Raw genomic sequence first — 279251 nt, forward strand, 5'->3', positions numbered from 1 at the left:
AGGGATGCCAGTATGACCAGCCCATTTCTATGGGGAAGATAGAGAGAAATCAGCACGCCCCCCTCCCACCTCCTGTGAAAATGCCTGGGAGACAGAGGGGAGAGACCAGTGGCTCCAGAGAAGGACTTTATGTACCCAGAATTCCAGGGTGCCCTTGGGGAGCTCAGCTAGGTATAGAAAAGATGTTCATGGGACATGAACAACTGGCTGTTTTCAGCATAGCCTCTCCAAGATGTAGATGTAAGCCAGAGTGGTTTCAGTATTCTCAATGCACTGCACGTTTCCACCTCTGGAAACAGTTACTCAGGCAACTCTGCACAACTGGCCAAAATCTGGTTTGAAGACTTGGTGTGGCTTCATCTGTGGTACCTCCACCTCTCCTTGTCCTGCCATGGATATCTAAGAATTCTCCCTCCTTAATAATAATAGCTCCTCTGACACAGAATTCAGCTCCAGGGAACTGTAGGCCAAAGGCCATCACAACAGTGGACAAATCTCTGGGGTAAATTAGGATTTAGATAAATATTGAGAGCCAGAGAAGTTGGCATTATTAGCAAAGAGTATGTAAGATATCCTTCTGGTGTCAAAACTAAACAAATTCTGATAGAATCTGATCCTGTTCATACATTTTTGTTTTCTGAGCTATAAGAAAATTTTTTCAGAAAAGTCTTCTAAGACTTAGTTGACAGGAGCTCATAGAAGAAGAATAATATAGGAAATCTTTGTCAGTGTGAGAACCTGTAGGGAGAAGTTGGTATAAAATAAAGTCAAATGAGAATAACAAGAAGGTGTTTGATTTTCTTGCACTGCTAGTGAATAAATAAGACATAATTTCAAAATCACTTTGTCTTAAATTTTTTCTATGAAGATGAAAGGTTCAAATACTGTGGTATGAATCTTTAATGAACTTTGATATATATGTATAAAAGAAGACACATTATATACTTTAACAAAAAAAATTTGTGAAAGAATATTGTATATGGTTTGTTCTGTTTCAATCTTCGAAATTTCTTCCATTTAAAATAAATGGACTTAACCATAGCATCCCCTGACCCTCCCATACCCTCTCATCAATCACAGCCCAGTTTTGTGCTCGTTCCCTTGTCTCCTCCCACCTCGACTCCCTCCTCACAATCCAGACTCAGAGACAATGTACACAGGAGGGAGAGCCTTGGTCTGAGCCAGGAAGCCTGGGGTCAAATCCGAGCCCTGCCACTTTCTGTCCGTCTCTCCTTAGATGAGTTATTTTTCTCTCAGGGACTCAGTTTCTTCTTCTGTACAATGAGGTTTATATGAGTTAATATATGTATAGCACTGAGACCAGAGTCTGGCACCTAGTAAGTGCTCGATACATGTTAGTTAGCACCATCAGCACCATCGTCATACCCTTACCCCAGAATGTGTGCCCATAAAAACATTTTGATTCCCCATTTAATCTTTCATCCGGGGCAAGCCGGTGCGGATATCACCAGGGTCTGGGGCAAGCTGCTGTAGGGATCGATAGTGGGAACAGAAAGAATGATTAGGACACCTTTCTGAAGCTCCCACCCTTATAAATAGTAGGAATAGCTCTGTGCTGAGTCTGAGCCTCTTTAAACACAGCTGTTTTGAGCAGCTGAGAACTTGCAGAGTTAAGAATGTTCCAGAAGTGCTCTGACCCCAGCTTTGCCAAATTGTCCCTGTGTATAGAGTTGGCCTGGCAACTCACCCTGCTCCTACACCATCTAAAGGACAATCAGGCGTCCATAACTGGTGAGACGCTGTTGTTCCGAGGATGTTCTGTTCTTGGTGTGGGAAAGAGCGATCATGTTTGGTTGGTGGCAAGTTGTTGGGAATAAAAATTGTTGAGTTGATTTCTTAGCTCAAGTTTTCCAGCTAAGAAATAAACTTGGCAGCACAGAATTACTTATTTAACAAACATTTTCAAAACACTTAACTCTGTGTGAGGGGTTGTTCTAGTTCCTGTGAGTTAAGTACGGTACTGTCATTATTCCCACTTTACAGATGAAGCAACGGAGGTACAGAAACCAGCCAGCTAGAGAAGTGGCAGAGCCAAGCTTCGAACCCAAAGGGCCTGCTCAGAGTCTGTATAAGGCGAGGTTCTCCAGAGAAACAGAACCAATAAGGATTGGCTTATGTGGCTGTGGGGGCTGGCGAGTCTGATGTGTGTAGGGCAGGCCAGAGGGCTGGAAGCTTTCATGTGGGAGCTGAGGTTGCATGGGCCCCATAATGGTTAGTCTTACGGCAGAATTTCTTCCTCTGGGAAACCTTAGTTTTTCTCTTAAGGTCTTTCAACTGATTGTATGAGGCCCACCCACATTATTGGGGAAAATCTTAAAGTCAACTGACTGTGGATGTTAACCACATCTATAAAATACCTTCCCAGCAACACGTATAGATGTGTTTGATTGAAAAACTACTAAAACCTAGCCAAGTTGACACAAAAAACTATCACAGGGTCCGTGCTTTTTTTTTTTTTAATTAATTAATTAATTAATTTTTGGCTGTGTTGGGTCTTCGTTTCTGTGGGAGGGCTTTCTCTAGTTGTGGCAAGTGGGGGCCACTCTTCATCGCGGTGCACGGGCCTCTCACTGTCGCGGCCTCTCTTGCTGCGGAGCACAGGCTCCAGACACGCAGTCTCAGTAGTTGTGGCTCATGGGCCCAGTTGCTGCACGGCATGTGGGATCTTCCCGGACTAGGGCTCGAACCCGTGTCCGCTGCATTGGCAGGCAGACTCTCAACCACTGCGCCACCAGGGAAGCCCCAGGTCCGTGCTTTTAAACACTACCCCAGGATCAGAAGCTTACTTGTTGGGTATAAGATTTACAATAAACTAAAGAATTTAGCAATGGGCTATTTATCCCACTGCAAAATGGTGGGCCTTACCTTGTTGAAAATAGAATTTGGACCTCTTTTTTCATCCATGTAGCTTCTAGCACAAAATAATGCTCAGAGCAAGCATTCAGTGGATAATATTGAAAGAATGACCAACCGGAAGACTGAGATGATACTTTACAGGATTTTCCAGCCACTGAGACCTCTAACTCCCCAGTTAAATTTAAAATCATTTGGCCCAAGTGAGGTTGAGGTTTTATGAATGACTAGACTCTCTTGAATCAAAACAAGAGAGGTACTTCCCTGGTGGCCCAGTGGGTAAGACTCCACGCCTCCACGGCAGGGGGCACATGTTCGATCCCTGGTCAGGAACTAAGATCCTGTGTGCCGTTCAGTGCAGCCAAAAAAAAAAAAGACAGGAGAATATCTGCATTCTGAATTGACCTCCCCACCTCCCAACATCTACCCATTTTCATTGGCTTTAGCAAAGATTTTTGGACCTGTCACTGCCTCAACTCCTTGTGAATGTGTCCTGTACACAGTAGCAGTGCCCAGGACTCAGTCACACCATATTTGTGTCCCTTTGTTGTCCACTGACAAGCATTCCCTTTGTTGATTTCAAATCCGCCATGGGCTGCCTCTAATTTCTCAGGCCTTTGGTCTTTATTCTCCCTGCTTTTGTCTGGTCCTGTCCTTCCCTTTGTCCTTCCGCAGAGCATGACCACTATTTATGGAGAAGTCGCCTCCTTTCCCATTTTTAGCGCTTCAACCAGATTTTCGTCTTTGTAGATCAATATATTCATTCTGTTATAAAATTCAAATGTAGGGCTTCCCTGGTGGCGCAGTGGTTGAGAGTCCGCCTGCCGATGCAGGGGACACGGGTCGTGCCCCGGTCCGGGAAGATCCCACATGCCGCAGAGCGGCTGGGCCCGTGAGCCATGGCCTCTGAGCCTGCGCGTCCGGAGCCTGTGCTCCGCAACGGGAGAGGCTCCAACAGTGAGAGGCCCCCATACCGCAAAAAAAAAAAAAAAATTCAAATGTAGCTCCCAAGTTTTTCATTTAATGCCTTTTTGCTCCTGTTTCCAACAGACATGAAACTCAACTTTAAGAAAGTTACTCGGAATGTTTTAAGTTTGGCATACTGCCAAATATTTGGGCCACACACATACATAAAACAGTAACATTGGGGATTGAGAGTGTATTTTAAAAATATTTTTATTTTATAAACTTTTTAGTAAAGTATAACACATACAGAAAAGTATACATATCGTAAGTGTACAGCTTACTGAATTTTCACAAACTAAACATGGCCATGTCATCAGCACCTGATGAAGAAACAGCTTACCAGTGCATATCCCAAAACCCCCCTTAAGTCCCCTCCCAGTCACTGCTCTTCCTCCAAGTTCTCTGACCCCTATCAGCATAGATCAGCTTTGCCTATTTTTGAACTTTTTATAGATGGAATCATATAGTGGGTGCTCTTTCAAAAAGGGGCTTCTTTTGCTCAGTGTTACGTTTCTTGCATTTTATATGCTCATTTTCATTGCTATATAGCATTCCATTGTCTAAATGTACCACAATTTATTTATCCATTGTGTTGTTAATGGGTATTTGGCTAGTTTCTAGTTTGGTGCTATCATGAATAGTGCTGTTGTGACCATTCTAGTACCTGTCTTTTGTGAACAAATGTGTGTTTCTCTTGGGTATATAGTTAGGAGTAGAATTCAGGTCAAGGATATGCATATGTTGTGTTTTAGTAGACCACACCAAATAGTAAGATTAATGGTGAAATTTTTTTAAAAAAAGTCAATCCCAAGGCATGCAACGCTGTGATTAAACTGTTTTTAGAAGCCCTAAATGCTGGCATAATTTAGTGGCTTGATCAGAGGTTGGTTTTCAACTCTTATTCTTCAGCAAAAAAATTAGAACTTTAGCTGTGTCTGACTGTTCTACAGTAGCTGAAGTGAACATTTCTAAACTAAAGACCAAGGATGTGCTTCAGCCTTGGTCTTGCTACAGCAATTTCCTTACTCCTGTTTCTTAAGGAAAAGCTGAGAATCAGATTATAATTGCAACATGGGTCCAGAGATCATTCCAGAGATGTCCTGTCAGCCTTGAACAAGATTAACAAGTGAGATTTATTCGGTTAACTATTTTGGATTTCTTGTATTGAGTCAAATAGCAGTTGTGAATTGTGTGATTTCTGTGGCTTAAAAAACGCCTCAAAAGTGTTAGCTTGTAGGGCTTCCCTGGTGGCGCAGTGGTTGAGAGTCCGCCGCCGATGCAGGGGACACAGGTTCGTGCCCCGGTCCAGGAAGATCCCACATGCTGCGGAGCAGCTGGGCCCATGAGCCATGGCCGCTGAACCTGCGCGTCCAGAGCCTGTGCTCCGCAACGGGAGAGGCCACAGCAGTGAGAGGCCTGCGTACCCCCCACCCCCCAAAAAAAAGTGTCAGCTTGTAATTGCAAAGTTCATATTTCTTATTTGGGAATTAGAAGTATAGCATCTCATTTTTTGTGGGTTTTTCTAAAAAGACTTAGAACGCACATGTTATGGGGGGTGTTAATCTTATTTATTTATTTTCTTTTTTTTCTCTTTTTGTAATTGAAGTAGAGTTGATTTACAATGTTGTGTTAGTTTCAGGTGTACAGCAAACTGATTCATATATATATATGTATACACACACACACACACATATATTCTTTTTTCAAATTCTTTCCCTGGGACTTCTCTGGTGGTCCAGTGGTTGAGACTCTGCGCTTCCACTGCAGGGGGTGTGGGTTCCATACCTGATCAGGGAGCTAAGATCCCACATGCCACGTGGTACGGTGCCCGCCCACCCCACCCCCCCAAAAAAACCAACCAGATTCTTTCCCCTTATAGGTTATTATAAAATATTGAGTATAGTTCCCATTACAATGTGATTATAACAGAAAAACCCCTGCAACTACTGAAAAACGATAAAGATGAGGCACAAAGATATGAGCAGTAGCCTCTAACCAGATTGTGGATATGGGCAAACCCATCTCCTCTCCACAGCTGGTCTTCACTGTTGGCCCAGGAGAGACGGCAGCGATAAGTTTGGCCAGTATAGATCAAGAGCAGCGATGTAGGTACCATTATAGGATGATGGTAATGAAACCTTTGCCACCAAAGGAGCATAACAAGGCAGTCATGAATTCCTAACTTGGCTGGGTTTTGCTTATGAGACCCATTCACAGCCCAAGTTGTTCCTGATAAAGAATATTTTCCTGTCATGTGGCCTTTCATGTTTGGTATTGGTCCTCATGTAACCAAGTGAGTGAGATCAGATTTATCAGTGCTTTAAAACCTAGATTTACTGCTTGAACTCTGAGTCCCTTAAGCACTTAGATATTTCATAGCTCTTTTAATATAGGATTTAATTTTGTTCTTTAAAATGTATATTCCAATATTTAATCAATTATAAAACCACTTTAGACCATTTTGCTAATACAGCTAGTGTAATGTTTGCGTTTCATCAAATCCTTGTCCCTATACTCAATGTAATTTTTACAGAGGTGTAACCACAACATGGATACTATTTTGTATTTTGTTCTGTCATTAGAAAAAAACTTTTCTGTGTCTCTACCTAATTTAGAAATGTAAACTTGTAATTGACTGCCTATCATTTCATTGGAATGTACTATATTTAAACATTTACTTACTGATGAACATTTAGATTATGTTCGATTTTTATATTTTTATTTATTTATTTATTTATTTATTTTGCGGTATGCGGGCCTCTCACTGTCGTGGCCTCTCCCGTTGCGGAGCACAGGTTCCAGACGCGCAGGCTCAGCGGCCACGGCTCACGGGCCCAGCCGCTCCGCGGCATGTGGGATCTTCCCGGACCGGGGCACGAACCCGTGTCCCCTGCATCGGCAGGCAGACTCTCAACCACTGTGCCACCAGGGGAGCCTTATTTTTTAATAAATTTATTTATTTATTTATGGCTGCGTTGGGTCTTTGCTGCTGTGCGCGGGCTTTCTCTAGTTGCCGAGAGCAGGGGCTACTCTTCGCTGTGGTGCGCGAGCTTCTCAAGGCAGTGGCTTCTCTTGTTGCGGAGCACGGGCTGTAGGCACGTGGGCTTCAGTGGTTGTGGCACGTGGGCTCTAGAGCACAGGCTCAGTAGTTGTGGTGCACAGGCTTAGTTGCTCCACGGCATGTGGGATCTTCCCGGATCAGGGCTCGAACCTGTGTCCCCTGCATTGGCAGGCAGATTCCCAACCACTGCGCCACCAGAGAAGTCCCCGATTTTTAAAATTTTAGATAGTGTTTACATCTTTGTGAAAATCACACACATGATTTTATTACCCAGCTGATAATATGTTTTTGAAAATTGAGATTCCCTTAAAAAAAGCTTTTGGTGTGGGGGATGCAGTTTTACTCATAATACCTGATAGCTCTCACATAAGGAGAAATGCATAAATGTGTGTTAATTCCTTGAAATGCTTAATACGTGTCACAAAGTTCCCTGATCAGAGAATGCCTTCTAATCAGTCTTAGCTGGCAAGTTGTTTATCAAAGAACTTGTGTAAATGTAGGAATAAAATTGTCTGAGATAATCAATCATTTTACAAACAGGACATGTAATAATAATTTGGAGCACAAAGGACTCCAAGCTGAGCCAATTTTACCAATAAATTCTGTAAAATTGTGTTGTCTCAATAGCAGGTAGCACCAAAAGTTGGCCATAGTGAAAAAAATGAAAGTTGCAAAGAGATGAAACAGTTATGAGAAGCATCCAATACTTAGTTAAATTCTAAATATCTGCCAGTAGAATGCCAATAGCCAGGACCAGAAATGGCTGTGGGAGCAGCCTAGCAAGTGGGAAAGGTTTGCTAACCATCCAGTAACTGGACTTAAGTTGCACTGAGCTGTTATTCGAGATGGGCTCAAACCTCCTCTCACATATTTCCTGAGTGCCTGAAAGGAGCAGTGTAATTTCCAGGAAGGAGCTTGCACGTGGGAGAGAGATGGGGTTTGAATCCTGACTCTGCTACTTTCTAGACGTGAGAGATCTTGGACAAAGTCACCTAATCTTCCCAAGCCTCGGTTTCCTTGTGATTTAAAGGGTTGTTAATATCTTTCTCATAGGTTTATAAGGAGGACTCAAGGGAAAACATGCAGGGAGTCTGGTGGGTACGTCGTAAGCACTCAGTAAGTGGAGCTAATGGTATTCTCTAGGTGCTAAAGTTAGGTGCTTTGAGCTACATGAAGGTATAGAACAGTATTGTCAAAGTACATGATTGTCAAAGGAACAGGCTGGACAATAGGATAGCTGGTGCAGAGGGAATAGAGAGCACCTGAGAAGTTCAGTCACAATGGTTCAGGTCCCTCCTCTGTACAGTGAGGAGATGGAGACTAGATTCTATCGGCAGCTCTGATCTGTGACAGCCGTGCTATGTTGCTGCTGAGACTGTCACAATTCCTTCCCAGCTCAAACCAGCAGACTTGCAGTTTGGCACCATCTATCAAAACGAAAAGTGCACACACCCTTTAACCGAGCAGTACCACTTCTGGGAATTTATCCTAAAGATGTACAAGTATATGTGCATGACGAAAAATAGGAAGGGATATTATTGCAGCATTATTTGTACGAGCAAAAAAATTAGACCCAACCTAAATTCTCAGCATTGGTGAGCTAGTTAAATACATTGTGATCCATCCTTACAAAGAAATATTATGTAGCCATTTGAAAAAAATAAGGCAGATAATTTCTGATCTGATAAAGAAAAACATCCAGTATATATCAGTGAATAGAAAGGAAAGCAGGCAGACCAATATTTAATGCATGTTTGCCATTTATGTGATATAAAATATATACATATATGCTTAAATATGCACAGACTCTCCTTGGAAAGAAACACAAGAAAATCCATGATGGTGCTTGTCTCTGGAGGAGGGGACTGGGGAACATTTCACTATTGCTATAGTTTTAAATGTTTATCATGTGTATATTTTACCCGTATAAACAATAACGATAACTTGGCAGCCCTGGTTGGTTCTGGCTCACCTCTCAGAGACTCGAGAAAACTGGAGAAGGGTAGAATTCTGGGCCTCATGCTCAGGGCTTATGTTCTCATATGGACTCCCAGGTGGAGGACCCCTACATAAGCCTGCAGAGTAGGGCTTTCAAGCCTACTGAAGAGACAGAATGTGCAGCCCGTTCAAAACAAGAAAGGCTTTGGGGCAGGAAGCGAGGATGACGTACTACTGCTGATTCGCAAATAGCATTTCTGATATTTTCCCTCGTATTTATTTTTATTCAGGGAAATTTGATTTAAATCTTAGGATGCAGAAGATGAGAAGCACTAATGAGGCATCATGAACCTCCCACAGCGCTGCGTGCATGTGCTCATTCCTTCATCCCTTCCTTCAAAGAATAGGTGCTTACTGAACACCTACAGTGGGCCAGGGGTCAACATAGGATATTGGGGCTAAAAAAAACCTTAGACAACATTTAATCATTTCACAGAGGAGGAACCTCCGGGGCAATTTAACTTCCAGTGAGCTGTACCAGTGCAGGCAGTTTCTGGTAATTGCCCTTTCTGGTCTCCAATGACAGGTTAAGAGACCTCTGGATCCTCCTGGAGAATCAGTTCCCTCGTGTAGAGTAGAGTGTTGGTTCCATTCTGTTTTGCATTCTGGTTACTTTTTGGGCATGTTTTCTCTGTAAGGGCTGTGAAGGCAAACTCCTGGGTTCATACCTTTGTGTGATCTCTTCCTGTGACTTGCTTTTAACCAATAGAAGACGACAAAGATGATGGGGATGTCATTCCCATGACTGTTACGTGATGTAAGACCCCGTCGTCTTGCTAGCAAACTTGCTCTAGACGCGCAGTTTGATGAGCAAGTGGCTGTGCTGGGAAAGCCCACTTGGCAGGAGATTGGGTGGCCTCTAGGAGCTGGGTGGCCTCTAGCTAGAAGCCTATGACCATAAGGAAATGAATTCTGTCAACAACCTGCGTGAGCTTGGAAGTGGGTTCTTCCCAGTCAGACCTCCAGATGAGAACACAGCCTGTCCAACACCTTGACTGCAGCCTGTGAGGCTCTAAAGCAGAGAACTTAGGGCTCCTGGCCCACAGAAAGGGAGGCAATGAAGATGCGTTGTTTTAAGCCACTAAGTTTGTGGTAATTTGTTAAACAGCATAGAAAACGAATTCACATCTCTCCTGCATCACTGTTTCTAGTCCATGTTTTCTTCACCCGTTTCACCCCATGAACCCACTGCTTCATTTGTTTATCATTCTCTTTCTGAGTCTTTGCTCGCCCTCCCCCCGCCCCCCGACTCCTGACTTCTGGGAGATAGAGGTGGACAGCAGCTGTGCTCTGACCCCGACAGGGCTGATGGAAGTCATCAGGCTAGTGGGCACTTCTGGCCCCTGTGGTGGAGGTCCAGCAGAGTTGGGGAGGGCGTTTTGCCCAAGTTGGTGGGGAGGGGGGACTGGGATAGAGCTCTGCCTAGGAATGTACTTAGAAAGCAGTCGTGGAGGTAGTCAACACTCCATTTTGTGGCCCTTTTCAATGTATGTAACCTATTCCAGAAGTTGTTTCAGCCTGTCCTCCATTGTTTTTGTTGTGTTTTGTTTTGGTGGTGGAGAGGGTGCTTGTTGAGGGCATTCTCCCATTTTAGTCCCTTTTTTGGACCATACCCTGGAACATCTGGCACATCCACTCCGACCTGTTTCTCGACTTACGGGTCAGGCTGAAGTGTCCATTCTTTCCTATTACTGCTTCTTAAAGCTGGCACTGCAGGCTTAGCTTGAAGCACCTGATGCAAGTTTGAAATAGCTTTGAAGCCTTTTTAACAGCATTATTGAGATGCAATGTAAATACCATAATGTTCACCCATGTAATGTGTACAATTCAATGATTTCACCATTCTCTAATTTTTGAACATTTCCATCATCCAAAAAGAAACGCTTTGCCCCTAAATCACTTCCCACTCCCCTCCCTGACCCCAGCTCCTGGCAACCACTAAATCTACCTTCTATCTCTATAGCTTTGCCTATTCTGGACATTTCATATAAATGGAATCAAATGTGGCCTTTTGTGACTGTTTTTTGTTTTGTTTTGTTTTGTTTTTTAATTTTATTTACTTATTTATTTATTGGCTGCGACGGGTCTTCCTTGTTGCGCGCGGGCTTTCTCGAGTTACAGCGAGCCAGGGCTACTCTTCGTTGCGGTGCGCGGGCTTCTCATTGCGGTGGCTTCTCTTGTTGCGGAGCATGGGCTCTAGGCACACAGGCTTCAGTAGTTGTGGCACGCGGGCTCAGTCGTTGTGGCTTGCAGGCTGTAGAGCACAGGCTCAGCAGTTGTGGTACACGGGCTTAGTTGTTCCGCGGTATGTGGGATCTTCCCGGACCAGGGCTTGAACCCATGTCTCCTGCATTGGCAGGCGGATTTTTAACCACTGTGCCAACAGAGAAACACCTTTTGTGACTGTTGAAACTTCATTTTTTTTAATCTCAAAAAAATAGGGACTTCCCTGGTGGCGCAGTGGTTGAGAGTCCGCCTGCCGATGCAGGGGACGTAGGTTCATGCCCCGGCCCCGGTCCGGGAAGATCCCACATGCCGCAGAGCGGCTCGGCCCGTGAGCCATGGTCGCTGAGCCTGTGCGTCCGGAGCCTGTGCTCCATAAAGAAAAAAAGAAAAAGCAGAAACTTCCCTGGTGGACCAGTGGTTAATACTCCACGCTTCCAGTGCGGGGGACGCAGGTTCGATCCCTGGTCAGGGAACTAAGATCCCACATGCGTGGCCAAAAGTTTTTTTTTAAAAAAATGCAATATCTGCACCCTAGTCCACAATCTACCCTTTTTTGTTTTGATATAAATTAAAGAAATATATATTTGGTCGTCATTCCCAATTCCTGGCACAGAGTTCGTAAAACTCTTAATTTTCTGAGAGATTGGTGTGAGAGGAGTGTCTTGTTATTCATAATAAGCCCCTTTCCACCTTCCCTGAGCTTATGCTAATAAGGTGACTCAGAGGATGGAGCTGGTTGTCAAGGGAACCAACTAGATGATGGAGGTTTGGAACTTTCAGCCCCACCCCTCACCCCTCACCCCACCTCCAGCGAGAGAAAAGGAGTTGGAGATTGGGTTAATCACCAAGGCCCAGTGATTTAATCACTCATGCCTGTGTAATGGAACCTTCATAAAACCCAAAGGAGTTTAGAGAGCTTCCACACTGGTAAACACATCAAGGTGCAGGGAGGGTGGTGCACCAGAGATGGTATGGAAGCTCCAAGTCCCTTCCCCACACCTTGCCCTGTGCATGCCTTCCATCTGGCTGTTCCTGAGTTGTATCCAGTAATAGTAAGTAAAGTGTTTCTCTGAGGTTTGTGAGCTGTCCTAGCGAATTAGCAAACTCCAAGAGGGCATTGTGGGAACCCCAGATTTATAGTTGGATGGTCAGAAGTACAGGTGACAACTGGCATCTGCAGCTGGGGACAATCTTGTGGGACTGAGCCCTTAGCTTCCAGAGTCTGCACTAGCTTCCAGTGGTTAGTGTCAGAAGTGTTGTGAATAGAGAAACAGTTTTCCCTTGGATAGTACCACAGGTTTTCAGCCATTCCCCATTGATGGGCATTCAATTTGTTTCCAGTTTTCTGGGTTTTTTGCCCTACCAGCTGTGCTGCAGTAGACTCTCTGTACATGTCTCCTTATGTTCTCGTGCTTTTTTGTCTGTGGATGGAGCCCTATGAGTGGAGCTGCTGAGTCAGAGATCTTTTTAAAATTTTAATAGAGGCTTTCAGACTGTTTCCCAAAAGTGTGTAATAATTTGCATTTCCATCAGCAGCGCCTACGCAACCTCTCCCAACCCCCACCCCTCCTCCCCCAAGTCCTGCCAACATCAGGCATCACTCTGGAATTTTTGCCATTTCTGATGGATATGAAGTGGCACCTCATTATGACTTTTATTTGCATCTCCTTGATTACTGGCGAGGTTGAACATCTTTCTATATGTTGTGGGTCATTTAGATTTGCTCTTCTACATATCACTTATCCATGTCCTGTGCCCATCTTTCTCCTGGTTGTATTTTTCTTATCAATTTGTAAGAGTTCATAGCCGTCATATTCACTAAACATGTTTTCTCAGGCTATTTATTGCTTATTGACTTTATTTCTATGGTATGATTTTTATATCAAATGAGATCATCTTCTGTAATATCACATTTAAAAATTTTTATAAGGTCAGAAATGTGACTTTTCTTTTATGGCTTCTGGGTTTCTAGATTGACGTAAAAGGTCTCCCCTGCTTCTAGGTTATACATGTATTTTCCTGGGCTTTCTTCTAATATTTTTAACTGTTTTATGTTTTACATGTAAATAAATTCCAGATGGATTACAGATTTGGGTATAAGCTGTAAGGTAGGGAGCCAGCTTAATTTTCTTCCAGACAAATAGCCAGGGATGCCAGCACCATCTATTATTAAGTAAATCATTTTTCTCCCTGCTGAACTGAAATATCTCTTTTGTTGGATTTAATTGAAATCTGCTACCAATTGCCTTACTCTTTTCCACTTCTCTGTCTAATCATATGCTGATACCGTACAGATTTAATTACAGTAATTTCATATAGTATCTTTTATTATTTCTAAGGAAGTCCTTTACCTACCCCACAGTATCCCTTTCCATAATTTTCTTGACTCTTCTCAATTCTATTATTATCTGTTTCAAAATAAACCCTTTGGGAATTCTAATAGGAATTTCATGACACTTATCTATTAATTTTGGGATAATTGACATTTTAAGATATTAGCCTTTCCTGTCTGAATATATTTGTTTCATTGTGTTTACATCCTATTTTATGTACTTTGAGAAGTTCTATAGGAGTCTGTGCCTGTCTTAGTTTTTTGTTTTTGGTCTCTTTTTGTGTGACGTTGTATTGAGATATAACTTATATACAATAAAATTCACCCACTATAAGTGTACAATTCACTGATTATTAGTATATTTAAAGGGTTGTGCTACCATCATGCAATTTACTTTTAGAAAATTTCTATCTCCCCCAAAAGAAAACTCAAGCCCATTTGCATTTACTCCCATTTCCACCCCCAACCTTGGGCAGCCTCTAAACAAAATAGATCCAAATAGAGAAACTACTTTATATTTAGATTTGCCTTTTCTGGACTATTCTTAGTGTTTTATTTTTTTATGCATAAGTGTTTTCCAGTGTTCTTCACTATTGTGAACACAATATCTTTTCCAGTTTCTATTTCAAAGTGGCTGACTGCTAGCATAGGAAGAAAATATTTTGATTTTATTTATCTTATAATCTGTTGTCTTACCAATTTTCATAGGTTTTCTAGGTATACAATCATAACACAATTTATCTCTTTTTTCCGTTTTATCTTGAGGATTTAATTTTCTTATTGCATTTTTAAGCAAATTGCAAACATCATTTAATAATCGTAGTCAGAGAAGGCATCCCTGCTTTATTCCTGATTGTAATGACTATGAGTTGCCGTCAAAATGTAATTTATTGACAACTATTGATGAACTGCAGAGGCAGGGAAAGTCAAAAGAAGGTTGAGAGGGAGTTACCTTTCCATTGCCATTTCTTTTAAGGCTGGTATGAAATAGTTATATGTTTCCTTAATCATTGGCTGCACTGCATAGTGCCTTAGTCACTTAAAAATAAATACAATTATAATTTCAGTTCCTCAGTTTCAAGTGCCACGTTTCAAGTGCTCAGTAACCACACGTGGCTAGTGGCTACCTCATTGGACAGCACAGCTCTTAGACCCTGGGTGGGCAAACCACCAGCAGCTTAGAGTGGTGGTTACAGTTTTAAGGGATTACTTAAAACAAAACAGAATATGTGACAGAACCCAAACTGGTCCAAAGGCCTTTTACGGAAAAAGTTTGGAGACCCCTGGTCGAGAATATTGTCTCTCCAACTGAGTCATTTTTATATACCTTCTTTCCATTTTTCTTATTACAATATCCTCTATGAGATAGATGCTTAATATTTTTCTTTAAATAAGCTTGAATTTTTTAAAAAAGAAATATTATATCAATACCATAAATGGAAATGTTTGCCATAAATAAATAACTAGAAAAATAAATAGAATGAAAGCCAACCGATGTTATTAAATTCCAATAACAAACTAGACTTTGCTCTTTCTTTTGTTAAAAAAGAGAAATTAGCAAGTGCTAAGTATTAGACGAGACACATCCACCACCTGAGAGGTGTTCCATGATGTAATCAGAAGTAGAAAAAGAGAACTGAAAAAGAAACCGCCTCCTCACTCATGATTCAAGGTCACTTATGTCCGGGGAGGTGTACAGGTATCTCCCGCTTCAAAAGCTCATTTTATGGCTGCTTCAGTTTTACGAAAGACCTACATGAGTACCTGTTTTCGCTAACCGACAGAAAGAGGATTTCTGCTTTTAGGAACAAAGGCAAAAAGCGAAAACAGTGTTCAGCTTTTGTTTTGCTGAGACCCTTTACGGAGGCAACGCGCACCTCAAGATAGGAGTGGCGCCGCCAGTCTCCTTCCCCGGGAACTACACTCGGCGTCTCAGCATCAGGCTGCCAGAGCTTTGAACTGTGTCTGTGAGCACTTTATCTAGATTTATTTTGTGCATCCATTAGCAAGATGTGTCCTAAGGTAATTGCTTCTTTGCTTTAGGCCACTTTGCTTAGAAGGTTTTCATAGGAATGCTCTACCGATGGGGGAGGGAGGGACACATACCTTCTGGAATCACCTGTAGTGTTCCTCAATTTTGGAACACTAGGCTGAGGGGAGAGGAGGTGGGGAGCATGAACTTGGCATAGGCGATGGCTGGGGTTGGGGTGGCCTAACTAGAGGAGCAATATTTAGACGCCTTCCTTACCATTACCAGTTCAAGGGTGTACAAGATACATTTATGTCGCTTTTTACTCTAGGTTAGAGCACCAGATGTAAATTTATAATTGGACCATATCACTTTAACCTCCACAGAAATGTCATTGCTGAATTAAAATTTAATGATATTTCCTCAGCCTTTTATTGATGTTTGCTCTATATTAAAAATGACCACTGGGAAAATATTTCTGCTCCTTCTACAAAACTGCAATAAAATATATCTGTTTCTTATTTTCCTTAAAGAGTAACCCAATAAATTCCTTCTAGAATTATCTACATAGAGAGCAGACCTGCTTTCTCGAAAACATTCTAAGACCTTCTTTTGAATGTTCGTTTAGGTAGAGGAGAGCAGGGAATTATTTGGGATTCAAAATGCCTTTCCTTTGGGTGAATCAGAGCCTCCCTTTTATCCAATAATAAGAAGAGTTTTCCCCTTCCCTCCCAAACCATTTCCCCCTTTGCTCTAACTGCCAGGATGCTTGGCATTAAATATAATTCCTACTAAATTATATCTCTTCTTTTTCTGAGTTCCCTTTAGCAGTCCTCTTTTTAATGCGTTTTTGTTGCTTTTAAGTCAACTTTGCTGGGGTGTAATTTACATAAAATATACGTAACCATTTTCAATGTTCACTTAAGAGTTTTGACATATGTATATACCTGCGTAATCACTACCACAATTGAAATATGGAATATTTTTATTACCACCCAAAGTTCCCTTGTGCCTCCTTCTGTTCAATCCCCTTTCCTCCTCCCTCCCCAGTCAGTGATCTGCTATCACTGTAGATCAGTGTTTCTCTACCAGGGGGGAGTTTGCCCCTTAGGGGCCAATATGGCGATGTCTGGAGACATTTTTGTTGTCACAACTGTGCAGGTGCTGCTGGCGTCAGTGGGTCGAGGCCAAGAATACTGCTAAATATGCTACAATGCACAGGATAGTCCCTGCAGCCAAGAATTAACCAACCCAAAATTTCAGTCGTGCCAAGACTAGGAAACCCTACTCTAGCTATAGATTGGGCAAGCAAATGGTATCCGATGGCTCAAATCCAGCCTCATTGCCTGGTTTTGTGGAGCCCATACGTTAGAAATGGGTTCAATATGTACTCCAGCATGACTGGCTTCTTTCACTTAGCATGATGTTCACCCGTGTTGCAGTGTGACTCAATACCTCTTCTCTTTTTATTGCTGAATAATATTCCGTTGCATGGATTTGACACATTTGTTTATCTTTCATCAGTTGATGGAGGTTTGGATTGTTTCAACTTTTTGGCTATTATAAATAATGCTGCTATGAACATTCTTGTGTAAGTTTTTGTGTGGACATATGTTTTCATTTCTTTTGGATATACAGTATACTTAAGAGTGGAACTTCTGGGTCATACAGTGATTCTATAACTTTTTGAGGAATTGCCAGACTGTTTTCTAAAGCAGGTGCATCATTTTACATTTCTACTGCAGTACATGAAGCTTCCAGTTTCTCTCCACACCCCCGCCAACACTTGTTATTATCTGTCTTTTTTATTATAACCATCCTAGTGGGTGTGAAGTGGTATCCATTGTGGTTTTGATTTGCATCCCACGGATTGCTAAATGAGCATCTTTTCATGTGTTTATTAGTCATTCATATATATTCTTTGGAGGAATGTTGATTCAGATCCTTTGCCCATTTTTAAATTGGGTTATGTCTTTTTATTACAGAGTCGTAGAAATTCTTTATATATTCTAGATATAAGTCCCTTGTCAGATATCTGATTTGCAAATCTTCCCATTCTCTGGGAGTTAGTTCCTTTTTATTAATGAGTATTATTCCCTTGTTTATTTGGAATTAGTACTGTACTCACAATTTGTTTAACCATTCACTCGCTGGTAGACGCTAGGGTTGTTTCCAGTTTGGGGTTATTATGAAAAAAGGTTATTACAAGGATAAGTCTTTGTGTGCACATATCTTTATATCTCTCTGGCAAATATCTATAGAGTGGGACTACTGAGTAGTATGGTAAGTGTATGTCTAACTTTATGAGAAATTGCCAAAATATTTTCAAAAATGGTTGCACCATCTTACATTCCTACCCGCAATGCACAAGAGTTCCAGTTGTTCCACATCCATTCTAACCTTGGTATTACTGGTCTTTTTAAGTTTAGCCATTCTAATGGGTAGTGATATTTCATTATGGTTTTAATTTGCATTTCCCTGGTAATCAATGATGTTGACATCTTTTCATGTGCTTATTTGCCATTTGTATCTTTTTTGTGAAGTGTCTTTTCAAATCTTTTGCTCATTTTTTATTGTATTGTTTGCCTTCTTATTGAGTAAAGAAATTCTCTTCATGTTCTGGATATGTCCTTTGCAGGTATATGTTTTGCAAATAGTTTGTCCCAGTCTATGACTTTTCACTTTCTTAACAGTATCTTTTGAAGAGCAAGAGTTTTAAATTTTGATTAAGTTCCATTTATCAATTTTATCTTTTAGGGTTCATGCTTTTTTTTGTCCTAACCCAAGATCCTAAAGACTTTCTCCTATGTTTTCTTTTAGAGGTTTATAGTTTAGTGTTTATGATTAGGTCTGTTATCCATTTTGAATTCATTTTTCCCCACATGGAAGTATATTTGCTTAGCATCATTTGTTGAAAAGACTACTTTTCCTCCATTGAATTACTTTGTCAAAAATCAATTGACCATACATATATGTAGGCCTATTTCTGGACGCTCCATTCTGCACTACCCGTATATTTGTCTCTTCTTAAACCAGTACCACACTCTCTTGATTACCGTAGCTTTATAGTAAGTCTTGAAATCAGGTAATGTAAGTCTTCCAGTTTTGTACTTTTTCAAAATAAGTTTGCCTATTCTAGGTTGTACACATTTTTATATAACTTTAGAATCAGCTTATCAATATCCATAAGAAGGTCTGTTAGGATTTTGATTGAGGTTGTGTTGAATCTCTGAATCAAATTGGGGAGAACTGTCATCTTAACAATGTTGAGTCTTCCAACCCACAAACAAAAAAGTAAAGATTTTATTTACTTAGTTCTTCTCTAGTTTCTGTTAACAATGTTGTGTAGCTTTCGTCGTACAAGTTTTACACACCTTCTGTCAAATTCATCATGCTTTTGGTGCTACTGTAAACGAGATAAATGTTTTAATCATGTAAGCTGCCTCCTCCTGTGGATCACTTGATGACCCTCAACAGAAGCAGGCAAATGGGGAAGGACCAGAACTGGAATGGGTAGGGGTGGGGTGAGGGGACAACTAGCCACAGACACTGGAGCACCTTCGTTCCACTGCGCAGCATACCCATGATGGTGGAGACCACAGCTGGTAGGAACCCAGGCATGTGTCAGAAAACAGCAGGTAGAGCACAGTGACGGAAGTGTGGGCACAGGTGGTGGGAGGAAGCAGTTGGTGTCAGAAGAGTGTGCCAACAGGTGGAGGGGCCTCAGACACAGATGGGCAGGACTTGACTCCCAGAAAAGGCAACAAGAAGGAAGAGCATGCCAGCCTACCAGGCATGAGATAGTGGACCCTTTAGCAAGCAGGGCTTGGGCGCAAGGCATCTGGTACCTGATGTGGAATCTGGGGTCTGACCCTCTACAGCAGAAGAGGTAGAGCGCACATTCAGGGCTTGTCCAGAGCCAGGTGTCCTAACTGGGTGTCTTAGCATGTGGGACTCTAGTCTTTAGACTTGTCTTCAGGGATTGGTCCTTGGCCTGGGCTGGGGCTGGAGAGGAGGCTGCCAGGGACTAGGAACCTAGGGAATCTGGCCAGCCCTTCTGGGAAGGAAAGGGAAATAAATTGTGTTTATAAAGGTAATTGGGAGTCTGTCATCAGTTCCAACCCCTCCCCTCTTCTAGTGGGAGCAGATGAACAAGAAAAAGAGGAAATGCTGGCATTCAGGGTGAATTGGATGGGCAGACAACCAGACTTCCCATTACTCCCATTTACTTGCTTTCAAGAGATGTAGACTTATTCATCCCTTTTGTTGGCGGTTACACAGCAGGTGCTCCACAGCCCAGCAAGGGCTGAAGGAAAGGCTCATTAGCTCTTTTTGTTTAAGTGAATGAAGGTATCTCTACTTTTTCAGACTCAACCACCAGGAAAAGCTTTTGGACCCCGAACAATCCATTGCACCCCCTCTCCAACTGTTCATTCAAGGAGGGCAGCAGCCAGATGGGCCGGGTTAGAGAGGGCGTTCAACTCCTGTTTTTCAGCCATTTGAAAAGATTCTGTCTTGTCTGGGGCCCCGGTGAACGGAGTGGAGGAAGGGGGCCATTCGCTGTTGCCTGTGGAGGGGGCCCCCATTTGCTCTCTTCATTGAAGATGATGCCCCTGGTTCTGGCTTGGTCCCAGGGTGGGAGGTGGAGTGTCTTTCACTGAGATAGGGGACACTGGACGAGGAGCCAGGTGCAGAAAGAGTATGATGAGCTTAGTTTTAGATGTGATGAGTTTGAAGGGCCAGTGAGACATCAGAGCAGAACGATCCCATAGGCCATGAGATGTACTGATGAGTGGTAGTTGAATAAATGTACAAGAGATGTTGACTTGCTAGTGGATTGCCTGCGCTGGCACAGACTTCCTCAGAGTGTACTCCAATGCTGCTGCTCGCTTGACCAGGGCTATCGTCAATTCCACAGCTAGTTTGTCATAAAAATATTTATGTAATCAAATAGTGCCGAGAGATTGAGTCCTGCTGCAATTCCCTTTCTCTGGGACAACTGCAGTTAATAGCGTTTTATGCAGAAAGCTCATTTATGTGTGAGTTTATGTATATAGATGAATATTTATAAATGAGATTTACATATAAATGAGATTTAATATTCATATATATATATGAAATCTCACTTATATGTAAATACACAAGTAGATACACACACCACAGGTCCTGTTCTGTAACCTGCTTTTCTTAACTTAGCTCTGAATCATAGACAGCCTCCCATGTCAGTACTTAGAGATCTAAACAATCCTTTTCGATGGCTGCATAGCCTTCTATTGTGTGAATATGCCATTATTTACTTAAACAGTCCTCAGGTTGATAGACCTTCAGCTTGTTCTCAAAATATTTGCTATTATAAACAGCAATGCAACAAAATACCCACATAATACATTTTTGTGCAATGGTCCAACCGTTTTCTTAGAAGAAGTTTTTAGATGTGGAATGCACATTTTAAGTTTTCATACAGACAGATCTCATGCAGATTTCCTTCTGATGAGATGGTACCAATTTGAACTACTAATGGTGTCTGAGAGCGAGTCCATGCTTTTCTCACTTGCTCTGGGCTTTGTTCTCTTTTATCTATGCCATTATGATAAGTGAAAAATGTAATTTCATTGTTTTCATTCACATATCTTTGATTATTAATAAAGATGCACATTATTTCATTTGCTTCTTAGCTGTCTATAGTCCCCCTACCCCTGTGGGTTACCTATTCATGTCCTTTGCCTATTTTTTGTACTGGAGTGTTTGTCTTTCTCTTAAGATTTATAAGTGCTCTTCCGTATCACAGTTATCCTTAGTTAGGGTTAGTTATATGGTGCAAACATGTCATAACTAGTTTTTATTTGTCTTTGTTAAAAGGAGTTTGTGGTATCTTTTGCTGCATCACAGTTTTTCATTGTTATTTTAGTCATATCTACATCAATCTTATGTTTTATAGTTTCTGGCTTTAGATTATACTAAGAAAATCGTAACCCATCCAAAAGTTATAAAAGTATCTGTGTTTCCTTCTAGCACTTTATACGTTTATTTTTTATGCAAAATGTAAATCTAATGCTGGCACTTCCTTCTTTGCCATATCAGCGAGCCTTCCTGATGCACTTCCGTAGCACTTAGTGTGGCCACACTCCTGGCCTAGCCCACCAGGCCGTGGATGATCTGGGCTCTGCCTATTCTCCATCCTCATAAGTCAAAAGTATCAACCATCCCCAAAGCACTGCTCTGCTTCTGTTTGCAACGCCCAGGCCTGTCTTCTCCCCCACTGTCTGGTGAACTCCTAAGCAACTATCAAGACTCACCTCAAGGGCACTTCCTCTGCGAAGCAGCCTTTTATCCCAGTCAATGTTAAGTGCTTCCTGCCCCTCCTGGGACTGACACAGCTGTTCTCTTAACTCACGTTGAAATTTTTGTTTATGCATTTCTGTCCACTGCAAACTTGCGAGCTCCGGGGCTGGGGGGTGGGGGCGTGCAGCATCTGGCTCTTGGTACAGTACCGTTTAGCAGGTGCTAAGCCTGCCCCTGTGATCTGATTTGCATCTTAGCAAGCTCAATGCACTAACAGTGCGGAGGCTGGGAGACCAATTAGAAGTATCCAGGTAATAGTGATGTCCCCATCCAGGTAGCTGACAAGGACCTGGACTGAGGTGGTGGGTTTGGAGAAAGGAGTTTAAGAAACAGATTTAGTGGGTAGAATGGACAGTGCTTGAGCAGCGTGTTTTGTTTGAAGTGTCTCCTAAATGTTCAACAAACGAGTAAATAAAAATGTTAGCCTATTAGCACCGTCCAGACCTTTTGCTTTTGGTATTATTTGGTGTCTAGAATTACCCCTACTCCTATTCCTTTCCGTGAAGCTGTGTGATGTTGGCTAGTCATCACCTCCAGTCATCATCTGTCGAGTGGAGATAGCCTATCACCTCCAAGGGCAATTGTGAGGTTGTTTCAGTTAAATGCCATGTGATATGAGCCTTCACAGCCCCTAACATAGTAGCACTCAGTAAATGTTAACAGTCTGGCCTCCGCCACCTGCTTACCTTGGGTGATTGGGTCAGTTGCCATCTTCTGACTGACCTAAGGGATTCCTAGAGAGAGAAGCTGAAATCAGCATTTATTATTGCGCTTCCACACAGCACAGGCGTGCCCTGACAGCTGGTCTCCATCTGTCCGCAGCTCTCTGCTCGCTCTGTTTGCCCATGCTGCCATTCTTACTGTCGTCCCCAGTCTGTTTTCCTTTTCCTCCAGAGACCCTCCCAGCATTCAGTCCTTTCCAAGCTCTGCTCCTTCCTTTTCTATTCCGTGAGCATTACGTAATTAACCTACTGCATCCTCATGCCGGGATCACAGCAGTCACTGCTCTCCCAGCCTCCATTCAACCTGTGCCTGGTAAACAAGCAGGAAGACCAGCCCCCGAATCACGGTTATATCCCCTGACCATGCTCAGCCTCCTGCTCTGAATGCTCCAGGGCTTCCCAGGCCCTGCGGATCTCATTCAGAAGCCCGAGCCTCTTGCTCTGCACACCCTGGCTCTCCAAGCTGCTTCCTCATCCCAGCCTAACCTCTCTGCTCCAAGGCCGTTAGTCGGCTTGCCATTCCCAGCCCATCTTTGCTTACTTCTGCCTCTTGTCTTTTTTTCATCCCGCAGAATGCCTGCTTTGTTCCTCTGCCCCAGGCTTGCACCAAACACCCTCACAACTGGCACAGAACTCTCTTTTGAGATGCCTTCCTTGCCATTGCTAACAGCCCATTACTGTGGCTAATGCTTTGTGCTCATAAAATGCTTTCCCACCGCTGTCTCATATGATCAATCCTCCTGCTTTCCTTCAACTGACATTTAATGAGTCCACTCTGCATACCAACCCTGGGAAGGATAAAATAAGGTATAACTTTGCTCTCTAGGAGCTCCAGTCTAGTAAGTACGAATTCCAACCCACAGTTTCCTCGGCCATAAAACGGGGATGATAATGTTTAATGACCTCACAGGGTTGTTGCAAGATTTATATGAAGTTGTGTGTGACACAAAAAGAGCTTAATAGCAATGATGTGGATGGATGGTGCCGATGGCCACTTTACAGCCGTGCAGACGGGCTTGGAGCTGTTAAGGATGTGCCCAGAGTCACACGGCTAGAGGGACAAAGCCAAGTTCGGTGCTTGTAGCACGGCCCTACCCCATCGCTCACTCCATCTCCTCCTCATATCCCCCTTTGCTTCCTTTGTGTCCCACTCACTCTCAATCACTGCTCCCTTAAACAGGTCTCTGAAATACGGACACAATCAGGCTAATGGCATCACTGTCCCAGTCAAGGGGAAGTTGGTCGTTTTCATCCCTAGTCCTTTCTTTAAGCCTCCTAAGCGTGCCCACTTGGCCTGCCACTCCAGGTGCTTCCCGCAAGTGCCCGGCTGTCTCACCCATGTGAGTTTGTCTCTAAGAAGCAGTTGATAAGCTCACTGTGGCTCACCCGCCTTCCTGCCCATCTCCCCAAAGTTGGGTTCCATTAGTCATGTCTGTCCATGGGCACTGATGAGGTTTGCTTCTCAGGCTCCAGGAATTCTGGATTGGGGTAAAAATACCCATCTGCCTCAGTGATGGAGGTGAGTCTGGTCCATGAGAAGGCAGCTGGCAGAAGCAGGCACAGGAAGAGGGTCACTGATTGAGCGGAAGCACTAATGGTGTTAAGTCAATGGCAGGTAAAAGCATTGCATTTGGGAGAGAGGCCTGGAAGCACATTTTAAGTCCAAGTTGAAATATCTGGTACCTCTTTAAAGGAGTCATATCACAGAGAAAAAAAGTTTGTGTCCTTCAGAAATCTACTTAAGAGTCGATATAGGGAAGGAGGTTGGTTTGTTTCAAAGCCCAGTCCTTTTAGGAAATCTTCCAGAAGGTGGCAGGGTGATGGCAAGACCTACTGAAAAGAAGAGAGAACGTCTTTCACCTTATGTCCATTTTTTTCAAACAATATAGAAGTATTTATGTCGTTTTAAATGACCATATTTACTTTTCATTATAAAATTAATATATAGAAAATTTGAAAAATCAGAAGGGGAAATCACCTACAATCCCGTAACAAACCTTGTTGTTTATTTTCATCTGGTCTATTTTTCGAATGCATATTTTCACATGGTTGTAATAGTACTTGACATACCATTTTTGTACACTGTCATGCTGTTCTGTTTGTTTTGTTTTGTTTTTTAATTGTGAAATGTATTATGGGATACATCCAGAAGAGCACAGAAAATATACGGACAGTTTAAAGAATAATTTAAATTATTTTAACTCCCACCCAGGTAAAAGACTCGAGTATTTGCAGCTCTCAAGAAGCCTGTGGCCCTCCCCAAACACAGCCCCCTCTCCCCCAGAGAGAACCACCAATCTGACTTTTCTGAGAACCTTTTCCTTGGCCTTTTCTTCATAGTTCTACCACTATGTGCCTATAATTCACTTTTTCCTGTTTTTGAATGTTATATGAATGGAATCATACCTTACTTTTTGTGTCTTGCTTCTTTCCTTCAGTTATCGTTTTCAAGACATTGTATATGGCTGTAGTTAATTCGTACTCATTTTCAGTTTAAAAGAGTAGTTTTATTTTCCTGCTCTGTTTCTCTCCCAAATCTAGACTTTATCACGTAGCCCAGGTTTGTGATGGCTTTATAGTTGGGAGAACTCATTCCTTTCCCCTGCTTGTGGCTTTCCCCAACCCCTGCCTGAGAATGTAGGTCTCCGTGGGAAGAGCACTTCCCCTTTTTCTGGCCATGGCGCTGGCCCTCTCTGCCATTTGGCTGGCGTTCTAGGAAGCAGCCACTCTGTGGGCCGCTGGAGACCCTTGAGCTGCAGCTGCCGTCCTTCCAAGGGAGTCGATGGAATTATTTCTGGGGCCTGGAGACAGCTGGCGAGAGCATGGAAAGCACAGCAGGGCTGAGGAATCTGCCAGAGGACTGGCCAGAACCGGGAAGGTTCTGGTGGTGGTAGTGACACTACTGGTCACGAAAAGCCAGGTGTTGTCTGGCTAAAGCCTCAGTCAGGAATCAGGAAGCCTTGTCAAAGTGTGTGCACACCTTCCTCTGCTTTTCTTCCAGGGCCCTGGAGCAGCTGGGCTCGCAGAAGGGGGATTTAACTCATACTGGTGTTTGCTGGTGCCCAGCCTCTCCGGGTCTCAAATGAGCCTCCTGACCTCAGTGAGTAAGTGGGCACCTGAAAGGAGCTACGTTGCTGCCCAAATGCCAGAAACTGGGCATGCTGGGCTGGGATGCCCACACAGACACACACGTGTGTCAGCGCACGGAGAAGCCTGTTCCGGGTCAGCAACACACACACTCACATGCACGCTCAGCTTTGCCTTCTAACAACTGCCCAATTTCTCTCATAGCTAATCTTGTCGAACAAGTGGCCTGCGGCTCCATTTCTTACCACTCTCTCACAGCTAATCCTTTGGAATTTCCCTTTTGCTCTCTTGAGCACTGATTGCGCTAGCTCGGTAAGCCGCACCCTGCTGGGCCGGGCCAGGCCAGATGAACCCATGGGATTAAAACCACTTACTTGATTTTAGCCTGTTAAGGACTCACCCCTGTTGGATTTGTATACACTTTCCCGGAAGCCAGGCCCACCTCTTGGACTTTACTTGTAGCAGCTCCCTGGTCCTAAGCTGGTATTTTATACTTTGTCAGGGGCAAGCCCTTCCTTGGTCATCACATTGACAGACTGCGGTCATCCCCTTTCCTGTTACTGCCTGAAGAGGCTGCCCTTTCCTGTCCTACCTGATCTAATTCTACCTTCTGTACCATGTGGTAGCAAAGGTGGTGGCAGTATTCCAGATGCAGATGCTTCATGGTCTTGTACAGATGGTCCCCAGTTACAAATACCCTGGGCCAGCCTTCACCTGCCACCCATAGCCCTGACCCTGCCCAGCCCCTGGGTTAAAGGAAACAGGGCCCCTGGGATGGTAGAGGCTTCCTGGCTAGCCAGTTAGATGCAGAAACAGTGCGTTGCCAGCAGATGAAGGATACAGCGTGTCTCAGGGTGGGTGTAACATCGGCCACAGCCTCTCTAGCCTCTGCCCTCACTGAGCTAGCCACCCCTTGGCCTGACCAGCCGTTCTTCCTGTCCAGGTCCCTGGCCTCCAGGTCCCCACCGGTCCTTGGAGAGCCCCAGATGAGAGACGGAGGACCTGCCCTTTTACCTCCCCCAGTTCCTCTTCCCACGGCTGAGTTCTACTTCCAGAATCCCTCAAAATTTTTTGCACAAAACTCCCAGGTGCGTGCCAGCCCTCCTGGACACTGATACTGGCCTGGGTTGGAGAGGAATCCAGGAAAAGTCCCGGATTTCTGGGTGGGTGATGGGGACAGTGCAGTTGGTTTGGGGCCAAGTGAATGGTGCTGCCTGTAGGACATCCCAGTGGAGTGGTCCAGTGGGCGTTTGGATAATATTAAAACTCCCCCACTACTTCATTCTTAGCATAGTGGAGTTTCCCAGATTCCTTCTTACCTTGGCAAGCAGAAAGCTAGGTGGTGAAGAAATCAGTCATAGAGCAGGTGAAGTGTGACTATGGGATGTGGGAAGAGGTGGTCACGGGGTGGGAGCAGCTGTGATCTTGTCCTTTTGTTTTTCTTACTTGTCACCTAATTGTTATTAGTCATTAATTCATACAGATTGACTAGGGGAGAAGTTACCTCCAGGAGGGGAATGTGGGTTGGGATGAAGGAGGTGCTGACTCTTGAACAGGGTAATGACAATGTTGAGTTCCCAGGTGTTTGTGTCATTATTCTTTGTACCTTACACGTAGGTTATAAATGTTATTTAAAATCTACTCAAGAGTTCATAAAGCCAATTAAGAATTAGTTATAAAATCACACTGTGCTTTAGCATTAGTTAAGAACTGTTTAGTGCTTTACTATTTAGAAAGCAATTTACTTTAAAAAAAAATAAATTTATTAACTTAAACACTTAACTGTTTCCCACTCACCTCACACTTCTCTTTTTTTTCGTTTTTGTGTTCTGCTGAACCTTTAATTTATTCTCATTTTCAACTCCAAGAGAACCCCTTTCCGGAATCGTTCCAGGGTGCTCTAAGCGCAAACAAACACCCCTCTCCCATTGTTCTGTCTCTCTTCCCTGTGTGCTGATCAGAAGAAGAAAAACAGCTGCATGGTTTTGTTTTCTTTTCCAAACCCGTGACATATATTGCCCTTTGATCCTTTAGCAAATGTTATCTGCTTGGAGCAAGGGACAAGACATGCCATTCATTTAGCGATTCCCTTGTGACCTGAGCGGCTTCACCTCCCCTCCAGCTTCTACTCCGGGTTGCCATTAGGGTCGGGTTAAATGCCACAGACCCTTCGTGTCCCGGCGCAGTGTGTAGCTCTTGCATATTCCTGACTATCGCAGTGACCAAGTGTGTGTAAAGTCACACATTTTCCTGTGGATTCTACTGAAAGAGGAAATATGAGTCTTAAACCAGTGCCTGTTAAGAGGAAATATACATCTTAAACCAATAACTGTCAGGTTAGTTTTAAGGTCTTTCTGTGAGAAGAGTCCCTCTGCAGTCTTCTGGCTTGTGTGTCTGTGCCCAGCGTGAAGCCGCCCGGAGTCCGCCCCGCTGAGCTGCCGGCAGGAGGCAGCTGTGCCGGACAGACTGTGCCGCTCTCGTCTCACGCCTCCCTGCAGGCTCGGGGAAGTGTGGAAGGTGATGACAGAAGCAGGCAGCTCCAAACACGGTGTTGGGGTCGGCGGAACGAACACTGTGCACCTTCTAGGAGTGTGGGGCGTGTGCATTTCGTGAATGAGAAGCAGAGCTGCCCGTAGCCTTGACTGTCCACTTGGCAGGACGCACCCCCGGCCCCGCGCATTTCTGCCCTGGAAGCTGCTCAGCAGCGGGGGGAAAAAGGGCAGGAGGGTGGGCGGTGCGGGAAATGTACTGTCATCCAGCAAGACAGTTGTTGGAGGGCAGATCGCAATAATTGCTACTGTTTTCAACATGAAGAGGCTTTCTCATGAAAGACTGAGCTCCCAGCTTACACCGCTGTCCCTCCCCATCCGGAAGTCCCTGTTTCCCCCAGCCTGCACATCACCTGAGCTCTGACCCACCACTGGTTTAGGAATATAAGGACCAGGAAATTGGGGGATACGAGCTGGGTACACTTGGATAAATCTTTGCATATTGGAGATATCCACCATCTTGCTGTGGAAGGTGTCATTCCCTGAATAAATTGTAAAATTCTTAAGATCCTTAATATTTGTAGCATAACACCACCCCATTAGTCCTGGACTGGTTCCCTTTGATTCAAGGTCACTGTTGGTAAAGTCCAGGACTGGAGGGAAAGTCAGAGGGGACTTGAATCTATGCAGCTCTAGAATTCCATTCCTCTGGTTTATTTTTTATAATAGCATTGAACTACCTGGCAGTTTTTCCCCATTTCTTCCTGGGAGGACAGATATGTGGTTTGAATCCTTTTGTTCGAATAAACAGAAGAAGTGGATGATCAAAGTTTTTGGTTAAACAAATGGGAGTGTGGGGATACAGTCAGAAGTCTTTAAAGGAGGTGTATTTATTTTAAGGCCCAGTTGTTACTCAATGATGATTTGATTATAATGTTTATTTCTATCTAATGTGGTATCTTAGTCAGCTTGAGCTGCTATAATAAGAATACCATAAACTGGGTGGCTTAAACAACAGAAGCTCACTCCTCACAGCTCTGAAGGCTGGGAAGTCCAAGATCAATGTGCCAGCCAGTTCCGCTCCTGACGGGAACTTGCTTGCAGACAGTCATCTTCTCTCTGTGTCTTCATATGGGAGAGAGAGAGAGAGAGAGATCCTGTGTCTCTTCTTATAAGGGCACTATATGACCCTCATGACCAAAATATCTCCCAAAAAGCCCATCTCCAAATATTATCACATTGGGATTAAGGCTTCAACATATGAATTTGGGGGAGGGGGAGCCTAAACATTCAATCCATAGCGTGTAATAAGCCAGTGGGCGGGATATTGGCTCTATCTATACAGTTATGATGTTTGGGGATAAAATCGGTGACTCGAAGAATCATAAATTAGTAAAACTGATCCTGACCTTCTTGACCATGACCATTGACAAGAATGTTCTTTGAATGTGCTGCCCCAACCAGAGCAGAGGGAAAGACAGTCATAGCCGGTGGCGTTTGCACTGCTTAAGCATGTGTTTCAACTACTGTGCTCAAATCCTTTCCCTTTTGGGGGGACTCTCTGAAGAGGTCCAAAGTATCTCCCCACTCACCCACCCCCTCACTCTGTAATGTTCATACGTGCATAGTACACTCACAGACAGCAGGCACACTGTGGGGAAACATGTCAGTGGGTCTTTCCTTTCTTTCGTTTAGCAAAGACTAGCAGGGAAAGCTGTAGGAATGAGGTGCTAATGAGGTTGCTGGGGGAGGTGAGAAGCATAATGAATGTCAACCGTCACACAAGTCAACAGCAAGGGGGGACCAGGAGGGATTAGACATCTTGGTGATGTAGACAATCTGGAAATGTAGAAACGTGGGGAGGATACTTGTGTAACAAGACACCCCTCCCATCACCAACCTGCTGGCCTCATCCAGTCACAGTTGTGGTGTCTGGTACCTGGTGAGAGGCACCCAGTGTCCCCTGGACACTTTAGCCACTTAGTAATGCAATTATTTGTGTCTCTCTCGCCCACTAGACTGAGTTTCTTGAGAGCAAGTCCTGTGTGCCTTCAGAGTTGTCTCCAGTGCTTGACACTGAGAAGGCATGAAGTTATAGAATATTTTCATGCACACAAATGTTCATTTTAAAAAGACATTCTCCAAAAGCACCTTGGGCAGGGAGATATGATATTATCCAATCACACCAGTCCAGGCCTGGAGTGGTAACCCCAAAAGACTGAAGTCCTGCAGGTAGTTATGATGACAACAACCTCCAGTCTGAAGGTGATAGTCTACCAGAGGGTTGGAGGGAGCTGACAGTATTGTGCCTAATCAGACCTAGCAGCCAGGCCACTATTTACACTGAAGCCATTATTTACAGAGTTGGTTTCCAGTGAGGACTCTCTTCCTGACTAGTAGCTGGCCACCTTCTCACTGTGTCCTCACATGGCCTTTCTTCTGCGCATAAGCATGGTGCACAGGGGTAAGAGGGGGTAGGGGAGAGAGGGAAAGCTCTCTGTTGTCTCATCTTATGAGCACACTAATCCTATCTGATCAGGGCCCCACCCTTATGACCTCATTTAACCTTAAAAACTTCCTTAGAGGCCCCATCTTCAAATATAGCCACTCTAGAGGTTAGAACTTCAACATATGAATTTTGGGAGGACACAAACATTCAGTTCATAACTGCTCTGAAAACGACTATCTGGGTTTCAATTCCTACTCTGTTACAAACTAACTGTGTGACCTTGAGGAAGTTCCTTTAACTTTTCTAAGCATCAGCTTCCTCATGGTAAAACTGGGGACAATAATGGTACCTATCTCAGGGTACTGTAAAGATCAAATAAGATGATGTATCTGATGGGCTTAGGGAGGGGCCCATTATACAGAAGGTGTTTAGTAATTGTTAAGATCATTAACAGCACCCTCCAAGTTCTGAGAATGAGTTCCCTCTAAGGTAGTCCTGGGAGTCCAGTCCAGCCTGGATTTCCAGGACTAGGTCAGGCTGTGTGAATGGGATCTCCAGACCAGAGAGGTTCCAGGACTCCCCAGTATTGTTGAGGGAGCCCAGCCTTTTCAGAGCCTGGTTAGCCTTCAGGGATTTCCAACAAGGAAGTGGAAAACAACCGGGTGAGTCATGGTGGCAGCCCAAGGGTTCTAGAGAAGGATTCAGTGTTATGGCTGGTGGTAGCAGGTTCTTTTTTCATCTCCTTGCATGGAGAGTGGCAGAGGGAGGGACTGAGCTCACTGGACCTGAATGAAGGGTCACATTGGATTCTTTCTGCCTTCTTTGTAGCTTAAAAAGAACAACAACAACAACAAAAAAACACCTTTTTTTATGCGGTACGCGGGCCTCTCACTGTTGTGGCCTCTCCCGTTGAGGAGCACAGGCTCCGGACATGCAGTCTCAGCAGCCATGGCTCACGGGCCCAGCCGCTCTGTGGCATGTGGGATCTTCCCGGACCAGGGCACGAACCCACGTCCCCTGCATCAGCAGGTGGACTCTCAACCACTGCGCCACCAGGGAAGCCCAAAAAAAACCTTCTTGACACAACTTTTCAGATTCTAAAAGGTAATACAAGTTTATTGTATAAAATTTGAAAAATATAGAAAACTATCAAGAACATAAAAATCACCTGAAACTCTTCTACCCAGAGTTAACTTTGGTAACCTTTCCTTTAAGTCACAGACCTGGGTATGAAGCCCATCCTTCCATGCTGGAGTGGTGTGACCTTTAATGGGATACCTGTTTTTTTTTTTAAAGGTAGACTTTTTTTTTTTTTTTTGTATTTATTTATTTGGTTGCTCCGGGTCTTAGTTGCAGCAGGCTGGCTCCTTAGTTGAGGCTCGCCAGCTCCTTAGTTGCAGCACTTGGGCTCCTTAGTTGTGGCATGCAAACTCTTAGTTGCCGCACGATGTGGGATCTAGTTCCCTGACTAGGGATCAAACCCGGGACCCCTGAATTGGGAGCTCAGAGTCTTATCCACTGAGCCACCAGGGAAGTCCCTACCTGTTATTTTCAAAACCTCTACTTCCTCATCTTAAAACGAGGCTAATACTTCCTGCCTTGTTCCTACTTCTCGGGGCTGCCATGTGAATTAAATTCCAGGCACAGGGTGTTAGCTTACTAAAAGCTGTTTTCTTATTTCTACTGAAGAAAACACCCTTGGCTTATGATTCCAGCATCAAAGCTCAGATAAGAATCCCCCATAAATCATTATCATATCACCCTTTCAGGGTCTCTGCCCTCCAGGTCTGTGCTATGAGCATGTGTTCTGGATTAATAAGCAAATCAATATCCTCATTTACCACACTGACATAATGACTATGCAGCAATTTCCCAGCATAAATATTCCTATTTCTCCTCTTACTTAAAGCTGCTTTAAAAGGTGAGGATTATATATTTGCACAGAGGATTGTGTGTGTCTTACCATCATTTCCCTCTGAGAACTTGCATCTCTCCTTTTGTGGTCACACCTGGCCTTGGCTTTGTAATGAGAGAGAGAGAGAGAGAGACTGCATCTCTGAGGATTTCTGGACTTCCTTTGGCCAGAATGTTTTTGTCCATCACTTAAGAACCAAACTCATTTCCTGATTATTGTGTATTAAATTAAAATTCCAGTTTTCAGATTTTAGGACAAAAGTTCCCCTGAAATATGTCAGCTTCATTCCAGCTTCAGACAATGGACTCATTGCTGTGACTGTACCTGTCCCCCCATCCTTCTGGCCTACCCAACTCCTCCCCACTGCCTCTGCCCAGGGCCTTCCACCCTAGGGGAGGGACCCCTCCTCCCCAAAGGTCAGAATGATACCTGGCAGGGACCAGATGTTCATGGAGGACAATGTTGCTGTGTAAGTGAACAGCGTTCACTCCCAGCCACCTGTCTTGTTTCCCAACACTGCCCCCAGCAGACCACCCTCTCCTGACAGCAGGAGGACTTGGCAGTTGAGGCTGAATAAGTACTGTAAACTCTCTTGGTGTGGAGATTCCATGCACTCCAATCTGGTCAACTTGACAAAAAAAACAAAAAGCAAAAGAACAACTGCCTAACCAAGTGTGTCCAGGAGAGCAGGCTAAGCTCTCCAGATAGTTGACTTATTTCCTTACAAGAGCTATTCCTTCAACGGATTATGAGACCTTTTCATCCTGGGACAAAGGCTTCCTGTACTTTGCCTAGTGGCAGGCAAAATGAAATGACGAGGATGAGAGATAGTATGTCGCTTCCTTTGCTCTGTTCACAGTGATATGCTGTATTGGAAAAGGGATGAAAGTTGAGCATTATCCTGGACATAGAGTTGCCAAATGTCCTGGGCAACAAATATGGAATTGGCCTACCGCTTGTTGCTTTAAACCATTTGATTGTCCGGGTGCAACAAGTAGATGCAGCCAAACCTGTTCATTTGTGAACAGTTTTGAGTTTCCTATACTGGATGCTGGGGATGAGGACCAGGCATCTGGTCCTGCTATGCCTTTGACTTTGAGGACTTAGTCCAGAGGTGGAGATAGACTCCAGTGTCTCATGAAGGTACAGAGGGAGTTGGGGAAGGCTCCTCAGAAGAGGGAACAATTGATTGGATCCTGAAGAATAAGTTTACCATGTAGAAAGGTGGGCTTTATTGAGCCCACAGAGACACTGCAGTGGTGTAGTCTCCCTCCCCCGGTCAGATTGTGTCCTATATTTTCTAAGCCTAAGTAAAAATCATTTCTGTTCAGATACTGAATGGTCAAGAGAGTCGCCGAATCAACCTGCATTAAACGTATATATCAATTAGGGGAGAATTGACATCTTTACTATGCTGGGTCTTCCAATCCATGAACATTGTATGTCTCTCCACTTATTTATTTCTTTGGTTTCTTTCATCAGCATTTTGTAGTTTTCAGCATACAAATCCTGTCTATTTTCTTAGATTTCTACCTAAGTATTTCAATTTTTTTGTGTGTCCATTTGTTCATCGCTAGTATATAGAAAAACAATAGCTTTTTTTATGTTGATCTTGTACCTTGTGACCTTGCTGAACTGACATTTGTTCTAGGAGATTTTTTGTAGATTCTTTGAGATTTTCTGCATAGCCCCCATCACGTCACCTGCAAATAAGAATGGTTTTATTTTTCCCTTTTCAGTCTATATGCCTTTTATTTCATTAGTGCTAGCTAAAACTCCCTTTGTTGAATAACAGTGGTGAGAGTAGACATCCTTGCCTTATTCTCAGTTTAGGGGGAAAGTATTCAGTCTTTCCTAAATTCTGATATTAGCTGTAGGTTTTTTGGTGATGTTCTTTAATTTTTTTATTTATTTATTTGGCTGTGTTGGGTCTTCATTGCTGTGTGTAGGCTTTCTCTAGTTGCACTGAGCAAGGGTTACTCTTCGTTACAGTGCACAGGCTTTGCATTTCAGTGGCTTCTCTTGTTGGGGAGCACGGGCTCTAGGTGCACAGGCTTCAGTAGTTGCAGCACGTGGCATGTGGGATCTTCCTGGACCGGAGATCGAACCCATATCCCCTGCATTGGCAGGCGGATTCTTAAGCACTGCACCACCAGGGAAGTCCCTGGTGATGTTCTTTATCAACTTGAGGAAGTTAACTTCTTTTCCTACTTTCCTGAGAGTTTTTTATCATAAATGGGTGTTGAATTTTGTCCAGTGCTTTTTCTGCATCAATTTATATGATTATGTGATTTTTTTCTTCTTTAGCCTGTTAATATGGTGGATTACATTGATTGATTTTCAAATATTGAGCAAGCTTTGCATCCCTGGAAGTAATTCCATTTGCATAGTGGGATTCTTTCATTCTTTTACATATTGCTGAATTCTGTTTGCTGATATTTCGTTAGAAATTTTTGTACCTACGTTTATGAGGGATATTACTTTATAGTTTGTTTGTTTGTTTTTTTTTTTTCTATACTGTCTTTCTCTATCTTTGGTATCAGGGCAGTACTGACTTCATAAACTGACTTGGGAAGGTTTCCGTCTCTATTTTCTGGAAGAGATCGGGGTTAATTCCTCTTTAAGTGTATGGTAGAGTTCTATGGCTTTTGAAAAGTTGATTCTGGGGATGCAGTCTGGGCCAAATAAAGCTGAACCTTGCGGGGGGGCTTGAGCGTATCAGATGAGCTTGTCAATATGCAGCCAGCTGTGGCGCTTCAGTGAGGTCGTGGACTTCTTGAGACAGACATAGGAGGGTGAACTGAATCAGAATCTGAAGCATGACAGGAATTAAGCAGCTGTGAGGCTTGGAGAATCTGGCTCTCTGAGACACGTCCCAGGAGCCTCTGACATCTTCAGGACCATACGGTATAGTGGGGACACTGGTCCTACAAGACGTCTGGGTTTGACTTGGCTACTTAGTAGCCATAAATTCCTTATTAGCAATTTCAGTTTTCTCGTCTGTAAAATGCCACTTCTTGGGTTGTTTTAGGAATAAGATGAGACAAGAGATATGAAAATGCTTTAGAACCACCACAACTTCTTGAGAAGGTGAAAATTGATGTTTCTTTGGGCCCCAGCTTCACCCTGACTGCTGTGTTGTCATGATTCCCAATGAGTCCTGCTGGGAGGTCAGTGGGAGGCTTGTGGCCCCAGCTGGCTATAGGACCAGTGTCCTCGGGCTGTGGAGAAACTTCCTCCCCATCCCTGCTCACGTACTCTGCCCATGGAGTTTGGGCTCTCACAGGAAAGGGTGGGACCTTGGTGACAGTGAAAAGGAATTTGGACCTTGACCAGTGCCCCCTCTCCCCTTTCACAGGAACATGCTTGCCAATTCAGCCAGTGTGCGGATTCTCATCAAGGGAGGCAAGGTTGTGAACGATGACTGCACCCACGAGGCTGATGTCTACATTGAGAATGGCATCATCCAGCAGGTGGGCCGTGAGCTCATGATCCCCGGAGGGGCCAAGGTGATTGATGCCACTGGGAAACTGGTGATCCCTGGAGGCATCGACACCAGCACCCACTTCCACCAGACCTTCATGAACGCCACATGCGTGGACGACTTCTACCACGGGACCAAGGTAAAGCTTCTGTTTGGGGAAAGTGCCTTCCTCTGTGGTTTCCTCTGTTTCTGGGGCTGCTCTGGACTAGATCCACATGAACAGGGTGCTCCTGCTGTATCACTCAAAGGAGAAGGGTGCTCTTGAAGGGGCCACTGTGGCAACTAAAATAGGAAATTTCAGGCTAAATGTCATAGATTTCTAAGATTATGGAAAAGGAGGCATTTAAGCCTATTTTGCTGATCGCATCACTTACTGAGGCACCCAGGCCAGGAACTGATTTTATTTTTATATTTTTATGTCATGTAGTACAGACCTAGAGGAAGAGGAGAATAGCTGGAGTTTCCTATTGTGCATGCGTGGGGCAGGAGGTGTGTGTGTGGCGGGGGTAGGTCTGAGGGACTGCTTTATGTATGATAAGCTAAATTAATTTCCCCAAAATTGTGAAAAATAGATATGCCTATTCTAGATGATTTTAATGGTAGAATTATGAAACAGACATAGTTAACTATCTTTTATTATCTTTCCTAGCTCGTTCTTTTTAAAAACAGCTTGAAAGATACTGGTGGTAGGCCCTCTTTTCAGAGTGAATTATCATGGACAATATTTAAGAATTACTGAGCTGGGCCTGAGCTACTTTATGTCCCTAAATGCAAAATACAAAAATTCAGACCTGTGAAACAAATGAATCAGGAGGAAATTATGTTTCGCCAAAAGAGTCACAAGTAGGTTCTTTCACCCTTTCTCTGTGCTCCAGAATCCTGTCATTGCTGTCATCCCTGTGTGCTGTAATTATCTGTAATATGCAGGCCTCTCCCTGGACACCAGACTATGGGCTCCTTAAGGGCAAGACCTGACTGTATTCTTCTGCTTTCCCAGAACCTGGCCTTGACCTGGAATGAGAGTAGCTGGCCAGCAATTGTTTGTTGACTGAATAAGTGATTGATACTTATCCATGCTGTCTCTACATCCAGCTGTGCATCAGATTCATCTTGGAAGACTTTTTTCAAATGCAGAGTTGAATCAGCATCTTGAGGGTCAGAAGTCCCTGGCCCTGGCAGCAGCCCTCTGTACTGTCTGATTTATAAAGGACTTGGCCTCTAATGCCCCCTGGGTGAAAGGAGTCCACCAGTGGCAGCAGTCCTATGTCCTACTTTGGCCCACTGCCTCAAATCCCCATTGGCCCTGTACCTTAAAATCTCACCTCTGTTCTACTTGGGGTTCTCAGGGAGCCCCTCTCCCGTGCTCAGTGCACTCCCCCTGGGATCCATCTTCCTGGGGGCTCCAGTGCTCCGGCTGTTTAGGCAGCAACTGATAAGGCTCCCCAAACCCACCCTGAAGAGCCTGGCTGGGGCTCCAGGCAGGCAGAGGCTGGCCCAGCTCAGGCAGATGTCCCTTAAGGTCTCCCTGAGGATATGCCTCCTTCCCAGTCCAGACGCAACAGATCAGACCCCCGGAAGGCTGAGCTGTGAGGAGTCACAGTAGCCATGGCCCAGCCTCTGCTGAGGCAAGGATGCCGCCAGGCCTGCTGAATACTCTGGCATCCCAGGCCACACCTGCCTGCTTGAGCCAAGCCCTGGGAATAGAAGTGATTGGTGGACCTGCCCTACTTTCTCCTCTGAGAATTACTCCAGGGCCCTGCAGATGAGGCTTCACTAATGAATGGGGAGCCCCATCCTCATAAACTCTTGCAGGGTCCTCTTGGGGGGACTCTGGTGGCAGTCGGGGCCTTTCTGAAGAGAGTGAGCACATCCGGCTCACCATCCCCATGCACTTGAGCCCGGCCAGGCCAGGTCTGCTTCATTTGTGGTTATTTTTATTGAAGTACAGCATACATACAGAGAAGCGCACAGGTTCTAAGGTACACAGAATCATCACAACTGAACACACCCTTGTAACCAGCACCCAAACTGAGAAACCAAACATTGCCAGCACCCAGAAGCCCCCCTTGTGCCCCCTCCTAGTCACTACTCCTCACCAACGATAACAGCTATCCTGACTTCTAATACCATAGTTTTTAAAAAGTAACAGCTTAATGGAGGTATAACTCACACTCCATACAATTTGCCTCTTTAAAGTGCAGAAGCGGGTGGTTTTCAGCATATTCACCATAGGTTTTGACTGTTTGCTTTATGTAAATGAAATCAGGCAGCCTGTACCCTTGCGTTGACTTCCTTTGCTCAACATTATTTTTGTGAAATTCAGCCATGTTGTTGCACGTTGTACTTCATTGCTTCATAGTGTTCTACTGTACAAGAGCCCACAGAGTACCTAGACATTCTGCTGTCACCAGGCATTTGGGTGGTTGCTACTTCGGGGCTATGACAAATGCTGTTGCTCTGAATGTTCCCATCCATGTCTTTTAGTAAACGTGTGTGCACGTTTCTACAGGCATATTCCTGGGAGTGGGATTGCTGGGTCATAGAAGACACACATGTTTAGCTCTGGGAGAAACTCCCACATTGTTTTCCAGTTTGGTTGTAAGTTTATACTCCCAGCAAGAGAGTAAGAGAGGACCCGGTATTTACCACCAACATAACTCTGATTACCACACCAGTCCATGCTGGGGTCCGTTTTGCAGCGTGCACCAAAAATTGTATGCAGTGTGCAGCCTTGCACCAAAAATTGTAGCTTGCAGGTTACTCTCCCCGCTTGGGAGATCTTTAGTCCAGGGTCGGATGCCACACTGTCACTATGCTGCCTACCAGCCTCTGGGAGAGCAGGCTGGCCTTTCTTTGTTTTATTTTCCACATTGTCATCTGCCGGGGCCTCATTAACCAGGAGTGACGAGTTTTCCCCTGAGAGCCTCCAGCTCTTTACAGCGAATGAAGACCTTTGCACGTGCAACTTTGTGCAAGGTGGTGGGTAACTTTTGATCTTTTCCAGGCTTCTCATCCATGGAAGCAGCTGTCTCTGGAAAAACACAGAAAAACCCCTGTGTGATTAAGGGTCCCACCTCCCCCAGTTCCTATAGGATCAGATACCCCCAATCCATGCCAGGCCCAAGTTATAGGCCCATAAACGCCAAGCCACTCTGGCTGCTCGCGTCACCTAAACTGACCTTTTGTTATATCCACCCCCTAAGTAAGATCGGACCTTGTCCTTGTGCCGCAGCTCATACTGAGCGTCTGTTTCATAACACAGCCCCTGACGCAGTCCTCCCCAGACCCCTCTGGGAGACCCTGCCCAGAGTCCTGCCTCAGACATCCCAGCCTCCCAAGAACTGGCTTCCTGCCCCGTCCCCGTCCCCCCCACTCCTGGATTGCTCCTCCCTGTTGCTGCTCCTACGGCTGGATATTTTGGCTTCCTCTTATCTCTAATTCCTGACAATCTCCTGGGGAGAGAAAATGCTCTCCTGTTGCACTGCTGATGTCAGGGATGTGTGGATTAATTATTCACACAGCCTGTGGCACTCAGGCCCAGGCTGTGTACCCTGATAGACTGCCGCTGACCTACTTTGCACCTTCTAAGAAAGGTAACGGTTGATCTGCTTTCAGCATCTGGGTTTATAATAGAATAATAACCCCAAGGAAAGCTCACCCTTGTGATTAGCCTATAGAGAAAGAGAGATCAAGTTGCGCCTTTTTGTTCCCGTCTGACAGATCCGAAGGGCCTTGAACTCTGCACCCCCTGAGCTATGGCCTGCCTGTCAATTGGGCAGCAGCAGCCAGAGCTGGGAAAACAAAACCGTTGAAAGCCTGGCTTTTCTGAGAGCATCTGGGTCTCCATTGTACTGGGTCTGAAGGGGTTTCTCTAGCGCTTCTTTAACACACGCTTTGCCCGCCTCTGCTTCTGTTAGAGGCTGGGGCACGCTCTGCCTGGCTCCCCTGCCTCTGCCCCCCTTGCTCACAGCCCGGGCACTCCATCCTCCTCCCCGCCTCCTCCACGCCTCCAACCTGCAGGCCCCTCCCTCCCAGAGGCCCAGAACCTGGTCTCCAGAGATGCCAGGACGCCCTGCTTGTTAAAAATGCCCCCACGGAGGAAGGGGGTTATCTCCTGTGGGAAGGCAGGGGCAGGAGGGGAGGGAGGAGAGCCAGTGACACCAACTGTGTTAATAAAGGTCTAGGATTTCACTTGGGTCACGGGGGTCTTTTATCATTATCCTACTTAGCTTACTCATAAGTTATCCTTATTCTTTGGTGGGAATCTAATATTACATAATAAGAATGTTAATGCAGGCTGTTGAGCTCCACCCCACCAGTGGCTCTCCGTGGCCCGGTGGGAATATCAGAATCAAACTACAGGCACAGCCCCTTCACTAAGATGGTGACAGAGGGGGCAGCAGGAACAATGGGGAAATGCTCCCTAGATGCCTTTTCTGCCTCCCACTCCTCCAAAAATAGACTGAGAACCACTGTCTAGGCCAATGGTTTTCAACCTTTGGAAGCAAATTACAGTAAAACTACTTGGGGAATTATTTTAGAAATACATGTCCAGACCCCTCCTCTCTACTGCCTGTACCCTCCACCCCAGACTAATGAAATCAATGTCTCTAGGTCTGCCTCTTCCCCCATCTATATTTTTTTTTAATTTAAAAAAAAATTTTTTTTGGCTGTGTTGGGTCTTCATTGCTGCACGCGGGCTTTCTCTAGTTGCGGTGAGCAGGAGTTACTCTTCGTTGCGGTGCGCGGGCTTCTCATTGCAGTGGCGGAGCTCGGGCTCTAGAGTACAGGCTCAGTAGCGCCTACATGGGCTTAGTTGCTCTGCGGCATGTGGGATCTTCCCGGACCAGGGATCGAACCCGTGTCCCCTGCATTGGCAGGCAGATTCTTGTCCACTGCGCCACCAGGGAAGCCCATGTATTTTTTTTTAAAGCATCCTTGATGATCCTAACACTAGCATGCGGATTATTAAAGAACTTTCTTGGCAATTTTGAATGGCACATTGTCCTGGCTGTTACTCCTGTTGCCTGTCTGACCCTCACCTTATGTGCCAGAATGACATCTGAATCCCCTTTGAAAACTTGGGCTTGTCTTGCCTCACCCTTGCCAGTATTATTTGTTTCTCTCCTTCTATTCACATTATAGGGTCCCATTATTGGGTTCCCAAGCCCCAGCCTGGGGCCTAGAACCCCTGTACTTGCTAAGTGTCCCTGGTGCTGTGCTCTGCCCTCCTGTCTGTACCGCATAGGCATCATCAATGAGCGGCGGATTGGCCATGGTCAAGATGTCATCAAATGGAAATCCAGCTGGGTCTGTGCCTCTTCTTTGAGGACCCAGAGACTCTCTCTTGTCTGTGCCAGGGCCATCTGGTCACTGAGACAGCCTCCCACTAACTCAAAACCATCAGCAGCAGGACATCTATTCTTGTAGTCAAACCACAAGGGGAGCCAAATCCTAACCCAAAGAGTGTTTGTCTAGAACAGGATCAGCCTAGCAGATGTACAGTGGCACAGGCTAGGTGGCCTGCCACTTCCCGCCCCCAGTGGAGGGTCCTGACCCTACCTCCCTCCTCCCACTGCAGAGGACTAAACCTATCAGAGTCCTGGGATAGGACCCGCTGGGACATAAATAAATTCCCTTTGTTGTCCAGCCTGCCAACCTTCTTACCAAGGAGCCCATGTATCCATTGGGCAGACTGTTTTTGCTATTTTGCCTTTGAAACTGGCTCTTTGGGCTTTAAACCTTTAAATGCTGCTCACTTCCTTTCTTCTTTTTTCTTGACTCTGTTATTCTGTCCATTTCTGTTTAATTCTAGCCAAAATGTCTTTACAGTCTTTTTGCTCTGCAGTAACCCTTCCTGCTTACCGGAATCCAGACTCATACAGTCTTGCTTATTAACTGATGTTCCCAAGTTCACTTCATTCCGGTAAGAAAACTGGAGGGATCTTAGAAATAGAGCCCCACCCTCCCATTGACAGGGAGAGAGAGTGAATGAGTTGCCCCAAGTCCCAGAGGTAGTTGGACCAGACTGTAAGGTTCTCAGTCTGAGGCCCTTTTCACCACACCACTCAGAGGATCCTGAAACCCCAGATTCTGGACAGTCACCCCTTTCAGACAGCCTCTGACCTCTCAGTAGGCTGCATGCAAATAGTTAACTCAACACTGTGTGGACCAGATAAAGGCATCAAGGAACTGATGCATCAGGCAGACAGCAGAGTAAGCTCTCTGCCTCCCCAAGATGGTGGCTTTATAATGCACCGCTGTCCCTAGAGGAATAACACTGATGTCAGTGCCTTAGAGCTGACAGTTTTTACCATTTACAAATGGTTGTTGTGGGGATTAAATGAGTTGATGCATGAAAAACACTTCACACAGTGCCTGGCACAGAGTACGTGCATGATAACTGTTAGTCCCCAGGCTGAGTGCCTGCTTCCACCCTAGGCCTGGCCTTGACTCTGTCTGGTTTCTTGGGTTACTTGATCCACCCACTTTGGCTTTGCAGTGAGATTGTTCTACTGTCCATCTAGTGCCCGTGCTGCCTGTGTCCTCGGCTCTGCCAGCAGGGTCATGTCCTGCTTGAGAACTTGCAGTGGCTCCCTGTTGTCTAGTTTGGAGTCCTAGGTCTTCACCCTGGACAGCTCACCATGTGACCTTGCCCTCTCCATCCAATCCCCACTGCCCATATGTGCCCATCCATCAGGAAGGGGGTTTTCTCAGCCCCCTTCGCTATGAATGAATGTCCCATGCTCCCTCCTGCCATCCCTTCCCACCCATCCACAGAAAGCCTTCATGACCTACCAAGCTCATGTCGCATTCTTCCTCCAGCTAATTCAGCCCCAGGATCCACCTTTTTCTCCTCAGCTGAAATAAAGTGTCATCCTGGGGCTTTCAAATTGTTTCCTATGTAAAGTTTGTCTCTCAGCTGGATTGAAAACTTTGAGGGGCAGAGACGACAATTTATATTTAACTCGTGACTCACCACAGACTCACAAAGATTAAAACATGTAGTACAATAGATGCTCAAGAAATAGATGAATGTCTACATAGGGTGGCAGTCGTGAGCACAGGCTGGGGTGGACGGCCAAAGTTTGAATTTCAGCTCCACATTTACTGGTTGCGTGATTTGGACGAGTTAATCTCTCTCTGTGTTTCAGTTTCCTTCTCTGGAAAATGGAGATTATGATAATACTTTATGTGTGTTGAGATACTACTGGTAAAGAACTTAAAATAGTACTTCGTAGTTCCCTGGCAGTCTAGTGGTTAGGACTCGGTGCTTTCACTGCCGTGGCCAGGGTTCAGTCCCTGGTTGGGCAACTGAGATCCTACAAGCCACATGGCCCAAAATAAAAAATGAATAAAAATTTTAAAATAAAAAATATATTTAAAAAATAGTACTTGGTGCTTACTAAGCACTATATGAGTGTTTGTTAAATAAATAGATCATGGGGCTTCCCTGGTGGCGCAGTGGTTGAGGGTCCGCCTGCCAACGCAGGGGACGCGGGTTCGTGCCCTGGTCCGGGAGGACACCACATGCCGCGGAGCGGCTGGGCCCGTAAGCCATGGACGCTGAGCCTGCGCGTCCGGAGCCTGTACTCTGCAATGGGAGAGGCCACAACAGTGAGAGGCCCACGTACCGCAAAATAAATAAATAAATAAATAAATATAAATAAATAAATAAATAAATAGATCGTGATGACTGAGGACCAACCCCTGAAAAATCTATTTGTGAAGTTTCCTCACAGGCATACGTATTAAGGTGTTAGACATCAAATAGGAATTACAAAATTGGTTTCTGTCTCTACTGTCAGGGTTGACTGTGTGTGTTATAGGTTTCAAATGGAGCCTAAATAGTACTGGTGATGACTTCTAGATAATTTTCTTTCTCCTTTCTTTCTCTTAAAAACAGAAATATCCAGTCATAAACTCAGCACGTAGCAGGAGCTATTTAAAGATGTCCTGCTTCAAATCAGGTATCTCGTATAACAAAACCTTGCTGGCAACTTTCACTGTACATCTATGTTAATTGGCAGGCCAACGTGTAGGCCAGGTTGACTCTTCTTAGAACAAATGTAAGAGAGATCTATCATTTCTTACAAATTTTTACATCTAGCATTGGAAAAAAAATCTCCTATGGTGACCAAGCAGCTCCTCATTTCCTAGAATAAGAATGTTTGCAAAGAATTGATCTATACAGAGAGATTACTGCTTTTTAAAACCTTTGGTTCAAGAATAGAGATAAATGTACCCTTTGTGATTAAACCCAAGCATCTTGGAAACCTTTCATATCTCATACTAGCTCTGCTTTTATACTCTCATCCAGCATCTCTGGGATTTAAAAAAAAGATAGAAGAAAAATACATCGTGTATTGTATGTATACTTCAGTGAGACATATAGCATATGAATGATGTATTTTTCTTCCTCCTATTTCTTTTCGTAAAAACGGAATACTTTTTAATATTTCAAGAAATATTTGAATATGGCCTTCTGGAAGGCTTCAAAAATCTCAGTTGAAAATATCTCTTCTCCTCACTGAGGTTGCCTCCTATCTGAAGTGGCCATATTTCTGTGTTGAATGTCAGGTACACATCTTAGAATGGTTCACTGGCAGGTAGAAATGTGTGTAGACGCTGTATCTTCTCCCTTACGTGGTTTCCGCCTCATTGTTCCCTCAGGTTATCCCTGTAGCCAACCATGTTTTTCTCTCCTTCTGATCCTTTTTTATTTCTTGTTAATTAAAAATTAGGTGCTGTGAGGATCCCTAAGTAGTGACTATGTGAGGATAGAGCTGTAGGCCAGCTATAGTTAAGAACTTTCTCATTCACCAGTGTGGTTCTTTGTTTGTTTGTTTGTTTTGGCTGTGTTGGATCTTCGTTGCTGCGCACAGGCTTTCTCTAGTTGTGACGAGTCAGGGCTACTCTTCGTTGTGGTGTGCGGGCTTCTCACTGCGGTGGCTTCTCTTGTTGCGGAGCACAGGCTCTAGGTGTGCGGGCTTCAGTAGTTGTGGCTCGCGGGCTCTAGAGCGCAGGCTCAGTAGTTGTGGTGCACGGGCTTAGTTGCTCCGCGGCATGTGGGATCTTCCTGGACCAGTGACCAAACCCATGTCTCCCGCATTGGCAGGTGGATTCTTAACCACTGCACCACCAGGGAAGTCCCTCATTCACAAATGTTTATCTCTCACACTACACACACACTCACACACTTAGACACTTTCACATACTCACTCTCACAGTCGCACACTTACACACGCACTCTCACATACACACATGTGCACTCACTCGTGCACACAGTTTTAGAGCTGGAAGTGCCACTGGAGATTAATGAATTCAACCCCTCATCTATAAGTAACTTGCCTCTTTAGATTTAAACTCTCTACAGTGTTCTCAATATTTAAAAATAAATTTAAGCTTGATGAATGTTGGTGAACTCTGTTCTTGGGAAGAGTATGTACAGAATGAAGAAGGTCATGATTGGGTAGCCCAGGAAGCCACTTTTTTTTTTTTTAATCTATGTGTTATGTTTTTTTTTTAAACAACTTGATTAAGGTATAATTGACATACAATGAGCCACACATTTTTAAAGTGTATGGTTTGATACACTTTGACATGTGTAGATACTGCGAAGCCATCACCATTAATACAATAAACATATCCATCACCGCCACCCCCCCCAGCCAAAGTTTCTTGGTGTCCCTTGCAATCCTTCCCTGCACTGGCAACCACTGATCTGTTTTCTGTCACTATAGATTAATTTGCATTTTCTCACATTTTTATATCATGGAAAAGACAGTATGTATTTCTTTTTTGGGTCTGGTTTCTTACTTAGCATTATTAAGTGTTTGGCAACTACAGATAAAGTGACTATGAGTATCTGTGTACGAGTGTTTGTGTGGACACATGCTTACATTCCCCTGTGTAATTACCTAGAAGTGGGACACCTAGAATATATGGTAGGTGTACATTTAGCTTTTTAAGAAATTGCCAAAGTGGTTTCCAAAGTGGTTGTAACATTTTCTGTTCCTTCCAGGCTCCACATTTGTGCCATCACTTGTTATGGTCAGTCTTTTTAATTTTAGCCATCTAACAGATGTATCAGTGGTAGCTCACTATGGTTTTTTTTTTTTTTTTTTTTTTTTTTTGCGGTACGCGGGCCTCTTACTGTTGTGGCCTCTCCCATTGCGGAGCACAGGCTCCGGAAGCGCAGGCTCAGCGGCCATGGCTCACGGGCCCAGCTGCTCTGCGGCATGTGGGATCTTCCCGGACCGGGGCACGAACCCATGTCCCCTGCCTCAGCAGGCGGACTCTCAACCACTGCGCCACCAGGGAAGCCCGCTCACTATGGTTTTAATTTGCACTTCCCTAGTGTTGAATGTCTCTACATGTGCTTATTTGCCCTCTGTATATCTTTGGTGAAGAGTTCACATCTTTTCCCTATGTTTTGAGTCATTGGTCTTTTTTTTTTTTTATGAAATGTAAAGAATAGGTAAATCTTTATGTTTTCCTTTCTAGTTTTATGGAAATATAGTTGATATACAGCACTGTATAAGTTTAAGATGTACAGCATAATGATTTGACTTACATACTTCATGAACAGATTACCACAATAAGTTTAGTGACCATCCATCATCCCATATAAATACAAAATAAAAGAAAAAAGAGGGACTTCCCTGGTGGTCCAGTGGGTAAGACTCCACGTTCCCAATGCAGGGGGCCCAGGTTCGATCCCTGATCAGGAAACTAGATCCCACATGCATGCCACAACTAAGAAGCCCGCATGCTGCAGTGAAGGTCCTGTGTGCCATAACTAAGACCCGGTGCAGCCAAAATAAATAAATAAATTTTTTTAAGAAAAGGAAAAAAATTTTTCCTCGTGATGAGAACTCTTAGGATTTACTCTCTTAATGACTTTCACCTATAACATCCAGCAGTGTTAATTATATTTATCATGTCATACATTACATCCCTAGTACTTATTTACCTTACAACTGAAAAATATGGAATGCTTCAGGAATCTGTGTGTCATCCTTGTGCAGGGACCATGCTAATCTTCTCCGTATTGTTCCAAATTTAGTGTTGCCGAAGTGAGCACTGTTTGTCTTCTTTTTATTGGGTTGTCAGAGTTGTTTATATGTTCTAGCTACAAGTCGTTTGTTGGGTACATGTTTTGCAAACATTTTCTCCCTGGCTATGACTTACCTCTTCATTTTCTTAACAATGTCATTGGAAGAGCAAAAGTTTTTCATTTTGAACTTCAATTTATTAATTCTTTTTCTTTCATAGTTTGTTTTTCGTGCTGTAACTGAGAAATTTTTGTGAAATCCAAGGTCACTAAGATTTTCTCCTATGTTTTCTTTTAGAAGTGTTATAATCTTAGCTCTTACATTTAGGTCAATGATTCATTTTAAGTTAGTTTTTATATATGGTATCCAGTAAGGGTTGAGGTTCAGTGTTTTTACATATGGCTATCCAATTGTTCTAGCACCATTTGTTGAAAAGATCATCCCTTGTCAAAAATCAGTTGACCATATATGTGTGGGTCTATTTTTGCACTCTCTTTTCTGTTCTTTTGACCTATGTATCTATCTTTACACCTATACCACAATGTCTTGATTATGATAGCTTTAGAGTAAGTCCTGAAAGCCGGTGGTGTAAGTCTTCCAACTTTGTCCTTCTTTTTCAAAGTTGTTTTGGCCATTCTATATCCTTGGAAGCAAACTTTTTTAGTGCAGGCTGTAAACCAAAAACTTAAGAGAACAGTAAACTCAGTGCATTAACCAAGCACTTGATAAACATTCTCAGCCCTTAGCAGGGTCCCTTTCTGTTAGCCTGAAAAGTTAAGAATTTTCTTTAGAATTTTCTAAAGTTATTTGGAGAGAAAAAAATCTGTGATGTGTGTGTGTTAAAAAGAACTTAACTGAGTGCTGGGGGTTCAGATGAGGTCCATGAGGATGTTCCATGATACTTGGCTACATATTGATCTCGATATATTTTCTTCACATGACCCATATCTTTATGTATAATAAGTTGTGATGATGTCATAGGGAAGAGTTCATTCTGCTTCCTCTTGCTCCCTCTTTGTCTTACAATTAGAGTCAATGGAGAACAGAAGTGGGCCGGGGAGTTCTGAGCGGACTAGGTTAGGATAAAACTTACATGAACTGAAATTCTAACCACTGAGCTGTTGCCACCCTCTCCCCTTCCCTCCGTCAGGTTTCCATTCTGTTTGGTACCCTTTGTTACCACCAGGCCTGGGCTGTAGCTCTTTCCTGGTTTGGTGCCCTGACTCTCACTTTGCCAGGCTTAAGATAACTAGGACTTATAATCGGGAGAGCACGCTTGTTCTGAATCTCTAAGCCCCAGACATAGTGGTCCATCAAAGAGTCTACTTTTCCTGCTGTGTGGAAAATACAGTGTTCAGCCTGGAGCGTGTGGAGCCTCTCACGGGCTCTGGGTTCCCAGACCCCCAGGTGGCATCTGGCAGTGCAAGGCTCTGCATAGGACCTGCAGCTACGTTTCCAGCCGCTGTCCCCTCCAGGAGGGCTGCACTGCCCTGTCAGGCCCAGCATTTCTGTATCCCTTATACACGTATCGTGATCTTTAAAGCCCCCCTCAGGCAGGCCTTATTTTCCTTCCTTTGCAGGTGGAGAAGCTGAGTCTCAGGGAGTGAAATGCCTTTCCAAGCTAGCAAGTACAGGCATAGGCCTCCCTGCCTCCCAGAGCAGACGCCAGCGCGCATTCCCCAGCATGAGCACCTAGCGCGGCCTCAGGACAGCCTTCCTCATTCCCCAGCATCAGCACCTCGCACGGCCTCAGGACAGCCTTCCTCATTCCCCAGCATCAGCACCTCGCACGGCCTCAGGACAGCCTTCCTCATTCCCCAGCATCAGCACCTAGCGCGGCCTCAGGACAGCCTTCCTCATTCCCCCGCATCAGCACCTAGCGTGGCCTCAGGACAGCCTCCCTCGGGCAGCTTGATAGCACTATTATCACTGAGCTTTGGGACCAAAATGAAGCCTCGCCAACACTGGAGTAGATGAGGGAAGGAGAGCAGATGGGGTTACATGTGGTTTATTTCTGGATTGTTGATAAAACCCTCTGGTCTGGCCTCTTTGGGCAGCCTGGACTTTTAATAAAGGTGGTCATGACCTGCTTACCTGTAAACTTTCCCGCTTTGGGATTAGAAGGGGCTTTGCTAAGGAGGAAGATGACAAAGGGCGTCTCCGGGCTCTATTTTAGAACGGTTTCCCCTGGCCCCCCGTCTTCTCAGAAGCTAGCAGCCACGTTCCCTCCGCCACATAACTCCCTCTGAGGATCATCTCCGGTCTCCATGGTAACTACATGTCGGGAGACAGGCTGCTCTGTTCTGTGGCTTTGTATTAAACACAATGATTTAAATTGGATGCTCGGCAGTGAAGATAATCATTCTGGATTAGAGAGACGCCTGGAGACCCTCATTTCATAATTTTAGAGTTGGCACAATGCTCAGGTTTAGCCCTGTAATTCAAGCCCAAGCCACACCCACCCCTCTGTTTCTAAACTGCAGTTAGGTCCAATTTCACTTGGGATTTTCTCCATCCTTTGACAGAGGAATCTTGGAGCCAGGGAGCCCCGCAGTCAGACCAGGGCTATCTTGAGCTCTAGAAGGGGCGGCATCGTGTAAAGGAAACCTAGGGTGCTAGCGGCAGATAGACCCTCATTCAGTCTGGCTGCATGATTTCCTCTGTGCCCCATTTTTCTTATCTGTAAGACGAGAAGAGTAACCTCTACCCTACAGAGTCATATATTTTTAAATTTTCTATTGTGATAAAATATATATAACATAAAATTTATCATTTCAATCATTTTTCAGTGTACAGTTCAGTGACATTAAGTACGTTCACAGCGTTGTCACCACAATAATCCATTTCCAGAACTTGTTCATCTTCCCCAGCTGAAATTCTGTACTCCGTAAATACTAACTTTCCCATCCCCCACTCCTCCCAGCCCCTGGCAGCCACCATTACACTTTCCATCTCTATGAAGTTGACTATTCTAGATACCTCGTAGAAGTGGAATCATACATTTTTTTGTCCATCTATGACTGGCTTATTTCACTGAGCATAATGTCCTCAAGTTTCAACCATGTTGGAGCCTGTGTCATAATTTCTTTCCTTTTTTAAGGTTGGATAACATCCATTCTATGTACGTACCACATTATGTTTATTCATTCATCTGTCGATAGACACCAGGTTGCTTCCACATTTTGGCTATTATGAGTAACGCTGCTGTGCACACGGGTATACAGATATCTGTTTGAGTCCTTGCTTTAAATTACAGAGTCATTCTGAGGATCAAATAAGATAATAAATACGAATAATATTAGGAACATTGCACAAAGCAGGCTGTCAGTAAATGTTCATTTCTCTCCTGAACATGAGTTCAGCCTAGGTGGTAACTGCCACAGTGGTCCGATGGCTTCCGCGGGAGTGGTGTCACTTTTTGCTAGCTTCTGTGTCCCCGGGACATGCTAGTCTGTTGGGTCTGGGAATTAACACAATTCATTCCCAGGTTTAAAGGAAATGTCTTAACCACAGAAATGTGCATCGTCTCCTGATAAGAACCATGCATGCTTTTCCATTTCTCCCACCATTTGGGATTCATGTATTCCTAGTTCTAAAATGAGAAGATGTTAGGGCTGACGTATATACTTCCTTATCTGTTGTCTATTTTAAGTATACCAGGTGGGAGACCCTGAATCTGCAGTTGGGATTGCCCCAGGCTATGAAGCTCTGTGCTTAGTTGCTATTTGTTGGTATCAAATCTATTCTCAGGGTTACGGAAGAGTATGAGATTTGGAATAAAAATACCTGGATCCCAGTCTCGGCTTATGTCTCAAAAACTGAGATGGTGAAAACATCTGTCCAACACAGTGGTCATGAAGGTTAGGTGAGGGCAGCACTTGGCTGTGCAGGTGACCCTCTCCTGGAGCACTTCGTGGGGACCAGGTCTCTGTGTTGGTCTGCATCCCTTCAGGAGATTTTCTCTGGGTCTAGTTTCATCCCAAAGTTTCTATGGTGGGGGTTAATCCCCTGCTGCCCTGGGCCCCTCCAGGGTTGAGAATCCAGAGCGAGGAGCCATCTTTCCCTTTGCAATTAGCTTTCCTGCCACAAGGCCACTGCACAAGCAGCCCTGGAGACAGCCAGCACCTCTTTGTCTTCAGGAATTTGCCACAGAAGGGAAGGGGCAGCAAGAGCTCTTGCACAGCCTGGTCTGACCTGCGCCTGACCCAGCTGCTCCCCACAGCATAGCAGTCAGGCCTGTTCTTTATTGATGGGGCTGAAGGGAGGAGGGCAGATGGGGATTTCACACTGAATCCCTACCTTTCTCTCTCCCAGCAGCGCTTGCAGCTGGCTGTGTCCTGTGTGCCCAGGGTCTACCTGTTGAGCAGGGGCCAGGCAGGCTTATATCAGGGCTTCCCAAGCAGATGCGTTCACTGTCCCTGAGACCGGAAGGCTACCCTGGTGCGCTCGCATCTGGGAAGGGGAGCTTGGGTTTCCCTCGAAGACATCTTAGCTTCTAGGGCAGCTCACCTCTTCTTGAAGCCAGTGAGCCAGGGAGATTGTTGCGCTGGTGACAGGGTTTTCTTGGCTTCCATAACCCCATGCCAGCCGGCTCTCCCTCCTGCCTCTTGACTCTCCTTCCCAGGCTCCTTCCGTGGTCTTGTCTGTCTTACTCCTCTCCTCTGTGGTTGCTTCTCAGGATCCTATGCCAGACTGCCTTCTCCCCCTCCCCACCTTCTCTCCCCAGGTGATCTGTCACTGATGACTCCCAGGCTTACAGCTACAGCCTAGACACCTCCGTGCACCTGCCCCAAACCCAACGCATCCACCACAACCCCACTCCTCTCCCAGGGACCCCTCCTTCCAGGAACGGCGCCCCCATCCTCCCAAGCCAGAGCTTACTGGCTCGAGACCACAGGACTCCTCAGCGATAAAGCCAGACCTCAGACCAGGTGTGCCAGGCTCCAGAGTTCAGGCCTTTCCCACCAGAGCACCTGCCTTCACGTACCATCGGAGAATCGAACTGTATTTCTAACAAACATAAAGGTTCAGATGTCACTCTAAGCCCCAGACAAGCTCTGCTCTGGGACCCCGCCCCATTTTTGGCTGTGCTGGACCTCCACCTGGATGCCTTTGTCAGTCCGTCCCTGGACTCCCCACTCCCTCCGCAATCCCAGCCTGCTCTCTCCGTCCCAGCTCCTGGCTTCATGGAACTGACCCCTTATAATATGGCAAGTTTACTTCAGCCCTCCCTCGTGGATTCTGTAGTGCATTTCCCATACAGTTTTCTTAAACCTCGTCTTGGCTCAGACTGACACTCCTAATTTTCCCAAAACCTTTCCTCTGTTTTGCTAAGAAGTCTGGGACCAAGGACCTGGGCACCCTCAGCTCTCCTCCATGTCACCTCAGCTCATCTCCTCCTCTATCCATCCCCCTCCTAAATGGATGGGAAGAGACGTCCTTCCCAGCCTAATAGATATGAATATCAACCCTCAGTTTCCTCATCTGAATAATGGGGAGAATAATACATATTTCTTTCTTTTTTTTTTTTTAAGCAGAGGTCTTCTTAGAAGCCCATATGATTTAAATTTATTTATTTATTTATTTATTTATTTATGGCTGTGTTGGGTCTTCGTTTCTGTGCGAGGGCTTTCCCTAGTTGTGGCAAGCGGGGGCCGCTCTTCATCGCGGTGCGCGGGCCTCTCACTATCGTGGCCTCTCTTATTGCGGAGCACAGGCTCCAGACGTGCAGGCTCAGTAATCGTGGCTCACAGACCCAACTGATCTGCGGCATGTGGGATCCTCCCAGACCAGGGCTCGAACCCGCGTCCCCCGCATTGGCAGGCAGACTCTCAACCACTGCGCCACCAGGGAAGCCCAATAATACATATTTCACAGGACTGTTGTGAGAATTAAATAGCCACAGAGTATGTGCTCAATGGATGTTGGTTATAATTAACAATTTTCATCTGCTCCATCCGTCAGCTCTGCATTAAGATTTCCAAAGACTCTCTTCCCTCCTAAATTTGGTTGTTCCTCTCCTGATACTATTTTTTCAGCCACGCAGGCATAAAACCTCCCCTGTTATTTACATCCTCTCCTCTTCTGTCATCAAACCTGGCTGCTATTTCTTCCCCGAAACAGGTTTCCCATATGTCATTCATCCCAGTCCGCAGGTTGAGGTCCGTCATCTCAGCACTGCAGCCGACTTTGCACTGAGCAGTCAGGGCCATGTTCTGGAGTCTGATTTTCATACCCAGAAGCCTGCTGTGACCACAGACATGTCCAGGGATGGGGGTGACCAGAGTCCTCTCCGTAAATGTGCTCCTAAACCCCACACTCCCAAAGCCCCCTCATCACCACCACCTCCACACACACAAGTTGCTAAACTTTGCTGATTGATGGAATCCAAATTCATCAAGGTCCACACAGTTTGCCTCAGTCAAGACCAGATCTATTCTCTGTCCTCTGGCTGTGTCCCCGGCTCCGCCCACCTCACTTCCTACCCCAGAGCGTCTCATCCTGCCCCCTTCCAGCTCTCAGCCTGCCCATCCTACTGTGTCCTTCCCCTCCTCTGGTCTGTTGAACTTGATGTTGCCATCACCATTGAGGAATGTTATCTTGCGCTGCTTTGTACTCTCATTATTTTGAAGTCATTTCTATTAGAAATGAACGTGTTTCCTGTCCTGTTTGCTAACTGGACTCTAAGCGCCTTAAGGTACTTCTATCTCTCACTTCTTCCGGAGCATCTGATACATATAACACGGTGTGCACACTCATGCTACCTACCAGTTAGGCTTATTGTTTATTAACTAAAATAGCTATAATGGTAGTATAAATCACTAGTGTTTATTGGGCTCCTACTCTGTGCAGGTGCTGTCCCAGGTGCTTTACGTGCATTATCTCATTTAATCCTCATGGTAACCCCACAAGGGGTGTATTATTACTCCATTTTACAGATGGGGAAAATGAAGCTCAAAGAAATTATATAACTTGCCCAAGATCTTATAACCATAAGTGATGGAGCTAGGATTTAAACCTAGATCTGCCTGCCTTAAAGTCTGGTTCTTGTCACTCTACTATTTTGCCTCTAAATATAGCATTAATGTGTTTTAAAAATGGCAAGCTGGGGACTTCCCTGGTGGTGCAGTGGTTAAGAATCCGCCTGCGAATGCAGGGGACACGGGTTCGAGCCCTGTTCCGGGAAGATCCCATATGCCACGGAGCAACTAAGCCCGTGAGCCACAACTACTGAGCCTGCTCTCTAGAGCCCGTGAGCCACAACTACTAAGCCCGCGTGCCTAAAGCCCGTGATGTGCAACAAGAGAAGGCACCGCAGTGGGAAGCCCACACACCGCAATGAAGAGTAGCCCCCGCTCGCCGCAACTAGAGAAAGCCCGCGTGCAGCAACGAAGACCCAACGCAGCCAAAAATAAATAAATAAAGTAAATAAATTTTTTTTTAATGGCAAGCAGGTTAAGTGTGGGAAAATGTCCTTTTCCCAAGGTATATAACAGATTGAATGTTGCCTGTCTCCTCTGCTGAAAATTCAAAGAATGAAGGGTGAGTTTTCGACATGGTGATGCTCTACATTGCAAGGTCAGAAGTGGGACCATGCCCTAGATGAAGTAATAGAGGCTGGGACCCAGAAGGTAGGAGTGAAAAGTAAAAGGAAATTGAGAAGTGCAGTTAATTATAAATGTGCAATTTAGAGAAAAACCAGTCAGCTGAAGAATGAGCTCAACAGGTCAAGAAAAGGCTTGGGAGCTGTATGTAGCCAGAGGGACAGTGGGTGGCCCCAAGGAACAATCATGTATCACTTGGTGTCCTGGAGAAAAGCTGGTTGCAGGGAGGGTTTGTGTGGTTTTGTTTGTTTTTCAGAGAAAAGGGGCATCTGATAAAAGGTGTTGGGGAGACTCTAAAAGAGGTTGGAACAGTGGTCAGCATTCCAGCGGCCTTGAAGGGAATTATCGGAGAAAGGGTCAGGATCCTGAGCCCCCAGTGTGAGCTGGATGAATTGGCATTGAAGCCAGCGTAAGCCTGTTAAGAGCGTGATCTCCCTAGATCAGGTCAATGTAGCTGATAAAAATGGACTCCTTGTTTAAATACTATTAAGAATTTCAAGATGACAGCAGAGATTAAACCAGAACAGAGCCAGTCAGAACACAGGGCACTGTGGGACTGCCCAAGCCACATACCCACGGAGCTGGTGTTGGCTGGTGGGCGTATGTTTCAGGATGAGAAAGGTGTTTACTGAGTGCCAGGCATGGTTCTAGGTACCATACATACATCATCTCACTTGACGAAATGCTCAGGCCCTTCTCTGGGGAGTCTCTCACATCCCAAGGAGTGGTGCTGCTTAAGAGCTGGCTTTCCTGAGGGCCAGAGAGCAGCCAACAATATCCCTGAAGGGCAAGGAAGTTATTCAGAGCAAGAGAGAAACCACTGATCTGGTTATTTTTTTTTTCTCTTCTACTTTGAGCGAGTATGAATAAAAGATGGAAGATACATTCAATGTGAAAAGAAAAGGAAGTGGTTCAGCAATTCCAAGAGAAGCAGATCCATCTGAACAAGTGATGGCTTTCTCAACTGCATTAAGAAATGTCGAAACATTTGCATTGGACTTAGTTTACAAAGCACATCCAAATACTGGTTATTTGATTCTCAGTGTAGGATTGTTCCCTCTGTGAAGATTGAGTTGCCCTTAATCTATACATCTAGATACTCCAGACCCTGCTATTATGATTCCAATCACCTCCCCCCAAACACACCCATTTTCTGAGCACTAGTGTGAAAATATGTTCACAGGAAGTCCCTACGCCACCCCTAATGAAAAACCCCACAGATAAGCTCTGGCCCAAGTGCCTTCTCAGCAACAGGGTACAAAGTTTGTGCCTTGACCTATTGGTTCTTGGCCTTGGAGCCAGAGAACCAAGCCTTTCCCTTTGGGGAGCAGGGTGGAGGGGTAGAGAAAAAAACATAGCTACTGGGAACTCAGCAAAACGTGATTAGAGCCGCAGCAACGTAGAAGACGGTGAAGAATGACTCTCCAAAGATCTTTGTCCTGACAAAACCAGGAAGGGCCAATGCACTGTTCTTTCCAACGCTGTGATGTCAGCCAATAAACTATATCTGAAATTTCTTTCCAACTTGCTGAGCAGGTCCCTGGTCAATACGGAGACCCCCATGTGCCCACAGTGGTCTGATAACTTCTGAAGCATAAAGATGACATTTATAATAACAGGTTTAGGTTGAGTTCAGTACAAGTTCCTGCCAAGCGTATGCCTGGAAACTGTGACATAAAATGGATTACCATTAAGAATATTGGTTTTAAATGTAAAATAGATAGCTAGTGGGAAGCATCTGCATAGCATAGGGAGATCAGCTCGGTGCTTTGTGTCCCCCTAGAGGGGTGAGATAGGGTGGGAGGGAGACGCAAGAGGGAAGGGATATGAGGGTATATGTATACATATAGCTGATTCACTTTATTATACAGCAGAAACTAACATACCATTGTAAAGCAATTATACGCCAATAAAGATGTTAAAAAAAAAAGAATACTGGTTTTTCTTAGGGAACAAGTGGATGTGACATGACTGGGCATCAAATAAACCCAGATTTACCCAGCAGTATGTCATAAATATCAAAAACAAAATAATGGTGACCCTTTGACATAGTAAAATTATGTTTCATATCCTGCCAAATGTGTATGATGCTGCTGCGTCTGTTGGTTAAACAAATGGTCCTAAAGTCCATATTAACTTAACAGTGAGAGATGTGAAGTCTCACATTCACAATAGAAATGAATGCCACATACAGAGTGGGGAATGCTTGGCGGGACAGAAGTTTATGTCAAAAAATAAGGGCCTGGGTTGATAAATGGCCACTTCAGTCAGCCACCAGGCTCCAGTAGGCCCTAGTGTGTTAGCTGTTCCATGGTCGTGTCTGTCTCCATAAATGAATCTTAATTCTGTCAAATAAAAAAAGCAAGTTGCAAAAGGACATGGACAGCATAATACCACTTGTGTACATTTTTCAGATTTGCAAAACAAATATAGTAAAAGCATAAAAACATGGATGGGAGAAATTTATATCAACCTCAGGGTTAAGGGACGGGAATAGGATGGAGGGCTCCAGTTGTATTGGAAACATTTTCTTTCATTTTTTAAATTAAAAAGCATGTAAGGTAAATACAGTAAAAAGCTAACATCTGTTCAATTTGAGTAGTGGGTTCATGGGTATGTGTTGTATTATGTTCTGTACTTTTACTGTATGGTTGAAATATTTCATACATAACTTTAAAAGGAAGTATTTTAAATACATAAACATGGTTAACTAAATTTTAAGTAGTTTTAGTTTCCTCCGAATTAATTTTTTTATGTATACAGTATTATGAAAGTAATATATTCTATGAAATAAAGTTCAGAAAATTAGAAAAAATAAATTACTCAGAATCCCATCATCCACAAACAGTCATTGTTAATGTTTTGGTATATTTCCTTCTATTTTTTTTTTCTTTGTGTGGGTGTGTGTGTGTTTAAACATACTTCTAAGTATCTTGGGTACACTTATTGAATTCTGTCTTTTTCACTCGTTATAGCATCACCCTTGTTCCATGTGAAGACTTAGCCTCCATGAACATCATTTCTATGGATTCTTAAGATCTTTCACAGCTTCACTTTTCTTGCATAAAGACAGTTACGAACATCCAGCAGCCACACAGTCACCTTTCCTTTTGATTATCGTAAATATAATCCTTTTGAAAGCCTCCGGAACAGGATTGCATCACGCTCTGCTGTTGATTTGTACGAGGCTGTTTTGTGTGGAATGACAGTAAAAAGGTCTGTCACATCTGCGATATCACATTCCTGCGAGGACTGAGCTTGTCAGCATTCATCCCGTGGGTGGGAGCTGTGCATATTTTAGAAGCCAGCTCTGTGTGCATCTCGCCTGGGAGGAAAGCAGCACTAGTGCATCCGGCGTCTGGTCTGGGATCCCGAACCCGCAGCTGGGAAAGTGTTTACTGATCCCATTACACTTTTGCTTTGAGGCCTGGGGTAACAGCAGTAATGATTTTTCCAGATATTTGTATGCCCCTTCCCAGCTTGTGGAGGTTCTCACAACCACTGCCACCTGAGCTGCTGTGGGCTCCCAGCGGTGAGGTGCAGAGCAGAGCAGGCACACAGGATTACAACCAGCAATTGGGAAAGTCAGGACCTCTGCCGGATGCTTCTGACTCCGTCCAGAACTTCTCAGTTACTATCCTTGGACCCAGGCAAGAGGAGTCTCTGCCATGGGCTCTGGACTACAGGCAACTCCCCCACGTCTGCCCAGAGCCCACTGTCCCAATCCTGGACCACACTCTGGGGCCCTGGAGTCCCCTGACAAAGGGCCTGAGCACTGCCAGGGCCTACATTAGCCTGAATCTGTCCTTCTGGGGGCCAGACCACCACTCTATGCACGCCTAGCCCCAGGGTGGCATCTTGCAGGAGTGAGCAGAGCTTAGATCCAGGGGCTGCAGGACACATAACCGGAGTTGGAGAGTATGGGCTAGAGGCAGACGCAGAGGCTGAAGGCCAACATCCTCTAGAGTGTAGCTCAGAACTGCAAGCATTCTGAGAATTCTGAACTCAAGCCTGGCCTTCTGAGTCATTATGAACATATATCTGTTAGAGTAGGGGAACAGAGTATACTCTGTGGAACAGTTTGTTAGCGTGACCTGTAACTTTTAACTAGAGATTCAGCAGGTAGACCTCCTTTTCTACTCTCAGAAGCCCACAGATGCTAAGAACGGTCTTGGCTCTCTTATTCCACCGTGCTGTCTCCATATTCCCTTTTTCTTCTATGCAAGTCTACAGACAGATGAGGGAGTGCAAAGGAAAACAATCTAGAACCACGGAAGTAAGACAATTTAGTGTGTAACATCCCAATATACCAGACACCCCCGTGTCCACACATAAAAGCAAGAAATGCATTTCAGGACAAAATAGAGTACAACCACCTGCTACGAGGGTGAATCATTCTGGCACGATCCAGCAAAATCAGAAATAGAAGCCAGCTAGTAAAGCTACAATCTGCTGCTCTTCCCCTTCTCTCCATCTCCCACATCGCAATTCCTGCGTGTGAGCCTCAGAACTAGCACCCTCTGTTGGTTGCTTTAAGCTATGCAAGAAGTCAGGCCCCTGCGTTTCCCAGGACAACAAGGGCACTAGTCTCACCCGCCCAGCCAGGGTCAGCGTGGAAAATCAGTGTTGCAAGAGCTTTCATTGTAATTGTTGCTTGGCCGCTGAGTTAATTTTTTTTTCAGTCCCTTATTCTCCAGCAATATTTCTGATTCGTCATCAATGATTTAACCGAATAGAGAAGCATGAAATCATCAAGACAGTTTCATTGTGCTGTTTTCCTCCCATACAGAAAACAGAGATAAACAACTAAACTCTGAATAATGAAACACACATATTAGGACAAAACTTTACAAAGTGATGATTCTCTTGACTTTCACAGCTCTCCAGCAAGGAAGCTGGTCCCATGGTATAGGTAAAGACTCTGTAACAGAATATTTAAAAAATAAATAAATGAAAAAATTTAAAAGCAAAAAGAAAAAAAGAGAAAAAACATACTTGACCTCTTGCATCACAGAGGTCAAGTAACCGGGCTGAGGTTATCCAACTGGGAGGTGGCATAGCAGGGACTTGAACTTGGAGCTGATTCCAGTCACTGTAGGGATCCAAATAAAAGTGTAGGTTTTGTCCAAATTTTAATTCCTCAGGAAAAGAGAGTCACCTATATTAAAGCCCTCATAAAGTTTCACATATTATGGGGCCTGTCTCAATTTTTATTTTAATAAAGTTTTTTTGGAGAACAACCCGTTAGCCTGGAATAGCCTTTGGGCAATGCTAGTTTAGGAAGCTCATGGAGGTCACCTGACCAAACTGGTTTTTAAAAAAGTACGTGGGGGCAGACCTTTAATACAGATTTAGTAATTATTCCTGGGAGCATTGTTTGTGATTGCAAATGAGACCTTTTAAAGATTTCTTTTTAAGTGGTATCTCGTGGAGATTGTGGATAGGATCATTTTTTCACTGACAGATCGTACGGGGACCTAAAATGCTCTATCTCAAACAAGACAGATGGAAATGAAGTTAATGTTCTTGGAAAAACTGAAGACAAAAACCCTGATGTGAAGATGCCTATAAAAACTTTGAATAGAATTGTTTCATGAAATGTGAGTGAATAAAACAAAATAATATAGTCAAATTAACATTTTACTATGGTTTACATATATATGTGTAACTAAAATAATATTATAAACAGACTTATATTACATTATGGTAGACATTTGATTACATCACCTATATATTCAAGTTGGTCAGAAATTGTCTGGGGGGAATCTTCTCATTTGGAAATATAGGCACTGGTAACACACTAAGTCGTTTTTCCCAAGCGCTGAGCTGCAACCCAAGATGAGGAAGAAGCAAGTTTGTGTGCTGGGTCCACAGTAATGATGAAGATTACACCCTGGCTCCTGTGTTGACAGCTCCTTACATTTTCCCAAACATTGCTGCACTTGGGCCTCCCAGCCTCTTGTGTGGGAGAGTCTGTGGCTGTCCTGAAGGTCCACCTGAGGACCCAGTGTCCCCACGTCAGCGACTTGGGTGCGGGTAGAGATGTGACGAGATTGCTTTTCCCGTCTCCCTCAGGCAGCACTAGTTGGAGGTACCACCATGATCATCGGCCATGTCCTGCCTGACAAGGAGACCTCCCTTGTGGATGCCTACGAGAAGTGCCGGGGTCTGGCTGACCCCAAGGTCTGCTGTGACTACGCCCTCCATGTGGGGATCCCCTGGTGGGCACCCAAGGTAACAGCACTGGGTGGAACCCCAAAAGAAGAACCAGTGCTCTTTTTGGCAGAGGGGCCATCTGGTGAGAGCCAGCTGGGGGGGTGATGCTGTCCTGCGGTGTGGAACACCCCTCCCACCTCCATCCTAACTCCTCCAAATGCCAAAAGAAAAAACACTTATGATTCTATACGGGGGGAGGCCTGTTTTGCTTAGTTTAAAGAGCAGTTTTCCAGCGCTCTGACCACAAGGCGCTCAGCATGTCCTGACGCTCTACCTAAGGTGTCACTTATGTAGCAACCCCTAAGGGGTTGCAGCTGAATAACAAGCTCAGTAAGGGTCAGCCCTGAGGGTCACATCATTTTGTGCTTGGAGTGACAGCACTGAGGTCTCAGAACGGAGGGTCCCGTCCTGGCTCAGTGCCACCTGGTAAGAACGGATTGGGGTGCTTTTTTCCTGCTGGGCCCCAGCTCCTGCTCTGGGCACCCTGAGTTTGCTCCTGGTGTGTGACTCCCACTGGGCCCTTTCTCAGCTCAGCCTCTGTGCCCCTGGCTTTCCTGGCCTCCTGTTGCCCAGGCCCCAGGGCCAGAGTCCAGTCCCTGCTCCCCGATTCCCTCTTCCTCGTTCTTCCTGAATACAGATGCACAGGCATTTAGATTTTGCTTCACTTCTGGAGTTTTACTGCTTCTTACCCCAGGGAAGCGACCTGGATATTCATTCTTTCATCAAGTGCTCATTAATCACCATGTGCCACTCAGTACTTGAGTGGGTGCCCCGGAATCTTAACCATAAATAAGCATTAAGCGATTTTGCAAAGTTCTCCAGCTGTGGATCCTGATCTAAAGGGCCTGGCTCCCTTCCGAGACAGTGACTTACAAGCCTGGCTGTACTTCTGCCCTCAGGCACAAGCCTTGAGCGTGGGGCTTACAGTCTCTTCCATTATATCCAAACTGGTGCTTATGAAAGGCCATGGAACCCCCCAAACCCACACATGAAGATCCCCCTCCTGGTACCGGCTAAAACGTACAGACCACACTGAATGTTAGCCATCCTTTATCTCAGATGGAAGTGTTGTCCACTTCGGACACCCTCCTGGATGGGCGACCCCTACCCTGAGCCTCTCTCCCTTCCCTCCTCCAGTGGCCTGGAATAGAGAGGGTCTGCTCAGATTCCCAGCAACACTGAGGCCAAGTCAGCTATCCCTAAGTCCCCAAAGGTTGTGGGGATTCTCATGCATCTAGAATTTTTAATTCTTTTTTATAATAACCAATTTTTTTTTCTAATTACAGATTTTAAAAATAGAAAAGAAAGGAAGCACATAATTCAGTCACCCCAACACAATCACTATTGTTATTTTAGCTTATTTCCTTCTGGTCTTTTTTCATAGTCACTCTTTGTCTTAAGTGTGAGCATTTTCCACCTGGCTGCATGGTCTTCATGACCATCAATGCCATGGCCACTTAATGTTCTATCAAGCAGACGAATCACACTGTATTTTCCTATCGTTGGACCGATGTTTCTTCCATTTTTTCCTAGTATAAATGATGTTGGGATGAATCTCCTTATTCACATAGCTTTGCTTCATGTTTGGCTTTGTCCCTAAGTTAGATTTTCCCCAGGTCTCTGGATTTTTAGCATTAGTACGCCTTCTCTGTACACCCCTTCTGTTATGGGGGCGGAGGGAACTGGCCACAGGTGTAAAAGTCATTAGTGCATTTACCAATAAGGCTGATTTGGAGGCAGAAACACAGGGCAAGCTTATGTGATAGGAGAAACATGCCCAGATCTCGTTTCTATATTTGTGTCACGCTGGACAGTTTTCAAAACACTTCCGCATCCATTTGCTCACGTGACCTCACAGCAGCCTGTGGAGTGAGAGGAGAGTGAGATACTGCAAGGTTGCGGGTGGTCATGTGGCGACAGAGCCACCTCTCCTCCGCGCTGGGCCAGCGTCTGCCAGTCAGCCTCTTGGCCCTCTGTACTCACGTGGCATTGCCTTTGCATTCTGCTCCCCAGGTGAAAGCAGAAATGGAGACCCTGGTGAGGGAGAAGGGTGTCAACTCGTTCCAGATGTTCATGACCTACAAGGACTTGTATATGCTTCGGGACAGCGAACTGTACCAAGTGTTGCACGCTTGCAAGGATATTGGGGCGATCGCCCGGGTCCATGCTGAAAATGGGGAGCTCGTGGCCGAGGCAAGGCAGTAGAGAATGTTGGGGGAAGTTGGGGGAGCACCGATAGAGACAGTTCTCTGGGGGATTCCTGACCACCCATGACCCTCCCTACAGGGTTCAGATAAAACAAATGATAAAAGAAAGTGTGAGATGTTAACAGCCCAGATGACAGATCTCTGTCCGAAAATCCAAACTTTTCTAGTGTCTGTAAAAAACAAATCCCTCTGTCTAGTCCAAAAGGGTTTCTAAGTCTTGGGTGAAGATGTCTTCATTCAAATATGATACTTAAATTCCATTATCACAGAGGAATTTGGAGCACCTCTAAGAAATATTTTTAATGAGATGTGACGTACAGAATAAATAAGGGTCAACATTCCACTTTCCTGTACCTCCTCAGCGGACCTGAGGTATTATAGAGATCTTCTCACTGGTACCAAGACAGACAGGCCCCTTTGTACTACTGGGTCTTAAGTAGGATACTTGGGGTAAAGGTTAATCTAGGCATCTGTGGAAGCTGGAGGTTTCACTAGATTTCCAGTGAGGAAGTTCTGATTTGCAGATCAATAAACAGTGTTTGTCTTTAGTGTCCCAGGCCTGTTGGCTGGTGACTGAACTGTATTTTTAACAGGAAAAGATATTTTCAATCATTATGAAGTGAGACTCAGGGGGTCCCTGTCCTAATCCTGCCCTCGTTCTAAGATGGGTATTACAGAAGTGAGAAAAGCAGCAAACCTATTGGAATGGGCTGTGCTGAAAATATTTTACTGTCCCTTGGGTTCAGTATTTTTCTGTATCTCTATGATTCTCTCAATTTTCTTTCTTTTGCTCTTATTCAGGGTGCAAAGGAGGCGCTAGATTTGGGTATCACAGGCCCAGAAGGAATTGAGATCAGCCGTCCAGAGGAGGTGAGGAAGATATCCGTGTTCTTGGTCATCATCTTTCCTATAGATTCACAGAACTTTTAGGATAGAAGAGTCATCGGTAAATACGAGTTGTATGGTATTGCTTTCTTCATGGGTGAAATTCCCATCTGGAAGCTTCCCAGGGAACAACTTCCTCCATGCTATGGCCAACTTGCCCTTCAGCTTCCTTGGGGAAGACAACTTTGAGGAAACAGACCCACCTCATTGGGGGCTGATTTCAAGGGTCTGAGGGAGGCCATGTGAACATGCCAGGGGTTGCTTTGGCCAAAATTGAATCGGGAGAGAAAAGACAGACTGAAAGGGCCTTTAGATGTTAGAAGAAATTCCAGATTATAAGCCAGTGAGTTGGCATTTTGGGGCTGAGATCCCTTTGAGCATTTGTGGAAACCTTTGGACCCTTCCCACTAGAAACGAGAGGCACATGCGTGTCTGTGCTCTTTCCCCCTTTTCCTATTCGTTGCTGAGATGGTGACTAAGCCCTGCTCTCCCTCTGCCCTCTGGTTTTATCCTTGCACAGTTTTGCAGGGTGTCGACACAAATGCCCCCAGGTCCCCCTTGCTGAAGAATTCGGCTCTGGAGGATCACATTAGATAAATAATGTGTTCTTGCCCTATGACCCTGTTCGGACATGCCTTACCAGTGGTGAGGGGAGAGCTATTTTCCATTTCTTCAAAGCCTTAAATGCAGAGTGGTGGTTGGATGTCCATGAGGGACTGAGGGGGAGGCCTTGGGGGACGAGGAGCTGGAGACAGGATGTGATGGTTCTGTCATCAGACAGGAACCAGGTCAGCCTACAGTGGGTCAGCCTGGTGTGGGCGGGGGTCCCACCTTACTCCTACCGTGGGTTTGTCTCCGTCTGTGAGAGCGCTTGAATATAGCTCCTGTTTGGGCACCTCAGAGTTGATAGAGAAAGACACACCAGCTTCAACAAGGCACTCAGAGTGCCTGTGAGAAGAGGGGTGGGGGGATGCGCACAGGACTGGGCTTTGTGGAGTTCTATGAGGGGAAGAGCGCGGTGCTGACCGTAGTGGCAGTAATAGCAAGAATACCACCTTCACCATCTACTGATTAAAGGGGAGCATCTAAGGAGGTTTTGCTCCCCAGGGACATTTGGCGATGTCCAGAGATATTTTGGGTTATCCCAACCTGGGGGAGGATGTTACTGGCATCTACTAGGTCGAGGTGAAGGGTGCTGCCAAAGAGCCTGCAGTGTCTGTTCAGCCCCTTCCACAAAGGATTATCTCACCCCAAATGCCGCTAGTGCCGAGGTTCAGAAATCCCGATCCAGGCTAATCTTCAGCTTGAAATCACTCAGTGTTACTCCTTTGCTACAGTTCTGAGATGGCTGTGGAGAGAATGCGCCAGAAACCAGGGAGAGGTGTGACTGCAGGTTTTCGTTTGTTCTTGTTTTGTCGTCTTTTAATTAAGCCCTGAGTAGCATCCAGCAAAGACGTGCCTAGAACCCTAAGTCCCGGGGTTCTCTCACTGTGAGCAGAGGTGGTTGGAGCTTGGTGCCCCTGCCCAGGGTTTCCCCCCGAGCCAGCCCCTGTGGGTGCTGTTTGTCACTCCAGCTCTGAGTCAGACATTCCAGCACTTTCTGCGTACGAGGTAGGGTGTCAGGGAGATGTAAGCTTGCTTGGGGAGATGGTGAAGTTGTTTTCTTCCTGTCCTCTGTTTCTAACAGGTGGAGGCAGAAGCCACTCACCGAGTTATCACCATTGCAAACAGAGTAAGTAGACCCCAGCTCACCCTCAGCCCATTCTCAACTCTGGGGTCAGAGCCCAGCCTGTACAGTAGAGTCCCATTCTGCTCTGGGTGCCAGCCCCATGCCTGGCTCCCAGGACCGCCAATGAACACCGTTTGCTGAATGAACAACACCGTTGCTATTCCCACAGACCTGGCAGGAGTCCTCCCTGCCACCGGCTCTCCGTTCTACCCTGCTGATCTTGCTGAGACCTGGTTCATTACTCAAATGGAAATGCCTCCCAGCAGAGGCAGGGCAAGGTGGGGACCACAGAGCCTCATGGCAGCTGGAATCTGTTCCTTGTAGAGGAGCAGAGAGACGTTTGCTTAGAGAATCATGATTCGAACCTCCGCCTCTGGGCCATTCATGATTTTTCCTTGGTATGGTTCAGGGTCAGGGGGCGCTGATGCAGTGTGGTGGTGGGAATGAGCACACACCTTGGGGCCTTGACCAAAGACAAGCTTCCAGTCCCACGCAAGTCAATCAACCACTCCGAGAGACTATTTTATTATCTAAAATTGGAATGATAATATCACCCACTCCTCACAGGACGGTTGTGAGGATCAAAGGAGTCGTGGAAGGAAAAGCACTTTAAAAACAGGAGAACACTGTACCAAGATCGTTTCTCCTCCTAAACCATCATTAAGTGTTCTATTTGCTCAGATAATCTGAACTCTAGTTTTCTAAGTGTGGTCTCTGGACCAGCTGCATCAACATCATTTGTTAGAAATAGGAACTCAGAAATGCAAATGCTCAGGCCTGTTCAGACCCACTGAATCAGAAACTGGGGGTGACGCCCAGCAACCTGTGTTTTAACAAGCCCGCTAATGATCCTTAATGGGCGCTAACACTTAAGAACTCCTCCTCCAGAAAGACCTAGGCTACCCTGAAGGCTGTGAGCTGAGGATGTGGTGTTAGGAACGCCAGGGGAACACAGAGGTTGGAGGTCCAGTTGGTCTCAGCATTAGTCAGGAAACTTGTGCCAAGCACATCAAATGTCAGGCCAGCCCCTAAATTCTCTATCCTCCTAATGTGACAGGCAAAGAAGGCATTAGAATAACATTTGGGAAAACAGTTTCCCCTTAGCCCTTTGTAAGTCCAGGAGCTAGACAAGGACATTGTTTTACTGTCGTAACAATAGTTACGCTATCAATTACTTCCTGATGGAAACTTACCCCAGAATTAGGAAAGATCTGAATAACAGAAGGGCAGCTCCTCGTTTTCTTAGTTCAAACACATGCCCAGAGAAGTGAAGCCGTGGACCGTGGTCACACAGCTTGATAGAGGAAAAGCCAATCAGTATTATAATCCAGGTGTCCATTTGCAAGACCGGTCCTGTCTGGTGTAGACTGTGAGCCCTGAACCTCTTGTGTATTGTTTCTTCTCCAGGGTACAATCTGTCTACTGATAAAGCAGCCCTCAGATGGCAGACATCATCATTTTAGATATGGGTTATAATACACAACTGTCTCTAGGTCATCACGTTCATGAATAGGAAATGAAGAGTCCCTCATTTCAAGTTGTAAATAGTCTAGGTGTTGGCTGGTAGAAAATGTGAGGTTCAGCACTTGGCATCTTGCCCTGATGTCCCCCTGCTGGACTCTGGTGCTGGGCGCTGCCTGTCCCCTCCTTGTTTCGTGGGGTTCCCCAGCCTGCAGCCACCAGCCCTGCATTCCCAGCAGAAGACCGCCACCCTGAGGGGAGTGCTAAGCGATGCAGGGGGCGGCGCTGGGGCCAGGACTGGGCTGGTCCGGTCACCTTGGTCCTTGTTAGGTTATGGGGTTGATGCTCTCTCCTTCCCACCGTGTTTCCCGTCCTTAGACTCACTGTCCCATCTACCTGGTCAACGTGTCCAGCATCTCGGCCGGTGACGTTATTGCAGCTGCTAAGATGCAAGGTGAGTCCGTAGGCTGGGCTGAGCAGCGCCCATGTGTGGTGGGGCCCAGCAGCTCCATGCACTTCCCAGCCCGGCTCCTGGGGCCAGGCGCCGAGCCTGCCTTTCCCTTTCCTCTCTGGCTGCCTTCCTCACAAGCACCCTGCACTGGCCTGGGTTCAGGGCATTAGCACCAGTGTTTCCCTCTGCACATTTGTTTGCATAACAGCTTTACAGAAGTGTCCGTCACCTCTGCTGGGTCTGGTAAAATTTTCCAAGTTTTCAATCAACTCATTAACTGGTATTTTTTTCAGTCTCTTGGGTTTTGCTAGTGGTTGCGTTAGTAACCAACATGAAATCCTGGACCAGTTCCAACGGGCATTTCAGGGGGGAAATGCCTGGGAAGTCCCCGGAGAAACAACACTGTGAGGGCCCAGCGTCCCTTTCAGGAACCCAGTGTACCAGCCCCAGGGCACCTGTGTGTCGGAGCACCTGGCAGCACCTGAAGGCTTTGTACGTGCTTGTACTCCCAGTCCGGCTCGGGGTGCCAGTGAGGGCCCAGTAACAGGAGAAACAGGTCACGGTCACAAACCTGAGGATATAAATTGGGAGCAAGGGCCTTCAGCCTTCCCACCACATTGCCCTCCAAATCCTGCCTCTTGCTTCTTCAGCGGGACCCCCTTCGCCGTCTCTCCTGCGCTGTCGTTCCAGTCTCCCACCTCCGTCTCCCTGCCCTCTATCCCCTGCTACGGTGCCACCCCCAGTTTTCTCCTGAAGCTGCTCCCGGCAGCCGCCTGCTCAGGAAACAGACGAGTGCTGCCCCGCCTCGGCGCCCTCGCCCTTCTGTTCTTGCCAGCAGTCAGCACGGGGACAGAGAACAGTCTGACCTTGACCCCAGCTGTGCCCTCAAATGCCCAGCTGAGCTCGGGCAAGTCCCTTCCTCTCTGACTTCAGCTCCTTCACCTGCCTCGTGAGAGGCTCAGACCAACGATCTCCCAGGTTCACTGGCCTCCTGGTGATGGTTTGAACCCTCTTCTTTCAGGGAAGGTCGTGCTGGCCGAGACCACCACCGCGCACGCCACACTGACGGGCTTACACTACTACCACCAGGACTGGTCCCATGCAGCCGCCTACGTCACGGTGCCTCCCCTGAGACTGGACACCAACACCTCAACCTACCTCATGAGCCTGCTGGCCAAGTAAGGTGTTTCAGCAGGACCACGGCGCGGCATTATCTCACAACGTGCGCCATTCCGGGAATTTGTAGATCTTTGAGGTGATATCGTAGAGGCCCCAAACCTGACCTAAGTTTGATTTCGTCGTGTCCAGAGGAGGGTTTTTGCTTTTGTTAGCTTCTCCATGCAGCTCCTATCACCACTTGATTCGGATGAGAGCTTCTGAGGTGACGAGTAAAGAGCGTATATAAAACTGTGAACAGTGGCTATTCAGAATTTCAAAGGATATTGACACCTTACACTGGAGGCCACTGGGGAACTATAGGATGTGGTCTCTGACTTACCCTAGAAAATCTGTGCCTCTTTCTATCTCTCGTCTTTCTTCACCTCTCCCTCTTCTCATGGTGTCCCACGTGGTTTTCTCGCGTTGTACGTACCTCCCTCCTTCCGTGTGTTTCTCCCTCCTTTCTTTCCTCTTCCCCTTTTCCTTCTGCACCTTCTCCCGCTTTCCCCGTAACATCTTCCTCCAGACCTCCCTTTCCCCAGCTCTTCTTTTTCTAACACTGCTTTTCCCCATTCCATCCAGGTCTAAATAAAATGCTTTAATGAATAGTCTGAATTTGGTGGGACACAAACGTGGAAAGATTTTGTTTCGTTTTGCTTCAAATTCTTTCTTGCCTCTAGTGACATTTTGATACTGGTAAAGGCCATTGCTTTTTCTTCTCTTTTGCTTATCGAAGTCCAGTTCAGTTTAAAAGTCAGTCTCTTCCCCTCCCCACCCCCCAGCTCAGAGAATTAATAGGGGTTAGGATTAAAGGGGTGGCGAATTCCATTCCATACCCAAGCACGATCTGTACTCCTGCACTAATCATCGCTACTTCTCTGGCTAAAAGTGACTGGCCTTTGGGGCCCTCCTTGTATGGGGCATGTGCCCAGATACAGGCTCCCTTGAGTCACCCTCACGCAATCCTCTGACACAGGAGATGGAGTGCAGCTTGACCTCTCCTTCCCGTACCTTCCCGGCTTCCAGAACTAGCAATTCCCTGTGCACAAGAATCTGGCCAAGCAACTTAAGCCTGGCCACCTTCTACAGTATCTGGGGCCCAGAGCAAGCTCACACCGCTTTGCCACTCCCTACGGTGGGAGGGCAGGCTGGCCCCCACCCCTGGCTCTCCTCACCCAGAGGCTCAGGCAGGTGCCCGCTGCTGCCACCTCTGTTCTCCACAGGTGAACCTCTTGAAATGTCCCCTCTTGAGACTAGTTGGGGGAGAGGAAAGCACCATTCAACCCATGAAAAGAGGAAGAAGGGAGAGACTGCAGGACTCACCATTCTGCCAACACCTCAGTCGCCCTCCCTGTCTTCTGCTTTTATAAGACCTAGGGGTGGTGATACACCTCTGTTAGGGTGATGGTGGGGGGAGTGTTGAGGTAAGTGACCAGCCCTAGTTGGAGGTGGCTGTCGTTAGATAATGGGGCTTTTATTTCATCCATGTCCTTAGTTTTCAGTCCTGGTTGGCTAACAACTGGAAAATTTCCACTCCACATCCTGCTACGTTAACAACCGAAAGAGCAGTGTGGGGCTTTCCAAATACAACTGGAGTGCAGGCAGTAGGGTCCCGGGGTGAAGGTGGCCCCTGGAGGGGCAGGATATGCTGTGGCACAGTGGCAGTAATTAAAGTCTGTCCCATAGTTTTGCTGTGATTCTGAGCAGTGGCAGCTCTGACAGATTTAACCAATTTGAGAGAGTAAAGGGAGAAATGCTAGATCAGCTCTTTCTTTTAAAAATGCTTGTTGTTGGGAAAAACCGGCCTCCTTTTCATCATCATCAACACAGCAAAAACAAACAAGTATCAAGAACCCACTATAAGAATTTGGGCTCAGTTCCAAGATCAAAGAATCTTTTGAAATACCTCTGCTTGCCACAAGCAAATTTACTGAAAGAACAAAAAGGTAGTAAAACTCCCAACCCACCCAAATTACAGGGCCCAAAGCCACACAAATTTAAATAGGCAGGGGAAGAAAAGTATTATTAATCGAATAATTCAAGTTTTTATATCTAGCCTATTTTGTCAAATTTATTTAAATTATTATTATTTTTATTTTATTTTATTTTATTTTTTGCGGTACGCAGGCCTCACTGTTGTGGCCTCTCCCGTTGCGGAGCACAGGCTCCGGACGCACAGGCTCAGCAGCCATGGCTCACGGGCCCAGCCGCTCCGCGGCATGTGGGATCTTCCCAGACCGGGGCACGAGCCCGTGTCCCCTGCATCGGCTGGCGGACTCTCAACCACTGCGCCACCAGGGAAGCCCTATTTAAATTATTTAACTAACTTCTATTCATTTAAATAGAATTATAATTTCATGTGAACTATTATGAGAATAGTTTGAATCCCATTTTTTAATATTTATTTATTTATTTGGTTGCATTGGGTCTTAGTTGCAGCAGGCGGGCTCCTTCATTGCAGCTCATGGGCCCCTTAGTTGCGACTCGCTGGCTCCTTAGTTATAGCACACGAACTCTTAGTTGCGGCATGTGGGATCTAGTTCCCAGATCAGGGATCGAACCCAGGCCCCCTGCATTGGAAGCTCAGAGTCTTAACCACTGTGCCACCAGGGAAGTCCCCAAATCCCTTCTTTAATCAGTGCATATTGTAGACGTGTGCAGTTTTATAGAATTTGGAGCATAGTTTTTACATTTTTAGGAATTTATGATTACTATAATTTTGCTTCTATGACATTGTTGGTGATAATTGATATTATGCAAAATACTTGATAGAAAACCCAGACACCAATTATCATATTTCTATAAGAAAATATGAGCTGTTTCATAATGATCTACTTTAGGATGTGGTTTCTTCGAATATACCAGGGTAATAAGTGCAATCTATAGATATAAGGATTTGTCCTTTGTTTAAAATCTGACTTCTGAAAGGGATCAGAAATTTTTTCATTTGAACATATATATTTTTAAAGTACTTAACAAAAGTCAGTGGTGTTTTAAACTTTAAAGAGTAAGGATGGGTCTGTCATACCTCTCAGATTCAGGGCAGCATCAGGGGACCCCAAAAGCCCTTCTGGAATGTGCCCCCCTATTCACTCTTGCCTAGTAAGCACTTATTTGTGTAGGGGCCTTTTTAGAAAAGTGGGTGCTCAGTAAGACTTGTCAGTTAAAGCATGGGGTCCTGGGGTCCCAGACCCTCAACCCAGGACTCTGATGGGCATCTTCTGATCTGAGCCTTACCCGGGTGTCTGGAGGATCCCTGAGGAGAAAGTGAAAAGCTAAAGATTCTGTTTATCTCTGGTGGGTTCTGCAGGTCTGGGGGATGTGGGGATCCCCAGAAGACCCTAGAATAAACCCTCTGCTCTGTGGAAGAGCCCCTCCCGCAGTCTCTGAGAGGGCCCAGAACAGCGCCTTTGGCGCAGGCAGCTACCAGCCCATGCCACAGAGTGGCATGCTATGTGCACTCTCACTGATGTAAGTCTCTGCCCCGAGTTCTGAGCTGGCCCGGAACCCCTCGAGAGCCTGGCCGTGCCTTACCCACCGTAGCCTCAGCAACCTTTTGAGGACCACGTTCACAGATGGCAGCGGCGATGAACCACTGGCATGTCGTTGCTGGTTGATCAAGGCAGACTTCTCCTCCGTCTTGTCCTTCCTCTTCCCTGCAGGGCCAGGAGAGCCCTCACCTCCAAGCAAAGCTTAACATGAAACTCGAGTGTTTTACCAGCACATGCTTATTGCCAGCAGGGCCTGGTGCAGGTTGAGGAGGGAGATGAGAGGGAGTCGGCGTACGGTTCTATGGAAGTAAAACTACCTCCACCCTCTCACTTTAGTTAAACTCTTTTTTTAAAAATTTATTTATTTATTTTTGGCTGTGTTGGGTCTTCATTGCTGTGCGCAGGCTTTCTCTAGTTGCAGCGAGCGGGGGCTACTCTTCGTTGCGGTGTGCGGGCTTCATTGTGGTGGCTACTCTTGTGGAGCACGGACTCTAGGCGCGCAGTTTTCAGTAACTGTGGCACACAGGCTCAATAGCTGTGGCACGCGGGCTCAGTAGTTGTGGTGCACGGGCTTAGTTGCCCCACGGCATGTGGGATCTTCCCAGACCAGGGCTTGAACCCATGTCCCCTGCATTGGCAGGCGGATTCTTAACCACTGTGCCACCAGGGAAGCCCTTAGTTAAACTCTTAAGTTCAATTTTTCTCCACCCGTTAGTTCTCTTAACATCCAAAGACTCTCAGTGTCTCCCGTGATGCTGGCATTCTGTGCCACAGTTGGCACATACGCTCATTCTGCAGATGTGTGAACTGAGGTTCTCACAGATAACTCGCTAGAGGTCATACAGCTATGAAGTGGAGGGGCCGAGATTGAAGCCAGCTTTGCCAGGTTTCCAAGTGAAGGGTTTATCTCTGTCCCTGTCCCCACCCTCTGGGACCCTGGCCTCCCCTCCCCTTACTGGTCATGTCCTTCTCTCTACCCAGTGATACTCTGAACATTGTGGCGTCAGATCACCGGCCTTTCACCACGAAGCAGAAAGCTATGGGCAAGGAGGACTTCACCAAGATACCACACGGCGTGAGCGGCGTACAGGACCGCATGAGCGTCATCTGGGAGAGAGGAGTGGTATGTTCCCACGACCCCTCCCCACTCTGGGCCTCAGAAGAATTTTCACCCTTAGGAGGGCTGGGTCAACCACAGCTCCTGTTTCACTCAAAAGGAAAACAGAAAAGGTCTGTTTTTTTTCCTGATCGGAAAGGTAATAATGCCTAGCATAAAAATTTGGAAAATACAGAAAAGTATTAGGAAAAAAAACCCATAATTCCATACTGGGAAATTATTAATATTTTGGTATATTTCTTTCCAGCTCTATGCATGTACTATACATTATTTTAATTACTGGGTTCATCTTCTTTTCATATAACAGTGTATTTTGAGTGTCTTCCTATATCAGTAAAAATTCTTTAAAAACATATTTTTAATGGCTAAATAATATTCCCTCCAACGGCAGTGCCATGCTTCAATTGATCCTTCCACGATGTTTGGAACTTTCAGCTGTTTCAAATTTTTGCTCTTAGAAATAATGCTGCAGAGAATCTCTTTGTTCATGAGTGTACATCAGCATTTCTAATTATTTCCTGAGGACAGATTCCTAGAAGCGGATTTCTGGGCCAAGGGATATGAACCTTTTTAAAGATCTTGATATCTTTTGTCCAATAATAACGATAGAGGCTGGGACTTCATTTGAATACCTCCTGTTCTGCCCATGGAGAATAAGTAGTTTTGATCTTGACCTATCACAGATTAGATGCAGCATAGAGTATGAGGCCAAAGAGATTTGAAATCCTCAAGCCTAAACAACCAGCTCGGGGAAGACCCATGAGGCAGCTCCGGAATCCCCTTTGAAAAGGGTCCACGGTGCCTTCATGGGTGGGACGATAAGATGCCTTTCCAGGAGAGAATATATGTCCCTTCGTGGATGCAGGGAAGCTCCTGATTTATCCAGAGTGAGTACCGAGTAGACCTGCTTTTACAAACAGGAGGTAGATTTGCACCAGGAAAGCAACCTTTTGGAACAAGGGCCCACCCGCCCCCATTGCTGCAAGAAGGAGAGAGGAGTAGCATGGAACCAAGCCTAGCAGGTTGGCTCATCTGAGATGATGCCCGTGGCGTTGTCCTTCTCAGCACCATTGTTCTGACCAACTAAAAGCCCTCAGGCCAGGGTCAAGCGTGACCCGGGGTTTGAGGCACACACACAGGGCCTTGGTTGACCTAATACTTTTGCAATGTTTCAGGTTGGAGGAAAAATGGATGAGAACCGTTTTGTGGCTGTTACCAGTTCCAATGCAGCGAAGATTCTCAACCTGTATCCCCGCAAGGGCCGCATCATCCCTGGAGCCGATGCCGACGTGGTGGTGTGGGACCCAGAAGCTACAAAGTAAAACCTGCTGCTAGTCTCCAGGGCTAGAGGGACTTGGGATTTTAAGGGCCTTATATTACAGAACTCCAAAAGCATATCATCTTTGCACTACTTATAGCATAGAGCAAGATGACCCTAAGGTGTGTTCAATTCAACAAATACTTGAGGGCTTGCCATGGTCCAAGCACTAGGAATGCAACAGTGAACAAGAAGGGCTGAAGATCTGCTATAGTGCAGCTCCATGTGCACAGCACTTTACAGTTTTTCAGAGCTAGGTCACATCAACTATCTCGTTTGCTTTTCACACAGCCCCAAGAAGCACTTAAGCCTAAAGTTCTTATTTCCATTTTACTGTTGAAGAAACTAAGAGCAGAGAGTAGAGGGACTCCCCACATGACATAGCTAATAATTGGCTGAACCAGATAAATGTCCTGACACTCAGTTCTGGACTCTTCCACCAACACTCTGCTTCTCCCGTTGAGGGTGTCGGTCCCCTTGAGCACACAGCGCTTGACACCCATGGCGTTAATGAACACAAGTTGAGTGGGTAAATGAAGTGAATCAGGAGTTATCAAGCCACAGGATAACTCACCTGTTATGAGCATCATCTTTTTTTTTAAATTAGTTTATTTAATTTATTTTGTTTTGGCTGCGTTGAGTCTTCATTGCTGCACGGAGGCTTTCTCTAGTTCCAGCGAGCAGGGGCTACTCTTCCTTGCGGTGCGCTGGCTTCTCACTGCGGTGGCTTCTCTTGTTGCAGAGCATGGGCTCTAGGTGCACAGGCTTCAGTAGTTGTGGCACGCTGGCTCAGTCGTTGTGGCTCGCGGGCTCTAGAGAGCAGCCTCAGTAGTTGTGGTGCACGGGCTTAGCTGCTCTACGACATGTGGGATCTTCCCGGATCGGGGTTCGAACCCCTGTCCCCTGCACTGGCAGACGGATTCCCAACCACTGCGCCACCAGGGAAGCCCCAGGGCATCATCTTTACTCAGAGATTTGAACAGGGTAATGGGAATTGTTTTTTAATGTTAAATTTCATTCAGTCACTCAACAAATCGAAAAGTGCCACCATTTGCTGAGCACTTTTCTAGGTGCACAAGCTAGCAGCGAACAAGATAGACAAAAATGTGCTGGGATTTTGAAGATAAAAAGTTGAATAGCAAAGAAACGCACCTCCCTGCTGGGATCCCCACACTGCTTCTCCATTAGGGCACTTGAGAAGCCGGGTTCTGCATCCAGCCTGGGGCTGGTCCCTGCTGCTGCTGCAGGTGTCGCTGTTAGTGATTGCTATTGGCAGAAAGACCCCTAGAGTATAGCCCAGTGTATTAGTCAGCTAGGGCTGCCATAACAAAATACCACAGACAGGAGGCTTAAACAGTAGAAATTTATTTTCTCACAGTTCTGGAGACTAGAAGTCCAAGATCAAGGGGCCAGCAGAGTTGATTTCGTTCTGAGGCCTCTCTCCTTGGTTTGTAGACGGCCATCTTCTCCCTCTGTCTTCACAAGGCACTTCCTCTGTGCGTGCACTTCTGGTGTCTCAATTTCCTCTTCTTATCAGGACACCCATTTGATTGGATTAGGGTCCACCTATATGACCTCATTTCACTTTAATTGGTTCTTTAAAGGCCCTATCTCCAAATACAGTCACATTCTGAAGTACTGGGGGCTAGGACTTCAACATATAAATTTGTGGGGCACACAGTCCAACCTAGCCTTTGGGGGTCATCCCTCCTCACTGAGCATTATCCCTTCCCACTGAGCATCTTCCCTTCCCACTGAGCATCTTCCCTTCCCACTGAGCATTATCCCTTCCCACTGAGCATCTTCCCTTCCCACTGAGCATCTTCCCTTCCCACTGAGCATCTTCCCTTCCCACTGAGCATTATTCCTTCCCACTGAGCATCTTCCCTTCCCACTGAGCATTATCCCTTCCCACTGAGCATTATCCCTTCCTACTGAGCATCTTCCCTTCCCACTGAGCATCATCCCTTCCCACTGAGCATTATCCCTTCCCACTGAGCATCTTCCCTTCCCACTGAGCATCTTCCCTTCCCACTGAGCATCATCCCTTCCCACTGAGCATCTTCCCTTCCCACTGAGCATCTTCCCTTCCCACTGAGCATTATCCCTTCCCACTGAGCATCTTCCCTTCCCACTGAGCAGCTTCCCTTCCCACTGAGCATCTTCCCTTCCCACTGAGCATCATCCCTTCCCACTGAGCATCATCCCTTCCCACTGAGCATCATCCCTTCCCACTGAGCATCTTCCCTTCCCACTGAGCATCTTCCCTTCCCACTGAGCATCATCCCTTCCCACTGAGCATCTTCCCTTCCCACTGAGCATCTTCCCTTCCCACTGAGCATTATCCCTTCCCACTGAGCATCTTCCCTTCCCACTGAGCATTATCCCTTCCCACTGAGCATTATCCCTTCCCACTGAGCATCTTCCCTTCCCACTGAGCATTATCCCTTCCCACTGAGCATCTTCCCTTCCCACTGAGCATCTTCCCTTCCCACTGAGCATCTTCCCTTCCTGCTAAGTACCTTCCCTTCTGTTGAGCTGTGACATTTTTACCTCCTCTCAGAGCGTTCTCTCCCGCCACTGCCTTCCCACCAGGACCATCTCAGCCAGCACCCAGGTGCAGGGAGGAGACTTCAACCTGTACGAGAACATGCGCTGCCATGGTGTACCCCTGGTCACCATCAGCCGGGGGCGGGTCGTGTACGAGAACGGCGTCTTCATGTGCGCTGAGGGCACCGGCAAGTTCTGCCCCTTGAGGTCCTTCCCAGACACTGTCTACAAGAAGCTGGTCCAGAGAGAAAAGGTAAGGTGTGGGGGGGGGGGGGCGGGGGCAGAGAAGACATGTGGGAAGAGGTTGAAGGCCCCTGGCGGTGACATCTTATATGACTTTTAAATCTCAAAGATGTTCTCACTCTGTCTTTCCACCAAATCTTATTGCCTGAATGGTCACTTTGGGAACAATCAAAATAGTAGAAAAGGAGCACCTGTAACAGAGTAAAATTTATTGGGAAGGGTCCCCAACTCCCTGGGAGCCCGGGGATACTATGAGGTGCTCATAGCTATCCCTGACATCCAGGCTTCTTGTCGTCCCTCGGGGCAGGGGACTCCTGGCTTGGCCTGGGTTGTCATATTTGCCCTGGAGATGCTCTTGCCCCAAACTCCCCACAGCCGCCCTGTAAGTGCAGTAGACTGGGTGGGCTTTGCTGAGTCTGGGCCCCCCAATGAAGTGGTCAAGCCAGGTCTAGCTCACTGCCATGCGGGGATGGCCTGAGGTCTTATCGTGAGAGTTTCATCCAGTCCTCGGATTCCGTAAAAACCCTGGGTGTTCACTGAAGCTTGGGGCTCCACCTTATCCCCAGGGATACCGAACTCTGGGTAGAGTTTCACCCAAAAGAAGACTGGCTGTTCCCTCGTTGCTTGGGGATTGATTGTCCCGCCTTATCTCTGAGAGCTGTCCTGACAACTCCGGGTGCTGGGAACCAACTGCAGCCCTGGCCTCTGGGTGGAGAACCCAAATCATCAGAAAAGAACAAATCTGACAAAACTGACAGGTGAAAGCATCATGAGGTTTCCCCTTCCCTTCCGCCGGCATAAAGCAATATTATTATGGTCCAAAACGCTCCCGCCTAGCTACTTCCAGATTCTGTCTAGAAAGGGTGGGTGTTCTTAGAAATATCATGACCAAGGGCCTGGGAGCCCCAGCCCAAATGCAGGTCTTCTATCAGGGAGCAGACTTGGATTACCTAAAAAAAAAGCAGGACTTTAGTTATCCCAGTATTCAATTCAAAAGCGAACTAAGGATCTCTCGGGTAGGTGAATGGTCCCATCTCCAATATGCTTCCCAGATGTGGACAATGGCAGGAGACCTCAGCCCCACCTCTGGGGGACGTGCCACAAAGAACTGTAAGAGCGACACATTCACACGCTAGACTACCTGACCAAGGGTGGCAATGATTTAAAATAAGAAAACGGAAAATAACAAGTGTCAGTGAGGCTATGGAGAAATTGGAGCCCTCGTTCATCGTCAGATGAATGTAAAAGATGCAGCCACTTTGGAAACCAGTTTGGCAGTTCCCAAAATGTTAGCTATAGCGTCGCCAAAATAACCCAGCAATTCCACTCTTGGGTATATACAGAGTCAAGAAAAATGAAAATATATGTCTTCACAAAATCTTGTACATGAATGTCATAGCAGCGTTATTCATAAAGGCCAAAACGTGGGAACAATGTACACGTCCATCAACTACTGAATAAACAAAATGTGGTCTATCCATACAATGGAATATTATTCAGCCATAAAAGGGAGTGGAGTGCTAATATATGCTACATACAACACGCGTGACCCTTAAAAACATCATGCTAAGTGAAAGAATCCAGTCACAAAAGACCACATGTTAAATGGTTCCATTCGTATGAAATGTTCAGAAGAAGCAAATCCATAGACAGAAAATAGATTAGTGGTGGCTTCGGGCTGGCCAGAGGGGAGAATGGGAGTGACTGCTCACGGGAACGGAGATTCTTTGGGGGGTGATGAAAATATTTTGGAATTACACAGTGTTGGTGGCACAAACTTGTGAATTACACTAAACATCCCTGAAATGTATTCTTTTAAATGGTGAATTTTATGGTATGTGAATTCTATCTCAATTTGAAAAAAAAAAAATCTTTAAACAGTTCTGTGGCTTTCCCAAAAAAAGATGTTTTAGTCAGGAAATAGGATCAAAAGAGGGCAGAGAAAGTGTTTGAAGCCCTTCTAAAAACCAACCTGGGACTTCCCTGGTAGCTCAGTGGTTAGGAATCCACCTGCCAATGCAGGGGACACGGCTTCGATCCCTGGTCCAGGAAGATCCCACATGCTGCGGAGCAGCTAAGCCCGTGTGCCGCAACTACTGAGCCTGTGCTCTAGAGCCCACGAGCCACAACTAGTGAGCCTGCGTGCGCCTAGAGCCCGTGCTCCGCAACAAGAGAAGCCACCGCAATGAGAAGCCCGCGTGCCACAAGGAAGAGTAACCTCCGCTCGTGGCAACTAGAAAAGCCCACGTGCAGCAACGAAGACCCAACGCAGCCAAAACTAATAAAAATAAATAAATAAATAAATAAATAAATAAAAACCAACCTCACAAGAATGTCAGACAGATACCAATTCACATCAGACCGCTCTTAGGGCCAGACATAGTGGAAGAGCTCAGCTTCTAGGACTGATATAAATTCAACTCAGAGGCCCTTTATCCAAAGCACTTAAAATGACAACATAAGGTCCTCAAGAAAACGCCAATTCTATTCCCTATTCTCTGGTATAGCCCTTATGTAACAGAATGCAGGTACGCAAAAAACTTCATTTCCCCCAAATTATAAATAAGCAGTCCCTACAGAGCAGGGTCCTCAGGAAAGAAAGTAGCTCTGGGGTTGGGACCAGCGCATAAAACCAAAGCAAGGGGCTGCCGGGAGCCGGGTCCTGCCAAGGTCACTTACCCAGGATTCACCAGGTCTGTACTCCCACCTTCACCTCCGGAACCCCAAAGTGCAGCCTGGTAAAGGCTAAAACACTTCAGACCAGTTTTGACATTCTGAGGACTGAGCTCAACTACAGATCTGTTGGAGAATACAAAGGAATATGTAAGCGGAAGAGCCTTCCAGAAATCACCCTTGTCTGTTGTTTCTCTCAACAAGGTTTTCAGCAAGCATTGTGCAGCAAGGAGATTGAGGTTATGTCCCTGAAGAGTGCCTGGGGTGTAGATTATTTATGCTGCCCCTTCAGACCTTATGCACACACTCCAACACACTTCCTCTTGCAGCAGAACTTTGTAATATGATTAAGCCCCGAACTGACCCCTGCAATAATAACAGCTACTGGTACTTACATGTCACTCACCGTGTGCCAGAGCTTTACGTGTTCTATTTCATTTGATCTCATAACTCTGTATTCTTATAAATAAGAAAACATGCACAGAGAGGTAACATAACTTGCACAAGGCCACACAGCTTACACGTAACAGAGCTAGGAGTGGAACCCAGGCAGTCTGGTTGTAGAATATAGGCTCTTAACTCTATTGCCCTTGTGAGTACAAAATTAACTACTATTGCTGCCGGGGGATTGTAATCTCCAAATCAGCTGTACTTAGCCTCTATTCCCACAAAGTTGTCAGATCACAATAAAAGGCCTGGCCTCTTGACAGCCTGGCAAGTGAAGGGATGACATTACTCCGTGTGAGGGGTGCTCTCTAAAGCTGAATACCTCAGAAGTCTACCCGCTACCTTGGGAAACATTCCACCAATGTCAGGGGGAGTCAGTGGGTATCTCTACACACATGCATGCAAACACTCCCACACATATGCACTATTTAGGAGGTACAAGCGGATTCTCTACCCCTGGGTTCAAGGTGTAGGAAGGCTTCGTCACATACAGTAATTTGGGTCCTAAGAACAGTGGCAGCTTCCAAAGTCTTATCAGCCATCAAGGGGGCTCTGGTGGTGGTGGTGGCTTGGTCCTGAGGGTTGATGCTGTCTGTGCTCTGATGGCATCATCTTTTCCCCTTTTCTGCTCTCCACCTTCACTAGACCTTAAAGGTGAGGGGAGTGGACCGCACTCCCTACCTGGGGGATGTAGCTGTCGTTGTGCATCCTGGGAAAAAAGAGATGGGAACGCCACTCGCAGACACTCCTACCCGGCCTGTTACCCGACACGGAGGCATGAGGGACCTTCATGAATCCAGCTTCAGCCTCTCTGGTAAGAGCAAGGGCCACTTGGCCTGGCACCTGCATCTCCACCACAGTGAGGGGACAGGAGGAGGGCAGAGGGACTAGGAACCCCACCCCGGCAGAGGGGTTTATGCTGCTTTCCTCCCCATCTTCTCCCTCCCTCCCCGATCCCCTGCCCGATGATGACTGCTGGGCCCCATCTTATAGACACACAAACATTGGCAGGCGGGGAAGGAGGGCTCTCCCAGTCCCTGGGCACCAGCCACTCTTAACAGGCCATGGCCCTTTTGGGCCTTTCCCCGTGGTTTCTAAGTTCAAATAGTTTCATCCCTTGAGGTATCTTGAGGGCCCTGCGCATAGGGATGCCCCAGAGACGCTCTGAGCACAGAAGCGTTAACTCTGTGCTACGTGGGTCTGCACCCCCATTTCCCACCCCACTCCTCAGCAGCCTTGCTGAAAGACGTGGTATTTCCCTTATACCCTTTCCTCCCTCATCTTAACCTCAGGTTTGCCACCTTCTTTTCTGCCAGGAATTGTACTGTATGTAATACGATATAGAATATATGGGGTGTATCTATGCTTAGAGACTTTATCGTCGACAGCGTGTGTCCCAGGTGCTCGGCCGTAGTTAAAGGTGGGGGTCATGGCGGCATAAACGGTGAGCCTCACTGGAGAGCAGGCAGAGACGGTAAGATGCCTTGGTGCTGCAAGCAGCTTTGCTGGAAGCCATGATCCCTACTTGAAAGGGGCAGTGGCTGGGTCTCACTGAACGGCCTTCACGACTAGCCCTGGCGCAGACCGAGCCTCCGCTCTGCAAGAGCCGTGCTGGGGCCGGAAGATGAGAAGAGCAAGATCCTGGGGGAGGTGAGACGCAGCCACAAACTGTCCTAACATGAGAGGCCGAGAACTAAACCAGAGGAGAGCCGGGGGGCACGGCTGCCCGCTGAGCTTCCTCTGTGCCCAGCCGTGTGCTGGCCGCAGCTCAGGTGGTTCTTGACTGAGGAGCTGACCGCCTGTGGAGAGGGGTCCTCTCCACCACCCTCCCCATTGTCTCAGAGCCAATCTCATTACGGAGATAACTTCTCCCCCACCCTGAGGGCCACTGCTACTCCCACCAGCGATGGGACTGAGTGCAGGGAGTCAGAAAGGGATCTGCGGGGTGGAGTGTCAGCGGGAGCCCCGGCCTTGCCAGTCCAGGAGGTGTAGCTCCCCACGGCTGCCTGGGTCTGCCGCTTCCTGCAGCCGCCAGCCTCGGGAGAAGCAGCAAGGCCCCCAGAGCTGCGAGCCCCCTCTGGCCCTTGGCTTCTGCTCCCACCCAAGTCTCGGGCAGAGCCAAGACTGGGCGGAACTGCTCTCAGGTTCAGCAGACATCAGGCAGCCTCTCACCTTCCCTCCGCCCCAAACCTGGTCTGTTCTAAATGGGACAGGCTGAAGAATGTCCCATCACACTCCCTGGGGCACAGACCTTCTTTTCTTTTTTCCAATTTATTTATTTACTTATTTATTTATTTATTTTTGGCTACACCACAGGGCATGTGGGAATCTTGTTTCCCCGACCAGGGATCGAACCCATGTCCCCTGCAGTGGAAGCACGGAGTCTTAACCACTGCACTGCCAGGGAAGTTCCCAGGCCTTCTTTTCTAAGTCTCGGGACTTCGAGACGTGGGGGCCTTTGGGGTGCTGTTCTCTGATTTTCCAAAGCAGTGGCACACCCTTCCTTCTCGCTCTCTTGCTCACTGAGGCATATGGGCAAAGGTCCACTTGCTAACAGGCATCTCCCTGGTCCGTGTGCTTGGCAAGAGACCACACCCCCAGGGCTGGCAGCAGTGAAGGCAGCATAGCAAGGCAGTTAATCATGGAGGCTCTGAACCAGGAAGACCTGGGTTCAAGTCCAGGCTCTACCACTTAAACGCTGTGTGACATTAGCCAAGTTAACTTCCCTGAGCCTCAGTTTCCCCACCTGTAAAATGGGATGGAGTTGGATTGAGGATTAAATTAGATCCTAAGCACGGAGGACCTGGTTTTATTACCCAGGGGAGCTCACCCTCTGCTTCCTTCCTTGCAGGTTCTCAGATCGATGACCATGTTCCAAAGAGAGCCTCAGCTCGGATCCTCGCTCCCCCCGGAGGCAGGTCAAGTGGCATTTGGTAAAGGCACTGACCAGCCCCCTAAGTGAAGATGCACCACTGCCACCAGCCCACACGCCTTCCGGCCACAGCTGCAGGGGGCGGGAGAGGCCGGGCTGGGCAGCGCACCACCTGAGGGGGCCCCGGGACACGGGGAGCCCTCCCCATGTCTGACACGTGATTCACTGTGCTTCGAGCCGACCCTAACAGGCACTTTGAGATGTGTTCCTCCTGCTGCAGTCCTTTCCTGCCTTGGCCTCGGCAGGCTTCCCGGGGGCCCATGCTATGCACAGAGCCCAGTGCATAGAGCCTGGCCCCGCCCCTCCTCTCACACCCGCCTCTGGGCTGGCCTTGGGAAAGCCCGACCTTAGTGCCCTGCCCCTGGCTGACCCGCCAGCTGTCCAGAGCACTTTAGCAGATGTGTTTTAAAAGAAAAGGACTCCCTCCCCCATCCCCTTCGGCCCAGTGGTCACTTTCCCCAAGTCAGACAGGTGTTAGCATCCCAGCCATGCCCAGGACATCCGGTTTTTCCCCACTCATCTCCCGCCCCTGTTTGGTTGTGGCTGGGACACTCTGTGCCCTTTGCCAGCTGCTTCCTCTCCGCCACCCCCCAGGAGTCCCAGGCCCAGAAGGGCTGGCCGGGCGGGCATGAGGCTGGTGCCAGGCGCGTGTATATGATTTTGTTTTGCACGTTTGGTTTGCGCAGTGGTTTGGTTTGACTTGTTTGTGCATCCTGTGAAAAATGACGGTGCTTCGTGTCACTAGCATAGCATAGAAACAGGAATAGATGTGGACCTTAGGAGATGCTGCTTCGACACCAACCAGACAGCCTAGGGCACCGATGACAGGGGTGAGAGGGGGATACTGGACTCGCAGGCCCTTTTTCTCCCTTCCTGGAGTCTTCCTGCCCTTCCCCTCCCCTCCTGGTCTAGTTTCCTGCATCCTGAGAGGGTGCCCGGGATGCTGGCCCTGCAGACCTTCAGGGAGCAGGGTGGCCTTTCCCATCTCTGGCCCTGGTCACTCCCAGCACTAACGCCACACACACACACCCAGCCGCCTGTACGCTTCCGCCTACTGGACCAAGGCCCCGCCGCTCATCCGTGTGACTGGCGAGAGGCCTCATGCCTGCTAAGAGAGATGGGGGTGGGACTAGATCCGGGTGCGAGGCCAGGCCAGCAGGACCTGGTTGTAGCCCACAGCGCTGCTCCGGGGCTGCAGTCTCCTGTGGTCAGCACCTCACCCTAACCTGCCTGTGGCCTCCATCTCCTCCCAGTTGGGCCCTCCCTGCCTCCAAAGCTCCAGGTGGTTTCCATGGAAACACTAGAGGCTGCCCTTGCTGAGCCTTGTTCCCCCTCGGGGAGTGACATCATGTTGCACATTTGGTCTGAGCACCCGGGCTGACACGTGGCTCCTGGTCTCTTGGGCCGGTGGTCACACCCGGCACATTTCTGTAGTGCTTTTCACGTTGTCAAAGCCCTTTCATGTATGAGCTCTCAATTGCTCCTCACGACAGCTCAGTGTGTATTATTCCCCCCATTTCACAGCTGTGGCCCAGAAAGCTTAGGCCTTCTGACTCCAGAAATGTCCAGGACTGCCCTTAAGAGCTTGGCTGGGTACCCTAGCTGTGGACAGGAGGAGTGGAGTGACATCTCTTGCAGATCCCACCTGAGAGTTTAACCAACTAAAAGACTTACTCTCCCAGTAGGCATTCTGCTTTGTTTTGCACAGGTAGATAAATTTTTCTTGTAAACAAACTGACGCGTATCACTGTTTGAGCCAGAGCCAGTTACTTGTTGGAGGCCTGTCCTGTGGTTTGAGCTGTCCCCACGTCCTCACTTAGGAGCTGAGAGGACTGAGACAGTAACCCAGGAAGCAGAGGCAACAGAGACACTCATGGAGGGTGGTGGCCATGGGGACAGTTGGTGGGGATCTGAGCCTAGGAAACTGTGTGACGCTGACCCCGTGGTACAGTGCGCATCATCTATCCCTTTCAGCCCTTGCTGGGTCATGGGCCTTGGGCAGATGCCAAAGAGCCAAGCAGTGGTGGTGGCCAGGGGGCAGAGCATCCCTGCTTGGGCTAGGAAAGCTTTACCTTCTCTGAGTGCCTCCGCCCGAGAGATGCATGGTCCGTGGCTCTGGGAGACCACATGTTGGTGTGGTCCATCGAAGGCCTTCCACTTCATTCACCCCCGACCTTTACACAGACCCACCCTTGCCCAGGAGCTTCTAGATGAAAATCAGAAGGAGGTTCAAGGAACCAAATGAAAGGTCACCCCCCGCCACCCATTCCCTGCCCCTGTGCCGAGCTCCAGCCAGCCCCATCACCAGCCCCATTGGCTCTTGGTTGGAATGAAAAGGGTCTCTGGTTGCACTGAATGCAGCTCTCAAACTGGTCTTGTACTTGCTGAATAAATACTGTTGTTCTTGCCTTAGCTGCTCTCTAGGTTTGTGGGGTTAAGTTACCAGAAAATTGTGCTACTGTGTGTGTGTGTGTGTGTGTGCGCGTGTGTGTAGTGCTAGGAGTCCACAGTAGGTCTCGGTCAAGCCAATGCCGTGATGAGGGCTTTTCCGATACTGACCCAGAAACCACAGAACCACTCGGAAACCCAAACCGCCTCCAGCTGCCCAGGTGGCAGGCACAGCCTGGGGTCGGGATGGAGCCTCCAGCACCCAAGTGACTTCCTCACTCCTCTGTAAATGTCATGGTGCTAAGATTGTGTCAACCCCATGAGGACACGTGGTCCTGTGCTCTGGCCACCTGACTGAGGCAAAAACAAAACAGCCCGACTCGTTGTGTTCTGGTGCAGGTTTGTATTAAACTGTAGCTACTTCTCACTTGGTCTCAGTTGTGTTTCTTCAAAGAAGAGGGAGCTTGGTAGGGGGCCTCTTCTTCCACAGTGGCTGGGATGGGGCTTCAGTTGCTAAAAAAGTCAGCTTTGGGTCTTCACTTGTGTTAGGTGGCAGGTGGCAGCTCACTGGGAGGCCTGAGCAGAGACTGAAGATTAAAAATGCTAAGAGATGGGAGCCTCAGTGGCCCAACAGCTAGTAGTCAGGCCTCTCCTGGTGGGAGCAAAACCAAGGTTTTTGGTGCCAAATATCCCAGGACAAGTTTGGGCTGAGTTCTCTGAAACAGGAATAATTAGGGGGAGACATCAGATACAAAAGGCAGGCAGGAGTGGGGATGGGACTAGGCTTTCCCCACCCACCCTTTGGTTACCATTTTGGAAACCCATAGCCCCGTCTTCACACTGGAACTCTTGGCTGTTGGAATCATGGTCTCACAAAATCCCATTTCAAAGGACTGTACAAGGCCAGTGTGTCTTTGAAGGACCTGCAGGCTGCTCCCTGGCTCTCCGGAACCCCACCTTTTGCATTGGCCCACTGTGCCTTCAAACCCTTCCATCTGCATCAAGACTAATCTACCTTCTCTTAGATCTCAGCCAGAGGTTGGGGGGCTATCTGATCAAACACTTTCACACTAAAGAGTGAGTGAAATTGTTGCTACCAGTACTATGGGGTCACTTGTACTTCTTAGCCCCAAAAAACAAAACCTTAATGAGGGAATTTTAGGTAGAATGGGGAAATAGTTGGGAGCCGGAGAACCTTCTCAGTTCTCACCAAATAAGCAACCCTCCTGCAAATAAGGCAGCCCATGACCAAAAGAAATACCCAGAGCACTGCAGTTAGGACAGAGCCCTTCACTGTAATGAAATGAGCTGTGTGTATAAGTTCTACTGGGGTTTCGGAGCCAGATGGAAACACCATTATTGGGCTTGTGAAGGATGCCAAGTCCCTGGGGTGATACTGGGCCAAAGCACCTGTGTTACCCTGTTTCCCCATAGCATGCATGGGAGCACACCAGAATTTGATTAACTGCCAAAAATCCTTTGTAAGTGTTTGAATGAAAAATGGCATGGCAACTCATTTGGCAGGTCATGTGCACAGTAGCAGGTGGTTTATAGAAAAAAAAAAAAAAATAAGATACCCAGGAAGACACTGGTTGCCTTTGTACGTATGTAGTCGTGGGAAAACAAAAGACCACAGACTCAGACTTTAAAAGTAACACTTGATCGTTTGTAAGAATCTGCATTTGTGGAAACTGAACCAGCCAGCAGCTAAGCAACCATCACCCTCTATTTCTTCACTCCAATTACAGGCTGACTCTTATATACAGGTACAACCTAACACTAAGATTTGCCTTGCAGTTGTTGCAGTGGAGGAGGATGGGCCTCATGACACCCAAGTTATAAAGAAGAAACCTCACGATACACGGGCAGCGTAGACCTTCTAGTCCTAAGTTAATAAACGGCTATTTGACCGTGTTGCTGATAACACATTTGAAAGGGCTCTTAGTACTTTTCCAGCAAAACATTCAAGGATCTAACATTTGTTGATACTTGATACCATCTTATAATGATGGCAGCTGAGTTCTTCACCTGCTTCCCTTCATATATTTACCAACCACACATGTATACCTAGAGGTAACTTGTCCGGGTTTGCCCAGACAGTCCTGGTTTAAGTCTATTGCCCTCCAGAATAATTATTATTAGCGCCCCCTTCACTTTCAAATGTGTCTTGGTTTGGACAATAAGTTTTTGGGGCATCTTAGGTACGCCTATATGTTCATGAGTTTATTAATATGCTTGTCAGGAGCCAAAAGTTTTTCCATCACTGAAAGATGGAGGGCAGGGCATGGTGAGAGGCAAGGAAAATGGGTCCTTTTTCACGGGTGAGGACTGGAGTTTCTGGTGACGAGCTCTGAATCTCCGCACAGCCCTCGGAGGCCTCGTGACGTCTCAGTGGCTGTGGATGCAGCAGTGGTAAAGGCCTGGGGGCACTTTCCTAGCTTTTCAGTCTAGCTTATAGACCTTATTATTCCATTAAAAGTTGTAAGCCTACCAAATTTTATCATTTACTTTTTTTTTTTCTTTTTTTTTTGCGGTACGCGGGCCTCTCACTGCTGTGGCCTCTCCCGTTGCGGAGCACAGGCTCCGGACGCGCAGGCTCAGCAGCCACGGCTCACGGGCCCAGCCGCTCCGCGGCATGTGGGATCCTCCCAGACCGGGGCACGAACCCGCGTCCCCTGCATCAGGAGGCAGACTCCCAACCACTGCGCCACCAGGGAAGCCCTCATTTACTTTTAAGGGGACTTTGATTCAATTTATAAACTTAAACACATTACGACATTTTAAATTACATTTAAAATTCTATTTCCTTTTTAAATAACTTTCCCAAGTACTAAATAATTATTACCAATCTGACAAACTTAGAAATATAGTGAGCTTAGAGGTTTATTAGATATTTCTTTGCTGAGCATAAATTTAGTAAGTTTTTGACATAAATTCATGTTACACATTTTAAATTAGTTCTGGGGCGCTCACTGTAATAGGCCAAAATTTCTTTTACAAGTATGACATAAACTACCAAATACGCTCAGATCCTCTCTCTCGCTCTCTCTTTTTTTTTTAAAATTGAAGTATAGCTAATTTACAATGTTCTTTTAGTTTCAGGTGTACAGCACAGTGATTCTGTATATATGAGTTTCCAGACATAATCAAGACATTTCTAATTAATGGAAATAATGCGTCAAGAGCTAGCAAGAGAAGGGCACTAGCTGCATACAAAGAATTGGAAACTGAAAGCTGATTTGTCAAAAAAAAATACTAGAGGATGGAAGATCATGGAGTATGTTTTCTAAGTTTTAAGGGAAAATAATTTCCAACCAAGATTTCTACACCCAACCAATCTGTCAACCAAGTATCAGTGAAAAGTCATTTTTAGACATGCAAGATTGAAAAGTTTGACCTTTCTTGTACCCTTTCTTAGGAATCCATTTGAGGGTGTGCCCCAACGTATTAAACTGTAATAAAAAATAGAAAGACATGGGATAAAGGGAATAGGAGATTCAACGTAGGTAAGAGGATCAGGAATGGTGTAGAGGGAAACCCCTGGAAGGCAGCTGGGCAGCAGCCTAGAAGACAATGGGTCCGGAAGGAGCAGCCCTGAGAAAACCCTGACCAGCAGGCTAGAAAATCCATTTGGTCCAGTATTCGCTCTTTTGTCACAATGTGCTATAAATACTTAGCTGAAAGAGGTTCTAAGAACAACCAGAAAGTATCGCCCTGCTCTTGATAAAAGAGAACAGAAGAAGAAAAGATGATTTGCAAAAAGAATGAATTATGGATTCTCTGAGTTTGGGGCTTCCTTACACACATCTAATTTAACCTCTGCAGAAATTTCTACCACATCCCTGACAGATCGTCTAGCCCTCAGGATCCAGGACATTTAGTCCAGTGACAGAGAAGCTCCTTCCCCAGGCATACTATCCCACTCCCCCAGAGCTCTGTTTGTTCAATATTACTTCCCTAATTGAAACGGAATTCTGTCTCTCTGCACCTCATGCCCGCGTGCCCTATAGCTGTTCCCTCTGGAGGAGCACAGAGCAAATGGCCACCCCATTCATGTAACAGCTCTTCCCATATGTGCACTTCATAGTGGGCTCCGTCCTGCCCACGCCACTCAGGTTTCCTCTAAGCCAGTAGTTCTCAAACTCTGGCTTTGCCTCAGAATCACCTGGAGTGCTTATTTAAACACAGCTCATGGGGCCCCGCCCCAAGAGCTTCTGACTCAGTAGGTCTGCTGTGGGCCAAACATTTCTACAAGTTCAGGTGCACTGAGAACCAAACTTTGGGAACCAAAGTAAGCAAACAGCTCCCCTTCTGTCAGCTGTCGGTCCATGGCATTGTTTTCATGCCACTCATCCTGAAATTGGCACCAAGCCTCCAGAATGGAGGTTCTGGTGTTTTTTTTTTTTTTTGTCCAAATTATTTTTATTTATTTTTTAACATCTTTATTGGAGTGTAATTGCTTTACAATGGTGTGTTAGTTTCTGCTTTATAACAAAGTGAATCAGCTATACATATACATATATCCCCATATCTCCTCCCTCTTCCGTCTCCCTCCCACCCTCCCTATCCCACCCCTCTAGGTGGTCACAGACCACCGAGCTGATCTCCCTGTGCTATGCGGCTGCTTCCCACTAGCTATCTATTTTACGTTTGGTAGTATATATATGTCCATGCCACTCTCACTTTGTCACAGCTTACCCTTCCCCCTCCCCATATCCTCAAGTCCATTCTCTAGTAGGTCTGTGTCTTTATTCCCGTGTGTCTTAACCCACAATGACTCCCTGGAGACTGCAAGGAACAGCCTGAGGGGCAGAGGGCCCTGGAGAAGTAAAGCCCTAAGAAATGACCTCCTTTGGTGAGTGAGCGCCTTCAGTTCCTGGGGGGGGCGGTGCAGAGCAGCAGCTGTACACTGAAAATGCCAGGAAGGTATATCTTCCCCTGCCCCTTTCCACTGTTGGGCTGGCCTCCTCTTCTATCCTCTTTCTGCCTTGTTCAGCCTTTCGCTGCTCCCCAAAGTCCTGGGTCCATGAGATGGCCCCTGGCCACAGTACTACCCATAAAGGCCTCCAGGTGGCGCTTTAAGCTTATCAGTGCCTGCTTCTTTGGCGTAAGGTGCCAAAGCTGACCTAACCTAGGTGAACTGGTAAGGCCCAAGAAAGGCCAATATGTTCAGGTCGCCATGGCCTCAGTCCCAGCCCCCAGAGCAGCTTGGGATAAGGGCAACCTTGAGTGTGAGTGCGGGGACATAGCAGCCCTTCTGCTACCAGGAGAACCCCTGGGGAAGTTGTCCCTTTCAAGGCCAATGTCTAAGCTAAAGTTGCAAGATTTAACAAAAATACAGGATGCTCAGTTAAATCTGACTTTCAGATAACAAGTAATTTTTAGAATTTTTTAGTGTAGATATGTCTCAAATAGTGTCTGTGGCACACTTATACTGAAAAATTATTTGTTGTTTACCTGAAATTCAAATTTAACTAGGCATCTTACATTCACGTGGCAACTCTAGGTTTACGTTCATGAGTTTTACATCTTCCATGTAATGCGTGCTTATGGAATATCTGCAAGCATGTGTTAGATACTACAAAAATGAATCAAGTGCAGCTTCTGCATTGAGAGATTAGTTTGGGGAAAGTACATATTGAGAAATAATTGTAGTACAGAAGGCATAGGAAGCATGGGATAGTGGAAGTTTGGGGTTTGGTGTTGGCTTTAGGTTCCGACCCGGCTCCTGACGTGCACTAGCTGTGTGACTTTACTTAACCTCTATGGGCCTCTACTGTTTATTGTGAAAATGGGAATGATACCAACCTCAGGAGGTGACCAGGGAGGTTATAGGAAATGGTACGTATTTCATGCCTAGCTATAGTAGCAGCTAAATAAATGCTAATTTCCCCTTTGTAAACAAGAAATACTGTGAGAGAGAGACAAATAAAAGTGCCAGAGTAGCAAAGAGCTTTACCTGCTTTGAGAAGGTCTCTATAAAGAATGTAACACTTCAGTTTTTAAATAAAAATAACAACTGATACTGTTTACTGAATGCCCACAGCATGCCAAGCATTGTCCTAAGCACGTGATAAACAAGATCCCACCTAATTCTTAAGTCTCTGAGGCTTTTACTATTATTATCCCTACTTTACAGATGAAGAAACTGAGTTAAATAGCTTGCCGTAGAGTTAGGGAGTGATAGATTTAGTATTTCAACTCAAGTCCACGTAGCTCCCAAACCTTGCCTTAACCTCTGTTTAATGCTGTCTTCACGTGAATTGGCCCTTGACATTTGAGGTGGGAATCGCTACGAAGAGAAGCACGATTTGTGTCCACTGAGCTGCAGAAACAGTGGATGCTGATGCAAAAGCTGGGGCAGGTGAAAGAGAAGAGTCTTGGGAGATACATGCACCCCAATGTTCATTGCAGCACTATTTACAATAGCCAGGACGTGGAAGCACTGCAACTCCTCTCTGCCCAGCTCCTCTCTGCCCAGCACTGCAGCTCCTCTCTGCCCTCACCTCACAGCTAGGGCAGCCCTGCAAGTGCCCATCTAAAGTCTAGCCCCCTGTCAGCCAGAGTTGACCCACTCTCTCAGACTCCCTCAACCACTTGGCTTCCCCTGTCACCCTGGGCAAAGCACAAAAGGTCAAGTTGTTTTTAACTTGCTTGGCTATTTTCAATCCCATGTGAGGTGCTAAGCGTACAAAGGTAAATAAGATATGGTCTCTGAGAGTAAGGACCTCGGGTGGGGAGAGATGTGAATAAGCGTGGTATTGTAACACAAGGCGATGTGAGGCCGTGACAAGAACGTACCTGGTACCAAAGAGAACGTGTCAACTGTCTGGAGGAGGTCCCTGACAGGGTCACAGAGGAAATGACACTAAAGCTGGTCTTGGAGAATGAGTGGGAGTTTGCAGAATGAGGGGAAAGGGGGACTCCAAGCAGGGTGAACCCCGTAACAGTGGCTCAGCTGTGAAACAGAACAGGTTTCTTGGCCAACCACAAGTGCTTCCTCTTTGTGGCTGACATATATGGTGAGAGGTAATGAGGCTAGGGGCATAAGAGGAGTGGAAGGTGAAGTGGAAATGGTTAGTAGGGGCCAGATTAGAGCAGAGCTTCTCTACCATGTGAAAGAGTCTGAACTTTTATCCTTCAAGCCAGTGTGTCTCAAACATTCCACTAAAGTACCCCAAAAGGCAGTGTGGAGAGTTCAGGCCTGGAGGTATCTTGAGTTCAAACTCTCTAAACGTCTTGTCTTTAAAATCATGTGATTCTTGCATTCTACTTCATCATATGTCTGGGTTTTTTAAAAATATTTTTAAATATTTTCCTGAATCTCTAAATAAAATTGAAGCTTGAGGAAGATATAACTATTTTATAGCTCCTCACTCTGTTTCCTTACATGACTCCCCCATGCCCAGAAGTTGTTTCAGCCAGTTTGAGAAGGGCAGCCATAGGGACTTAGGCAGAGGAGTTATGTTGATAAGATTTATCTTCTAGAAAGAGCCTCCTAGCTGGTGTTGAGGATGGGTCAGAAGTGAGAGAGACTAGAGGAAGAGAGACCAGGTGGGGGGCTCTGCAATAACCCAGGCAAGAGATGGTAAAGGTGATGGAGATAAAGAAGGAGAACAGACCTGAGAGCTATTTAAAAATGGAATTGATAGTGTTGGAAAACTGTTCTGGTATAAGGAGTTGGGGAGAAGATGTGGGTTAGGATCACCCTCAAGTTTTTCTTGGATAGTGATGTCATTAACAATAATAGGGAATATAGGAAAGTTAGGTTTGTGAGGGGGGAAGGGTAAATAAGTTTAATTTAAGCCTATTGAGTTTGAGGTGCCTGTGGGACATAGGGCTGGAGCTATCTAGAGGGCAATTACATATACAGGTCTGACAGTTGGAAGAGCTGATTGGGATGGAGATACAGATTCAGAAGTCATGGGAATACCTGAGGCCACTCAGGAAGTATGTATAGAGGGAGGAGAGAGAAATGAGATGGGAATCCCTGGGATGGTTAAGGGCAGATTTAGAAAGCAAGGGAGAATGGAAAAAGGAATGTCAAAAAGTCAAGAGGACTCATCACTTCCTGGCGAATGGCCAATTCCAGGGCTGAGGTAGGGAAAGTACAAGATGAGCCGGGAACATCTTTACCAGAAAGCAAGGGAAGGTTCAAAGGATGATGGGGACAAATCCAAAGGACACAGGGGCCAACTTGAAGTTTCTTCCACTGGCCAAATCTGTGGCCATTGAACATCAAAACAAATAATAAGAAGAAAGGATTATAACCCACTGGGGGAAAAATCCCTGTCAACACTGATATAAATAAATAAATGGCAGTGGGTCTGAACCCTAAACCAGGAACTGGCAATGTGTGCCCACTGGATTTCAGAAACGCTATGAACTAGTAACTGCTGTGTGTGCCTTTTTTTTCTCCTCTTTGAAATGATAATGTCCATGGAAATTATCCTATGCCTGTGCCTCTAGTGTATGCTGGGTACGTATAAGGCAGATGATGTGTCTCTTTACTTCACAGGTCTTCAGATCAAGAGGACTGGTACTCAAGGAGTTATATCCAAGGAACAGGGCCTGAAAAGCCATATCCATACTGGGCCCTGAGTTAGATGTTGAGATCCTGGACTTCAAGTTTGTGCTGTCATGGATTGAGACTTGGGGGTCTTGAGGGAGGGGATGAGTGTATTTTGCATTGAGTGGCATGTGAGTTCTTGTCATTAGGTGGTAGGGTGTAGCAGATAGCATTTTCCAAAGATGATTCAACAATATCTCTCATCCATGCTCTTATTACGTGACTTGGACATTGCTCCCTTTGAGAGGTGTGGCCTATGTTCCCTTCCTTTGATATTAGGTAGACTTTGTGATGTTGTTCAACCAATAGGATATGGTAGAAGTGATGTCTGAAGCAAGGTTATAAAAAGAGATGCAGGGACTTCCCTGGTGGTCCAGTGGTTAAGACTTCACCTTCAAGTGCAAGGGGTGTGGGTTTCAATCCCTGGTCGGGGAGTTAAGATCCCACGTGTCTCGCCGCCAAAAAACCAAAACAGAAAACAGAAGCAATATTGTAACAAATTCAATAGAGAGTTTAAAAATGGTCCACATCAAAAAAAATCTTAAAAAAAAAGGATGCAGCTTTTCCCTTACTATTATATTCACCCTTGAAACCTTCAACTACCATATAAGTATTCCAACTGTCCCAAAGCCACCATGTAGTGAGAAAGCTAGCTCTGAGATAATATGAAGAGAGAGGGTTGTCTAGTTAGCCCCCTGCTGTTTTTAAGCTCCAGCCACCATCTGACTGTAACCACTTGAGAAACCCTGAGTCAGAACCACCCAGCGGAGCTCTTCCTGAATTCCCATCCCACAGAAACAGAGATAATGAAATGGTTATTGTTTTAAACCACTAAATTGAAGTGATTTGTTTTGCAGCAATAGATAACTGACACACGGTAAAATGTTAACATGTGGAGAATCTGGATGAAGGGTGTACAGAAACTCTTTGTAGAATGGTTCTTTATCCCATGTGTGACAAATGGGTGGGGCTACAAGGACCATAGTCTCTTCTCGGGATTACTCAGGCCAGCCAGCTACCTCTGATGCCAGCTACCATCCAAGTCCACACCTACAACCATGGAGATGTGCTGGAACTTCAGAATGGAGAAGCAAAATAAACTGAGTCTGAAAATTTTCCCTTGTCCTTGTGACACCCAGACACCCTGTAGATACAGTTAGGAACAGCTTCAGTTCTCCAACTCTGTAGCTAGGAAAAGTGTAGCCTGCATTTTTACTGTCCTAACCCCTTGATTTGCTCTGGGAATTATCCTCTACAGGAAACCCTCTCCTTTCTGAGAACTGCCTTGGATGGGTGGAGACAGTCTTGACTCAGCATATGCTGTGTCCCTCTCTTTTCTTACTCTATCTGTAGTCAGCTGCCTTCTCCTTCTCTCCTGAGAAAATGGGCTCAGTCAGAGTGCTTTGACACCCATAGTCCTGGGGTGGAATCTCTGGGAGCTATACAGGGAGACTCAGAAAAGAATGCTAGCTACGAATTCTTACTTCTGAGTCATTCAAAGAGAATGCAGCATGTCAACAAGCCCAGCAGAATCCAGTGATGTTCACCAAGAGTGCTGGATCTGAGCTGGGTTAGGACATGGTATAATAGTAAGGCATGAAGGGCTTGTACTGATTATAGAGGGTGACAGGGATCATTGAAGAGGTCAGTAACTTGTGAGAAAATTTATTTAGTGGAAACATTAGGGACAGTGTAGAAGGGAGACTAGCTACAGGTGAGGAGTCAGGAAACAGAGAATGCCAGAGTCTAAATTAATAGAGGACTAGAGTTTTGGCATTAAGATGGAGAGCTAAGTGAGTGAGAGAGGTGTAATAGTGTCTGTGGTACTTAACGATTAAATATGTGCAAAGATCATATGGAAAATATTAGTGGAGACTCTGAGGCAGTTAGGTCAGAGAAAGTGAGGATGAACAAAAAAATTTTTTAACCTTTGACTCCTTTCACTTATTTCTTTGGAGTCAAAGAAGATACTTCTTTGAAGACTCTTTGAAGAAAATCTTTGTCTTCACTTGATCCAGTTCCATAAGCACTTATTGGAACTCTACTATGTTTCATATTGGGTGCTAGATGCTGAGGGAGCAGATGAATAAGACAGAATTCCTGCCTACAAGGGGCATGTAGTCTGCTTGAAGAGACACATGCAAACCAAGGACAATACTGTAAGATGTGTATGGAGGTATACAAAAGGAGGTATGTACAAGATGGGTACAGAGGTGACCTTAAGATATCCACGGGAGTCAGGGCTGAGGGAAGGAGACCCAGAAGTAGTTTGCACAAAGAGAACCAAGCTAATGAAATCATGAAGTGGTGAGCATAGTGGAACCCTGGGTGGAGTACTGGAGGACAAGGACAGTAGGTGTGGACAGGAAGAAGAGGGATCTAGAAGAACTGGGGAGATCCATAAAAGCTGACCTAGAACAGGGAATCTGGGAACACCAATGAACATATCAAGGAGGGAGCTAGTTATGAGGGGGTAGAATTTAAACTAGCTAGTGGGCAAGATGAAGAAACAGGTATCGTTTACAAACGCATTGGGACAGAGACAATAAGGTTGATAAAAATTCGTGACATGTGTATAGAAGACTTTGTTAGCTCCATTTAGAGGTAAAGGTATAGACTTTTTGGCAGGAGACAAAAAGGAATGCTTAACACAGGCAGAGGAAAATTGAATTTGGGGATTAGAGTAACAGGCTGCGATTGAAAGCCATAAACCAAGAGAGGAGAGAAAGCCCAGCCTTAGCTCTCTCCTGTTGCTAAAAAAGAAGAAATATTCTCCTTTGCAGTAGCCGTGAGACAGATAAGAATCCGTCATCTAGAGGGAGGAGATATGGGGATATATGTATATGTATAGTTGGTTCACTTTGTTATAAAGCAGGAACTAACACACCATTGTAAAGCAATAAAGATGTAAAAAAAAAAAAAAAAGAATCCGTCATCTGGCTACTATGGAATCAGGTGTAAATGGTTGTTCTTTCTGTGCTCAGTTAGGGTGGAGGAATTGTTACCCCGTTGCTAAGGAAAGAGGAAGGGGCTGTTTCCAGTTGCCATGGAGACAAGGTAAGAGCGTTCCCTCGATACCGCCGTAAATTTATGAGGCGGTGTCCTCTCCTTGTTGCTATGGCGACTTAGAGGGACTGTTCTCGTCGTCCCCACCTCCCATCGCAGTTGCTAACACAAGGTGGAAGTAGGGGCTGTCCTTCCCTCTCCAACCAGTTGCCTTGGAGACGGCTGGTGCCCTGGCCCCGCCCCGCTCGGACTGACAGCGGTGGCCGCATCGCGCCTGCGCAGTGCTCTCTTCCCCCGCAGTCTCTGTGCGTTGAAGCCGGAGACCGCGGCGGCCTCTGTTAGGACCCTCCGCCCCAGAGCCGCCGGCCGGAGCCGCAGCCTCAGCCGCAGCGCCCCCGCCGCCTGTCCCCTCCCCCGCCGCCTCCGCCGGAGCCATCTCGCGCACTGTGAGTCCAGGCCGAGGCGACCGACGCCGTGGGGCTGAGTCAGCGGGAGGCCCGGGCCCGAGCTGGGGGAGGGGAACCGAGTTGCCCCCCTCGCCTCCCGACCCGCGCACCCGCCCCCCAACTGCGTCTCCCCCACGCCCGCCTCCCTTCCTCCACCCCTCTCTCCCGGGCTCCCCGCGGCCTCAGCCGTCAGGCCTCCCCGAGCCACTCCCCCTCCCCTTCTCTCCCCACAGACCCACCTTGGGGCTTCTTTCCCGCTGGATGCGGCGCTACCGCACCTCTGCTCTGGACAGACTTTTCCCCAAAAAAACTGCCCCCCGTTCGCCCTTGTCCCTTCTCCTTACTCCTCTTGGGCCTGACATCTCCGGCCTCTCGGGTTTTCCCCAGTCATATGCCAGAAAAAGAGTGACAAGGGAGAGAGCGAGGGGAGACTGGGGGGAGGGGGACGTTGTGCCTGCCCAAACGTTGGGGCCTCAGGTTTCCTACCCACACGCTCCTGCCCCGGCTGGCGTGGGGAGGCAGGTCTGGACAGTACTAGCTGGCTGCTAAGAGCTTGTGGGGCTTTCCGAGTAGATTTGCTGGGAAGCGTTCCGCCCCATCATCATGATCAGCTACTGCTTAGTGAGCACTCTCTAGTGCACGGTGGCCTTCTAGTGGGCTGAGCTCTGGCTTTGGCGGGCGCTGTGGAGAGGGACTAGAGAGAGTGGAGGGAGGGGAAGAAAAGGTTGCGTTTGGGAGCTGAAGTTCCTGCGCTTCCAGTGCGTTGTTGTGAATAAGCATCTTGCAGTACTCTTTAACATGCTTTCCATCCCCCCCGCCCCCTTCCCTTCCCCCCCGCCCCCCCCCACCGTAGTACAACATGGATATAATGGGAGGTTTGGAAACAGGCCTGATACCCGTAGCAAATGCTTACTGTTTGTATATTAAGGGTTGTGATCTCTGATACCTGTAAATTCCAAGTGGTAACCAACTGGGCAAGAGTGAGTTTTAACATAACATGTGCAGAGCGGAGAAGGAGGAGGAGAACTGAGGTTTCTCTCTGGTGTAGGGCTGAGGCTTGCACCCCCTGTTTCTTGCAGCTGTGTCTCTGTGGGGACTGTCACCTGATAGGGGTTCTAGCATATTTGAACAATTCCCTGGGTTATGTTTGCTACCCATCCACCTGCCCATCGTGCATTCCCTGATCTTGGAATAGAGCAGGATCCCAAACTGTTTTCTTTTTTCGGAAGAAAAGGAGCTGAAGTTAGAGTTGGTGCGCACAGCCAGAAGCTGTCTCTTAATAAACGTGCCTCAACTCGAGGGCTCCTAACTACTGTGTGTACCTCATTGCCAACTTCCTTTGATTCTTTTTTTTTTTTTTTTTTTGCTTTCAGATCTCAGTGTACTGTTAGAAAATGTGTGTAAATATCACCCAGTTAAACTGTAGAAGAGGCTTTGGGTTTTTTTACTTTAGGGTGCAAAAGGCGTAGATGGTTCAGTTCTAAAAATCATGGTGAAGAACCCACAAATTTGGAGTTTCTGGCTTGCAAACGGTGAGGAATAACGATTTTGCGCCTTGACTTTGCTCAATCATGGCCTATTGGCAGCCTCCTCAGAGCCACTCCCCGCCCCCATGCCCATCAGATTAGTTTACAGTAGCAAAGACGGCTGTCGCCCTAGTTTTAAACATAGAGATGAAGTTCAGGAAAACTACTGCCCCCATGCAGCAGTGCAGTTTCTTCTGTTTCGAATGCCAGTCTGGGGTTTGGTGGGATGCACCTGCCTGCGGGGCGATGGGAACTGTGGGGCCTGAGAGTTACATTCCTTCTGTGTGGTCCTCTCTGTGTTGCATAGCTCACCGAAATACCCGAGCAGGGCAGGAGCAGACAGCTGTGCTGGAGAGCTGCTCCTCCTGAGTTGAGTGTATTTTGGGAATCAGCGATATTACTGGGGTGGAGGGTTGTGAATTAAGAAGCAAGAAAATGCGTCAAGGCTAGATAGATCAGGAGGGTGTGAGTAAAATGTCCCCTTTACAGTTTACTGTGGGATAGGACATTTCCAGAGCACCACAGTGGTTTTTATATAGGTTAATTTGCCTTTAAAATCCATACCTGTGTTTTATGAGATAATGATGGAATGCCTTTTAAACTGCTGCTGTTGGGAAACAGGACTAATACCTGTGTCTCATACGTTGCCTATCCAGTTGTTACTGAGTGTAATTGTTAAGATCAGGGAGAGGGACATGATTTGAACCAAATTAGACCTAAATCTATGTGATCTATGTTGTAGTCTTGTAGCACTATATTTCCTTGATTCTAAGACACACCAGCAATTTACCAGCAGCTTTTAGGTAAACTCATTTAACACTACCAGATCAAAATATACATGTTGAGTCTACGGTGCCTCCTAATTTCAGGAACATTAAAACAGCCAGGAAGCGGCCAGATTTGAAGGAGGGATTTGCGTGTCTTAGAACTGAGAATGATATTTATAATATTCCTGGGGATGTGCTGATCCTGAGAGTGCATGCATTGTGAGGACGGATTTCCTTAAGTCCTTTCCCTAAGCCAGCCTACTCTGTGGGGTCGTGTATGTAAGATGATTGACTGCAGTTAGGCATGGCAGTTGGCTGTTGAAGAGAGGAAAGTTCCTATGTGGGAATCCATCCCAAGGCCTTCATATGGTACCCTCCAGAAGCGGAGCCAACTAGCTGGCAGCAAACATCGTATGAGCTGTACCTGAATTTAGCCAAGTAACATCTTTCAGAAGCTGAGCAGAAAATGTAATTTTTCTGAACCAAAATGCATCTGATTTGTTCACAGACATATTTGTAAAGATCCTAAGGCACATGTCCTGCCCCCCGTAGGATGTTAGAAGTGGAGAGGACTTCAGATGGCTCAGTGTTCTCATTTCCAGATTTCAGTATGAGACACCAAGAGTTAGTGACTTGCCTGAGGTCACCCAACTAATGTATAAAGTATGTGAAAACATTTTGTCAGCTGTGCACACCATGCAAATTAATGTTGGTAGTTATTAGTGGCTGAGTCAGGATTAGAACCCAGATTGCCAGTCTAGGGCTATTCTACAATACCATGTTACCTCATCCCTCATATTTAATATTCTAGAGGGTTTTAATAAAAAATAATTTAGTAGTCTGTAATTAGCCCTGTAGACAAGGGCTTGTTTTTTGTCTGATTGCAAAGCCAGGTGAAATTGAGTGTCACACTGTCTAATTAAATATTTATTCTTGCCATCTCAAAAATATTTTTTCCCCACGCAGTGCATTTCAACTTCAAGGAAGTTTTTCCTTTCTTAAATTTGCATCATCTAACGTAAAGCAAACGCGAAGGTGGGTGTTTGAAGTCTTCGCAACTTATCTGTGAGGCTACTGCTGTATTCCAGGAAGCAAGGTGGAGAGGGCTGAAAGGGGGCCGAGAGGAGGAGCAAACTGGATTATCTTCCAGCTCCCAGAATGTAACCTTCTGTGGTTCCTGGAAGCCATAGAGATTTCTAACCCCTATCCTTGAGAAAGGGAGGTGATCTGGCCTCTGGAAGCAGACAAACCTGCGTTCAAATCCCAGTCCCACCACTTCCTGACCATGTGGCCTTGGGTGAGTTATGGAACCTGAGTGCCAGTTTTCTCATCTGCAAGCCTGAAATGCTACCCATCTGTTTTTTTTGTTGTTTTTTTTTGCGGTATGTGGGCCTCTCACTGTTGTGGCCCCTTCCGTTGCGGAGCACAGGCTCCGGACGCGCAGGCTCAGCAGCCATGGCTCACGGGCCTAGCTGCTCCGCGGCATGTGGGATCTTCCCAGACCGGGGCACGAACCCGTGTCCCCTGCATCGGCAGGCGGACTCTCAACCACTGCGCCACCAGGGAAACCCTACCCATCTGTTTTACAGGATTAAATGAAAGGAAGTGTGTAGAGTACCTGCTTAATAAGAGATAGCAACCATTAATTTATATTACTAAAGTGTAAAATAAAAAATAATGCTTTCCAGATTTTATCATGACCTAAGTCCATCTTGGCCCCCCAATTCAGCAACCCCCATCTCCCAGCAGGCCTCTCGGTGTGTTTGACATGCACAGAGGGATTTATCCTGTGAAGACCTGGCACTTGCAGCGTTATTTCAACTGCCAAAATAGGAGTATATGAACTGCCCCTTTGTCTCCATGTATTCAGCTGACCTGGTTATCTGAAAGGCTGGCAGGGCGGGAGCAGTTGACTGGGAGAGCAGAGACTTCGTGCGTTTGTGTATGTCATGGTGGCGGTTAGTCCTCCGCTGGGGAGGCCAGTCTGGGGAGTGATCTTAATTTGAAATGGAAAAGCTGCTGAGCTCTCCCTCGTGAGTCAAGCTCGCAATGGCCTTCATTCAGTTCCTCTACTATTAGAGGTGTAGCTTTAATTGGTGACTGCTCAGATCAGCTCTGCATCTGGGAGATCTGGAGGGCCCAGGAGAGGAGCTATCTGCCTTAGGAGGGAAACCTCCTTGCTAGTGAGGAGAGGTAAAGGGAGGGCATTTGGGGTGGCAACGGTTCCAGATGGAGTCAAGGCGGAGACTGCCACGTAATTAGGGAGCCCGGGGAAGCCATTCAGGTGGGACACAAATGAATTTAAGTTCTTAAAAATTTCATTTGGAAAGAAAATACTCATAAATAGGCATCTTAAGACTGAAAATTTAAACACAATAGTTTTAACCTCTGGGAAGTGGAATTTGAGTGTGGAGGAGTGAAAAGGACACTCAAAGGAGAACTCCTTTTTTTCATATATAATTCTATCTGTGAATTGTTGTAAGAAGCATGTGTGTGCTTTTGTAATTTAATGAAGACCAATAGAGTTGGTAGTGGTTGTTTTTCAGTAAGTACATTTTGATGAGCAAGAAGCAGTTGCCTTTACTTGGAGCCGTCAATGCTTGGGGCAGATGGGGTTAGACTGCTTCCTTCAAACAGGCCAAGCCAGTTTGCACCAAACCAGGCTCGTAGGTAAGGACAGGACCCTCCAAAGTGGCTGCTTCCTGGCAGCCCAGGATACTTCACTGACCTCCTACCTCACCACCTCTTCCTAGTCTCTTCATTCCCTTCTTGAGAATTGTCCCTTCCTTCTCTTGAACAGTTGAAGTAATCATTGTTATTCTAATAAGCTATTTTAATTTTCAACTATTGATGAAAATGGCATCTGACCAGATGACCTTTATGAAAAATCTGTGCCCCTTACTTAGCATGAAGAGGGCTTGAAGTATAATGGCACCCAGCTGAAATGCTGACCTACTCTGTTATGGTAGCCGCGTTTTAGATCAGATCGGGCTGATAGAGCACAACTTTCCCACAGTGATTTATTAACTGCTTCCCCTAGGAATCACTGATAAACTGACAAAATTATTAAGTATGATTGAGCTTTAATTTTCTCCTAAGTTGGTCAGTTGTGTTTCCTAGCCAGGTGTCCTGTTTATTATAGAAAGATGACACACCTATCATTGGACACGTGCTTTGACTTGCTTAACCAAGCGTTAGGATGGGTTATGATGAGTAATCCACATTCCATCACGCAGTGTTCCCTTTGGCCAAGAGTACAGATTTGGGCGACAGTTGGCCAAGGTTGGTGAGGCTTCCTGTGGCCAAGGATGGTTTTTCCTCTGTGTAGAGTTGACTGGCTAATACTGGCCTAAGTCCAATATCTTGTTCTCACTAGCATCGTGCCCTACCAACTTTCCTAAACGGGTGTAACGTTACATCGGTGTTTTGAGCTCTGGACACATTATTTGCCTGAAGTAAATAAAGATTTGGCCTATCTAAATGTTGTGACTCCACGTAAAATGATTTTTTTCCTGAAACTATTTCTTGTATATAGGGGATACATACCAGTTGTGTGATATATTTAAAATAACTGAGCAAGAAGCATGGCTTCAAATTTGCCCAAGTAGTTTTGACAGTGTGTATCAAAAACGTTAAAAGGAGCATATGTTTAGATCAGAGATTGCTGTTCTAGGAGTATTGCGAAAATCAGAGATGTATATAAAAATACCTATACAGTGATTTTTATTAATGCAACATTATTAATTATAATCATTATTAATAACAGCAAATAGTTAAAACAACCAAAAGGATCAATAATTAGGGATTGGTCAGTTCACCTAGATGAAATACTGCACAGGCATCAAAAATCTTGTAGACTATTTTTTGATATCAGAAACTTTTGGTATAATCAATGAAAGAAGGATGCAAAATTGTGTGGCAAGAATGATACCAACTTTATTTTAAAATATATGGAAAGGTCCTAGAAGGGCATATGCCAAAACCATAAGTGATTATCTTTAAGTAACGAGATTACTTTTCTTTCTGAGTGCTTTTCAGTGTGTTCCAAACTTTTCTGCATTAAACAGCTATAAGTTTCATTACAAAATTTTTAAACCAGTGATGTATAGTTTCCATGTAGTAGAGCAATTGCTAAGAAAATCTCAAGGTATTTAATTTTTTATTATTTTGTTTCACTATGGTCATGATTCAAGGTAAACACTTCTCAAAGGTGTTCCTTTAGATAGTACTTCATTTCTTCTTTGAGAGAGAGCGTGCCCGGAGTGTTACTGTGTGGGTGTGTGACTTAAAACCATAGTCTAGAAACTCTCAATTCCAGCCGTCCAAATGAAGTAGTCTCTCTTGACTCAAATGAGATGTAAAAAAAATTATGAAAAGAAAGTGTCTTACAATATAGTCTTCTTTGCCTCTTAACTTTTGCTGTTTAAATTTATCAGATTTCAGTAAAACCCCGTGTACCACAGGGCTCCATTTGGGTGGACTTTTTCTCCCCATGTCTTTGCAGATTCTCTGGTGTCCTGGTTCCCCCATGTCTCAGGGGCCTTATTTGAGGCTTTCTCCCTTGTTTTGGCGGTTGTGCACCTATCTGAACTATCTGTTTTGAAAGACTCCACCCAGGCCTGCAGCAGCCTCCTTCCTCCCTTTGCCCTGGCCATATTCTGTTCCGCCCTCAGCTCAGAGGCCCTTTTTCTTCCAGGCGTGGGTGGAGAAGGTTGGGTAGCCACCTGGCAGCAGAAGCCCACTGCGGGGATGGGCTGGGCGGGTCCCTGGAGCTGCTGACTGTGATGGGAGGGGCTGGCCCGGCCGCTGCTGTCCTCTCGTTCATTTTCCCATCCACGCACACACTGTGCATCATCTCTGTGGCCTGTCCAGTGGGCTGATACCTGCCCTCTACCTGTGGTGGTGTCGGCCCACCTCTGAGCGCCGGGACGTAGAGCTGAGGAACCATGTGGTTTATCACGCAGCTCGGCCTGTGCTGCTGTGTAAATGTTTTCTAAGCAGGGTCTGCCTCTTCTTCCAAGTGGTTCTGACTCCCCAGACACCTGTCCCAGACAGGGTGGAGGCCTACCCTGCCACCTGGGATTATTAGTGAACATGTCTTTGGGTGTGGCTCGCTGGGGACACTCCACCACCTGGAAAGAGCGACTGTGGGAGAAGCATTCATCTTCTCTTGAGGGTGTTGTCCAGGTCACCTGGTAATTTAAATGGTGTTTCCTGCCTGGTAAGAAATGAAATCTCAGCTGCTCTGAGTCAGCAGAATCATAGTTGAACTGCTGTGTGTTGTGCCATGTGAAAGGGGCAGGCCTTGGACCACTGGATGAAATTAAATATCCCTTCCCATATGGGGAGTGTCTCACTGAAGGCTTATCTCCGGTGGTGTAACATGCACTGTGTAGCTAGACTTTTCTGCAGCACCAGACTCTTGGCAGACAGCCGTCAGCCCCTACTCCCGTCCCTGCAGATTATTGCCACTTATCAGGGTCTCTGATTCAGTCTGTGATCTGTCCTGATTTTAGATGGGTAGAGTTCACCGCTGAAAGCTCCCAGTTTGGGCATCCTATTAACACCTTTAAGTGACAGGACCACTGCTAAGTACAGAGATGTGTTATGCTGGCCCTAAAATAGCAAGGTACAGTGTTTTGAGAGTTGATAACATTTGTATTCCCCAGATAGTATAGTTTCCAGGTTTATAGGTTATTCATATAAATTTGCATATTGTCTTCTTAAGGCCTTATTCTAAGTATACTCTCAATAAGATCTCTCCAAGTCCTTTCTGTTTTGTATTCTGAGTCATTATGGGGTATAAAAGAAATGAGATTCAACCTCTGTCCATGAGAAACTTCAGTCTGGTTTGGAAGCTAAGGTGGATATGTGGAATGATTAGCGTGCATGACGACGCTGGGCGTTGATAATACATCTGTGCTCCTTTGTGGTATAAGCCATGGTCTCTGCCCTTAAGGAACTCAGCTAACATTCTGGCAGGAGAATTGGACACAAAATTATATAAATCGCTATCACACAATGGGGTGGGAACGCCAGCAGTGATGGGAAAGGGTGCTTTGGTAACCCAGGCAGAAGAGTGGCCCTGAGCGTGTAAGAGCTGGGGAAGCCTTCAGAGAGGGAAGCATATCGGAGCTGGGTATGCAGGGTAGCACAGGATCCCACCCACCAGAGGACAGGTGAGTAGGAGAGTTCAGGCAAAAGAAATGAAAAGAACAGCATATTGTGAGTCACTAGCACTACAGAGTCTAAATTCAAAAAGGGCTCTGAGAGGAAAATAATCATTGTGAACTGGAGTAATCAGAAAAGACTTCACAAAGGAAGCAGACCCTGAGCTTGTCCTGAAGATGAGAAGGCTTTGAGTAGACAGGACACCAGAGAGGGCTTTCCACGAGGCAAGGTGCCACGTCTCGGAAGGAGTGACTGGCCAAGGACCATAAGTAGGTCACCTTTACCAGACTGAGGCTGTGAGAGTTTGCACAACATTGGGAACATTAGTCAGAAATTAGGAAGTTGAAGAGACAGTTTGGAGATAAGTTTTGGTTTAGGCATGGAGAACTAAAGATGACAATTGGAGACATCCAAGTGGAGTGATCACAAAAGCCCAGAAGCTGAGGATGAGGTTGGATGGAGCTATGGGTGTGAGAGTCAACAACACAGGAGCGATGGCTTCCCTGAAAGGGGGTTTCTCCAGGGGTCTTGGGTACAGAGCACAAAGACCAGAGCCCCAAGTAGTAAGCTTTGAGAATTGTCCATAATTAGGAAAAAAGTGAAGCAATGTGGGAAAGTAGGAGGTTTCAGAGCAAGGGAAGAGGGCTGCAGTGCTGCTGGTTTAACTGGACTCAAGGATTCATCCAGAAGAAAATCATGGCAGGGGTGTCACTCCAGTGAAACGCTGGAGATGGAAGCCAGATTGGGTACCGTTGAGCAGGGAACTGGGTACAGAGCAAGTAGAGGCAATAGATAGTCACCAGAGAACGGCAACAGGGAAGGGGAGAAAAGTAGTAACCAGAAGAAGCAGCGGGATCAAACTTTTTTTGTTACAGTTCTGTTCCTTGTCATCAAACATATATACAAGTTTCGTAAGCATGCGGTTTTTGTCTGTGTAGGTTGTGTATTGAAGTGTGCTTCATCTGCAGAGTTCTCTGTGTCAGCACAATCCATAGATTTGTCACCGCAAACATCCCCTTCCCTCTGTGGCATTCCATTACAGTGATACCAAAATGTGCTTAGCCATCAATCTATTATTGGGCAATTAGGGTATTTCCAATATTTTGCAAGCGTAAGTATCTCTGCTCTGAACATCACTGTACAAATTCCTTTTTTTTCCTTTTTGGGTTATTTCTTCAGAGGTATATCCTATAAAGCAGAGTTACTGAGGCCATCGGTACAAACAATGTTAGGTTTTTTTAAATTGAGATATAATTGACAGATAACATTATATTGGTTTCAGGTGTGCAAATAACGATTCAATATTTGTATACACTGCAGAAAGATCACCATGATAAGTCTAGTTAACCTACATCACCATACACAGTTACAGTTATTTTTGTTATGATCTTGTAAGATCTGCTCTCTTAGCGACTTTCAAATACATAATACGGTATCATTAACTATAGTCACCATGCTATACATTATATTCCCCAGGACTTATTTATTTTATAACCGGAAGTTTGTGCCTTTTGACCACGTTCACCCAGTTCCCTCACCCCCACCCCGCCCTCTGGCAACCACCGATCCGTTCTCTGTGTCTATGAGTTCAGTGTTTTTAGATTTCACATATAAGCGAGATAATACAGTATTTGTCTTTCTCTGTCCAATTTACTTCCTTTAGCATAATGCCCTCAAGGTCAATCTGTGTTGTAGATGGCAGGATTCCCTTCTTTTCTTTGGATGAATAATATTCCGTTCTGTATATATACCACAGTTTCTTTATCCATTCATCCACTGATGGGCACTTAGATTGTTTCCATATTGTTGTTGTTTTAATGGCCTTATTACACATTGTTCTCCATGGTGATCCAACCAACTTACAATCAGAGTAAGAGTTTAGTATTGACTTGGAATAATTTCTGAAAATAAGGAGACATGAGCATGTGTGATGGTGGAAAGGAAAAGGAGTTATTTGAGGAAAATAATCCACATACAAGAGAGAAAGCGAGCAAATAGGAATGATCTTGAGAACACCAGGGAAGGGATAACTTTGCAGGAGAGGGAAGGACTCCCTTCCTCTGAGACTGATAGGAGGAGAGTGTATAGCTCTTTGTACCCCTGACTTGCAGGGTGAAGTCCAGGGGAGATAACTTGAGTTCCTACTAATAAAAGACCTTTTCCTTAGTGAGACAGAGCCAAGGCTGCTTGCTGAGGTCGGGGGCGAGGTCCTGAAGGTCTGAATTAACCACTGTGAGAAATGAGCCTGGGCGTTTGAGAGGTGAATGAAAGTCTTGTTGTGCAAGGGGGAGGGCTGAGTTGGGCCCATGAATTCCTAAGGGCTAAGTCTCTGAAGTCCTCTAGCCTGGAGAAGCAGCAGTAGGTGGGGCAGCACGAGGATGGGGGGTGCTTAGCATGCTCGGGGCAAGGTTTCTGGGGAGGCAGAGTTTGAGATGGCAGTGAAGCAGCCGGCCCTAAGGTCAGAGGTGGAAGGAAGCACTGCAAATCTAAGACAGGCACTGGTTGTCAGCAGAATGAGGGGGAAAGTAATTACAGGCTCCAGTGAGAACAGAAAGGGGGGTTGGAAGGTGAGTGATGAGCCGTGAGGAGGTTTCTGACAGAGGAAGATTTTAATTTTAAGAGGCTGTTTTTGCTTTTAATTATTCACCTTTGTAGAATGTTTGGGGGTGTTTTTGTTGTTGTTTGTTGTTGTTGTTGTTTCTTCCCTTAACATATGGGCACGTATTACTAGCAACATTTTTGTAGCTAAAATCTCTGGTGTAGCGCTGTGCTTCCAGGGTGTGGCAGGATTACCTCTGGGGTTGATGGAGGAGAAACGAAGGTGGAGGAGCTTCACAGAGTCCGGCTTGATAAGGGGCTTGCACCATGAGGTGTCTTTGGTTTCAGCCATTGCTCCTGTGGTCACAGCTTGTCGCTGCGGAGTGGCACCCAACCACCAGCCCTTATCCACCCACATGATTTTAGTGTTTAAAGCCTGAGCAGGCTGACCTTCCCTAGGCTCGGCAGTCATATTTTCGATGCACTGTTGTGTGGGCCTGGCTGCTTCCGACTCTGCCCGGGAGCCCTACCGAGCCATTCTTCTCTGGCCTCTGTCCGTGAAGGTTCTTCCTCCAGGCAGATACAGCCCCTTGCCAGGGACGCAGTTTTGTGAGTGGACTGTGGGTTCCGTTTCAGCCTCACTCATCCCCTCCCTGGGTGCTTTGTGCAGTGTACAAACTGTACAACTGTATATAGCAGCTCTGTTTCTCTCTTGCCTGTTTTGAAACTTGGCCTGAGGCCCTTGCCTCCTGTGACCGGTCTCCTTCTCATGTCCTCCTAGATCATCCACTTTGACCCTGACTCTGACTGACACCCTTGGTTGTGGCCTCTATTCCACTTGCCATATTCACATTACCATCATACCGCACAACTAAAGCCCTTTACACAGCTGACCATGCATAGCAGTCACAGGGGCCAAGCAGGGAACTGAGCAAGGTGGAAACACATGGAAAGGGAGTGCCAACACCAACACACGGACGTGGAAAAGCCAGGGCCAGCGCCCTGCCTCCTTTCCAGGGCCTTCAGCTGAGTCTAAACCTTGCCTGGACATTTTGTAAATGGTGTTTCATTAAAGCCAGGACTAAGCAGGAGTACGGCTCCCAGCCAGTCCCTACCAGGAAGGAACAAACAGCTCGCCAGTGCAGGCCTCAAGCCAGGTGGGGTAGGCGCTAAGGTGCATTGTTTTGCATGGAGAATTAAACGGGCCCTTTGTAAACATAGCCCCCTGCCGTTGCTCCTTTCTCTTGCCTCCTAGTCAGCCTAGGTCTGAATAATTAGCCCTTGGCCCATCAGTAGCAAAATGAAGAGGAAGACTACAGCTAATAGGCTGCAGTACGCTTAAGAACCTTGAACTCGGAGTTAGGAGACTTGGGCTTAGAGTTACACGACCTTGAACAAGGCACATCTCTTCCTTGATCCCCACTTTTCTTTTCTATTAAATGAGGGGTCTTTGCATATGCTGTTCCCTCTGTCTGGAGCATTCTTTCCTGGCCTTTTTGGGCCGAGTCTCCGTAACCTCACTGTGTCTTGTCCTAAATGTCCTTCCCTAGGGGAAAGTGTTCTGTAACCTCCATCCTCACTCCACTCTAGGTTGGGGACCCCATGACAGGGTTTTTCAAATGGTAGATGACAACCACTAATTGGTTGTGAGACCAATTTATTGGGTTGTAACCAGCATTTTCTAAATGAAAAGACCAGGGAATTCCCTGGTGGTCCAGTGGTTAGGACTCCGTGCTTCCACTGCAGGGGGCACAGGTTCAATCCCTGGGCGGGGATCCCACAAGCAACGCGGTACAGCCAAAAAAAAAAAAAAAAAAACTAATGAAAAGACCAGAAAATATCAGAGGGCATCACTCATAGTAAGAGTAAGAATTGTTTAATGGAACTTTTGTTTTATTATCTATGTCTGGGTGTGCGTGTTTGTGTATGTATTGGATTGAATATAAAATGTATCTTTCACTAAGAGGCAGAAAGCCATTGCTTTCAAAACACCCTAGTCGTATATGTTTACAATACGGCACTTAATGAGATTATAATTACATAGTTATTTGTATGATTTTATTACTACTTACCTATTTCACTAGGTAACAGGCTTCATGAATCAAGGATCAAGACTGATGACTCATCCATATGAGACCTAGAAATTGTGGAGGCTCAACAGATAATTGCTGAACGAGTGGATTTCTGAGGGGTACTTTGTTGCTGTCAGTCCTTAGTTCTGTGAGGCAGTTCCTAGGAGTGACTAGATAGTGGTTGCAATAATAAACCAAGAGCCCTCACGTTCGTCCTTACTGGACAAAAGTAACAGAAGGAGCGGCTCTTGGACCTCTCGGTCTCCACGTTAGCAAGGAGTGGCACCGGAAACCGGGAAGGCCAAACCAGCTCCCCTGAGAGGGAGAAGGGAAGAAGAGGACAGATACCACCACCCTATTCAGCAAGGCCTCACTTGGGCAGAGGTACCTTTCCAGTAACAGAGAGACAGGACGTTCAGAGACCAAACCCTCCACGTAATCTGTGCTCACATAAAGACAAAGGCGACTTGCCTAGTGTAAGCTCTCCCAAGGGCCCATTTCCCACTCTCCTGGGTATGGGCAACCAGCCCATGACCCAGGAGTCCCCTGGGTTCCCAGGATAGACTCCAGAGCTCCTCTCCCTCCTGTAGCGCCCTCACCCCGCCCCCCAGCTTCCAGAGAACTTATCTGCTTCTTGAGGCGTCTTTCCGAACCTAGCCAGCCTCACAACAGGTAGAATCAGTACCCTGCGCCTTCCCAGACGTGACAAGCCTCTGACTGTAGCCCAGAGGACTCCCCATGGCCTGGAAGGCTCCATTAGCAAGACCCAGCCAGCCACTGCCTTGGCCCAGAGCTGTTCTGGGATGTGCTAAAGATCGTAACTCGAGAGGACTTTGTTTCCGAGGCCCTGAGGCCCTGTCGGGAGGACGTAAGGACGTCCGATTTGCTGCTTCATCTTCAGAGTTCATCATCTGAGCTCAGATAGTGCTGGCAGCATCTAGCTGTTCTGTGGAAATCATGTTCCTTCCTGCCTGGAGCAGATGACTTCTTTGGGAGGGACAAGGGGATAATAACTAGATGTTTTAGAGCTCCTAGAACTGTTTGGTCTTCTGGCATCGACAGCCTCTTCTAAAAGTCTCTCCCGAGAGGCTGCCAATTGGCTTCCTTAGGAAGCTTTCTCAGGCACCTGAGCGCCCTTGGTGGTTGAGGGCAGGAGGCGAGCTAAGAGAAAGGACCGAGAAGCCTTTACTGCAGCAGCCGCCTCTCACCTCTGGTCCTTTTCCCCCTGTTGGAGATTTAGGGTTTGGAAAAGGATTCTTCAGAGAGCTGCCAAGTCCTGTCATTCCTCTGAACAACACCCTTGAGAATTTTTGTATCACTTGTCTCATTCTCACCCTAATAATCCGTGCGTCCTAATTTGTATCCATACATTAGCTTTCCTATGAATTAAAAAAAAAATTATTCTCAAAAATCACTATCACCTAGCCCATATTTCAGAAAAATTTCTTAGAGCGATGTGCGTTTAACTAATGCCTTTAGTGTATAGTAGTCATCAAGAAAGTCTTTTTGGATAACAAATGTAAGTCAAAATTGCCTTTACAATATTTTAAAATTAAAACATTACAGAGATGCTTAATGTAGAAAGTAGAAGTCTTCCATAACCTTGTCCCCCAAGGAGAAATCAGTGCCACAATTTTGTTGAATATTCCAGCTTTTTTTCTGCCTATATACTCTAACGTATTTATTATTTCTTTCTAAAAACATGAGATCCTACTATTTTTCATTTATAGAAAAAATGGAAAAGATAGAAAAAAGTAAACAAGGAAATTAAAGCCATTGTAATTCCACCACTCAAACAATAGTGGCATCAAGGGGTGGCCATGGTGGGCTTTAGTACTGCCCCCTTGCAGAGCCACCCAGGTGAACCTATAGTCCAAATACAAATGTGTGTGGTTCTGCAAACACAGTTTCAAGACTCTCTTCTGTCTCCCTCTTCCCACCAGATTACCAGCCCCAAGCCCCTCCATTCACAAAACCTGTTGCCACCACTGTTGTTCGCTAGTGAATGCATTGCTACATTTTCTTCCAGTTTTTAATTACGTTAAGATCCTGTCCACTTACAATGTCTCCAGTAGTCATGTTCAAGAACCAGTGCAAGATACACGTGCAAAGCACTTTCCATTGTCCCAGGTAACATCATATTTGGTTTTGTCCCCAGTAGCACTATTTCCAAGACACTGAAATAACGTCAGGGAACTTTGTTTTGAATTCATCCCTGGAAGATGCTTTCACTGTGCTAGTGAAGAAGCTGAAACATAGGGCCAGTGACTTGTTTAAGCAGAATAAAACTCTGCCTCAGCTAGACTTACCTACAGATGTCTAAATGTGTCAGGATTGCTAGCTGAATAGCCTACATTCACTGAAACACTGAAGGAGTAGAAGGGACATTCCCAGGTTCTGAATTCTTCCTTCCCCAGCCTAGTTATCAGCTGCTTAGTACCATTTAGATAGATGTGCTTCAGCCCTGAGGGAGGTTAGGATATGTGCTGTTGAAACTCTTTTCTTCCCTTTGGGGAAGGATGTTGGCTCTTCCTCAGAGTCAGTCCGAATCCCACCTGGGCCATCCTCCCAGCCCAGGAGATGTTTCACGGTATTCTAGTTCTAGGTTCTCTTCTGTACATCTCATTTCTCCATGTTCTGACAGTGTGGATCTGAGTAGGTGAAGCCATCCTCGTAGAGGTAACATGGCAGAGGTAGGCTCCACCACCTCAGGTCTGGCCTAGGCCAGTGCCAAGGTCACAGAACAACCAGCATAACCCAGAGCCATCTCCACAGAGTAGGACAACAAAGAGGGACTCCTCAGCTTAGAGAATCCAAGTGAGAGGAGATATGATCAGTCTGTGTATTAGTTTCCTATTGCTGCTATAACAGATTACCATGAACGTAGTTGCTTAGAACAATGTAAATCTATTATCTTACGGTTCTGGGGGTCTGAAATAGGTATAGTGGGCCAAACATTGTCTCCCCAAGTCCTAATCCTCAAAACCTGTGAATATTACCTTATACGACAAAAGGTGTGATTAAGAATCTTGAAAGGGGGTGCTTACCCTGGATTATCTGGGTGGGCCCTAGATTCAGTCATAGGTGTCCTTATAAGTGAGAGATGGAGGGAGTTTTGAGAGAGAAGAGGAGGAGACAGTGTGACCACAGAGGCAGAGATTGGAGTGATGTGGTCACAAGCCACATCACTCCTGGTCACAAGCCTGGAGCCACCAGAAACTAGAAAAGGCAAAGAACAGATTCCCCCTAGAGCCTGCAAAGGGAGTGCAGCCCAGCTGACACCTTGATTTTGGACTTCTGACCTCCAGAACAGTGAGGGAATAAATTTCTGTTCATTTAAGCTATCCAGTGTGTGGCAATTTGCTACAGCAGCCCTAGGAAACCAATGCAGTGGGTTAAAAATCAAGGTGTTGGCAAGGCTGTGTTCCTTCTGGAGGCTCTAGGAGAAGATCCTTTCCTCGCCTTTTCCAGCTTCTAGAGGCTGCCTGCATTCCTTGGCTTGTGGCCCTGCATCACTCCGACCTTGGCTGCCATCATCACATCTTCTCTCTTACCCCTCCCTTCCCCCTTATAAGGACCCCTGTGATTATGTTAGGGCCACCTGGATAATCCAGACTAATCTTCCCATCACAAAATCCTTAACTTAATTAATCTGCAAAGCCTCTTTTGCCACTTAAGGTACCATATTCACATGTTCCAGGGATTAGGACAATGACATTTTGTGGGGGCCTACCACAGTCTGCAGATCCTAAAGGGTGTGGGTAAGAATGATGGATCTGGGCTTCTCTGGTGGCGCAGTGGTTGAGAGTCCGCCTGCCAATGCAGGGGACACGGGTTCATGCCCCAGTCCGGGAGGATCCCACATGCTGTGGAGCGGCTGGGCCCGTGAGCCGTGGCCGCTGAGCCTGTGCGTCCGGAGCCTGTGCTCCGCAATGGGAGAGGCCACAGCAGTGAGAGGCCCGCGTACCGCAAAAAAAAAAAAAAAAGAAAAAAGAATGATGGATCTGTTTACCACATCCCTGAGTGTTCAAATTAGATGCTACTCCCTGAAGTGAGAAAGGCAGTATCAAAGGAAACACGTCTTTTGCAGAGGTAGTAAACATGGAATGCATTACACTCACAGGTTCTTCTAGGCAGAAAATGGTAATAAATAAATAAATAAATTTTTTAAAGAGATGGGGTATGAACGTGAGCTAGGCAAGGTGAAGTTCTCCCTAAGCTTTCGAGGTGACGACATGTGGCGGGGGTGTCTCCTACAGCCTTCACCTTTGGTGCTTATCAAGCAGCCTAACTGAATGGGTCTGTAAGGGCATTTCATGCAACCATCAGTCATAGAACTGTTGCCCTGTTGGAGATGAGCCAAAGGATGAGTCACAAGAAGTATACATGGTACTGGGGTTAGAGGTAATGGGGCAAGTTCATTGTAATGGCTTGGGGAGTTCAGCGTACAGGGCATGTGGGAGATGTTATGGCTCCATCGTAGAAGATGGAAGTGGTTCATGGGGGTGTTGGTCAGACGAGAGAGTGAGAAGCTGAAGATGCACCGTTTGAAACATATTTCCACCTATTTCCACTCTATTTCCAGTAGAGGGGTCAGTACTCAAGAGAGAGCAACCCAGTGATAGTTGCTCTTGAAGGCAGGTGGAATTACTCGAGGCAGTCTGAACACACATCAAGACCATCAGAAGCAGAGTCCCCATTCTGCTCCTACCTGTCTCTCTGACTCTGGGAAATAATTATTTCTTCCTCAGAAGTGAATAAAACTTCCTACTTGGAGAGGATGATAAGTCATTAATTATTCATGTTTATTTTCATATTTACAGATGAAAGGCATGCTGACTTCAAAGAAGTAGAGTTAGGACAGGAGGAAGAGAATTAATTCTCAACATTAAAATTATCTACTAGAAAACACTCAAGGCCTATTTTGAAAAGGTTTTTCATGATTGAATATAAAGCTGGAGAGTGTTAAAAGGAGATTTGACAACCAATAAAGGGATCAGAGAATAGTCCGTTAGGGCAGAAGTGTTTGTGTTCCTAACCACTCAAACTCATTTCTAGGACGAGCCATTAGACCAAGGTGTCCTACATGCTTGTGAAACACGATGAGAAGCTATGGTGAGTGCTTTGGAACCTCGCCAGATAATTAATGGCTTAATTCTGCTTCAGCTCCTCTCTTCATAACACAAAGGTCTGAGACTCCAATTAATGAATTTCACTTTAAAAAGAAGCAGCTTATTGGATACATGCTCTAGTTTAGAGCATGAAGCTCAAGGTAGGGGACAAAAAAGAACCCATCATCCTAGGGCCACCTCTCTATAGACCACACTACTCTCCTCTCCTAGGCAGACGGACCGGCTGGAGGCCAGGTTCTAACTGCCAGTGCCACTGTTACGTGGTGTGTCTCTTGGCTCACTGGTCTGAGCAGCACATCAGGAAACACCCACTAAGCTCCGGAGGCCCTGGGCAGCTCCTACTTGGTTGTTACCAGGGGAGAAATGGCTTGTCTCTGCTGTGAGCTGGATACTGTGCAGGATGCTTTCCACATACTGCCTCGATTAATGAGAAGAGTGATCCAAAGTCTGTAATTCAGGGGAAGGGACAATAATATCAGGAACAGGATGAAAGGCAGGTTTGAATTCTGTTCTCAACTTCCGTGTTCACTCACTGTGGTAGGAAGTTGAGTTCCCCAGTGCCTCTATTTATCCTTCTATAAAATGAGGTTATTACCTGTTCCCATCGCCCAGCCATGATGTCAACATTGGGAATACTTTGAACTTCTCAGATGAAAGATGATATAAAACTACAAAGTGAAAAGTTGATGTGGGAGAGGATGCTAGAAGACTGAGAATGAAACGGCCAAGTGAGAGTAAAATGTAAGGACGCCAGGATTTTCTCCTGTGCCACCATGGGGGCTTTCTGGGCCTTCATTTGCCTTGTCTTATGGAGGACGGTGTGAATCCACACTGTCATAGAAGGGGAGACAGACTAGTGTATTGGTAAGAGCAAAGACTTGGGTTCACCAACCTGCTGAGTCTCAAGGTAGGAGACAGCACAGCTAGTTTTAAGAAACTCCCAAGGTGCTTCTGATGCACAGCAAAGTTCGAGGAACAGCGTGTTCCAGACTGCTGATGGTCCCTCAAAGACGCTGTGTGTTTCCACACCTCGCATGTGCGCTCGGGCTGTCCCCACTCCCTTCCTTCCTCACAAGCATCGGCTTTTCTTACTATGATGAACTCCAGTTCTTCTCCCAAGGCCAGATCACGTATCACCTTTTGCCCAAAACTTTCCCTAACCTTTTCAGAGAAATTAATTATTCTTGGGTACAAAAGACTATGCAACCATCAGAGAATGAGGTGAACCTCTGTACACTGCATGGAAAAGTAACCATGATATTTTTAAAGGGAAAAAAGGTCATAGAATGTTTATAGTTTCTTTAAACAATGGAACAAATGTGTGTATACATAGTTTGAGTATGTATATTAAAAGATCTGAAGAATACACGTACCTGATACCAGGACATTTTTTTATTTTATACACATCTATAGTATTTGAATTTCAATACCACTTTTTTACTTTTTCAAATTCAATAACAATTAAAGTGATTACCAAGAGAGTAATTGCTCAAATAATTACCAGGGAAGAATGGATTGGTTTTGTAGCCCTTGTATGTGTCATCATTCTGTGTGTCTCTCTCCGTGGGTCAGCTGTGAGCTCCTTGATGGCAGGGATGGCATCCTGTTCATCTGCCTGTCACCGGTGCCCGACACTGTCCCTGACACATGGTGGATACACAATGTGTACTTACGGAATTTAGAAGATCTAAAACAGAGTCCAGGGAGGCTTGGTTGATCAGCCCCAGGACCATACATATGAAAATTGATTTCCCGTCCTTCACCACCAGCAACAACCCTCACACATCCTTCCTTTATGCCAACTTCCTATGAAAAACTGGATGTGTATAATTGTTTAGCCTCATGATTTGGGGAAATCAGAAACTGTTATTCCTTCTGTAAGTAAGGGAGAAGAATAAATGAGATATGTTCCTATTTATTATATTTACATCTAAAAATGACAGCAATGCTTTTTGTCCAAAAAAGGTTTTCAAGTCATATTTTATGGGAAGCAGGACACTCATTCTCACTGAGTCATGTTCTCAGGTTTTTTTTTAATACTAACCTATTCTAGAAGTTGTGGATGGATTGTTTGAGGGGAAGAGAAAACAGATCTCTCAACAAACATTAAGCACCTACTTTGCACCATGCTTTAGAATTAAAAACACTAATGTAAGTCACTGCCCTTGCCCTGAATTCCTGTTGTGGTTTTAAAACACTCTGCTGTAATCACTTAGTGCGTATGGGTGTGACTCCCTGCCCAGTGAAATGGCAGGTTGAGGACCAGCTGCCGAGCCCTCTGCCCCCTTCTCAGCCTTACCCACACTGACGCTTGCTAGATTTAGGAAATACGGCAGTTCTGGTCCTTTGTCCTACTAGTGTAGGCCCAGCTTGGTCCTGGCCACTGGTTGGGTCTGAAAGTTGATGCTCAGCAGGAAAGCCAGAACTATAATGGACACCTTAAGAGCCACGTTCTCCTGCGTAGAGGGTGGGCTCTTCTCACAAGACAGAAGCTTATTGAGAATATTGACTTTAAGGAATGCTTCCAGATACCTCAGGATTTGGCTAGAGCCCTAATCTTTGTAGGTGGGAGCTGTCCAACATTTCAGCATACTTTTGCATCGCCCGCTTTGAAAGAGGTGTATTGATGATCGATCTGTCTGTTTTCACTGTTTTGTGCCATATTCTAAGGGAAATGACACAGCTCAGGATCTAGCCTCTCAGGTCTTCAGATCTGATACTTTAATGATCAGCTCTACTTAAGGTCACTAAGCCCTGAGAAAACCGACTTATATTTATTTGCTCAGGCACATTTGTACCAGAAAGTACATTTAATACAACAAGGGATGTACTTCTTCCCTATACGGGGCCTTGAAAATCAGAAAAGCAATCAGAGCTTGCTCTGTGAGCATAAAATCAGAGCAAATAGAGTTGCAAGATGTTAATAAATGATATATCATCACACTCTGGTCAAGCTTAATTAATTCTCCCCTCTCCACTAGAAGAGGCACTGTCCTAGTGACTAGAATGCCAGTGTCAACTAAACAGAGTGCCACTCCTTGGATAATGTTAAAATTGCACTAACATAGTTTTACTTTCCAGGCACTTTTTTTTCTAGGTCCCACGATAACCACCCCTCCGTTTATTATTAGCTTTACAACCAGATTCTACATAATGACATGTGACAGTTTTTCTAAGTTTGTAGCTTATTTTGCATGGATAAAGGTGCTGCCTTGTGACCTCTAGGGAGAAGTATTTGTCTTGTTTACAGTATCTCCAAGTCACACTCTTCCTCATGACAGGTAATCCTGTCTCTACCATGTAGATACTTGTTAGCAGGGATCAGTAGACATTTTCTGTAAGGGCCAATATTTTACACTTTGCCACCTGCACAGTCTCAGTCAAGACTATTCAGTTCTGCTGTTGCAACATGAAAGCAGCCACGGACAATACGTAAATGAGTGAGTGAGTGTGGTTGTCTTCTGATAAAACTTTGTTTACAAAAAAAGGGAGCTCTATGCATAAAACTGATAACTAATAAGAACCTGCTGTATAAAAAAATAAAATAAAATTCAAGTACTAAAAAAAGGGAGCTCTAGCTCATAATTGCTGACCCCTACTTATTAGTCATAATCACCGAGGGGGCTCGTTTTTGTCCTTTCCTGACTTTACTTCAGTCCTCTTTTATCATAAATATTAATATGATGCTTAGTCTTCAAAAGAGGTTTTTTACTCTCCCCTAAGAGGACCAGGAATCCTTAGAGAAATGGCTTTTTCCAAGATGGAGGCAGGAGAGGTGCAAGTTGAGCCTGGAGCATCTTTTTACACCAGAAAGTAAGGAACTTCTCCAAGAATGTTGGGGATGTGTCATAAAAGACATAGGAACCAGCTGAAAGGGGCTCCCAATGGCCAATACTGGGACAGTTTGAGCATCCAAATAAATGATAGTAATGTATTATAGCCCATTGAATAAAATAATCTGTGAGTTTATACTGATCTAAAGAGATAAATGAAAAATAAATGGAGGGGAATGATGGTGTTAATGATGGTGTTAGGAGAAAAACGTGGTTCTCAAACAGGTTGGAGGTCAAATAAGAATCACTTGGCGAGCTTTTCCACGTACCTGAGCCTCTTTCTAGAGAGGGGTGTGTGTGTGTGTGTGTGTGCGCGTGCGTGTGTGTGTGTGTGCGTGTGTTGGAAAATCTCTCTCTGGGAGACACTGCTGAGCCTTCCCTGTTTGGAGACCACCAATGTTTGGGCCATAGAGGACAATGGGAAGACAGCAGATGGGAGTATTGTATCTTGAGTCTGCTTGGCCCATTCATGCCTGTCAATCGTGTCTATTCCTTCTGTTATCCTTATCAGAGTGTTTGGCCTTCTTGGAAGCTGGTGGGTCCAAAAAGTGGAGCTCTTGCCTCTGGGGTCCTTGAGCAGCCATGAGAAATAGATGAGACATTAGGAGACTGAGGTTTCCTTAACTAGCAGAGACCACCACCTATAATGTTTCCTTTTTAAGCTCTTCACCCGAGGAACAGAAAATACCTGGAAAAAAAATATCTAGTGAAGAATTAGCTCTTACTTTCCAGTGAATTTTCAGGAGGGAAAAGACAAGCCCACTAGCAGGCAAATTAAAGTTGTGAAGTGAGCATTTAAAACATTTTTATTCTACTGTGAACAATAGATATGTGGGACCAAAATGTATAGTACATGATATGCGATCCCTGACTTCAAGGCACATATGTTTGGGAAAATATTGGGGAAAAATTAAATGACAATATAAAGGATAGATTGGTACCTTAAATGTTGTGTGGCAGGCCACATATATACTTAATCACCAAATGAATTACGTAAACTCATAAAATTCATTAAATATAGAGGGATAAGGAATTGCCAAAGGCTAGAGTGGTCAGAGAAGACAGAGTAATACAATCAGCATCTATTGGAAGGGACCTTAAGAGGTCACCTAAAAATAAAAGCTCACCTAGTCCAGCCTTCACTCTGGTTCTTGACCTTGCTAGACGTCCCCAAAGGGTGTCATCCAGCTTCAAAACTTGCCATGATGGGACCTTACCCCTTTCTGGGGTAGCCATGCTGCCTTTAGCTCCGCTGGAAAAATTTTTCTTCAGTTGGTCAAAATCAGTCTTTTTGTACCTCCAGCACTTTGGTCACAATTACATCCCTTGTGGCCACAGAGAAGTCTAATTCTCAGTCTTCCCCGGGTAGCTCTTCAAGTCATTACAGATAGTTTTTGGATCAGCCTGAGCTTTTCTTCCATCTCTAAACTAAACCCCCAGTTTCTGCATCAGATCCTCACATGACCTGGATTTGAGTATATTCACTGCATCCACTATCATGGTCACTCTCTTTCAAACATACCCCTGCTCGTGAATGTTATTCTAAAAGTTTGCTTCCCAGAACTGAATTCAGTATTCCAGGTGTGGTCTGACAAGCCCAGAGGGGAGCAATACTTTTTTCATCCTAGAAGAAGGACCTTATAATTAGATATCTGGCTTCAAACCAGTTCTGTTCCTACCAGCTATGTTACATCAGGCAAGTTACTTAAGCTCTCTGAGTCTCAGTTTAGATCTACTAATATCTGAGAACATACCATGTGCTGGGCACCATACTAGGGATGCAGAGACTTAATCCCAGTCCTCAAGAAGTTCATGGTGAAGTGGAAGAAAAAGATATGATAAGTACTGTCTATGTTAGAAGTACACCTACACGTATTACAGAAACACCTAGAAGGCCAACCTAACTCAGCCCAGCGGAAGGGGGTGAGAATCAGGGAATTGACACTCGAGATGAATCTGGAGGTTAGGCTGGCATTTTCCAGGTGAAAATCAGTGGCAAGGAAGGGAAGGCATTTCCAACAGAAGAAAAGCATGAGCAAAAAGCGCCAAAGTCTGACTCAGCCTGGTATGGTGTCTTAGAGCTGGAACGTAGAGTGGGAAGGGGACATGATGGTGCGAAGGGAGGCTGGAGAGGCAGACAGGTGCCCGTCGTGGGAAACGTGATGGAGGGCAAGGGAAGACATTGGATCTGGGGTTGCTTTAATGGTAGTCTGCAAAGTAGTGGGTATGAAGCCCAGAAGATGGAGCTGATGATACCCTTAGCCCAGTCATACTCCCCATGTTGTGAGGAGTAAGTGAGGTAAATAAAATGCACAGCAGGGTCAGGACCATGACGGGCTCAGTCAGTGGCGTCCTCTTCCCCAGCCTCTGCCACTGTCGCCTTTTGTCAGCCCCATCACAGTGGCAACTCACACGGAGCTCTCATCAGTTCAAACCCCGTAAGTGTTTGCAGATCCTTAGGTCCCCTGCCACATTGCTTCCTGCCATTTGGTTTTCAAGATCCAAATGTAGAACCTCATGTGTATTTCTTTGGAATGGTTTAGCCCCTTGCCGTAGGCCGTCACAGCAATCTGGTATCCTGATTCTATCAGCCAGTGGTTGCGGAAGTGGTGGAACATGACCCTCATCTTAAAAGGAAGAAGGCATCCAGGTATGAGTCAGGGCTGGCAGGGCTTCAGTATTAGGAAGAGTGATGGCAGGAGAGCACCAATCTGAGGCTGAGGGTCTAAGGAATGGAGAAGGCAAAGAAAAGAACAGGAGGGAAGGAGTGGAGTGAAATTGTGCACACCAGCACAAGAAGTTTAGTCTCTATCCTATAGACTCTATATAGGTGTAAAGGGCCACTGGAGGTTTGGTGTAGGGGGGAGGCAAGGATTCAAAGCGGTGTTTTTAGAAAGTTTGTCCTGCAGTGAGAGGTAAGAAAGTTTAATGGAGACTACAGTCAGGAATACCATCAAGTCACAAAGTGCCAATTTGGACAAGGAGGATGTCAGTGATAATGGAAGGGATGAGATGGATGAGAAAAATCAATGACTTGACAACTTGGCCATAATGGGAGAGGTAGGATTAGATCCAAATACTTTTTTTTTTTTTTTTTTTTTTGCGGTACGTGGGCCTCTCACTGTTGTGGCCTCTCCCGTTGCGGATCCGGACGCGCAGGCCCAGCGGCCATGGCTCACGGGCCCGGCCGCTCCACGGCATGTGGGATCTTCCCGGACCAGGGCCGGGGCACGAACCTACGTCCCCTGCATCGGCAGGCGGACTCTCAACCACTGCGCCACCAGGGAAGCCCTATTTAATATCTTTATTGGAGTATAATTGCTTTACAATGGTGTGTTAGTTTCTGCTTTATAACAAAGTGAATCAGCTATACATATACATATATCCCCGTATCTCCCTGCTTTTTTTAAAAACTATATTTTATTGAGTTTCTTTCTTGTCATAAAAGTTATACATATTCACTGTAAAAAATTTAGAAAATCCAGATAACTCCAAAGAAGAAAATCAAAATCCCCTGTAACCCCACTATCGGACAGAACCAAAATTATTATTTAAGAATATACCCTCACATTATTCTTCTATGCCTGTGGGTATATTTCTGCTCTGTAACAGTTTCCCCCAATTTAATGTATTGTAAACATCTTTCCGTGTCTTTCAGTTGGGATTATGTTTTGGTACAAGTAACAGCAAACCCTAACCCAAACCAACAGTGGCTTAAACAAATTATAGGGGTATTTTCCTCACATGCCAGGAGTCTGGAAGTAGGAGATACAGGCAGGGAGAACAGCTCGAGGACGTCATCAAGGACACTCCAGCTCCTTAGCTTGTTGGGTGTTACCTCATGTCTCCAGGTGGCTCTTAGTTGAAAGGGAGGCTGGGAAGCAAGTATGTCGTTGTTCTGACCTCTCTAGTGGAGAAAGGTGGGGGAAAATGCTGTTGGGAGTGGGTGCTGAGTCAGCCAGCCAGCGGTGCCAAAGAGGCACTACACATGCTTCTACGACATTGTCTTCTTAAGCAGCTGCATAGTCTAGATGTACCATGATTTGTTTAACAGTTCATTGTTGTTGATCGTTTCACTTGTTTCCAGTTTTTCATTATTATAAATATGCTTCTATGTATTAAAGCTTTATATATAGCCATAATTTTTGCTACAGTATAAAATTCCTTAATTCTATAAGTAGAATTAAGGTCCAAAAATATGTAAAAATGTAAAGGCTTTTAATATATTTTTTGGCCAAATTGCCCTTCAAAAAGATTGTACCGAATTACACTCTCACCAACGTTTAAAAGAGTACAATTCCCTGCACCCTCAACAACAGGTTTTTGTTTGTTTGTCATTAAGCTATTATCCTATGACCATTATGCGGATTTAACTTAGTACTAGCCTTGACCAGACTGAAGTGCCCTGAAGCCTCTGGGAACCCAGAGGAGGGACACTGAGAACCTCAGCCAGCCCCCACCCTTCCCCATCCCTGCCCGGAGGTGCAGGTCTGCAGGGCGTCCTGTGCTTCCAGGTGGCAGGTGCGAGTCCTCGTCCTGGCGGGCACTGCAGAGGACTCGTGATGTTTCTGGTGAGCATATACGTCACTCATCTACCTTTATTTTGAAATTCAGTCCTTTCTGCCACTGTGGAGTCATCATCATTTGTCCCGTCTTAGTCCTAAGGCAAGGCCCTCCTGGCCTGTCTGGGACTGAGGTGCTTCTGGGAGCTGGCCTCTTGAAACAAGTCTCCCCCCACCCCCGCATCCGTATGTGCCTCAGGTAAGGTAGCCTTACAGGCCTACTTCACTCTGTAACAGAGGGAAGGCCGAGAAGACGGTATTGGTAGATTCTTGGGAGGTATTTTAATCCTATTAAGCTGCTTTGGGGACATGCTGCAGTTTCCTGGGGAGGCAGCCAGAAAAGTAAATTATCCCTGCACATCCCTTTGAAATAATTATTAACTAGTCAGCAGTTAGCCACTGCGCACAGTCCTTCTCCTCAAATGAGGAGTCATCTAGGGGTGAGAGGATTCCTCTGGCCAAGTCATGTCTGTGCACACAGTAGGTGCTTAAATACTCACATGTGGAGGCATAGATTCGTGTGTGAACAAATGAGTGACTGATGAACCCAAGTGAGTCTGTGCTCAGTGCAGGAGCAGAGGCCAGGCCCCAGCACCACACCACCACCATCCAAAATAAGAAAAAGAAGAGGAAAACACAGGCAGGACACTCTATGACAGAAGTCGCAGCAAGATCCTTTCTGACCCACCTCCCAGAGAAACGGAAATAACAACAAAAATAAACAAATGGGACCTAATGAAACTTAAAAGCTTTTGCACAGCAAAGGAAACCATAAACAAGATGAAAAGATAACCCTCAGAATGGGAGAAAATATTTGCAAATGAAGCAACTGACAAAGGATTAATCTCTAAGATATACAAGCAGCTCATGCAGCTCAATATCAAAAAAACAAACAACCCAATCCAAAAATGGGCAGAAGACCTAAACAGACATTTCTCCAAAGAAGATATACAGATTGCCAACAAACACATGAAGGGATGCTCAACGTCACTAATCGTTAGAGAAATGCAAATCAAAACTACAATGAGGTATCACCTCACACCGGTCAGAATGACCATCATCAAAAAATCTACAAACAATAAATGTTGGAGAGGGTGTGGAGAAAAGGGAACCCTCTTGCACTGTTGGTGGGAATGTAAATTGATACAGCCACTATGGAGAACAGTATGGAGGTTCCTTAAAAAACTAAAAATAGAACTACCATATGACCCAGCAATCCCACTACTGGGCATATACCCTGAGGAAACCATAATTCAAAAAGAGTCATGTACCGCAATGTTCATTGCAGCTCTATTTACAATAGCCAGGACATGGAAGCAACCTAAGTGTCCATCGACAGATGAATGGATAAAGAAGATGTGGCACATATATACAATGGCATATTACTCAGCCATAAAAAGAAACAAAATTGAGTTATTTGTAGTGAGGTGGATGGACCTCGAGTCTGTCATACAGAGTGAAGTAAGTCAGAAAGAGAAAAACAAATACTGTATGCTAACACATATATATGGAATCTAAAAAAAAAAAAAAAGGTTCTGAAGAACCTAGGGGCAGGACAGGAATAAAGACGCAGATGTAGAGAATGGACTTGAGGACACGGGGAGGGGGAACGGTAAGCAGGGACGAAGTGAGAGAGTGGCATGGACATATATACACTACCAAATGTAAGATAGATAGCTAGTGGGAAGCAGCCGCATAGCACAGGGAGATCAGCCCGGTGCTTTGTGACCATCTGGAGGGGTGGGATAGGGAGGGTGGGAGCGAGAGGGAAGAGGGAGGAGATATGGGGATATATGTATACGTATAGTTGATTCACTTTGTTATAAAGCAGAAACTAACATACCACTGTAAAGCAATTATACTCCAATAAAGATGTTTAAGAAAAAAAAAACTATTCAGAGGAAAAATAAAAAGATAAGAAAAAGAAAACACCAGAATTGTGATTCCAGGAAGGAAACGCTAAGGATTCTATTTAAGAGGTCCCTTCACAACCTTACCCTGACCTCCAGAGAGGCTGCACGCAGAGTGTGAGAAGCAGTATCCTGAGGAAACTGAGCTCTCTGCGAGCTTTCCTTTGAAGGCGTGGTTTGAGGCTACCGTCAGTTACTACCACCGTGAGGGGAGAGAAGGGAAGAGAATGTTATGTACGTGTGAGATCTGGAAAAACCTTCAGCGTTACAAGAAAAGAAAGCAACCCTGATTCCCCATTAGTGGCCAAGCTTTTGGTTCTTAGATCAAGGCCCAGTTTTTCTCCTTCTTGAATTATCCAACAGTCTCTTTTTCCTAGAGTGGAAACCAATAGGCCAAAATGACCTCACTGAGAACAAGACATCTAAAAGTAGAGCAGCAGGATTCAAAGTATTACTCCAGTGACTAGAAATATGTGGGAGAGAAAGTAATAGGATTTCACTGGGGGTAAGCCTGCCTATTGAGAAACGTTGTGTATTTTCAGTGAGCTACAAACATTGTACAGCATGAAGGACCATCAAATTTAAAGGACACCTTAAAACCAAGTGGACAAAAGCCCCCAGTAGCTTAGCCGCTAGGACTAATTCCCTTAAGAGAGCTAAGTAGGCCTTGCCACAGTCAAGAGAGACTGCAGTAGACTTGATGTCTGATGAGTCCCATGAAACTGACTCATAACATCAACAGTTTATCCAGATCTCACACACACGGACAGACATGTTTATGGTAATTAGGTGGGCCCAGAGTGAGAGGTTGCTGAAGGGCTGATTTAACTCACAAAAGGCCTCTTCATGTTGAGAGTCCCAGGGAAGGGACTTGTATACCAAGGACTTGATTAAGTTATAAATGTGATAATTTCAGAAAAGTTGGAAAGTTTTGAATGGCCTATAATCAGAAGTAAAGGATTTACCTCCTTGGGATAAATCATGCCTGGGTAATGAACTTTACTTTGAAAAAATTGTAACTTCTCTTTAAAAACCGTATGTCCTTTGGGACTTCCCTGGTGGCCCAGTGGTTAAGACTCCGTGCTTCTACTGCGGGGGGCACAGGTTCGATCCCTGGTTGGGGAACCAAGATCCCGCATGTCGCGTGGAGCGGCCACAAAAACAAAAACAAAAACAACTTATGTCCTTTCTGAAAGAAAATAATAGCTAGAAACAGTCTTAGAGCTTCCCTCATCTTTGGGATACGACAAAAGGTCATCCACATAAAGAATCACAGGGAAATTTAAGGTCCTTGAGGTTGTGGTTGAGGACTTGTGAAAGGAGGAATAGCCTCAGATCTTTTGGGCAGAACAGTCCAGTTATACTGTTGATTTTCCCAGAAGGAGGCAAACACATGTTGACTATTTTGGTCTAAAGGAACACGAAAGAAAGCAGAACATGAAACTATGACTGTAAAATATGCCACCTCAGGAGGCACTAGAGATAAAAGAGTATTTGGTTCTGGTCAGGGAATGACTATTCTATTTATGGCCTCAAGGTCCCGAGTAAATCTGTACCCCCACACCTGGGGTAGGGTTATTACGAGGACTTGCTCAAGATACGATGTGTCCTTTCTCTATTATGCTTTTGACTATTTATTTTAGTCCTTCTTTAGCTTCTGATTTAAGAAGGTTTTGTGCAAGTTTGGGAAGAAATTTAGACAGGTCACTCTGCACCTTAATGGATTCAGCCTCAGTAATCCTGCAAACGCTTGATGTTTGAAACTTTGTTCCCCTTTCATTTTAAAGCGCCTCTCAATTTTGTTCAGCTTGAAGGCTGCCTGAACTGGCCACTCTGATTCTAAAGCATGCTTGCTGAAATTATGCCACCTAGAAAGATAAATTCACACACTGGGGTTACAGTATAAATGCCTGTAAGAAGCAGGAGCCTGGGCTGGAGGGGCACAAACTTAGGTTTAAACTGAGACAAACCCATAATTTTTGGAATAGTCAGTCCGAAGCGTTGCTTGTGTACCTGTGTTTTCTCAACCCCCTCCCCAACCTAATGCCTGGGTCTCCCACCTACAAAACCCAATCAGATTTGTAGTTCCAGAGGACAGAAAAGTCTGGAGAGATCTCTGCCAGAGCCAGACTGTCACGGACAAAGCAAGAGAAGATTGAGGAAGGTTCTCACAGGGTTTTTTGTAATTGCCAAACACTGGAAACAACCCAGATGTCCTTCAGTGGGTGAATGGATAAACCGTGGCATATCCATACTTGTACCATTGTTTGGACTACTATGCAGCAATAAAAAAGAACTATTAATCCGTGCAACAGCTTGGATGGAACTCGAAGGTATTATGCTAAGAAAAAAAAAGCCGATCTCAAAAGGTTGTTGTATGATCCCATTTCTGTAACATTCTTAAAATTACAAAATTATAGTGATAGAAAACATATCTTTAATTACCAGGGATTAGAGTAGGAGGAGGGCATGGCTATAAAGGGGTAGCATGAGGGAGTTTCTTTGAGGTTCTAGAATAGTCTGTGCCCTAGCAGAGTGGTGATTACATGAATCTGTACATGTGATAAAATTTCATAGACTGGACCACAACAACACAAAATAAGGGTGAGCGTAAAAACTGATGAAATCCAAATGAGGTCTGCAGCTTAGTTAATAGCGAACCCACGTCAATCTCCTGGCCTTAACAATTGTCATGTAAGATGTTATTGGGGAAGCTGGATGAGGATATGTGGGAATTCTTTGTCCTATTTTGCAATTGTGAGTCTAAAATTATTTCAAAATAAAAAGTTTACGAAAATTTGGAGGGGCACTGATTTCTGCAAGCAGCACTTGGGAATGTCTTCAGTTCTTACCGGAAAAGATAATATAAACTAAAGCCTCAAGAGTTATAAATTTAATGCAGTTTCTAAGCATTGTAATTTCATTTTCTATATTTTTGATTTGGAAATTACACTCAGCTACTATTTTAACTATAGTAGTGTTACAAATATTTTTGTATTGTTACAGATATATACATGGGGGAAAACATCCCTTGCTGAGTTTCCCCCAGGATGGAATAACTCCCAGCTGCCTTACAGAGCTCTCGGTTGTAGCTTCTGTCTACCTTTAACCACATCTCCTTCTGCCCGCAACATGCATTCTGGGGTGAACTATTTGTAATCCTCTCCTTCCTCCCAGTCTGTTCCTCTATCCTTTTGACTCTTATTTGCTTGATGAGCTTTTCCTTCAAGACCCAACTCAAACTATGCTTCCTCTAGAAGCCGTCCCTGACCCAGGAAGCAGAGCTGCTCAGCAGCATGCCCTTCCTGCATCTGGGATTGTGTAATGTGTCGCCCTTTGGTTATTATGTTCACGTGTCTAACTCCCACCCTAGTCTGCGAACTCCTCAAGGGGCCAGACTGGGTCCCTTTCCTTTCCTTAGGCCCCATGCCTGGCTCAGTGCCTGGAACACACACTCCATAAACGGTGATCAATGCGTAGGTGAATCTGAGGCTCTGGAAAGTCCTTAGTAACAAATTTTGTTTATTCTACCCTTCCTTAATAATTTTCAACAAAACTAAAGACCAAAAGGGGATTTGATTAACCACAGTTAAACAACAGTATATTAATATTTAAAACATTTTCCAAACATTCAACTTAGTCAAGACTTTATTATATTAAAATTTGTTCCCATTCTTTCTTTTCGTTCATGACACCATGTTGTAAAAAGCTTTAGTAAGACCATGAGGTTGCACTCATGAGCCTCCTTAGACAGATACGATCTAGAATTTAAGGATAGGACATGAATTTTCCAGATTTTACTGAAAGAAGCGAGGTGTTTTCCGCCTCGCAAGCCATCACTCTCTAGTCCACCTGCAGTGCTGCAGCGGACCCAGTGGCCTTGGTGATGAACCCCTGATTTCCCTCCTCAGCATCCTCTCGGGCAAATGATCCGGGACTCTGGAATTGTCTGCAGGTCTAGCTTCTGTCCTCACACTCCAACAGAACGACTCAGAGTTTCATCATTTCTTTTTGCACAGTCTAATGACTATTTCTCTATCCAAGGCCTGGTAACTTCATTAAACAGGGCAGGTAACCTCCTCCTTGAAATTGGTCCCTCCCTTGGCTCCTGGGACACCACGTCCCTCCCATTTCCTCTCTTGATTGCATCCTCTAACATTCCTCTAAGATTTAATCATTGGTCTCGTGCTCATTTTTCAAATAAAAGTAATAATAAACATGTTTCCCAAGTCCCCAATTTTCCATATTCTCTTCACTGCTTTCTGTTGTCCTGTCATCTATAAAGGCCTAAGTTAGGTGCCACCTACCCCCAGAAGCCATCTAACTACTGAGGCCCCACTCATCCTTTACACTCTCCTGGAGCACTTAAAAGCCAAATACGCTTGCACAAGTTAGTACTTCATATATTCTCTTGGAACTATAAAACAAGGAAATCTCTTATTTTATGAATTACTCTTATTTCTTCAACCAAACGAAGGCTCCTTAAGGAGAAGACCCATGACTTAAAATCATCCCATGTCCTCATGGTGCCCTGTGGGGTGCTTAGCACATTATGGTAGTGGTCAGTGAACACTTGCTGAGTGACAGTGGAGCAATGTTTCAGTAGCTTGGAAAGAGAAATATGAAGAAGAAAAACCGGGACTTCCCTGGTGGCGCAGCGGTTGAGAATCTGCCTGCCAATGCAGGGGACATGGGTTCGAGCCCTGGTCTGGGAAGATCCCACATGCCGCAGAGCAACTAAGCCCATGAACCACAACTACTGAGCCTGCGCTCTAGAGCCCGCGAGCCACAACTACTGGAGCCCGTGTGCCTAGAGCCCGTGCTCTGCAACAAGAGAAGCCGCTGCAATGAGAAGCCCGCGCACTGCAACGAAGAGTAGCCCCTGCTCACAGCAACTAGAGAAAGCCCACGTGCAGCAACGAAGAACCAATGCAGCCAAAAATAAATAAATAAAAATGAAAAAGACTCAAAATTAGAAAGAGCACTATGGTCTTTGGCACACGGTGACTGTCAGAAGAAACAGCTCCTGACTGGGTTGTGGCAGGTCATCCTCCAGATCAGCTGGAACCCCATTCAAGGATCGGACTGAGGTCGTGGCTTTGGGACCAGCCTGCTCTGCAGGGTCTTGACTCCTGCTACCAGGTCTGGGGTCAAGGGAAAGAACAGTTGAGGAGGTCTAGTCTGGTGATTTGCTAAACCGTTTCCTATGCTAGGACCATAAGGTTCACCGTGCAGTCACTGGTAACAGGAAAGGCAGTTATAGCTCTCATCAGGAGAGGTGCAGCTGCTGGCCATTCTGCAGCCTGCGGCTTCCAGCATGGTCCTCAAGACCAAATCTCCACATCCTGTGGCCGGGAAGAGCTTCTCGAGACCATCCAGCTCCTTCCCAGATACCTAGGACTGTACTTAGAGCTAGGCATTATATTCCTTATTAAATCATAAATAAGGCTGCGTAACTCTGAAAGCTCACATTCTAATATTTTATAACCTTGTCACTGGCCTAAATCTAATTTTGGCTTTTTGTTTTTAAGCCTTCAGTGGAACTCTGCCTTCCACAAATATGTCTTGAAAATAATTCGGGGACCCTTGGTCTTCTCTAATTCTTTGGTTCCTAGAAGAACTCCCTGCAGTTCCCAGGTCTCTACCCTCTGCGCCCAACGGCTGTGAGGGAAACACCAGGTCTTTTGGTCCTGCAGGGGGTGTTGGGCATGCCTCAAGCAGGCTCCTTTAAGAATACCAGATCTCCAGTCAGACAACTTGGCTTTAAATCCTCGCTCTAACATTTCCTAGCTGCTTGACTTTGGGCCTCAGTCTCCTCATCTATAAAAAGGGGACAAAACAGTCCGCATTTCATAGAGCTGTTACGAGGACTAGGTGAGGCATGCATACAAAGCGCTGAGCAGAGGCCGGCACACAGCAAGTACTCGGTCAGCGTTACCAGCATGACTGAGGCAGACACTGAGAATCCAGGGGCACCTGTTTGAGAAGCAGGCGCCCAACACACATCCAGCTTCAGGCCTCCGAGACTGTAGAACACCAGTCTGAGAGGGAGACAGACTACACAGAACTGTGCTTTTTCTGCCCCTTCTGCCTGGGGACTGCCATCTGGGCTTCCTGAAGCTGGGCCTCTAACCACGATCCTTCCCCAACTCCAGATTTCCCATATATTCTGCTTTGTAGATGCATCCTACCGGCCAGGAAAACTGGAACAGATGCTGTGGTATCAGAGGAGAGAGAACTCTGAGGAGCTTGCCAAAACGTTTCCCACTCCTGACACGGGGCTATGCCCGTTGTCACTGGGCTACCCCTTCCTGCCCGGGCCCAGGGGGGCTGAAGTCACCTGTTGGGAAAATCTGCAAAATTGTTACTCCTTGCCCCGCTGGGTCACACATCCAGATTATTCTGGGGTTGCATGGGGGCAATATGTGCAGGCAGGGATGAATGGTTCTGAGAGACCGGAAGAGCCCTGCCGACGGGTCACAAAGCCCTGGCAGACGCAGCCAATCACCTTCTTCTCATGGCTGACCAAAGCCCTGACTCACGGGGAGGCTCAGACCACAAAGCTGAATTTAAAAAGTGGAGATGGGGCAGGTGGAGTAGTTCCGCGGCTGGTGGGGAACCAGCGCACGCCTACTCCAGCAGGTCTAGGACAGGGATCTGGACTGTGTAAGTTCAGGTAGGGACTGGAGCTTCTCCAGGATTCTTTTCTCACGACACTTTTAGGTCATGTCGCTCTTCCCTAAGATCCTGAACCCTGCTGAGGTCCCAGTCACTGGAGTCCTGAACGTGTCCTGCTGAACACGATCTAAACTCTGAAGAGGCAGATCTGGGTAATGCTGCCATGCCCCCTTGTAGCTGCTGTCCCGGGGAAGGAGTCCTCTGGGGAGTTCTGGCCAGATTGCTCTATCTGGTCATAACTCAGAGGGTTAATGGAAACCCGGGAGGGGAGTAAACAGAACTCCTCACTTGCTAAAATGAATCCATTTTTAGTAGGATCCGTGTCGGTGGGCAGGTAGAAGGTTAAACCTTTCTTTCCAAAGGTTCTCTACTGGACATCTTTAAGTTCCACAAACACCTACTTTTTAAGTCAACAAGCTTCCACGATGGGAGCTGCCATCAAAACAAGGCTACCAGCAGCAGGCTCCTGGAGCTGTGCAGTGTGGGGAAGCGAGGCTTAATGGTAGAACATGTGGCTTGGCCGTGGGCTCAGCCACCAGCTGCCTGTGAGACTTTGAGCAAGTAGTTTGAAGTATCCAAGCCTCACTTTTCAAGCCTGAAGAATCAGAATGATTCTCTTGAGCACGGGATTGCTGTGGGGTTAATGAGGGACCCCGTCGGTGGGAACCAGAGGTTAATCCTCTCTCCACTTTGGGGGCTGAACAACCTTCATGACAGGCAGAGGATGACTGATGTGTCTAACTCCTGTTCTTCCCAGCACCCTGGAAAGCTCCCCACAGAGTTCCGATCAGGGTTCTGAGCAGGGGGAGAGCAGGGGCAGGCGTGGCTTTTGGTTGTGACCCTCTGGCAGCTATGCTGGAGCTCTGGTGCCCATTTCTTTCCTTAATTAGTACTGGCTCAGGGCCCCGGACGCAATAAAATATTGCTGAATGAACGAATGAATGAATGAATGGGAGAGGCTGAACTGCAGTGTGGGGTTTCAGGTGGCAGGTGGGCTCAGAAGGTGTGGTTTTCTGGCCACATTCCCTATCTGTTGACCCCAAGGAGCAGGAGAGTAGCAAGCTGGCTGCACCTGCTGGCCACACACAACCAGATGCGGCACAGGGATGCAGCATGAAGCCCCGGGATGCTCAGCAAGAGATTGAAAACCACCTCTTCCTCTGATGCAAGGAAAAGAGAAACTATAGAACATGGCGATATAGCTGCCGGACTCCTCAGAGCAGGGCTTCGGGGTGGATCTGAGAACAGAACTCGGTACCTGTTGGGAGGATGCCCCAGTCAGACTGGCTCTCAGTCCAGCTCTGTGCACACCGCCGGGGAGGGGATTGCTGGCCCATCTGCGGCCTGAACATAAAGAGAGAGGGGGGCTGCAGCGGCTGCTGGGACATGTGGGGAAAGGAACGTTTGTGTCTGTGGCACTAGTGGGCCTGGTGTCTCCTTACTGATCCTTCATGCTTCAAAAGCAGTTCTGGTCTTGGGGGGCACATTCAAGCCATGTCACTTTATCTTCCTTTCAAATGATGTTTCTTCAGCCCGTGTGGCTGACAGCTGTCATCTGGCCAAGTGGCATGTGCTCCCCTCCTCTGAAACTGGAGTCTATTCAGCCTACTTTCCCTCAACCCCAGGCCCAGCCCTCCTCTGCTCTCAGAGCCCCTCCCCCACCACAGCCAATCCACCCGTTTTATTTCCATGCCTTTGTGACAGACTGCTCATTTAATACTCTAACCTTTCCGCCAGCAAGTCTACCTAACAATGTCCAGAACAAACCTGACAAGGTTCAACATTGGTGCCTCTGTCCTCTCTCGTGCAGACTCTCATTCTGCGCGTCCCTGAGACTCGACTCTACCTGCCCCCCCGCAGGCGATGGTCGTTCCCCCTCAGTGGGGACGTGCACGGGAGGGGTACGTCCAGGCCTGCCCCCCATCCGATAGCTTGTCTCCTGGTCTGCCATGGTGGTTGAAGTTCCCACCATGAATGCTGCTCTTGCGGATTTAGCATTTGTCTCCCAAAAGCCTTAGTTATCATCTCAATTTCGAATATGAGGAGATGAAGGCTCTGGGTGCAGCCACTTGCTCAGACTCCAGATCAACCACTGGCAAGGCCAGAGCATGAACCCAGGCCATCTGCACCCAGACCCTTCGCTCCTCCCACACCATGGCACCAGGGAAGGAAGAGCGACTTGATTTTGCACAGCTCTAGTGCAGGATGACTTGCTCTGATTTAGGCCGCTGAGCATTAAGAGAAAGGAAAGGAAGTGTCCCAGGGACAGGGTTGGAAGACCCTGCTGTTGTAGCCCTTGGAACAGAGCCTGCCTCCTCTGGGTGGTTGCCTACCATTCTCTCAGGGGAGGAGAAGCAGCCCTTGGTTACAGGTGTAGTCAACTTTAAGAGTTGTCTCAGACATGGTCTCTGCTGGATTTGGAGGCAACTGGTCCACTTAGGGCTAGATGCTTGGGCCAATGCTTTATATGCCTCCTCCACCCCCAGAAGCTGCTCTGATTTGAATCGAGGCCCGAGTCAACCCCCAATACAGTAAGTCATCAGAAGTTGGACCCGTTGATGAGTTTAACTTATGGCTTTGGGGAAGCGGGAGGTTGGTTTAGTTGAGTCCAGAATCTTAGAGTGGGCCTAGTGCCCTAGGCCACTCTAGCTGGTTCAGTTCTCAGAGGACACCTGGGTCAGGAACAAGGACTCCACTCAAGCCCGTGCCCTGACACCACCAGGTTTTGACCAAACCAGGCTTCCTCTTTGAGGGACAAGGTCAAAGTTAGGGGCTCTTCTTTTTCTAAACTGAGCTAGGGAGAGAGGGATTTGGGGATGGGAGAAACTTTTAAAGGAGTCTTTGCCCAGGACCTGGGTGCCACCTGCTGGCCATAATTTAGTTGTATTTATAGGGCCAAATCTGGGAGAGGAAAATCAAAAGGGCATCCTGCCCTCCCCACCATGATGAGGAAGAAGGGAACTAGGAGGCTGGTTTCTTCGTGACCGCCCCCCGCCCCAGCAAGTGTGACTGAGAATCCTTGCAGAGACCCCCAAGTGTCTTGGATGAGTCCTCCTGAGCCAAAATGGACCTCAGCTGGGCCAGAGGGTAGCATCCCCTGAAAGAACCAGAGCCAGTCGCAAGTGGAGACAAAGCTCTGCCCCAAAAGCGCCACAGGAGGTAAAAAGCATAATTGCTGGTTTGGCCCTGAGAGGAGCCATTTTTTTCCAGCTTTCTCCTTACAGGCACTGCTGGCTCTTTGGGGACCCTAGATTCAGACTAATCAAAGGTGTGGAAAATGCCCTTCCATCATCAGGCACGGACAGAGCTGGGAATTTCTGGCCAAGCTGAGAAGATTTGGGCATTTTTCCAATACCTGTGTAGCTTTTGGTGACTCTTAGGGCCCTGATAGCAAGGTCTTCAGTTGTGTTCTGGAAGGGAGACTGGAGATTTTTCATACTTACCAAGGAGGAAAATAGCCAACGCTGTACCCCAGGGAGGTCACAAAACACCCCAATATCCCAGCCTGTGCCATTGCAGTGCAGGCCAGGCAGTCCCAGCCAAGCACATGCATCAGATGAGGACTTTGGTTCTAATACCTTGTTGTGCACCAGGAGGAGTTTTTAAATTATATAGATATAAAATAAAATAACTATAAAATATATAGCTATACACACACATATATATAGATAGAACACTAACTATATTATACAGTCAGCCCTCCGTATTCGTGGGTTCCATAGTCATGAATTCAACCAACCATAGATGGAAAATATTTGAAAAAAAAATTCCAGAAAGTTCCAAAAAGTAAAACTTGAATTTGCCATGAACCAGCAGCTATTTACATAGTGTTTACATTGTATTAGGTATTATAAATACTCTAGAGATGACTTAAAGTATACAGGAGGATGTGCATAGGTTATTTGCAAATACCATGCCATTTTACATAAGGGACTCGAGCATCCACAGAGTTTGCTGTCCACGGTGGTCCTGGAACAAATCTCCCATGGACACTGAGAGCCAACTATACTATACATTATATATAAATAGATTGGTATATATCATATGTAGTGTATCATATATAGTTATACATACTATATATGAATATGTACTACGTTATATATAAATATATATTAATGTATATTTATATAGTGTGTTATATATAATTGCATATATACTATGTAATAATATACGTGATGTGGTTATATATAATATTTAGAGAGGCTAGGGAACCACAGGAAGGCTGCCCTCAGGTTAGAAGACCCTTGAAGCTCAAATGATTTCAGTCAAAAACTGGAGGATTAGTTTAGACTAGGACCAGTGCCTCTGCTTTCCTTCAATAATCAGCACTTGAAACTCATACACAGTAAACAGGAAAAAAATCCCTAAAGTGGCTCAGGAATTCCCAGGGCCAACCTAAGACCACCCTATACCTCCCAGAACCACCCCTGACCAGCCCAGACTCTGTACCCCAGGAGCACAGGGACAGAGCAGCCCCCAAGACCTCATGCAGAAATGAGTCCCAAAGCCTGTGGTAGGCCAGTATCCAGAATGGCTTGTCCCCTCTGCACTGAGATCCCACAGGCCTCTGCAGACCCCCGAAGGCCTGGCAGGTTCTGACCATTCTTATTGGGGCCGTTCAAATCCATTCTCCAGCTGTGCATGCTCTCTCCTTGCTGACTTTCTGTAGCACCTACCGTTTTCACCACACTTTGGGGCATTTGGTTATACTGTTCTCCTGTGTGTTGGTCTCCCCAGTGAGACTATAAACTCCTTGATGACAAGGGCAAATCTTTCTGTTTCTCAGAGTCCCTAACTAAATACTCATCAAAATACAATGCACTTGCCTTGACCCTACCCATCTGCCTGTCTAATCAAGTCTGGTGTCCAGGCGCTCCTGCCACGCCTGCTGAGGTTACTTTAGGTGAGTTCCCTGGAAATTAAGAAGCACTCTCCTAACTCTAGTCTCTGTGATTGTCATTCACTGAGAATTGATCTAGAACCCCAAAGTGAATGAAACAGCCTGGCCATTGAGTTTACAGTCAGGTGGAAGGGACAGACAAGAGAATGTGATCAACGCCATGATTGAGTAAGCTCAGGGTGACAGAGAGACACAGATGAAGGCCATGTCTCCCTGCACAGGGGCTCAAAGAACGTGTCTTGGAGGAGATGGAGCCCAAGCTGAGTCCAGAAGGTTGAGTAGGGGAGGGAGGTTCCTGGCCAGAAGGTGATAAAAGATGGTTCAGAAAGAGGAGGAAAGGTGAGGAGGTGTCACTTAGTCATTCAACAAATTTGCTGAATACCTTGCCTGTGACAGGCCTAGAAACACCACTACTGGCTTTGAGATGCTAACTGATGAGGGAGGCAGGCATTTCAGCAAGTCCAGTGGTTAGTGCAAGGGTCAGGTTACAGGGTGGTGGCTCAAAACCACTGTGTAAGAGGGGACTCAAGTGCAGTCAGAATTACCCTCAGAAATCTCTGGAATTGTCAGCTCCTGAGTCCTTAGAAGCTCCCAAGATGATAATTTTTGTTGCTCTTGGCTTTTTGGCTCTGTCTGGCTTCCCTTTCCCTGGGCAATGAAGGACAAGGTCTATTTTTAAGAGGAGGAAGGACTAAGAATAAACAAGAGGGTTTCTTGATTTTTCTTCAAAAAATTTATTGAAGTTAAATGTGCATCTAGCGAGGTTCCATTATATATACTTGGGGTGAGGCCATGGGGCAGCACAGCCTAGCAGATACCAACTGAGCCTCTTCTCTAAAGCAGCTTCTCTAATTTAACTGTGCCTGTAGACCCTCTTGGTCAAGCAAGTGCAGTTTCTGACTCAGTAGATCTAGGGCAAGGCTCAAGAATTAGAATTTCTAACTTGAAATTTCTAACAAGCTGGTGCCCATAGAGCACCAAAGCTGCTCCAGGGACCACAGTTTGAGAAGGTTCTGCTCTAGAGGTCTAGAGCAGAGAATGAGTGGACTTTGGGGGTGGCGGCTGCATGCCAGGCAGAGGGTGAGTAGAGAGCTGCCCATGGCTCCCAGTTGGGGGATCAAAGTAGAAGACAGGGCTGGAGAGGGAGGGCTCATTGAAGAGCTTCATAAGTGATGGGGAGGGGGTCACATTATAAGAGCAGATGCCCACAGGGGACCCGGAAGTGGGCTGGGTGTATTCTTCCTTCAGGGAGACAATCTGCGTATTAAACCTAAATATTCTTCACTCCAGAAATATGTACTCTCACAATTGGTGAAATATGCAGTCCTATTTCTCCATTTATGATAAAGACCTAGTCACAAGAAATATTTCCCTCTCTCTTAACAGTGCAAGTCAGTAATAACAACTGACGACCTCTGCGTGGGGATGGGGGAGGGTAAGGAGGCGCTTACACCCACTGGCGGGGGGGGGGGGGCGGGGGGAGAAGGGGGGATGGGGGGCGTGGCCAGGGCTGCTTTCACGTAGATTCTGACCGCAGCAGTGTCAGGGATGGACTAGGGGGAGGGAGTGCCTGGGGGCTGGAAGGCCCCTTGGAGGCTTCTGCTAGCCTTGGCTGGAGAGAATGGATGCAGAAACCCCGAGGCAGCAGGAGGCGAGGCGAAGAGCAGGGCACACTGGGAAGGCAGAGGAGCCGGGCTCACTGAATGATGGGCTCTGAGGATGAGGGGGAGAAGGCTGTCTGGGACGACCCCACAGGTTTCCAGCGTGGGTGACTGGGTGCCTGGTGGTGACATTCACTGGGATAACGAATACAAGAGCAGAAGCGTGTATTGAGGGAAGTTTCTGGATAAGCGGAATTCAGGTGCCTGTGGATCGGCCAGCAGGCCACAGGGATTATAGGGTATGAAGTCGGAGCAGAGGCGAAGATTAGTCAGCTTTCTAGAACCCAAATCTGGTCAAGTACTGTCTGCTTAAAATCCTCTAATGGCTTCCCTTGTTTAAACAGAGAGTCCAGACTCCTCCTCATGGTAACCAAAGCCCGCCGCTACCAGCCCCTTCCAGTCTCGTTGCGCCACACCCCAACACAAACACCCGCTCCCCAGGCCTGCTGAACAGCTCAGAGTCCCGGAACAAGCCATGCCTTTGTTCTTGACAGTCCTGGGGCCTGCACTGCCCTTCTACCCCATCCCCTGTATGTTGAGAAAATTCGTACCCCTTTCAGGCTGCTCTGAAGTCTTCGCTGACCCTGTCAAGCAGAAGAGATCCCTCCCTTCTTTGTGCCATCCCCGAACTTTGCATGTGCTGCTTTTCCTGCCCTGTCACTCCCTGCTGTGGGGATTTGCCTGTCTGTAAACTCCTTGGACGCAGAGACCACGTCTGACTTCACCACTTCTTAGCGCAGGTCTAGCATATAGCAGACACTCACCAAATGTTTCAAGAGTGAATGAGTACCCCTTCTCCAAGAGGTAAACTGCTGGTCTGGAGGAAGATGCTTCTCGTTTCCCCAGAGACCCTCCAGCTCCCCCTCCTTCGGGCTCAAGAACAGCACAAGGCCCCCAGGGTCTTACCTTGCCTTTCTTCTTTCTTTACAGCTGGGGTATGGCCGTCAATGTGTACTCCACGTCTGTGACCAGTGAGAATCTGAGTCGCCATGATATGCTCGCATGGGTCAATGACTCCCTGCACCTCAACTATACCAAGATAGAGCAGCTCTGCTCAGGTGGGAGGCTGGGAATCGGGGGGAAGTGGGCTCTGCTGGGGGGACAAAGGGGGGTAGGCAGGAGGCAGAACAGCCACAGCAGACAGTGGAGCTTGTAACTGGGATTAAGGAGGAGTGCTGCGGAGCCCTCAACTAGCCAAAGTGTTTGGAGTTGGAGTAAGGAAATAGGGGTCTACGTGGGATGGAAGGAGTAAAAAGCAAAGAGCAGGGGCTTCCCTGGTGGCACAGCGGTTAAGAATCCGCCTGCCAGTGCAGGGGGACACGGGTTGGAGCCCTGGCCGGGAAGGTCCCACATGCCATGGAGCAACTAAGCCCGTGCACCACAACTACTGCGCCTGCACTCTAGAGCCTGCGAGCCTCAGCTACGGAGCCAATGTGCCACAGCTACTGAAGCCTGTGCACCTAGAGCCCATGCTCCGCAACAAGAGAAGCCACCGCAATGAGAAGCCCGTGCACTGCAACGAAGAGTAGCCCCCGCTCACCGCAACTAGAGAAAGCCCGCACGTACCAACAAAGACCCAATGCAGCCAAAAATAAATAAATTAAATAAATAAATTTATTTTTTTAAAAAAAATAACCCACAGCTTCCTAAGGAGAGGTTAGGTTACTGTGTTAAAAAAAAAAAAAAAGCGAAGAGCAGGAGAGGCACAGTAAAGGGCTGCAGAAGGGGAGCAGCAGTGGGGGCAGGCAGTGAAGCCAGAGGTCACGTGCACCAGGTCCAGCCTAGCCACTTCGGGGGGAGGAGGGTCCAAATCTCAGCTCTTCTTGTAGTGCAACCCTGGACAAGTCACCACACCTCTCTAGGTTTCAGTTTTTCCATCCATGAATGGAGATGACATCAGCTACCTAACCAGGGTTGCTGTTAGGATTAAAGCCCATGCATGCAGTGTTTGATACGGTGCTGGTACATATTTGCATCACTGTATGGTAATTGCTCTCACTCTTGGGAAGTCTGGCCCCGGCTCTGGGAACAGAGAGAGAGAAGAGGAGACGGAGAGGTTTGGGGGAGTAGCCCCAGTTGGCCTGGGGACGTGAAAACGAGCATCTTGTGTTTCTCCACAGGGGCCGCTTACTGCCAGTTCATGGACATGCTCTTCCCTGGCTGTGTGCACTTGAGGAAGGTGAAGTTCCAGGCCAAGCTAGAGCATGAATATATTCACAACTTCAAGGTGCTGCAAGCAGCATTCAAGAAGATGGGTGTTGATAAAGTAGGTGCCTGCGCTCTGAGGGGCCCCGAGGAGCTGTGTGACCCTGGGAAAGAAGATGGCCCGCCAGCCAGGGCAGCAGGGGCTGTTGGGGTCCATCCAGTTCTCACGCCTCTCTCCACCCCGACTCTCCAGGGGGAATGTTCCCCCAGCTCCAGGCTCAGTGGAAAACCCCACAACTTTGACATCCCATCCCGATGACATTCCTGTCCCTTCCTCCTCTCTGGACCCTACACCCCAGCACTTGAGCCTCGTATATTGGTCCTATTAATTCCTCCTCCGGAAGGCCCAGGAAAGGTCTCTTGGCTCACTCGACTGCCTCAACGGCCCAGGACCCTGGTTCCAGCAGCCCTCACCCCACATGCAGGCCCAGCACCAAGGGATGTCTCCCCACACACTTCCTCCTGTGCCTGAAGGAAAGGGCCTGCCGCCTACCCATCTGCCCTGGTGGCACGGGAGGGGGGCCAGGTGGAGAAGGTGGAGGATGCTGCAGCCCAGGGGCTGGCTTTCCTGAGAGCAGTGGCCCTCTCACAGAGAAAGGCAGCCCTGCAGCAGCGGGAGGTTAAAGTTCTCTGCTTATGTGGTCTATTTCAGATCATTCCTGTAGAGAAATTAGTGAAAGGAAAATTCCAAGATAATTTTGAGTTTATTCAGTGGTTTAAGAAATTCTTTGACGCAAACTATGATGGAAAGGATTACAACCCTCTGCTGGCGCGGCAGGGCCAGGACGTAGCACCACCTCCTAATCCAGGTGATCAGATCTTCAACAAATCCAAGAAACTCATTGGCACAGCAGGTAATGTGCCCGAGCTGGGGGAGGGAGTGTGGGGGGCCGGGCCGGAAGGGCGCTACAGCCAGGAGCGGCCCCTGGGCCACCGGCCCGGCCCTGCCAGCCTAGAGGAGACTGTTATCACGGAGTTCAGATGACGCCGCCTGCTGCCCGCTTAGACCAGGGGGAGTCACAGTAGGGAGGAGAGGGCTCCAGAGACTGCTACAAAAGGAGAGCCACCGGCACCGGCCAAGGTGGCAGCTGGTGATGGGAGGCCCCGGGGCACTTCCCTCTGTAGCCCGAGCCAACTCCTCTGCCTCAAGATGATGGGGCAGCCCCTGGCTTGGTCCCTCTGTCCAGGTCCCTCCAGGCCAAGGGCCTGGGCCGGCGCTACAGACACTTCTTGCCCCCTGCCCACTTGACTCCCCGGGGATGGGAGTTGGCCAAGCTTGACCATATCTTCCCCCATTTCCAAAATCCCACAGCCCTAAGTCCTCAAGAGATGAGTCTCTGGAAACGAGGCTTTGTCTGGGTTCCAGAGGAGAAGGGGAAAAAGCAACAGGGCCTTTGGGGGATGGGAAGGTTGGCGAGAGCAGAGGCGCAGCCCCGCACGCGTCTGAACCCGTCATAGCAGAGCGGCTCCTCTGTGTGTGCTGCTGCCCGCCTGGGGCTGCCCCCACTCCTCTGCTTGCTTTGCATCAGAAGCTCTGTCCTGGGAGCCGCCATAGCTGGACAATAAGTGGCCACAGCATGCCGGGTGTGCAGGGGAGGAGTGGGGTCCCTGAATCAGGCCCAGCAGAGGGCCCAGAGACCATCCTGAGGCAGGGAGCCCAGAGGGGCAGGGGCAGGCTTCTGTGATCTCCTCCAGAAGGCACCCCCGGGGAGGATGGCTGTGGGCTGGGGTATCTGTTAGCAAAGACCCAGCGAGACCCTGTGCCAGCTGCTTTTCCCCAGGCCCCGGCTGTCAGTGCAAGAGGGCCCTCAACCCTCCAGCCCCACTCCCCAAATTTGCCATCCCAGTTCCCTCCTCTCCCCCTCAGGCCAGCTCTCCTCCCTGCCTACACCTTACACTTTCTTTAGTTCCCTGTAGCCCCTGCTCTCCCAGGCTTGCCAGAGGGCTGCCCCGCTGCTGTGGTGTCACGTGTGGCCGTGGCTTGAGGCCTAGCTGTAGATGCCCATCCTGAGAGGGAGAGGTGGGGAGGGCGAGAGTGCCTGCCTTTCGCATGGGCCTGCCCCGCAGTCACACCAGGCTGTCTCGTGCCACGTGAGCTGTGGGCTCACGCAGCCCCGATCTGACTTTTCTCCTCTGGGCAGTTCCACAGAGGACGTCCCCCACAGGCCCCAAAAACATGCAGACCTCCGGCCGGCTGAGCAACGTGGCTCCACCCTGCATCCTCCGGAAGAATCCTCCATCAGCCCGAAATGGTGGCCACGAGACCGATGCCCAGATTCTTGAACTCAACCAGCAGGTGAGTGGCGTGGACGCTGGCAGCTGAGAAAGCCCCGCCACAAAAGCCAGGCCCCCGGGGCGTCAGGGCGGGAAGGGAGTCCGAGGCGGTGGTCTCTGGCTTGAACACCACCTTCTCCCCGAGCAGCTATTGGATTTGAAGCTGACAGTGGATGGGCTGGAGAAGGAGCGCGACTTCTACTTCAGCAAACTCCGGGACATTGAGCTCATCTGCCAGGAACACGAAAGCGAGAACAGCCCCGTCATCTCGGGCATCATCGGCATTCTCTACGCCACCGAGGTGAGTCCCGCCAGTGCCTGCTGAGCCTCCCGCACTCCCGCCGGGCCCTCACGCCAGAAGGGGCCTTGGAGAACGTGGGCCGATGAGGGCAGCCAGCCGAAGTCACCAGCCCAAGGTCTCCCAGGGCGTGAGCAGGGCAAGTAGGACAGGAACCTGGGCCCTGGCTCCCAAGCTACCCTCAGGAGTCCGCACCCTCAGCCTGCCTGCCTGGCTCACCTCCTCTCTCCCTTCCACCCTCCAGGAAGGATTTGCACCCCCGGAGGACGATGAGATCGAGGAACACCAACAGGAAGACCAGGACGAGTACTGAGGGCGGCTCCAGCCCTGGCTGACTGCACGGCTGCCGTGCCCCTCACCCCGCTCCCATGCCCACATTATAATCCTTCCCTGACAGCCAGCTGGCCGGGTGCTTTGTGTCAGTGCCGTGGCCCTGGGGAGCCTGGCGAGCAGGGCTTGGGGGTGGGGGGCAGGTGAGCAGGTAAGGGCCCCTCCTCCTGTGGCAGAGGCCCAGTTGGGCGGGATCCCTGCCCACTCCCCACCCCTATTTATTTCCGTGGTCTCTGTGCTGTGTCGGCCAACACTTCCCAGGGGGCTGCTGCCACCCACCCCAGCCAGCCGCCTGCTCCCCTGACAGCCAGCAGCTGTATATTTGACAAAGTCATTGGTATATTTTTACTTACTGGATTTTCCTTGCACTTTACCTGTTCTTTTCCCAGGGCTGACAGCACGGGCTCTGGGGCAGCGTGTCTGGCTTGGCCTCCCTTCCCCGTTGCCAGGGCTGTGGCAGGACTCACCGATTCTTATTTATTTTGTCTTTTGACTTCCCAGTAGTTGAGGGAAAGGCTGATGTCAGGAGAGGGATAGGGTGACTGAGGAGGGGGTGCCTTAGGCCCCGGTGGTCAGGGAGAGCAAGGGGAGCACGTGAGGGATGAAAATGGCCTCCTGGCACCAGGCTTGCCCACCCTCGGCCCCCTGACCCCAGCACCGAAGCCCAGCACTGCCCCGAGGCCCCCAGCCACTCCCCCTGCAGCTTGGTTCATACCACACATTCTCTGCCTGGATCCTCCTGTACGTCTGCCTCCCCTCTGCCCGCCTCCCCAACCCCTGCCCCTCGGGCCACCCAGCCTGCATACGTGTTCACTTTTATTTAAATAAACTTGTGTGGTAAAAGTCCATACCACGTCTCCCTCAACTGAGCCACAGCCTGGCTCTCAGCGCTCTTCTCCTGAGCGACCCCGTCTCCAGAGGCGATGGCCATGGAGCACAGCACCCCTGCCGTCCTCCCTCGGGCCCAGAAACCACCACTGGCTTAGCCTCAAGAGCCCAGCTCTGACCTAGCCCCCATCTCCCAACGCTGATGCCCGGGCTTTAAGGGCTTGCCATTCCCTGAAGAGGAACAAAGTTCAGGGCCATGGCTGTGACGATGGGCAGCCCAGTAAAGCAGCTGTGGGGTAACAGGGGGGCCTGGCTGAGAGGTGCTTTGTTTCAGTCCCCTTTGGGCCAGTATGACTGCATATTGTCCCCCACCCTTGTCAAAGCTCGTACGCCCCACAACAGTGATCCAGCTGCGGACAAGGGCTCATGTGACAGAGCTGAGTGGGCTACAAAGAGCAACGGCTCTAAGAACTGAAGCCCAGAAGGAAAGCCATGTCCAAGGGGTTCCTTCCACAGAACAGGCTCTAACGGGAGCCGGGAACTCTGTCACGTCCTCCGTACAGCCCTGCAATCCTGGTGTGTGCCGGCCAAGGGCCATGATAACCAGTGTCCCGGAGGCCCCGAGGGCGCTGAAATGCATGTGGATACCGGGCCCATTCAAACAGAGCCTTGGCTGTCATCTAGAACAGTCCTGCATTTACTGATGAAAGGACTGAGAACAATATGTGACATGGCTTGCTCAAGGTGGTAAAAAACTAGACTAGAACTGAGACCTCCTGACTCAGGGTTCAGGGCTCACTCACAAAGACCACAGAGGTGTGACCTCCAGAACGTTCCTCTAGCTTCAGACTAGCCCTGGTAGATGTTTCCTTGCCATCCTGAGTATGCCTGAGATACTACGGGGATTGTGTTTCTTCCATGGCCCTGCTCCATGACCCTCCTCCCAGACTGCCACCACTTCTCAGATGACTCCAGTTATAAGCCTGAAATAAGCAAACTGTGTCTGTTTGTTCCTCATTCACTTCAATTCCTCCGTTTGACTGCCACCCCCACGCACAGAGACTTCTGATCTTATTCTGCTTTTCTTCTCCAACAAGTTCCCTGCCTGCATTTATTTATCATTATGATTTTTAATTCCTGTGCCTAATTTTAAAAGGCTTTTCCCCCCACCATTCCAGGTAGATATAGTAAAAGGATAACGTAGTTTCCCTGCGTTGCCCAATGTTCATTTTCAGGCCGAGACCTCACCCTGCTGGTTAAGTGGGTGTGGTAGACAGAATAACACCTCCCCCGAGATGTCCACGTCATAATCCCCAGAACCTATGGCTATGTTAGGTTACATGGTGAAGGGGAATTAAGCTGCAGATGGAATTAAATTGCTAATCAGTTGACCTTAAAATAGGGAGAGTATCCTGGATTATCCAGGCGGGCCCAATGTAATTGCAGGGGTCCACAAAATTGGGGCAGGGGCCAGGAGGTCAGAGTGATGCAATCTGAGGAGGACGTGACCCGCCATTGCTGACTTTGAAGATGGAAGGGAGCTATGAGCGAAGGAATTTGGTCAGCCTCTAGAGGCTGGGAAAGGCAAAGAAACTCTCCCCTAGAGCCTCCACAGTGGACCGCTGCCCTGCAGACACCCTATTTAGCCCAGTGAGACCCTGACAGACCTCCCCTTCCAGAACTGTAAGATTAGAAGTTTGTGTTGTTTTAAGCCAGTAAGTTTGTGGCAATGTGTTACAGCAGCAATAGGAAACTACTACGGTGGGTCAAACTGCTTCAGTGAGCTCACTCTTCTTCTCGCCTCCACACTGGACACCCACCCGTCCTCCTCTTTTGATTCTTCCCTCAAACCCCATGGGTACCTGCCTAAGCCCACCTCCATGGCTAGTGTCTAAGGCTGCTCTTTGAACACCCAGAGCTCAAGGATGTGAAGCCACTGCCGCCTTCCCAATGTCTGCAACATTTAGGATGGTGAACCATAATTTTCTGTTTACACAGTTGTCTCCCACACAAGCTTCGAGTTCCTCTCAAGCAAGTGAGGTGTGTCCTCTAGCTCCACCTAGCACCATGCTAGGTGCTTAGGTAGAGAAGAAGGTGCTTAGGAAATGCTACTGGATAAGTAAGTGAATGACTTCTATCCCTTAGATGCCAAGTCACAACAGATGACCTGCCAGACTATTCTAAGGAAAGATAGGAAATAAAGCCCCTCCCTTTCTATACATTTCCACCATGGAGCAGCCCCCTTCTTTGCCTCTATGGAAAGCCCGTTCTGTTTCTCTTCCAAAAACAGTGTCTCTTCTGTGACCATACATGTGACACAGAAGAGGCAGAACAAAGAGAAGATAGTGTCTGAGTAGAGCTAAACCAATGATCTGAAAAAAATGAATTGATTAATGATCAGCTCAAATCTGTTCCTTGCCAAAAGCACTGCATCTCAGAGGCAAAGTCAGCTACGGTCAGGCCTGAAGGGGCTGGAGGGCAGGCAGAAGGAGGCAGCAAGAGCCGGTTGTATCCCCCTTCCTGCCTTTCCCCCACCCCATCCCATCCTTCACATATCCCCATTTACCTTCCCAAAAGCAGATGTGCCCCTTTCCTACTGGCTTCCCAGGGTCTGGAGGACAAAGTCCGAATTTGGCAGGCAAGGCCCATGGCATATGGGCTCAGATCCATTTCCAACCGCATCCCCTCCAAAATCCCTTAAGCACTGTCACATTGAACTACTTCCAGTCTCCCAGCCTTGCCACGCTGTGTCCCACCTCTAGGACTCTGCTTAAATCAATAAATCCATACAACTGGCCTGTTCTCTCCACTTGTCCTTATCCCCAGCCAATGAAAATTTGCCCATTCCTCAGGACCCATCTCAAGGGTCATCTCCTTCAAGAAGCCTTCTCTAATCCCCTTCCTAAAGGAATTCATCACTCCCTAAGCTATTCGTCCTGTGGGAAACTGAACTCTATTAGTTCTTACTATAACGGCTTGCCTGTCTTGTTCCTCAGTATGGCAGGTGTGAATCCCATCCTCAAATGTAGGAGTGTACATGAAATAGCACATTTCCTTAATCGTGATAGATCCCTTCCAGTTCACCTTCGCTCATCCTCCCCTGCTGGGATGCTTCAAGTTTTGAGGTCTCACGTGATACTACAAGCCTGGCAGAAGGCCCTCGGGAGATAGTGGATGTCTGAGCAGTAACCTGTTTGAGTGGTTCCCCAGGTCTGCAGCTCTCGATCCCTTCCCTGCCACATCTGGGACTTGAGACTGACTCTTGTGGTGGGAGTCAGAGTCTTTTCTTTCCCATTGCCTGGAAGGGGAAACCCAGCGCTGGCTGTACCAGGGCCCCAGACTTTTTTGTGCCTCCTTCCAGAAGGACTCTCCGCTCTCCACTTCCTGCCCTCCAAATACTGCCTCTTCCCTCAAACTCCATCCTCTTCCTTGTTCCTGCAGAACAGATTTTTATAGCTCATTAAACCCAAAGTCTAATCACTAGCAACAGAAAAACTAGCACTTTCCTACAAGGAAGGAAGCATTTAATCTGCAAACTCTCCTGGGAGATGAGAACTATTTTCATTCCATCCTTCTTGCACAACTAGAACGGAAAGAAAAACAGAAACAGTTAAATTTCCACCAAGTCACCCAATGCCTCCACATTTTGCTCAATAAAAGTTGTCTGAATGCAAAAGCCTCTCATCTCAACATCTTTGCCTGGCTGGTTTTTTGCTGCGAAAAGGCCCCGATGCCGACCCGACCCCTAGAGTGGGAGAACCAGGCAAACACGAAAGACTACAAGTCCCAGGCTGCCTTGCGGGTGGCGTCACGCGCCGCGAGGTCCTGCGAGGACACGTGGCAGAGCGCTGCGCGTCCGCGCCGGACCGGAAAGTCCAGGGAGGTGGCCGTGGCGGGAGGCTCGGAACCATGTCGGCTAGGACGGCGGGTGGGGGGCGCTGGGAGGTGGTGAAGAAGGGGCGGCGGCCTGGGGCCGGCAGCAGTGGTAAAGGCGGCGGAGGGGACCGCCGGGCGCTCGGGGAGGCGAACGGAGTGTGGAAGTACGACCTGACCCGTGAGTACCCACGCGGCCCGCCGCCGCCGCCCGGCCCCGGGCCTTCCCCCACGGGTGGTAGGGAGCAGCTACCCGAGCCCAGAGGGTCAAAACACCCCCGGACTCCTGGAGGCGCGAGCTCTTCTGCCGATCGGTACCTCCCAGTTCAGCCGGCGCTACCCTGGCGTTGCCTATTTTGAGCCTCACGGGAGGTAGCGCGAGGGAAGTCGCTGTCCTTGCCTCTCAAATGAGTAAACTGAGGCCCAGCGAAGTTAGATGCCTTGTCCAGGATCCCATGTCAGTGGGGACCGGGATTCTGGTCTTCGGACGCTCAGCTGACTGCACATACGCCCTACCAGCTGTTCCCGGGCCCTGGCCTGGCCTCTCCGGGCAGGTGTCCGAGAGCTGCGGAGAGGCATCCTGGTTCATTATACACGGTGCCCCCGCCTTAAGTAACCAGCAGGTCGGGAGTGGGCGTGGGGACTGGGACGCACATGAGGCCCTGCACTGGGAGAAATGACCCACCACACACTGTCCACACCCACCAAGTATTATTCTAAGTGGTGCTGGTTTCCTCAAAGCCTCCTGGAGGAGTGGAGAAGGCTTGCCACTTGTTGATTATAGAGTTGTCACATCTGAACCAGAAGGAACTGGGGTAGAACCAAGATGGAAAAATCCTGATCTCCCAGACTGGTAGCCATTCAACAAAGAAGCCAGCCATCCGTATCCCACCCCCGACCACCGATTCTCACATACTCTGATTTCCTAATAAAGAAACGCCTCATCTCTGTGAAAGAGCCCATGAACTCACGAGCTGTGATTACTGAAGAAGCAGCCAGGAGGGCTCCCTGCCCTGCTCCTGAAGCAGGACAGCAAGAAGGGGCTTTGAGGCAGGATCCTCCCTGGAGATGAATTAGGTGACAGTGTGGAGGAAGGGACCACTGTTCCTGTGAGGCCCTCCTGACTCAGGGCTGCCCCCCTTTCTCTGCCTGTCATTACCCCAGCTCCAATCCAGACGACAAGCACCCTGTATGAGCGGGGCTTTGAGAAAATCATGAAGCGGCAAAATAAGGAGCAGGTTCCACCCCCTGCTGTGGAGCCTAAGAAACCGGGGAACAAGAAGCAGACTAAGAAGGTGGCCACGCTCACCAACCAGAACCAGAAGCAGGGCCGCTTTCGCAGCCTGGAGGAGGCACTGAAAGCTGTGAGTGTGCCTAGGCTTTAGGCAGGGCAAGAATGAGGACTCAAGGAGTAGAGAAAATGAGAGGAGCGGGAGGGGGACAGGCGGCTCAGGGACCTGTGGAATGTGGGACATTGCTGGCTGAGAGGAGGCGTTCAGGAAAGGATGGAAACCCCAAGGGGTACAGTGTTTGCACTTAGGATGGAAAGGAAATACGTTTATAGAGAAACATAGATTAGTGAGAGGAGGGCCTTGAAAATCCAGAGATACAGGGAGGATTTAGAAAAACTGCTTGTGGTTCCTCTCCACAAGGAAGGAGTGCTCTTTCATTTTCCATCTAGTCTTCTGTTTTTCCCCTTGAACCTGTGAAGGGCCCAAGAGTATTAGTCCTTGAGATCAGCAATTGCAGCTGTCATGGTCTCTGTTTCCTAAAGATCTGGATTCAGCAAAAGTGTGGCATTCCACATACTTTCATTTAAAAGCAGAAACCCTTTGTTCTTCCTACCACCACCTAGTTCAACCATTTTCCCACCTCTACCCCATTACTCTGTACCCACAACTCACCATGAGGGTCCTGTGTCCCTGGCAGCTGGACCTGGCAGCTCTGCAGAAGGAACTGGACAAGAGCCAAAGCGTGTTCTCTGGCAACCCATCTGTGTGGTTGAAGGACCTGGCCAGCTATCTCAACTACAAGCTCCAAGTGCCTCCAAGTGAGCCCACGCTAAGCCAGCATACTCACGGTTAGTTCTCCAGACGAGTTCAAGGAAATTATGAAAGGGCTGTGCGTAAGCATGTTACTTAGTAACTGAGCCCAATGCCCCCTACTGCCCTGATTTACATGGGTGATTTCAGCTGTTCTCAAATCATCATGGCTTAAAAGTTTCCGGACCTCGTTGAAATAGGGAGGATGCCAGCCACAGTGCAGTGACCTCTGCCTCCACGTACCGTTCTCAGGGGGCAAACCAGAGCTCTCAGAGCTGGCAGAGGCTTCTGGTCCTAGCACTCATACGAGGCCTCTCGGTCGCAGATTATCCCTACAGCCTGGTGAGCCGGGAGCTGCGTGGCATCATCCGAGGGCTACTGGCAAAGGCAGCGGAGTCTCTGGAGCTCTTTTTTGACCACTGTCTATTCACCATGCTACAAGAGCTGGATAAGACGCCAGGTGAGAGGGGCCCGTGAGGAATAGCCCAGTCCCATCTGGGGAGCCTACCCCCTTTTTCCTGCTTCAGGAGTAGCTGGGTGGTTCCGTTTCAGCAGAGAAGTGTGCTAACCTCAACACTCTTTTGGAAAAGGAGGAGGATGTTAGGACTCGCTGGGCCTGGGTTCTGGGCTCTCAGCTGTCAAAAGGGAGGTTACAGGTTTGGGGTGCTGATTAGTATATGTAGGTCTGAGAATGTATATCTCTCCAGGGGAGTCACTACACGGTTACCGCATCTGTATCCAGGCCATTCTGCAGGACAAGCCCAAGATCGCCACCATGAACCTGGGCAAGGTGAGCTCAGGGTCGTGGTGGGGACATCGGGAGGCTAGGATTGGGGAGGCTGCGCGGAATCTACACTGTTAGACCCAATTAAGGGGTAGTGGGAGGTCCTGTAAGACAGATGATCACAGCTAACACTGTTAGCGCTTACTGTGTCTACTTTGTACATTATATGAGGTAGGTACTGCTGCTATTCCCATTTTGTAGATGAGAAGATTGAGCCACAGAGGGGTTCAGTAACTCTCATAGAGTTGGTCAACTAGTAAGTGGCAAGTATGGGTGGAGGCCACAGCCTGGTGCCGGAGCCTCCCTCTGAATCGCTCCACCACGCTGTCGTGCTGCTGCCCTGTCCCACAGCCTTCCCCTCCTCTCTCAGTTGACATCTCTCTTCCTCCCTGGCTTGGGGAGTGCTCCTGGCACTCTGCCCTATCCCAACCTGTCTCTCCCACCGGTCTCCTCAGTTCCTGGAACTGCTGAGGTCCCACCAGAGCCGACCAGCAAAGTGTCTGACCATCATGTGGGCCCTGGGTCAAGCAGGTTTTGCCAATCTCACCGAGGGACTGAGAGGTAACGAGGAAGTGGGGAAGAGAGAGGGAGGTTTTGGAGCCAGCAAGTTGCTCTTTAATGTTCTCAGTGGATCCAGGCCTGAGGCGTCCTCCCTGACCTTTGTCTCCACAGTGTGGCTGGGGATCATGCTGCCTGTGCTGGGCATCAAGTCTCTGTCTCCATTCGCCATTGCATACCTGGATCGGCTGCTCCTGTGAGTAACGGCAGGGAACAGCAAGGCCAAGGCCCAGGGCGTTTTCCAGTGGCTATTTCAGCAAAATGGGGTGCTGTGATCCTGGTTTCCGTAGATGTGAGGAAAATCAGGACCAGCTCCTCCCAACTCACAGTGTGATGGGGAAGAAGGAAAGGGAGGGAGCCAGGAAGGGGAGGGGGATGGGGTAGAGTTTATGCCCTTTTTCTTTTTTTTTTTTTTACAGCTAGGTTATGCCCTTTTTTCTTAGATGTTATTCTTAGCTGTGTCCATGGCCCGGGCAGGTGGTCCCCAACAAGCCTGTTTCTTTCTTCCTCCACAGGATGCACCCCAACCTCACCAAGGGCTTTGGCATGATTGGCCCCAAGGACTTATTCCCACTTCTGGACTTTGCCTATATGCCCAACAACTCCCTGACTCCCAGGTAGGGCTGCCCTGGGGCACACCTGCTGTGAAGGATCCCAGCAGAGGGTTAGGAGTAGACAATATATGTCCCTTCCCTTCCAGCCACGCTACATCTGAGATTATCAACCTGCAAGTACAAGGGATCATTGAACCCCTGGAATTATATGGGCCCTCAAGTGTGATTGGCATGTGGGCATTTTCCTGGGGAGGGGACCCATGACTCTGAGCAAATTTTCCAAGAAGTCTCCGAGTCTAGAAAGATGCAGAACCATCACAAGGCCCTTCATGACTGCCCGCCTTGGGCAGGGTGTGGACTCTGAGGCAGGCAGAAGGGACACAGCGCACAAATCCATTTAGAGCTGTGCCTGGCTCTCTTCTCAACCCCCTCCACAGCCTGCAGGAGCAGCTGTGTCAGCTCTACCCACGACTGAAGGTGCTGGCATTTGGGGCGAAGCCAGAATCCACCCTGCACACCTACTTCCCCTCCTTCCTGTCCAGAGCCACCCCTGGCTGCCCTCCGGAGATGAAGAAAGAGGTGAGGAAATGGTGGGAGGCTCCTTTTTCCTTCCCAGGGGTCTGCTACAGAGGTCCTTATCTGCTGACAAAGGCCCTGCTTCAGGGAGCCCGTTTTCTGGGCATCCCCTTAGCTCACTCCTGACAGCTGCCTGCCCGGCTCCCTCATGCTCTGCCCTCAGAAGAACGGAGCCGAAAAGAGGCACATTCAGGTCTGGCCGGTCTCTGATATCCTGCCCCTTGCAGACAAGTGAACTTCGAGCTCAGGAGCCCTGGCCTCCCCCTTTACAGCCTCTCAGAGAGTTTTGGGGTATGGGCACAATTTCTCCATCCTTTAGGGTGGATGTGTTGCCCGGATGGCCTCACTTAAGAGAGGAGGATTACCTCCCAGCAATCTCCCTGCCACCAGCCCCGGGCCCCAGCAGTCTCTCCCTTCTCCTGTCCTCTGTGCAGCTCCTGAGCAGCCTGACCGAGTGCCTGACGGTGGACCCCTTCAGCACCGGCGTCTGGAGGCAGCTGTACCCCAAGCACCTGTCACAGTCCAGGCAGGTGGGGGTGGGAGGGTCACCTGCCCCTGATCCACACAGAGAAGCCTTAATTCACGCTTCTGGTGTGTCCCTGTCCTAGAAGCAGAAGGGGGATGTTTGTCACTTGTTCAGGCTCATGCCCCTCAAGTTCAGTGGGAACATTGCTGGGAGGCCTCTAGGAAGCTGCTCCTCTGCAGGGGGCGGGGAGGTGGATATCTTTCAGCCTGAAGGAGCGGGGCCTTGTGGAGGACAGGGGGATGGAAGGGGCCAAGTGGGCCTCTTGATTGGAAGGGGTTGTGCTTTCCCCACAGCCTGCTGCTGGAGCACTTGCTCAGGTCCTGGGAGCGGATTCCCAAGAAGGTAAGGAGCTGGGAGGACATGGCAGGCTGAGCCTCATCTGGGTTCTGGGTTCATACCCCTCAGCCACTGTCCCCCCTTTCTGAGAAGGTACTCTGTTAGCACATCTGGCATGGAAAACAAAGCAGAATGGAGGCTCAGGGTTCCCTCCTGGGCCAAATCTTACGATCTCAGCCTAGACTTTTCTTACCCTATAGACACAGAAGTCTTTGCAAGAAACCATTCAGTCCTTCAAGCTTACCAACCAGGATCTGCTAGGGAAGGGCAGCTGCAGCAACCAGGATGTCATCACCTGTGACGCGGCCTGCAAGGTGCCAGCGCCCAGCCCTCCCCCAGCCCCACAAACTGTTCTGTGTCGCTGTCTCAGCACACCCTGGGGTGGGCCTGTATCCCATACCTGCCCCACCTGTCCTTGGAGCCCGCACTACCTCCTGGGTAATGTGAGGGCCGGATCCTCTCCCTGGAAGGCCTAGCTCGAGGCCTGCTTTACGAGGCAAGGAGCAGCCCCTCTCCCTTCTGACCGCTGCTCTCTACCCCTTCTCCTAGAGTCTGTTGCAGCAGGCACGGGGCTTCTGGCTGCCCTGGACGCGGCTACTCCTGTTGGTGCTGGTCTTTGCCATAGGTTTCCTGTGCCATGACTTCCGGTCACACAGCTCTTTCCAGGGTAAGCAGGGATTGGCAGGCAAGGGAGATAGCCTGGGGCTCTCTATGGGGACACAGAGCTGGATGTAGCACTCCCCGCCCCCAACACAATCCGGAACAAACACTTTTCCGACAGATGTTTCAATCACACCTCAGATCAGACAGGTGCTTTGCAGTATAGAAATGCTTGCATATTCGTGGTCTCATTTGAGTAGATGTGTATCTTGTTTTTAACTTCTGAGGAAATTGAGGCTCAGAAAGGTTTACCAATTAGCTGAAATACAGCTAGGAAATAGAAGGGCCGACCCTCAAAGCCGAGGCTTCTTGACGCCTAAGCCCTGGGCTCCACCTGGCTGCACCCTTCTTGCTCCCCTGGCCTGCATCCTCCCTCCGTGTGTGCTCCAGAGCAGACTGGAGGCAGCTCTGCAGCCCCAGGAGCACACTGAGTTCTGCCCCACCCCTCACTGGGTCTGCCCTGGGGCCTGTAGTGTCTGTCTCTCCGATCCCTTCCCCGCTCACCTCCCAGCTCACCCGAGGCCCCCTTTACTCAGCCTCCTTTTCTGGCCGGTTGCTTCATTCATCTGGTGTCTTGCCTGCTGGCCAACAAGCATGTACCAAGATCTACTCCTACAGCCTGCAAGGCTACAGGTGAGCACCTCCTGGGGAGGGGTGGGGTGGGAGAGAGAGGGCTTGCGTGTTCAGGCATTGACAATCAGTGGGAAGTGATCGTGGTTTTCCTTTCCCAAGGCCTCCCTTGCCCCAGCTGTTCTTGGGCCAAATTGCCTGTGAAAACTCAGAGACCTCCCTCCTTCCTCCCCTATGTCTTCTCCTACAGCTGGCTGGAGGAGACATTGCCGGCCTGGGGTTCCCACTTGCTGACCATGGTGAGACCCAGCTTGCAGCTGGCCTGGGCCCACACCAGTGCCACAGTCAGCTTCCTTTCTGCCCACTGTGCCTCCCACCTTGCCTGGTTCGGTGACAGCCTCACCAGCCTCTCCCAGAGGGTAAGCCAGAGACAGGGAGGTCAGAGAAGGCTGCTCTCGCCAGGGGCTGAGTTCTTGGGAAGGTGCAGCCCCATGTGGACTGCATTCCCTGGCCACTCTAATCCCGTCCATTCTCCACGGTCCAGCTACAGACCCAGCTCCCTGATGCCCTGAACCAGCTGCTCCATTCTCTGAGGGAGCTGCTCCTGTTTCTCTACCAGAACGTCCTGTTGCCCATGTGGCACATGCTGCTTGAGGCCCTGGCCCGCGCCCAGGAGCACTGCCATGAGGCGTGCAGGTGAGACCCTCGCCCAGGGCACGCCCTTTCTCCAGGGACGAGGCTCCTCTGTTGAGTCTCTCGCTCTGCCCTGGCCCCTGCTCATCCCTTGGCCACTTTGGGATGCGGGTTGTGAGTGTGAGCTACAGCCCTGTGACTTGACGCAGCTGCACATCACCGCGTTCCAACCTCCACAAATGTTCTGCTTTCCTCCCAGAGGTGGGGTGACCTGGGACTGCGTGAAGACACAGCTCAGTGAAGCTGCCCACCAGACCTGGCTCTGCCTCCAGGAAACCACAATGGCCTTCTTGAACTGGGCATTTGCCATGATACCCCAGCAGTAGGCCCTGCCTCCCTGGCTGCTGGGTTCTGTCTGGAGCAGACCATCTGAGACTGCTGGCGGGGAGAGGGTGGCAGTTCTGCATGGGAGTCTTTGTTACGTGGTGCCTAAGTTCTGTCTCCTAGGCAAGTGGTTGGCTGCCTCTGCCTCAATTCTTCCACTTTGGCAGCAGCTGAGCCCAGGGGTATCTCAGCCTCCTACCCACGATTCCACTGAGCACTGCTCTGCCCGATTGCACACAGCTCCCAGCCTCTGTCCTTGGGCTGGTAGCCTCTCTCGCCTCCTCTCTTGTCTCCTGCTCTCCACTTCCTTCTCTCTCATTGCTGAAACCTCAGACAGCTCATCTCCAAAAAGGTGGGACTCCAGCAAGTGGTCTCTGCCTTCTTCCGACAAATGATTTCTGCTCCCAGACTTCAGCTGCAGCAGAAAAAAGAAAGGGACCTCCAGAAGAATCCAGAAGAATATAGCACCTCAGTGGGTGGCAGCAGCTTTGCCTCTACCACACCCTGGGTGTGGCTGTCAGTGGACATGGAGGCCTGGGTGGAAAGGCCTCTCACCTCAAAATGCTCAACTTAGGTCCTTCAAGGCCCCTCACTGCCCCTTCCATTGTGGTCCTACTTCCTCACTCTCCATTCCCCTTCAGTGCTGGGGGATCTCTGCCCCAATGTTCAGCCTTTCTCTGCTGCCCACCCCTACCATCCGTCTGGAGAGCAGAGCCCAGGTAATCATGTGCCTTGGGCCCAGGGAACCTTCAGCAGTCGGTTGAGACAGGATGTGGCCCATGGGTATGCCTACTTGGTGGAATAAAGGACACAGATTTGACTTCTAGCTTTCCTCTGTGCCTCTTCATACAGGAATTCCTGTAGTTGTGGACAGGAAGACAAAATTGAAGCACCTGCACGTTCTTCAGCCCCCTGCCCTCCCGAAGGTTGTAGCCACTGGCTGTAATTGAGCTTCTGACAAGGAAAGCCCATTCTAAAGTTTGGTCTGTCGAGGGTTCTGGACACACTCCTCTTGCTCATGTATTGTCTCACTTGTCCCTGTGATTCGCGTCCCAGGATTTGCTTTGATAGCTTGAGTATTTTATGCTTGGAAAAGTTGGGGAGAGTCTCCTAGAGGAATTCTTGGCCAGTGATCAGAGGGTGTCTTCTTTGTTCCCAGGACCTTAATTTATTAATTCGTTCATTTTATAGGCAGTGAGTGAAAGGTTTAGAACTCCAAGAGTCAAGGGTTTATCACCAAAGTCCCTTTTAATTTTTGACTTGAGACTATAATAATTAGCTAACTGCATGGGTTTTCGGTTCTTACCTCAAGCTTCTTTCCTTGAATGTTTCAAAAAATATAAGCAGTACTAGAGGTGCACTGCCCGCTCCAACTTCCGTGGGCTGGTTTCTGCTTCCGTCATAAACACCTGAGATGGTCAGCTGCCACTTTCCCCTTCACGGGCTGCCCTGAGATGCTGCCTCCATTTCCAGCAGCAAGATTATAAAGAAGCAAGCATAGAAAACTCTTGATACAAGGTGAGGCCGTGAGGACTATAGCATCTCACGTTTTTGTTCTCTTTCCTTGTTAGAATGTAACTACATTACCACATTGGGAAGAACCCTGCTCTTCTAGTGGCAGTCAGCCATGACCATTTTTCCCAGAAAAAAAGAAACCCTGCCTGGCAAAGGACCAAGGTTTAGGACTGCTAGGCAGGACAGTCCAAGGGCCCCAAGACATGTTCCATTGCCTCAGTTCTTCCTTACCAATCAGATGGGTTCAACTCTTAAGAGTAGTGAATCCTTGTAACCGTCCTGTATTCAAGGCAAATTGAAGAAAGGGGGCTGGTGTGAGCTTGGGTTGGCACGAGCGCAGGACCAGTAAAATGATAACACTCTGTCCTACAATAACATTGAGTCCAGCCAAGGCTGCTGGACTGGATTTTCAATCTAGCAACTCAGAGAATCCCACTTATAAGTGCTTCATTGGTTTCTAATGTGTGTACTCTTTCTACCTTGTTAGGTTCATTTAATCTCTGACATATGATCCTGGGATGCAACATTTTTCTTTAACTCAGGTAAACTGGGGTCTCCACAGCCTCTCCCAGGGACACTGACACCTTAATTGGCTTCATTCAGTAGACACAGTGGTTTGACCTGATAACTGGAATTGTCAGAATTTTTCCTCTGTCATTAGTCCGACGCTGTACCTGCTGTCCATTAAAGCTAGACCAGACATCCAGATGTTTTACTTTAGCAGAACTGTCAACGAACAGGAATCCAAGCTGAGCCAGTTAGTTGAACCAGTATGGACTGGTGGAGTACACTGATGCCGGCAGGCAGGCAATCACACTGGTAATTGGTGTTTTGGGAAGTAAACTGACACCTGAAAGATCACTTCTAGACATTTTAACTTTACTTTTCACACACAGGTGGAGTTTTACAGAGAACATACCATATAACTGATGGGCAGTTTGAATACTGTTAACTAACTTTAGTTATTACTAGTTCTTGTACGGACTTGCAAATTATATCGCATGACTCATTAGAAACACTTCTTCCCATTTTTCTAAGTCTTAACGCATGGTTTTGGTTTCCTCTGGTCTGTGTACCCCGTCTACAGCGTCAGCTTTAGAGCAGGGCAGCTTGATGGGGAGCCTTACTATGGATAGATAATGCTGCTGGACTCCCACCTGTGACACTGGCAGTCCATTCTCAAATGGCTCCACTCTTACTAGAGTGGAGTGTTTCCCACAGAAATAGGCATGCCTGCCCTGCCCTATTCCAGAATGACCCAGTTGTCAATTATACAGAAATTTCAGTGGTTGGATGACCTCTGAGCATTTTAATATGTCTTAATCTCTCCTGAAGGAGTTTGGATTTAAGTGAACACTTAAAGTGACTAATTCTTTTTCTACATAATCTTCCTGGTTCTGCTCCCAAGGGGACTTTAGGGGGAAAAGGACCTTGCTTTTCCTTATGTGATGTTCCACTTTTACCTGGCAGTTTCATTGCCCAGACTTGAAGTATAAGAATTTGGGGGTGAGGGAGAGCTTTCACCATTCAGGGCATGAGCGAATACTTATTGACTATTGAATATTCTACCTATTAATAAAAACGTTGCGTTCAGACATGTTGGATGTGCCTTGGTATATCTTTTTTACTATGTTAGTACACAAGTTATTAATTTTTAATAGACTTTATTTTTTATAGCAGTTTTAGGTTCACATCAAAACTGAGCAAAAAGTACCCTCCCCTTGCCCCACACTCCACAGCTTCCCTAATGTCAACATCAGTGAACCTACACTGACACATCAGTGTCACCTGGAGTCTATAGTTCCCATTCAATCTTTTTAAATTTATTGACTTGTTACGTAACATGTGGGCTATCCTGGAGAATATTCCATGTACACTTGAAGAATGTATTCTGCTGTTGTTGGGTGGAATGTTTTGTATATGTCTGTTAGGTCTGGTTGGTATGCTGATCAAGGCCTCCATTTCCTTACTGAGGTTATAAATACATTCTTAATGTTAAAAAACTTACAAATCAGTAAGAAAAGCACTAAACAACAGTAAAACTATGGATGAAAGACATACTTCATAAAAGAAATGCAAATGAACAATAGACTTAGGGGGAAAAAGTCCATTTCGTTGGCAAAGAAGTGTAAATTTAAAATAAGGTAGCGCTTACTTTTGCCTATCATATTAATAAAAGTTTTTTTAAGTGATAATATACTCAGTGAATGCTGTGATAGAAATTGGTATAATGTTTCTGGGGATTAATTTGGTAATATTTATCAAAAGCCTTAACAGTTTCATACTACTTTACCAAGTAGTTCCACTCCTATAAATATATTCTAGAGACTAGAGAAGTAAACAGAAATATAGACAAAGATTTATGTACAAGAACATTTATTGTAGCAGTATTAATAGGAAAAATTTGGATAAACTGTGTCCAACAATAAGATGAGTATTTCAATGAACTTTTGTAAAAAAGCAAACGATGAGAAATGGCTGTTCAAATGGTGATTTCAAAAAATCTTTAATGACAAAATTGCTTGTTATTAATTGAGCTCAATTTATTGAAACATTGGCTACAATAAGAAATACAGAAAATAAGTGTTGGCAAGGTTGTGGAGAAATTGGAACTCTTCTACAATGGTGGTGGGAATGAAAAATTGTTCAACCGCTGTGGAAAACAGTTCGGCAGTTCCTCAAAGAGTTAAACATAATTACCATAAAACTCAGCAATTCCATTCTTAAGAGTATACCCAGGAGAAATGAAAACATACATCCACACAGAAACTTGTACACGAATGTTTATGGCAATATTATTCATAAAAGCCAAAAGGTGCGCCTGCTGGCCACTGGTGGGGGACTCTTAACACCCAAGGAGACGGGAGGAACCCCAAAGTGAACCAGTAGGACGGAGGGGGACGGAGTGGGGAGGTGAAGTGGAGGCCAGACAGGATTGGCGCCCCTGAGGCTGGGGAGATCAGGAGAAGCAGGTGGGAGGGACTCTCGGAGAGCAGCCGGAGAGGAGCAGAGGGCGATCGCCTGGCCCACTTAGGCCGGGGAGCCTGCTGAGCTCCCAGGTGAGGTCCCCTAGCCTCTGGGACCAGGGATGGGGGGCACGCCTGGGCCCCTTCTGTTCCTGGAGCCTAAGCCCCACCCCCAACAGCTCCCAGGGCCTTTCCCAGCCCTGCGGATCCTGAGCATTGGCCCCGCCCACCACCCAAACCTCGCCCTTGCTTAGGCCCCGCCCTCCACAGCTAAGGCTTTCCCCCCCTTTTTTTTTTCCCTCCTCTTTTTTACTATTGTGTACTGATGTACCTTCTGGTTGTTGAGTCATCTATATTTTTATTTTTATATTCTTCCTAACATATCTGTTAGCTTCTAGTCTAATTTTATTTTTTACTTTGTTATTGTTCTTTTTTTTTTTTTTTTGCCACCCCAGGCAGCTTGTGGGATCTTGGTTCACAAACCCTGGGTCCAGCCGAAGCACCTGCAGTGGGAGCTCTAAGTCCAAACCACTGGACTAACAGAGAACCTCAGACCCCAGGGAATATTCATCGGAGTGAGGTCTCACAGAGCTCCTCATCTCAGCACCAAGACCCAGCTCTACCCAATAGCCTACAACTCCAGTGTTGGAAACCTCAGGCCAAACAACCAGTAAGACAGGAACACAATCCCACTCATAAAGAGAAAAAATGAGATGGCAAAAAAATATGTCACAGATGAAGGAGAAAGGTAAAAACCTACAAGACCAAATAAATGAAGAGGAAATAGGCAATCCACCTGAAAAAGAATTCATAGTAATGATAGTAAAGATGATCCAGAATCTCGGAAATAGAATGGAGGCATGGATTGAGAAAATACAAGAAATGTTTAACAAAGATTTAGAAGAACTAAAGAATAAACAAACAGAGATGAGCAACACAATAACTGAAATGAAAAATACACTAGAAGGAATCAAATAACAATAACTGAGGCAGAAGAATGGATAAGTGAGCTGGAAGACAAAATGGTGGAAATAACTGCCAAGGAGCAGAATAAAGAAAAAAGAATGAAAAGAATTGAAGACGATCTCAGAGACCTCTGGGACAATACTAAATGCACCAACATTCGAATTACAGGGGTCCCAGAAGAAGAAGAGAAAAAGAAAGGGTCTGAGAAAATATTTGAAGAGATTATAGTTGAAAACTTCCCTAACATGGGAAAGGAAATAGTCACCCAAGTCCAGGAAGCACAGAGAGTCCCATACAGGATAAACCCTAGGAAAAACACACCAAGACACATATTAATCAAACTAACAAAAATGAAATTCAAAGAAAAAATATTAAAAGCAGCAAGGGAAAAACAAAAAAATAACATACAAAGGAATCCCCATAAGGTTATCAGATGATTTTTCAGCAGAAATTCTGCAGGCTAGAGGGGAGTGGCAGAATATACTTAAAGTGATGAAAGAGAAAAACCCACAACTAAGATTACTCTACCCAACAAGGATCTCATTCAGATTCGATGGAGAAGTCAAAAGCTTTTCAGACAAGCAAAATCTAAGAGAACTCAGCACCACCAAACTAGCTTTACAACAAATGCTAAAGAAATTTCTCTAAGTGGGAAACACAAGAGAAGAGAAAGACCCACAAAAACAAACCCAAAACAATTAAGAAAATGGTAGTAGGAACATACATATCAATAATAACCTTGAATGTAAATAGATTAAATGCTGCAACCAAAAGACACAGACTGGCTGAATGGATACAAAAACAAGACCCATATATTTGCTGTCTACAAGAGACCCACTTCAGACCTAGGGACGCATACAGACTGAAAGTGAAGGGATGGTAAAGGATATTCCATGCAAATGGAAATCAAAAGAAAGCTGGAGTAGCAATACTCATATCAGATAAAATAGACTTTAAAATAAAGACTGTTACAAGAGATAACGAGGGACACTACACAATCCAAGAAGAAGATATAACAATTGTAAATATTTATGCACCCAACATAGGAGCACCTCAATACATAAGGCAAATGCTAACAACCATGAAAGGAGAAATTGACAGTAACACAATAATAGTAGGGGATTTTAACACCCCACTTACACCAATGGACAGGTCATCCAAAATGAAAATAAATAAGAAAACACAAGCTTTAAATGACATAATAGAACAGATAGATCTAACTGATATTTATAGAACATTCCACCCAAAAGTGGCAGAATACACTTTCTTCTCAAGTGCACATGGAACATTCTCCAGGATAGATCACATCTTGGGTCACAAATCAAGCCCTGGAAAACTTAAGAAAATTGAAATTGTATCAAGCATCTTTTCTGACCATAATGCTATGAGATTAGAAATCAATTACAGGAAAAAAAACTGTAAAAAACACAAATACATGGAGGCTAAATAGTGCACTACTAAATAACGAAGAGATCACTGAAGAAATCAAAGAAGAAATTTAAAAAATACATAGAAACAAATGATGAAAACGTGACGACCCAAAACCTATGGGATGCAGCAAAAGAAGTTCTAAGAGGGAAGTCTATAGCAATACAATCTCACCTCAAGAAACAAGAAAAATCTCAAATAAACAATCAAACCCTGCACTGAAAACAAGGAGAGAAAGAAGAACAAAGAAAACCCAAAGTCAGTAGAAGGAAAGAAATCATAAAGATCAGAGCAGAAATAAATGAAATAGAAACCAAGAAAACAATAGCAAAGATCAATAAAACTAAAAGCTGGTTCTTTGAGAAGATAAACAAAATTGATAAATCCTTAGTCAGACTCACCAAGGAAAAAAGGAAGAGGACACAAATCAGTAAAATTAGAAATGAAAAAGGAGAAATCACAACTGACACTGCAGAAATACAAAGGATTATAAGAGACCACTACAAACAACTATATGCCAATAAAACGGACAACCACGAAGAAATGGACAAATTCTTGGAAAGGTACAATTTTCCATGACTGAACCAGGAAGAATTAGAAAATGCAAACAGACCTATCACAAGTAATGAAATTGAAACCATAATTAAAAATCTTCCAACAAACAAAAGTCCAGGACCAGACGGCTCGCAGGCAAATTCTATCTAACATTTAGAGAAGAGCTAACACCAATCCTTGCCAAACTCTTCCAAAAAATTGCAGAGGAAGGAACATGCCCAAACTCATTCTATGAGGCCACCATCACCCTGATACCAAAACCAGACAAAGATAATACAGAAAAAAGAAAATTATAGACCAATATCACTGATGAACATAGATGCAAAAATCCTGAATGAAATACTAGCAAACAGAATCCAACAGCACATTAAAAGGATCATAAAGCATGATCAAGTGGAATTTATCCCAGGGATGCAAGGATTCTTCAGTATATGCAAATCAATCAATGTGATACACCACATTAACAAATAAGGAATAAAAGCCATATGATCATCTCAACAGATGCAGAAAAAGCTTTTTACAAAATTCAAGACTCATTTATGATAAAAACTCTCCAGAAAATTGGCATAGAGAGAGCCCACCTCAACATAATAAAGGCTATATATGGCAAACCCACAGCAAGCATCATACTCAATGGTGAAAAACTGAAAGCATTTCCACTAAGATCAGGAACAAGACAAGGATGTCCACTCTCGCCACTTTTTTTTTTTTTTTTTTTTTTTTTTTGCCGTACATGGGCCTCTCACTGTTGTGGCCTCTCCCATTGCAGAGCACAGGCTCTGGATGCGCAGGCTCAGAGGCCATGGCTCACGGGCCCAGCCGCTCTGCGGCATGTGGGATCTTCCTGGACCGGGGCATGAACCCATGTCTCCTGCATTGGCAGGCAGACCCACAACCATTGCGTCACCAGGGAAGCCCTCTCGCCACTCTTATTCAACATAGTTTTGGAAGTCCTAGGCACGGCAATCAGAGAAGAAAAAGAAATAAAAGGAATACAAATTGGAAAAGAAGAAGTAAAACTGTTACTGTTTGCCAATGACATGATACTATACATAGAAAATCCTAAAGATGCCACCAGAAAACTACTAGAACTAATCAATGAATCTGGTAAGGTTGAAGGATACAAAATTAATGCACAGAAATCTCTGGCATTCCTATACACCAACAACAAAAAATTAGAAAGAGAAATGAAGGAAACACTCCCATTTACCACTGCAACAAAAAGAATAAAATACCTAGGAATAAACCTGCCTAAGGAGGCGAAAGACTTGTACTCAGAAAATTATAAAACACTGATGAAAGAAATCAAAGATGACATAAAGAGATGGAGAAAAATACCATGTTCTTGGATTGGAAGAGTCAATATTGTGAAAATGACTATACTACCCAAAGCAATCTACAGATTCAATGCAATCCCTATCAAACTACTAATGGAATTCTTCACAGGATTAGAACAAAAAATTTTACAATTCGTATGGAAACACAAAAGACCCCGAATAGCCAAAGCAATCTTGAGAAAGAGAAATGGAGTTGGAGAAATCAGGCTCCTCGACTTCAAACTGTATGACAAAGCTACAGTAATCAAGACAGTATGGTACTGGCACAAAAACAGAAATATAGATCAATGGTACAGCATAGAATGCCCAGAAATAAACCCACGCACACATGAGCACCTAATTTACAACAAAGGAGGCAAGAACATACAGTGGAGAAAAGGCAGCCTCTTCAATAAGTGGTGCTGGAAAAACTGGACAGCTACATGTAAAAGAATGAAATTAGAACACTACCTAACACCATACAAAAAAATAAAGTCCAAATGGATTAAAGACTTAAATGTAAGACCAGACGCTATAAAACTCTTAGAGGAAAACAAAGGAAAAACACTCTTTGGCATAAAACACTGCAAGATCTTTTTTGACCCACCTCCTAGAGTAAGAGAAATAAAAACAAAAATAAACAAATGGTACTTATTTAAACTTAAAAGCTTTTGTACAGCAAAGGAAACCATAAACAAGACAAAAAGACAACTCTTAGATTGGGAGAAAATATTTGCAAATGAAACAACAGACAAAGGATTAATCTCCAAAGTATACAAACAACTCATGGAGCCAATATCAAAAAAACAAACAATCCAGTTAAAAAATGGGCAGAAGACCTAAATAGACATTTCACCAAGGAAGACATACAGATGGCCAAGAGGCACATGAAAAGATGCTCAACATCACTAATTATTAGAAAAATGAAAATCGAAACTACAATGATGTATCACCTTACACCGGTCAGAATGGCCATTATCAAAAAAGCTAGAAACAATAAATGCTGGAAAGGGTGTGGTGAAAAGGGAGCGCTTCTGCACTGTTGGTGGGAATATAAATTGATACAATCACTATGGAAAACAGTATGGAGGTTCCTTAAAAAACTAAAAATAGAACTACCATTTGACCGAGCAATCCCACTACTGGGAATATACCCTGAAAAAACCATAATTCAAAAAGAGACGTGTACCACAATGTTCATTGCAGCACTATTTACAATAGCCAGGACATAGAACCAACCTAAATGTCCATCGACAGATGAATGGATAAAGAAGATGTGGCACATATATACAATGGCATATTACTCAGCCATAAAAAGAAACGAAACTGAGTTATTTGTAGTGAGATAAATGGACCTAGAGTTTGTCATACAGAGTGAAGTAAGTCTCAAAGAGAAAAACAAATACCGTATGCTAACACATATATATGGAATCTAAAAAAAAAAAAAAAAAGGTCCTGATGAACCTAGTTGCAGGGCAGGAATAAAGACATAGACATAGAAAATGGACTTGAGGACATGGGGTGGGAGGGGGAAGCTGGGACGAAGTGAGAGTAGCATCGACATATATACACTACCGAATGTAAAATAGCTAGTGGGAAGCAGCAGCATAGCACAGGGAAATCAGCTCCGTGCTTTGCGATGACCTATAGGGGTGGGATAGGGAGGACGGGAGGGAGGCTCAAAAGGGAGGGGATATGGGGACATGTATATGCATATGGCTGATTCGCTTTGTTGTGCAACAGAAACTAACACAGTATTGTGAAGCAATTATACTCCAATGAAGATCTATTTTTTAAAAAAAAAACACCAAAAGGTGGAAATAGCCCTAAGGTCCATCAACAGAAGAATCAACAAAGGAATAGAATATTATTTAGCCATAAAAAGGGACAAGTACAGATACATGCTACAATTTCAATGACTCTCAAAACATTATGATAAGTGAAAGAAATTAACACAAAAAGTCACATATTTTACGATTTCTTTTGTATGCAATCTCCAGAATAGGTAAATCCGTAGAGACCGAAAGCGTATTAGTCGTTGCCAGGGGCTGGGTGAAGTATGGACGGGAGTGATTACTTTAAGGGTACAGGGTGTTCTTCCAAGGTGATTTTTTAAAAAAGAAGATTTTAGACTAGAGAGAGGTTTGCACAACATTGTGAACGTACTAAATGCCACTGAATTGTTCATACTTTAAAATAGTTAGCTGTATGTTATGTGAATTTCGCTCAAAAACAAAACAAAAACCCCAAGCAACGTAATTATATTCTGCTTTCCAGCCCCCCCCCCCCCACAAGAAAGACAGTGAGAGCGCTAATCACCGTTCCAAGAAAACTACCCCAAACTAACGTTCTAGGACATAATGGTAGCATTTGCAGCAGCAGAATGAAGTTAAACCAATACATCAATGGGAAGATGTTAACCTCCTGCTTTGTGGATGGGCACAGGCGTGAACCCCGTGTTGCGTTCAGTGACAACAGAAACTTCGGCTTTAAAACAGACTGAGCGAACCCCAAAAATGTTGGAGCCGCAAGGGGCTTAAAACCATCGCCCGACCTGGATTTGCCCGGGCGATTGTGACTCGGGGTAACACAGGCGGTTGCAGAGCTGGCAATGGAGACCAGGTCTCCCCGCACACCCACCCCGCCACACCGCGAAGCAAATCTTCACACACGAGTTGGGTTTTAGGTTTGTTTCTTTGTTTTAAAATCCCGGGAGCTTTTAGTGGGCAAAGGATTGTGGGCTGGCATGCCAGGCCCCTGGAAGGAGAGATGCAGGTGTGAGGCGGGCAGGGGCGGGAGCCGGGTGAATGCTAGCGGCCCGACTCCCCGCCCGGCTCAGGGCCCCGTCCGCAATCACTAATCCCGGGCATCCCGCGTGGCCCGCTCCAGCGCCGCCAGGCTCGCCTCCAGCAGCTCGGTGGTTTGTATCTTTCTTGCTCTTAGGAGGAAGAGATCCTGACAAACATGGGTTAATTGACTGAATGAATGTCCTTCACATCAGGAGAGCAGTAGGATTTTACTGACGCCCTTGGAGAAACCGGAGAGAAACGAGGAGCGGAAATAGCGAACGTAAGCGGTCGGCTTTGCAAACCCAGCGGGCGCCGGGCGATTGTAGAGCACGTGTGCGTACCCGCCCGGCCGGAGAAATGCGGCCCATAAGTCAGGGTTGTGGGCCAGGTCTCGAAGTGTCCGCAGTCCTGTAAGAAACCACAGCTGGTGGGGGCGGGGGGGCGGTATCGTTTTGTAAAAAGCAAGGAAACGGAAGGGAAACTGTATTGCCCGTGTTTCCTTCGTCCAGGGTTGGAAAGCGGGTCCTTTGGCAGCGCCCTTTGCTCGCATTTCTGTCTCCGGGTTCCTCTGTTCTGTGCACCCTGGAGGAGCTCGGCCCCGGGGAGTTCCTTTAGAGGGTGGGGGCCAGGCCACCCTAAAATTACTGAGACCCTGGAGTGAGGTCTTGGTAAGTATTAGAGGAACGACGGCAGCTGCTTACAACAGCGGGGCCTTCGATAGCTCAGTTGGTAGAGCGGAGGACTGTAGTGGAGCGAACTACGGCAATCCTTAGGTCGCTGGTTCGATTCCGGCTCGAAGGACTTCGTCTGATCTTTTTAGCTTCCACTGATTCAGAGGAGAAAGGCTTATCTAAAAGCCGGCTGTGAGTTGCGTACGCACTGCAGATGTTCCGTGAAACATATATGCAGTAAATAGGGTATGGGTACGCCCTCTTGGGGGTTACATGCAAAGGAATGTTAACCTGTGCTTTTAAATGAGGCTTATTATTGCTTATGTGTAATTATTATATGTCTGCTTTTAAAAATCTTGCCCCTGGTCCCGCTGCACTTGAGTGCTAAGCTAAATGAATGTTCTGAATTGCGGTCGGTTCACTGGTCAGTGGACACCCCGGAACAACCTGTAAGGCAAAAAGAAAAAAGCCAACAACGGCCGGGGGATTAGCTCAAATGGTAGAGCGCTCGCTTAGCATGCGAGAGGTAGCGGGATCGATGCCCGCATCCTCCACTCGGTTTTTGGCCCGGGCACTGGAGGATCCGCGAACCGCAAGAGAGTGGCTGAAGCTGGTGGGTGTTTTGTAATACACAGAGCAGTACCGTAGGCAATTGTTAGCTTCACACACCGTCTTTTTATTTTGCAGGTGAGTCTTTTCCAGTGTCCTTCTTGGTCACTTCGTCTTTTCCTCCTCCCGGTGGGCAGGCCGTTAACCGTCTTCTGAGAAGACGCGGGTGGAACCCTCCCGCCGGGCCCGCAGGTCGAGCCTCCAAACAGTACGGGCTCAGGTACCCGCTAAATGTGCGAGGGAACCCCGGCGTGCTGGCCAATGGCAGCGAGCCTTACTGGGCGGGTAGCCAGCTGTCCCCACGGCCAATAGGCGTGAGACTTCTTGTTTCCCGGCAGAGCGGGGTCCCGGCACCACGGCGCTCGGGTTTTGTTTGGGCCCTGCGTGGAGGGCCCGGGTGCCGGGGCCCAGGTGGCGCCTCGCTAGCGGGAGAGTGAGCGGGATCACCGGCCCGGAGAGAGGTGAGGGGCTCTGCGTGGAGTGCGGGCCCCGGCCCCGCCCCCTTTTCAGCCCCCCGCGGCCCGGAGCCCCCCTGGAATCCCACCCCGCCCCGCCCCTCGCCCGGGGTGCCCCCGGCCGCACCCCCGCTCCTGTGGCCTCGCCTGTTACCCGCTACGCCCTGCCTTCCTACCCTCCCGCGAGTGTGAGTCCGCCCAGAACCGTCCCAAGCCAACAAACCCCACTCCGGCCGGGACAGTCTCGGTCCTTGTGTGAGGGTCCTTCAGAGTTGTGGGTCGAGAAGCCATCCCCCTGTCCCCAAGTAGGTCTCTATCGGCCACTTATTTTTTAGGGATGCTCAGAACACCCATTACTAACCCATAACTACCAGGGTAGCTTTTTCAGGGGCTTCACTGCTTACAGGACTGGGGGTGAGGGGGTGGAATAGACCCGTACCCTAACTGGGTTTGAGCTGTAGTCTCCAGGTGAGCAGGTGGCTTCTGACCAGTTTCCTTTGGCTTGGCAAAGGCCACACGTCTAGTTTTCCTCCCTGATAGGTATGGGGTAATAACAAAAAAGTAAGAACCAGCCCTTCCAGGGCTCAGGGGAGCAACAGAAAACTGCCTGGTCAGTACTTGTGAGGACAGAGGAGTGGAGAGAGGAAGCTGCCCATCCAAAGTTAGAAACTTGGTTCTCTCCACTCTGCTCTTCTCCAGAGTAGGGAGCCAGTCTGGGAACCAGAGATCCAGAATGGCCCATCTCTCAAGATGGCCACATGTGGTGGTGGGTGTGTCTTGGCTAGGTTTGGGCAATCTGACCTCTCTAGCTTCTGTAATCTTTGGGCTGCAAAGAAACTTAGAGTCTAGTGTTTCTCAGCATACTTAAGCCACTGAGTATTTCATTTTGGAATCGCCAAGCTGTGGTAAAATTGGGTCCTTTGAGGTCAGTTATAACCCTTAGCGTGGGGACAGAATACTGCTTATTCTTGGCCTTTGCTGGAACCCCACTTCTACCCTTTTTTTTTAAGGCGGAGAGAGACTCTTGTTTCTTAGGGCACTCCCTAAGAGCAGCTCTCATTCACCCAGAGATACTCAAAGAACATGTTTTCATTTTTCTTCCCTCTCCTCCCTACCCCACCATTTTTCCCCAGCTCTCAGGGCCTGAGTGGGGCAGGAGGATGCTTTCCCAGCCCCACCATGGAGCTGCGCTGTGGGGGATTGCTGTTCAGTTCTCGCTTTGATTCAGGGAACCTAGCCCACGTGGAGAAGGTGGAATCTGTGTCTAGTGATGGGGAAGGAGTAGTGGGTGGTGCCTCGGCCTCCACCAGCAGCATTGCCTCTTCCCCTGACTATGAGTTCAACGTGTGGACCCGACCAGACTGTGCTGAAACAGAATTCGAGAATGGGAACAGGTAAGAGGAGAGTAATGGAGGGTGGAAGAAGGAAGAGAGGCTGACCCCGCACCCGTGCTTCAGTTAGCCCTTTGACTGAGAGTTCGTGCCAGCACACTACCCTTCCCCTCCCACTCCCCCTTCCTCTCCCTCCCTCCCTCTCTCCCTACCAAGTAGCCCTTTCCCAGTTTGGCTTGCTCCAGCTCTCCCACATAGCTCCTCTCCAACCCTCCCATGTAGAATGACCTGTCTCTCCTACTCTGGCCCTCAGGTCATGGTTCTACTTCAGTGTCCGGGGAGGAACTCCAGGGAAACTCATCAAGATCAACGTCATGAACATGAACAAGCAAAGCAAGCTGTATTCCCAGGGCATGGCCCCCTTTGTGCGCACACTGCCTACCCGGCCACGCTGGGAACGCATTCGAGACCGGCCCACCTTTGAGGTAAGTTCCCCATGAGGAGGATAGACGGACTTGGGTGCTAAAGCAGATGAGGAAAAGGAAAGAGGAGTCCCTTCGATACAGCGTGCTAGGCAGGCGGGACACCAGGTTTTGGTACCAGCGTCCCTCTGGCGCCAGCTGGAGTCCAAGATAAGCCCCTGCCTCGGAAGCCTAGAAGGATCTGGCTGTCACGTGGAGTTTCAGAGGGAGGGACGTTGGTAAAAGTGATGAGGGTGTGAGGTCAGTTCCTGGTGACCCCAGTAGGATCTTAGTTCTGACGCCGATGGCATGTTGCCCCTCTCTCTTCCTCCTCTGCTCCTCAGATGACAGAGACGCAGTTTGTGTTATCCTTTGTTCACCGTTTCGTGGAAAGCCGTGGGGCCACCACCTTCTTCGCCTTCTGCTACCCCTTCTCCTACAGTGACTGCCAGGATTTGCTAAACCAGCTGGACCAGCGCTTTCTGGAGAACCACCCTACCCATAGCAGGTGCCAGCCGCATTCTTACTCCTGTCATGCAGTCTTGGACCACACAGCATCTCTGCTACTCCTGGAACTTGCCCTAAGAGCCCTGAAACAAAACCTCATCTGTTCTTTTCTCTGTACAGAATGTGGGATTTGGGGTACCTTTGACAGATGTTTCTGTGTGGCCTTGATCTTGGCATTACCACCGCTCCACTCCACTTATCCACCTGCCTACTTCAAGCCTCTTAGTACCCTAGCTCCCCTCAGTTACCCAGAGTTGCGCCAGCGCTGCCATTGCTCAGCACACACTTGTTGTTCTCCTGCCCCAACAGAGGCCAACTCTCTGTGTCTATGCAAAGTAGTCTATCCTAGGGCACCATAAACCGGGGAAAAAACAGTACGTTTATCCTGTCCTGTTCCCTGCATTCTGGCAACGCAGACCCACCCAAATCCTCAGCCTCATTTAAAACTGTGAGGGACTGTAAGGCCCCAAAGGCTAGGGTGAAGTACCAGATCCCACAAATCCTGGGCTCGTGACAAGGCCCACCTGTTGGTAGGACTGCAGGGACTTCTCCTGGCTTAACGACCTGTACCTCTACAGCCCCCTAGATACCATCTATTACCACCGGGAGACCCTTTGCTACTCTCTGGATGGACTGCGTGTAGATCTGCTAACGATCAGTTCCTGCCATGGGCTTCGAGAAGATCGAGAGCCCCGCCTAGAGCAGCTATTTCCTGATGCCAGCACACCCCGACCATTCCGTTTCACAGGCAAGAGGGTGAGTAGAAATAGCATAAAGGTAGTACCTTGGCCTTTGCCCAGCTCCAGGCACTGCTGGTAGCTTAAGGCCATGTTATTCCGCAGCCCCGTGGACACGGCCTCAGCCTGCATTCCGAGGCAAGTGTGACGGCTCCTACTTCATTTGCAGACCCAGCCAGCTGGAAGTCCAGTGGCTGCTTCCACCTCATCCCACCACCATCCCCACATGATGACCGCGGAGTATAGAGCAACTGACCTAATAACTGCTCTCCTCTCCACCTCAGATATTCTTCCTAAGCAGCAGGGTACACCCTGGGGAGACTCCATCTAGCTTTGTCTTCAATGGCTTTCTGGACTTCATCCTTCGACCTGACGATCCTCGGGCTCAAACCCTACGTCGCCTCTTTGTCTTTAAGCTGATTCCCATGTTAAACCCCGATGGCGTAGTCCGGGGCCACTACCGGTAAGCAGCGTCCCCAGCCCGCCTGGATTGTTCCCAGTCCCCTCACGCCCTGCATCTCAGTGGAAGACTCTCATCTAACGTCTGTGTTCCCAGTCCTCTTGCACCCTAACAAGGGCAGGTTCATGTGATCATCCAGTGACCTGAGAAGGAGTGTCCCATCTAGTGGCACTCTCTAGGAAAAGAGCCGGAATGCCCAGGTCCAGCTGAGCCGAGGGAGCTGTCTTTTAGGGTTCTGTGGGAGGGCTGACAGCTGGCCACAGAGGGGGCCTGCCTCAGTTCTTTCTTTCCTAACGCACCCTCAGCCTCTCGTGTCACAAGTCAAGTCTCCTTTTCATCTACTCTAGTGTCTCCTTCGCTGGCCCAGCCCTCTAGACCCTGCTTTGGTCCTTGTTTCTCTACAGCACAGACTCGCGTGGAGTGAATCTGAACCGTCAGTACCTGAAGCCTGATGCAGTCCTGCACCCAGCCGTCTACGGGGCTAAAGCTGTGCTTCTCTACCACCACGTGCACTCCCGTCTGAACTCCCAGAGTCCCTCTGAGCACCAGCGCAGTCCCCATCTCCCTCCTGATGCTCCCCTTTCTGACCTTGAGAAAGCCAACAATCTCCGAAATGAAGCTCGCCTTGGGCACTCACCTGACGGGGGGAGCCCTGAGGCCTGGACACAGACCGAGCCAGCAGAGCCGAAGCACCACAGCGTGTGGATTATGCCACAGCAGTCCACTGAGGCTGAGCATCCAGACCCCGACACCATCCCCCCCAAAGAGAGTGGTGTTGCTTACTACGTGGACCTGCATGGACATGCTTCTAAAAGGGGCTGCTTCATGTATGGAAACAGCTTTAGTGACGAGAACACCCAGGTAGGAATCCACAGGTGGTCATGTGAGTGTGGGACGTGTTGCAGGTTAGGAAATAAAGGTCAGGCCACAAATGGAGGGAAAGGGGCCTTCTGGCAGGAAAGCCTGGGGCTGCAAGAGGTACACTATCCTGAGCGAGCTCCAGAGAGCCAAGAAGGGGCAGCACTGGGCCCCTCACGTCTCAGTCGTTACGTCATGACCTCTGAATGAGGGTCAAGCCGTCGGCATCCTAGTCTTTTCTAGGGTTTGGGAAACCAGGGGAGGAGGAGAATTTCGCATTATTGGAGAGAAGAAGGGCTTAAAAAGAGGTAGAATCGTACCTTTCCAACACCTAGAAATATTGTCAAACATTCAGTGAGAATTTATCAACACTGAGTACTGCCGATGGTTCGGAAGGTGTCTGCTGTGTTTAAGGCACGTGGCCGCATGCTTGGCATCTCTTCCTTGTCCGAATCCCTTCTTGCTCTGTCTCTCCTTCTGAGTTGCCTTTTTCCTCGCCCAAACAGGTGGAAAATATGCTGTATCCAAAGCTCATCTCCTTGAACTCAGCCCACTTTGACTTCCAGGGCTGCAATTTCTCAGAGAAGAACATGTATGCCCGAGACCGCAGAGATGGCCAGTCTAAAGAGGGAAGCGGCCGGGTTGCAATCTACAAAGCCTCAGGGATAATCCACAGGTTGGGTGGAAATTGAGATACAGTTGATGAAGTAGCTTCCCAAAGAAGACAGTACCCAGTCGAGGGCGCTCAAGGGGCAGGGGTAGCCGAAGTCTTCTCCAAGGACAGATTCACAACTAGTGTTCTTGTCTTTAGTCTGGGACACTAAAGGTCCCTTTTGGGGACCTTCTTAGGTACATAATAAAGCGCCAAGGTCAATTTCTAGTTGCTCGGGATTAGCACTTTCTATTTGTGTATATTTTTTCCCAAATGATTGTCTCATAGACCGCCTAGGCTGTCCCCCTGTGGTTCTGTCCAGATTCTGTCTGATAAATGTATCTGTGTCTTAGCTACACACTTGAATGCAACTACAACACTGGACGCTCAGTAAACAGTATCCCTGCCGCCTGCCATGACAACGGACGTGCCAGCCCCCCTCCCCTGCCGGCCTTCCCCTCCAGATACACTGTGGAACAGTTTGAGCAGGTATGCATGCAGGGGATGAGTGGGGAAAAGGGAAACCGCAAAGTCTGGAAAGGCCCTCACTCTTGCTACCTGACTCTAAGGTCCTCTGAGGACAGGCGCACCACTATCGCTGCCTCATCTCTCAACCACTGTGGTTGGCTTCCTCGGTTAACAGGCGCAGGCCTCTGACTGTAAGAGTACTGAGAGGATGAGTGCGCACTATTCTGACCTCCCCCCAGCCCCGCCATAGAGAACCCCTGAGCTTGTCTTCCTCCTTCTATTGCATTTGTTCACTACTGACCTAAAAGTACCCCCTCTGCAGAGGTACCTGACGATCCTGGTGTCCTAGGGCACACAAGAGGTGTAGAAAGAGCTGTGGGTTATAGAAGAGATCCCAGTGCCTTCTCCTGCTGGAAGAACTCCTGCCTGGTGCCAGCCAGAAAGCCCACCTGCCCCTGCTCGTAATGGATGAGGGCCCCAGATGGGCAACAGTTTAGGGAATAGCTCTAAATCCACTTGGGATAAACAGCCTGAGCACAAAAGTTGGGATACTCATTGAGCAAACGTGAGGCCGGCCTCTCCTTCCCTTCCACTGTGCTGTGCACCCCAAACCAACACAGCACCCTAGGTTGGAAGACCAAGACACTGAGCCAAACCAGACTCTCCCCACAGGTGGGACGAGCTATGGCCATTGCAGCTCTGGACATGGCAGAATGCAATCCATGGCCCCGAATTGTGCTGTCAGAGCATAACAGCCTCACGAACCTCCGGGCCTGGATGCTAAAACACGTGCGCAGCAGTCGAGGCCTGAGCACTACTGTGAACACGGGTGTCAACAAGAAGAGAGGCTCTCGAACTCCACCCAAAAGTAACAAGTAAGGCCAGCAGGGTGGAAGGGAGAAAAGCTGTGAAAGTGGAACAGGGCTCTAGAGCGAGGAGTTCCAAGGAATTTGTGTGATTCCCAACTTCCAGAAGGGCCACATGGTGAATACTTCCAGGGTAAACTTAAATTAGTAAGATCAGTGTATTTTTTGGAGAATGGGATCCTCTTCCCTTTTACCTGGAGCTACATACTTCCCAGATATCTGAAAAGCAGGCTAGGGGATTCCCTGCTCCAGAGCCCTGCACAAATCAAATACAGTTAGGGTGCGGGTGGGGGCAAAGCTCAGCTTCCAGTGGTTGTGAATGACTGAGGGGTCCAAGGGCAGCACCAAGGCATTAAAGGGGAATTCGCTGGGAGTTAAAGCTGCCCAGGGACAGCCCTTATGGCTCTTAGTGTATTGTCTGCAGGAGCGCGTTACGTGTGAACAAGGGCTCCCAGGCATCCTGAGATGCCCCAGGTTAGGTACCTTATCCATGGACGTAAATCCCTCCCTGTGCCTTTTCATTCCAGAGGTGATGCTTTACTGAGCATCAGACCATGGGGAAAGACTTGCAACAACCTCCCTGGCCCAGGGTTAACTGGCATCTGCTTCTTTGCAGTGGACTGCCTGTTTCCTGCTCTGAAAATACCTTGAGCTGCGCGCGAAGTTTTAGCACTGGTACAAGTGCTGGTGGTAGCAGCAGCAGTCAACAAAATTCTCCACAGATGAAGAACTCCCTCAGCTTTCCTTTTCATGGCAGCCGGCCTGCAGGGCTGCCAGGCCTGGGCTCCAGCACCCAAAAGGTCAGCCACCGGGTGCTGGGCCCCGTCAGAGGTAAGCTAGTCTGGGAGCCCCTGCAACAGGTGTTCACTTGTTTGGGGCATTGCTGGGGGAAGTGAGAGCTTGAAGATACACACTTGGCCTGGGACCAAGGGGTGAATCAATAAAATTAGTATATAGCAGAATCTACAGCCTCTTCTGCGACCTTGGTGTTCCCTGCGGCACGAGCTCCAGACGGTACCGTATATGGCATAGGCGGGAGTCCGCGGTATCTGGGTCTCAGCAACTGCTGGGAGGCAGGAAAGTTTCCAAGGAAGAAACACTGGCTAGAGCAGGGTCACACTGAGACATGGAGCCTCCACGTCAAGGACAGGGTCGGTCTTGTTGGGAGCAACATAAGGAGATGTCCTCACAATCCAAATCGCAGCACCATACAAAGACGGAGAATCCTCTCCAGGGTCTCTATGGGCTGAAATTGTTCCTAGCTTCAGAGCCTGTTCAGAAAGTGTTATCAGAAGGATGCCAGCTCTTCCAAAGAAAAATGGAACAACTACAGACAGCTCCTGTTCTAGGCTTACAGAGCAACAGTCTAGCCCCTTCCAGCAGTGGTCACAAGTGCTCAGCTGTGCCCCTGGGTTTGGCCAAGGAGACCCTGCTTGATACAAGATAAGAGATTCTGGGTCACAGTGTAGCCCCAAAGCAGGTGGGCCTTCAGGGAAGAAGAGGAGGGGAATCCAGAGCCGTTCCTCGGGAGTGACCTGGACTGTAGTAGGGAGACAGTTGCCGGGCCACTTCTGGAAATAACACTAAATCAAAAATCAACACTGTATGTGGCTTCTGGGCTACAGCAATCTTGCCAGAGTATGGAGGCTTAAACGCTAGAACTAAGCTTTGCTGGTCTTCAAGCTGCACTCGTCCTCGTTAGCACTTCCCTGCTACTCAGCTTGCAACAGAGTTTTCGGTGCAGAGCAGAAACATGCACTGGGGTCAGTGGCTGTGGAAATCTGACTACTAGTTAGAGCAGCCACAGGAGAGAGCGCAGCGGGCCTTACCAGCTTTGACCAGTAAGATGTTCTACCCCTGAGAAGCTCCATAGTACCTCTGCTTATGTTCCAAGCCCCACTCTTAGAGTCTGTCTTCATTGGGAAAGGACACTTTTGCACACTGTTTGATAGAAGGAGAGTATTAAAGCAATAATAATGCCTTATATTTAAATAGCATTAAACAGTGAACAACAAAAAAACAGTATCGCATATTTATTTCATTTAATCCTCACAAAGACCCTGTGGGATAGGTGGTATTTCCACTTTCCTGATGAGGAGACTGAGGGTGTTTAAGGGTAACTCGTCCAAGGTTGCGCAGCTATGAAGTGGCAGTTACTCAAATTTAGTCCTTTCGTGCTCCAGTCTACTTGAGTTTCCCACCTTAAATCTGGACATTTCTTCTTCTTTTAATTTCTTTTCCTTTTAACTCATAGAAGGAATATTGGCACCATAAATTCTCCTTCCCTGATTACAAAAGGGAAATAGCAAAGAGCCTTTTCTAGGTCCCCACTGGAGGATTCTAGGCAGTTTTTAGTCAATATTTTATTAACATCTTCCCTGCTCCCCCCCCACCAAATGCAGAGTGTTGTATTAAGCTTCTTGAGTGAGAGACATGTATTCTGTTTATTTGTTACTTCCCCCAAATAACTAATAGAAAATAGGCATAGTCAGTACAAAGTAATTCCTGGTTGACTGACTTGAAACTTTATGGGGGACACAGGGCAGTAAACACAACATAAAAGCACACACTCATTATAAACATACAGGGAACATGGGGAGCCACTGTGGTAGATAAACACAAGAGTAATCACCCAAAGAATGATCAGTTGAGAAATGGTTTTGAAGAACGGGTGGTGGTGTATGGTTTTAACAAAAACATTCCAGAGATAACAGTGATAGCCAGGACCAGAGCTGCCTCGTAGAGAGGGCCACAGGCAGGCATGCTAGCTGGTTCGAAGGGCCAAGCCCTGCCCGTGGGAATCAGGAAGGCAGGTGGGAGAAAGAAGCCGGAATGTCTTGAAAACAAAGATTATGAGTTAACAAGACATATGGCAACGACTGTGTTTCTGAGAATGATGGGAACAAAAGATTTAAGAGAGCCATCTGTGAACTGTTTATATATAAATCAAGCAGGGATGGGGAGGTGGGATCCTTGCAGTAGTTTATACATGAGATAACTAGTGCCTATACCAGGGTCTATGAATGTACATACTAGAAATAGAAGTGGCAGGATTCAGTGGTGGTGGAAGAGAGACAAACTAAGAGAGCTTCATGGCTACAAGCTAAAGGAAAATGTCATGATGACAGTAAGACATTGTTGGAAGCCAAGCGCTGAGTTTATCTATTTTAGACATGCTTGGATGTCATGGGCTAGCTATATGGAGATGACCTACAGGCAGAAAAAGGGCCAGACTGTAGAAAAGGTGACATCAGGGTTGGATCTAAGAGTCATCCACGTACAGGTGAAACCAAGTGAGAAGCCATGTTCCCCCAGGTAAATGAACTTAAAAGCAGAAAGAGAGCTGGTCTGAGTACCAAGACACCCTAGGGACTTGCATAAATATTTGTAAGAACTAAGAAACTATGTCTCTAAGGTCAGGGGGTCAAGAAGGTTCCTAATACCACCAAACAGGAATACTGTAAGGAGCTGAAAGATCAGGTCTAGGAATCTTGACTCCTTTTCTCCTGAGCATCTGCTGGTGCTACAGTTTTACCACTTCATCTCAAGTCCCTGTAAGACTCCAGGATGGGAGACTGGCCCTGGCCTGGGCTAGGGACTTGTGATGCAGCTGTGGAATGTGGACACGGCATCTTCAACTAACCCTTAGAAAAACGTCTTCATTTTGTTTGTGTGATTTATCCTATGCTGTAGCTTTGTGACATTTCCTGGTTCCACACATCTGGCCCCTGGGCCTTTGCCACATCTGGGCATACTTTGTCTTCCGAGATAGGAAGAACACGACCCTCATATCTCTATAACTATAAAAGCAGCTATAAATATACTTTCCAAATCCCAAAACGGGGATTGCGTTGACAAGGTTTTTTTTTTCTGACTTACCAACTTATTTATAAGAAAATTCCCACTAATGTATAAAAATTTTATCACATTTAACCGTACATTTAACTGACTATCCTTTATTGGCCAGAACAGAACATGAGATTGGGCTACCCAGAAAATTTCAGAAAAGATCTAGGTAGCCCAGCCAGAAGCTTAGGCTAGAATCAGGGAACTAGTCTGGCAGGGTCTGTCCTCGGAGGCTGGGGGATGACATTTTAGAAGCCAAAAAGTAGCCAACTTGGGGTGAGCAGGAATGTTGCTGGGGCAGGAGGCTGGAAGAGCCTGAGTAAGCCTTGCCTCCCAGCACCCCTGACCATAGTGCCAGGATCTTCCTTACCTCGTTCTCCCCCTGCTGCAAAATAGGTCCCGAGAACTGCCTTCCCAGACCCATGGTCACATCCCTGACCACGGGGCTCAGAGCGCAGAGGGCACTGTCCGCAGCTGCCACCGAGGAGCAGGAGGGAGAGCTCACTGGGGAACAGCTAACGTAACAGCTAAAGTGTGTGATTTCCTGGTGCAGGAGCAGATGCAGACAGCTCGGAGGAGGACCTGCTGGGGAGGGCGTGGATAGTAAACGGGCTCCTCCTTCTGTTGCCTATGTATTGATGAAAACAGGGCTCGAACTAGAGGGAAGCCAGTGAGGTGCCTAGGACACATGATTTAAGAAGGCACTCGCTCTCAGGGTCAGGCAAGGGCCTCCTTAAACTATGCACTCTAGGCGCCTCACTCGCTTCATACTAGTCCTGGCCCTGGATTCAAGCAAGTCTCACTCAATAGCTTAAACTTATTCCCTAGCCCTCCACCCTACCCAGCGGGATACTGGTGTAAAAGACAAGGGACTTAAGTGTAAAGCGGGGAGCCTTCAGCCATCAGCCCACCATGGCCACTCTAGTCTGCCCCAGCTCTGGCACTTAAAGCTGAGGTTACCAGAATTCTCTCCTGGCCTCTGTGATGCCTTGTCTCAGCTGACCAGCAGCTTCTGATAGAGCAGCTAAAGGCCAATGGTGAGTGGAGGCTCCTTTGAGAAGTGAGTCAAAGGACATAGGAAGAGTGCCTCCAGCACCATCATCACTTTTACTTTTTCCCCTGCAAGAGAAAGTTTTGTGTTAAATAGCAGAGTAATAAAACTTATTTGATGGCAGGAAATATCTCCTAACACATCTATTTATTCCCTTAGCACCTAGCACCATGCCTGGCACTTATTAAATGATCTGCAAATATTTGTTGAACAAATAAAAGGCAGGAAGTTGAAGCTGAATGAAGGCTTGTCTCGCCTGTCCACCCCTCACAGGGCATAAATCAGGTCTGCGTTCATCCTAGGGATCCAGTGAGATCTGGGGTGCTACCTGTAGGGACAGTTCTAAAGATGTTTTGGAGGGATGATGCATGACCTAGGCACAGGGTACACAACTGCCCCTCAAAATTGCGAGCCCTTAGGACATCCATTCTGACTCATACAGTGGTAAGGTGGGTCTGGCTCTACGCCTCTGGCCTCTGCCCCAGGACTGTCCGGCCTCCCAAATGGAACCTAGGGGCTGATTATCATAAAACACCGTCTCACAAGCTCTAGATGTAGAGCTGTTCACATTATCACTTGCATTCAGCCTTAAGGCACTGTTTCTCTAGCTTCGAGCCAAGAAAGAAGAGAGTTGGGGCTCCTCCCTTTAATTCTTGTCACAATGGAGACTGGGTAGGCCTGGATGATACCGGGGCCCAGAAGCCAAAACATGAGAAACTGGGCTGTGTGCTCACGCTGCCAAATTCACAGGCAGCCCCCGAACCTTAAGACAGTCTTTTAAGTGATGACGTGTTACCTTTAAATGCCTTGTACTTTCCAGATCAGGCCTCTCTCCTAAACTAGAACCTGTCTCCTACCCTGAAACTCTCTTTAGGGGCACGATTCCTGAGTTGTATCCTTAATATCTTTCCTTTGATCCTTACATTTCACATTGGCATTTTTTATATCATTTGCCTGTTTTGCTTTGTATCTTTTTTTTTTTAACATCTTTATTGGGGTATAATTGCTTTACAATGGTGTGTTAGTTTCTGCTTTCTAATAAAGTGAATCAGTTATACATATACATGTTCCCATATCTCTTCCCTCTTGCGTCTCCCTCCCTCGCTTGGTATCTTCTTAAGTGCCACTCAGTTCCTTACTAGAACCTACAAATGTCCCAGAGGCCTCCACTCAATTTCTAGCCTGCTCTCTTATCCTTCCTTGGGGTGGGGTGAGGCTTCATCCCTTAACATGGTTTCAACATCCTTCTGTGTATAGATATTTCTCAGATCATCTATTTCCTGCTATTTCCCCCTCTGTCATTAAAGTTCATTATTTCTGCCTACTGTGCACTATCAATCACTTGACATCATCTTGACATCCCTGTTTTAATCAAAGAATTACCCAGGTCTAGGCTCTACAGTGTCTCTAAGTCATTGGTGGTGGGTAATGTTTCGAGTTATGTGACTGTGGCCATGAGTCTGACTTCGGTTGTTTTGTTGGCATCGCTGTGCCAACTCTCACTAGGTCTGGTTGTTTTTGACTCCTGTCTGTGGTCTTAGACTCTAATTGGTACCCAGCATCTTGGCAAACTCCTCAAAGCTAGAGTAGCTTCCATCCTGAGATCTCTCCCTTTCTTCTCGTCCTTATTCATACGAGTATCAGTTTTTTTAAATTTGGTTTGGGACCTTCCAGAAGTAGCCTTGTCACTGCTAGTGTAGCTAGACAAGGTAAAGTTACTGTCACCCTTTAGGGCCTTTTCACATGTAACACATGTTGCTTTGTTAGAAGTCAACTGGCATCTGGAACTACCATCGAATTCAGCTCCACAAAGGTTAACAGCTCATTCCGTTTGAGAGCATTTGGTACCTGCTGTCCCCCTGTGATAAGGAAGGACCTGCCAAGCCTGAGAATCTCCCTACCTCACCATCTACCCCACTGGGACCCCACCTTTCAGAATCCGTAGCAGTGAGGCTCTAGCTACAAAGAAGGGACCAAGAGAGCTGCCCCACAGAGTATAACCATATGCCCTTAGACAGGGATTGTTGAGCCAGCTTACGGTCTACAGTGGGTGTCTGCTATCCGGGTAAACAACATGTTTATTAAGGTCTCTGGTTTTCCAGGCAGTACTTTACAGGCACTGGGATGTACAGTATTAGAAAAGACAAGGTCCCTACCCTCAAGAGACTCAAGTTCCAATTAGAATATTAGCTAACATTTATTGAGCACTTACCATGTGCCAGGCAGTATTAAGTACTTTACATGTACTAATATTTAGTTAAGGAGACAGAAACCATAAAAAATTACTAGCCAAGTGAACAAAGGACAATGAAAGAGAAGAATTAATCCTACTGTTAATGGTCAGCGAGGATTCATAGAGGTGACATTTGAGATCGGACATATAAGATGTCCAAAGTTTCACTAGAAGAGGAAACAGACTTTGCAGAGGAACCACATAGCTAGTAGCCCTAGAGGCTATAGCAGAGGGTGTGAAGGATCAAGTCAGCATCCTACTAAGGATGTGTAGACTGGACCCACAGTGGGCGGGGCTCTGAATGCCACGTTAAAAAGTTTAGACTTTATCCTTTAAAAGACCTTCAGTATCTCTCCCTTGCCTGAGCCAAAATGACTTGATCAGGTCTGTATTTTAGAAGAAGAATTTCTGGCATCTGTGTGAAGGATGGATTGTAAAAGGGAAGAGACTCAAGCTGGGGAGGCCAGTGGGGAATTTTTTTCAAAAGCCTGGATGAGAGATAAAGACCTGTATCTGGATGCTGGCAATGGCAAGGGTGAATAAAGGAGGAATTCCAGCGAAGGCAGAGGGAGAATTGTCCAGATTTGGGTTAAACACAAATCTAAATGTGAGGGAGGAGTCGAAAGAGGAAACAAGTTTCTAGCAGATTTCTCACCAAGATAGGGAGAGCAAAAGGAAGGAGGGGAGAAAATGAGTTTCGTTTGGGTCATGAGAGACTGCCAGGTAGGAACGATCAGTAGACAATCAGAACTGCAGTTCAGGAAAAAAAGGGCAAGAGGGAGACTTGGGAGTTTTGAGTACATAGAGCAGGAGAGAACCAAGGCTAAAATGGTGGGGGACACTGACATTTAGGGGCAGGACAAGCAGTTGAAAAGGGGCGGTTAGGGGGGAAGAGGAGAACCTAGGAAAGCCAAGCTCAATAACTTCTTTGCCAGAAGAATGAACTGGTGGGTGAGTAGGCTGGTTAGCTCCAGAGAGGTGAAGTAGGATGAGGGCTGGATGAAAACTGGAGAGCTGGAATAAATTATTAGTTCTTTCTACCCATCTTAGACTTACTTCAGAAGAGGGATGCTGGTGTGATGACAAGCTTGAAAACAGGCATCTGCTGACAAGGGAAGGCCAACGGGGCAGGGGAGTGACAATGCCTCACTTATTTGCCCTTTTATCTGCTTGTGTCCCTTCCACTCAGAGCCCCGAAGCCAGGACAGGAGACGGCGGCAGCAGCCACTGACCCATCACCCTACTTCAAGCAGCCCGGCCCCGTCCCCAACTCCTGTTAGTTCTAACACAGCCTCTTTACACATGGGCTCCTGCCTACTGCCCAACTCACTCGGCATATCAGGTCTGTACCCACCGCCCCTGAAATCTGGGTTGGCCAACCTCCTTCCTTCCCTACCTCCCAGGGCATAGGCCAGACTCCTGACTAGGCTTGAAGAAATCCTTCCAGCTCTGCTGCCATGTGACCTGGACCTCATTCCTGACTTGATGTAATACAGGCCACTCCAGACCAGGGGCACCAGTTATCCTCCTGGATTATCCTAAATCCCTAACATCAATGCCCTTGTACAGGAGGCTGGAGTTTAGTGAACATCTTTGTGTAATAAAATAACAGTTACCACTTATTGAGCGTTTACTATGTGGCAGGCACTGCTCTAAGCACATTATCTCATTTAATCCTTATTTTTACAGTTGAGGAACCTGAGGACTTTTCCTACCTGCTATTTATTCAAGCTCCCTGACTCCAGGAGCTGGGCAACTTAGACAAAACTGAAGAATGAAAAAAGCATAGGCCTTTCACCTGTCACCACCGCAAATGTTGTGTGACCATATCATCCACAAAGAGCTTAGACCGTCTGCTCTCCTTTTAAGTTATAGACCCAGCCGTGTAAAGCACTGGATGGGGATGATTTCTAAAACTTCAGCCTAACATCTCCTACCTCCCTCAGAGCCCACTACTCCCAACCTGTTAACTCTCTTCGACGGGTAGCCCTGAATCCACCAGTCTTGGGTACTGATGACTTGATCCTTAAATGCTCACACGTATGACTGGGATAACTCTAAGGTCTATAAATTCATAGTAGTTCAGTTGAGTGGGTTCTGATTCAAGCTCAAGTTACTGTTCTACCCCTCGGACCAGACTAGAGTGTGACGTGCTTCTGAACCAGCGGCGATTTTGCCAGGCAGCGGACATTTTTCTGGAGATGTTTGGTTGTTACAGTGGGGAGGAGGCAGGGGAAGAAATGGCATCTGCTGAGCAGAGGCCAGAGATGCTGCTAAACATCCTGAAATACACAAGGCAGCCGCCCACAACAAAGAATTATCCAGCCCAAAATGTCAATATTGCCAATACTGAGAAACTCTGATCTAAAGGAAGTTACCTCTTCTCCGTGGCCCCATCCTGATATCAGTTTCTTTTGTTCCCTAGGGAGTAGCTGCTCATTCCTACCCTCAGGGGACAAACCAGAGGCTGTCATGGTGATTGGGAAAGGCCTGCTAGGGGCTGGACCTCGGATCCCCTGTATCAGGACCCGACTACAGGTAACGTTTTTGGGTCTTCCCCAGTCCCCAGCATAGCGACTCTTGCAGAGCCCAGCAAGGCGCTGTTCACCTGGGTAGTGGGAGGGAAAATGCCCAGCACTGCTTTACACCCTCTCCCCACAACCACAGCAGAGAGCTGCTCTGATGCCTGAGTGCCTGTCTGTCCGGTGCTGCACCCCCGTCCCCTTCAGCCAGGTCTCTTGCTTGCTTCCAATCCCAGTATCCCTGCCAGACATACCCTAACCTCAGCCTGCTAGCTTTGGCTTTGCCTGCCCCTGCCTTAGCTTCTCCTCTCTTTCTGCCCAGACCTGCCCGAGGAGAGTTCCCGCCAGGAGGGGTCCCGGATTCCCCAGGTAACACATCTGGTTGCTGCTCCTAGGAACAGCTGTGCCACCAACTCCGATTCACTCCAGATCCCCATGCTAGGTTGACTGAAGTTAGGTGTAGGCAGAAGCTGACTGAACAGGTGAAGCTTAAGCTGCTCTGGCAGGGGCTGAGGCAATGAAGGCTCTGAGGCAGACCCACTAATCCTCCAACATCTTTCCACACCGTGCTTCTCTACTCAGCCAGATCTTGACCGTGGTATAGCCATGAAGGTTAAATGCTGGACCCTTCTGACTCCCCTAGTTAAGCTTGGAATGTATAGTCATAGACTGAACCCAAGAGTTTTCTAGCTATTATCCTGCCCTACCTTCTCAGCTAGGAACAGTGCCCAGGAACTCAAGGTCCCAGTACCCGTGTTGACACCCATACTACACTCATACGTGTGGATACTAGAAGGAAACCTAGAAGCAAAAAGTTCATGGAAGAATCCAGCCTCATAGCCTACCCCCTGTCCACACAGGCTAGGCCCAGGTTGGGCCGGGGCTCACCGCCGACTCGCAGAGGGATGAGAGGCTCTTCGGGCCCCACGTCCCCTACCCCCCGGAGCAGGGAGAGCAGTGAGCCAGAGCCGGGACCCTGCTCCATACCACGGTGAGCACCAGGGTGCAACGCTTCACCCCACCTCTCACTTCTATCCCCTTATTCCCATTTCTGCCATTCAAGATCATTTTCTTCCTTCCCTTCTCCCTTTGACCCCCGAAAGACTAAATGTACCTTCATTAAGAACCTAGTCCCTGACTTTTTTCCCCATCATGCTGTCCGTCTTCACTCCAACAGACAAGAGAACAACTTCTAGTTAGGCCTAAGGAGCAGGCTGGTCAGACCATTCCTGTCAGACCACTGTGCAGTGCTCAACCTGCCTATTCTCACCCACCTTGCCTCTCTCACCTCCCAGCCCCTGGCTGAAAGACCAGAAGAAGGGCGGAGTTTTCACAACCCTGACTCCTCTCTCTTCTCTGTTGCAGGCTGCCTCAGGCTGGGCCCCCACGGCCCTGCTCTGCCCCTGCCTTTTCTCCTATTTCCCGTAGTCTGTCTGACTCCCAGTCCCGGATTTGTTACAGTGGGGGGCCCTTGGGCCAAACTGAGGTTTGTTTTGTCCCTAAATCTCCTCCACTCACTGTTTCTCCTCGGGTCTGAGGCCTTGACCTTCACGCCCAGCACATGACCCGGAGATGGGGAACACAGTGAGAAATGTGCTAGTCCCCTTTCTCAGCTCCTGATTCCATGTGACAATTATAACTCCTTGGAACGCCAGCCACACTGTTCTGAGACACAGCAGAGCATCACCTTGAGACAGGACAAAGCAGGGACCTGCCACCCCTTCCCTCCCTCCACAGCACACGATTTTGGGACCACAAAAAAAATCTATATTTTTATACTGGGGGGAGGGAGTAGAAAATAAAGTAGCCCTATGCTGGGCCCTATTCAGTGGCAGCTTCTTGTTCCATAAGGTTAAGGAAGACTTTGAGGAAATTAAAGTTGTTTGGAAAAATCCAGGTGTAGTTGCTTTGTATGTTGTGATGGGTAGAAGGGATGAAGTGAAGTGTGAAGGCCCCTCACACCCTCCATCTTGCCTCAGACTATGTCCTGGAACCCTAGAAAAGAGGGGGAAAGACCTGAGGTAAGGAAAATGCTGCAGCTTTCCTCTGGGGCAATCCTTCAGGAATCAACTCCCATCCAGCCTGTCCCCCCTTACAATTCTCGCCCACACTTATGGGTTGGTTTACCAGACGTTCACACAGCACCTCCCCCCATCCCATTCTTCTCTATGGCTTGGGTCTACACTAGCCAACCCCTAAATCAGTGCCCTGTGCCCCTGAAATAGAATTCTCTATCTTTCCAACCCCTCACAAAAAAAATTATGCCTAAATAAAACCCTAAACAACCTTGGAAAAGTGAGTACTATTTAAGTGAAGAGCCTAAATCCTCTTACTTGGACGGCATCCTCAGTACCTTTATTCCTTCGGGTGTCAGTACTTTCTTGTACCCGTACTATCAACTTGGGCATCTGGGGACCACAGGAAGATGGGGACTGAGGGGGTTTAGGGAACCCACCCCGTTCTAGCAGGGAGCAGTTTAAGGGGGAAGGGGGCAGGGCACTCGCTGCTCTGTGCGGATAAAGGGGCCGAGTATCATGCTTGGCCCAACACTTTCTGATTTGAAGTTTCGAACCCTTCACGCCCTGGCGCGGCCCCGCCACTCACTCTCTGGGGCTGGGCGCTACAGCCCCGTACCGTTACCTGGGGCGGAGAAAGCGCCACTTTCATTCCTGCTTCTTGGGATTGTTGACGGCCACGTAGTGATAGAGAACGACAAGCAGGAAGAGCGACACGCCCAGCATGTTGGCAAAGATGGCGAGCTGCACGTCCGTGATCATGCTGCGGAGAAGAGGGGGGACTGAGCCTCGGACCGGCGCACTCCTCGCCCAGACCAGGACCCTTCCTCGCCGCACTGGCCCAGCCACCGCCGATGGGCCGTGGACCGCGCCTGCGTGCCTCTCACCTGATCAGCGGGGCTCGGCTCCGACACGATCTGTGGACTAGCTCGAGGTAGGAGACCTGGATCGGAAGTTTGCTGCGCCAGCTCAGTCCCAAAACAGCCACTTCCGGCCGTCAGGCTCGGCCGGTAAGGGCTCCCTAGCCCCCGCGTCTCGCCTGCTCCCGCGGCGCACTCGCAAGGGGCGGGGTCTTGGGCGGGGCTGAGGAGGGGCCGGCCGCCGTAGGGGGCGGGCGGGCTGCAGACGCTCGCTTCGTACGCGGCACGGCGCAGCTGTGAGCTGTTGGCGTGGTCCGGGACAGGGTTAGGGGCGCTGGGGCCGCTTCCTTGGAGCCGAGGAGTGGACTAGAGCGAGGATGTGGCGGCGGGACCGAGCGGGAGGCTCGGCCTGACCCTAGACTCCGGCCCCCCTCTCGGTCGCGGGCCCACATGCTGCTGCCCACCCTTCGCTTCCCGGCCCGGCCAGGTGCTTCCTTTGCGCCCTGCCCTCAGGGTCCCCACCCTGGTCCGGGCGGCCGGGAGAGGGGTAAGAGGCGGTGCAGAATGGGGACAGGGCTGGGACGGCCGGCTAACTCTCCTCGGCGGCAGCCTTTCTGCCCCACATCCGCCAAATAGAACGATCGTGCCTGTGATCTGACCAGTGCCTCCCTTCCGGACTCCCTCCCTCCATCCCACTCTCAGAGGTGGGCGTCGGAAATAGGGCGGACCCTCCCGGAATCAAAACCCAAACCGTGGGACTTAAGCCAAGTGGGAAATCACCCCCCACCCGGATGTGAGGGAGGGGGGAAAGGAGGAAAGGCTGGGACCAGCAAGAGGGGTCGTGTGGGTTATAAGCAGAGTGGGCCACCGAGGAGAAAAAAGGAAGATGACTGGGTAGATGTCCGAGGGTCTCTGGTGAAGGGAGAGGCAGCCTGGGGCTCTACAACCCTCTGCCCAGCCAAAACCTACTCCCCCCCACCTCCTTGCTTTCCCTCAGCTTCACCATAAAAGGGAACGGCACTGAGCCAGGCTGGGGCCAGGGGCTGGGCTGTTTCTCTGGAGCTGTCAGGGGTAATGGAAGCCAGTTGCTCTGCGGTAGAGGGGGGCCAGGGCTCAGGGGACGCCTCTGCTTCTCTGAGCCAAAGAAAACTACAGGAGCTGCTATGGGGCTGGAACAGCTGGGTAAGGGGACTGACTGGCAGGCTGTGTGCACGGTGAGCTAAGGGTGCACTAGCCCGGAGTGGGCTTCCCTGGCCTGGGACCATCAGCAGTTTGTCCTCCATGCACCAGCCCAGTGACTCCTAAGCTTGGTCTCGGCCTTTAGCAGTCTGTAGTTTCCCGGCCTCCCCTCTCATCACGCAGCCCCCACCATTTCCCAGAAGTTTTCTGTTTAGAATCCCAACCCCATGTTCCCTCCACATAACGGTGAAATCCCAGCCATGTACTCCCTCATGTGTCCCCTCAGTGAGCAGTCTGTTCCCAGCTCTGCTCTGGGAGAATGAGGGTCTAGGTCTTAAAGGATTACACACATTATGCTTTGCATCTCCTGGAAATTTGAAGCAGATGCAAGAGCAACCAAACTTTTAGATCTGTTGAAACACAACTAGATCCTGGAAAGCAGACTTTCTAGACTGCAAATGACATAAGGGAAGGCCTTGGAGTGCTTCAGCCTTCCAAGGCTGTCCAGAAACCAGCTGACCCAGTTGCAGAGTAAACTAGACTCTCAGAGCTGAAGGGGGCCTTCCAGGTCATTTTATGAAGAAGGAAACTGAGGCCCAGAAGGTAATGATTTGACCAAGGTTCTGCAAATGGTTAGAGACTGTCACCTGATCCTTCTTCCTCTGTTCCATACTCTGTTGTGTCAGACTGTGGACTCAATAGGTTGTCCTAGGGTCAGGGGAAAGCGGAAAAGGTTTTGTTTTAGAACCATCCAGAAATGTCCTTCACCTCCCAGAACTTCCTGTGCCTAGGTCAGCGAGTCTTTATCAGCCTTGAATGGGTCATTTGGCCTAGTGCCTGGAGGAACATTTTAACCAAGTTAAAAATGGTCTCCAGGACTAAACTGGACTCAGCTAAGAGCTAACAACTCCTGAAAAAAGCTTGGGTGGAAAAGTACGTGGGAAGTGAGACAAGTGAAGCCTTATCCTGGGGGAAATCGGGGGAGAGAGAGGGTTAGGGGGCACGTGGGGCAGGGGGGAATGTGTGGAGCTTAATCTCTGTGATTAGTGTGACAATTTAAAGCAGAAGACATAGTCAGGATTAGGCTCAGGAGTGAAAAGACAACAAGACCTGGAAAAGGGGCACTGGGCCCTGCATCCAGGGAGGTTAGCTCCTGAAGTATTGTACCTGTGGGAAGGGTTGGAAGGAAAAAAAAAGTGTGCATTTGTGCATAGTGGACTTTTGCTCAAGAGTCCCCACAAGCTGGAATTCCCATCTGGGTTGGCATGACCCAAGGCCCGGTTGTTATTATTCCCCCCTTTTTCCTCCCACTCTTCAGTCTTCTGACCGAGGGTGGTAGGCATAAAATGCTCCTTACTGCTGGGGCCCCTATCTCTCTGGCCCCAGGCACAGGAGTTCATTGCGCCATCAGTGATGGTTGACTGAATGAGTTAGCTGCCTGGTACAGCCAAGATTTCCCATTGGCACTAGACCCATGGAAATCTGTCTTGGAGAGGTTATAAAATAGATCTTGTCCTAGTGCCCGAGGGACTCTTAGCCTTTTTTGGTCTCAGGAATTCTCTTCCAGTCTCTTTGGCAATTTGTGGCTGCCTATCAACACCACCGCCACCACTGCATTCCCTCTAACCTTAGTCTCCACTGCAGCCTGCTTGCCCAACACCTCAGGCCGCCCCAGTGAACCCACTGATTTCTTTGATATCTCTGAACATTGATGTCAGGCTCTAGGTCTTGGCTCCTAATTACAGGACTAAATGAAATGCAACCTACCGCCATTATATTTCAAAGGCAACATTTTTGACTTGACACACTTAAAATACAACAGATTTTGTAACTTAAGGGGGCAGGCAAAGGAACGGGTGACAACTGAGTAGTCACAAGATGGCTGGGATGACTTTTTAAGTTGCCAGGAGCTCCTGAACGGAGAAGACCGGGAAGAGCAGAGAAAGCAAACGCACAGCAGCAGCCAGGGCCACCTGGAGGGGAAGTGAGTGAGCTTCCGGCCAGGGCCAGGGCCAGGGCCAGGGCCAGGGCCTAAGCAGCTGCCTTCCACTGACAGCGACTTTGAAATCAGGACCTTCTAGGACCAACTCCTTCAAGTCTCCCTAGGTGCCAATCCCCTCACCTCTAAGGAACAGGCACAGGTTTCCATTTCTGATGGTTCCAGAGTTTACTGTCACCATCCTGTCTTTTCGCCAACATTTCTTCCAGTCATCAGGATCATATTCTGGACGTCAGAGGTAGATCACTCAGATTCACATTGAAGATTTGGTGGCATCCATTCTTATAGTTTCCAACTATTGTCCTGCAAATGGTTCCCAGAATCAAGACCCACACTGCTAACCATCTCCTTTGGACGTTTATTTCCATTGAGATGTGTTATTCTCATCTTAAACTCAGGATGCCCAAACGAAGGTCATCTTTCTTTCCTTCAAACCTGCTCTTCTTCTCGATTTACTCACGCTGGCTCAAACCCTGGAAGCTTCTGTGGTGTCCCCCTTCATCTGGTCCCTCATTACCCATGCAGTCACCAAGCAGTCACAGCCTTCCCTTCCAAGTCTGCGTCACTTTGCAGTGTAGAATTTGGAAGGGACCTGAGATGACAGAAAGATGGCAGACCCCCGGTGGAGTCAGGGGGTTTGCTCAAAGTGATAACACTATTTAGAGGAGGAGCTGGAACCAGCATCCTTGTGCCCTAACACCCTGCCCATTGCTCTTGCCAAGAATATCTTCTTTCTGCGTGTGTATCGACCCCCTACTCAAAAACTTGTAACCCAAGCTGTTAACCAGTCATCTGAACCTCTCCCTGATTTTTCCACAATCAACCTCTCTGACTTCCTGACACAAAGAAGAGCTAACATTTACCACATGCCAGACACTATTCTAAATGCTTCACATGGATTAACTTAATCCACATGAAACTAGGAAGGAGGGAACTATGATTATTCTCATGTTACAGATGAGGAAACTGAGACAGACCGCTTTCACCAACCTGAAATCTCTCCCCCTCCCCCCGTCCCTGTTTTTTACTTCCCCCCACTACCACATTTATCAGATTCTCTTTCTTCCAATAGCTCTTCTCTGACTCCCCACAGCAGCCAGCTATCTTTCCCCTCCTCTTACCCAGAGCACAGCATCCATCTGGCCTTCTGTCTGTCCTGCCCTGTGTTCGTTCTGTCGGGCGCTTGTGTCCTGTTCCCCAGCAGGACCAGCTACTCCTTACTGAGTCCTACACGTGCCTTTGCTACCCAGGCACCTCCGCAGCGCCCACACACCAGGCTCTCGCCTCCTTTCTGTCTAGTACTGCTGCCTGGCTCTCCCAAGCAGCCCACCACGCAGGGAGACCTGTACAGAACACAACGCTGGGGGCCAGATGGTGAGGGGGGCCGGCTGACAGATTCTGACAGAGTCTATGGGCAGGCTGGTGGTTGAGTCAACTTCCTTACTTGCCTCAGAGGCTACCAGACTTGGCTCCACTCTAGGGAGTGACTTCCTTCAGGCTAAATACATCGGGCCCTACTCACCTCCCTCCTTCCCTCCCCTCCCGCACTCATGGCTGACCTTCTCCAAGACAAGTCTGAGACCCATGTTCACCTGGCCTTTTGAGAATGAAAGCCTTTTTCCTCTTGCCCATGTCCTCCCCATGCTTGACAGAAGGCTACTCCCCACTTCCAGATTCTTCTGGCTTCTCTGAATTTCTTGCCTGCCTCAGTGAGTCCTTCTCCTTTTCCTCTCTGGCCCAGTAGCCCTCACTCCTCTCCTCCTTTTACCTCGCAAGCCACTGACCTGGGTACCATTTATATTCTAATCTGAGCCCTGCTCTTGACTTGCTGTGTTACCTTGGACAAGTTACTTTCCCACTCTGGGCCTCAATGTTCACATCTATGAAAGGAGGAAGCCGGACTAGATGGTGAGTGGCTGTCCTGCTGAGCCCTGCGATTCTTTCTTCCTTTTACAGCTCTCCTCTCCACCTCTCGCCTGTGGGCTCCTCTCTCAGGCCTTCTCTCCCGGGGTAGGCCTGCCCTGGCCCCAGGAGAGCTGTGGCTCCAGCTCCCGTTCCCTGTCTAAGCGACCAGCCCTGGGCCTCCTCCCCAGCTCAGGCCCCAGCTCCGCTCCATGTGGCCCGTCTGAGAGGCTGGCCCCAAGCCCGGGGGCAACTCCACATTTCTCTGTTTTTCCTTTTTTTTTCTCTCTTTCCCGGAGTTAACAAGAAGCAGATGTGGCGCACGATGGTTGGAGAGGTGGGGGGAGGAAGGGGGAGGCTGGACCGCCAGCCAGACAGGGGGGAAGGGAGGGGAGTGAGGGAGAGAGAGAGGCAGGAGGCCAGGGCCCGCCCCGAAACCACTCTTGCGCCTCTGAGCAGCCACAGGGGCAAAGCCCTGTCACCCTCAGGATCCAGTCATTGGGGAAAAGCGATAGGGAGGCCAGAGGAGGGCCAGCTGGGGCGAGGGGGTGGAGGCCCAGGAAGCAGCATCTGAGAGGGCCAGGGACCAGGCACAGGAGGCCGGGGGGCACAGAGAACAAACCCCCCTCAGAAGTGGAGAAGAGGAGAGCGGAAGGAACCGAGGGAGGGACAGATAGGAGCCTGAGGAGGAAAGAGGAGGGGGAGAGGGGTCAGGCCAGGCGGCCAAGGAGGAGGCGTGCGGCTGGGGGCTGCTGGCAGGAAGCTGGGGACAGGACCTGCTGTCCCTCGGATCCGCGGCGTCCCCCGCTCCAGGCAGAGGCGCCGGTGGTCAGGCCAGGATGTGCCTCTGAGGGCCACCACGGAGCGCCCCCGCCATGGCCCCCGGAACCCTCTGGAGCTGCTACCTCTGCTGCCTGCTGACCACAGCCGTGGGGGCGGCCAGCTACCCTCCTCGCGGTTACAGCCTCTACACTGGGAGTGGCGGGGCCCTCAGCCCTGGGGGACCCCAGGCCCAGAGTGCCCCCCGGCCTGCCAGCCGCCACAGGTAAGAGTCTGGGCCCCAGCCCGAGGCTGGAGGTAGGTGGGAGGGTGGGTGAGAAGGTGTGTATCCTGGCCCCGACCTTGGGTCCGCTCTTCTGGGCTGTCCCCGCCTGGGGCAGGGAAGGGGGAAGAGGAAACCCATCCGCCAGGTGCTCTTCACATGCCCGCCTTCCTTCAGGGCACTTCCAGGGCCCCCTGAAGAGCTAGGTCCCCCCCCAACCTCAGGGAGATCTGCTTCCACGTTAGGCGCCCAGGGAAACTACCCTGAGGGACACCAGCCAGGCCTTCCTGCCAGCCGCCAGCTGCATACCAGCCTGGGATTCTCGGCAGACCTCTCATTCCTCTCTAGGGCTCCCTCAGCCCCATCCAGTAACCCACGCTTCTGACGCCGCTCCTCTGCTCCCTGTGGCTCTCCAGCCGACACGGACCAGAGACTGGCGCGAATGGGGCCAAGAGTGTAGAACGTCGAGCCCCAAGGTGGGCAGCGCTCATCAATGGCCTATTCTCTCCTTAACCCTGAGCTGGAGCCCTGCCTGCCCCGTCCTCTCCCCTGAGTGGTGGGTGGAAGCCAGCATCCAGGGGATCACCAGGGGCCCTGGCCGGTCGGTTCACACAGGCCACGCCAAGCTGGGGGTTGAGACAGAGGGACACGAATGAATGTGTGGATTCAGAGGCTCCCCACGTGCCCCCAGCCACGAGGATCAACATCTCGTGGTTGTGGTTTTGCATCTACATCTCCTGTCCCCGTCTTGAAAAGTCTTTATTGACTCCTGCTGCACAGGAAGGTGGGGGGGCGGGGAGCCGCCCCTGCCAAAGCCCTGGCTCCCACCGTTCCCAGGGGCCCTTCATGTTTTGACCCTCCCTCCGCCCCTCTGGTAGCCCCCTGGGCCTTCCTTGGGGGTATGTGTCTCTGGATCTTGGGCCCACGTGGGGTTGTATCTGCAGGAACTGGTGTGCCTACGTGGTGACCCGGACAGTGAGCTGTGTCCTTGAGGATGGAGTGGAGACCTTCATCAAGCCTGACTACCAGCCCTGTGGCTGGGGCCAGCCCCAGTGTTCCCACAGCATCATGTGAGCACCTCCCCCTGCCAAGGGATGTGCACTTGGCTGGGGCTGGGCTAGGGCGGCCAACTGGGGGCATTTGTACCAAGCAGGTAGCAAGGGGCAGGACCGGGGGCTTCAGTCACAGCCAGCTGAGGAGATGCTGAGGCAGCAATTTGGCTGGTGGAATACTGAGGGCAAACTTACCTGGACCACCCTGCCAGCCCCTGGAACGCCTTTTCCGGGCTGGGTCACAGTCAAGGAGAGTTGTTCAAAGTTCCAGCACAGGACAAGGGGAGGAAGAGTAGGGATTTGGCCCTTGGCCAACACGCTGACAACTGTCAACTGAGCAAGGCCACATGCTGGTCAGTAAGGGGGACCCAGCCTGAGGGACAGGTCTAGTCCACCAGCGGCTGCTCATCTCTGAGGACAGGGGCCGGGATCACTACAGGACAGGGAGGAGTCAAGAGGCCTCCCTCTGCCTCTCCCAGGTACCGCAGCTTCCTCCGCCCTCGCTACCGTGTGGCCTACAAAACAGTAACGGATATGGAGTGGAGGTGCTGCCAGGGGTACGGGGGCGATGACTGTGCCGAGGGCCCTGCCCCGGCGCTGGGCCCTGCACCCACCACGCCGCGCCCCCGGCCCCGGCCCGCCCGCCCCAACCTCTCGGGCTCCAGTGCGGGCAACCACCTGAGTGGACTGGGTGGGGAAGGTGAGTACCGGAGCTGCTGGGGAGAGGAGGGGAAGGCGGTGCTGGGGGAAGCGTGGGCCAGGCTGCTGCGGGGAACCCCTGCTCCAGGTCAGAAGAGGGGACAGAAGGGAGTTAATGAGATCCCTTCCCATGCATGAGAGCGAGAGCGAGTGAGAGAGAGAGAGAGAGAAGAGAGAGGGAGAATATGTCTGTGTCCGTGTGTGTGTGTGTGTGTGTGTGTGTGTGTGTTTGTGTGTGTGTGAGACAGAGAAGAGAGATTGAGTGGAGACCCAGAGAAAAGGAAGGCAGAAAAAGAGAATGTGCTTGTTCATGCCCACGTGTAGCCAAGATACTTCCTAGTTGGGAACAGCTGCGGAGGAAGGGGGATTTCCTTGGAGAAGCTTGGTCCAAGGGGATAGACAGATGAGACTACAAGTCCTAGCATGCACTGCAGCCAACTACAGGTCCCAGGCCCCTCGGTGGCCTCTGGAGACTACAGGTCCCAGAATGCAGCAGTCCCCGTTGCCCGGCACTGCAGATGTGCTGTGTTTGCCTGCCAGGGAGATAGCTGTGCTGTAATTATGGAAACAGGAACTTCTGGCTGATTCTCCGACCATCCAGCCAGATCCCCCGCAGCTCGCCTCAGAGCCCTGTTTGTCCCTGTAGTGCTGTGGAGAGGTTCCTACCCCACGTCCGCATTTCACTCACCCTGAGGGAAGGACCTAGTGTCATTCCCTTTTTTCAGATGTTGGAACAGTTTCCATAAAGTTAAGAGGCATTCTGGAAGGTGGAAAGGACCTGGCCTTGGTGGTCTGATGGACGACCTGGGTTTGAAACTTGGCTCTGCCACTTATTAAACTTGTAATCCATGGCCCAGTTAATTAACCTCTCTGGTCCTCTGTTTCCCAGTCTGTGAAATGGGAAGAACTAATGGTATTTGCACAATGGAGTTGCTGGATGCGGGAAGGAGCCATGGTACACATGTGGCTTAAAGGCATTCAGTGAATGGAGTTTCCTACCATCTTTTCTTGCCCAAGTCATGCAGCTAAGGAATGGCCACATCAGCTGGGACCTCTGCCCTCTTGTTGGAGCTGGGGAGCGCAGGACCTAGGAGGTAGGCACTGAGCTCTGAGGCCTCGCCCCTCGCCCTTATGCCTTCCCCTCTCTGCCAGGACCTGGGGAGTCACAAAAGGTGCAGCAGCTGGAGGAGCAGGTGCAGAGCCTGACGAAGGAGCTGCAGGGCCTCCGGGGTGTCCTGCAGGGACTGAGCGGGCGCCTGACGGAAGACGTCCAGAGAGCTGTGGAGATAGCCTTTAATGGGAGGCAGCAGCCCGCAGATGCAGCTGCCCGCCCCGGTGTGCACGAAACCCTCAGCGAGATACAGCAGCAGCTGCAGCTCCTGGACAACCGCGTCTCCACCCACGACCAGGAGCTGGGCCATCTCAACACCCATCACAGCGGTGGTGGCGGCAGCGGTGGCAGCAGGGCTCTGGGCCCAAGCCCGGCCCCTCCCGGCCACAGCGAGGAGCTGCTGCGGGAGCTGGAGCAGCGGCTGCAGGAGTCCTGCTCTGTGTGCCTGGCGGGGCTGGATGGCTTCCGCCGGCAGCAGCAGGAGGACAGGGAGCGGCTGCGAGCGCTGGAGAAGCTACTGGCCTCCGTGGAGGAGCGGCAGCGGCAGCTCGCTGGGCAGGCCCTGGGCCGCTGGCCCGCTCCGGAGTGCTGCCCTCCAGAGCTGGGCCGGCGACTGGCTGAACTGGAGCGGAGGCTGGATGTGGTGGCTGGCTCGGTGACAGTGCTGAGCGGGCGGCGAGGCGCCAACCTGGGAGTAGCAGCTGGGCAGGGGGGCCACCCCCCAGGCTATACCAGCTTAGCGTCCCACCTCGCTCGCCTGGAGGACCGATTCAACTCCACCCTGGGCCCCTTGGAGGAGGGCTGGCGGGGGCTTCCCGGGGGCCTGGGCCACTGGCTGCCTGCTGCCCGGGGCCAACAAGAGAGGCTGGAGGGGCTGCTGGCCAACGTGAGCGGGGAGCTGGGGGGGCGGCTGGCTCTGCTGGAGGAGCAGGTGGCAGGGGCTGTGCAGGCATGTGGGCAGCTCTGCTCTGGGGCCCCAGGCGAGCAGGGCTCCGAGGTCAGCGAGATCCTCAGTGCCTTGGAGCGCAGGGTGCTGGACAGCGAGGGGCAACTGCAGCTGGTGGGCTCAGGCCTGCACAAGCTGGGAGCAGCTGGGGAGTCCCAGCAGGCCACGCTGGAGGGACTGCAAGGGGTCGCGGGCCAGCTCCAGGGTCGGGTCAATGCGCTGGATGAGACGGCTGCAGAGTTCGCACTGCAGCTGAATCTCACAGCGGTGCGGCTGGGCCAGCTGGAGGGGCTGCTGCAGGCCCGTGGGGATGAGGGCTGTGGCGCCTGTGGTGGTGTCCAGGAGGAGCTGGGCCGTCTTCGGGATGGTGTGGAGCGCTGCTCCTGCCCCCTGTTGCCCGCACGGGGCCCTGGGGCCGGCCCGGGTGTTGGGGGACCGAGCCGTGGGCCTCTGGATGGCTTCAGTGTGTTCGGGGGCAGCTCAGGCTCAGCCCTCCAGGCCCTGCAGGGAGAGCTCTCCGAGGTTATTCTCACCTTCAGCTCCCTCAATGACTCACTGCATGAGCTCCAGACCACAGTGGAGGGCCAGGGTGCTGATCTGGCTGACCTGGGAGCCACCAAGGACCGCATCATCTCTGAGATTAACAGGCTGCAGCAGGAGGCCACAGAGCACGCTACAGAGAGTGAGGAGCGCTTCCGAGGCCTGGAAGAGGGACAGGCACAGGCCGGCCAGTGCCCCAGCCTAGAGGGGCGACTGGGCCGCCTGGAGGGAGTCTGTGAGCGGCTGGACACGGTGGCCGGGGGACTGCAGGGCCTGCGCGAAGGCCTCTCCAGACACGTGGCTGGGCTCTGGGCTGGGCTACGGGAAACCAACAGCACCAGCCAGACACAGGCCGCCCTGCTGGAGAAGCTGCTAGGGGGGCAGGCCGGCCTGGGCAGGAGGCTCAGCGCCCTTAACAGCTCCCTGCTGCTCCTGGAGGACCGGCTTCACCAGCTCAGTCTGAAGGACCTCACTGGTGAGGGGGCAAGAGGAGGCACGGGGTGGGGGCACTCCTTTCGAGTCCTTTCTTTCTCCTCCCCTGACCCTGCGACAGCCCAGCTTTAACCTCATCCACTTTCTCCTTGCCCTGCCCAGCATGAATTGCAGATCCACCTCTGTCCCAGGGCTTGGTTTGTCCACAAGAGATGATCCAAGGTCCCAGCTCCCCGCCCTCCCCTGACGGCTCAGACAGGCCTGTGGGTGGAGGAGGGGTGCTGCTCTGTCGGCTAGGTACCCAGCATGGGCAGCGAGGGGCCCATCACCCTGTCCCTGGATCCACCACCCTTTGGAAACTCCTTTTTATGGCTCTCCTTCAACTTAGTTTTGTCACTGTAGGTCCTGCAGGTGAGGCTGGGCCACCAGGGCCTCCCGGGGTAGAGGGACCCCCAGGCCCTGCCGGACCTCCGGGACCTCCAGGCAAGGATGGACAAAAGGGGCCCATCGGACCACCAGGTATGTGGGCTGAGATCCTTGCTGCAGCCAGGGCTACTCCCAGCCCCAACCCCGGCTGCCCCGGGCTTGACATTCTACTCTGAACCGGACAGAGAAGGGGGGGAAAGAGGCAAGGAACTGGGGCTGCTACATGGCTGACAGTGACTAGGAGCTAGGATAGTCACTGTGTTGGCCAGTTAGCTGTGGTGGCCTCACTGCTGTGTTGAAGACGATGCCTGAGCCTATAAGGTTGAACAGAATGGACCCTATCTGTTCCTCCTTTTCTTGATACGCCCAGTTCTGTTTTGGAGTCTGCATAGCACCTAGCACAGTGGGAAAGCAGATGTTTGCTGAGTGACTTAGCGAGAGCTGCCCTACTTCTCACAGCTCCCTTTTTTCTTCCCACAGGTCCCCAAGGTGAACAGGGTAAGTTCCTCTCATTCAGTGCTGGAGGGCGGGGAACTGAACTAGGATTTGGAGGATGGAAGGCCTCAGACAGCCCTGGGGGTAGAGACCCAGGAGGGGAAGGGGGCTGGGCAGCCCTGCACTGAGCGTCCACTCTGACACCCTCCCTACCCCACCTAGGAGCAGAGGGGGCACCAGCAGCCTCTGTGCCCCGGGTGGCCTTTTCAGCTGCCCTGAGTTTGCCCCGCTCTGAACCAGGCACAGTGCCCTTTGACAGAGTCCTGCTCAACGATGGGGGCTACTATGATCCAGAGACTGGTAAGCCTGGGAGTGGGCAGCTGGGCACTGGGGGGAATGGGGGAGGCTGTGCAGTGATATGTCCCCATTCTTGCCGTTTCAGACAAGCTGAGTCTTTTCATTCTCTGGTTTGGGGAGACCCCTATTCTCTCCTTCATTTATTCATTCTCACCACAGCTTGGACTGGGGGGTGAGGTGGGGAGGGGAAAAGCCGGGGAGGGGAAAAGCCGATCATTCCACAGCTCTTTATGGGGGCCTCTTCTTGCCCAGGCACTGTTTTAAGTGCTGGGGATGGGGAAATGAACAAAACACTGGTTTCCCTGCCGTCCGTGGAGTTCTAGTAGAAGAGAGGTGAAAAGACCCAGAGGGTCCCTCCGCACGTAGTCCAGGAGTTCTGCAAGGGCTCCCGGACACCTTCACGGCCCCTGCCACCTGTCTCCCTCCTGATTGCCACTGTTGTCCCCAGGCGTGTTCACGGCGCCTATAGCCGGACGCTACTTGCTGAGCGCGGTGCTGACTGGGCACCGGCACGAGAAAGTGGAGGCCGTGCTGTCCCGCTCCAACCTGGGCGTGGCCCGCATAGACTCCGGTGGCTACGAGCCTGAGGGCCTGGAGAATAAGCCGGTGGCCGAGAGCCAGCCCAGCCCGGGCGCCCTAGGCGTCTTCAGCCTCATTCTGCCGCTGCAGGCCGGGGACACGGTCTGCATCGACCTGGTCATGGGGCAGCTGGCGCACTCGGAGGAACCGCTCACCATCTTCAGCGGAGCCCTGCTCTACGGGGACCTGGAGCTAGAACAGGCATAGACAGGGAGCCGGGCCCCACCGGCCCGAAGTGTCTACGCCGGCCAAACAGCCAGCGGGGGTGGGGTGGGGGTGGGCTCCGGGGCGTCTCGCCTGGGACGGGGCCCCGACCCGGGGCAAGCTGCAGTCTCTGTACCCGCCGCAGCAGCGCAGGCGCCCAGAGCAGCGTCCTTCCCACGGTCGGAGTGCGCCGGGTCGGGGACTCTGGGGTCTCCTCGTCCAGACTTTTGGCCTGATCGCCGTCCCTGCAAGACTCGGACTGCGGAGGAGCTAATCCTCGCACACTTTGCTCCCCCAACTGGCCTCTAGGCCGAATCCCTGGGCTCCGGGACTCTCTCGAGGGGGCTCCAGCCCCCACCGCCATACTAAACTATTCAGGAATAAAGACACTTGGGTTTTCTAAAAAAAAAAAAAAAAAAAACTAAACAAGCTGTCTGCTCTACTATGTGTTCAGGGGTAGATAGGCGTATACAGGGGACGGGGTGAGGGAGCCCCGGGTTCCGGACCCTGCTCGCGTCCTCCGCTTTGGCAGGGGTAGCTCTGCCTGCACTTGCACTGGACGCGCAGGCGAGAAGTGCGCCCGGGGCTTGGAGCGCTAGCCGGGCCCCACTACGGGTCGCGCCTTTTCCGCCGGCGTCCGCCAGAGGGCGCTGGGAGACGAGACCGCGGCGCCGCTGGGCGGTGTCTTCCGTCACGTGACCTCCGCCGCTCATCTTGCGTGCCCCAGCTGCTCAGCGGCGGAGGCGAGGCCTCGAGCTGGGATTGGCTGGGTCTCGGGGGCGGGGCGGGACAGCGGGGACCGCGCCAGCCGCGGCTCTGGATGCCGGGGTCCGGGCCGCAGCTGCGAGGCCAGACTCAACACCGCGGGCCTAGAGTCTGGAGAGGGAGCCGCGGGTGCAGGAGAGGGCGGGACAAGCGATGCCTTTCTGCTGCACTTTCTCTTGGCATTCATGAGGTTGCCTAGCTGCGCTTCAGAGAGATTTGTATTAGCTCGGAGTCCGTCTGACAAGTGAGGAAACTGAGGGCGAGAATTTGAAGGCGTAGCCATCTCCTGGGCCACGCAACCTGCTAAGGGGAGGCCAGGGACCAAGACCGCGGGGTCTGCACTCCCAGGCCCGCTGGGGTCGATGCGCGTGGGGAGCAAGAGCCCGGCTCCGTCCTCTGCACCTCGCCGCTGCAGGAGGCTCCTTGGAGGAGGAGCTCGGGACGCGGAGGAGGAGCCAGTACAGACTCTGGGAGCTGGGACACGATTCTCCGGGATAAGAGGCAGAGCCCGGGAGGAACCCCGTCAGCCGAGCGGGCAGAAATCTCCGGGAGCAGCATCATGGAAGAGAAACAGATTCTGTGCGTGGGGCTAGTGGTGCTGGACATCATCAGTGTGATGGACAAATACCCGGAGGAGGACACGGACAGCAGGTAGGGGCGCCCGGGCCCCTCGGAAACCCTAGGGGCCGCTGCAGCCCCGCGTTGTGCCAGGCGGCCAAGACTACAGGGCTGCGGAGCAGGGGGTGGGGGGGCCGGGGGGCCCGCAGCGAGGCCTTGAGAGTCGCCTTGGGAGCTGGTGCCCCCTGCCCTCTGCCCGGGACCTGGGGAAAGAATTGAGGCCTTTAGTAGTAAGATCCAGGCTTTGGATAGCGTTGTGTTCTCCAGTTCCCATTTCAACCCTGGGACCGTGTCAGACATCATTATCCCCATTTTACCGAGTAGGCTAAGCAAGTAAAGACCCTGAGGGACGCAGTTATTTATCCACGGGCACACAGCTAGGAAGGTGCAGAACCAGTTTTTTTCTTTTTAACGAGAACTGTGCACTTGCCTATCACCAGCATTTACTTCTAATTTATTTACCACATATATATCTCATCTGTGTCTTTAAAAAAAATTTTTTGAGGTAGCTTACAATAAGAAGTATGTGCAGTTAGACTGTTCAAGAACTTTCAAAACCATGGTGTTCAAGCTTCCCTGTAGCTCGGGGCTTGCTGGCACGGCAGGCAAATTTGGAGATGCTGTGAGTTATGGGTAGAGCTGGCTCATGAGCCACACAGACTTTTCCCTGGTGCCGAATTCCAGAAGTTTACCAGAAGTCCTATTTCCAATACTCAGTGAACAGCATAGTGGAAGAGACCCTTCTTGGTTGTCTGGTAGAAGTTGAAAAGTCATTTGTTGGTTCCCGTATTTACTCTTGATCACCCTTACACTGTGATCCCGAGACACTGCTGTGTGGTGGAATCCGTGGCTGTCTCTTGGTGCAGTCTAGTGCTCAGAATACGGACAAGAACTGCTTCTTGGCCCTCACTTGTCTCAGCCAAGAACTGAATGAAAGGCGAGTTCAAGATTGAACTCGGGAAGGACACTACAGCAACCACAGCCAGGAGGCTCACTGAGGGCAGAGCCCCCGGCATTCTTCAGGCCGTGGGTCCACACAGCACTGTCACAGGCATTGTTACATAGTTTCCTCACAGCAGCCCATGGGAAGCGTGTAAGGATCAGTTGCTCCTCTCTTTAGAGACGAGGAAGCTAAGGATTTGGAGAAATTAGACAATTTCTGTAAGGGGCCACGTAGTTGATGAGTGGCAGAGTGGTGGTCACAACTCAAGCGTCCTGATGCTAGTGTTCCAGCCCTTCGCCCTCTCTAGTGCTCCCTGTTCCTTTTTTTTTTTTTTTTTTGGCGGTACGCGGGCCTCTCACGGTTGTGGCCTCTCCCGTTGCGGAGCACAGGCTCCGGACGCGCAGGCTCAGCGGCCACGGCTCACGGGCCCAGCCGCTCTGCGTCATGTGGGATCTTCCCGGACCGGGGCACGAACCCGTGTCCCCTGCATCGGCAGGCGGACTCTCAACCACTGCGCCACCAGGGAAGCCCCTCCCTCCCTGTTCCTTGGCTGCTGCCCGCCTCATGGAGTTGACCCTTTGCTTTGGGCTGCTTTGTTTGACAGAGGTGACAGCCCCTGGCAGAAGGTGCAGGGACCGTGGGAGGAGGCACAAGGGTATGCTGCCGTGTGGCCCTAGCCCACCTACCAAGGTCAAGCCAGCCCCAGGACTTGGTGGCCAGTGAGGAGGCAAGTTTACTTTCTGGAGAACAGTGCAAATTCTGGGGCTCCAGTTTCTCTAGGAACTGTGGAGGACCTCCAGGGGACCCAGAGCACTTGCTCTGCTGGAGCTGAGTCCCGGTGCCTTTGAGCTTACTCATGTTGGAAGGCTGGGACAAGAGCCTGCTGGTCCCACCCTGACGGGAGCTGGTTCCGACGCTGGGCACTAAGCAAGGTGCCTCTCTGAAGAGACCCTCTGTGCTCCCTGCGCTTGAGGGAGTATCTCCCTGCTCCCCCAGACCCATGGCTCTGCTCCTCTGTGGAGCAGTTTGGTTGTCCACAGGGCCTCTCTCCTGTGCTCCCATCCCACCCAGCCCAGCTCCTGGACTCTGTCTTGCCTCCCCGATGGGCAAACCTGAGTGGGGACACAGTCCTTCCCAGCATCTGAGCCCCACCTTTCCCAGGCTCTCTCCGTAGGCAGCCGAGAACTGCCACCTGGAACTCGGCCAGACCGCTGAGGAATGGCCCTGCCTCCCAGAGTCCTGGCTGAGCAGGACCTTCCGGAAAGCATCTTCATGCTCAGCAGAGCATTTCTGCACAGAAAGTTGGGTGTCAGTATAACTTTGAAGGGTTTCCACAGAGTAGAACTGTGTACCCTTTCTCTGAAGCCTCAACAAGCTGGGACCCAACTACTTTCCATTCAGAAACCACTTGCAGTGGTTTGGAGTCAGGAGACCCGGGCTCTGGTATCAGCTTTGTCATTAACTGTTGTTGGGACCTTGAGCAAGTCCAGTCCCTCCAGGCTTCTCCTCTCTTCTCTGCATGAAAATTTCTCTAAAGCTCATAGCTTGAGACATGTTTGACCTTTTGCAGATTAGTAGCCTTCTTTCTAATGAGATCGTGGTCCCCTTTTCCCAAGGCTGAAGGGAACTTCAAGGTTAAGCTTTGTGTACAAATATACCCTAGCCTAAAAATTCTACTTCATTCATTTCTCTTAATTAGTAGTTCTTCAGTACTTGTTCCCCTTATCGTAAGCTGCCACAGTTATTATTATCCTTTTTGGAACTGGAAGCATAGAAATAACAGGCTGTACTGTTACCTCACAGTATTATTGGAGCACAAATGAGAAACCATTCAGGTTCTTTGACCATGTATGCATGAGTTATCATTTTTGTTGTTGATGATGACAATGAAGCCCTTCAGGTGTATCTTGACTTAGTTTCCTTTTGTTAGATTTTCAGTAAAGATGGAGAAAAAAAAAAGGAAGAAAAAAAAAGGTAACTATGCACTGTGATGGATGTGTTAACTAACCTTATTGTAGTAATCACTTCACAAAATATATGTATATCAAACTCATCACGTTGGGGCTTCCCTGGTGGCGCAGTGGTTGAGAGTCCGCCTGCCGATGCAGGGGACACGGGTTCGTGCCCCGATCCGGGAAGATCCCACATGCCGCGGAGCGGTTGGGCCCGTGAGCCATGGCCGCTCAGCCTGCGCGTCCAGAGCCTGTGCTCCGCAACGGGAGAGGCCACGACAGTGAGAGGCCCGCGTACCAAAAAATTAAAAAAATAATAAATAAATAAATCATCACGTTGTACACCTTCAGCTTTCAGAATGTTATATGTCAATTATATCTCAATAAAGCTGAAAAAAAAAGGAGAAACAAACAAAAATGGAGAAAAACTGGTCTTCACTCAGTGATCTTTTTAACTTTTGTCATCATAAAAGTTACCACACACAACTTTCTTAAATGATCACAATGTCCGGGTTTGCTTCCTGTCTTAATTATTTTAATCTGAGTTATTACTGAAGTGGTCTCTCCTAAGACAGGAGCAGCAGGAGATTTGCCACCTTTGAGAAGAGGCAGCTCTCAGGAGGAGGCTTGGTGGGGGTCCCTGTAACAGAGGAGGAAGTAACCCAAAGTCAGTGAGACCCTCAAATTGTGATGGGCCCAAGTGAGTGCTTTCCTGATGTCATAAGAATAGGTGAAAGATAGAAATGAATCACTGTGAACTTGAATTTAGCCTGGGCTGGGGAATAGCTGAGCCGCTTCCCTTTGCTGAGCCTAAGGCTGGCCTGGATGCTTTCTGAGGGGAATCGCCTGGCTTTTACATCCTGTGGGCCCTACTCAGGGCTCAGCCGTGCTTATCCCAGCCCCAGCCTGCTGGAGCTGCAGGGACCCTCCTTGTGTTTTGCAGGTGCTTGTCCCAGAGATGGCAGCGTGGAGGCAACGCATCCAACTCCTGCACTGTCCTCTCCCTGCTTGGAGCCCCCTGTGCCTTCATGGGCTCGCTGGCCCCGGGCCACGCTGCCGAGTAAGTGGAGGGAGCAGGGGAGGGTGGCCCACAGGGTGGGGGGAGAAGAAGGAAGCCTTGGCCCTGGGTGGGCGGTCTCTGAGAAATGGTTTGTGGCCACCAGAAATGGGTGGGGCGTGGGGAGTGGAGTACCAGCATCCCAGACCCTCCCTGGTATGGCTTATCTGCTGCTCAGTTGTTAATGCTGCTCCTGTTAAAGGTTTCATTTTCACAGCCTGTTTCCTTGGCCAGTCCCTGGAGCCTGCTTCGGCTTCCCACCTTCTCCTTCCTTGTTTCCAACAGACTGTCTGCGGTGGATGTGACTTTGCCCTTCTCAAGTCCCTAATCCTGCCTGTCCTTTTGGCAGAAGGCAGTTAGGGACATGCTGTACCTGCCCTCTCTCAGGGATGTCCTGCCTCCACGGTCCCAGGGTCCAGGCCTGCAGTTTCTTTCCCAGCTGAGGGGGCAGGGCCAGTGATTGTGTCCCCGTTGTTCACTGAAGCAGCGAGAGCTCCCTGCCCAAGGACACCCCAATGCCACGTGCTAAAGCTGGGCCCAGACCCATGCCTCCCAGCTCATCGGCTAGGAGGCTGCAGCCCGTAGTGGCCCACACGCTTCCTCTATGTTGGCTGCTGCAGGGACCCAAGAGCCCTTTGACCCCTGGCACTGCCGACTCAGCAAGCGCTTATCAGGCGGTGAGGCCCACTTTGCCCACTGTGGGCACAGGGGCAGGCTGCCAGGTTGCTGGCCTGTAAAGCACAGCCCTTTGAACCCTGGTTTGAGCGGGGCTGGTGCCAGAGCCCAGCCCCAAGCCGCAGCCAGATTCCCTTCCTTATGAACTGGCACGAGAGCCTGCCCTGTGATGTGGGACAGAGGGACCCGGAGCCAACAGCTGCTCACTTGTCAGCCCTCGTCAGCAGCTGCCTTCCCTCCCAGCTAGAGCAAGACCGTGCCTCTTGCTTTGGGGTGGTGGACCCACCTTTGTGTGGCAATCATGCTGATAGCTGGGCCATTCCAAATTCTCCCCATGTGTTCAACAAACACTGAATGAGCACCTACCATGTGCCTGGCACTGTGGGTGCAAAAAGTTATTTGGCAAAAACCAAATCATATTCTCCATGCTGTGGGAAAGCTACTATTTAAAGGATCCTTGAGACGTAAGGCAAGGAATGATGCCCCGATGTGGTACCTCTATACAGATCTGTATTGTCCAGCCTTGGTGTTGCCGAAAGTGGGGTTCAGCCATAGTGAGAAAGTCCAGGATGGTGGCTGGACTGCTGGGCGTAGTGGCCACAGCTCATTTCCAAAGAGCTGGGAGGGATGGGTGGCCTCCTTGTTCTGCTGGTACAGTCTTCCTGAAGGGCCACCCCCCGGCTCACTCTGATTGGAGGGGATTCTGAGCGAGAGTCCTGGACCCGGTCCATACTGAGGGGCCTCAGGCACTGAGAGGGCTTGCCACTGTGGAAGGAGCGGGTAGTGAGCAGGGCCACCGAGGCTGGGCATCGTGGAGGCAGGTGTAGAAGGAGAGGAATCACGTTAGGACTGGAAGGACTTCAGAGAGTGGAGTACCATGGGGATAAGCAAGCAGAGGGCACCTGGGGGACAAAGTATCACCTTGGTCATTATTAATACTGCCTGGGCCTTGCGTGATGCGGGCCACAGTGCCCTCACCTGCTAGGTTCAAACAGGGTGCATGTTCTAGGTCCCACATCTACCCCATCTAGCTTTATGAACGTGAGCAAATCCTTTCCAGCTTGAGTCAGATTGAAGGACAGGGTCAGGGTTGGAGTTTGCTTCAGTCAGGACCTAAAAGAATGTCCCTTAGGGTTTTTCTCACTAAGCTCCAGCCATGCTCTCCTGCCTCTCCTGCCTCCACACAGCCTGTGACAGTGACTCCCAGTCCCATCCTAGCCCCTGTGCTTGCACCCCAGGGTCCCCGGTGGCCCTGCCACCTACCCTCCAGTCCCCAAGCCCCCGTCGAACTGCGCCTCCCCGGGTTACTCCGCCCTGGCAGTTTTGTCCTGGACGACCTTCGCCGCTATTCCGTGGACCTACGCTACACGGTCTTTCAGACCACGGGCTCCGTCCCCATTTCCACAGTCATCAGCAGCAAGGCCAGTGGTAGCCGCACCATCATACATGCCTACAGGTTTGTACATCTGTCTGCGCCTTGCCAGCTGCCGCCGCCATTGCCGTCACTCAGCTCCCAGAGCAGGACCCTCTCTCCAAGACCCGCGTGCTCCGGCACCGCTCCCCACCCCGCGGGAGGTCCAGGCCCCTGGTAGCCTCTAATCTGTGTCTCCTTGCCCTTCCCTTGGCTCGGGCTCCACCCCAAGCTTCCTGGTGGCTGACTTCAGGCAGCGGGGCGTGGACGTGTCTCAGGTGGCCTGGCAGAGTAGCGGGGAAGCCCCATGCTCTTGCTGCATCGTCAACAGCTCCAATGGCTCCCGTACCATTGTGCTCTACGACACGTAAGGCCCCCTGGCCTGCCCTGCCACAGCCCACCAATTAGCTCCCTCACTTGCCACGTGGGCAGCCCACTTGCTCACCCTCTGTGGCCTCTCTCTTTGTACCAGAAATTGTCCCTATGCCAAACTGTTCAGTGATTTCGGAATTGTTCTCAATTAGGGGAGAAGTGAGGTGGGAAGGGATGGGCTTTGCTCTGCCTGGCGACTTGGCCTTGGTCAACACCAAGGATGGGCGAGCAGGCCTGTGCAAACTGTAATTTATGATGTGATTCCTCCATAATCAGCCAATCAGCAGCCTGGGTGTGAGTATGGGGAAATTGTTCTGAGGACAGAGGGATGGGAGATGTGATTCAAACCATCTTGAGCCCTGAAGGGGGCCCACTGGGGTTTCCAGGGTCAGCCCCAGAGTTGCCAGCCTGCAGCATGGCACCAGGAGCTGAGGTTTGGGTGTTCGAAAGAGATGAGCAACCCCAAAGGTCCCAGCATAATGAAGCCAGACCAAATGCCACACACCACTCGCAGCCATTGCTGAAGGAGGGAAGGGGAACACTGGCTCAGCAGAACAGGGCTATCTGACGTGTTGCTAACCTCGGGCAAGGCAGGGGCATCCCTTTAGGGTCCCAAGCTTCCAGGGAGAGACCCCTTCTCATCTCTCCCAGATTCCCTCCTGAAAAATCTCAAGAGGTTTAGTTTACTGAGAAACTAGGGTGTGCCAAGTACTCTGTTAGGGCAGAGATGGCCCAAGCCCAGCTGCCCTGGGGTTCTGACTGTCCCTGCTGCCCAGCACGACCACTGAACCTGCGGGAGGGGCAGTCATCCTAGAACAAGATTTATAACCAGTGGCCCTGGGCTCTTTGTGTCCCAATGAATGAGTGGGTAGGCATACATGCTAGACACGATCTTCCCATTGGGCAACCCTAGTCATCTGCCCATTAAGCAACAATCTGTAGCAGCTTTGATCAGGGACACAACATGGGTATTCACGGGAAGGGAGGGAGAGGAGCTCCAAGGAGAAATGTTTATTGCCCACGGCCTCAGTCCAGGCATATCCACACACATTATCTCCAGCTGCAGCAGGCCTGCGGGGCTAGGGGTTCGGTCCCATTTACTGAAGGGGAAACACCTCAGAAAGGCCACAGTCACCCAGCTAGTTAAATCGAAGTAGGATTTGGCACAGAACATGGAGGGGAGGACACTGGCTGTGTGTAGGTCTCTGGCCAAGGAAGGTCAAGGCGGACCCTTCCCAGGTCTCCACACCTAAGTCGGCCAAAAATAAACTCATTCTCAAGCACCAACCTTGATCCCAGGGCCATAACATGGAGCTGCCAAACTCAGGACAGGGCTGCTGTCACCACTGGGGTGCCTGAACTGAGAGGACCCAGACCCGAGCTCCAGGCAGAACGGCGTGGCCTTTGTAGTTTCCCAGGGCACTGCGTGGTGGTAGCTGTGTGTGCTGCTGGCAAGAGGAATTCTGGGAATTGTAGTCCCTGGTGCTCTGAAAGCATTTCGGGAGATATGGTCTGCAAGGCACGCAGAACTGGTCCCTTGCTTGACATATGTGGTGGTTGAGTTTGCCCTTAGATAATATCACAGCCTCAAACACAGGAAGGGGCATCCTAGGAAACTGCCTCCAGCCCCCTGTCTGGATGGAGCTGAGCAGGGCAAGGAGTGGTCTCGAGTTTAGCCTGAGACAGGGTCTGTCCTGGAGCCAAGCCTCAGAAGCATGTGCTATAGATTCAGTTTCCTGCCATGCTGCAGGCAGCGCCAGGCATAGGGGCCGTAGCAGCCAGTTAGAGATCCTGGCCCTGGCTGACCTCACCATGCCCCTTCTCTGTCCTTTCTGTCCTGCGACTCAGGAACCTACCAGATGTGTCTGCTAAAGACTTTGAGAAGGTTGACCTGACCCGGTTCAAGTGGATCCACATTGAGGCAAGCCCTGCCCTACCTGTGTTTTGAGGGCCTCAACCTGCCAGCCCCTCCACATGTTCTGCCTTCTTCTTGGTTTCTTTGAACCATGAAGTACCTTAGAGATCAATGAATCCAACCCCCCTCACCCACTCTCCATCCTCCTTCTATGTTTTCAGGTGGAAACTAAGGCCCAGAAAGACTGGGTGATTTTCTCAAGGTCACACAGCAGGATGTAGGTGCCAGAAGCAGGGTGCTGGCTCTAGGCAAAGTCTGGTGCTTCCTGTGTTACAGGCTGCCCCACCTCCTCTGGACTTGGCCTCTGGCAGGAGCCTGGCTGTGGGAGGCCTGACCTGTTACCTCTGGGGAGGCAGGAATGGGAGGGCCTGACCCAGCTCCCAAATAAAGGGAACTAGAATCTTCATTCCAAGAGAAGTTTTGGAGTCTAGGTGGGAGGAAACCTTGAGAAGTCCTGAGTTCTAATCCTAGCCCTGTCATTTAATTTATTGTAGGTCCTTAGGAGAGTCTCTCTTTTATTCTTTCGTCTTCTCATCTGAAATGGGAGGGCTGGTCAATAAGGTCTCCAAGGTCCAGAATAGCACTAGAATTTTGAGACTTAGGTTGGGTTTCCGGCCCAGCCTTCCTGGCCCCTCTCCCCCCTCACCCATGGTTCCAGCAGGGAGGGAAGAATGAGGCAGAATGAGACCAGCGCCCAGCTGGTCCTGAGTTGCCTGCCCTGCCCTGCTCTGCCCCAGGGCCGAAATGCATCAGAGCAGGTGAAGATGCTGCAGCGGATAGAACAGCACAACGCCAGGCAGCCTCCAGAGCAGAAGATCCAGGTGTCTGTGGAGGTGGAGAAGCCGCGAGAGGAGCTGTACCAGCTGTTGGGCTACGGAGACGTGGTAAGCATCCCCCACGGCCCCCCACCTTGCCACATCCAGCTTAATTTGGTCCTTAAAGGGAGTCCGAGTGTCCCCTTGTCCTGCCTGTCACACTTAGGGCGGCACTTTGCGGCTTGGTGATATTGGCAGGTGGGGGCAAAGCAGAGGCAGACCTCTAGCTTAGGGCTCTAGTGCAGGCCTCAACAGCGGCCAAGGAGTAGAATTTCTCCAGCCCAGCGGGCGCATAGGTATGAAGGCAGCCAGAGGGCTTGGTCAAGGCCAAGACAGCCAGCCTCAGGGCCAGCCTGCGTGGAAGCCTCCCCTCCCTGGGCCTCCTGTCTTTTCCTCTGTCAAATGACAGGATGGGACTGTTCTCCGAGGTGCCCTCCAGTTCTGTAGGGGGTGAGGGAGGATGGGAAGGGGGCTTGCGCATGGTAAGTGTGGAATGTACATGGAATCGGGATGATAATCTAGCATCACAGTGGCAGCTCGTTGGGCCTCAGCCTTGGTTGCACGTTAAATGATGTGGATGCCTGAGCCCCACCCTCATTTTTTTTTTTTTTTTTAATTTGGTTGGTAGAGGTGAAGCCTGGGCTGAAGTATTTTTTAACAAAACACCCTGGTGATTCTAATATGTAGCTGGTGTTAAGGAAGCTCTAGAACCCCTATCCCTTTGTTTTAAAGATGAAGAAATCAGACCTAGAGGGCATAGCTGTATGCGGAAAGCCAAACAGAACAAAAACCCTCCTGAAAGCCGTGGTTTCACCTGCCAGTTGTAGATTGCGCCCCAAGATGACCTCAAGACTCACTCTGGGTTTTCAATTGTGAGGAAATTCGTTGATCTTAGAATAGGCCGGGGCTTTCGTGTCACAATTTACATGGCTGTTTTCTAGCATATCTGAGCAAGTATGAAAACGTGTTCCTGAGGGACAGCGAGATGCTACTTGGGGGTTTAGGTGGCCACGATGGAGGAGCAGGTTGCTGGTAGTGAGGGACAGCTGGGGTAGAGCTCAGCTGACTGTCAGCCTCTCTTCCACTGCCCACAGGTGTTTGTCAGCAAAGATGTGGCCAAGCACTTTGGGTTCCAGTCAGCGAAGGAGGCCCTGAGGGGCCTGTACGGTCGCGTGAGGAAGGGGTGAGCTAGCGGAAGCCAGGCAGAGGCCCGGGTACGGGGAGTGAGGGAGCCTGGCCTCCAGGGTCTGCCCCGGGGAGGGATAATGAGGCTGGGGGCCAGGGCTGGGCTAACACCCAGCTGAGTGGAGGGTGTCACAGGGCTACGCTGGTCTGTGCCTGGGCTGAGGAGGGTGCCGATGCCCTGGGCCCTGATGGACGGCTGCTCCACTCCGACGCTTTCCCACCGCCCCAGGTGGTGGACACTCTGGGGGCCGGAGACACCTTCAATGCGTCCGTCATCTTCAGCCTGTCCCAGGGTGAGTACCCCAGCAGCAGGCCCAGGGCCGGGGCCTGCCCCTGCCCAGAAGACCCGGCTGATCTGGCTACTCATCCCCCCCTCCAGGGAAGAGCATGCAGGAGGCACTGAGCTTTGGCTGCCAGGTGGCGGGCAAGAAGTGTGGTCTGCAGGGCTTCGATGGCATCGTGTGAGTGCCCTGTGGCAGGAAGCACCGGCTCACATCCCCGCCCCGGGCCAGCAACACTGGCTGCCGTCGCCCTCTCTTCTCTGGCCAGCTGGCATCAGGCTGCCTTGCCCCCCCAGGCAGATGCAGGCTGTGGGAGGGCTCCACCTGTGACCTGGCATCTCACATGGCAGAGCTGCAGAGCAAATAAATCTTCCCCAGAGCCAGCTTCCTTCTGGCAGTCTGTTTGTCTTCGATGTCTGAGCTGCTCTGGCTGGGGATTCTGGAGGCTTTGATCCTGCAGTCCTTCGCCCTTTTTTTCTCTATTCCCCAAATTCACCTCCTGCCCAGGCCCAGAGGAGGGGCCACCCAGACCAGAGCAGCAGGAAGTGCCCCAGGCTTGCCACCAGCTGTGCCCCTGCTGGGGCCCCAGCTCAGGGTAGAGGGCCAGACTTCCAGCCTTTCTGGCGGGGGAGGAGACTTAACCCCTTGCACCCCAGGGAACCTTCCAAATAACCACAAGCCATGAGAAAAGCTCCTCTGGGCCCCAGCTCTGTCACAAGACTCCAGTGGCCACAAGTGTGTCCACATGGCTGAGCCAACCTGACAGGCCAGCGGGCAGGGAGCCTCCTCTGGTTTGGCGGAGCCTCTGCAGTCCAAAAATATCTCCCCAATGACCGACCCCGAGCCTGACAGCCCCACCCTTGGAGCTGCCTTGTAGTTAAGGCGGCGCCTGAGCCACAAATGTGACCCGGAATGCAAAGCATTGCTTTCCCTGGGGGAGACCTGGTCTGAGGGCATATGGGAATTGGTGAATTTCCACATGGGAGTTGGGGCAGGGGGGTGAGGCCGTAGAATGTGATAAAAGGTATGGGCTTTAGGCTCAGACAGGCCTGAATTCAAATCTGCCACTTACTTAGCTATGGGACCATGAGTACATTACTGAACTCCATCTTCCCCAATTTCCTCATCTGTCAAATGGTGCTAATTCTGCCTGGTCATAGAATTATCATGAGGATAAAATCACAATATGTAATATGACCAGCGTGATGCCCAGTGTGTACTAGGTTCTCAATAAATGGTAATTATTAATATTTTCAGGGGTGGGGAGCAGATACAGGATGATGGAGAAGATCTACCCTGAACTGCAGGAGGGCGTTCTAGTGGTTAGGCCCCAGGGAAAGGCTGAGCTCCCTTCCCCGGGTTGTCTGCAGCTGGCTGTGGCCTAGTGCTGTACTCTGCTGTGTCTCAGCACCATCTGGGAACACTGGGTAAACTGAATTCCTGCACTCCCAAGAGGACTGCCCAGTCCCGACCCTCTGCAGCCTGAGGTCAGGGCAGGCTGGACCAGTGGATCGATGGCCCAGAGGGATGGGTTCATTTGGTTCTTTATTGGTTTTCTGGGCCCTAAATCTGCCCTTCAACTTAGGGTCTCCCTGAACTGCACAGAAAGACCTGCCACCTACTGGGGCCAGGAAGGGGGCACAGAGGTGGTCGTCATCCTAACACACACACCCTACCCTTTGGGGCATATGTTCTGGCACTGAGACTTGTAGGTGTGCAAACCTGTATCCTCAAGGTTTATATCTCATCATTCTCCAGCTGAACAGCATGAACCTCAAGCTCATTTGGGGTTTTCTTAGACTCCAGTGTTTCCCTTGGAAGCTCTTCTGCTCTCTCTCCAGTGTCCCTGGCTTCTACCTGTCCCCCAACCTCCCCTCCAGGGCCTGGGGCTTCTCTTGCAGCCTCTGCCTGTCCCCCAGCCTCCTGTACAGGTTCCAAGGACTCCCTTCTGGCCTCCACCTGTCCCCCAGCTTCTTCTCTGGGACCTGGGGCTTCATGTGCTTCTTGTCTTGACGGGCTTTTAGCCAACAGAGGCCGCCTCCCAACATCCTGTGGCTCTGGGGGCTCTTTGAGATCTGTGTGCCTCGGGGCCTCTCCGGGGAAGTTGACGAGCTCTGCAGGGGTCATGAGCCCATCCCCATCCAGGTCCTGGGTCTCCAGCACCTCATCCACTACCAGGATCACCTGTGGAAGGGTCTATAGTGACTGGAGATGCTCCCAGGAATCCTGACCCTCCCAACACCCCCCTGCATCCCTGCCACGCAGGCTTTGAGCCCTCCTTTCACAGGGGATTCACCAAAAGAGTCATGATGAAAAAAACCAAAGCCCCAGGGAGCTGGGTCTTCTTCTGGGAGAAGGGCCCCCATCCAGCAGGACTTACCGGGTTGGTGGTGAGAGAGTCGGAAGCTCCAGGGGCCAGAGTTGCTGTCAACATGGACAACAGCTCCAGGCCATCCAGCTGTCCACTCTGGTCGTAGTCATGGAGAGCAAAGAGGTAGAGGAGAACTAAGGAAGAGAGGCTGGATCAGAAGACGCATCAGGGGACAGGTGGATCAGGCAGGAGTCGCGGGATGGCCTGAGGTCAGTCCCAGCTCTGGCTGCCCTGGGCCTCCCGTCCACGGGCCCCATCGGCCCAGCCCCTCACCCTGCTCCCGGCTCATGTGCTCCGGCTCCTCTTCCATCCTCTCTAGTCCCTTTAGGTAGCTCTGCAGAAGTCTTGCAGAAAAGCGGAAAATCAGTCCACGAGAGGCCAGTCTGCAGCCCCAGGCCTGGCCCTCGGGTGCCCCCCACCCCAGCCTACTCACTGAAGTTGCTCCTGGCCTGGCTGGAAGGGGTTGGGTAGAGGTGGATGCTGCACTTCAGGGTCCAGCCTGGAGGAGGGAGGGAAGCACCGGCCTCGCAAAGGGCCTCCTCTGAGGGCCCAGCCTCACAGCCTTCCATCCCCAAGCTCCTGGTAGAGTTCTCCCCCCAGACCCAAAGGGAGCTGCTTCTCCAGGTCCCCAAAAACCTTGTGGGGAGGAGGCCATTCTGGCCTCCTCAGAAGCAGAAACTTACTCCCCAGACTCTGCCTTTGCAGATTCCTAGCTTAGATGGTAAGTGAAAATCCCAATAAAACATCTGGTTTGGTGGAGGCCAGAGGAAGCCGCACCTAGCAGACACAAGTTGGAGACCCGAGAAACCACCACAGTGGGCGGCAGGACAACACGCATCACGGCAGCCCTTCCTCTGTGATGCTGGGAGGCGGGGGACAGGTCTCTGGCTGAGCCTGGTGGCACTGCCCAGTTTTATACAGACCCGATTTGCTCCATGACACAAAGTGGACTCTTTTTTACCCCAAGTTGAGGGCATATATGTTGGTTTTGTAGTTTCGATCTGCTCAGGGGCTTTTTGTCAGTCTTTAAAGCTCAAAATTTGCTCGCAGTTCTGGACAGGGATCCCTGTTGGCCCCAGTCAGTCCAGATGTGTGATGCCAGAGAGCTGGCAGGAGCTGCTACAGCAACTTTTGTCGCTGCTGCCGGCCCTTGCTGCTGTGGCTGTATCCGTCCCCCGACCCCACCCAGCATACCCACGGCATAATATTAAGACACAAAACCTCAAGAAAGATATTCAAATAAAATAGAAGTGATATGCTAATGATCTCTATTTCTTTGGAGCTTCCACTATAAGGTCTTGATAAGAGGACTGTAGCCCCTTCCCAAGCTTATAGCCTCACATCTCATTGGAAATGAGCTCCCGGTTTCCAAGTGAGTCCAGCAAACGTGTCGATGCCCACTTTGCAGAGGGCACTCTAACAGGCACAAGGCAGAAGCTGAGGTGGTGGGGATGATACAGAAGTCAGGGAGCGTACACCCAGTCTTCCGCCTCCCAGAGGGGCCCACAGCATACCTCTGATTCTCCAGAGGCCCCCCTGCTCCCAGCCCACAGCCCTGCCCTCTGAATCGCGTTACCTTGTGGTGCCGTGTTTGGGAACAGCCTGACTCAGGGGCAGTAGCAGCAGCAGCACTGACGTTCTCATCGTCACAGGTAACATCCTTCCTGTAGCTGGAAGTAGGAAACGGGGTTAGGGAATCAGAGGGAAGCAGTGTCTGCCACAGAGGGGGAATTGGTGGGTTAGACAGGAACGCCTCTCTCCCTGCCTCTACCTGCCACCCAGGTGACAGGACTCCTGTGCAGGGAGGAGCCACACACGGACATCAGGAACTTTGCTCAAAGTAAACCTTATTCCGGATCCAGCATGTAAAGTGCATAACGCAGACTTGTGCTGGGGGAAGCTGTGCTGCGGGCAGGACTATCCCACTCTTGCCCTGCCAGTCCCCCAGGTGCTTGGAGAAGTGCAGTTTAAGCACATATGATGTAGTTCAGTCCACTCATTTTACGAGTGGAAACTAGTTCAGAGAGGAGGAGAAAAAGGCCAAATTAGAAGTGCACAGAGTCACAAAAAGACCAAGCCTTAAACAGGGAGGGAAACAGATTGTTGGTTTGTATCTGTATTTGTATTTGTGTAAAAACTCACTGAAGAACAAATCAAAAGAGACTAGACTCCTTGAAATAGGTCTACACTCAGGTAGGGCTTGAAAACACAACAAATCAGGGTCAATCCAACAGTGGTCCCAAGAATTGCTATTTATTAAACACAGGAAAACCAGATCCCAATAGAAAGGAAAAAAACAAAAACCTTCCTTTAGACCTACATTGTGCAGGCCCATTGGCAGCACATCACTTGATTAAATGAAGATAGTCCAACAGAGTGTCTATCAATGTGCAGAGCATGAAGCTTTCCAGTTAGTCCCAGGAGTGTGTACATGATCGTGAGTTTCCGAGGAAGCAGAAGACCTCCAGAGCTGAGGCTGAGACCTCAAACTCATCTTTAGGAAGACAAATCATGAGGTGCTTGATGGTCTAGAGCAGAGGATCAGGAACCCTCTGAAATGGTACCCTACACTTTGGCTGGCATTGAATTTTCCTGGAGAAAGCTGTGTCGCTTTCAGCAGATTCTCAAAGAGTTCCATGACCCTGATAAGGTTCAGGACCACTGCAGGGGGAACATCAGCTTCCTAAGAGCTCTTCCTAGAGGCAGTGGGCAACTGGCCAACAGGTGGATACATGTGTAGCTGTGCAAATAGAGCTGCCTTGAGGAAGAAGCAGCACAACATGGAAGTCCACAAGAAGGTGAAGCTCCTGAGAGTCATAGAAACTGTCTCTGTTTTTCTAGACATACGTGGGCCCCAACAGATATAGTGAGTCTACATAGTTTGTAGACTAAGACCTGCCGCAACCAAAAAAAAAAAAAAAAAAAAAAGCATCATGGAGGAGATAATAGGGGAAAAAAAGAACCTAAAAAATAATTTAAAAGGAAGACAAATAGAAAGCATAAAATAAGATGGTAAAAATAGACCCAAGTAGGGCTTCCCTGGTGGCGCAGTGGTTGAGAGTCCGCCTGCCAATGCAGGGGACACGGGTTCGTGGCCCTGTCCGGGAAGATCTCACATGCCACAGAGCAGCTAGGCCCGTGAGCCATGGCCACTGAGCCTGCGCATCCAGAGTCTGTGCTCCGCAACGGGAGAGGACACAACAGTGAGAGGCCCACGTACCACAAAAAAAAAAAAAAAGAATCCAAGTATATCATAAATTGTATAAACATAAATTGTATAAACTCATAAATTGTAATAAACATAAATTGTATAAACTCATCAGTTAAGAAATAGAGATTATCAAAAGGTACATAAAACAACATACAAGTTACATGCAATTTTCAAGAGATTAACCTAAAAAGTAAAGTCACAGAAAACAAAACGGTGGAAGAAGGATATATAAAGCAATACTAGAGGAAAGAAAGCTGGCAGAGTTTTATTGACATTAGAATAAATAGAATTTAAGGTGAAAAGCATTATTATAGATAAAAAAGTATCATGACAAAATGCACAAAAGTTTAATCCCCTAGGAAGATATAATGATTCTGAACCTGTATGTACCTAATAACATAGCCTCAAAACACCTAAAACGAAAACTGGCATAACACTATCACCTGTTAGAATGACCAAAAATCCAGAACATTGACAATACCAAGTGCTGCCAAGGATGTTGAGCAGCAGGAACTCTCATTCATTGATGGTGGGAGTGCAAAATGGTACAGTCGCTTTAGAAGACACTTAGGTGATTTCATTCCAGACTAAACATGTTCTTACCATACAATCCACCAATTAAACTCCTTGGTATTTACCCAAAGGAGCAGAAAACTCATGTCCACACAAAAATCTGCACGCAGATGTTTATAGCAGCTTAATTCACAATTGCCGAAATTTGGAAGCAACCAAGATACCCTTCGATAGGTGTATGGATAAAGAAATTGTGGTACCTCCAGACAAAGAATATTATTCAGTGCTAAAAAGGAATGAACTATTCAGCCATGAAAAGACACGGAAGAATCTTAAATGCATATTACTAAGGGAAAGAAGCCGATCTGGAAAGGCTACACACTGTATGATTCCAATTGTATGACATTCTGGAAAAAGCAAAACTATGGAGACAGTAAAAAGATCAGTGGTTGCCAGGGACTGGCGTGAAAGGGATGAATAGGTGAAGCACAGAGGATTTTCAGGGCAGTGAAAATACTCTATATGATATTATAATGATAGATACGTGTCATTATAGATTTGTTCAAACCCAAACAACACCAAGAGTGAACCCTAAGGTAAACTATGGACTTTGGATGATTACGATGTGTCAGTATAGGTTCATCAGTTCATCCTCTACCCCTCTGGTGGGGCACGTTGATAATGGATGAGGCTGTGCATGTGTGGGGCAGGACGTATACGGGAAACCTCTCAATTTTGCTGTGAACCTAAAACTATTCTAAAACAAATAAATTCTTAAAAAAAAACTGGCATAAACACAATCAGGAAAATCGAATCTGCCATTATGGTGGGAGAATTTGACATACCTCATACAGTATTTGAAAGATTAAGCAGACTAAAAATTAGTAAGAATGTAGACGATTGAATAAAATATTTTCTAAGCCTGAGCTAATGAACAAATAGAGAACCCAACTCCAGTCACTTAGCAAATACATTTTCTTCTCAACACATGTGGAATATTTATAAAAACTGACAAGCAATAGGCCAAAGAGTATGGCTCAGCAAATATTAAAGAATCAGTCTCACACTGTTACATGACTAAATGCAATTGTATTAGGAATCAATAACAAAAATGATGAAAAATCTCATTTATATAAAAAATTTAAAAGGCACACTTACATATGGGTCAAAGAAGGATATCATAATGGAAATTGTTGAATACTGAGGATTGTATAATACTGGGAAAACATACATCAAAACAAGGTATGTAGCTAAAGCAGTATTAAAGGGGAAGTGGGTTGGGGAATTCCCTGGTGGTCAAGACGTTAGAACTCGGCGCTTTCACTGCCCAGGGCCCAGGTTCAATCCCTGGTCAGGGAACTAAGATCCCACAAGCCGGGACTTCCCTGGTGGCGCAGTGGTTAAGAATCCGCCTGCCAATGCAGGGCACATGGGTGAGAGCCCTGGTCCGGGAAGATCCCACATGCTGTGGAGCAACTAAGCCCGTGCATCACAACTACTAAGCCTGAGCTCTAGAGCCTGTGAGCCACAACTGCTGAGCCCACACACTGCAACTAGTGAGCCCACATGCCACAACTACTGAGCCCGTGTGCTGTAACTACTGAAGCCCACGAGCCTAGAGCCCATGCTCCGCAACAGGAGAAGCCACCGCAATGAGAAGCCCTCACACCACAACAAAGAGTAGCCCCCACTCGCCGCAACTAGAGAAAGCCCACACGCAACAATGAAAACCCAATGCAGTCAAAAATAAATAATAAATAAATTTTTTTTAAAAAAGAGAGAAAAGATAAAACATTTTTTTTTAAAAAAAAGATCCCACAAGGTGTGTGGTGCAGGGGTGGGGGGAATATATATATATACACATATATATACACACATATATATACACACATATATATACACATATATATACATACACATATATATACACACATATATATACACACATATATATACATACATATATATATATATATATATGTATGTATAGGAGAATTGGGTTGACTTAAAAACTTATATTAGAAGAAAGGCCAAAAGTTAATGAGTTAAGCTTCCAACTCAAGAAGCTAGTAAAAGAATAAACTTAAAGAAACTAAAAGAAATGAATAATAAAAGAAGAAATTTAAAATATAATAGAGAGCAGCAATAAAGTCAAACTACAGTGTTTCTTTAAAAGAACTAATGAACTACAAAACCCCTGACAATTTTCATTAAGAACAAAGAGAAAAGGCACAAATAAACAATATTAGGAATTAAAAGGGGACATAATTACAGGAATAGAAGAAATTTGCAAACTTGGCAGATATAGCCATTTTCCCAGAAAAACTTAATAGTAAAACTGACATCAAAATAAATAGTAAATTTTAATAGTCCTAAAACCACTGAAGAAATTGAATCAGTGAGTATTAACCTATATTGTTTGAGGAACTATAGACGTGAACTATTTCTGGAGAGTAATCTGCAAATGTGTATTAACTGCCGTAAAACCCCTACCCAACAATATCATCCTGGGGATTACGTAAGGAAAAACACAAACAGAAAAGAAATTATAAGGATATTTATAGCTGTGCTATTAATATTAGTCAAAGAACTGTTAACACCTGTAACATTTAGGCAATGATTAAGCAAATCCTATTATGTGACAGAGCCATTAAAAATGATAAATATTTCATGGGACTTCCCTGGTGGTCCAATGGGTAAGACTCTAAGCTCCCAATGCAGGGGGCCTAGGTTCGATCCCTGGTCGGGGAACTAGATTCTGCATGCATGCCTTAACTAGGAGTCCGCATGCCGCAACTAAGGAGACCGCATGCTGCAACTAAAAGATTCCTGAATGTTGCAACTAAAGATCCCGCATGCCACAACGAAGATCCCGCATGCCGCAGTTAAGACCCAGCGCAGCCAAAATAAGTAAATTAATATTTTTTTAAATGATAAATATTTCAAATTCATGTTTTAAAGGAAAAAATTGACAGATTTGAGCATATCAAAAGTTTAAACTTCTGTATTATGAAAGACACTATGAATCAAGTTCAAGAAGACAAGTGATGGAGGACTGGAGGGAACAGGGTTCAAGGCTATTTGGATTTTCAGCAGGGTGGAGTTCACCACCCCCACCCCCAGCAGAGGCCTGGAGACAGAAATCTCCGTAGAGACCCCACGGAGACTGAGTGGAAATCCAAGAATGGCAGAGTTATGTGCCTAACCCGTGAGGATTAGAGAGAAGGCCTGCCCACAGTGTTCTTGGCGGTTAGGAAGCAATGGCTTAGAGAGGGTCTAGGCAAGTGGACAGGAGGGCTGCCTCACCCAGTTCTTGGTATCCAGCATGCTGCTGGTTTAAAGAGAGGGGTCTGAGGGCTCCAGGCTCTAAGGTGGAAGGAGGGGCACGAAATGACTGAGAGGGCCAGCTGGCCAGAAGAGGCCAAAAGGAGAAGGCCAGAAGATATAGACCCAGGACTGGATGCCACAGAGGACAACATGGGAAGTACCAGTCGAAGTCAAGACCTTGAGTGACAAGGACCAGGAAGGCAAGCCTTTGTAGGGAAGGCAAGTGTAAATATAAGTTTATAGAGTAGGGCTAATGGTACTCATTTCTTCAATATTTATTGGGCACCTACTATATGTGAGGCACTATTTTATAAGTAAGATGATAATATTAGGTAAAATTACCTATTATTTTTCCTCCTTAAAGTTTACATATTTATGTAAGTAGGAAATGATACAAATGTTAGAGCAATGATGAAGAGAAAAACAGAGAAACACAGAATTGCTAAGGAGTAGGTGGCATAGCCCAAAGTTTAAGGGTATGGGCCCTAATCTCTGGCTGCCTAAATTCAAATCCAGGCTCTGCAGCTCACTAGCTGTGTGCCTCCTGTGTTTCAGAACCTCTGTCTGTTAACATGAGGTTGATGAGAGCACCTCTTGGGGTGTGGTGAGGATTAAATGAGACAAGACGTGTAAAGCGCAGTGCCTGGTTATACGATAAGGCATCTTCCTTCCAGAAGCTTTTCTGGATTGCTCTGTGGTAGCTTCACACCATCCTGGTCTTCCCACCTGGATACCCTCCAATTGCTTTCTCCTCCCATCTGTTAACTGCCAGGACCTAGGCTAACAGGAGGCACAGGAGTAATTTAAATCCCTCAGAGCTGTCAAAACCTATTATCCAGACGTAATGTGTTATCATCACTAGGAGTTGCCTTTTAAAAGAGGACATTTGGAAACAACAAAGAATGACTCTGGTGGTAGCAGTTCAGGGATAGAGGGGAAACACCTATCGGATCCCACTAATCCAGTCACTCATTAGGCCAACTGTGCTGGTTTGAAAAACATCTACCAATTCTTTCTTGTGGGAAGTAGCTGGAGTTAAATTTGCCTTTCCTTGTATATGATCTGGACTCAGCGACTCACTTCAAACAAATAGCAGAAATGACACCATGGGACCTCCAAGTCTGAGTCATAAAAGGCAACACGGTTTATGCCTGTTTCTGGTTCTCTCTCTCCCTCTCTTGACATGCAGATATGCTTCTCTGGAGCTCTGAACCGCCAAGGAAGAAGTCTGCCACGCTGAAAAGACCATGTGGAGAGAGCACATAGGGACAGGGATGCTTGAGGAGCCCCAGTTGCTCTAGCCTCCAGCTGCTCGCTTCCCCACCCAAGGGCCAGGCAGGTGAGAGAGCAAACCTGTAGATCATTCCAAGCCCCAGCCTTCGAGCTGCCCCAGCCAACACTGATGGAGCAGAATTGAGCTTGCCTTCTCTGCCCTACCCAGAATGTACTCTCATAGGCAAAGTCAATGTTATTGTTTTCAGCCACTGAGTTTTGAGGTGATTTGTCAAGTTGTCATAATGATTGGAACTGCCTTCTTGGCAGTCACACAGGGCCCTGCTCTCAAAAGGGCCCTGGGCTTAGTCTAATGCTCTGCTGTCTCTGTCTTGAAATTCTTAATCTTATTTTTGCACTGAGCCCTGAAAAGTAAGACCTGGTCCTGAACCTGCCCACATGAATTACTCTTACTCTCCTCCTCTTGGTCCTATGTCCCATGTGTGCAACTATTCAGCATGTGCAGTGGACAGAGGACAGAGCTATGGAACCAGCCAGACCTAGGTTCAAATCCCAGCTCCACCACAGACTGTCCCCGTGACCTCGGGTAGGTTAATTACCCTCACTAAACTTATCTGCATAATGGAGATAATAATAGTTCTTACGTCACAGAGTTACAGTGAATACTAAGTGGATAATGAATTACTCATTGCACAAGGAGTCTCTTATTCTTGTCCCTGCCTCTGCTATCTTTTCGATTTAAAGAACCCTCCATACGTAGAGTACTCTTCCTTTGCTGGAACTCCACTGCTCCAAAACCTTCAATGGCTCCCTATTTCTATTACAGTCCAGAGTCTTCACCTGGACATTTAAGGCCTTCTACAATCAGATATCAAGTTACCATTTTAGACTCATCTTCCAGTGCTCCACTATACTAACGCTCTGCTTCAGACAGAGGGGTTACTGGAGTCTGTGAAATACTTTTCATTTTCACTTTGCAGTGCTTTTGCCCAAGCTGTCCCACCCTTTACCTGGAACATCCTGCGCTCTCCTGACAACCCTAGCACTCTGGTTTCAGTCCACTTCAGAAACAAATAATTGCATGTGAACTTTTAGTGTCATCTCAGTAATATTCTCCTAAGTCATGCTTCCAAACATGGCACTTTTAGTACAGGTAACTCACCTCTATTATTTAAAGGAAGTCAGGCTAAGGCACCTCAAGTAATGTGTAATGAGGTTGGTGTAATGTGATTGCTTCACACTTTCACATTTCTCACTACAGTATTTACAAAAGCTTTTATAAGCAACAGAAATAGAGCAGCTATTGAACAACGGCCTGTCAAATAAAAACGTTCATCATTTTCTATAACGTGCATAAACATAATTTACCCTAATGACCACAGAAAAGCCACCACAATCGCTAGAGTTGTGATATAATTCAATAAAGTTATTCACATCACACTCACACACACACACACACACTTACTCACAATGATCTTCTAGCCTCTGATTTCTTCAAGTCTTTGCACCAGTGCATGGGAGGAAAGCCTGGCCTTGCAGTTAGACCTCTGATCAGATCCAGCCTCTCACAGTACTAACAGTGTGATCTCAGCAGGTGTCTCCGTGTCTCTGAGCTCTGGGATCTTCACTTTAAAAAATGAGGATAGTGGTATCTATCTTGTAGGGGCTTGGGGAGGATGCAGTGGAATAATGTAGGTTGAGTGCATGGCAGTGAGTAGATGCTCTCTGAGTATTTCAGAGACTCTAGGATGTGGCGGGGCCTTTTCTCTTGCTTGACTTCCCATCCAGTGCAAAGCTGCTTGCACAGCATGCCTGTCAGTGGCCATCAGCCTCCACTGGACTTTCCAGGACAGGAGCCTACCACCCACAGGGCACGCATTCCATTTCTGCCTAATTCGAACTGTCAGAAGTAATTCTGAGCTCAATCCTCTCCCTTAACTTATCTCTCCAGGGCCGCCTGTGACTCCCAGCACCTCCCACCCCCCGGCGCAAGAGAAGAGGCACTGGCTATACAGCCAAATGGGTCCCACACCTGAGAGCTGGGCTCCCCCTGCCACTTCTAGCTGGGAGATAACCTCGGCCCCTCCCCGGTCCCCCTTTTCCTCCGCTGTCAAATGAGGATGAAACTCCTGCCAGCCTCCCCTCCCCCCGGGACTGTCAAGAGCAACGAATGAGACACCGGAGGGAAAAGCCCTTGGGGGACTGTGAACCCCCCTCATCACAGCGAGGGAGCTCAGGCCTTGCTTTCTAGGCCCTCCCTCTACGTCCTCTCAGGGGTAACCTCGGAGAGGCGCCCACAGGCGAGAGCCAGCGCTCCGGCGGCGTCCGAGCCGCAGGGGATGCGGAGGGACTGCGCCTTCAGCCTCCGACCTGGAGGCCAGGAGACCGCCCCTGCCCGCGGTCCCGCCCCGCGGCGCCCAGTATTCCCGGCTGCCCGCGGCGGGGTCCCCGGCCCCCAGCCCGCCAGCCCCGGGCGGGGATCGCACCCACCTGCGGCGGCGCGGCGCGGCTCTGGCCGGGTCCGGCTGGGTCGTCGCTCGAGGCTGTGCGCCGCCGCGGCCGCCGCACCTCGGCTCCCGCCGCCCGGCCCTCCCCCGGGCCGCTCCACGTGGCTGCTCCACGTAGCCCTCCCGGCTGCGGCCGCCGCCCTGGCCCGGGCAGAGTCCGGAGCGCCAGCGCCGTGGCCTGGGTCTCCGCCTCGCCGCGCCTGGCCCGCAGACCCCGGCCCTCTGCGGCCCGCACCGGGCGAGGGAGAGCGTGTGCGTGAGTGTGTGCGTACAGACAACTAGAGAGAGAGAGGCAAAGAGACAGACGATGAAGCTGGTGCGTAACGAGAAGCACGTTTAACTGGGCGCTCACTCCCTGCTGGGACCCAGATGTGTGTGACAAGATAGAATGTGACTTACTGTTAGCCTGTGATTGTGACTGGTGTATGTGGCTGCGTGGATGAGAGACCTGTGACACGGTAGGGGGTGTTTCGTGTGGCTGTGTATCCAGTATGGCAGCACTTGAGAGAGTATGGCCAATGCGGGACTGTCCGGGTGTGTGACCGTACAGGATGTGAGTGGTGTGTCTGTTAGGGTATCTGGCTGAACTCCTCCTGAGTTGTGATGCTCAAGTGACACCCGTGACTGTCGGTTTCCGGTGAAGGTATCACTGTGTGACTGTGACTGCACATCACTGAGAAGTGGCTCCATCTGAGCCATGGTGGGGGAGGGGGGACTGGGAAAGTATCAGCTTAAGGGTGACAGTGGCAGCCGTTTGCCAGCACAGCGTTGCAGTGTGTGGCTATAGCTTTGTGGTCAAAACGCAGTGTCACCAGTCTTCTCAGAGCAGCCAGTTCCTCCACCCAGGCTTCAGACTACTTCCTCACCCACTGGCTCAAAGACTTAGTTCTTTGAGTGCATGACTTCTTATCTCTCTGGAATCTTCAACTTCTCCCTCCCCATCAGCTCCTTCCCATCAGCATCCATCCACAACAACAAACTGACTCTCATCAAAGTCACCCTGTCCTCCTTCCTGTGGTGGGCAGGTGGATACTGCTGGACACTACCTCCTTGGGTCATGGTATCATTGGTTTCGGCAATACCATTCCTCTTTCTTTAGTCATTTTTTCTTAGTTTCTTCCTGTGTCGGAGTTCCTCTGGGCTCTCTCCTCATGCCCCATCTGCTCATGTGTTCTTCCATTCACGTAGCTTCCATCACTATCTCTTATGGGTTGAACTGTGTCCCTCAAAAATTCATATGTTGAAGTCCTAACCCCCCAATACCTCAGAATGTGACTTTATTTGGAAATAGGGTAGTTGCAGATATAATTAGTGAAGATGAGGTCATACTGGCGTAGAACCTAATCCGATATGACTGGTGTTCATATAAAAAGGGGAATTTGGACACACACACACACACACACACACACACACACACACACGGAGAACAGCATGTGAAGATGCGGCAGAGATTGGAGTGAAGCTTCTACATACCAAGGAATGCTGAAGATTTTCAGCAAACCACCAGAAGCTAGAAGAGATGTACGGAACAAGTTCTTCCTCACTGCTCTCAGATGGTACCAATCCTGCTGACACCTTGATCTTGGACTTCCAGTTTCCAGAACTGTGAAACCATAAATTTCTGTTGTTCAGGACAACCAGTTTGCAGCACTTTGTTATGGCAACCCTGCAAGCTAATATATCATCTAAATGCTGATAACTACCATATCTCAAATTCCAATCTCTGAGCCCCAGGCCACTTCAGGAACTGAACAGCCTACTGATTTGTGCCGGATCTTAATTTTTAAAGGTGACTGAGTGACAACACAGAGAGGTCAATGCCACTGAAAGAAGAGTTTAATGTTACAGTTCCCTCAGGAAGAAGAGGCACAGCTCACCACACAGGACCACAGAGGGAAGCACCAGTGTAGGTCAGAAGGCAGAAAGGAGCAAGGGGAAGGCAGAGGCCACAGCTTTTATTAAACTAGAAAAGCAAGACGAGGCAGGTTAAACAGTTTAGGGTTGGCTAGTTTTAATAACTTCAGAGAGCTTTGGGGCATAGGGGCTGTCGCTAGTTGACTGGTCCCTGGTCCTGGGTTTATCTAGGAAAGGGAAAATATTGGTTTGGTGTGTGAGAGTTGGATAAAGGAAGTGGTTCAGAGTATGGCCTCTGGATTGCAGGGGAGACGTGAACAACTTTGGCTGTTAGTTTGGTCCTGTGATTAATGGATGCCAAAGAGACAAATTCAGAATCTAAGAAAACACAATTAGAACACCTACCAGCACCCCAGACGTGTCTGAATCAGAATGCATCATCTTCCTCCTCAAAACTTCCCCTCCCCCCGCTTCTCTATCCCAATGTTACCACCATGCATCCCTGAATCTATGCAGTCAGAAAACGGGGTCGTCCATGATTCCTCCTTCTTCCCCCACCTCCAACCTACTACCAAGTCCTATCAGTTCTGCCTCCTATCTTAAAGATCTTCACTCCTCTCCTGAGCCTTCCCCCAGTCCAGGCAGCCCTGGTCCACGCCAAATTTCCGTTAACAGCCTCCTAATTAGCCTGCTTTTCATCCCCCTCCAATCCATTCTCAAAGTAGCCTGAATGATTCTTCTGAAATATAACTCTGATCATGTCGCCCACCCCTTCTTAAAACTCTGATGGCTTTCCTCCACCCTTAGGATAAAGCCTAACATCCTTTATGCAGCTGCCCACAACCTGATTCCTGACCATCTCACATGCTCCAGCAACACCAAATTTCTTTTGGTTCCTTTAAGAAGTCTCTCACATCCAGGCTTTTGCTTGTGCTCTCCCCTCTCCTGGAACAATTACTCTCTCCCCTCCTCCACCTTGTCTTGGAAACTACTACTTATTTTTTGATTTCGCCTTAAATGTATTGTCATTTAATATCTGGGTGTGCTTTCTCTGATCCATGGAGTCTGGGCACCCTCCCCGGGGCTCCCACTGCAGCTAGTACTTCCCTTATCTACCACCATGCTCTGTTGCAGGGGTTCAACCCTGATTACACATTTGAGTCTTCCAGAGAGATTTAAAGTTGTTATTAATACTTAGGCTCCTCTCTAGACCAACCATAACAGCGGGCAGGGCCTGGGCGCCGCTAGTTTTAGAAACTCACAGATAATTCCAATCTTCAGTCAAGGCTGAGTCATTGCTCTAGTAGATTACTTACTTGTTTCCATATCCCAATGAAGACAGGAACAGCATCCCAAGTGCCTGGTACACAGTGGGTGATGAGTAAGTATCTATTGTACTTGTGACAGGGATTGTATGAGGCAGCGTAGAGTGACACTGGACGAGTGGCTTTAACCCATGTGTGTGTGACTCTCTGCGGAATGGCACTCACTCAAGTAGCTGAAACTTGACTACGTGACACTGTGGCGTGTCGGTGTGAATGATCGTGTCCAGTGTGTGAGGGCCACTGTCAGTGACTGAACACTACGGGAGTGGAGTGGTGTGACCACGTCAGTGGCTGTGCCCTGTGTGTGACTGACTGAGAGGCTGGGGGGCTCTGGCCAGGCTGTCAGACTCGCCGCTCCGGGGCAGGGTTTGAGGAAGACGGAGCTGGAGCTGCCTCTCAAGATGGCGGCTGCGGGGAAGGCCGCTAGTCCTTACGAGAGGCCGCAGGGCCGGTGATCGCGAAGCGGAGGCAGGAGCCGTAGAGGCCGTTCGCAAGACACTGGGGTCAGCTCCGCGCAGACCGCCCAGGCGCGGTACACACACCCGCTCGACGTCCTAGCACCGCCCTAGCATCGCCCTCGCCACGCCCGCCGCCGGGAGCACGGGCGGTGGGCGGGGCCTGGGTCCCCGAATCGCCGGGCAGTGCGGGCGGAACCCGCACAGGCTGTCCAATGGCGTGTAACGGGCGGGGCCCAGCGCGCACCTGCGGGCCCACTAATCGAAGCTCAGGTGTCAGAGCCGGTCAAGAACTTGGGAGTGGAGACTCAGCAACGCGAGAGGCTGAGCTCCTCCCTGGGCCCCCAAGATGACACCTGGACAGAATCATTCTCTCTGCTTTTGGGACTAGGCGGTGCCCTCTACTTGGGCTACTACTGGGCATGGGTGGCCCCGGTGGGTGCGGGTCCAGCGCTCTCTCCGGCGGGTGTAGGTAAATCGAGTCTGAGGGCAGCTTCCAGCCGGGGCTCGAGCCCTTTGTGGAGGCTGGCTGGGTGGGGTCTCCTGGCCCAGGTGAAATTTGACGCCACAGCCCCACCACCACTCCGGCCCCGCGCTCCAGCCAGGCTCAGCTTTGCTACTATCACCTAACGGAGAGTCGGTTCTTTGCCTGCCTGGATTCTCTGCATCCCGCGTACTCCCCATGCCAGCTGGGCCTTTCAGTCATCGGAGGGGTGCTGCTGCCGATGATGTGGACAGACACTTGCAGAAAAGCGGGGTGGAAGGCATCCTGAGCTGTCAGGGAGATACGCACACTATCTTTTTCTTTTTAGGCAGTCTAGATGAGCTTCTCATTAGCTGCTCTGAATGAAGGAACCAGTTGGTGGTGTGGTGGCTAACTCCCACCATCATCCCATCAGCTTAGTAGGACCTTGCTTGTCTTAAGGACTGGCAGAGGTTCCCCGCCTAGCTCAGGACTAATGGATAACCCTAACTGTCCTTGCTGATTCAGCCCTGTTTTAAGTTCTAGGCTCTCCATGTAGAGTGCAATGGAAAAATCCGAAGAGGATGATTTTGATGAACTTGGAAATTTTATTCTCACTGAAATTTATGTAATTTACATAGCCACAAAAATCTAAATCTTTTAATTTTCATTAAACTCGGTTCTAAGTAGCTGAGTCTAACAAGAAACCTATTGATTCAAGCCCTTTAAAATGATCTATAGGGAAATTTAATGTTACCTCAACTTTTCTGTATTTTCAGAGCTTTATACATCCTATGTATTGTTTACAGAATACATTTGCCTTAGTAAAACAATTTTAAAAACCCAAACCTCACAATACCCTATAAACTTTACCTTATATGCCTGATTTGGAAAGTCAGTCATTTCAGAACAGAGCTGTCCTGAACTAAACATTTTCCTTTGCTTACAACCAGCCACAGAGAAGTCAGAGACCTCTGCCACTTTATACTCCAAATCCTTCTTTGATTTCCAAATACTGGTTTAAATGCAGAGAAAGTGTCATTCTGGACACTCTGAGGACATGCAGTTTGGATTGTCCAGCATGGTAATGGATTGGAATTGATTCATCCACAGTGACTAATGGCATTTAACTAATTAATTCTCAGGGATAAGTCAAGAAACACTTCACTAGAATTAAAATGAAACTAACCCACATACATCAAACCTGTGATTTATTGGCACCTTGTTCTACACAACTGAGCTGTTTGACCAAGGATTTAATAAACTGATAACTCAAAATCTTGGCAACTAGGAGGTATTATAGTAAAGTGACTAAGAGCACAAACTCTTAGTTTCAATCCCAGCTCCACTGCTACCTAGCTTTGGCACATTTTGTGAGCTTTGACAACTTACTCAATATTCAAACACGTTCCCACAGGGGGATCACAGTACCTATCTCAAAGAGCTATTGTGAAGGTTATAGGATATAATCATGTAAAATGCTTAGCACAATACCTGGCACATAAGGAGCACGCAACAAATCTTACTAGTATTGGTGGTAATATCATAATTATTTTTTACACTTTTTAATAGAAGTATAGTTGACTTACAATGTTGTGTTAATTTCTGCTGTACAGCAAAGTGATTCAGTTACACAATTTATATACAATCTTTTTAAATATTCTTTTCCATTATGGTTTATCATAGGATATTGAATATAGTTCTCTGTGCTATACAGTAGGTCCTTGTTGTTTATCCATCCTGTATATAAAAGTTTACAACTGTTAACCCCAGCCTCCCAGTCCATCCCTCCCCCAACCCCCTCCCCCTTGGCAACCACAAGTCTGTCCTCTATGTCCGAGTCTGTTTCTGTTTCGTAGATAGGTTTGTTTGTGTTATATTTTAGATTCCACGTATAAGTGATATCATATGGTATTTGTCTTTTTCTGACTTCACTTAGTATGGTAATATCTAGTTGCATCCATGTTGCTGCAAATGTGTGTGTGTGTGTGGGGGGGTTTAACGGCTGAGTAGTAGCCCATTGTATATATGTACCACATCTTCTTTATCCATTCATCTGTCAATGGACATTTAGGTTGTTTCCATGTCTTGGCTATTATGAATAGTGCTGCTATGAACATAGGGGTGCACGTATCTTTTTGAATTAGAATTTTGTATGGATATATTTTGTATGGATTGCTGGATCATATGGTAATTCTATTTTTAGTTTTCTGAGGAACCCCCATACTGTTCTCCATAATGGCTGTACCAACTTACATTCCCACCAACAGTGTAGGAGAGTTCCCTTTTCTCCATATCCTCTCCAGCATTTGTTATTCGTAGAGTTTTTAATGATGGCCATTCGGACTGGTGTGGGTTGTTACCTCACTGTAGTTTTGATTTGCATTTTGCTATTAGAGTCATTGAGCATCGTTTCATGTGCCTATTAGCCATTTATATTTCTTCTTTGGAGAAATGTCTATTTAGGTCTTCTGCCCATTTTTTTTCTTTTTTTTTTTCTGCCCATTTTTCGATTGGGTTGTTTATTTTTGTTGTTGTTGAGTTGTATGAACTGTTTGTATATTTTAGAAATTAAGCCCTTGTTGGTCTCATTGTTTGCAAATATTTTCTCCCATTCTGTAGGTTGACTTTTCATTTTATGGTTTCCTTTGCTGTGCAAAAGCTTGATTAGAAAAAGCTTGACCTGCAAAAGCAGATGTAATCTTGATTAGGTCCTATTTGTTTATTTTTATTTCTATTGCCTTGGGAGGCTGACCTAAGAAAATATTGGTAGAATTTATGTCAGAGAATATTTTGCCTAATATCATAATTATTATTCCACTTTGCCTTTTGCTAGCTGTGTGACTTTGGGCAAACAACTTAACCTGTCATAGTTTCTTATAATAAGGTTGGGTTTAGCCTAGTGCCAGCAAATAGCATACAATGAATCACAGGTGTTATTATTCCAGGGCTTAAGGCCCAGGGTACGAGTCACAACAGTCACAGTACCAACCTGGCCTCTCTAGTTCATAATTTACGTAGCCCCTTTTGACTGCAAGAAGAAATAGGAATTGGTCCTTGGGTCCCTTTAGGCCTGCAACAGAAATGCAATTTCTATTTCTTGAGTCTGAGGCCTTCTGTCTTTGTACAGCATACTCCCCCTTCATAAGCCTTCTCTGTGGCTGGGCCCTCTCATTCACCTGATGCGTATCCAGAGAACCAAGCAGAGAGGTTGAAAGATAGGGCTAAGTGCCCAATGACCTCATCTGGCCCACCATCCTATCCCTGTTACCTTCCTCCTGGCTGGCATGAAGAAAGAGAAAATCTGTTCCCATTGGGACTATTCCTCCTTTAGAGCATGGTCTAACAGCAGGGGCTGTTAGGTAAGAAAATGAGGTGGTGCGGTACAAAGAAGCCCTTCAGCAGCGAGCACATGCAACAGGGAATGGGAATATGCAACAATGGAATGCTAAAATCAGAAGGAGCCAGCGTGACCGGAGCTAGTTTTGAGACGAGAGTGTGGATAATTCAACTGGCAGAAGTGTAGACAATTCAAAAGGCAAAAGTCACAGATTAAATGGTGCTGCATTTCTTCAGCCTCTGTCCAGGATCCCAACCTTTCCTGCAGATCAGCTGGGCAACTTATATTACCTACTCTCTCCAAAATGGGTTTGGGGCATGGATAGGTTGAGTGTGGAAGTCGGTTCAGGGGCAATTCTGGAGAGGTGACACTCTAGGACTGGAGTTGGGGCCCTAGTGGGACTATCTTAACAGAGGTGACTTGACCATTCCAGACTGAGGTATGCTAGATTTCTCACGCCCAAAGCAGTGCCCTGCAGGCTGGCCTCTGGAAAGGGGTCACTCCAGTATCAGGTACCTCACTGGCTTGGTGCAAAAATCAGGGGAGTGAGGCACATTGTGTTGTGTGACTAGAGGCCACAACTGGTGACTGGGTCCCAGTTTCTGGCCTTCCTGGAGCGACACTGTCCAGTCACTGTGGAGACTTTCTACCCTACGCTCTGGTGTTTTGAGGGGCGGCTACAAACCATCTTCAGAGTCTTACTGCAGTCTCCGCCTGTAGCCCCTTACTCAAGGTAAGAAGGGACAGATGGGGGTGAACACGAAGCTGCAAGTACAGGGGAATCCTACTCGTGTACCTCTTTTAAAATGGGGGTAACCTTTGACCCATCTACCTCAGTGTGCTAAGGGTAACCAGAGTGGCTATATGGAAAGGCTATGTAATTGCACAACCATGAGGTAATACTCAAATCTTTTATGTCCCATTATACCTCGTTACAGTCTTAATGTTTTGCATAATGCATGCCCTCAAATGATGCTGGTAACTTGTGGGAGTTGTTTGGGGAGGGAGAGGGCGTAAAATCTTTCGAAGTACATGGAGTTCCTAATAGTATCTTTCTGTGCCCTTTTCTCCAAAACCACAGGGAAGTTCTCGAAACCCCGGATAGCGGACAGCTCCTCCTAGACTGGGCCAGCAGCCTAACAGCAGTCAATATCCTGACCCTACCACCCAGCCATTGTTATTGCTGCTTCTTGGTATCACGGGCAGTAGTTAGGAGACATATATCTTGCACTAGTTGACCAAGCTTTGGAGGATGGCTATAGGTAAGGATGGACACAGCCCAGCAGAATTGGGTGGTGTCTGATAACTTAGAATTGTGTGCTGGGGGTCGGGGGAGGGTCAATTCAGACCCTGCTATGGGGAGGAGGTACCATATGAAGGGCACCTTTTGACGGAGGCCTTTCTGAAACCTACCAAAAGGGGAGGAGCCCTTACGGAGGGTCTGCCTAACATGTACCTGTGTGTGCCCCAGGGCTATCGTATTTAATAACCGGGGCTGCCGTGGGGAAGAACTGCTGGCGAGTACCCTCCTTCCTCGTAGTGGCCCTTCACCCCGCTCCCTTCAGAGACCCTGGGCCCCAACCTACCTGTCTTCCATTTCTTGAGTCCTTTCACTTTTCTGCCTTCTGGTCAGGGCCTCCTTCCCTACCCAGTGATCCGGTTTGCCTCAGACCTACAGGGCCCTCTGTGCCAGCAACACTGAAGATCTGGAGACAGTCGTGAACCACATAAAGAGCCGCTACTTCCAAGCTCCACTGCTGGCTGTGGGCATCTCTCTCAGAGGGTCAAGGCTGCCTGCACTTAACCCAAAGGCCCAGTCTTCCTTTTTCTCTTTCCTCCTCCATGTTCTCTCCCGTTCTCCTGTTCCAACTCACCAATACAAACCCTTCTTTCATGGCCCCTGGGCCAATCCTGCAGGATATTAGCTGAACCACCTGGCTCGAATGGGACGGGCTGCGGGGTTGGTGGCAGCACTGACTCTACCTGCATGCTGGGATACCTCTGAGACCACCTGCTCCCTGGAGACCCCACTGAACTCACTGCTCTTCAGTCAGCACCTCACTGCTGGGCTCTGCCGAGCTGGGAACCGGTAGGGTCTTGACAAGTGGAAAAGGGAAGCAGACAGGGTAGGATGGCAGACATGCCAGGTTCTCCCAGTGCTCGGGTCAGTTCCCTATCTGATTTTCTCACTCGTGAGACAGGACAGAGGCTGGCTCTGGGTCAGGTCCAGGAGTAGAGCCAAAGCCCTATGTGTTCTTTTTTTTTAATTTTTCTTTTTGGCTGCGTTGGGTCTTCATTGCTGCGCGCAGGCTTTCTCTAGTTGCGGCGAGCGGGTACTATTCTTTGTTGTGGTGCACGGGCTTCGTTGAAGTGGCTTCTCTCATTGCGGAGCACAGGCTCTAGAGCATGTGGGCTTCAGTAGTTGTGGCTCACAGGCTCTAGAGCACAGGCTCAGTAGTTGTGGCACGTGGGCTTAGTTGCTCCACGGCCTGTGGGATCTTCCTGGACCAGGGGGTCGAACCCGTGTCCCCTGCATTGGCAGGTGGATTCTTAACCACTGTGCCACCAGGGAAGTCCCACCCTATGTGTTCTTTTGCAGAAACAGAAAGGTGATGGAAAAGGTGGTGAATGTAGACTTTGTGCTACAGGTAGAGTGTTTCAACTCTCCCCTCTCGGCCCAAAACTGTTCTTCCAACACCTTATTCCCTTTCCTCATCCTAGCCTATCCCACCCGCCACCACCTGCAGGCCCACACAATCCACCACTTTGATGAGCGCTACACAACTGTGGTCTTCGGACATCAAGACTGTGCTGCCTATTACCGAGCAGCAAGCCCAAGAACCAAGGCAGATGCCATCCAGCTCCCTGTCCCCTTCTCCCCGGTCCACAGCGAGCACCTGGGATCTGGACGCTTCAGGCCCCGGGGGAAATGGGCCATGCAGTGCAAGCGGAAAGAGCCTGGGCTCTCAGCAGAGGCCAGGGCTCCTGACCTCCTCTCCAACGCCTCCTAGCCCTTCCCCTACAGGCTGCCCAACATTCTCCCCACGTTGCACTGCTCGTCACAGCTCGGGGTGGCCACATCGGCTTCCCGGAAGGACTGCTTCCCTGGCAGCACTGCTACGTGAGCCGCCTCATGCATCCGTATGCCAAAGCCATCTTCCAGCACCCAGCAGAGCTGCTCAGCCTCAGGGCACCCACTCCTCCTGAGGGAGGCAAAAGCTGACAAGAGTACCATCTGGAGCCTCAGTTCAGGCTTCGCTTGTTTATTAAATATCAACTTTTCCTGCCTAACGCGCTGAAGTTCATTTTCCCTTTTCTCAAGGCTAGGGTAGACCGTCCAGGAATTTACTGCATATTTGGCCTGGCTGGCTTGGAGCAACCCAGCTGAACCCCAAGATGACTGCCTGGTTCTTCCTTTCGCCCCTTCCTTCTCTAATACCAAGTCCCAGGCCAGTGCTTTTCCCAGCAAATGCCAGGAGCTCATGTGAAGAGCAACTGGCCACGAGGCTGTCAGGGGAGGAGAAGAAAACGACTGTTTCTGCAGGAAGGAGAGCAGTGCCTCCAGGTTCTTGGGCATCTTCACATATTTCTGGAGAAAGGACAAGCTCAACTATGGAGCCTCTGGTAGGCAGAGGGAAGGAGACAGGTGGTGTGGCCTGGCCTTCAGACACCACTGTCCTGGGCGGATCCACAGATGACGAATGCAAGGCTCCCAGGACTCAGTGTCACACAGGGCCACAGCCAAGCTTTCACTGGAAAGGGCAGGCGTTGCCCATTAGTCTCATCAGAGGCAACCTCAGCTGTGGACCCAGATGGAGCGAGCAGTGGTAGGCCCACACTGGTCTAGAAGGTGGCAGTGTCCAGGCCCCTGGCTCCCTGGGAGCAGGGAGGCTAAAGAAAAGCTGGAAAGGCCCTCTGGAGCAGCAGGATGGTCACAACGATAAGCCCGACACACAGCAGCAGCAGCAGCCATATAGGAACACTCCCTGCAAGGGGGGAAGGGAAGGAGTCAGGAGGCAAAGGAGCATCACAGCCCAGAGAACAGAACCATTCAAGAAGGGGGTAGTGGCTACAGATAAGTATCCCATTCTCCAGGAGGCAAGTTTTCGCTACAGCGAAAGCTGGGGTGGTTCCCCCACTGCACCCACCCCAGTGACTCACGTCGTGAGGGCAGCAGGTGTAGCTGGCAACGGCTATCAACAGCCACAGAAAACAGAGCAGTTTCCTGGGACCCAAGGAGCTCTGGACCACGACCCTTCTCAGGTAGAAAGGCCACATCCGTCACCACGATGCCATGGGCCTCCTTCATGTAGTACAGGCGCTGGGGACAGGAGGAAAACTAGTGAGGGAAGGCCCAACTGGGAACATTCCTTCCGGAAAACACGGCCTCTGCCCCCAGAAGACTTTCCCGCTACAGGCTGGGCCAGACTCCTTCCTGCACACTCAGTGCAGAAGCAGGCCTAGAATCCCCACCCCAAAAGCCCTCAGGGCTGTGCCCACCTCCACTCATTACCTGGAGAGAGAAAGCTATGTAGATGGCAACAGAGCCAGTGACCGTGCCCAGGCCTAGGAAGGTGCCCGATTCACTGCAACAAACAATAAAATGCTCACTGTCCTGGAGTCTGTGCCGCAACAACAGTCCTCAGGGACTCACGTCTCCCTGAGCTCCCCCTGGTCCCCCCATACCCAGCCAAGCCACCACTGTCTCACACCTGACGCTAAGGCAGGAGATGACTTCATGGCCACAGGACTTGGTCCGAAGGGGCAAGAACGTGGAGCCATCCCAGGCCGTGAGGTAGCAGGGCGGGGGCTGGCGCAGACGCTTGTGGGGAATCTGCACCGTGAAGAGTCGCAGCCCAGCAGGCTGGTCTGGAACCTGCCCAAACCTGGGGGCCGGGCGAGAAGCTGTTCAGCTCCTGGGGCCCGCCCAACCCTCCTCAGAGGTGTGTGCCCTCCTGCACCCTGGTGAGGCCTAGGGTAACACCCGACAGGGCTCCGACCCTCCCCAGCTTCCCCCCAGTCTCCTCCCACTCCCCCACATCTAGGCTGTGCCTCCTTCAGCCACCCTCTGGGGTCTCCACACCTGCAGGCCTGGTAGCGGTAAGGCGTGTTAGAAAAGGTGGGTCCGTTCTCTTGCCAGTGCAGCTGTGTCACCAGCTGATCCTTCTGCCACACGGAGGCCTTAAGGTCCCAGCCCACAGTTACCAACTAGTCAGGAATCAAGATTCCAAGGATGGACGGTTAGGGGATCCACTTACTGGGCAAGCAGCATAATCACCTACTTTCTCCGCCCTCTCAACTCCTCACCTTGCCATCAGGCCCCAAAGCCAGGTCCTCAATCTCCCCTTCGTGGGCTCTGAACTCCAGAACTTTCTCCAAGGTGGGTACCTGCAGCCAAACCACCACCACAGTTAGCCTAGGTACCCGGCAAGAGCGCAATGATACTCACCCCTCTTCTCTACTAATGGCCGCTCAGTGCAGGCTTCACTCACAAGTTCCCCAGAACCCATGTTCAGTTTCTCACAATTCTGGCCTTGCTGCTACTGACACTCATCCTCTAACCTCCCAAAACCACACCTTCCAGACACGAACGTAGCCATCCGTCCCTCCAGTGGCAAGCAGGGTACTATCATGGTTGAAGCATACAACTTTCTGCAGGGGATCAGTGCTGAAGTCTGTCTGCACCGCCTGCAAATTCTCTACGCTGAATTCTATCTCCTCCTGGTGGGTTTCAGCTCCAGACTTCTCTGCTGGGGCAGCCCCTTTCCTTTGTCGAGGCCCCTGCTCCTTGGAACCTGCAACACAAACAGCCTGCCAGGTTCCAGGTTTCTCAAGTAAGTAGTACTGGCCCCCTCTCTAGTGGTGAACATCGAACTTCTCGCCTGCTACCATAACCCCACTTCCAGCCCCACTTCATCAGAGACCAAGATGAGAGAGATCTTACTTATTTAACCCTCCTCCCAAACCTAGAAAGGGGGCTCTCACCTGCCTTCCCTGCCTTGTTTTTGCTCTTCTGCTGATGGATCTGGAAGCGCAGGAGCTGACAGTGGGCATCCTGCCCCGCTGCAAGGATGTTACCAGCCAGCGCCAAGTTCATGGTGGCCCGTGTCTCTGTGTCATGGGAGTGTAGTAAGGAGGCGCTAAGGCGCCCATTAATCTGCTCCAGTTGCAGAAAGTGCTGTGGGAGAGGGAACCAGGGTGAGGTTCAGAGAGCACCTCAAGGGCAAACTTACATTCTATAGTCTGATGCCCTACCCCTTTGCTAACTACACTTTCTAGTTTAAAAGACTTTTTGCAATCTTTTTCTTTTTTGAGCCTCACGAATCTGTACAGCAAGCAAGGCTCTAGTTTGCAGGACAATGTGATGACGCTCAGAAGAGTGAAGAAACCCTAGCTTCTATTTCACTCGCCGCTGCTATTAGTCTGGCAGACAAGTCTATGTGGTCCCCCTGGAAAAAGCCAGGATAAGACCCCTGGTGCTAATCCTGAGGTCGAACTGAAGCGTTCGTGCCTAGGTAGCGCCGTGTGCAGTTTTCACTTTACCTTAGGAGCCTCTCAACTGACCGGTGAGTTCTCGATTGAAATTCGCGCCGGGACGCCCGGCATGCCGGGGTTCCCACCCGGGAGGGGCCGGGTCCGAAGCAGGGGTGCGGCCCGCCCCCAGACCCTCCCAGAATCGCCCTCAGCCCGTGGCGCGACCCGGCCCCAGGGGCACTGTACTCACCACGCCGTTCTTTATGCCGGTCTTGGCGGCGCCTCCTCCGCCCGCAGCGATGAGCAGCCCAGCGCTGGGGTCGACCTGAAGCGCGTACAACGGGAACGGGGCCCGGTACAGCTCTGGCGCCCGGCGCCGACCCATCCCGCTCGCCCAGCGCTTCACTGTCTGCGCCGAGGCACCGGGGACATGCCGCCCGGCCTTCGACTGCTGCTACGGTCGCTGTTGACTTTGGTCCGGTCGCCGCCGGGAGGACTCCAGACCCCTCTCACAGCCGCCGGGTTGCAGAAACTGTAACTACACACAAGCCTCCCTATCGCTGCCGCGGGCCGCCTAACCCGGTCTCGCAGACGCGCAAGGCGCAGGCGCACCGAGCCCGCACTCCTCACGCAGGCGCAGAGCCGCCAATACGCGTCAGCACTAGCCGGCCGCGGGCAGGCGGAGCCCCAGCTCCAGGATGCCGGTCTCCGCCCGCTTGTGAAGGCAGACTCCGCCATCTTTTTGCGGGGCTTTGGGGGCGCGCACCAGCTTCAAGGAAATGTCTTGATCTGCAGTAGCGGGGTGGGTGGGGGGTGGGGACGGGGTGTGCCAATAAAGGTTAAGGGAGGTTAATAAGCCTTTAATAAAGAAATCCGTGGATCAGGACTGTCCACACTTCAGGAGTGATACGCAGACTCGTCGAGCGCAGCCTTTACGTTTACCCAAGAGAAGAAGTGATTTATCCAAGGTCTGCCTCGCACCCCACCCTCCTGAGGGGGCCCTTGGATTTCTGATCTCCAACGTGAGGACCCCGTGTTTCTCTGCAGTGAACGCTAGGCTTGCCCTTGCCTGCAAGGAGACATGTCCTGCTGCTCCCCTGGCCTTGTCAGCATGAGTCCTTTTAATCTAAGGTGCAGCCAGAGGAAGGGGCCCAGTGGCTTCGTCTCTGGGGATGCCATTACCTGTCCCAACAAATCGAATTAAATGGGTGAAGGGCCTGGCAGAGCCCTCTGCACGTCTCAGGTGCTCAGGGCTTATGGGTCCCTTGCCCTCCTCAGATATATGGCACTCACTCTCCTTGGTCATTCTGTTTCCTTTGACTCTCCTCCACCCCTTGTTGGGTTCTGGTCACCCTGAAGGTACAGCCACCCACAGGATCTGCTCAGCAAGACACAAACACAAGTTTTGCAGGGTCAGGCTTTATTGGATACCCCGAAGGCTGAGTGGGGCCTCGGGTGCCCTTGGTCCTCTTCAGCCAGGAGAAAGCAGACTCCACAAGGGGCTCCCAGGGTTCAGGGCTGGAGAACATAGCTGACCTCCAGCCAGCCAGCCCTTCAGAGTGTCTCGGGGGCCCCCTGAGATCTGGGGCCGGGCAGGGATGGTGGGGTTCGGAGGAGGTGCTCCAGGGAGCCTCCGTGGCTCTAGAGTGGTGACTTTCGGAGAATGGGCTCTGGAGAGGCAGGCCTCTTTGAGGCAGAGGAATGTCTGGGCTTCAGGGAGACAGTGGCCTGTTTTGGTGCCTGAGTCTGAGACCCTGACCAGCACATGGAGTTTGGTGATTGAGGGCCTACAGACCTGAGGCTCCCGTTCTGGGAGGGGTTGCCTGGGCCTAGATCTGCCTGGGCCTGAGCTGCTGGGGCTTGAGATGCCTGGGCTTAACACCCACGGGCCTGAGCGGCCTCTCCCCGAGGCCCTACTTCCTCCGGCCTTCTTTCTCGCAACAGATGCAAGGCCCTGGCCTGGCCCCGAGGCAGGCGGAGGCCAAAGCCAATGCCGATGCGCAGTGGTCCGGATTCCTGGCCCTGCGCACAGGGCAATAGCTGGGGGAAAGCAAGTAGCCTGGGTCCAGTCCTGTACCTGGGGATAGGGCAAGAGGGGCTGCGGGGCCGGAGACATACCAGACAGACAGGATACTCCACGACCGGGGACTTGCCGGTTTTGCCTTGCCACAGGCACTGCAAAAGCCGTAGCCGCAGGTCGTGGGCTATACGGCGTTGCCCCAGATGAACCACGAGGGCCTGGACCAGGGCTCCTGGGTCCCTGAACTCTGCAGGGTCCCTCTCGCTTGCCACGCAGCCCCCCTCCCCCACAGGGGACCCGGTGTTCCTGTGCTGCTGCGAGTGCCATGTCCGGCTGTTAGAGTGAACCCCACGAGAAGGTAGACTGGGGCTTGGGGAGGTGAGAGTGGAGCTAGGTACGTCTTCGGGGTGGGAAGGAGACTGGCAACATGAGCTCAGGAGAGAGGAGTTCTGTGGCTGAGAGAGAGAAGAGGAGTGAGTGAGAGTAGGAGATGGGTATAGCCAGTGGGAGGGCGAGGAAGAACGTGGTGCAGAGACAGAGAGACAATTCTGATGAAAGAAAGAAGGGGAACTTGGGAGATAAGAAGAGTAGGGATGTAGGACAAAGTCTGAATTTGAGTCAGAAGAGTAGAAATGGGAGCCTGCAGAGTGGGACCATGGGGGAGGAGAGCAAGGTGGGTGGGTGGGACGGAGTGATTGTTGGGGAGGTTGAGGTCGAAGGTTGCAGGGAAGGGAGTCCACAATTTTTGAGGGGCCCCGAGGGGGGCGCCCAGGGGGTGCTGCGTTCTGTAGCAGCACTTGGTCCTTGTTTTGAGGCAACATTGCCTTGAATCCAGAGGAGAATGGAGTGTCAAGCCCACAGATTAGAGACCTGGCAGCGGCAGGACCAGCATCTCTGGGGCCAGAAGTGGCCGAGAAATCAAGGCCTTCTGTGCACAGAATGTGGCTCCAGCCTGGTGTTGGTAGGACTGTTGGTGGCAAGCCAAGGAGACACCCAGCCCTGGAGCACCAGCTTCTCTGGGTGTTCAGACGGGAGTTTGGCTCTAAACTTGCCTTCTCACTTCTTTGCAGTGGGCCAGTGATGAGGGATGGAGGGGATGGAGAATCAGGACTGACTCTTGGGAGCTGAACGACAGCAGAAGTTATCTGGGTGGGCCAGGGAGGAAGACACAGCCCATAGGATCTGTAGAGAAAGAAACAGAGCCCAAGATATTGGGAGGCTGGGTCCATTTCTGGTTCTGACTTATGTACCATGCAGGCTGGTTCACCAAGGCCCTAGATCCATGTCACCCTGGGGTCAGAAGAGCTGGCAAAAAGCTCCAGAGAAGGTAAGAGCTAAGGAGGAGAGGAGTAGGGAAGGAGGGGAGGATGGATAGGATGGAGTTAGAGGAGGGGGCTTGGGAGATGGGTACTGAGATGGGACTAGGAAATGAGGGTGTTCTGGTGCTGTGAGCTCTTACCAATGAGGGTTCCTCTGGGCTGTGTTTCTCAAGGCACTTCACTGATGTGGGACCTGGGAGAGAGAGGAACAGAGTCAACAAATGGTGGGTACGCCCCTCTCTGCCCCCAGCGTCTGTCACCCAAAACTCACTCTGACCAAGAGTTCTGTCTGAGCCTTGCCCTCGGTCCTCCTTCAGCCAGGCGGAGGTCTTCTGTTACCAGGTTTTTGTTCTCCTAAACCTGAATCAGTGATTCTGCAAGCATCCTGGTTTCCTGGCACTCTGGTTGCCCTAATCCCAGTCTTCCCTAACGCTGATGTCCTCTGGCTCAGTCTGGCCCCAGCCACGATGGCTTTTCACGCTCAGTAGCAGTAGTAGCAGTGGGGCTAGCTGGTGAAAACCTCTGGGAGGTGGGCACTTTGTCCCAGCAGCCCTCGGGAGCTGGGAGCTGGGAGCCCCTTTTCCTGGGGCAGTTGTCCCTGGCATCTAGTGCCTATGTCACAGAGGTCGGGGGCTGACATCATAGACTCTCCTCCTCAAGGCTCTAGGACCTTCTCTCAGAGATCATCCACAGGCTGGCCCTTGACAAAACTGAAGCAAGCAAAATTCCCTGGGGCCTTCAGTCTCTCCTTCAGGGCCCAGCCCCCACCTCTGCTCTCTGCCCATATATTTACAGTTCCCACCACCTCCTCCATCCAGGCTTCTCCCCAGCTGTACAGCCTAGAGCCTCCCTTCAACTTCTTGTTTTCTTTGCTTTCTGAGCAGTGGTTCATGCTCCACACCTTTTCCCCCCTTGGGATAATGCTTATATGTTTGCTTTTTTTTTTTAATCAGTTATGTTCTATAATTTTTTAGCTTTACTGAGGTATAATTCACAACTAAAATTGTAACACCTTCGAAGTGTACATAGTAAATTCTCCCTTACTCCACCTTTTCGTTCTATCCAGGCTTTCCATGAATTGGACAAGGCCCACCCTTGGAAGGGCAATCTGCTTGCTCAGTCTACTGATTCAGATGTAATCTCATCTAGAAACACCCTCGCAGACACACCCAGAATAATGTTTAACCAAATATCGGGGCACCCCTTGGCCCAGTTGACACATAAAATTAACCGTCACAGTATATAAGTGAAAGATGAGATGCCTTTCCAAGGGTCTATGATGCCTAGATTAAAGGAGGCTTTGCCCATATCAATATTTCCAATTGTCTCCTTTTTTTGGTGCCCTGGAGTTTTTTTCACCCCACGACTAGTCATCATAATAAAATTAGGACTGAGTAAGATGTACGGTTAGTATAAAGTGAGAGAAGGGTTCTTATGAAGAGGTGAGTGGTGGGAAAGCAGAACCAGGCAAAACCTCAGTCATATCAGTTTTAGGAAGGAGCGAATATGGAGCCTGAGGTCAAGCCTTAGGGACTGAGGGCTTCCTGGGATGCCAGACTTTCAGCGCTAAACCCAAAACAGTCCTAGATAAACCAAAACTAAACCCTAGAACTTGAGTCCTCTTGGAAAAGATTCATGTTCCCCTAGGGTATGAGGATCCCTGTTTGAAGGTTACTGGTCTAAAAAAAATTTCTATAGTAACTTCAATTTACACTAACCACTCTCTCCCTTATTTTGTGTTAATTACTATATGCTTAGTAAAACTCTGCTGACCAAGCAAATGGAAATACTCTAAGCATTTGGCATCCAAGTTGGAAACATGATATTTTAATGCAGTTGTTTTCTTGTTTGCTAGTTGTTTCCTATTGTAGATGTTATTTAACACACACTTTAACCACCCCCCACTACTCCAACGGTGGGCAAGAACACTGTGTTCAATTTCTTTCAAATGCTCTATAGCATGCTCTTTCCAGAAATCCACCAATGTTTGTTGAGAGGATGAATGAATGAGTAAAGGGATAGTTATCTAAGAAAATTTGACCTTTGCACTTTGCTTTTTCTTTTCCTTTCTTTTCTGTTTGGGCCCTACATTATTGCATGGTAGGAAGTGGAAGGAAGGGGCTGCTTACAGAACCACCTGAGTATTCTTGGAGAAATCATGATTATGAGAGAGGTGTCAGAAAACAGAGATAGGTAAATATTCAAAAAGGGAAAAATGATAAATTCTAGAATCTCAAATCAGTCAGTTTCTAGTTGCTTGCCAGGAAAATTTTAAACTGAATTATTGACAGAATGTATATAAGCTCTTAGAAAGGAAATGGATGATCACAATGGCCAGAGTGGGTTCAAGTAAAACAGTTTGTAGAGAACATACAGCCGTCCGGAAGTGGCATATATACTGTGTCATCAGGGAAGGCAGTTATACCTTTCACTTTCTAGGATAAGAAGTGTGCTCTTGACCATGCCAACTAAAACACACAGCCTGAGATAAGTGCCAGAATGCCAATTTATAAATTTACCCTAGGGACTTCCCTGGTGGTCCAGTGGTTAAGAATCCGCCTTCCAATGCAGGGGACTTGGGTTCCATCCCTGGTCGGGGAACTAAGATCCCACATGCCACGGGGCAACTAAGCCCGTGTGCCACAACTACTGAGCCCGCGCAATGCAACTAGAGAGCCCACGCACCACAGCTAGAGAGTCTGCACGCCACGACTAGAGAGAAGCCTGTGCACTGCAACGAGAAGCCTGTGTGCAGCAACTAAGACCCGATGCAGCCAAATAAATAAATATTTAAATATATATATATATTTAAAAAATAAATTTACCCTAAAAATGTAGCTCACACGGATAGGAAATAATTAGCATATTCTCTATATATAGTCTGTTTGGGAAGTCAAAATGTAATCAGAATCCACAAAATTGATTTACCATGAGAAATCATAGTTGCAGGGATTGACTTACTGCTTTCAACATCAGCAATATTCTCAAATCATGTAGACAGAACTGCCTGGGGGTCAGAAATGCTTGTTTCAGAACAAGGAAAGTTGGGCAAACTAATAAATTGATTGCCTGATAGCACGAAGCTAAGAGGTTAGTTTCATGCATCTCAATAGAAATACTCAAAGCCTGCTGGGTAAAGCTCTATCTTTTCTGACCAATGCTGGGAGGAGTATTATCAGGTTTGTCTCTGTGACTCTTCTTTTCTTACTCTTCCAAAGTTGATGGACACATTCTCTCAAACTAGCTACTATGAAGACTTGCTAGATGGGAATTGAAATGTGCACACCTGTGTTCTGACCCACTGTGAGTTGCTTTTGCAGTTCAGCAGTGCAATTTGCCTTATCCTCAAGTGCTTGTTTGTATCCTTAAGCACTAAGGATTATATTAAGCACTATATCCTTAATATAATCCTTAAGTACTTACCACATAAAATTTCCCACATTACTCTTACTTCCTACTTTGTAAATGAGTTTTCAAAGGAATTATAATAATCCCCATGTATATTGATTTCATCAAGGTTTTGACAGAGTGTTGTGGTGGAAAAATGTGAGCCAGCCAGTTGAACCATTATTGCTTTTTTGCCTTTTAACTCTTCTGGTTCTTTGAAGTATACAAATAATGCACAAATAAATTCATTATACAAAATCCTAACAATACATACGTATACAGAGTAAAATTTAAAAGTTGTCCTTGACACTCTTCCTATTTTTACTCTCTCCAGGGATGTCCACTGTTTGTCCTCTACTTTTGTATATATATAATATTTGAGTTTATAAATTATAATTCAGTATCTCTGCTTATGTATCTCTGTTTAATCTATCAGTTTCTGAAAGAGGTGTGTTAAAATCAACTATTAATTGTTGATTTATATATTTCTTCTCGCATTTCTGTTAGCTGTTGGTTGATGGATTTTTGAGGCTGTGTTAATAGGTGCAAAAGTATATTTATAATGATTAAGTCTTCTTGTTCTGTTGTTCCTCTTATCATTTAGCAAATCACACAACCCAGCTTTCTTCTCCAGAAGTTGGAAAATGAACATTAGGGCAAAATTGAAGAAATGAGAAGGAAGAAAATAAAAATGATAAGGCTAAAAATTAGTGAAATGGAGACTTTAAAAGAATAGGGATTCACACTCATTAGGATGGCAATTATAAAACAAAAACAAGACAGAAAACGATAAGTGTTGCAGAGGATGAGGAGAAATTGGAACTCTTGTGCACTGCTGGTCGTAATGTAAAGTGGTGTAGTTACTATGAAAAACAGTATAGCAGTTCCTTGAAAAATTAAAAATAGAATTATCGTATGATCCAGCAAATTCATTTCTGGGTATATACCCGAAAAAATCAAAAGCAGGACCTCAGAGAGATATTTGTACAAATAATGTTCATAGCAGCATTATTCACAGTAGCCCAAAGGTGGAAATCACCCAAATAACCAATCGACTGATGAATGGATAAACCAAATGTGATAAATACATACAATGGAATATTGTTTCACAAAAATGACAAATACTGTATGATTCTACTCATATGAGGTACTTAGAATAGCCAAATTCTTAGAGACAGAAAGTTCAGGGGTGCTGGGGTAGGGGAAATAGGGAGTTATTGTTTAACAAGTATGGAATTTCGGTTTTGCAATATGAAAAATGTTCTGTGGATGGATGGCAGTGATGTTTGCACAACAATGTGAATATACTTAATGCCACTGAACTGTATACTTAAAAATGGTACATTTTAATCATAATTTTTAATAAATAAATAATTTTTAAAGACGCAGAATATTAAAAAAAACAAAGGCTAATAATCTAGGCATATTTCTGGCAACACTGATCAAGGACAAAAAAACAGGTGGGTGCAAATAAAATACAGAACAAAAAAGGGGAAAATATCTAGAGACATAATGGAGATTGAAAAATAATAAAAGGGGGCTTCCATCTGGGGCTGGAAGTAGTGACACTTCCAGGGCATTCCTATAGCACTTGAGGCACTAGGAGAAAGGAGAAGCATGAGTGACTGTTCCAAAAGGAGAGAGAGAAGCCTGCTCTTCTTGTCCCCTCCCACTGGCCCCATGGTCACTCAGATGGATCCTGAGCTTACCAAGTACTTCTTTTTCAAATGGACCTCAAACAGTATCCAAGAGGTCATTGTTCCAGATGTAGATGACAACTCCTGGGAGATGGAGCTCAAGTTCTAGGTTTAAGATGATCCTACCCTACATCACTTCCTCTCCACATCTCTGTGGACAGAGCCAATACCCATGGAACCATGCAGGGGCTTCTTCTTTCACCTGAAATAGTGGGGACTGATGGTGCGCTGAAACAAAACCCGGAGGAAGAGAATTTGTCATTAGTACTAGAGGCCAAGGAGCCACGAGACCCAACTTCCATTAGTTAGACCAGTTCCTGGGACCCTACCTATGTCCTACTCAAGAAATAGATGTCCCAGACCAACTTCAAAGGAGAACGCATGACAGAAGCTCTGTCTTCACCCATCTGCTGCCTGTGTTCTCCATGAAGCCCACTTGGACTAATGTGGCAGAACCTGCCCTGCTATATCCATGGCCTGGCTGCCGGGGATGAAGCCCAAGACTGGGACAAAGTTGTACTTCACATGGCTGTCCACACACATGCATGCAGGTGGTCCCGTAGCAGCAGAGGTAGCCAGGCACAGCATGAACCTTTGCTGTGCCCTATAGATGAGTCTCAGCACTCAGAACCGTAGCTGCCTTCAAGATAAGGTTGCTGAGGCCCAGTCTGCCTGCTCTGCTGCCTGGTAGGAAACTTGTGCAAGATGTTAGAGCACTAGAAATGGCCCCTGTACCCCTTTGCCTGGGAAGCACCACCCCTGTACATCAGTCTTACCCTGTCTGGGTTCACCACCTGGGGCTTTGTGGGCACTGTCTTTCACTGTGTAAGTTTTCCTTTCTACTCTAGCATCCCTGCTGAGGATGCCACCCTGAGGTGAAAGTCCGAGAAGTCCCAGGTTAAACTGGCCATGACTTTGCACTCCTGAGGACTAAGCATGTAGGTAGAGGAGCTCCCTGAGGGTGTCCAGGTCACCTAACTCTGGGAATGCCCTTGGGCACAAGAAGATCTCTTTCCACGTGGCTGCAAGTGTGGATTTATCTTTTTCTTCCTTCCTACTCTGTGTCCTGGCTCAGAAAAGTTGAAGCCAGATTTCCCTCCTTCCCTGATAGGTAAGTTCCTACAGAAGGAAAGCGATCATACCCATTTACCATCTGGCAAGGGCTCATGGGTTCCCCTAGAAGTCTGGCTTTGGCATTGACCTGATTACATTTCAGATGGGCTCTGAATGGAAGCTTCCGGAGAGGCCTACCTTAACAAAAACTGAATGCATTCTGAGAAAGACAATATTGAACTGAAAGCCTAAAAATACTTGCCACTCATTCTATGAGCCACTTCTCATCTCACAGATGGTTAGAATGCAAGAAACTCTGGAATGCCCAATTTGTCCCCTCACGGTGGTGTTTTCTGTGGGTGACTTTTCAAAACTGGTCTGAGGGTCTTGGGATGGAAGACTCTTAGCTCATCACTTGACTCTTAGCTCATCACTTGAAGTTGGCATCTGATAACTTCGGAGTAGCTACATGTATATGGGAATAACAAAAGACAGTTCTGTTATGTCTGAAAAGTATGCAGTTTTTGCTCTTTCCATCCAAATGCCATTCTTCTCTCTTGAGGGCATGGTGAACAAGTCTGTCAAGATTAGAATGATCTTTGACCCCCAAGAGGATTGCCACAATAGTTTCTTATGATTCTGAATTTCAACAGCAGAAAAGTTCAAGTACAAGGCAGGGTTCTTATGCCCCTTAGAAGGTGTGGCTCTCTCAGGCAGAGCTTGGAGATGTTTCTTGTCAGTCTCATCCTGCGAGTCCTGCCACAGAATGGTTGGCCTGTTGGAGTCATTTGAAATTTGGGTTTTCCCAGAGGCCCAAGGCCTTGTCCATTTTGAGCCAAGTGTTGCTCTTAGACAGGAGAACTGCCTGGCCATTCTCGGAGCTCTGCACTGTTCTCTTCCAAGAGAACTGCCCAGATTTTTGAAAGAAAATTCTTGCTGTATAGGATTTTTGGTTTTTCTCGTTTCCTTGATGACCTATTTCTAAGAGCATTCTGTACATTAAAGTGTTGGAATTCCTAGATGAAATGGATAAATTCATAGAAAAATATAAAATACCAGATATTTATAAGAAGAAATAAGGAACTAAAATTGAGATGAAAGTTAAAATTTCTTCACCTCTTTACCAAAGAAAACACCCAGGCCCAGTAGTTTTACAAGTAAGTTTTACCAGACTTTCAAGGAAAAGTTAATTTACATCTTACATAAAAAGTTGTTTTAGAAAATAGAAAAAGAAATATAGCCAATATTTTATAATAACTATAAATGGAGTATAAGCTATAAAAATTTTAAATCACTATGTTGTACATGTGAATAACTTATATTATAAATTATTGAATAATTTATATTTTATATAAATATTAATTTAAATATTATAAATATTTATAATATATTATTATATTATAAACAATAATATATTGTAAATCAACTATGTCTCAATTTTTAAAATTAAAAAAATGAAAATAGAAAAAGTGAGGTTGTATGAGGTTGCATTGTATGAGTTTAGTGTAACCTTGACTCTAAATGCAAATAATGATAATTAAAGAAAAGAAAATTATAATCTCATTTCACTTATGAAGTAGTTGTAAAAATTCTAAGTAATGCATTTACTAAATGAGTCAGACAGTGTATTTTTAAAAAATGAATCACATGCAGGTGGGATTTTTTCACAGGAAATCAAGGAAGATTTATCATCAGAAAATCTAATGACATCATTTAGCATATTAATAAGCTGAGGGAGAAAAATCACGATTAATTCATGATTATGCAGGAAAAGGATTTGATAAAGACCTACACTTACTGATGATTTTAAAAACCTCTTAGCAAACGAGGAATAGGGGAGTACTTCCCTAACTTGGTAAATGTCATATGTCAAAAACCTACAGCAAATATTACGTCTAATGAAGAAATATAGATACGTTCTACTTAAGATTAGGAGAAGAAAAGGGTGTCCACTATCACTATTTTTTAAAATTTATTTCTTTTTTATTTTTGGCTGTGTTGGGTCTTCCTTGCTGCACGCGGGCTTTCTCTAGTCGCGGTGAGTAAGGGCTACTCTTCGTTGCGGTGCGCGGGCTTCTCATTGTGGTGGCTTCTCTTGTTGCGGAGCAAGGGCTCTAGGTGCATGGGGTTCAGTAGTTGTGGCTCACGGGCTTAGTTGCTCTGCAGCATGTGGGATCTTCCCTGACCTGGGCTCAAACCTGTGTCCCCTGCATTGGCAAGCAGATTCTTAACCACTGCACCACCAGGAAAGTCCCACTATCACTATTTCTGGTTAACAGTATTGGAAGCACTAGTCGATCCTCTAAGGAATGATGAAAAAACAAGTATAAAGATTGGAAAGGAAGAGATAAAATTGTCATTATTTTATCTGCTTAGAAAAACCAATGGAATCAACAGAGTATTAAGACCAATAAGAAAGCCCAGCAAGGTTGCTGGATTCAGGATAAACTTTTAAAATGTAATAATATTTCTGTATAGCAGCCGTAATCAGCTAGAAAATATAATAAGAATAAGAGCATTCTCAAGAGCAACAAAAACTATGAACTACTTAGTTGAACAAAACTATTTCACTTAAGCAAGAATACACAGATGATCATACTAAGTGAAGTAAGTCGGAGAAAAACAAATATCACATGATATCACTTATATGTGGAATCTAAAAAATGATACAAATGAACTTATTTACAAAACAGAAATTGATTCACAGACATAGAAAACAATCTTATGTACCAGAGCAGAAAAAGGAGGGAGAGATAAATTAGGAGTTTGGGAATAACGGATACACACTGCTATATGTAAAATAGATAAACAACAAGGACCTACTGTATAGCACAGGGAACTGTATTCAATATCTTGTAATAACTTATAATGGAAAAGAATCTGAAAAAGAATAGTTATATATATATATATATGTATAACTGAATCACTTTGCTGTACAACCCAAACTAACACAACATTGTAACTCAACAATGAATCAATTGTTATTGAATCAATACATCAATAAAATTAAAGAAAAAAAGAATACACAGACATTTGTGGAGTAAACTACAAAATTAATAAAGGATATAGAAGATGTTTGAAATAAAATGAGAGGTATTTCACGTTTTTGGAAGGATTGACTTCAAAGTATAAAAACGGCAATCCTCCACAAATTAACCCATAGATTCAATGAAATCCCAAGCAGAATTTCAGTTGAATTTTTTAGAAACTCAGCAAACTTTCTCTAAAATCTATATAGAAAAATAAGGGTCCAGAAATAACTAAGTCAACCTTGGAAAAATAAAGCTTTAAGAGAGGAGTTTTATCTCACCAAGTATTAAGACATGCTACAGAGTCATAATAATAAAGCAGTGTGATGTTGGCTCAAACACAGACAAAAAGATCAGTAGAACACAGCAGAGAGCTCAGAAAATGACCTATATATAAATACGGGAACTTAGTATGTGGTAAAGTGGGAGCTGCAACAAAACAGGGAGAGGAGGCACTGTTTCATAGATGATGTTGGGAAAACAGTATCCCAATATGGAGAAAACAACAGAATCTCTACCAAGCTCCGTACACAAGGGATGCTCGAATTCATCAGTTGTCAGATAAGGACCATTTAAAACAGCCCTTATAAATAAGATGGCCCTTTACAGCTATTCAACCATAAAACTAGGAATCTGGTTAACACTAGGTAGTGGTGAAGATGTGGGGCTCTAGGGCACATGCAGTGCTGCTGGACGTGCAGACACTGTGGCCATTCTGGATGGCACTCTGGGAGTACCCAGCATTCTGCTCCTGGACATGTGTTTTAAAAAAATCTGACATGAATCCATAAGGAGATATGCGATGGTATTCGTGACAGCATTGTTTGGGGCGATAAGGCGTTGGAAACAATCTGGTTGTCCATCCCTGGGGCTCTGGGTGGTCAAAATGTGACGGGTGCACACTGTGGAGTATCCTGCAGCAAATTAGAAGCAAAGGGCTTAAAAACATAGGATGGAATGGAAGAAGTAACAATGTGATCTGAGACATAAGTAGTATTGTATTATATATTTGCAATATAAATGCATTATCATTTTAATGATTTTTAAATCCATTCACGCAACAATGCACATGGTTCAACGACATGCATTGCATTAGTTATCTATGGCTGCTTACCAGATTACACCCAAACTTAAACAGCAATCAGCATGTATTTTCTCACATGGCTTCTGTGGGTCAGGAATTCTACAGGTTATAGCAGCTTAGCTGGGTGACTCTGGCTCAGGGCCTCTCATGGGTTGCACGCAAACTGTTGGTCAGGACTGCAGTCATCTAAAGGCTGAACTGCTGCTGGAAGGTCCGTTTTTGAGGTGGTACACATACACACATGGTTGCTAGTTAGTGCTGGTGTGGTTGATAAGCTTGAGTTCCTCACCACTTGCGCCTCTCCTCAGGGCTACTTGAGTATCTTCATGACTTAGCAGCTGGCTTCCCCCAGAGGGAGAGATCCCAGAGAGAGCAAGGAGGAAGCTGCAGTGTCTTTTATAACCTAGCTTCTCAAGTAACGCACTGACATTTCTGCCGCATGCTACCTGTTAGAAGCAAGTCCCTACGTCCAGCCCACACTCACGGGGAGGAGGATTATGCTCCACCTTTTTTTTTTTTTTATTTTTATTGGGGTATAATTGCTTTACAATGGTGTTAGTTTCTGCTTTATAACAAAGTGAATCAGCTATACGTATACATATATCCCCATATGTCCTCCCTCTTGCGTCTCCCTCCCACCCTCCCTATCCCACTCACCAAAGTGGTCACAAAGCACCGAGCTGATCTCCCTGTGCTATGCAGCTGCTTCCCACTAGCTATATATTTTACATTTGGTAGTGTATATATGTCCATGCCACTCTCTCACTTCGTCCCAGCTTACCCTTCCCCCTCCCTGTGCCCTCAAATCCATTCTCTACGTCTGCGTCTTTATTCCTGTCCTGCCCCTAGGTTCTTCAATTTTTCTTTTTTCTTTTTTTTAGATTCCATATATATGTGTTAGCATACTGTATTTGTTTTTCTCTTTCTGACTTACTTCATTCTGCATGACAGACTCTAGGTCCATCCACCTGACTACAAATAACTCAATTTCGTTTCTTTTTATGGCTGAGTAATATTGCACTGTATATATGTGCCACATCTTCTTTATCCATTCATCTATCGATGGACACTTAGGTTGCTTCCATGTCCTGGCTATTGTAAATAGAGCTGCAATGAACATTGTGGTACATGACTCTTTTTGAATTATGGTTTTCTCAGGGTATATGCCTAGTAGTGGGATTGCTGGGTCATATGGTAGTTCTATTTTTAGTTTTTTAAGGAACCTCCATACTGTTCTCCATAGTGGCTCTATCAATTTACATTCCCACCAACAGTGCAAGAGTGTTCCCTTTTCTCCACACCCTCTCCAGCATTCATTGTTTGTAAATTTTTGGATGATGGCCATTCTGACAGGTGTGAGGTGATACCTCATTGTAATTTTGATTTACATTCCTCTAATGATTAGTGATGTTGAGCATCCCTTCATGTGTTTGTTGGCAATCTGTATATCTTCTTTGGAGAAATGTCTATTTAGGTCTTCTGCCCATTTTTGGATTGGGTTGTTTGTTTTTTTGATATTGAGCTGCATGAGCTGCTTGTATATCTTGGAGATTAATCCTTTGTCAGTTGCTTCATTTGCAAATATTTTCTCCCATTCTGAGGGGTGTCTTTTTGTCTTTTTTATGGTTTCCTTTGCTGTGCAAAAGCTTTTAAGTTTCATTAGGTCCCATTTGTTTATTTTTGTTTTTATTTCCATTTCTCTAGGAGGTGGGTCAAAAAGGATCTTGCGGTGATTTATGTCATAGAGTGTTCTGCCTATGTTTTCCTCTAAGAGTTTTATAGTGTCTGGCCTCACATTTAGGTCTTTAATCCATTTTGAGTTTATTTTTGTGTATGGTATTAGGGAGTGTTCTAATTTCATTCTTTTACATGTAACTGTCCAGTTTTCCCAGCATCACTTATTGAAGAGGCTGTCTTTTTCTCCATTGTATATTCTTGCCTCCTTATCAAAAATAAGGTGACCATATGTGTGTGGGTTTATCTCTGGGCTTTCTATCCTGTTCCATTGGTCTATAATTCTGTTTTTGTGCCAGTACCATTCTGTCTTGATTACTGTAGCTTTGTAGTATAGTCTGAAGTCTGGAGCCTGATTCCTCCTGCTCCGATTTTTTCCCTCAAAACTGCTTTGGCTATTCGGGGTCTTTTGTGTTTCCATACAAATTGTGAAATTTTTTTGTTCTAGTTCTGTGAAAAATGCCATTAGTAGTTTGATAGGGATTGCACTGAATCTGTAGTTGCACTGAATATGCTACTATGGGTAGCATAGTCATTTTCACAATGTTGATTCTTCCAATCCAAGAGCATGGTATATCTCTGCATCTGTTTGTATCATCTTTAATTTCTTTCATCTGTGTATAGTTTCCTGCATACAGGTCTTTTGTCTCCTTAGGTAGGTCCATTCCTAGGTATTTTATTCTTTTTGTTGCAATGGTAAATGGAAGTGTTTCCTTAATTTCTCTTTCAGATTTTTCATCATTAGTGTATAGGAATGCAAGAGATTTCTGTGCATTAATTTTGTATCCTGCTACTTTACCAAATTCATTGATTAGTTCTAGTAGTTTTCTGGTAGCATCTTTAGGATTCTCTATGTAGAGTATCATGTCATCTGCAAACAGTGACAGCTTTACTACTTCTTTTCCGATTTGGATTCATTTTATTTCTTTTTCTTCTCTGATTGCTGTGGCTAAAACTTCCAAAACCATGTTGAATAATAGTGGTGAGAGTGGACAACCTTGTTTTGTTCCTGATCTTAGAGAAAATGGTTTCAGTTTTCCACCATTGAGAACGATGTTGGCTGTGGGTTTGTCATATATGGCCTTTATTATGTTGAGGTAAGTTCCCTCTGTGCCTACTTTCTGGAGGGTTTTTATCATAAATGGGTGTTGAATTTTGTCAAAAGCTTTTTCCGCATCTATTGAGATGATCATATGGTTTTTCTCCTTCAGTTTGTTAATCTGGTTTATCACATTGATTGATTTGCATATATTGAAGAATCCTTGCATTCCTGGGATAAACCCCACTTGATCATGGTGTATGATCCTTTTAATGTGCTGTTGGATTCTGTTTGCTAGTATTTTGTTGAGGATTTTTGCATCTATGTTCGTCAGAGATATTGGCCTGTAGTTTTCTTTCTTTGTGACATCCTTGTCTGGTTTTGGTATCAGGGTGATGGTGGCCTCATAGAATGAATTTTGGAGTGTTCCTCCCTCTGCTATATTTTGGAAGAGTTTGAGAAGGATAGGTGTTAACTCTTCTCTAAATGTTTGATAGAATTTGCCTGCGAAACCATCTGGTATGCTCCACCTTTTGAAGGGAGGAGTGTCAAAGAATTTGTGTACATAGTTTAAAACCACCACAAAAAGTAGACATTAAACGAAAGAATATACATTAAACAGTTTGGAATGGCTGTCTATGATAGGGAATAGGATAAAAGGGAACAGATGAAAGCGGGGGGGGAAGGAGGGAGAGAGGAAGGCTAACAAGAGGCCCTGCATGGACCAAAAATGACAGTGTGCACCGAACTCTCTGCATCTGGAGTTTAAAAAAAAAAAAAAAAAAAGTAACTCAGTGTGCATCTTTTCAGTCTCCTTTCTATATATTCACATAAGCACAAAAACCTTTATACTTTTTTTTTTTTTTTTTTTTTGGCCACGCCATGAGGCATGCGGGATTTTAGTTCCCCAGCCAGGGATCAAAACTGTGCCCCTGCAGTCAATGGCAGAGTCCTAAACTGGAAGGGAGGACTGGCAGAAGGGAGTCCGCCAGGGAAGTCCCTAAACCTTGATACTTATAGCTTTTGTTTTTTAGTGTCTTCTTTTAAAATCCTGGCTGGGATCTTATTATACATAGTGACCTACAACTAGGTTTTTTCACTTCACTGTGCATCTTGGAGAGTTTTCCCATGTCACTATATAGATGTCTGCTTCTTCTTATTACTGCATATCATTCCACAGAATGGATATAGCACAATCTATTTAATCCCTTCCTTATCGATGGACATTCAAGTGAATTTTACTTCTCTTCTGTTTTCCTTTCTCTCTGGTTGGCTGAATGTCTGTCTCTGTACATCCACCTTTGTTCCTCTGTCCTCTCTGCACTTTCCCTTTACTTATTTTGTCTCCTCTGGAGTTCAAGATTGGGGGATAAGGGATGTGCAATGACTCTGCTGCAGGCAGGGGTGGTAACCTGAGGGCAGGCAGGGCCGACTGTGGCAGGCTTGCTATTCCTTCAGCCTGCCTCCTCCTAACTAGCGGAATGGAGGATCTCATGCAGCTCAGTAAACATCCTGGTCCTTGCCTTCAAAGACCTTGCGCCTAGCAAGGGAAAAGACATGTGAGTAACCCACCCGAGGCAGAACGGTGTAGGGTGAGGAGCAGCCTTCCATGTCTCACTGACTGCCTGGGCTTTCGTCCACCACCATCACTTACTAGATGTTTGGCACCAGGCAAGTTATTTCACCTCCTGATACCTCAGCGTTCCCATCTGCAAAATGATGATGTGACAGTCTTTTTTTCTTAAGACGTTGATCTGAGAAATAAGATAATACATGTAAAGTACTTAGCACAGTGCTTGGCATGTACTGATCTAGAACACTGAACTCTTAGGAAGCTAGCCAGGGTGTGGTTGTGCATAGAATGGGGTACCAATAAAACAGGGAGACGTGGGCTCTGGGTTCTGTGGGGTTGGAAGAAATCCTCACAAATCCTTTGGACATAACCCAAAGGATGGGCAGCTTTTCCCGGAGCACAGCTGGAGGGAGGTATTCCAGGCGGACAAAAAGGGAAAAGTAAAAGCACTGAGGTGGAAATAAGAGGCATGTCTGGGGTATGGGGAGTAGCGCCCTCTGGCTGGAAGGTCGTTTTCACTGGCAAGGGGAGGAAAGGTCCTTTCAGGGATGAGCACAGCCAGGTTTCTGGCACAGGGAAGGGAGTTCAGGGCTCTTCCATGGACTTAAGCCCCAAAGCGGAAGCTGCAGGTCTATCCCAGGACCACAGTCAGGGTCAGGCTGGGATCCGGGAAAGGAGCTCCCTTCCCACCGTCCTCCTGCCCTCTACAGCAGGGGCCTCCTCCCAGGGCCTGGCCACTCCCCGCATCCAGCACCCCCGCCCTCAGCCGGTTGGGAGGCAGTCAGGAGGCTTTTCGCGGGGGCTGTGCCGGGTGGGCGGTTTTCCCAGAGCAAGGAGTGGAGCAGGACTGAGTTGGCGCTTGCTTCCTCAGATATAGCCGTCGCTGTCTGGATGACCAGCCTGCCCCGCTAGCGTGAGCCTAAGGGCTGCCTCAGGCCCTGTGTTCCGGTCCTGGGGGCTGCAGCATCATACCTCAGGGGTGTGGCATGTCACAGAGAGAGGCCAGAGTGGCACTGGCCATGCCAGGAGTAGGGAAGAGCCCGGCCAAGGCCACACCGAGGTCGCTGGCAGACACTGACAGGAAGAGGAGCCGTCTGAGCAGGACAAGGCAGGACCTGTGGGAAGAGACCAGCTGGAGCAACCCAAGATGGAGCAGAGCTGCCCCAAGCCCTCGAGGGGCCGGCGCCAGGAGGCTGGCTCGTGGCCGGGTAAGAAAGCCAGGACCTGAAGAGGTAGCTGGGAGAGGCAGGCATGGGAGGGGCTGCGACGTCACCTGTGATGGCAGAGCCTCACTCATGGTTACTGTCCTGCCCAAGAAAGGGGACATTGGCCAACTTCCGCTCCAAGGCTCCATGCTTGGGCGGTTGGGGAAATCAGAGCCGGTCTTAACCAGAGCATGGCTCAGAGAGCTGGCCCAACTCACTTGTCTCAAGGAAACTGAGGCCCGGAGAAGTGACATGTTTCCCAAGGTCCCAGAGCAGCAGTCAGCGACAGGGCCAGCACGCTTTGGTGTCCCTTCCTCTTTACCACAGTTGCCTCTACGTCTCAGGACCTGGCTGGGCCTAGGGTCAGCCCTACAGAGCAGGGCAGGACCGTGTGCTCCCTGTGGGCCCAGGGCACCCTGATAAGCAGGATTCAGACTTAGGTGTGGATGCGGCAAGGGCCAGGGGGAGGCACAGTGGAGGGTGGGAAAGAGTACAGGACTCAGTTCTGAGCCCAGATGAGGTCTTCTCTCCATTTCCTCTGCCGTAAAGCGGGGCCGGGCTGAGAGCAGACTAAGAGGGGACGAGGCCCTGGGGTCCCTGTCGTTTGGCATGCTACTACTCTGGCAGGAGACCTTGCCCTAGGATGCTCTTAGCAACCAGGGGCAATGGGCGTCCGGTCAGCCCCACTCACCTGGGGTCCTCTGTGCAGAGTGAGGCCAGCCCTGAGAACGCCGCTCGGGAGCGGAGCCGGGTGAGGACCCTGCGCCAGGCCTTCCTGGCCCTGCAGGCCACTCTGCCTGCCGTGCCGCCCGACACCAAGCTGTCCAAGCTGGACGTGCTGGTGCTGGCCACCAGCTACATAGCCCACCTCACCCGCACACTTGGCCATGAGACGCCCGGCCCCGCCTGGCCGCCCTTCCTGCGTGGACTCCGCTACTTGCACCCTCTCAAGGTAGGTCGCGGGCCCGGGGCCTTGGGGAAGGGGGTTTGGGATGGGGGATACCGGACTTGTCCCCCTGCCCTCGGCAGAGCTGACGCTGGGGCCGGCTGCTTCCTGCTCTCTCATGGGAAGAGGAGCTGAGGCTGGCTCTTGGGACTGGAATGACAATGTTTCTCATGGGGTGCAGTGGGAGTGATGATTGGAAATGACTTCATGAGAATATGGTTCCTCCAAGGGGAGGGAAATTCTGAGAGGCCCCAAGACTCCGGGGCACTTAGTGGTAGAGGAGAAAAGGGAGTAGTTTCCAGGGCTGGGGTCTGGGAAAGAAGTCACACCTAGGAGATTCCTAGATTCCGAGGGGCACTATGCCACTGTACAGTGCCTTGGTGTCCTTTGGACTTCTGTCTCAGGAGGGAGCCCCCTTTGGAGAACAAAGCTCTAAGAAAGCATCACTCTAGAAGTAACCAAGCTGGGTGGGGGCGTGGCAGGGGCTGGGAAAGGGGGAAGGAGGGCTTCCTGCCTGCATCACTTACCACACTGTCACCTACCTTTCCTGAACCTCAGTTTATTATACGGAAAGGGAAGATAACATGAGTCTGACTTTGCTTCCAGCGTATGAAATGAGATCATGAAGGAGAAGTATGATTAACAGTAATCATCATCGCAATAACAGCTAACATTACCTGGGGGCTAAAGTTATGCCCAGAGCTAGACTAAATGCTTTAGTGCATTTTTATCTTTTAATCCGCACAAGAACCAAATGAGGATTAAAAAAAAGAAAATTAAAAAAAAAAAGAAAAAGAACCACATGAAGATTACTTTACAGATGAGGAAACTGAAGCTTAGGTAGGTTAAGTGGCTGAATGCAGTTCAGGCCCCGGGCTCATAGCCACTAAGCAGGCCCCGGGGGTGGGGTAGAGCACACTGTAAGCTGCTGACTGGGAGTGTAGCTGTTATAAAGGGTCGTCTTTGCCCTCTGAGGACAGCAACTTTATTTCTATGGAGGATAATTTTCACCATCTCTCTTCCTTCAACATCCTAGTTCTGAAATGTCTTGAAACTTAAGATATTCTTCTTTCATATAAATACAACTAAAATGCAAGAATTTGAGACAGTTCAGATGGGGCAACTCTGAAATGCCAATGGTGGCCCCTGGTGCAGTGTCCCCGGGTGGCACAGTTGCTTACTTAGCTGTAAGACGGCGGCCAAGGTGAGAGCCTCGCAGGAAGCAGGAGATGCATAAATACGTTGAAGAATGAACAGCTGAGAGCCCGGCTACGTCTAGCACTCTGGCAGCTGGGTGGGGTGGGTTGGCTGGCCAGCAGCAGTGGCCCTCAGCCCCCAAGTGGGGGGCTGTCAGGTGGAGGGCAGACCTCAGAGCCAAGTCAACCTGGCCTTTTCTGGGACTGGCCGCGTTCCTGCTGGAAGGATGGACAATCCTGGGAGGTCCCCTGCTTAGGGGGAGGGGGCAGCACTGACATCTCGGGCCACAGGCACTTGGGCCCGGCCGGGACTGGGCAAGAGAAAGGGTCAGGACTGTTCAGTGTCAGGAGGAGCCTGTCCTTGCCCCACGCTGCTGCCCTCCCCACTGCCCAGGCCCTGGCTGCTGTCAGCTCTGCCGCCCGCCTCCCTCCCCACCATCCGGGGCTCCTCTCGGGGCCCTTGCTTTTCTCAGACGGCTCCTCCTGTGCCTCTCGGCCAGGCTCAGGTGGTCAGGAGAATTTGTGAGGCCATGAGTGGTGGTGAGCCTGGGACCGCTGTCGTCGGAGCAGTCGGGGGGACGGGTCTCGAGGAGGGAGGCTAGGGAAGGCCCGGTCTGGGGTGCCGAGGGCTACGAGGGCTGTGGTAGTGAGCATGACCCTCATCCCTTCCCCATGTCTTGCAGAAGTGGCCGATGCGATCGCGTCTCTACGCCGGAGGCCTGGGGTGCTCTGGCCTTGACTCCACCACAGCCGTCACCTCGGGCCAAAGAACAAAGGAGGCAGAGACCGGGACCCAAGTCTCTGGAGAGGCAGACGCTCTTCTTCTCGCCAGGCCGCTCTCACCGGCACCTGGTGACAAGTGATCATCACGGTCGCCCTTTTCTCCTGGACTGTGACTCAAGCTTAGGGACCTGGATTCTCTGCCAGGCCCTGCCTGTCTTCATTCTGCCTCTCACCCATCGATCTGGTTCAGGCTCCACTCCCAGGTTCCAGCACACAGACCAGGCACAGCAGTGGCCAGCTCTGTGACAGAGAGTACTCAGGAGGACCGGGGAGCAGATCCTCATCTCGTCCCCCACGGGTGATGCCCCAGTGGCTCCCTTGTGGCAGTTACAGGGTAGTGGGCAAGGAAAGGGTCTGACTGAGTTGGAAGTTGAGTTAGGGCTCCGTCCCTTGCTTTTCTCCCCTAAGGTTCCCACAAAGCCTCTGGAGATTGCAAGAAGACAGACACTGCTGCACACGCACAGAGGTAGCGGCTGAGGCTGGCAGCAGCTTCAGGTGCTGATGGGAAAGCCAGGGGCCAGACAGGCTCTCGGCAGCTGTGCGTGTGAACAGAGCTGGGCCGGGGTCGCATAGGTAGAGAGGAAACTGAAGAAGGGAACATACTTTGTTATTGCACTGCAAGATGCTTACCCAACATCAGGAATTCAGGAATTTTGTATCTGCATTACGGTCTCTCCAGCTGCCCCTCATCACTACATTTTCTCCCCCTCTGGGCCCTGCACCCTTCCACTCTTCTCTTGTTATGAGTCATATTTACAGGTTAAACCATAAAGCTTACATTGCTTACATTCCAGTATCCAGAGAAACTTTTACATAGTCCTAGCTGTCTAGTTTGAGATTTTATCCCAGAGGCAGCTCTACCTTAACTGAACCAGGCAGCACCTTAAGCCCTTGCGTTTGAAGGTTTTGCTAGACTCAGTTACATCCTTGAAGGACCTGAGAAGGAGAACGTGTATCTTTTCCAGGGGATAATAATTAAAATCTTCCATCATATTAGAAACCTAATCTCCAGGACAAACAAGATAGGCCTGGGTTCACTGGGTTCCTTGTATGATTTTGGCCGAAGGCCCCACTGGCTCAGGAGGTATTTCTACAATCTGCCTACAATGAGCTCCCTCCGGCCAGCTCCCCCCCACAGGCACTGCCCTCCCAGGCTCTCCCTTAGTCCTGCCATGGGGTGCCAGAAATCAGATAGTGCTCTAATGGAATTCATCTCTGGCCTTGTAGAAATAGTTTGAGGAAAAATCAGTGTCTATACATAACAGAAAGTAACTTTCCAGATCAGGTGTGGCTTCAGATCAGGTGCCTAAAGTCCAGACAGAGAAGGAATCATCTTTTTGTTAAACTTCCATGCCTCAGAGTGGGAAGGCACGGGTCAGGCCAACTAGAGTCCCAACAGGGGTAGCCTTAGACGGACGCCACCACTGCCATCATGAGAACGGATGAGGTTCTGGCCGACTGGGCGTGGCCGGGGGTCTGAGCTCTGGTGTGAGGAACTGCTATTCCTCCACAGGGCTGACCAGGGCAGCCGGGGAGAGGGGGCTGAGGGGGTGACTCAGCAAATTGGTGTGGAGGCACAAAAGCAGACACAGAACGTCCCAGCCGCGGCAGCATGAGATGTGGGAGAGCAGCTGGACCGTGGCTGGGAGCCATGGCGAGAAGGCCTCAGCCAAGGCCAAACTCATAAATCTACCAAGTCTCCGCTGAGGAGCCCGGAGAGCTTGTGCAGAGCTGCTTCTGGGCAGCTGGACGGGGCCAGGCAAGGCAGAGACCAGGTGTGGGTGGGCACTAGCACAGTGTTCTTCGCAAGACCATAAAAGTCCAGCGCGAATGTTCTATGTCTAAAGCCAAAAAGCAGTATCTTCCTTGTTGAATTTGAATGTGGTCAGAAGAAGAACGCATGAGTTCCCTCGCAAGCTGGTAGCACACAGTCTCTCTCTGGGGACGAAGCCGGGAAAGCTGGCTTTGGGTGCGCATTGGGGCCCCCCCACAGCACGGAGCGTCTCCTGAGAAATCAGGTTTGGGAGCGTGCTCCATCCGCCCCACTCAGACTCCAGCCTTTGCCTAGTAACGCCAGACCCTTCGGGAGAGGGGGGACCACATTACCCCGGTAGAAAAGACAAGGAGAGCCAAAGAAGGATGCAGCTGGTGGGGGGCTGGGGGAGGGCAAGTACCATCATTACAAGTTTCTAAGTCTGTCTCGGGACCTTTCCAGGCATTTCCTTAGTGTTCTGGACCGTCCCCAAGGGGTCCAGAGACCGTCTCCTCCAGCCGGACAGCACCCAGCACAGTCAGGTCAGGAAGCGAAAGGACTGCCGGGGTCAGGCAGAACCAAGGAAAGGACCAGGGGATGAATGGGAATAACCAGAGGAAATGTCAGGTTGGAGACTTCGACCCACAAATGAACCAGAATCAGGAGTAACGCCATTTTCCTCTGTAGCGGAGGAAGAAAAATACCCTCTCACTGGGAGACCCTGGGAACAGGGGTATGTAGGAAAGAAGCTCCAAAAGGAAACAGGAGCCTGGATGACAAAATGACGCTCAGGTGGCCTGGCTCGGGCGTGAGAGGGCTGATTGGTCCACTTGAGCGTCTTGTACCACCTGCCCCATCCCCAGGTACCTGTGACTCTGGTGGGGGTGAGGCAGTGATGGCCGGGACAACCTCCCCGGGGCTGGATATGCGCGTGCTTTCTGAGAGGCAGCAGAATTACAGGGGAGAGGCTTCGATGCACTTTGGGAGCAGCAGAGCTGGCCAAGGGGTATCTAAGTATTAAGGTGGAGACTGCAGATTTCACTAAATCGAGAACTAGCGTCATTAGAAATAGAAAAATCTGGCCTTGTCTGAGAAATTCCCTTTCGCTTCCTCTGGAAGGAGCCTGGCTAGGATGAGTCAGATGGCACTGTCCTCTCCCCTTTGTGGCCTAAGCCCTAAACCCAGGGTCCCTGCAATCTTGGTATTCGAGATCGGGGTTGGCAAACTATAGCCAGTGGGCCAAATCCAGCCCCCGATTTTTTAAATAAGTTTTTATGGGAAAAGAGTCACACCTGTTTGTTTACATATGATCTATGGCTACTTTCCTGATACAAGGCAGAGTCGAATAGCTGCGACAGACAGTAAAGCACAAAATATTTACAGAGTTCCTGTGGAGGAACTCTGGCCCTTTACAGGAAAAGTTTTGCTCTTGATCAGAGATATGCAAAGTGTGGTCCGGGAACCCTGGGGGTCCCTGAGACCCATTCAGTGCCCTAAGTAGCCAAAATTATTTTCATAATACAAGATGCGATTTGCCTTTTTTTCACTCCTATTCTCTCATGAGTGTAATGGAATTTTCCAGAAGCCACATGACATGTGATATGGCAACAACAGATGGAATGTAGAAGCAGATAGGAGAATCCAGCTCTCGATTACAACAGACATTAAAGGTATTTGCAAAAATGTAAACCAATGCCACTCTTCTCACTAAATATTTTCCAATATGGAAAATAATTATTTTTCATAAAAATGGTATCTATATTCACATATAGTGGGTTAATTAATGTTATTTTTAAATAAATATTTTTAAGTCTATTTTAATTTCTAATATGGTAAATATCAATCGCAATTACCCACAGAAGCAAAAGCTTTTCAGAGCCCTACTTTTTTAAGAACGTAAAGGGATCTTGAGACCAAAAATTCTTAGAATCTCCGCCTTAGAATAGATTGGCGAAGAAAAGCTCTTACCCCATCCCCGTGACCCTGTACGTGACAGCTGTACCCTCTGCCTGGGGCAGACACATTGATTCGGTCTTGGCCTTCGAGAGACAAGGGGCTTATGGTGAGGGAGGGGGCGTGTGCCTGGCAGAATGTGGACAGACTGTCCCAAGTCCAGATCACAGTGAGGTCTCCTGAACGATGAAGGTGGGGCTGATCCCCTGGTGGGCTGGGCCTTCCTCAGGCACATCCACGGCCTCCTTGTCTCTGCTGCCCCTCAGCATCCCGTTGCTCACCTTCTCCGGAAACACAGCCGTGTCCACAGAGAGATCCTGGGGAACACAGAGCAAAGGGAGTGGGTGGGGTGAACGTGAGGCAAAGGGAGGTGAAGGAACCTCCCCTTTCTCTTGCAGGAAAGGTGACCCTGCTTTGATCCTGGCTAGAAAGGAGGCCAACGAGGAGCAGGCCCGGGGATGAGCACGGGGCTGGGAGGACGGAGACGAAAGGCCAGCAGCTGCGGCCTCTCGGGGCCGAGACCCTTCTGCCCACCAAGCCCCCGCTCCTCTGTGGGAAGGAGCCAGGCAGCTGCTGCGGGACAGTCCAGCTCAGGCCGATCAGCAGAGAAAGGGGGGCTGGGAGGAGAAAGAAAAGGGAGGCACAGGAACCCAGGAGGCCCGGCAGTAGCCTGAGAGGGAAGGGAGGGGCGATCTGACAACAGACGTGCTACCTGGCTGTGGGTTCTGCAGTGAAGTCGCTTCTGACAGGACATGGGCAGGAGGGCAACGAGTTTCGGCAACACTGGGTAAATGGTCCGAGGGTTCAGGGTCCGGCCCCGCATTCCGCCTGAAGACAAAGCGCTCCTGAGGCTCCTACTGTGTAACCAGGGCACACCCGCGGCCCCCTGCTTGCCCCCTTCTCTCAGGACTCTAAACCCCCAGTCCCCGCCCACCTCCTTGAGCTCCACCAAGAAGCGTGACTGTTCCAGGCACCCAGGAGCCCAGGATTCCCTGTACCCCCATGCCACACCCTGTCACCACTGTGCAGACTGCCTGCCCGCCCCCCCCATCCCACTAGACTTGCAGCCAAGCATGGGTCCCATGACCTGGCTGGCAAGTGGCTTCCAAAAGAACCACCACGGTTCTTGCTTTGATGATGAGAAACTCCAGGAGTGAAGATCTATCTCCTCTTTGTTGAGCCTGGATTTCCTACTCCCCCACCCCCAGACTGGCTGCTGGGAGCACTTCCCCTCTTTGGGGCTCTGCCTCCCCAGCCTCAGGTTTGGAGAGGAGCCTCCTCCCCCAACACAGCTAGGGGCCAGCTGCTGAGCAGGGAAATAAAGGACAGGGACCACCTCAGCTGCCCAGGGCAGAAGCAGCAGGATTAAGTGCAACCTACAGGAGATGCTGGAAAGACGGAGTAGCCAACCACCAGCCACTGGGGAGATCATGCGGACCGAGCGGGAGCTAAGGACCATTGAATTAGCTGAGAAGTTATGAAGGGGCAAAGACGATTGGGCGTTTTTTAACCTGAAAAGAAATTGACAAATTATCAGATTACGAACACTCCTCCACATTAAAAGTTGAGTAAATCAGGCTGGCCTAACAGCAGGTCTATCAAGGTTTCAGGGGTCAAGAACGTCTGGGTCGGGTCCAAGTGGTGTGAAAATAAGTTCTGTGTCACACATCCCAGAAACCACAGTTAACTGCACAGTGGCTGGCAGAGTCCTGGTGAAAACACAGGTACACTCTCTCTACAGACGCAAACTTTGAATAGGGCTTGGAGAGGGGTCCAGGTGAATATAAAACTAGCAAGATGTGATATGCTCTGAGAGGAAGTACAGTAGCATGAAGCAGAAGTTGAAGCAAAGCTCAGTTCTAACTGAAGTGGGAGTATATGCCACGCCAGCTGGGAAGGGCTACATCTCATCACAAGAGGCCATTGGCCCTGACATTGGCAGGGCTGCCAGACATGGGAAGTGTCGGTCAGGGCTGGTTTAATGTGCCTCAAACACAGTGGTAATACTCCACCAACTAGCCAAGGAGTTTCTCTTTTGGCCAGTCTTACCCGGTGCCTATTGGCAACAACATGCTGCCACCATCATTTCCCTGGACAGAAAGGCAAACCAAGGCAGACCTATTTTGCTCTTGGAAGGTTGTCATAAAATATGCCGTTGACCCAGACAGGCAGCCTCTCATACATTACTACAAAATGAACATTTACCTGTGCCTTTGAAAGTGGAACTCTACGTGGGGAAAAACTGGTGTTACTGAAAAATTATGAAATCCTAGGCTGTATTTTGATGACTACAGGACCCAGAGTTAACAGAGTTTCGTGGGGCTCCTGTTATATGTGAGCCATGGGAGCATTGGACGAGAAGACTGGATAGCCCTTTTTGAAAGGCAGTGACACTTTGTAGAAGAGATCCTGGTATTATAAATCCTCCCAAGAAACCAACTGTTAAAAACACTACCAGTGGGGCTTCCCTGGTGGTGCAGTGGTTGAGAGTCCGCCTGCTGATGCAGGGGACACGGGTTCGTGCCCCGGTCCGGGAAGATCCCACATGCCGCGGAGTGGCTGGGCCCGTGAGCCATGGCCGCTGAGCCTGCACGTCCGGAGCCTGTGCTCCGCAACGGGAGAGGCCACAACGGTGAGAGGCCCACGTACCGCAAAAAAAAAACCCAAAAAACAAAAAACACTACCAGTGAAGTGATGAAGTGTGTCATTAACACCAAGCTTATTTAAGACCTAGAATGGAAAGGGGCTGGTCTCCTGCATATTAAAAGAAACCATCAGTAGCCTCCCAGGAACAGTGAAAATCCTAAGTTGGTCCTCCTGAGGCCTTTTATGAAGGAGAAAAGCGTCTTTTCTGGCTTAAGAAGACACAGATATTGGCTGGGCTTTCTGCCCACCACCTGTGCTGGAGGATTTTTTCCTTTTCCTTTTCTTTTAAAAAAAAAATTTTTTTTTTAAAATTTTTTGGCTGTGCCACACAGCATGTGGGATCTTAGTTCACTGACCATGGAATGAACCTGCGTCCCCTGCATTGGAAGCGCAGAGTCTTAACCACTGGACCACCAGGGAATTCCTGTATTTTTTTTCTTTAAAGCATTTCCAGGATGATCTTTGTACAAAGTCAGAACTGGAATTGTTCAGAAGACCCCCTCTGGTTTCTTTACCAGAACTGCTCCACTTAAACTTACATCCCAAGACAGGGAGCTCATCTATTTTAAACAACTCCTAGCTCTTCCTAAATTGCAAAATTGTGAAAGAAGATGGCTCTGATCTTGACAGAAAGGCATCATTTGGGTTAATCATTTCTCCCATAGCTTTTATTTTTTCCCAACTTAATATGGTCCTGGATGGTCATCTCATTACCTGGTGCAATAACTGCTATTTGTAGGGAGTCTTCATTCAATTTGCTCTCACTTATGGCAACTACACATTTATAGAGGGAATTTCTCCTGAGACGCCCTAAACAAACAGGAAGAAACACAGTAGGAAGGAGAAAACTTGGGTTTGTAAAAAGGCTTCGACCGACTGCTGAAGAAGAAACTATATGCCTTATGCGGCTCCTGCATGAGCCTCATATTTTCTAAGAAAGATTATTGGACTTCCATTTCTGACAATATGGTAGACTCATGTGCAGGAAAACCCTCCTGGTACAGAACACTCAAAATGATGGATAAAAAGCTTTACAGGTTTTAAAATTCATTGCTGGGCTGGCAGAAAAGTGAGGGAAAGGAATAAGAAAGTATAAAACCAAAATTGTTAAGCCAGGGCTTCCCTGGTGGCTCAGTGGTTAAGAATCCGCCTGCCAATGCAGGGGACACGGGTGAGAGCCCTGGTCCGGGAAGAACCCACATGTCGCGGAGCAACTAAGCCTGTGAGCCACAACTACTGAGCCTGCGCTCTAGAGTCCATGAGTCACAACTACTGAAGCCTGCACGCCTAGAGTCCGTATTCTGCAACAAGAGAAGCCACCGCAATAAGAAACCCGCACACCGCTCGCCGCAACTAGAGAAAGCCTGCGCGCAGCAATGAAGACCCAATGCAGCCAAAAAAAATTGGTAAGCTAGCACTGAAGCCAGTGTAGCCCTGGTGGTATCTGCAGGTTCCTGGTGCCCAAGGCCAGGGTTTTAAGAAGCCAAATCTGGGGACAAGAGACAAAAAGCCCGGGCCCATACAAAATGCAAAGTTGGATCAAAGACTCTGTAATAAACTTGGGATCCCCAAACGCCAACACCCTCAGTGAGTAAAGGAGAGATGAGAATATTTGCCCAAATAGATCTTGGCTTGGGGTGGAAGGTGGGGGAGGGAGTCTCCCACATATTTCCAAGCCCTTAAAGTTCGGGGGTCCAAAAACGCCCCAAATTTTAAGTGATCTCAATTTAGTAATGATTCTAAGCACAAGAAATTACAATTCTTCTCTAGAAGAACATACTTTAAATCAGGCATTGAAGGATTCCCGTGGATAAAATTCTGACAGACTTGAGCTCATAGCAAACAGTTCTAAAAATCAGAAGGAAACATGCTACCATAAGCAATGAGAGTGGAAACATTGAACTTGGGAGTGATAGGATCACACTTGCAATGACTGCAGATACTGTAATTTTTAGGTACAGAATATACATTAAATATGTTTAATATGTTTAAAGAAATAAAGAGTATTTTGAAAAGACAACACAGGAACAAGAGGCTGTCAAACATGACCAGGCAGAATTGAGGGAAAATGTAGAATTTTTAGGCATTAAAAATATAATATTTTAGTTAGAAATCCAGTAGATGATTAGAAACTGCTGAAAACAGAACAAATTAGAAAACAGGTCTGAAAAAAATCACTAGAATTCAGTTCATATGGACAAAGAGATGGAAAATAGAAAAAAAAAAAGAATATAAGAGAGTATCTTCATGACCCTGGAATAAGGAGATATTCCTTTAAAAAGATACAAACAGCACTAACCCTAAAGGAAAAAAATTGATACATTATACTACATAAAATTAGGAACATCTATTTATCACAAGATGCTGTTGAGAGAGTGAAAAAAGGCAAGTTCACAGACTGGGAGAGAATATTTGTAATACATGTAATCAAAGGGCTTATATCAGGAATATACTTAAAAACCCCATAGAACAATAAGAAAAAGACTGACCACCCACTTATAAATGGGCTAGAACCCTGGCTGGAAACCTTTCTAAAGAGGATATCCAAGTGATCAAAGATAGTCAGCTTCAATAGAAATTAGAAATATGCACATTGAAATCCCGAGATACCACTACACATTCTCCAGAATGATTACTACCTGTATCTATTAAATCCAGCAAGTACACACCTAGGTATATACCCCCCAAATATGAGTGCACAAATGGCATCAAAAGATACACACAAGAATGCCCATAGCAGCGTTGTCTGTGACAGCCCCGAACTGGAAACTTGTTTTTGTTTCCTATGGCTGCTCGGGGCTGGACTTCAGCAAACCAGCTGGCACCTTGTTGGACTCCACCCGTAGGGGAAACCTGCAAGGCTGGAGGAGAGAGAAGGGACTGGCTTCTTGTGGTTTGCGCCCAGCAACAGCTCTTTAGGGCAGTTCAAGTTTCCAGCTTTTCCCCGTCTCAGAACCAATCTTACTGTGTGCATCAAAGATACCTGCACCAACTGTCCAGTACTCCTTCCTCTGAGGCCTGAGTTGCACCTCTTCCAAGCTTCTGGATTCCTGTTGCCTTTTTTCACCACTACCCATACAGGGGCTTCCTTCTGTTGCCACGTCTATGTTTCCTGGGCCCTTTCCTTTGGCCTTTGCAGTCCTTATAATAAATTCCCTCTGTTAAAAATAACTGGTACGGTTTTTATGTTCCTGACTGGACCCTGAATGATATTACAGCCGTAGCAATTCTTTTTGGCAGGTTTCATTCCTGACCTGCCTCCTGACCACGAATGCATTGAACATCACTCCTCTTTCAAACAGGGAACCTGAGGGCTGCGACAAGGTTCACAGATCCTCCCAGCCTCACTTGGTTGATTGTCAATGGCATCTTGACGTGGTCACAGAAATCCCTCAGAGCTGGAGAGGAGAGCATCTTGGGCGTCTACAGCTGTGACTGCCTGCCAGGAGGACAAGGAAGGTCACACCAACCCTTAGGAACATTCTCTGGCTGCGTGCTTTTTTCTCCTGTGCATGTGCATGGGAAAATGGCCTCTTTCCTAAAGGCTCACAACCCTCCTCAGATGTTGCTGAGGAAACTGGATTTGAGAGCATCCAACTCCAGAGGCTCCCTGCTGTTACTATGGCCACCACTGTGTATGTTTGTGTTTAATAACGTCATTGTAAAGGCTGATTCTTTAACCAGATTGTAAACATGTGTGCAGAGCTTGCCCAGCAAATGAACAAGAAGGTTGTGTAATTTGTGAGAAAAATAACGTGAGTTGAGACCTTGATGGGCCGTGATCTTTCAGCGTTCTTCCCCTAGCAGGCTTGTACCAACTGTTATGAATTATTATAAAGCCACTCCACCCTCCATCCCCCCAAAAACAAATAACCTCATGGTATACAATTTCCTAACCCACTTAAGTACACATCTCCATAGTTCCCACCATTTAAATCTGTGTCTAAATAAAACAGAACACAAGCTGCTTATTCAACAATCTATTTTTATCTACACTTTCAGCCAGAATATTCTCAGAAGATTTCCCTATTGTATACGTTCTAGATGCCAATCCTTTGGTTCCGCCCAGAGGCGTTATCCAACATCTTGGGAACTCAGCTCCTGACCTGCTCAAATGCAAGTTCCTGTTCCCTCACTGCAGCCACTCACTCCTACGGTCATACCCTTTCACCAATAACTGCACCATCTCCCAAATCTCTGTTTCAAGCATTCTGATTTGATATTTTGATCCCTATTTCCCATCCTTCCATCTCACCCAGGCTAGTGCTTGCGGTCCCATATTTCTTCTATCTTATTGAGGCCTCTGATTGTTTTAACACCTTCTGTTTTACTAACCATCTTCCCCCATATCCTTACTTCCTCTTCATTCATCTCCGATTCCATGTTCATTATCATAATTGCTCCCTTGCTATTACCCTTCTCACTTGCCCCTCCCCCTCCATTGTTTTTGCTCCACAGCTTCCTGACCTGATACTATCTTCCCAATCCAGGCCTGAGCACGGCTGGAGATGAAACCATAACTGTGGCCCCTGGCTTCCCTTGACATTTTCACCATAAATCTCAAATGGGACTCAACATTGCAGCAACCTTCCCTAGTACGTTTCCTTTCCCACATTCTAACACATTGATTTCCCACTTCTTTTTTTCCACTAGAGTCCTCTCAGCTTGTCTTCATCACATACTTCATGAGAAAACAAGAGCAGTCAGGCAGGAACTCCTCCATCAGCATACCATCAACCACACCTACCACTTCTCCAGCTGTGTCCACGCTCACGATGGATGAAGCTTGTCCTCTGTGTGGGCCTGAATCCCACCGGCTCTTGCCCTTCTGAAGGGCCTCACTCTTAAAAGTATTCCCTCTGCCTCCTTCTGCATCCTTGGCTTTTTTCTTACCACTAGATAGTTCCTCCCACTTTTATCAGCCTACAGATATTCTCTAGCATAGCATCTCCCACTAAAAAACCCTTCCTTGACCCTGTTTCTCCACCTGCCACCACATGTCTCTGCCCCACCACAGAGAAACACTTTTTCAAAGTTCTCTCCATCGCCTTTCCTCACTCACTTGCTCCAACAAGGTGTTTATCTCCACCATTAAAACTGCCCCCCTTCTGCCGAATTTGATGTTCATTTCTATGGCCTTGTCTTAGTTTCTGTTTTGTTTTGCATCATTGGACCCTTTAGACAACTCTGTGCTTCTTGAAATACTTTTCTTCTCCAGATTCTTTAACCAGCTGTTCCTTCTCAGTCTTCTTCCTGGCTCCTCCTCCTCTGTTCTCCTTATAAATATAAAAGTAGCATGGAGAAAATTAGCAAGGCAAAAGTCACTATAGGTAAAGTTAGAGGGCAAATGACAAACTTGACAAAGAGCATTTACAGTTCAGGTCATAGACATAGTGATAACATCAATCATATTCAAAAAGCTCCTAGAAATTATTAAGAAAAAGACCAACAACCCAACAGAAAAATGGAGAAAGAATATGAACAGACAGATCTCAGGAAAGCGAATCAAATGCCCTTTAACATACAAAGAGATAGACACACTCGTTAATAATAAAGAGAAATAAAGATTGAAACGACAATGAAATACCATTTTCAACCATCATACTAATAAAAATCCAAAAGTTTGACAACATGCTCTATGGAAAAGCAGATCTCATATATTTCTGTAACATTAGTGTGAAAAGATCTTTGAGATAGAAATAAATGAAGACAAAGAAAAATACAAAACAGCATGTATTTTACTCTCCCAGAATATATACGATTTGTTTGTATTTGCATAAGGAAACACACACACACACACACACACACACACACAAAACAATGAAAAGCAGTTACTTGTTGGAGGGGGAATTGAAGTGGATGGGGAATAAGGTGAGAGTGAGTCTTTTAAGGCTACTCCTTTTTAGGTTGTTTGGCTTTTGAACTATATGAATGTATTATTTAATTTTTAAAAAGAGAAACAAAGAACAGTGGTCCAAAGAGTGTCTCAGTGAAATTTTTCTATGCATTGGCTTAAGGAACACAAACAAATGTGTTTCATCTTCAGAGGGAGTTAGGGCATTATTATAAGCATGCTGTGTGGATCCTGAGTTGTACTTAAGTCCTGTACCATTCAGAGATGGTCATAACGGACTGAAATGACATTTATGATGACAGGCAAGAGCGTCATCAGGCATATGTTAATCTATTTGAATACTCTGCACTGGTTCCATGACTTGGCTATGTACAGACTCAAATTTTTACCAGAGCACCATCTAAACACTTATCTGCTTCAATTACCACCTTCACCAGAAGCACTGGCATTCATTGGGTGATTTAGTTGCTAGAAAGAAAGTGTTCAAACCAAATACCCAAACAATAACTAACATCAATAGTCATTAGGGAAATGCAAATCAATACCACTGCACACCTACTTAGGCTGGCCATAATTAGAAAAAAAGACAAAACAGAAAATAACAAACGTTAATGAGGAAGTAGGGAACACTTGTATATTGCTGGTGGGAATGTAAAATGGTGCAGTCACTGTGAAAAACAGTGTGGTGGTTCCTCAAAAAGTTAAACAGAATTACAATATAACCCAACAATTCCACTCCCTGGTATGTACCCAAAAGAATTAGAAACATGTGTTTAAATAAAAACTTATGGGGCTTCCCTGGTGGCGCAGTGGTTGAGAGTCTGCCTGCCGATGCAGGGGACGTGGGTTCGTGCCCCGATCCGGGAAGATCCCACATGCCGCGGAGCGGCTGGGCCCGTGAGCCATGGCCGCTGAGCCTGCGTGTCCGGAGCTTGTGCTCCGCAACGGGAGAGGCCACAACAGTGAGAGGCCCGCGTACCGCAAAAAATAAAAAACTTATGAATGAACATCCATAGCAGCCCTATTCAAAATAGCCCCAAAGTGGACACGACCCATATGTCCATCAAATGATGAATGGATAAACACAATGTGGTATATCTACACAATAGAATGTTATTTGTCAATAAAAAAGAATGAAGTATTGGTACATGCTACAACACAAACGAACCTTGAAAACATGATACAAAGTGAAAGAAGGCAGACACAGAGGTCACATATTGTATGATACCATTTATATGCTCCCAGCATTAATCACTGTGCAGTCCTACAGAAAGTACAGACCACTTCATCACCCCAGAAGTTATGTTGACTATATATCTAGCCAGGGTGAACTGTGCAGACCTACATTCAGGAAAGAGATTCTGTTGTGAAATTTTTACCTGTTTACCTGTTCAATATCTTCTTTCTTCTTGTTCTTTTTGTGTAATCATAAAAATGTCTTTCACTGTTACTGATAAGAACTTTCTTGTAGACATTAGGCATCCAAAAATTTCATATTATCCCTTATAGAGTGCAATTATCAATCTCCTAGACTTGCTAATGAGTTATCTTGTAAAATACCAGTCAGTGTTGGATCTGTACCTCAGCTACTTAAGTTTCTGGATTTTGCTGTTTGCCAGAAAGTTTTTTAGTTTTATTTTGCTGGCTTCTTCTTCCTTTTGCCAAAGAATTATTGATATAATCACTAATATAGCATATTTGTTGTCGTAGAATGGTGTGTTAAGAAGTTTTTTGTCTATTCTAGTATAAAGAGATGCATGGGAAGAAGCACTGCATTTTCCTTTTTGCTGGATGAAATCATGTCTTCCTGCATTGTCTGCAGTTGCTGCAGCCATCTTGAAACCCCAAGTGGAAGCATCTCCAACATGCTGAGGATGGCAAGGCAGAAAGATGGACTTGTTGGTCTATTGGGATCTGCAATGACCTTATCAAGCCCCCAGACACCTTGCTATGGACCACCTAGCCCCCAGACATCTTGCTTTGTGAGAAAAATGACTGTCCTTATGGCTGGTCTGTATTTTGGTTGGTTTGTTTTTTGTTTTATCTTTTTGGCCACACCACACAGGCTGTGGGATTTTAGTTCCCTGACCAGGGATCGAACCCGCACCCGCTGCAGTGGAAGCGTGGAGTCTTAACCACTGGACCCCCAGGGAAGTCCTGGTCTGTAGTTTTATTTTCTTGTGATGTATTTGTTTGAAGGGGACTCACAAACAAACTCTAGACAGGGAAACACTTTCATATTTATTTCTGTTGCCCCAAGTCGCAGAAGTATGAAATTAAAGGTGGTAAGAATGTGATCAAGGATTCTTATTTGAACGTTGGATACGGCACCAAAGGTCAGTTTTGACACCTTAAAAGACCCTGTGCTTTTAACCACTGCTCAGTTTGGGAAGCTGAACCAAGCAAAGATAGTCATGAAACGGAGCAGCATTAGATACGACAAAAGGCAAATTATTATTTATGATAAAGAGAGAAACTTTTTTTTAAAAAGTATCCAAAAGTTTTGAAATGTACCCTTATGGCTACTGAGTCCTATAGGTCCAACTGCAAAAATATTTTCTGTGTCTGTATCCTGTCATGACTTCCTATTTTAGAGAAAAACTTATTGGCAGATAATTTTTTTTTACATCAAAAGGGTCATTGAAGAGTCTCTAAAGTGCCAGAAAAAATCATATGGTGCAATGGTTGTTCGGCAGCCCTTGTATAGGAGGTTACAACACGTTTCCCAAACATTCTGTTGATGGGAGTCCTCCTGACAACACAGAATGACAGTGAGTTTATTTCGTGCGAAATGTGTGAACACAGTGGTTATGGATGACCTGAGAGGCAGAGCACGGGGTGAAGATTAAAGTGAAATGCTGTCACTAAACATTTATAGCAGCAGAATTTGTCATCCTTCACAATAAACTATGACAGGGCAAGAGAAGCCACACGATCAATTGATTTGTGATACGGAAATCCCTCATAAGAGAGAGCTGGAGAAGGGTATCTCTGATTTTGTCTATAAACTGACACAAGTCTGAGGCTCACCCCAGGCTGTTCATGTGCAAGACACACCCAAAGAAGCACACAAAGCTTTAGGTATGAAACTACAACATAAATATATCGATAAATCAACACCCAAGTCCCAGACCAACTCCAGAGTGAGACATGAAAGGGCAGATCCAAACAGTACAGCGAAGTCTTTGAAAACTGAACTGATGCGGGAACTACCTCCCAAAGAAGGTGAACCAGAACTTGCAGTCTGAAACTTGCTGGATTGGTTGCTTGTTAAAACGACAACAAAGTAATCAGCGTTATTCAGAGGATTTCCCAGGACCCAGAACGTCACTTCTAGGTATTTACCCAAGTGAAATGAAAACCCATGTTGACAGAAAAACTGAGAAACCACTACACAAATGTTTATAGCAGAACCTGGAACCAATCCAACACATTGTGGCACGTTTATAAAATGGATTGCTAGTTAGCAATTAAAAGGAAAAAGGTATTGATAGTACAACACAGATGACTTTTAAATATATTACGTTAAATGAAAGAAGCGAGGTTCCAAAGACTACATAATTCCATTTAAGAAAACCCTGGAAAAGGCAAAAATAGAGAGATGAGGAACAGACCAGTGGTTGCGCCTTTGATTCCTCACACTTTCCTGTGTTCTGTTGAGCCAACTGGCTTTCTCTTTATTGGTGCCCTCCACTGGCCCCCTCTATCTGCTGCACCCCTTTCACCAGCTCCCATCTGTTTAAGTCTCTCCATTCTTCTAAATCAGTTATCAATCTTCCATCTGCTTTCATTTTCCAATATCGTGTTGACGTCTCTTAACTCCTGTCATCATTTC

At 48.1% G+C, this 279251-nt stretch overlaps 12 protein-coding genes across 17 annotated transcripts; 8 read left to right on the top strand and 4 right to left on the bottom strand.

Annotated features, from left to right (window-relative positions):
• Window positions 1-35792: 35792 nt before the first annotated feature.
• On the top strand, window positions 35793-86266 carry DPYSL5 (dihydropyrimidinase like 5; the record flags this gene model as incomplete). Its single annotated transcript, XM_082672678.1, has 13 exons — window positions 35793-36053; window positions 60651-60809; window positions 62805-62984; window positions 63800-63868; window positions 65571-65615; window positions 67452-67527; window positions 68546-68702; window positions 73155-73296; window positions 74466-74608; window positions 77204-77411; window positions 81167-81335; window positions 83373-83454; window positions 86009-86266. The coding sequence occupies 13 exons, from the start codon at window positions 35793-35795 to the stop codon at window positions 86109-86111; spliced, it is 1794 nt and encodes a 597-aa protein (XP_082528804.1). The 3' UTR covers window positions 86112-86266.
• An 11426-nt stretch (window positions 86267-97692) lies between these two features.
• Window positions 97693-145565, top strand: MAPRE3 (microtubule associated protein RP/EB family member 3). Of its 2 annotated transcripts, none has more exons than XM_082672015.1 (7): window positions 97693-97862; window positions 140543-140670; window positions 141733-141878; window positions 142470-142671; window positions 143959-144113; window positions 144240-144392; window positions 144634-145565. In XM_082672015.1, exons 2-7 carry the CDS (start codon window positions 140550-140552, stop codon window positions 144700-144702), a joined length of 846 nt encoding a protein of 281 aa, XP_082528141.1. In that variant the 5' UTR covers window positions 97693-97862; window positions 140543-140549; the 3' UTR covers window positions 144703-145565. The 2 variants fall into 2 exon arrangements, with proteins under 2 accessions (XP_082528141.1, XP_082528142.1); XM_082672016.1 differs by having other exon boundaries at window positions 142470-142626.
• Window positions 145566-149413: 3848 nt separating this feature from the next.
• On the top strand, window positions 149414-157869 carry TMEM214 (transmembrane protein 214). The gene is made up of 17 exons (XM_082672105.1): window positions 149414-149601; window positions 150585-150784; window positions 151350-151500; window positions 151788-151922; window positions 152170-152252; window positions 152702-152807; window positions 152919-153000; window positions 153320-153421; window positions 153796-153937; window positions 154369-154460; window positions 154754-154802; window positions 154997-155110; window positions 155346-155463; window positions 155993-156089; window positions 156277-156445; window positions 156571-156722; window positions 156919-157869. The coding sequence occupies exons 1-17, from the start codon at window positions 149457-149459 to the stop codon at window positions 157043-157045; spliced, it is 2064 nt and encodes a 687-aa protein (XP_082528231.1). The 5' UTR covers window positions 149414-149456; the 3' UTR covers window positions 157046-157869.
• Window positions 157870-171441: 13572 nt separating this feature from the next.
• On the top strand, window positions 171442-188235 carry AGBL5 (AGBL carboxypeptidase 5). Its single transcript, XM_082672324.1, is given in 16 exon segments — window positions 171442-171707; window positions 171958-172129; window positions 172450-172613; window positions 173191-173368; window positions 173634-173812; window positions 174214-174670; window positions 175174-175343; window positions 175673-175808; window positions 176460-176662; window positions 177270-177484; window positions 184973-185129; window positions 186213-186321; window positions 186628-186674; window positions 187671-187791; window positions 187919-187948; window positions 187950-188235. Coding segments are annotated over 16 exon segments (2601 nt in total). The 5' UTR covers window positions 171442-171492; the 3' UTR covers window positions 187998-188235.
• On the bottom strand, window positions 188126-189238 carry OST4 (oligosaccharyltransferase complex subunit 4, non-catalytic). 2 transcript variants are annotated; one of them, XR_014297820.1, is made up of 3 exons: window positions 189208-189238; window positions 188910-189083; window positions 188126-188300 (listed from the first exon to the last, which is right to left on the bottom strand). XR_014297820.1 is itself a non-coding variant. In XM_082672323.1 (3 exons), the coding sequence occupies exon 2, from the start codon at window positions 189080-189082 to the stop codon at window positions 188969-188971; it is 114 nt and encodes a 37-aa protein (XP_082528449.1). In that variant the 5' UTR covers window position 189083; window positions 189208-189228; the 3' UTR covers window positions 188126-188300; window positions 188946-188968. The 2 variants fall into 2 exon arrangements, 1 of the variants encoding a protein (XP_082528449.1); XM_082672323.1 differs by having other exon boundaries at window positions 188946-189083; window positions 189208-189228.
• A 5791-nt stretch (window positions 189239-195029) lies between these two features.
• EMILIN1 (elastin microfibril interfacer 1) lies at window positions 195030-202472 on the top strand. Its single transcript, XM_082672352.1, has 8 exons — window positions 195030-195305; window positions 196247-196372; window positions 196834-197054; window positions 198206-200125; window positions 200485-200601; window positions 200989-201006; window positions 201166-201303; window positions 201749-202472. The coding sequence occupies exons 1-8, from the start codon at window positions 195136-195138 to the stop codon at window positions 202084-202086; spliced, it is 3048 nt and encodes a 1015-aa protein (XP_082528478.1). The 5' UTR covers window positions 195030-195135; the 3' UTR covers window positions 202087-202472.
• Window positions 202473-202892: 420 nt separating this feature from the next.
• Window positions 202893-214473, top strand: KHK (ketohexokinase). Of its 3 annotated transcripts, XM_082671880.1 has the most exons (9): window positions 202893-203499; window positions 207305-207421; window positions 209415-209549; window positions 209737-209871; window positions 211725-211797; window positions 212529-212675; window positions 213701-213789; window positions 213927-214084; window positions 214171-214473. In XM_082671880.1, exons 1-9 carry the CDS (start codon window positions 203408-203410, stop codon window positions 214254-214256), a joined length of 1032 nt encoding a protein of 343 aa, XP_082528006.1. In that variant the 5' UTR covers window positions 202893-203407; the 3' UTR covers window positions 214257-214473. The 3 variants fall into 3 exon arrangements, with proteins under 3 accessions (XP_082528006.1, XP_082528004.1, XP_082528005.1); XM_082671878.1 differs by lacking the exon at window positions 209415-209549 and having other exon boundaries at window positions 214171-214471; XM_082671879.1 differs by lacking the exons at window positions 209415-209549; window positions 209737-209871 and having other exon boundaries at window positions 214171-214471.
• Window positions 214474-215736: 1263 nt separating this feature from the next.
• On the bottom strand, window positions 215737-227310 carry CGREF1 (cell growth regulator with EF-hand domain 1). The gene is made up of 6 exons (XM_082672827.1): window positions 227218-227310; window positions 218020-218113; window positions 216877-216942; window positions 216717-216787; window positions 216453-216577; window positions 215737-216256 (listed from the first exon to the last, which is right to left on the bottom strand). Exons 2-6 carry the CDS (start codon window positions 218100-218102, stop codon window positions 215810-215812), a joined length of 792 nt encoding a protein of 263 aa, XP_082528953.1. The 5' UTR covers window positions 218103-218113; window positions 227218-227310; the 3' UTR covers window positions 215737-215809.
• Window positions 227067-237936, top strand: ABHD1 (abhydrolase domain containing 1; the record flags this gene model as incomplete). The annotated part of the gene is given in 14 exon segments (XM_082672732.1): window positions 227067-227490; window positions 231137-231303; window positions 235244-235404; window positions 235753-235807; window positions 235810-235881; window positions 235885-235900; window positions 235903-235933; window positions 236143-236188; window positions 236342-236454; window positions 236589-236594; window positions 236596-236760; window positions 237271-237319; window positions 237419-237560; window positions 237683-237936. Coding segments are annotated over 14 exon segments (1659 nt in total). The 3' UTR covers window positions 237895-237936.
• Window positions 237937-237941: 5 nt separating this feature from the next.
• PREB (prolactin regulatory element binding) lies at window positions 237942-241714 on the bottom strand. 2 transcript variants are annotated; one of them, XM_082672679.1, is made up of 9 exons: window positions 241396-241714; window positions 240657-240849; window positions 240249-240466; window positions 239979-240059; window positions 239755-239879; window positions 239384-239557; window positions 239185-239257; window positions 238833-238992; window positions 237944-238657 (listed from the first exon to the last, which is right to left on the bottom strand). In XM_082672679.1, exons 1-9 carry the CDS (start codon window positions 241528-241530, stop codon window positions 238563-238565), a joined length of 1254 nt encoding a protein of 417 aa, XP_082528805.1. In that variant the 5' UTR covers window positions 241531-241714; the 3' UTR covers window positions 237944-238562. The 2 variants fall into 2 exon arrangements, with proteins under 2 accessions (XP_082528806.1, XP_082528805.1); XM_082672680.1 differs by lacking the exon at window positions 238833-238992 and having other exon boundaries at window positions 237942-238657.
• A 1306-nt stretch (window positions 241715-243020) lies between these two features.
• Window positions 243021-243986, bottom strand: PRR30 (proline rich 30; the record flags this gene model as incomplete). Its single annotated transcript, XM_082671784.1, has 1 exon — window positions 243021-243986. One exon carries the CDS (start codon window positions 243984-243986, stop codon window positions 243021-243023), a length of 966 nt encoding a protein of 321 aa, XP_082527910.1.
• A 16080-nt stretch (window positions 243987-260066) lies between these two features.
• TCF23 (transcription factor 23) lies at window positions 260067-263290 on the top strand (the record flags this gene model as incomplete). Its single annotated transcript, XM_082672110.1, has 3 exons — window positions 260067-260288; window positions 260995-261237; window positions 263111-263290. The coding sequence occupies 3 exons, from the start codon at window positions 260067-260069 to the stop codon at window positions 263288-263290; spliced, it is 645 nt and encodes a 214-aa protein (XP_082528236.1).
• Window positions 263291-279251: the final 15961 nt, after the last annotated feature.

This window comes from Grampus griseus (genome assembly GCF_964374135.1).
Source record: "Grampus griseus genome assembly, chromosome: 15".
Taxonomy (NCBI): domain Eukaryota; kingdom Metazoa; phylum Chordata; class Mammalia; order Artiodactyla; family Delphinidae; genus Grampus; species Grampus griseus.

Excerpts from the sequence above, each read along its gene's own strand:
- EMILIN1 (XM_082672352.1), top strand. The coding sequence starts at position 195,136 with ATGGCCCCCGGAACCCTCTGGAGCTGCTACCTCTGCTGCCTGCTGACC. Across the intron at positions 195,306-196,246 it reads CGGCCTGCCAGCCGCCACAG|GAACTGGTGTGCCTACGTGG; the intron begins GTAAGAGTCTGG and ends TTGTATCTGCAG. Across the intron at positions 201,304-201,748 it reads CTACTATGATCCAGAGACTG|GCGTGTTCACGGCGCCTATA; the intron begins GTAAGCCTGGGA and ends TGTTGTCCCCAG.
- CGREF1 (XM_082672827.1), bottom strand. The coding sequence starts at position 218,102 with ATGTTACCTGTGACGATGAGAACGTCAGTGCTGCTGCTGCTACTGCCC. Across the intron at positions 216,578-216,716 it reads GCACATGAGCCGGGAGCAGG|TTCTCCTCTACCTCTTTGCT; the intron begins GTGAGGGGCTGG and ends TCTCTTCCTTAG. Across the intron at positions 216,257-216,452 it reads ACTCTCTCACCACCAACCCG|GTGATCCTGGTAGTGGATGA; the intron begins GTAAGTCCTGCT and ends ACCCTTCCACAG.
- KHK (XM_082671880.1), top strand. The coding sequence starts at position 203,408 with ATGGAAGAGAAACAGATTCTGTGCGTGGGGCTAGTGGTGCTGGACATC. Across the intron at positions 203,500-207,304 it reads GAGGAGGACACGGACAGCAG|GTGCTTGTCCCAGAGATGGC; the intron begins GTAGGGGCGCCC and ends TGTGTTTTGCAG. Across the intron at positions 211,798-212,528 it reads TCAAGTGGATCCACATTGAG|GGCCGAAATGCATCAGAGCA; the intron begins GCAAGCCCTGCC and ends GCTCTGCCCCAG.
- MAPRE3 (XM_082672015.1), top strand. The coding sequence starts at position 140,550 with ATGGCCGTCAATGTGTACTCCACGTCTGTGACCAGTGAGAATCTGAGT. Across the intron at positions 144,114-144,239 it reads TTCTTGAACTCAACCAGCAG|CTATTGGATTTGAAGCTGAC; the intron begins GTGAGTGGCGTG and ends CTCCCCGAGCAG. Across the intron at positions 144,393-144,633 it reads GCATTCTCTACGCCACCGAG|GAAGGATTTGCACCCCCGGA; the intron begins GTGAGTCCCGCC and ends TCCACCCTCCAG.
- PREB (XM_082672679.1), bottom strand. The coding sequence starts at position 241,530 with ATGGGTCGGCGCCGGGCGCCAGAGCTGTACCGGGCCCCGTTCCCGTTG. Across the intron at positions 240,850-241,395 it reads CCGGCATAAAGAACGGCGTG|CACTTTCTGCAACTGGAGCA; the intron begins GTGAGTACAGTG and ends CCTCTCCCACAG. Across the intron at positions 240,060-240,248 it reads GCTACGTTCGTGTCTGGAAG|GTACCCACCTTGGAGAAAGT; the intron begins GTGTGGTTTTGG and ends GTTTGGCTGCAG.
- OST4 (XM_082672323.1), bottom strand. The coding sequence starts at position 189,082 with ATGATCACGGACGTGCAGCTCGCCATCTTTGCCAACATGCTGGGCGTG.
- TMEM214 (XM_082672105.1), top strand. The coding sequence starts at position 149,457 with ATGTCGGCTAGGACGGCGGGTGGGGGGCGCTGGGAGGTGGTGAAGAAG. Across the intron at positions 151,501-151,787 it reads GCTAAGCCAGCATACTCACG|ATTATCCCTACAGCCTGGTG; the intron begins GTTAGTTCTCCA and ends TCTCGGTCGCAG. Across the intron at positions 153,001-153,319 it reads TACCTGGATCGGCTGCTCCT|GATGCACCCCAACCTCACCA; the intron begins GTGAGTAACGGC and ends CTTCCTCCACAG.